Source organism: Bufo bufo, chromosome 6, assembly GCF_905171765.1.
Source record: "Bufo bufo chromosome 6, aBufBuf1.1, whole genome shotgun sequence".
In the NCBI taxonomy this organism is placed as follows: domain Eukaryota; kingdom Metazoa; phylum Chordata; class Amphibia; order Anura; family Bufonidae; genus Bufo; species Bufo bufo.
The window spans coordinates 21,513,256-21,801,613 of NC_053394.1; the positions used below are offsets into that span (position 1 = coordinate 21,513,256).

The 288,358-nt window shown below is 44.4% G+C and overlaps 3 protein-coding genes and 1 long non-coding RNA gene across 4 annotated transcripts; all 4 read right to left on the reverse strand.

Moving 5' to 3' along the window:
* Positions 1-9,417: 9,417 nt before the first annotated feature.
* Positions 9,418-46,528, reverse strand: LOC121005461 (galectin-9-like). Its single transcript, XM_040438230.1, has 4 exons — positions 46,480-46,528; positions 37,506-37,707; positions 10,319-10,438; positions 9,418-9,432 (listed from the first exon to the last, which is right to left on the reverse strand). The coding sequence occupies exons 1-4, from the start codon at positions 46,518-46,520 to the stop codon at positions 9,418-9,420; spliced, it is 378 nt and encodes a 125-aa protein (XP_040294164.1). The 5' UTR covers positions 46,521-46,528.
* A 6,662-nt stretch (positions 46,529-53,190) lies between these two features.
* LOC121005462 (galectin-9-like) lies at positions 53,191-100,441 on the reverse strand. The gene is made up of 8 exons (XM_040438231.1): positions 100,335-100,441; positions 99,660-99,861; positions 98,441-98,560; positions 97,756-97,772; positions 69,028-69,229; positions 55,540-55,659; positions 55,427-55,443; positions 53,191-53,377 (listed from the first exon to the last, which is right to left on the reverse strand). The coding sequence occupies exons 1-8, from the start codon at positions 100,439-100,441 to the stop codon at positions 53,191-53,193; spliced, it is 972 nt and encodes a 323-aa protein (XP_040294165.1).
* Positions 100,442-106,394: 5,953 nt separating this feature from the next.
* On the reverse strand, positions 106,395-126,472 carry LOC121004729. Its single transcript, XR_005779822.1, has 3 exons — positions 126,235-126,472; positions 117,868-117,873; positions 106,395-106,405 (listed from the first exon to the last, which is right to left on the reverse strand). It is a non-coding gene; the product is annotated as an uncharacterized LOC121004729 (long non-coding RNA).
* A 60,380-nt stretch (positions 126,473-186,852) lies between these two features.
* Positions 186,853-286,496, reverse strand: LOC121005222 (galectin-9-like). Its single transcript, XM_040437826.1, has 14 exons — positions 286,375-286,496; positions 263,229-263,317; positions 262,904-263,105; positions 262,157-262,276; positions 252,267-252,311; positions 233,784-233,872; positions 218,077-218,223; positions 216,948-217,002; positions 214,629-214,748; positions 214,498-214,542; positions 207,063-207,151; positions 205,444-205,645; positions 191,928-192,047; positions 186,853-187,121 (listed from the first exon to the last, which is right to left on the reverse strand). The coding sequence occupies exons 1-14, from the start codon at positions 286,399-286,401 to the stop codon at positions 187,107-187,109; spliced, it is 1,365 nt and encodes a 454-aa protein (XP_040293760.1). The 5' UTR covers positions 286,402-286,496; the 3' UTR covers positions 186,853-187,106.
* Between the last annotated feature and the right edge of the window lie 1,862 nt (positions 286,497-288,358).

The window sequence follows — 288,358 nt, forward strand, 5'->3', positions numbered from 1 at the left end:
GAAGCCAGCTGGCTAGCAGGTACTGACTCTGGTAGTCCTATAATCCTAACATTACTACGCCAGGATCGGTTTTCCAGGTCTTCTAGCTTGTCTCGGATACCTGCAGTAGATCTCAGCACTGCCTGTAGTTGCATCTGGGACTGGTTTAGGTCACTTTCTAGTGAGCTGACTTTGTCTTCCAGTTCAGAAATCTGGGACGAATGCTTGGAGACATCAGCCTGTAGCTGTGTTAGCGTGGATTCGACCGCGGCCTCAAGCGCGGCTTTAATATCTGGGGCCAAAAGTTTGGCGACTTCCACTGCCAGGGCTTTACATCCAACCCCCAACCCTTGTAGTACCTCAGGCTCCTGGTCGAGCATTTCCAGATCGCTTACCGGTTCGGTGACCCTCAGGGTGGCGGGAGGGGGCTGGGATGAAGATCTGGCTGAGCGCATGAGGCGATCTGCAGCGCCCGCCATCTTATCTCCCTCAGCTGCAGTCTTTGCGTGTCTGTGAAGTGCCGGGCTTCCCACACTTGTGCCACTCCTGGTCAAATACTTCTCCATCCACTCCGGAGGAGATACCCGGCAGGTGAGCGGGGATTACACCCCTTTGCAACAACTTGTGGTCTTGTGATCGGTTCACTGGCACGGAGCTCTCTTCTCCTGCTACCTCTCATGCGAGCGCCGGAACCGGAAGTCAAAAGCTATTTCTTGTTACCTTGCCGTACAAAAAGTGTAATATAGATCAACCAAAAATCATATGTACCCTAAACTAGTACCAACAAAACTGCCAACCTATCCCGTAGTTTCTAAAATGGGGTCACTTTTTTGGAGTTTCTACTCTAGGGGTGCATCAGGGGGGCTTCAAATGGGACATGGTGTCAAACAAAACAGTCCAGCAAAACCTGACTTCCAAAAACCGTATGGCATTCCTTTCGTTCTGCGCCCTGCCGTGTGCCCGTACAGAGGTTTACGACCTTATATGGGTGTTTCTGTAAAATACAGAATCAGGGCCATAAATAATGAGTTTTGTTTGGCTGTTAACCCTTGCTTTGTAACTGGAAAAAAAAATATTAAAATGGAAAATCTGCCAAAAAAGTGAAATTTTGAAATTGTATCTCTATTTTCCATTAAATCTTGTGCAACACCTAAATGGTAAACGACGTATGTAAAATCAGTTTTGAATACCTTGAGGGGTGTAGTTTCTTAGATGGGGTAACTTTTATGGAGTTTCTACTCTAGGGGTGCATCAGGGGGCTTCAAATGGGACATGGTGTAAATAAACCAGTCCATAAAAATCAGCCTTCCAAAAACCAAACGGCGCACCTTTCACTCTACGCCCCGCTTTGTGGCCGTACAGTAGTTTACGGCCACATATTGGGTGTTTCTGTAAACGGCAGAGTCAGGGCAATAAAGATACAGTCTTGTTTGGCTGTTAACCCTTGCTTTGTTACTGGAAAAAATGGGTTAAAATGAAAAATTAGACAAAAAAATTAAATTCTCAAATTTCCTCCCCATTTGATAATAACTCTTGTGCAACACCTAAAGGGTTAACAATGTATGCAAAATCAGTTTTGAATACCTTGAGGGGTGTAGTTTCTTAGATGGGGTCATTTTTGGGTGGTTTATATTATGTAAGCCTCGCAAAGTGACTTGAGACCTGAACTGGACCCTAAAAATTGAGTTTTTGTATATTTCTGAAAAATTTTAAGATTTGCTTCTAAACTTCTAAGCCTTATAACATCCCCAAAAAATAAAATATCATTCCCAAAATAATTCAAACATGAAGTAGACATATGGGGAATGTAAAGTCATCACAATTTTTAGGGGTATTACTATGTATTACAGAAGTAGAGAAACTGAAACTTTGAAATTTGCTAATTTTTCAAAATTTTTGGTAAATTAGGTATTTTTAGTGGAAAAAAAAATAATTTTTTTGACTTCATTTTACCAGTGTCATGAAGTACAATATGTGACGAAAAAACTATCTCAGAATGGCCTGGATAAGTCAAAGCGTTTTAAAGTTATTAGCACTTAAAGTGACACTGGTCAGATTTGCAAAAAATGGCCTGGTCCTAAGGTGAAAAAAGGCTGTGTCCTTAAGGGGTTAAAGGATTCTCTGCCGGGCAACGCCCATAGAGTCAATTTTATTTATTGAACATTTTGGATTTAACCACCCTACCTTTTAGCCATCAATTTTAATATGTCCAATCACAAGTATTTATTACCAATCTGAAGCATAATAGTATGGAAAACTACATCTAAAGATTACCCTCAGGTGCCCCTTCCACACACTATATTTCATAATGTCTCAGCGTCTTAGTAGTTCCCTATTTGCCGTGTCAGACTATATTTCCTAATTCAACCTAAAATTCATGTTCTTCATGGATGTTATATAAATCCAAGACATTTAAGCATATAAATTAAAAATGGAGAATGCTTGACAATTAACCACTTCAGCCCCCAGTGCTTAAACACCCTGAAAGACCAGGCCACTTTTTACACTTCTGACCTACACTACTTTCACCGTTTATTGCTCGGTCATGCAACTTACCACCCAAATGAATTTTACCTCCTTTTCTTCTCACTAATAGAGCTTTCATTTGGTGGTATTTCATTGCTGCTGACATTTTTACTTTTTTTGTTATTAATCGAAATTTAACGATTTTTTTGCAAAAAAATGACATTTTTCACTTTCAGTTGTAAAATTTTGCAAAAAAAACGACATCCATATAGAAATTTTGCTCTAAATTTATAGTTCTACATGTCTTTGATAAAAAAAAAATGTTTGGGTAAAAAAAAAATGGTTTGGGTAAAAGTTATAGCGTTTACAAACTATGGTACAAAAATGTGAATTTCCGCTTTTTGAAGCAGCTCTGACTTTCTGAGCACCTGTCATGTTTCCTGAGGTTCTACAATGCCCAGACAGTACAAACACCCCACAAATGACCCCATTTCTGAAAGTACACACCCTAAGGTATTCGCTGATGGGCATAGTGAGTTCATAGAACTTTTTATTTTTTGTCACAAGTTAGCGGAAAATTATGATTTTTTTTTTTATTTTTTTTTTTCTTACAAAGTCTCATATTCCACTAACTTGTGACAAAAAATAAAAACATCCATGAACTCACTATGCCCATCAGCGAATACCTTGGGGTCTCTTCTTTCCAAAATGGGGTCACTTGTGGGGTAGTTATACTGCCCTGGCATTCTAGGGGCCCAAATGTGTGGTAAGGAGTTTGAAATCAAATTCTGTAAAAAATGACCTGTGAAATCCGAAAGGTGCTCTTTGGAATATGGGCCCCTTTGCCCACCTAGGCTGCAAAAAAGTGTCACACATCTGGTATCTCCGTACTCAGGAGAAGGTGGGGAATGTGTTTTGGGGTGTCATTTTATATATACCCATGCTGGGTGAGAGAAATATCTTGGCAAAAGACAACTTTTCCCATTTTTTTATACAAAGTTGTCATTTGACCAAGATATTTATCTCACCCAGCATGGGTATATGTAAAAAGACACCCCAAAACACATTCCTCAACTTCTCCTGAGTACGGGGATACCAGATGTGTGACACTTTTTTGCAGCCTAGGTGGGCAAAGGGGCCCATATTCCAAAGAGCACCTTTCGGATTTCACTCCTCATTTTTTCCTGAATTTGATTTCAAACTCCTTACCACACATTTGGGCCCCTAGAATACCAGGGTTGTATAACTACCCCACAAGTGACCCCATTTTGGAAAGAAGACACCCCAAGGTATTCCGTGAGGGGCATGGCGAGTTCCTAGAATTTTTTATTTTTTGTCACAAGTTAGTGGAAAATGATGATTTTTTTTTTGATTTTTTTTTTCATACAAAGTCTCATATTCCACAAACTTGTGACAAAAAATAAAAACTTCCATGAACTCACTATGCCCATCAGCGAATACCTTGGGGTCTCTTCTTTCCAAAATGGGGTCACTTGTGGGGTAGTTATACTGCCCTGGCATTCTAGGGGCCCAAATGTGTGGTAAGTAGGTAAATGACCTGTGAAATCCGAAAGGTGCTCTTTGGAATGTGGGCCCCTTTGCCCACCTAGGCTGCAAAAAAGTGTCACACATCTGGTATCTCTGTATTCAGGAGAAGTTGAGGAATGTGTTTTGGGGTGTCTTTTTACATATACCCATGCTGGGTGAGATAAATATCTTGGTCAAATGCCAACTTTGTATAAAAAAATGGGAAAAGTTGTCTTTTGCCAAGATATTTCTCTCACCCAGCATGGGTATATGTAAAATGACACCCCAAAACACATTCCCCAACTTCTCCCGATTACGGAGATACCAGATGTGTGACACTTTTTTGCAGCCTAGGTGGGCAAAGGGGCCCATATTCAAAAGAGCACCTTTCGGATTTCACAGGTCATTTTTTACAGAATTTGATTTCAAACTCCTTACCACACATTTGGGCCCCTAGAATGCCAGGGCAGTATAACTACCCCACAAGTGACCCCATTTTGGAAAGAAGAGACCCCAAGGTATTCGTTGATGGGCATAGTGAGTTCATGGAACTTTTTATTTTTTGTCACAAGTTAGTGGAATATGAGACTTTGTATGAAAAAAATAAAAAATAAAAAAATAAGCATTTTCCACTAACTTGTGACAAAAAATAAAAAATTCTAGGAACTCGCCATGCCCCTCACGGAATACCTTGGGGTCTCTTCTTTCCAAAATGGGGTCACTTGTGGGGTAGTTATACTGCCCTGGCATTTTCCAGGGGCCCTAATGTGTGGTAAGTAGGTAAATGACCTGTGAAATCCTAAAGGTGCTCTTTGGAATATGGGCCCCTTTGCCCACCTAGGCTGCAAAAAAGTGTCACACATGTGGTATCGCCGTATTCAGGAGAAGTTGGGGAATGTGTTTTGGGGTGTCATTTTACATATACCCATGCTGGGTGAGAGAAATATCTTGGCAAAAGACAACTTTTCCCATTTTTTTATACAAAGTTGGCATTTGACCAAGATATTTCTCTCACCCAGCATGGGTATATGTAAAATGACACCCCAAAACACATTCCCCAACTTCTCCTGAGTGCGGCGATACCAGATGTGTGACACTTTTTTGCAGCCTAGATGCGCAAAGGTGCCCAAATTCCTTTTAGGAGGGCATTTTTAGACATTTGGATACCAGACTTCTTCTCACGCTTTGGGGCCCCTAGAATGCCAGGGCAGTATAAATACCCCACATGTGACCCCATTTTGGAAAGAAGACACCCCAAGGTATTCAATGAGGGGCATGGCGAGTTCATAGAAATTTTTTTTTTTGGCACAAGTTAGCGGAAATTGATATTTTTAATTTTTTTCTCACAAAGTCTCCCGTTCCGCTAACTTGGGACAAAAATTTCAATCTTTCATGGACTCAATATGCCCCTCACGGAATACCTGGGGGTGTCTTCTTTCCGAAATGGGGTCACATGTGGGGTATTTATACTGCCCTGGCATTCTAGGGGCCCTAAAGCGTGAGAAGAAGTCTGGAATATAAATGTCTAAGAGCTCTTTCACACTTGCGTTATTGTCTTCCGGCATAGAGTTCCGTCGTCGGGACTCTATGCCGGAAGAATCCTGATCAGGATTATCCTAATGCATTCTGAATGGAGAGTAATCCGTTCAGGATGCATCAGGATGTCTTCAGTTCCGGTACGGAACGTTTTTTGGCCGGAGAAAATACCGCAGCATGCTGCGCTTTTTGCTCCGGCCAAAAATCCTGAAGACTTGCCGCAAGGCCGGATCCGGGATCAATGCCCATTGAAAGGCATTGATCCGGATCCGGCCTTAAGCTAAACGTCGTTTCGGCGCATTGCCGGACCCGACGTTTAGCTTTTTCTGAATAGTTACCATGGCTACCGGGACGCTAAAGTCCTGACAGCCATGGTAAGTGTAGCGGGGAGCAGGGGAGCAGCATACTTACCGTCCGTGCGGCTCCCCGGGCGCTCCAGAGTGACGTCAGGGCGCCCCAAGCGCATGGATCACGTGATCACATGGATCACGTCATCCATGCGCATGGGGCGCTCTGACGTCATTCTGGAGCGCCCGGGGAGCCGCACGGACTGTAAGTATACCGCTCCCCCGCTCCCCGCTCCTACTATGGCAACCAGGACTTTAATAGCGTCCTGGGTGCCATAGTAACACTGAAAGCATTTGGAAGACGGTTCCGTCTTCAAATGCTTTCAGTACACTTGCGTTGTTACGGATCCGGCAGGCACCTCCGGCAACGGAAGTGCATGCCGGATCCCAACAACGCAAGTGTGAAAGAGGCCTAAAAAATTTTACGCATTTGGATTCCGTGAGGGGTATGGTGAGTTCATGTGAGATTTTATTTTTTGACACAAGTTAGTGGAATATGAGACTTTGTAAGAAAAAAAAAAAAAAATTCTGCTAACTTGGGCCAAAAAAATATCTGAATGGAGCCTTACAGAGGGGTGATCAATGACAGGGGGGTTGATCAATGACAGGGGGTTGATCAATGACAGGGGGGTTGATCAATGACAGGGGGGGTGATCAGGGAGTCTATATGGGGTGATCACCACAGTCATTGATCACGCCCCTGTAAGGCTTCATTCAGACGTCCGGATGCGTTTTGCGGATCCGATCCATCTATCAGTGGATCCGTAAAAATCATGCGGACGTCTGAATGGAGCTTTACAGGGGGGTAATCAATGACAGGGGGTTGATCAATGACAGGGGGGTGATCAGGGAGTCTATATGGGGTGATCACCACAGTCATTGATCATGCCCCTGTAAGGCTTCATTCAGACGTCCGGATGCGTTTTGCGGATCCGATCCATCTATCAGTGCATCCGTAAAAATCATGCGGACATCTGAATGGAGATTTACAGGGGGGTAATCAATGACAGGGGGGTGATCAGGGAGTCTATATGGGGTGATCACCACAGTCATTGATCACTCCCCTGTAAGGCTTCATTCAGACGTCCGGATGCGTTTTGCGGATCCGATCCATCTATCAGTGCATCCGTAAAAATCATGCGGACATCTGAATGGAGCTTTACAGGGGGGTGATCAATGACAGGGGGGTGATCAGGGAGTCTATATGGGGTGATCACCACAGTCATTGATCATGCCCCTGTAAGGCTTCATTCAGACGTCCGGATGCGTTTTGCGGATCGGATCCATCTATCAGTGCATCCGTAAAAATCATGCGGACGTCTGAATGGAGCTTTACAGGGGGTTGATCAATGACAGGGGTGTAATCAATGACAGGGGGGTGATCAGGGAGTCTATATGGGGTGATAACCACAGTCATTGATCACGCCCCTGTAAGGCTTCATTCAGACGTCCGGATGCGTTTTGCGGATCCGATCCATCTATCAGTGGATCCGTAAAAATCATGCGGACATCTGAATGGAGCTTTACAGGGGGGTAATCAATGACAGGGGGGTGATCAATGACAGGGGGGTGATCAGGGAGTCTATATGGGGTGATCAGGGGTGATCAGGGGCTAATAAGGGGTTAATAAGTGACGGGGGGGGTGTAGTGTAGTGTAGTGGTGCTTGGTGGGACTTTACTGAGCTACCTGTGTCCTCTGGTGGTCGATCCAAACAAATGGGACCACCAGAGGACCAGGTAGCAGGTATATTAGACGCTGTTATCAAAACAGCGTCTAATATACCTGTTAGGGGTTAAAAAAAACACATCTCCAGCCTGCCAGCGAACGATCGCCGCTGGCAGGCTGGAGATCAACTCTCTTACCTTCCGTTCCTGTGTGCGCGCGTTCACAGGAAATCTCGGCCATCGCGAGATGACGCATATATGCGTGACTCTGCGCAGGGCTGCCACCTCCGGAACGCGATCCTGCGTTAGGCGGTCCGGAGGTGGTTAAGTACAATTAGCACAATTCATGTTCATTAACCACTTAATTTCTTTCACACCCCAAAATCTGTAGTATCAGGCCACAATTTCACCCCAATTAGACAATCAAGGATTAACAGATTTACTTATGTATAAAAGAACATGAACTCCCCAAAATCATTAGTAGAGATGAGCGATAGCGCCGCCTCCGTCGTTGTACCCCTCAGATGCCGCGGAATCTGAGCGTAAAATTAACAATTAAAAAAAAATTAGCAAATTTACCGCCTCCATTTGCTCGCGTCGGGCCGGCCACCGCCATCTTCCTTGAAGATCTCAGCTGAAATCCTGTGCTGCACGAGGTTACGTCATCAAGCCGCAAGGGATTTTGCCAGAGATCTTCAAGCAAGATGGAGGCTGGCGGCAAGTCGCAAGCAAATGAGTAAGGTAAGTTTGAATTTTTTTGTTTTTTTTATACGATTTCACGTTAAATTTATTCGCTGACACGAAGCACGAGGAAATTTGGCTTCTAGGCTAATCGAATTTATCCTGAAATTCGGATCGAATTACACTTCGTGGGATTCGATTCGCTCATCTCTAATCATTAGTATCAGACCGCAATTTAACCATAATAACAGAATCAAAGATTAATGGAATTACTTATGTATAAAAGAATACAAAAAAACTAAAATCAGTAGTATTAGAATTCTAATTACCCAGGCTCCTATTACCCAGGCTGTACACAGTTCTACTGTCCCTGCTCTTTCCCTACAGTGTGGATGATGCCTCCCTATTAGATCCCTACACTATCAATAATCTTTCCCTGAACTGCTCAATAGTAATATTTTGTGAATAAAGTATTTTCTAAACTCTGTCCCTAGTGCCTGTAACGTCTCTCCCTACACAAAGTTCACTGGAAAATGGCGGAGACCGGGCAGGAGGAAGCTTTTTATAGGGCTGTGGCATGACAGGGGCTGGCTAGCTGCTGATTGGCATTGTGGGCGTTGCCTCGTTCCCGGGCTTCTTACTTCCTCTTTTTAATATGTGCAGCAGCCATTATAGAAAAAATCTGATTAGTTACCACGAAGCACGGGGAAATTCGGCTTTGTGACAAATATAATTTTTTCTGAATTTCGGATTAAATTCCACTTCGTCGACTTTGATTTTCTCAACACTAGTAAGTACACTTATGCATGGGTGTATAGATACCTTCTTTTTTCAGCATCAGAAATAATATCGATAAGGTTTTGAATATTGCGTATTTTTTACATTTACGACCACACACATTTTTCAGATTTGGTAGCATTAATTGATTAGTTTTTATGTATTTATTTATTTATCTTTTGTATCAGCATAGCAATATGGAGCCCTAGCAGCCAATCAGGAAGTCAATAGAGCCGTCACTCAGAGCAGAGGGGGTGCAGTTAGGGAAGACTTCAGTGCAGAGAGTCCAGGACACTGAACAAGAAGGGACCGCCTCCAGGACACTTGTGATGATGGTGCAAAGGGAAATTAAAGGTGGATTCCTTGTTCATGAACCCTGCATGACCATCAAACTGCTCCTCCATCACCTATACAGCACTGTCAGCAGTTTTGAAGGGTTTTAGGGGAATGCAGCCTGGAAAAGGAACATAAAAACAGTTAATTATGAATAATGTACTGAAACCACACTTTATATCAGTATCTAATACTTAGAACATGTTGTGTATGAAATTTTCTCCCAAAAAGCAATAAGTTCATTCTTAGTACAGAATCAGATTCCAGATGGAAGTTCTCATTGAAATCAATAGGAGGTCTAAAACAGACATAAAAATCCAGAAAATTAAGTAAAAAATGGAAAATGCATGAAATTTTGATGCAGATTCTGCGCCTACAGTTTCAATGTGCTAATCAAACCATCTGTGAACGTTAAAATCGGGATTAAAAATCTTCTTATCAAGTCGATTCCCTCTGCCATTTTTTCTACACTTTGTAGATGAGATTTTACAAAATCTCATCCATTTTGCCGATACTGTAATACGCTGCAGATTTTCTACTTGTAATTCCGGGATAGAAAACCTGCAGCGTGTACACCCCATATGGAGGTAGCCCACTACATACAATTTTAACCTTTTTTTTTATAAATATTGTAATGCAACATAAACTGTGGGGGTAATTTCCTAATTTCCTAATCTGAAATACTCCTAAAGTAGGAGTATTTCAGGGACAGATGGTGGTGCAGCGGTTGTGCCGCTATCTGTTACTTCTCCCCACTCACACTAGGTCTAAAAAAGTGGGCGTGGCGTGGACGGGAAGGGCGGGTTTATGCGTAGAAAAAGTCTAAATGTAAGACAGCAAGGAAGCTGCCTTACATTTAGAAATAGCGTTGTATGCACCAAAGGTATGGAGAGGTCTGCGCCTCTTCATAACTTCGGCAGATCCTCCGCCAGCTATGGCGTCTAAAGCACCGGTCTTAATAAATATGCCCCATATTTATTTTCTTTAAGCGGTACAATATCACTTACCCCTCGTGCTTGTATCTCCACAGTTTTCACAATAACACCTCCATATACACCTAAAGTGGTGACTAGCTCCACAGGAATTCTGTGATTATATTCCAAAAATTCACTTCTATCCACTGAAACCTGGAAGAGAGAATTAGTTCAGGTGGAGGAAGAGGTAGAATTTGGAGACACAAAAATCATTGCTATTTCTACAATTCCAGCTGGCCATCAGGAGAAGGTGTCTGGAGGTGTTTGACATAACTAGGTCTTCATCTCCCCATATACATGGCTTGATGTGTTTGAAATGACCAGTTCTTCATCTCCCCATATACATGGCTGGATGTGTTTGACATAACTAGTTCTTCATCTCCCCATATACATGGCTGGAAGTGTTTGACATGACCAGTTCTTCATCTCCCTATATACATGGCTGGAGGTGTTTGACATAACTAGATCTTCATTAGTGTTGATCGAGCACCAAAGTGCTCGTGTGCTCTAGCCGAACACATTGGTATGCTCGAGTGCTCTACCGAGCATAATGGAAGTCAATGGGAGAACCCCAGGCACCCCCTGCTCAGAAGAGAAGAGGATGTCTGGTTCATAAAAAAAAGACATGCAAATGAGCAGAATCTGCCTTGTTTTTCAGCTGAAAAACCATTTGCATGGAAAATGTGCGATCTGCACTACTCATGAACAGCACCATCTATTGGATTTATAGTCTTGTCATAAAAATATGAAACCAATAGATGGCGCTGTTCTATGTAAATATAATATGGCTAAAAACATCAGTAGTATTTCCCCACATATTATGCATTCATATAAATCAGAAGTATGATTTTATGTATTTTTTTGTTTTTTTAGTAATTAATTACACATTTATTTTGTGCCATACATTTTTTACAATTACTAAAAAAAAATATAAAATATATAAATTAAATTTAGCCTCTATTTCTGACGAAAAAATAATGTGAAGAGTATTGTGGAATTATAGAAAATGGCGCTCCCACTAGCAATTTATTGAGCAATAGAGAATTTGGGAGAGCTTAAAATATAGCTTTTACTATTAATTTATATAAAATATATAGCGCCACAAACAGATGATTGAAATATGGCTAAAAGTATGGAACAGTCTTACCATTCCGACGCCCCCTGATAGGGATCAGCCTAGCGTGGTGGAAATAATACCGCGTCTGGGCCGAGGGTTGGATGTGGTCGTAGGTAGATTCAGGTTGTAGATTGGTGCAGGGAACCGTTGTCCCTAATGCGCCCTGATGGGGGAAGGGGGCAAAGCTGCTGTTCACCTGCCTATCTACACAGAGTTCCTACCCCGCAAGGGGCGGCCCTGTCCGGATACCTTACCCTAGATACGGCCGGTATCCCTAATGTTGCCCTATAGGATGGTTCCCAACGTGTCACGTTTCAGGTGATAAATCATCAGGGGAAGAGATCCAAGAAATGTGCAAAAATAATCCTACAAGGAAAAATATATTCAACATGAGGATCTGGAAAAGAGAAAGGGTTCACATATAATGGGGAAAGAAGAATGATACAGGGACATACCTTAGATCAGTGGATCAATAGGATAGAAAAAAAAACCCGGACATTGATGGTCCTAAGAAGAAGAGGACCCCGCAAATTCATCAAAGAGGGGCACCTCTGGGGCAGCTGATCTGATGTTGTCAGCTGCACACCGTTTGCCATGAGGACGCTGTATTTGAGGAGCAGAACGCGCGCCCTTTGTCTATCGACCGCCCCTAGGGGCGGAATGGTCCGGTCACATGATCGGAACGCCACACCCCTCGGCAGATGCGGCCATCCTGTGGACCGCACCGCACCAGGCCGTGGAGCGCAGCGCAACGTCCGGTCACGTGGGGCAGCCGGGAGAAGGGCTGGATGCAGCGCCTGCTGCTAGGCAACTGACCGACGCCAGGAGTGCTCAGACGTCCAAATCAGCTGCTGGAGAGAAAACGTAATAGCCTGCGCTCTTATGAATATATATATAGCATTTCATGCAGATTACAGGTTAAAGAGGCATGAGTGCTCCTATGACTACAAGCCAGAACGGCATACAGTTTGTAAATATGAGCATTTGATGACATTAGTCAGGGAAAAGGGGATGCGGGCAGGGTAGGGGGAGGGGGGTGGGGGTGGGGGAGGATTATCAGTAGCTTTCAATATATACTTGGGGTGAGATGATATCCCTTACTGTACCCCCTAATAGATCGGGGTGCATGATATATGCAAGTACAGGGAAGGCTGGGACTAATGGTGGAAGAATAGTCCATTACAAAAAACAACCAAAGTTTAGCTGTTCGTTAAGTCCTAAGGGAGCCATGGTCTTAAGGTCATATATCCATCTGGCTTCCCTCTGTAGGATCATTCTGTCCCAGTCTCCCCCTCTTGGTGGTGGATTCACTTTATCAATGGCCATAAATGAAAGACGGCCATGGCCGTTGTGGGCATTCTGGACGTGTTTAGCCACTGGCGTATCTTTGAGTTTGGCCACATCACTAAGGTGTTCCCCTACTCGCCTACGGAATTCACGGATTGTCTTGCCAATGTATTCTTTCCCACACTGGCAGACAATCCGGTAAATAACCCCCCGCGTCTTGCAGTTCATGAACTCGCGAATGGTAAATTCCTTGCCCGTGACATTACTCCTGAAAGATTTGCCAGTTGTGATGTGCGGACAGGCGATGCAACCACTGCAACGATAACAGCCATGGATGGGGTTCTTAAGCCAAGCACAACCCGATGATGGTTGTGGGGTGTATTGGCTATTAACCAGCCGATCCTTGAGGCTCCTTCCGCGTCTATAGGATATGCTCGGAGTTTCCCCGAGCACCTCCCTCAGATCCGGGTCCATCAAAAGGATGTGCCAGTGTTGGTTAATTATTTCCCTGATAGATTGGGCTTGGCCATCATATGAGGTTATTAGGCGGGTGAGTTTTTTTTGGATTGTGCTGGTTTCTGTTTGGGAATGAGTAGACTAGAACGGTCTGTACTCAGGGCTGATCTAAATGCTGCTTTGAGTACCTGATGGGGGTAGCCTCTAGACAGAAATCTCTGACGAAGGTCAGCCGCTTGGTACAGAAAATCCCTCTTATTTGTACAATTCCGGCGTAGACGCAAGTATTGTCCCTTAGGGATCCCGCGTTTTAATGCAGGCGGGTGTTCACTTTCCCAGCGGAGGAGCGAGTTGGTTGAGCTGGGCTTTCTAAATATAGAAGTGTCCAACTCACCCATCTGGCCGTTGGTAATTAGGACATCCAAGAAGGGGAGGGCCTGTATGTCTGATTCATATGTGAAACGGAGCCCTATTTCATTTTTATTGTGCTCCGTCACAAAAAGCTCAAAAGATTGCTTGGAGCCATGCCATATGACAAAGATATCGTCAATGTACCGTGCCCACAGTCCTATGGGCTCGGTGAGGAAGGTACTGTCATCAGTAAAGACCAGCGTGGCCTCCCACCAGCCCAGGAACAGATTTGCATACGATGGGGCACAGGGGCTCCCCATCGCAGTGCCCCTGAGCTGGTGGTAGATCCGCCCATTAAATGAAAATACATTTCTGGTCAGCGTGAATTCCAGTAGCTGAAGAATTACCTGACTGTGGGCACGGTACTGACAACCTCTCGTTTGGAGAAAAAATTGTACAGCCTTAAGGCCCAGGTCATGAGGAATGCTGGAATAAAGTGCTTCCACGTCGATGCTGGCAATTAAATCATCTGCATCGACGTGGACCCCCTCCAGTCGCTTTAGTAGGTCCGTGGTATCGCGTGTGAAGGATGGTAAGGCTACAACAAAAGGGGCCAGGATTTGATCCAAATATATGCCCACCTGCTGGCATAAATTGCCTACCCCTGAAACGATAGGACGCCCTTTGAGGGGTGATACCCCTTTGTGGAGTTTAGGCAGGCAATAAAACGTTGCCTGTCTAGGGAATGTGGGGAGCATGAATTGATATTCATCCCTTGTAATCAGGTTAGTTTTAAGGGCCTCCTCCAAAATATCCCTAAGCTCCCTTTTATATTCCTCAGTTGGATCACGAGGTAAAATCTCGTAGGTGTTAGTGTCCTTCAATATTGAGTTACACATCAGACGATATTGTTCGTTGTCCATTACCACTACATTGCCACCCTTGTCAGATGGTTTAATCACCACTGACAAATCTTGTTTTCTTTTTTTTTTCTATCCTATTGATCCACTGATCTAAGGTATGTCCCTGTATCATTCTTCTTTCCCCATTATATGTGAACCCTTTCTCTTTTCCAGATCCTCATGTTGAATATATTTTTCCTTGTAGGATTATTTTTGCACATTTCTTGGATCTCTTCCCCTGATGATTTATCACCTGAAACGTGACACGTTGGGAACCATCCTATAGGGCAACATTAGGGATACCGGCCGTATCTAGGGTAAGGTATCCGGACAGGGCCGCCCCTTGCGGGGTAGGAACTCTGTGTAGATAGGCAGGTGAACAGCAGCTTTGCCCCCTTCCCCCATCAGGGCGCATTAGGGACAACGGTTCCCTGCACCAATCTACAACCTGAATCTACCTACGACCACATCCAACCCTCGGCCCAGACGCGGTATTATTTCCACCACGCTAGGCTGATCCCTATCAGGGGGCGTCGGAATGGTAAGACTGTTCCATACTTTTAGCCATATTTCAATCATCTGTTTGTGGCGCTATATATTTTATATAAATTAATAGTAAAAGCTATATTTTAAGCTCTCCCAAATTCTCTATTGCTCAATAGCCTCTATTTCTGAAAAGTTTCTGCTGGAATTTGAACTCACAACCTTCTACATTATAGCCAAGAACCTTAATAACTACACTATAGAGCCGCATGTTATCCTGCTAAAAAAAACTATAAAATGATACTTCTGCTGTATAGGAATACTTACTACATGAGAAACTATTATGAGGTTTTTCTGACACAGTTTATCATTGAGCTTTATAGCCCAGTGGACCCCTCTAATGTAGAAAGTTGTGAGTTCAAATCCCAGCAAAAACTTTCCAGAAACAGAGGCTAAATTAGATTTAAATACACTGGGTGTCCCCAAACACTGACTCCATATATGGACATAGCTATATATGGAGTCAGAGCAGGGACTCCTAAGCCACGAATTAGAGTCCTGACTCTTCAGTAACACTGGGGGATTCCCCCACTCTACTGCATAGACCTGAGTGGGCCCTGGTAGCAGCCAACAAACATGCGAGAAGGAGACTCGAACATCACGCTCGAGCACACGCGGTGTTCACGATGCTCGAGTCAAAATGGTGTTCGGCCGAGTATGCTCGCCTATCACTAGTGGAGATTTATTTTAAAGAAAATTAGATTTTGCAGTGAATTTGCTTAACCTTAGTTATAAGTAGAGATGAGCGAATCGAAGCTGACAAAGTGGATTTGTGGTAACGAATAGTGTTGGGTGCGAATATTCGTACTGCAAATATTAATCGCGAATATCGCGACTTCGAGAATTCGCAAATATTTAGAATATAGTGCTATATATTCTTATTCGCGAATATTCAAAAAATTTTTTCTTATAAACCCATGTTCCCTTCCTGCCTCTTGCTTGTGTGCCAATGAGAAAGCAGCAATGTCTTTGAGCTTAGTAACATCCCTAGCAACCAATAGAAAAGTTGCCTACCCCTTACTATATAAGAACCTTCCCAGCAGCCATTTTCTAAAGTTTATTGCAGTTATGAAAGAGACAGAAGTGCGATTGCTATGCTCTGTGCTTTGTTGTATTACATTAGACAGTTAATATATATATATATATATATATATACAGTACAGACCAAAAGTTTGGACACACCTTATCATTCAAAGAGTTTTCTTTATTTTCATGACTATGAAAATTGTAGATTCACACTGAAGGCATCAAAACTATGAATTAACACATGTGGAATTATATACATAACAAACAAGTGTGAAACAACTGAAAATATGTCATATTCTAGGTTCTTCAAAGTAGCCACCTTTTGCTTTGATTACTGCTTTGCACACTCTTGGCATTCTCTTGATGAGCTTCAAGAGGTAGTCCCCTGAAATGGTTTTCACTTCACAGGTGTGCCCTGTCAGGTTTAATAAGTGGGATTTCTTGCCTTATAAATGGGGTTGGGACATCAGTGGCGTTGAGGAGAAGTCAGGTGGATACACAGCTGATAGTCCTACTGAATAGACTGTTAGAATAAACTCTTTGAATGAGAAGGTGTGTCCAAACTTTTGGTCTGTATATATATATATATATATATAGAGAACAAAGAAGTAGGACTGCACTCCAAGATAGTGATAAAATCAGCAAGTGGTTTATTCACCCATAATATGGCAAGTCTTGCGACGTTTCGGCTCACAAGAGCCTTCCTCAAGCATGGTAACAGTGAAAGTGAGAGCATTATAAAGGCACTTACAAAGTGTCCAACCCATAAGGGTGTGGTTACAATCAATTACAATTGCAAACATACGATGCATAGCAATACAAATAAAGTGCATGTGCATAAAGTGAGCAGTGGTATACAATTCATGACTAAGGGATGCCATCCCTACAAAGTGTATTAAAATGTATGTGATACTTCATCTAAGCTAAAATCACAATTATATAGGTGATAATATGATGAAGGTGGATCACAGAAGTCAAACCGTAGGAAGCAATGGGGCCCGCACATACCATGGCGTTCTTTGTGCGTCTCCAGGTCCTCATTGCGCATGACCACACTGACATCATCCGATGCATCACAGTGTAAAGGTCAAGCGCTCGCGCTCTGCCTGGGTCGACATGAGAGCGCCATTTTACATAAGGGAAAGACACCTAAAGGTTACGTACAGGTTATCTATTTAACTGTTGTCCACACGGAACAATCATATCTCCGACCGCTGCAGGGATCTCCTACATATATCAGCAAATGGACAGGGGTCCCGTCCAAATGGGCGGGACACCTGACCAAAGCGCCACTACAAGCACAATTGCCAAAAAAATAGCAGTCGTACAGGGATGATCCCTTAATTGTACCAACAACCTTATCTTGTTAAAATATAATGACATGTCTGGAGTAACGCATTAATAAAAGAACGCTGATGTCCACCTCGGGTCGCATAGCTTCCAAAGGGTCTGATTCTAGGATCCACATCCAATTTAGTGAAAATATAAAATCCTAAAAAGCAGAGAAAAAAAATATTTTAGTTTCAAAATAGATCTTTTTCATAATTGTAAATAAATCTTTCACGGTTATCAAGCACCAATATACAAAAATGAGAAAGACAAAGCGCAAACATGCCAAGGGACCGGGGGTCAGCCACAGATCCTAGGTCTCTCACCTGAACTCAATATTGAGACCCCTGGGATACAGGCTATCCAGATCATATATCCAGCGTAACTCTCTTTTCTTCAAGAGTGTCAGGCGATCACCACCTCTTCTAGGAGGCCTGACCTGATCAATGATCCAGCATCTTAGATCACGCTCGGAGTGTCCGAGGGATCCAAAATGTCTGGACACTGGTAGGTCAGTATGTTTCTTCCTTATTGAATTTCTGTGGTTATTCAACCTTACTTTCAATTCTGTGGAAGTTTCCCCGACATATAATAGGTTACAGGGACAAGCCAACACATAAACTACATATGACGAGGAACAGTTTAGATGGAACTTTATCGGATACTCTTTGTTGGTAAGCGGGTGTGTGAAAGATCTAGTTTTACATATATATCGACAATTGACACAACCGAGACACGGATAACATCCAAGTCCCGGCTGTGTCAATGTCCGCTGTATGCTGGTTTTCTTTGGACCTGCATCCGCTCTGACCAAGTGGTCTTTAAGATTTTTGTTTTTACGGTACGATAAAAGGGGCGGAAGCTTAAACTCTGGTACATCTTTAATAGACCTGCTTAGGATACCCCAGTTGTCCTTCAGGATACGTCCTATCTCCATACTACATCCAGAATATGTGGACATAAATGGTATCCTCTGAGTTTTTTTAGAGGTGGTATGTGTTATTTCAGTATTCATATGTAGGATTTTGTTCTTATGTGCATCTAATAATCTGCGAGGATAACCCTGCTCCCTAAACTTATCTGACATCGTATCCAGTGTAGTCTCCAACTCAGTGTGGTCTGAAACAATGCGTTTCGTACGGAGGAACTGCGAATGGGGGAGGTGTTTAACCAGGCTGCGTGGATGATTGCTTTCATAACGTAGGATAGTATTTCTATCTGTCGATTTGACATATAAGCCTGTGCCAACCATACCATCAATTAGCTTGACGTTCGTGTCTAGAAATGACAATTGCGTTTTAGAGTATGATATAGTATACTGAAGATCAGGATCTATATCATTCAAATATGTGTGAAACTCCCTCAATTGTAGTTCAGTGCCCGACCACAGGAGGAAGACATCATCTATGTACCGCCACCATCTAACAACATGTTGAAAGTGGTGGGATACATAGATAAAGTCCTCCTCCATGTGGCGCATATAAATATTTGCGTACGTTGGGGCCACATTGGACCCCATCGCAACGCCGCGTTTCTGATTAAAGAAGATATCTTGAAACAAGAAATAATTGTTTTCAAGAACCAATCTCAATAGGGTATTTATAAAACATTTTGCATTCTGTGTTATGGGTGAACCATCCAAGTATTTATTGACTGCAGAGATGCCCTTCTCATGACCTATTGACGTGTATAAGGAAACAACGTCAAAGGACACGAGAGTGACACCGTGCAAGTCACCAGCTTCAACTGACCTCAGTTGTTGTAGAAAAACTTGTGTCTTTAATGTAAGACTTTCCGGCCATTGAAAAATCCCTCAATATCCTATCAAGAAAGATGGATATTCTACTGAAAACAGAGTCAGAGCCAGATACGATGGGGCGACCGGGGGGGTCCACAAGACTTTTGTGGACTTTGGGTAGTACATATATTACAGGAGTGATGGGGGATCCCACCGTCAAATACTCCCTCAATCCCTCATCTATGATACCCCCGGCCACCGCATCGGAAAGACTCTTGTTGATTATGTTCATAATGCGAAATTTCGGATCGCTCTGCAATACACTATATACATTTATGTCATTCAATTGTCGTTCAATTTCTCTGATGTACTTGTATGTGTCAAGAACAACTACCCCGACGCCCTTATCAGCTGGCTTAATGGTCAATAGGGGGTTGTTCTTGAGTTCGGAAAGGGCCTCAATCTCTGCAGTGGTCAGATTAGGATTGCATAATCGTGCCTCATCCCCTGATGTGGATTTCAGCATTCTGACATCTCTCTGAACTGCAGAGATGTAGGCCTCAACCGCAGGTTCATCTATATTAGGAAAAAAAGCACTTTTGTTAGTTAAATTCAATCCTTTGAGTGAGAATTCGCTGGAGCATATTTGTGTATTTGCAAAACGTCCCTTAAAGAACACTTTCAATTTAATCAAACAAAAAAAATCATTAAAATCCATCTCTAGATCAAACCAGTTTACCTTAGTGCTCGGGCAAAAAGAAAGCCCCTTGGATAAAACACTTAGCTGGGCATCTGTTAATTCGACTGATGATAAATTAAAGACTATTGTCTCTTTCTCTGTGATGGCGTCTTTGTTGATTGTTGTCTGGTTCTGTTGTAACGTTGTTTTCCCTTGTCTTCTGTACCGGCGACCTCCTCTCCTGGTTCTGGATCTTTTCTTTTCTTTATGTTCGAGTCCACCCCTAAAAAAGCTTTATCTTCATCTATAGGGAGTTGTGTAAACCTTCTCCTTGACTTATTGTCACGATTAAAACTCGTAGATGGCTGATCAGTTTGCCATGTATAAATGTCACCTCGCTTATAATCATCTGCATCACGTGACCATTTGTTTCTTTTCCCCTCCTCCAGTTCCATCTGAAACTTGTTAAGCTGATTTTTGACTTCCTCTTTATATAGTGCGAGGTCATCAGCAGGTATTTGTAAACATAATGTCCGTTCAACCTCCACCAGATCATCAGAGAGTGAAGCGACTTCTGTTTGAAGAAACTCAATGTTTAATAAAATATAATCAAGCGAATATCTGTTTGATAGTGTTTCAAAACGTTTACAAAACAGATCATTATTCGGAAACAGATTTGGGCGTAAATTTGAACGCATTCCCCTCGGGATTCTTTTATCTTTATAGTACTGTCCCAATGTGGCCATATGCAATTTCATTGCTATAAGTCGCCTAGATAACGCGACATACTTGCGTTTGAGTTCCTTGGCAGTTGGAGCCTGTAGAAATGAGGCATCGCCCTCAATCCCCCGCATGATGCGGTCGACCTCCTCAGCAGTATAGGTGCCGCCATTGGGTGTTTCCGTGTTTGACATGGTAAATTCTCCGGGTGTGCTCACTCACAATGCCGATATTGTAGAGAAGAAAAAGTCCAGTGGGAGCACCAGCCAGCATGTGGGTGCAAGGTCCAACGTAGGGTAACGGCAATCCCCAATGGTATAGAGAACAAAGAAGTAGGACTGCACTCCAAGATAGTGATAAAATCAGCAAGTGGTTTATTCACCCATAATATGGCAAGTCTTGGCACAGGCTTATATGTCAAATCGACAGATAGAAATACTATCCTACGTTATGAAAGCAATCATCCACGCAGCCTGGTTAAACACCTCCCCCATTCGCAGTTCCTCCGTACGAAACGCATTGTTTCAGACCACACTGAGTTGGAGACTACACTGGATACGATGTCAGATACGTTTAGGGAGCGGGGTTATCCTCGCAGATTATTAGATGCACATAAGAACAAAATCCTACATATGAATACTGAAATAACACATACCACCTCTAAAAAAACTCAGAGGATACCATTTATGTCCACATATTCTGGATGTAGTATGGAGATAGGACGTATCCTGAAGGACAACTGGGGTATCCTAAGCAGGTCTATTAAAGATGTACCAGAGTTTAAGCTTCCGCCCCTTTTATCGTACCGTAAAAACAAAAATCTTAAAGACCACTTGGTCAGAGCGGATGCAGGTCCAAAGAAAACCAGCATACAGCGGACATTGACACAGCCGGGACTTGGATGTTATCCGTGTCTCGGTTGTGTCAATTGTCGATATATATGTAAAACTAGATCTTTCACACACCCGCTTACCAACAAAGAGTATCCGATAAAGTTCCATCTAAACTGTTCCTCGTCATATGTAGTTTATGTGTTGGCTTGTCCCTGTAACCTATTATATGTCGGGGAAACTTCCACAGAATTGAAAGTAAGGTTGAATAACCACAGAAATTCAATAAGGAAGAAACATACTGACCTACCAGTGTCCAGACATTTTGGATCCCTCGGACACTCCGAGCGTGATCTAAGATGCTGGATCATTGATCAGGTCAGGCCTCCTAGAAGAGGTGGTGATCGCCTGACACTCTTGAAGAAAAGAGAGTTACGCTGGATATATGATCTGGATAGCCTGTATCCCAGGGGTCTCAATATTGAGTTCAGGTGAGAGACCTAGGATCTGTGGCTGACCCCCGGTCCCTTGGCATGTTTGCGCTTTGTCTTTCTCATTTTTGTATATTGGTGCTTGATAACCGTGAAAGATTTATTTACAATTATGAAAAAGATCTATTTTGAAACTAAAATATTTTTTTTCTCTGCTTTTTAGGATTTTATATTTTCACTAAATTGGATGTGGATCCTAGAATCAGACCCTTTGGAAGCTATGCGACCCGAGGTGGACATCAGCGTTCTTTTATTAATGCGTTACTCCAGACATGTCATTATATTTTAACAAGATAAGGTTGTTGGTACAATTGAGGGATCATCCCTCTACGACTGCTATTTTTTTGGCAATTGTGCTTGTAGTGGCGCTTTGGTCAGGTGTCCCGCCCATTTGGACGGGACCCCTGTCCATTTGCTGATATATGTAGGAGATCCCTGCAGCGGTCGGAGATATGATTGTTCCGTGTGGACAACAGTTAAATAGATAACCTGTACGTAACCTTTAGGTGTCTTTCCCTTATGTAAAATGGCGCTCTCATGTCGACCCAGGCAGAGCGCGAGCGCTTGACCTTTACACTGTGATGCATCGGATGATGTCAGTGTGGTCATGCGCAATGAGGACCTGGAGATGCACAAAGAACGCCATGGTATGTGCGGGCCCCATTGCTTCCTACGGTTTGACTTCTGTGATCCACCTTCATCATATTATCACCTATATAATTGTGATTTTAGCTTAGATGAAGTATCACATACATTTTAATACACTTTGTAGGGATGGCATCCCTTAGTCATGAATTGTATACCACTGCTCACTTTATGCACATGCACTTTATTTGTATTGCTATGCATCGTATGTTAGTTAGTCCGGACAGGAGCGCAGCGGTGGGGGAGGACGTCCATGAAGAGGCTTGGCAGTGCAGGACTAGGTGAGGAAAGGGTTAATGGTGAGTGGGGGCGGGAACCGAGGTGAGGCGCGAGTTGCTAGGGCGGCGGGGGGCGTGGCCAGAGGCGAGACTGAGGAAGAAGGCGGAAGCAGGAGCAGTGTTGGCCAGGAGACTGAATCGCCCACCCGCCCGACCCTATTGGAAGTGGAAGTTGTGGGGGTTGGTGTTGTTATATGTCGCGGCAGTCGTGGAGGCGGGGGAGGTCCTTGAAGTGGTGGAATATGGTGGTACCTGAGGATGGGAGGGCCCCGCGGGAGGGGCTGGACTCTCATTGAGGAGCTGGTAGGAACTAATTACGCGTCCATCAGTTGCTGCCTCCGAGCTGGGTTCAACGGCTGGGGGCAAGATGGAGACGCAGGTGTTCCAGTGTTTATAAAGTTATTGGGGCTTCTAGGACCTCCCTCGTCATGGGTTAACTCATGTTATATTTATGTTGTATTTATTTAATAAACGGCTGCTGTGGCCGATTAAATCCAAGCAGTGGTGTGGTGTGTTTATTTATGTGGGTTAGGGTAAGGGGTGGGGTTTAGGGATGGATAGGCTTATAGGACTGAACGAATAGCCAATGCCTTCTTCATGCAATTGTAATTGATTGTGACCACACCCTTATGGGTTGGACACTTTGTAAATGCCTTTATAATGCTCTCACTTTCACTGTTACCATGCTTGAGGAAGGCTCTTGTGAGCCGAAACGTCGCAAGACTTGCCATATTATGGGTGAATAAACCACTTGCTGATTTTATCACTATCTTGGAGTGCAGTCCTACTTCTTTGTTCTCTATACCATTGGGGATTGCCGTTACCCTACGTTGGACCTTGCACCCACATGCTGGCTGGTGCTCCCAATGGACTTTTTCTTCTCTATATATACACTCACCTAAAGAATTATTAGGAACACCTGTTCTATTTCTCATTAATGCAATTATCTAGTCAACCAATCACATGGCAGTTTCTTCAATGCATTTAGGGGGGTGGTCCTGGTCAAGACAATCTCCTGAACTCCAAACTGAATGTCAGAATGAGAAAGAAAAGTGATTTAAGCAATTTTGAGCGTGGCATGGTTGTTGGTGCCAGACGGGCCGGTCTGAGTATTTCACAATCTGCTCAGTTACTGGGATTTTCACACACAACCATTTCTAGGGTTTACAAAGAATGGTGTGAAAAGGGAAAAACATCCAGTATGCGGCAGTCCTGTGGGCAAAAATGCCTTGTGGATGCTAGAGGTCAGAGGAGAATAGGCCGACTGATTCAAGCTGATAGAAGAGCAACGTTGACTGAAATAACCACTCGTTACAACCGAGGTATGCAGCAAAGCATTTGTGAAGCCACAACACGCACAACCTTGAGGCGGATGGGCTACAACAGCAGAAGACCCCACCGGGTACCACTCATCTCCACTACAAATAGGAAAAAGAGGCTACAATTTGCACGAGCTCACCAAAATTGGACTGTTGTAGACTGGAAAAATGTTTCCTGGTCAGATGAGTCTCGATTTCTGTTGAGACATTCAAATGGTAGAGTCTGAATTTGGCGTAAACAGAATGAGAACATGTATCCATCCTCTGATGACTACTTCCAGCAGGATAATGCACCATGTCACAAAGCTCAAATCATTTCAAATTGGTTTCTTGAACATGACAATGAGTTCACTGTACTAAAATGGCCCCCACAGTCACCAGATCTCAACCCAATAGAGCATCTTTGGGATGTGGTGGAACGGGAGCTTCGTGCCCTGGATGTGCATCCCTCAAATATCCATCAACTGCAAGATGCTATCCTATCAATATGGGCCAACATTTCTAAAGAATGCTATCAGCACCTTGTGGAATCAATGCCACGTAGAATTAAAGTAGTTCTGAAGGCAAAAGGGGGTCCAACACCGTATTAGTATGGTGTTCCTAATAATTCTTTAGGTGAGTGTATATATATATATATATATATATATATATAAATAAATAATTCAGATAGTTAGGGGGAGATAGTCAGTGTAGGTTAGATTGATATATAGTAACATAGTATATAAGGCCGAAAAAAGACATTTGTCCATCCAGTTCTGCCAGTTATCCAGCAAGTTGATCCAGAGGAAGGCAAAAAAAAACAACTGTGAGGTAGAAGCCAATTTCCCCCACTTAAGGTGGAAAAAATTCCTTCCCGACTCCAATCAGGCATCAGAATAACTCCCTGGATCAACGACCCCCCTCTAGTAGCTATAGCCTGTAATATTATTACACTCCAGAAATACATCCAGGCCCCTCCTGAATTCCTTTATTGTACTCACCATCACCACCTCCTCAGGCAGAGAGCTCCATAGTCTCACTGCTCTTACCGTAAAGAATCCTCTTCTATGTCTGTGTACAAACCTTCTTTCCTCCAGACGCAGAGGATGTCCCCTCGTCACAGTCACAGTCCTGGGGATAAATAGATGATGGGAGAGATCTCTGTACTGACCCCTGATATATTTATACATAGTAATTAGATCTCCCCTCAGTCGTCTTTTTTCTAAAGTGAATAACCCTAATGTTGATAATCTTTTAGGGTACTGTAGTTTCCCCATTTCAGTTATCACTTTAGTTGCCCTCCTCTGGACCTTCTCCAGCTCTGCTATGTCTGCCTTGTTCACAGGAGCCCAGAACTGTACACAGTACTCCATGTGTGGTCTGACTAATGATTTGTAAAGTGGTAGGAATATGTTCTCATCACGGGCATCTATGCCCCTTTTGATGCAAACCATTATCTTATTGGCCTTGGCAGCAGCTGATAGGTTCCAGTGCAGGGTGTTAGGTAGTGTGATAGGTTATGCTGTCTATATATACATGCTACTGACATAGTTCTGTGATGTCACAAGTTGCAGGTATTGCGCATCATTATTTGCCAATTTGCGCAATCGCAAATATATTGGAGCACTCTATCTGCATATAAAGCTATTGTAATGTTCTGCCGCGCCAAGCATTTTCTTCAGTCTCAGGAAACTTATACCAGCTTGAAAAATGTAGCATAAGTGACCCACTCATGTATTGCACGCGCAATACGCATGGCCAATTTTTGCAATCACGAATATAATTATGTGCAGGGAAAGATTATTTGGGGATCCAAATAGCCATTATACAGCTCTGTCATTCCAGCTATTTGTTCTTGTAGTGCAAGTGCTATGTTGAAAAGTCTTTAGTGGCTTATATCTGTGGAAAAGTAAAAATATATACTCAGTTCCCTTCTGCAGTTATATGTGTTGAAAGCATACAAAAAAAATATATATATATATATACGCACTTCACTGGTGCAGTTATTTGTGGCAAAAGCATTTAGTGGCCTATTTCAGTACAGATAGAAAAATATATTCCAGTTCACTTCTGCAGTTATATGTGGTGAAAGCGTTTAGTGGCGTATTTCAGTACAAAAAGAAAAATATATACAAAGTTCACTTCTGCAGCTATATGTGGTGAAAGCATTTAGCGGCGTGTTTGTCACGGTGGGGAGTGGGGGAAACTCCCCACCGTACAATGAGGTGGGTATACGGGAATACAACTAGGCCAGAGGCCGAATAAGGGAGCAGGTCACCTCCTATAAGATTCCCTAACCCTCGCCCTAACTCCTAACCATATGAGCGGACCTGGAAGGTAGGACGACTCATACCCAGGAACCTAGGACCCTGAGTCGCCCTGATAATCCTTGAGTTAGGGATAGGACTGAGTTGACTGGTTCATCCTAGACACGGATAAACTGGTGCCTCCACCAGCGTAGCTGTAAGGAAAAGGAGAGACAGAGAGAAGCACTGGATAGAGAGATAACCCTGAATAGCAAGCACCTACTGCCGCAGCAACAAGGACTGGAACCCATGCAATAGCACTGGAGTCCACACACCATACAGGACCGAGTACAAACACCGCACATGGAATCCAGCACACACCAGCTACTGCCTGGACCCACATGCAAAACGAATGCAAGGTGGCCTCAGGCAGAGCAACTCTCTGACTTGTAGTCCCCCCCCCCCCCAGGGGGAACACTGAGACCCCCTTCTGGAGGTACAGAGACACACAGGGGAAATGTCTAGCAAATATGCTGGACAACAGACACCAACAAGCCAGACATGTAACAACAACTAGACATACAACAAACCCTGCACAAAACCCACACCAAGCATAGATACAAGGTAAGGGTAAAGACATAAAGGAGACATCATAGAGACATCAATGTCTAACTAGGAGGCTCTCCTACTGGACAGATGGTATATCCAGGAAAGGGCAACACACCTCAGACACACAACACCAGAATAAGAAGCCATGAGGACACACCTAGATCTACACCAGCCAGATGGTTAACCCCACAAGCACCAGACTGGGTAGGAACCATAATATAAGGGGCTCTGAACACATATGCTGAACAAAACGGCATGTTGTCCCTGGCAATCAGCATGCCGCAAACATGTCACGGCGAAACACCAAGACCATGACAATGCTATAATGGGCTGTGCACACACATGCTGACAAAGTGGCACGTTTCCCCTGGCAACCAGCATGCTTCAAATGTGTCACGTCATAACACCGAGACCGTGACAGTGTTCAATACAAAAAGAATAATATATACGCTGTTCACTGTTGCAGTTATTTGCAGTAAAAGCATTTAGTGACGTATTTCAGTAATAAAAGAAAAACATATACGCAGTTTACTTCTGCAGTTATTTGTGGTGAAAGCATTTAGTGGCGCATTTCAGTAAAAGAAGAAAAACATATTCTCAGTTCACATTTGCAGTAATATGTGGTGAAAGCGTTTAGTGATGTATTTCAGTACAAAAAGAATAATATATAAGCACTTCACTGTTGCAGTTATTTGTGGTGAAAGTGTTTAGTGGCCAATTAAAGTACAAAAAGAAAAATATATACGCAGTTCACTTCTGCAGTAATATGTGGTGAAAGCGTTTAGTGACGTATTTCAGTACAAAAAGAAAAATATATACGCACTTCACTGTTGCAGTTATTTGTAGGAAAGCGATTACTGGCCTATTTCAATCCAAATATATATATATACGCATTTCACTGTTGCAGTTATTTGTGGTAAAAGCGTTTAGTGGCCTATTTCAGTACAAAAATAAAAATATATACGCAGTTCACTTCTGCAGTTATATGTGGTGAAAGCATTTAGCCGCGTATTTCAGTACAAGAAGAAAAATATATTCTCAGTTTACTTCTGCAGTTATATGTGGTGAAAGCGTTTAGTGATGTATTTCAGTACAAAAAGAGTAATAAATAGGCAGTTCACTGTTGCAGTTATTTGCGGTAAAAGTGTTTAGTGACATATTTCAGTACAAAAAGAAAAATATATACGCAGTTCACTTCTGTAGTTATTTGTGGTGAAAGCGTTTAGTGGCCTATTTCAGTAGAAAAAGAAAAATATATTTGTCACTTTTAGGAGTGTTTTAATTTGCTTTTAATTTATTTAGTTAAGCTAAAAGTATGTCAGACAGAGAAGTGCCAGGCCATGCACAGAGGAGTGGCAGAGGCCTAAATGTTTCTTGCGCAGGCAGAGGTCGCAGCAGAGTAAGGGGGCGTGGCAGCAGGAGTCGCAGCGAGAGGACTGAGCTCCCGGTGTCATCTAGCGGTCATGTCTTGACCAGCAACCCAGTGATTCTTGATTGGTTAACTCGGTCATCCACTTCATCCCAAATGACATCAGACACCCCCAGCCAACAATTGGTGCGTTCGTCAGACACAACCCTTAGTTGGCATGAGCCCGGGAGCAGACCCTGTGCCTTAACCTGTCCTCAACCTGCCTCTGTCCTTTGCTGTTCCCTCACCTACAGAAGTATTGTATGCTGTGGGCTCAGCTCCACTATGCAGCGAGGACGAGCTACTAGAAGACAGTCAGCAGCTACTGCCCAGCCAAGATCTGGAGGAGACATCCGCCCCTTCCTCCGCTAGGCGTGCAACTAGTGATGAGGAGAGTGGCGTGGTGTCACGGTCTTTGGTTTGCGCTGTGACACTGTTGCCACACTTGCGGTTGCCCACAGCAAAGTGTTGCTGTGAGAGCATGCGGTGGCAGTGTCTCGGCGTTCTGGGTGATTGCCGTGACATGGTTGCCACGCATTCTGTTGCCGGTGGTATTGTGTGGTTTGGTATGCTTGTGTGTGCACTTACCCTTTAAGTGGCTTCCTTCCTCTGTCTGGTGTTGGAAGGGTTAACTCCATTCCTAGTGTTTTGTGAAGAATGGGTTTATGTGGGTAAGGTTTTGGATGCTTGGGCTATTTAGCCTCTGCTGGATGCCTAAAGCTCTGTGTTCCTTCTGCCTTGGTGTATGCTGGTGGTTCACTGTTCCTGGCTTTTACCATCTGTCCAGTGAGGGCCACCCTTGTGGTCATTGATGTTATTATGGTGTCTCTTTCCCTTCTTATCTTTTGGTTTGCGTGGGTTATGTTCAGGGTGTTGTATGACTTGTGTTGTGTTACATAGCTGGTGATGTTTGGTGTCCAGCATATTTGCTAGACATTCCCCTGTCTCACGTTTATTGCAGCTATGGGTGTCCTGGGTTCCTGTGTGGTTGTGGTTTGTGCTGTGTCCTTTAATGTTGGTGTAGACAACAGCACTTGTGCACGGGTTCCAGTCAGTGTAGCTGTGGCAGGTAAGTGTGTTATGGGTTTTGGTTACCTGCCAACTCCATATGCTGTATGTGTTCCCCTCTCCTTGCAGCCTGGCCTCAGATAGAGACTCCTGTTCCTCCATGACTGGGATGAACAGGTCGTCTCTTCCCAGCTCCTTGGTGAGAGATTACCAGGCGACTCAGGGTCTCTAGGAATCCAGCGTATGAGCCGTCCTACCATCGGGGTCCGCTCATACAGTGAGGAGTCAGGGAGAGGATTAGGGATGCTGTAGGAGGTGACCTGCTCCCTTATTACTCATTTTGACCAGGCTGATCCCCTTTTACCCTTTGACACCGCACGGTGGGGGGTTTTCCCCACTCCCCACTGTGACACGTGGTGTTGCGAGCGGTCAGGCTCCTGACCCAGAGTCCGTTGAGGAGGACATCAGTGACTTGCAGACACTACTCGATGATGAGGAAACCGATTTCACTTGGGATCCGGGCGAAGAAGTGGCTTCATCTTCATCAGTAGAAGAGGGTGGCAGCTTGCCCATGAAGCAGAGGCTGAGCCAGCAAGTCGCTAGCGTGGCCGGGAGTCAGCAGGGTGGCAGCAGTGGGAGATCGGGAGCCAAACGGGCACGAGGTAGACCACCCGCTTTGCAGCAGCCTACCTGCCTGGAAAGGAGTGGTGCACGGGTTCACGGAAGCAGCAGCGGTAGCAGTCATTCAGTGTGCACTGTTGGGGGTAAAATCAGCTACTCTTCTGCGGTGTGTCAGTTTTTTGTGGAGCCACCGGAGGAGGTCAACATGGCCATATGTAGAATATGTGGGCAGAAGATTGACACCACATCCCTGCGTCAACATATGCAACTTCAAACAAAACACAATTCGGGGATATCCCCCCTTACCGGCTCTATCAGGGAACCACGGTGTATGAATAGCTGTTGGCGTGTCACGGTGAGCAGAGACTCCTGAATCAAAGACTGAGAAAAAAACAGCACCGCCGTATTCCAAACTGGTCACTTTATTTGTAGAAAAAAAGTAAACATTTAAGCACTAAAAAAAAATCACCTTCTTGACGTGTTTCGGGCACCCAGGCCCTTTGTCAAAAGAATGGTATGATAATGAACATACAAAAGTTAAAATGCACGTTTTAAAAAATGTATCCACCTATCAGGAGAAAAGTTTCATTAACAGATGGGAGGCAACCTAATCTTGAATCAGCCTCAGGTAACAACCACCTGTGAATGGAATACACTTTAGTAAGTCTTCAAAGCAAGTATATAAAGCACTGTTCAGACACACTCAAGGTGCCTCTGCAATACAATCGAAAAAACACACCAAAAACAAAAGCAACAGACCAATATACATAAAATCCCTGATGCTAATAGTGATATATAACCATCCTATCTCCTATTTAAACTAGTTGGGAATCTGGTTTCAAGCATAAAAATCCAGAAAGTTTTCCTTGATAGTAGTTTTTTCTTATGATCACCCCCTCTGTATGGTTTAAATACCCTTTCAATTCCACAGAAGGTGAAGAAAGATAAATCACCCCTGTGGACATCACGTAAGTGTCTGGAAACTGCAGAGGCGTTCAGTGCATTCTCATTATTCGCATCGGATAAATGTTTATGGATCCTTGTTTTTAAAGTATTAGTAGTGCATCCCACATACTGCAATTTACAGGAAGTGCAGAAAATGAGATACACAATATACTTAGTGTTGCAATTAATATAGGATGACATTTTAAAGGTTATATTGCTTTTGTATGATGTAAAGGTTTTTGTTGTATGTAGCGTCACCATAAAGTGGCCTGGAAGAACTGTGGTTCTGATGGGGTGGTCCAGACTGCTGCAGCAACCGCTGCATCACCCAGTGGCAGTCAAGGCTCCACCACCTCAGCCAAAGGGAGCTGTTTGTCGTTACCATCGTCTGCTGTTCCTGATGCTCCTGCTCCTCCTACTCCTCGTCAGTCATTCCGTCAGCAATCGATCACGGAAGCGATTGACAAGAGACAACAGTATATGTGCACGCATTCAATAGCGCAGAAGCTGAAAGTGCTCCTGTCCAAGTTGCTGGTGCTGCAGTCCCTTCCTTTCCAAGTGGTGAACTCTGCATCTTTCAGAGAACTTGTGGCTTGTGCCAAGCCGAGGTGGAGAGTCCCAAGCCATCATTTCTTTGCAAAAAAGGCAGTACCAGCCGTGCACACACATGTAGAATAGAAGGTGGGCCAGTCCTTGAGCCTGTCGGTGTCTGCCAGATTGCACGGCAGCGCCGACATGTGGAGCTGTAACTATGGTCAGGGACAATACATGTCCTTTAAGGCTCAATGGGTGAATGTGGTTCCTGCACAGCCACACCAGCAACTTGGACAGGTCACACCGCTTCCGCCTCCACGTTGTCTTGCTGTTGGTCCAGCGACAATGTTAGCCTCTTCCTCCTCATCCTCCACCATGTCCTCATCCTCCACTGCAGTGGCAGTCACAGTGCCCCTCCAGCATACTACATGTGCAAGGCACGGAGGTGTCATGCTGTTCTGCACCTGGTTTGCCTTGGCGAACGGAGTCACACAGGGGAGGAACTGCTCCGTGTGATTCAACAAGAAATTGAATCCTTGCTTTTTTCGCGAAAACAAAAAATTTGAACCATGGTGACCGACAACAGGAAGAACATGGTGTCGGTGCTGCGTCAAGGAGGGTTGATCCATGCGCCCTGCATGGCACACGTGTGTAATCTGGTTGTCAAGTGGTTCCTGAAGTCTTACACCCATCTGCAAGACATCCTAAAAATGGTCAGGAAACTTTGCATGCATTTCAGCCACTCGTACACAGCAAAGCACACCCTCCTTGAGCTGCAGCGGCAGAACGGCATCCCCCAACATAGGCTTAAATTCGACGTTTCCACCCATTGGAATTCCACCCTCCAAAAGTTGGACCGACTATACGAACAAAGAAAGGCCATCAACGATTTCTTGATGATGCAAGCGGATAGGAGTACTCCCCTGTGTAACATCGATGTCAGCCAGTGGCAGCTCATGCGTGACACCTGCCATTTGCTCAGACCCTTTGAGGAGGCCACGTTAGGACTACAGGATGAACAACGTCATTCCACTGCTTCATGCTCTGGAACAGATGGTGGTAACAATGGCTGGTCAGGGGACAGGAGACGTGGGGCCTAGATCTCACGGCCACATGAGCCCTGTGGGGGCTGAACTGGAAAAGGTGGACATTGGAGCACAGGCAATGTGTAGCAAAATTGGTGTTTTTTCTGCTCAGCTGACAGGATGAGCATCAGCAGCCAGGGGAGCTAAAGGGCGATGAAGGAAGACGAGACAGAGGACCCAGACACACCGTGGCAGTATGCAGTGGAGATGGAGGCAGGGAGTTCCTCTGAGTAACTTGCACAAATGGCCCGATGCATGCTCACTTGCTTGCGCAGTGACAGCCTAATTGTCAGGCTCTCCACCTTGTTGGACCCTCGCTACCGGTCCAAAATGGGGGCCTTTTTTACACCCAGTGAGAGGGAGGACAAACTGATAAACTACAGAGACATCCTATGTAGTCAGTTGGCCGCTGCCTATCTACACCAGCGTCCATCCTCTCGCAGGTCTGACCAGGGGGGTCCCTCTGTGCTCACGTTGCACTGTCATGGCTGCTGGGCAGGGGTGGGGTGGCAGGAGCAGTACCAGCACTATCAGCAGCAGCCTAAGTCTACAGTCGCTGATGAGTAGCTTTCTTCACCCACAGAGTGAAGAAACTACTCACCAGCAGCAGCAGCAGCTAGACCTGGAGCAAGACCTGAACCAGCAGGTGGTGGCATACTTGGACAGCACACTGCCAACCAACATTAAAGATCTGCTGGACTACTGGGCAGCCAAACTGGATTTGTGGGCACAACTATCTGAGTTTGCCCTGGAAAAGCTGGCCTTCTTGGCCAGTAGTGTGGCATCAGGGCAGGTGTTAGTGCGGCGGGTGCCATAGTTACCCCAAGGAGAACTCGCCTGCCCACCCAAAATGTAGAGACTGACCGTTGTCAAGATGAATCAGGTGTGGATCAGACAGTATTTCCACCCACCAATGCCTGATGCATCTGATTAGATCATCCATGCCGCCTCACCCAAACTTTGAAAAAAGAGACCAATTTCTTCTGGTTACCTGCCTCAGCTACTACTGTGATGTTTTCATCCGCCTGATGCCAGACATCTGATGCCAAGTGCCCGTTTTTTCACCCACCTTCGTCAGCAGGTACTGGTATTGCCACCCACCGCCCAACTCTCTCACCTTTACTCTGTGGTCTCCTGATGCTGCTGCTGCCATATCCACACTATGTCACCTTGCCACTCTGTGGTATCCTGATCCTGCTGCAGCTGCCATATTCACACTATGTCACCTTGCCACTCTGTGGTATCCTGATACTGCTGTTGCTGCTGCTGCCATATCCACACTATGTCACCTTGCCACTCTGTGGTATCCTCCCGATGCTGCTGCTGTCGCCACCTCCAGACTCGGTCATTGTGCCACTTGGTGGCCTCCTCATACTGCTGCCACCTCCAGACTCTGTCATTGTGACACTTGGTGGCCATCTCCTGATGCTGCTGCCACCTCCAGACTCTGTCATAGTACCACTCGGTGGCCTCCTCATACTGCTGCCAAATCCAGACTCTGTCATTGTGTCACTCGGTGGTCTTCTCCTGATGCTGCCAACTCCAGACTCTGTCATTGTGCCAATCGGTGGCCTTCTCCTGATGCTGCCGCCACCTCCAGACTCTGTCATTGTGCCACTCTGCGGCCTTCTCCTGATGCTGCTGCTGCCACCTCCAGACTCTGTCATTGTGCTACTCGGTGGCCTCCTCATACTGCTGCCAACTCCAGACTGTCATTGAGCCACTCGGTGGCCTTCTCCTAATGCTACTGCCACCAACTCAAGCTCTGTCATTGTGCCACTCCCTGGCCTTCTCCTGATACTACCAACTCCAGACTCTGTCATTGTGCCCCTCGATGGCCTTCTCCTGATGCTGCTGCCGCCAACTCCAGACTCTGTCATTGTGCCACTCGGTGGCCTTCTCCTGATGCTGCCAACTCCAGTCTCTGTCATTGTGCCACTCGGTGGCCTTTTCCTGATACTGCTGCTGCAACCACCTCCAGACTCTGTCATTGTGCCACTCGGTGGGCTTCTCCTGATGCTGCTGCTGCAACCACCTCCAGACTCTGTCATTGTGCCACTCGGTGGCCTTCTCCTGATGCTGTCAACTCCAGACCCTGTCTGGAGGTGGAAGCCACTCTGTAGTTTCCTCATGCTACTTCCACCTTACCACTATGTCATAGGTCCACTCTGTGGACATCTCATGCTGTTCCCACTCACCCCACTTCATGACTGGGACACTATTTTGGCTTTCAGCCTGGCTGACATCATTTATTTTACCTTTCTTCTGATCTGTCAGAAGGAAGGAAAAATTAGACGCACAACGGATCCTGTAAGGCCTGTATGGTCCCATCAGAATTGGCTTATGATTTGGTAGCCAAAAGCAGGAGTGGGTACAAAACACAGAAGACATGCAAATATTCTATTTATGTGTCATCTCTGTTTTAGATCCACTTGATGGATTACTGACCAAATGCTGACCGAGTGAAGGCAGATGCGCCACAGACAGGATCCGTTTTTTGTGGGTTATTGTTCTGACGGATCAGAGGAAGGGCAAAATAATCTGTGACGTCAACACAAACTTACTGCTGACACCCTCTCCACTCTGTCGGGGGCTCTACTTGTATAAGCGTTTAATAGAACAGGTTCTACAAACATCTATGTGGAATCAGCTGACGATGGTGTAAAAGGAGTGTGCTTCTTCTTGATGCTAACATCAGTGGCGTAGCGTGGGGTGGACCGGGGCGGCCGTTGCCCACATTTTAGGGGCCGCCAGCAAGGCCGCACCGCCAATTAGCAAAGTGAGAAGCGCTCATCCATTGTGGAAGTGCTCATCCCCATAGTCATCCGTATCGCCAACCTCAGGATGGATGTGCTGCAGGGCAGGGGAGGGAGAGGCGTCTCACTTCCCCGTTCCTCTGATAGGCTGCAGGCGTAGTGCCTGCAGCCTATCAGAAGCCGGTGCAGGCGTCGCGATGACGTCATGAGCCTGAGCTGTACAGCGCGGGACACAGGCCGCAAGAGGCCTGCATCGCATCGCTGCCATGGAGGTAAGTATAAGTGTTTATTTTTTTATATGGTACAATACTGGCTACTGACACATAATTGGAGGGCCATCTATGGGGGGCACTTATTACTGGCACATGATTGGGGGGCCATCTATGGGAGGCACTTCTCACTGGCACATTGGGGGGCATCTATTTGGGCACATCTTACTGGCACATTATTGGGGGGCACTGTGGGGGCATCTATGGGGGCACATCTTACTGGCACATTATTGGGGAACACTGTGGGGGCATCTATGGGGCACTTCTTACTGCACATTATTGGGGGCACTTTTTACTGGCACATTATTGGGTGGCACTATGGGGGCACATCTTACTAGCACATTATTGGGGGCATCTACTGAGGCCACAAAGAAGGGATATTTTATATAGGGGTTTTGTATAGGGGCATTTTATACTGGGGCACATTATGGTGGGTACTATGGGGAAGGGGAGAGAGGAGTACTATGGGGTCATTTACGAGGGCACTAAGAAGGGGTATTTTATACTTGGGGCACTATATATGGGGCATTTTATACTGGTACATTATGGGGGGCACTAGGAGTAAGGGGGGAGAGGAGCACTATGGTGGTATTTTATACTGGCACATCATATGGGCACTATTGGGACATTAGCTCAACTGGGGGCATTAAAAGGGGGTATTTTTTGCACTGTCACATTATAAGGAGAATTATTACTACTGGGGGGCATTATGAAGGGCTTTATTACTACTGGGGGTCTAGGGAGAACATGATTACTAGTATGGGCACTATGGGAGCATTATTACTTCTGGTGCACAGTGGGGACATGTTGGGGGCACTGTAGGAGCACTATTACTATCATGTGTGCTCTAGCAGAGAATTATTCCTATTGGTGGGACTTTTGGGAACACTATTACTGTGGGGGCACCTTGGCACAGTATCAGCTTACCATAAAAATTTACGTTATGTTTGCACTATTAGTGTCAGGGGCACTATTTGCTGAGCGCTGTTTTTTTAGGGCACTGCGTGCCAATAATTATTAAAGGGCACTATCTGCATGGTACTACTATTATCAGGGGGCTTATCTGTTTCTGCAGTATAGTATTGGGGAGCACAGCGGCACAGTATTGGGGGTGGTAGAATGATTTGTCCAGAAGATGAATGATGGAAAAGTAGTAAACTAAGATTTTTTTTGTCAAACTGCAGAGACGAGAAATGGCTGAAAAATTACGGTCTGGTCTGAAAGGAGAAGATGAGGAAAGAGAACATCTACATCAAAGGAGACGTCACTGGATGTAAGAGGAATGGGGCGCTGTATTACCTTGTATGTTCTGTAGTGACGGCAGGGTGGATATAGAATTTGGCTCACACTGTAGCAGCCCGGCCCCAGACTTCAGGTCACACTGTGCGTGTTCTGAATTCTGAGGGCTCACACCCATCTACTACATTATCTGTACTCAGAGAGTTATCACTGTGTTATCTGTGGTGTTACATAGGACTGCAGGTGACATCTACTACATTATCTGTAAAAAAAAAAGGGGCGTGGCCACAGGTTGGGGGGGGGGGGGGGCGCAATACTTGGCTTGCCCCAGGTGCTGGCAGCCCACACTACGCCACAGGCTAACATCGACCTATAAGTCTGAGTTCATACTTGAAATACTTGAGACCCGTGACTGCCCAAATAAGTGAAGTGTGCAGTGATTCTATAAGCGACGCCTGTCATCTGCATGTCATACTGACTCACAGTATTATTTCACTACCACAGCAGACTCGCTATGTGTGTTACTGCAAGGCACTGTGTTCTACACCACTATAGAGGCACTCTGTAGCCAGGAAGTAGCCGTTTTTAACGTAATTTGCCACAAATAAATTTGGATCGAAGCAAATCTTTTCGAAAAATTTGGCAAACCGGCCGAATCGAATTTTTGAGAAATTCGCTCATCTCAAGTTATAAGATGTGAAGGCTCACCTTAGCAAATAATGTAAACTTGTGTAGGACAAGCATTAGGACACATACTGTATTACATAACATTAAAAAAAAATATATTATGCTTTCCTTTTGTAGACCTACTTTGTAGTTTTGTCTTGTGACCAGGGTCCGGATTTCGAAAGGTTGTCCCAAAGTAAATGGAACCTCCGACTTATGCTCTTCACTCCCCCAGATTCTTTTTCTCTTGGTGTTGCAGACAACATTTCCTTTATTAAAACGTGGATTGAAATGGAAGGCGACATCCTGATTTGTCTTACCATCACATTGGATGTCTATGATAAAGCTACAAGGAAACCAACATACGTATCAGCCATCATGATGAATGCAATTGTCTTCAGATTAGAAAGAAGAAACATCATGATAAGAAGATAAGAGAAGAAAGGCGAACAGGGAAAGCTTTGATCTTCTTCTCTGTTTTGAAGACCCTGCTGGTTTTGGCTTCTGAATACTGATAGCATATGGCTACTGTCACACTGGCGTTTTGGTTTCCGTTTGTGAGATCTGTTCAGGGTAGGGATGAGCGAACCCGAACTGTATAGTTCGGGTTCGTACCGAATTTTGGGGTGTCCGTGACATGGACCCGAACCCGAACATTTTCGTAAAAGTCCGTGTTCGGGTTCGGTGTTCGGCGCTTTCTTGGCGCTTTTTGAAAGGCTGCAAAGCAGCCAATCAACAAGCGTCATACTACTTGGCCCAAGAGGCCATTACAGCCATGCCTACTATTGGCATGGCTGTGATTGGCCAGTGCAGCATGTGACCCAGCCTCTATTTAAGCTGGAGTCACATAGCGCCGCACGTCACTCTGCTATGATCAGTATAGGGAGAGGTTGCAGCTGCGACGTTAGGGCGAGATTAGGCAGATTAACTCCTCCAAAAGACTTCATTCAGTGATCGATCTGCAGCTGTGGATCATTGAAGTGCTATTATTGACTTGCTCACTTTTTTGAGGCTGCCCAGAGCGTTTTTAGATCACTTTTTTTCTGGGGTGATCGGCGGCCATTTTGTGACTTGTGGTGCGCCAGCACAAGCTATCACCAAGTGTATTTAACCATCGATAGTGTGGTTATTTTGTGCTATATCCTACATCAGCTGCAGGCTGAGCCTGTGTCACCGAAGTGCATTTAACCATCAACAGTCTGGTTATTTTTTGGCCATATACTACATCAGCTGCAGGCTGAGCCTGTGTCACCCAAGTGCATTTAACCATCAACAGTCTGATTATTTTTTGGCCATATACTACATCTGGTGCAGGCTGAGCCTGTGTCACCCAAGTGCATTTAACCATCAACAGTGTGGTTATTTTTTGGCCATATATTACATCAGGGGCAAGTTGAGCCTGTCACCCAGCGCCTAAAAAATAGACCTGACATTTCTATTCAACCAAATCTGTACTGTTTTAGCTGGTCAAGTTATTTGTAGTGACCGTAAAAGCACACTTTTTTTTCTGGGTTGAAAAACTATTCCCAAATTTGCCATTCTCAAAATAACTAGTTTCTGGTATTTGAGGCCTACTTGAAATCTATCCCAAAAAGGATATCTTACATTGAAGGTGCTGATAGTGTCATTCAGAAAAACCTAAGACACACGCTAGCGTGCAGATAGAAGTCTGATTCTGTGATTAAACCTACACCTGTCACACAGCGCAAAAAAAAAACAGGCCTCACATCTCTATTTAACCAAATCTGTACTGTTTTAGCTGGTCAAGTTATTTGTAGTGACCGTAAAAGCACACTTTTTTTTCTGGGTTGAAAAACCATTCCCAAATTTGCCATTCTCAAAATAACTAGTTTCTGGTATTTGAGGCCTACTTGAAATCTATCCCAAAAAGAATATCTTACATTGAAGGTGCTGATAGTGTCATTCAGAAAAACCTAAGACACACGCTAGCGTGCTGATAGAAGTGTCATTCTGTGATTAAACCTATAACTGTCACACAGCGCAAAAAAAACAGCTCTCACATCTCTAATTAACCAAATCTGCACTGTTTTAGCTGGTCAAGTTATTTGTAGTGACCGTAAAAGCACACTTTTTTTTCTGGGTTGAAAAACTATTCCCAAATTTGCCATTCTCAAAATAACTAGTTTCTGGTATTTGAGGCCTACTTGAAATCTATCCCAAAAAGGATATCTTACATTGAAGGTGCTGATAGTGTCATTCAGAAAAACCTAAGACACACGCTAGCGTGCAGATAGAAGTCTGATTCTGTGATTAAACCTACACCTGTCACACAGCGCAAAAAAAAAACAGGCCTCACATCTCTATTTAACCAAATCTGTACTGTTTTAGCTGGTCAAGTTATTTGTAGTGACCGTAAAAGCACACTTTTTTTTCTGGGTTGAAAAACCATTCCCAAATTTGCCATTCTCAAAATAACTAGTTTCTGGTATTTGAGGCCTACTTGAAATCTATCCCAAAAAGAATATCTTACATTGAAGGTGCTGATAGTGTCATTCAGAAAAACCTAAGACACACGCTAGCGTGCTGATAGAAGTGTCATTCTGTGATTAAACCTATAACTGTCACACAGCGCAAAAAAAACAGCTCTCACATCTCTAATTAACCAAATCTGCACTGTTTTAGCTGGTCAAGTTATTTGTAGTGACCGTAAAAGCACACTTTTTTTTCTGGGTTGAAAAACTATTCCCAAATTTGCCATTCTCAAAATTGTGGTGAACGGGAACAATGAGGAAAACATCTAATAAGGGACGCGGACGCGGACGTGGACATGGTCGTGGTGGTGTTAGTGGACCCTCTGGTGCTGGGAGAGGACGTGGCCGTTCTGCCACAGCCACACGTCCTAGTGAACCAACTACCTCAGGTCCCAGTAGCCAGCAGAATTTACAGCGATATTTGGTGGGGCCCAATTCCGTTCTAAGGATGGTAAGGCCTGAGCAGGTACAGGCATTAGTCAATTGGGTGGCCGACAGTGGATCCAGCACGTTCACATTATCTCCCACCCAGTCTTCTGCAGAAAGCGCACAGATGGCGCATGAAAACCAAGCCCATCGGTCTGTCACATCACCCCCATGCATATCAGGGAAACTGTCTGAGCCTCAAGTTATGCAGCAGTCTCTTATGCTGTTTGAAGACTCTGCTGCCAGGGTTTCCCAAGGGCATCCACCTAGCCCTTCCCCAGGGGTGGAAGAGATAGAATGCACTAACGCACAACCACTTATTTTTCCTGATGATGAGGACATGGGAATACCACCTCAGCATGTCTCTGATGATGACGAAACACAGGTGCCAACTGCTGCGTCTTTCTGCAGTGTGCAGACTGAACAGGAGGTCAGGGATCAAGACTGGGTGGAAGACGATGCAGGGGACGATGAGGTCCTAGACCCCACATGGAATGAAGGTCGTGCCACTGACTTTCACAGTTCGGAGGAAGAGGCAGTGGTGAGACCGAGCCAACAGCGTAGCAAAAGAGGGAGCAGTGGGCAAAATCAGAACACCCGCCGCCAAGAGACTCCGCCTGCTACTGACCGCCGCCATCTGGGACCGAGCACCCCAAAGGCAGCTTCAAGGAGTTCCCTGGCATGGCACTTCTTCAAACAATGTGCTGACGACAAGACCCGAGTGGTTTGCACGCTGTGCCATCAGAGCCTGAAGCGAAGCATTAACGTTCTGAACCTTAGCACAACCTGCATGTCCAGGCACCTTCATGCAAAGCATGAACTGCAGTAAAGTAAACACCTTAAAAACAAGGAAGTCACTCAGGCTCCCCCTGCTGCCTCTTCTGCTGCTGCCGCCTCGGCCTCTTCTGCTGCTGCCGCCGCCTCGGCCTCTTCTGCTGCTGCTGCTGCTGCCGCCGCCTCGGCCTCGTCCTCTGCCTCTGGAGGAACGTTGGCACCTGCCGCCCAGCAAACATGGGATGTACCACCAACACCACCACCTGCGTCACCAAGCATCTCAACCATGTCACACGGCAGCATTCAGCTCTCCATCTCACAAACATTTGAGAGAAAGCGTAAATTCCCACCTAGCCACACTCGATCCCTGGCCCTGAATGCCAGCATTTCTAAACTACTGGCCTATGAAATGCTGTCATTTAGGCTGGTGGACACACACAGCTTCAAACAGCTCATGTCACTTGCTGTCCCACAGTATGTTGTTCCCAGCCGCCACTACTTCTCCAAGAGAGCCGTGCCTTCCCTGCACAAACAAGTGTCCGATAAAATCAAGTGTGCACTGCGCAACGCCATCTGTGGCAAGGTCCACCTAACCACAGATACGTGGACCAGTAAGCACGGCCAGGGACGCTATATCTCCCTAACTGCACACTGGGTAAATGTAGTGGCGGCTGGGCCCCAGGTGGAGAGCTGTTTGGCACACGTCCTTCCGCCGCCAAGGATCGCAGGGCAACATTCTTTGCCTCCTATCTCCTCCTCCTCCTACTCAGCTTCCTCCTCCTCTTCTTCCACCTGCTCATCCAGTCAGCCACACACCTTCACCACCAACTTCAGCACAGCACGGGGTAAACGTCAGCAGGCCATTCTGAAACTCATATGTTTGGGGGACAGGCCCCACACCACACAGGAGTTGTGGCGGGGTATAGAACAACAGACCGACGAGTGGTTGCTGCCGGTGAGCCTTAAGCCCGGCCTGGTGGTGTGCGATAATGGGCGAAATCTCGTTGCAGCTCTGGGACTAGCCGGTTTGACGCACATCCCTTGCCTGGCGCATGTGCTGAATTTGGTGGTGCAGAAGTTCATTCGCAACTACCCCGACATGTCAGAGCTGCTGCATAAAGTGCGGGCCGTCTGTTCGCGCTTCCGGCGTTCACACCCTGCCGCCGCTCGCCTGTCTGCGCTACAGCGTAACTTCAGCTTTCCCGCTCACCGCCTCATATGCGACGGACCCACCAGGTGGAACTCCACCTTGCATATGCTGGACAGACTGTGCGAGCAGCAGCAGGCCATAGTGGAGTTTCAGCTGCAGCACGCACGGGTCAGTCGCACTGCGGATCAGCCCCACTTCACCACCAATGACTGGGCCTCCATGCGAGACCTGTGTGCCCTGTTGCGCTGTTTCGAGTACTCCACCAACATGGCGATGACGCCGTTATCAGCGTTACAATACCACTTCTATGTCTCCTTGAGAAAACACTTGGGGCGATGATGGAAGAGGAGGTGGCCCAGGAGGAAGAGGAGGAAGAGGGGTCATTTTTAGCACTTTCAGGCCAGTCTCTTCGAAGTGACTCAGAGGGAGGTTTTTTGCAACACCAGAGGCCAGGTACAAATGTGGCCAGACAGGGCCCACTACTGGAGGACGAGGAGGACGAGGATGAGGAGGAGGTGGAGGAGGATGAGGATGAAGCATGTTCACAGCGTGGTGGCACCCAAAGCAGCTCGGGCCCATCACTAGTGCGTGGCTGGGGGGAAACACAGGACGATGACGATACGCCTCCCACAGAGGACAGCTTGTCCTTACCTCTAGGCAGCCTGGCACACATGAGCGACTACATGCTGCAGTGCCTGCGCAACGACAGCAGAGTTGCCCACATTTTAACGTGTGCGGACTACTGGGTTGCCACCCTGCTGGATCCCCGGTACAAAGACAATGTGCCCACCATACTTCCCGCACTGGAGCGTGATAGGAAGATGCGCGAGTACAAGCGCACGTTGGTAGACGCGCTACTGAGAGCATTCCCAAATGTCACAGAGGAACCAGTGGAAGCCCAAGGCGAAGGCAGAGGAGAAGCAAGAGGTCGCCAACGCAGCTGTGTCACGGCCAGCTCCTCTGAGGGCAGGGTTAGCATGGCAGAGATGTGGAAAAGTTTTGTCACCACGCCACAGCTAACTGCACCACCACCTGATACGGAACGTGTTAACAGGAGGCAACATTTCACTAACATGGTGGAACAGTACCTGTGCACACCCCTCCACGTACTGACTGATGGTTCGGCCCCATTCAACTTCTGGGTCTCCAAATTGTCCACGTGGCCAGAGCTAGCCTTTTATGCCTTGGAGGTGCTGGCCTGCCCGGCGGCCAGCGTTTTGTCTGAACGTGTATTCAGCACGGCAGGGGGCGTCATTACAGACAAACGCAGCCGCCTGTCTACAGCCAATGTGGACAAGCTGACGTTCATAAAAATGAACCAGGCATGGATCCCACAGGACCTGTCCATCCCTTGTGCAGATAAGTTATTAACTACCTCCCCTTAACAATATATTATTCTACTCCAGGGCACTTCCTCATTCAATACTATTTTTAATTTATTTTACCATTATATTGCGGGGCAACCCAAAGTTGAATGAACCTCTCCTCTGTCTGGGTGCCAGGGCCTAAATGTGTGACAGTGGCCTGTTCCAGTGGTGGGTGACGTGAAGCCTGATTCTCTGCTATGACATGAAGACAGATTCTGCGCTGACATAAGGCCAGATTCTCTGTTACGGGACCTCTCTCCTCTGCCTGGGTGCCTGGGCCTAAATGTGTGACAGTGGCCTGTTCCAGTGGTGGGTGACGTGAAGCCTGATTCTCTGCTATGACATGAAGACAGATTCTGCGCTGACATAAGGCCAGATTCTCTGTTACGGGACCTCTCTCCTCTGCCTGGGTGCCTGGGCCTAAATGTGTGACAGTGGCCTGTTCCAGTGGTGGGTGACGTGAAGCCTGATTCTCTGCTATGACATGAAGACAGATTCTGCGCTGACATAAGGCCAGATTCTCTGTTATGGGACATCTCTCCTCTGCCTGGGTGCCTGGGCCTAAATGTGTGACAGTGGCCTGTTCCAGTGGTGGGTGACGTGAAGCCTGATTCTCTGCTATGACATGAAGACAGATTCTGCGCTGACATAAGGCCAGATTCTCTGTTACGCGACCTCTCTCCTCTGCCTGGGTGCCTGGGCCTAAATGTGTGACAGTGGCCTGTTCCAGTGGTGGGTGACGTGAAGCCTGATTCTCTGCTATGACGTGAAGACAGATTCTGCGCTGACATAAGGCCAGATTCTCTGTTACGGGACCTCTCTCCTCTGCCTGGGTGCCTGGGCCTAAATGTTTGACAGTGGCCTGTTCCAGTGGTGGGTGACGTGAAGCCTGATTCTCTGCTATGACATGAAGACAGATTCTGCGCTGACATAAGGCCAGATTCTCTGTTACGGGACCTCTCTCCTCTGCCTGGGTGCCTGGGCCTAAATGTTTGACAGTGGCCTGTTCCAGTGGTGGGTGACGTGAAGCCTGATTCTCTGCTATGACATGAAGACTGATTCTGCACTGACATAAGGCCAGATTCTCTGTTACGGGACCTCTCTCCTCTGCCTGGGTGCCTGGGCCTAAATGTGTGACAGTGGCCTGTTCCAGTGGTGGGTGACGTGAAGCCTGATTCTCTGCTATGACATGAAGACTGATTCTGCACTGACATAAGGCCAGATTCTCTGTTACGGGACCTCTCTCCTCTGCCTGGGTGCCGGGGCCTAAATGTGTGACAGTGGCCTGTTCCAGTGGTGGGTGACGTGAAGCCTGATTCTCTGCTATGACATGAATACAGATTCTGCGCTGACATAAGGCCAGATTCTCTGTTAGGGGACCTCTCTCCTCTGCCTGGGTGCCTGGGCCTAAATGTTTGACAGTGGCCTGTTCCAGTGGTGGGTGACGTGAAGCCTGATTCTCTGCTATGACATGAAGACAGATTCTGTGCTGACATAAGGCCAGATTCTCTGTTACGGGACCTCTCTCCTCTGCCTGGGTGCCTGGGCCTAAATGTGTGACAGTGGCCTGTTCCAGTGGTGGGTGACGTGAAGCCTGATTCTCTGCTATGACATGAAGACAGATTCTGTGCTGACATCAGGCCAGATTCTCTGTTACGGGACCTCTCTCCTCTGCCTGGGTGCCGGGGCCTAAATATGTGACAGTGGCCTGTTCCAGTGGTGGGTGACGTGAAGCCTGATTCTCTGCTATGACATGAAGACTGATTCTGCGCTGACATGAAGCCAGATTCTCTGCTATGGCATGAAGAGACTGATTCTCTGCTGACATGAAGCCAGATTCTTTGCTATGGCATGAAGAGACTGATTCTCTGCTGACGTGAAGCCAGATTCTCTGCTATGGGACCTCTGTCCAATTGATATTGGTTCATTTTTATTTTTTTAATTTTTATTTTAATTCATTTCCCTATCCACATTTATTTGCAGGGGATTTACCTACATGTTGCTGCCTTTTGCAGCCCTCTAGCTCTTTCCTGGGCTGTTTTACAGCCTTTTTAGTGCCCAAAAGTTCGGGTCCCCATTGACTTCAATGGGGTTCGGGTTCGGGACGAAGTTCGGATCGGGTTCGGATCCCGAACCCGAACATTTCCGGGAAGTTCGGCCGAACTTCTCGAACCCGAACATCCAGGTGTTTGCTCAACTCTAGTTCAGGGCTCTCACAAGCGGTCCAAAACGGATCAGTTTTGCCCTAGTGCATTCTGAATGGATAAGGATCCACTCAGAATGCCTCAGTTTGCCTTCGTTCCGCCTCCATTTCTCTCTGGAGGCTGCTTGCGGCATTTTGGTGTCCGCCTGACGATGCGGAGGCAAACTGATCCGTCCTGACACACAATGTAAGTCAATGGGGACGGATCCCTTTTCACTGACACAATATGGCACAATAGAAAACGGATCCGTCCCTCATTGACTTTTAATGGTGTTTAAGACGGATCCGTTTTGGCTATGTTACAGATAATACAAACGTATCCGTTCTGAACGGATGCATGCGGTTGTATTATCTGAACGGATCTGCACCAAACGCGAGTGTGAAAGTAGCCTATACTGTACTGACCCACGTTTTTGCCCATGCTAAGAAGACCCTTGAAGAATTGTTCATAGCTATCCTGTTCTTGCAAACTATTTCTTCTAAGTGTATGCCATGCTGAAATCTGTGGGAAAACCACACAATCCTCATATGAATGGGAAAAAAGAATCAAAGACGAAGAGGAATGGAGACTGCTGTGGGTGGACACAAGTTGATTAATTCCATCGAAAGAGACCAAATCCATGTGTGGACCTGCGGCATGTAAAACTGCAAATCTGTTTTTATTAGAAAATGTATCAACAATGCAATATATTAAAGAATTACAAACTTGGTTGCTGAAGGTAGGACAGTGCCGTTGATCATAACCATGGTGCCATCACTGGGGCCAAAGAGAAACGGGGTCACGAGTGGTACAGAATGGAAAAAAAAGATCACAATCATGAAAGAAATCCAAGTATGAGAAATGTCTCAGAAAAGGTAAATGCCCAGAAGTTCTATATAAGGATGAGCGAACCCGTGGAAGTTCGGGTTTGCCGGGTTCAGGACCCGAACTTGACCCTGAACCCCATTGAAGTCAATGGGGACCTGAACTACACTTTATTATTTTCCGGTTGATAACATGGTTATATCATAAAATAATAGCATTTTTAAGACAGAATGCAAAAAAATATTTTAGGGGTTAAAAAGAAAACTAAACAAAAAAAACAACTCACCTCATCTACTTGATTGCGCTGCAGCAGTCTCTTCTATCTTCATTCAGCAGGAACTGCCAAAGTCACCGCTCTCTCCCGCAAAGGATGACCTCATCATGCACATCGCAGGGCTTTTGGCAGGTCCTGCTGAATGAAGTTAGAAGAAGCTGCTGCAGCGCGATCAAGTGGATGAGGTGAGAATGCTATTATTTTCCGATATAACCATGTTATAACGGAAAATAATAAAATCACCCGAACACTGAACCCGGACTTCAGTGAAAAAGTCCTGGTTGGGATCTGGGCATGCTCATCCCTAGTTCACGTTCGCTCATCCCTAGATCTATATAATGTAATAATTGTAATTATATATATAAAAAAAGTTCTAATTATATGTAGATGTTCATTGTCAAGGCTGTTGCAGCCTGTGATTGTGGGAGGGGCATAGGCTTTATAAGCCCCCCTCCCACGGTCATCCGACGCTGGCATCATTTCGTGCAACCCACTTCGTTTCGCCAGTTCCGCATGAACAAGGCCCCGGCCAGGTAAGTATGTAAGGCCTCCTCCACGCGCTTCCTCGCCACCGCGCCTGATCCTGTAGGCTGTCCGGCCTCAAGTGATTCACGTTCCCAATGTTCTCCACAAACATTGCCGGCAGCTTCGGTTACCTCCGGCCACGGCACCCGCCGTCCAGGCTCGGCGTCCAACCCCCATACCTCGCTCCCAGCCCCGTCCCGGTTGCCACGGTCGCTCCACTGCTGCCAAGGGGAGGGTGGTCCGGCACCAGCCTCCGCGTCCCTCCTACCGCCCGCCCTCCATCAGCCAGCGCCTTCAGCGCTCGGTCACCGCTGCAACATCCCACGTCCTTCCCAAGTCCAGCGCCCCTCTCTATTCTCCACTCTTACCTCGCCCGATGCGCTCCAGGGGCTGCCCGGTCCGGCAAACAGCGTGGTCGGCCCCTCCACCGTTCGGCATCCATGCAATGCCGGTTGTGGGGGCGGGGCCGGCTCCTCCTCGTGCACGCCCCCTTCTCTCCGGCACGTGCCTCAAACCAGGCGGCGCCTCTCTGCGCATGCTCCCCAGCAGGCATGCAGGATGAAGTCACAAGAACAGTTTAATTCCACTACAACACACCCATTCACGTCAGGGGCCAGCAATGATAATAAATATAAAAAGAAACAACCCATCAAATGTTGTTCTAATTAAAAAAAATAATAATTATACCCGCCACATGTTTCATAAAAAAACAACAAAAAAAAACGCCACATGTAAAAAAAAAAGAAAATAATTTTTGGCCTCATTTCATCTTATCATTGCATAAACACCGCAATGTCCCCTGTTTTACTTTACAGAGCTACCTCCGGTTCCTTCTGACAGAGCCAATGTACGCCAACCGTTTTATTACGGAATTTACCTGACCCTTCTTTGTCCGTCAAAAATCTTCATCAGCAGGTTGGTATTTTTTGCATTACTCTAACCAGTCTCCTGCATGCTCTGGGTACGGTAGTCCAGTTACGTCTGCTCGTCCACATCCACGCCTGTTTCAATGTCACAGCATTCGCTTGTCAGTCGTCTCTCCCCATTTGTTTAGCCAGCCACGTCGTTTTACGTTGTCATGCCACTTCACATTCCACGATTCACGTCTGTTTTACGTCTCCTGTGTCTCTTACGTCCCAGCCTGCTTTTCGTTATTCAGGCCACGTCTGTCTTCACGTCTCACGCCTGTTTCGTTATTCAGGCCACGTCTGTCATTCACGTCTCACGTCTCACGCCTGTTTTCCGTTGTTCAGGCCACGTCTGTCATTTACGTCTCCCGCTTGTTGTCATCATTCAGGCTACGTCTGTCTATGCCCCACGCCGGTTCACGTAAAAAAAAAATTAAAAAAAATTTCCCCATGCCTGTCCACATCGTTTAGCCCTCATCTGTCTTCCATGTTTCAAGTCCGTCCGTTATGTACCATGCCTGTTTCGTCTTTTAACCACAACCGTCAGTCACATTTTTCGCCTATTTTCGTTATTCAGGCCTACCCTGTCATTTACGTCTCACGCCTGTTTTCGTTATTCAGGCCATGTCCGTCATTTACGTCTCACACCTGTTTTCATTATTCAGGCCACGTCTGTCATTTACGTATCACGCCTGTTTTCGTTATTCAGGCCACGTCTGTCATTTACGTCTCACGCCTGTTTTTGTCATTTAGGCCAGGTCTGTCATTTACATCTCATGCCTGTTTGCGTCATTCAGGCCATGTCTCGTCTTCTCACGTCCCCCTTTGTTTTGTCTCTAGCCACATCTCGGCTCGTTGCATCCATGTATTTTATCCTCATTTCCATCAGGTCATTCCGTTCCACGCACGCCCTGGTTTCAATATTCTGGTCACACCCTAGTCACCAGTGGTTTCTCACCTGTCACGTCAGGCAGGTCATTTCGGTCCCCCATCCATGTTCGTCCGGCAGCCTACCCAAGCATCAGGTTATTCATTCACAATCTTGTTCACTGGCTATCGGCCCTGTTACTTTTATCTCAGTCAAAGACCCGATTTCGTCTGCACCGCCACAAATCATCAGGACCTGAGGCCTCGGTAGACCGGATTCCCTGGCTTCCAGCCATGCCAGCGTGGGGTCACTCCGGAGCTGGACGATCCCAAAAATTATAGCCGAATTAACCAAACGAGGGATTCGTTACCCAGCTTCGGCCAGGAAGGCGGAGCTTTATCAACTCCTGGTGTCTAAGCCGTCCCACTCCGAAGACCAGGTGTCAATGTCAACTATCCAGTTGTCATTGACCCAGCTGCACGCCACCATCAACACAGTAGCCACCTCCGTATCGGACATTCAGACCAGGCTATCGGCAGTAGAGTCCAGAGACCCGTCTCCCAGCATCCCTGTCCCTCCTCTCCCGGTCGCTTCCACGTCCCAATACACGTCCTCAGGTAGGGTTCCCGCCTTGTCTGAGGTAGCCCCATCCCATTTCGTGACCGACACCCTCAAACGAGACATCTTGGAAGAGAAGGCTGTCAATTTAGCCGCCATCCTCATTGCCACCCACGACACGGTTAAGAATAGGACCATAGCCTGCGAGAATGTGTCGATAGTTCTCAGGTCCAGGGATGCCTGATTGAACAGGAAACTGTCCATCCGAGAATTCGTCCTGGCCTTCAGCCTGTTCAGTCTCAGTCTAGACACAACTCGGGCAACGACAAGCTGGGTCGACCCATAGTCTTCCTCGGAAACAGTCAGGTATGCAACAACTACAATTTTGCAACCTGCAACTACAACCAGCGCAGAGCACTCCACGTCTGCTCCACTTGTTTCAGGGCCCACCCCCTGTTGGTTTGCCCAAAAAGATCGGCCAGGAACAAGTGACTAGGCGTGGTCAACGTGGACCTACTAGCTGCACTTCTCCGTGACCATCACAATCCCCAAAGAAGTACTCTTCTCTCAGTGAAGCCATCACTCTCATACTCCTGGCGGGCCAAGGGGCTTGGCTGTCCAAGGCTGACCTGGCGGACACTTTCAAGCTGCTGCCCATCAACCCACAACTCTGGAAATTCTACGGCATCAAATGGGACGACTTGTACTACTTCGCCAACCGCCTCACCTTCGGCTCCAAAAGTAGTCCATGGTTGTTCGACCAGTTCGCCCAGGCCCTCCACTGGGTCCTGGTTAACCATTGCGGGTGCCCTATGGTCATCCACTACCTGGATGACTTTCTCTTAATAGAGCAACCAGACGTTCCACCCTGCAAACTTGATAGCCTACTCCAGGTTTCGCCAACCTCAACATCCCTGTCGCCCCTACCAAGATCGAAGGACCCTCAACCACCATCACTTTCCTCTGCATCTTCTTAGATACCCGCAAGATGGAAGCGAGGTTGCCTGAGGACAAGCTGTCAAAGATCAAGGAGGTCATTTCCAGATTTGTGGGTTGCAGGGTCGTCTCAAAGCAGGACTTACAATCCCTGCTAGGCATGCTGAACTTCGCTGCCAGGATCATGCCCCAGGGCAAGGCCTTCTTGTCCAGACTCCTGGATCTGCTACCAACTGCCGCAGAGCAGGACTCCCCGATAGTCCTGGACGCACACGCGATGGCGGATCTAGCCATGTGGAATTCCTTCCTGACCCGCTGGAATGGGATCTCCCTATTCGTCCCTCAATGGTGTCCCTCTTCTCCCACGATTTTTTCTGATGCCGCTGCCTCCAGGGGTTTCACGGCCATCTACAACACACAGTGGTTTGTGGGCCACTGGCCCCCCAAGATCTCTTCGCTCAGCGAGTACCTCAGATCCTCCCCCCTCCTAGAGATCTACCAAATCGTAGCGGCCGCAAAAGTTTGGGGCAGGCAGTGAGCAAACTCCCCGGTGACATTCATTACGGACAATCAGTCGGTAGTGGATATCATTACCAAAGGTAGGTCCAAATCCCGCCACATCATGCCTTTCGTCCGCAAATTAGTTTGGTTCTCCCTACAGCACAACTTTCAAATTTCATGCAGACACATACAGGGTGTCCAGAACTCCGCGGCTGACGCACTGTCACGCTTTCATTTCAACCATTTCTTCCAGGTCATGCCAGAGGCGGATCCAGCAGGATTGTCCCCTCCGGAGTTCAACACACTACGCATGGACTAGCGCAAATCATTTCATCCGCCAAATCGCTCATGCAAAAATCACTATCAGCCAACACAGCCAGAAACTATAAAACCGGTTGGAACAGCTTCCAAAAATTTTCGCGTCTCCACCCTAGGAGCGGCACAGATAGGACCTCCTATTTGATGGCCTTTTTAGCTTATTGCCACCATCACCTCAAACTTGGCTGCAATTCCATCAGATTGTACATGGCAGGGGTGCAATACCATTCCACCCTCAAACATCCCGGTAGTAAGGCGATATTCGCGTCCCCTGCCATCAGGGCTGTCCTTAGGGGAATTCAAAAAAACTGTCTGCCATGCACTCCCACCAGGCAACCAGTCTCAGGGGATCTGTTCAGGAAACTTTCCAATTCCCTAGACAGCAACCCTTTCGGGCTCCATCCCAGCACCATCATTAAAGCAGCCATGTATTTAGGTTTCTATGGGTTTTTGCGCCCAGGGGAATTCACAGGTTTCTCCCCAAAATCCAAGGGACTGACCAAGAGCCAGTTAACTTGGAGTCACGACCATTTCATCCTGCTATTACCTTCCACCAAAACGTCGCAAGCAGGGCCCCCAGTCCCAGTCAAGTACTTCAGGTCCTTCAACAATTGGTGCCCAGTCCAGGTGTTCAACCAATTAATCAGTTCCTTAAGTCATTCCTCCCCAGACAGTCCGCTGCTACCCTTCAAATCCAAGCCCCTCACGACCGCGCAATTCATTTCCCACATTCGCCTTCTAGTTGCCAGCCTAGGTGTCGATCCCAAAACCATTTCAGGTCACTCGTTTCAGATCGGGGCGGCTTCCGCAGCCTCCAAGCATAACGTTCCCAGTCATATCATTCGGAAGATGGGAGGTTGGGAGTCATCTTGCTTCACCAGGTACATTCCCAATCCGCATCAGGAAATATCAGACGTTTTCCGCAAACTGGCATTGTAAATCATGTACACTTCAATAAATACAAAATCTACCTTTTGCCTTGCTTTTTGGCCCCTTATAGGCTACCCACGTTTCACGGCTATGGGCACAATCCAGGCCTACTTAGTATATGATACGTTCAGGTTTCCTGGGTTCACTACGATAGCTCCAGTATCCGTAGCCACGACCATAATTGTCAAGGCTGTTGCAGCCTGTGATTGTGGGAGGGGCGTAGACTTTATAAGCCCCCCTCCCACGGTCATCCGACGCTGGCATCATTTCGTGCCCCACCCTCCCTCCCCTTTTCAAGGGCTTCCTCAGGGTATGCCCCCTTATAGGCTACCAACGTTTCACAGCTATGGGCACAATCCAGGCCTACTTAGTATATGATACGTTCAGGTTTTCTGGGTTCACTACGATAGCTCCAGTATCCGTAGCTACGACCAGAATACATGTATGTGTATGGCTATAAGCGAGCATGTGTGTCGTCTTTTGTGGTTTGGGTGTGATGATTATAATAATTTTTGCCATTTTTCCTAGAAATGTGCAAAAATGTTGGAAAAATACACCATAAAACCTTGAAATAAATGCAACATATGAATGCCCCCCTAAAATGTGTGGAGGATAACAGACAGTCTTGTACTGGACACAATCAAACCTAAGACCAGATGTAATCCAGAACTGTGTCACTAAAACCAAGACACCTGCTTGATGTGAGCCTGGGGAACCAGAATGACGCACAATGTAGTCATCCAGGATCCAGGCATTATGGAGAGACAGGTCTAATTTGGAATAGGAGGCCTATTTTAATTGAGGTTTTCCAAAAGTTGCACCTTATCCCTATTGATAAATTTGTTGCAAGAATAGACCTGAGACCTTTCCACTCCGCACCTGTAAAAATCATTCAAATTAGACCACATCACTTCAACACAGATATGGCGCATTATGGAGCTGATCCACAGCACATGGTCCACCTCTGAGCTGAGTTTCTTACTGCAAAATGGAAAATCAAGAAAATGGTGCTACAATATCATATTCAAAAACTACAGTCATGCCAGCTCTTTTGGAAACTGAACAGGGTTGCATACGAGGAGGGAGCTGCTTGGGTAAGAGAGGGCCAGTCAGAAAATGTGCTGTGGGGCCCATCGCCGTATCAAAAAATGCCCATACTATTAAAATATAAAAATACCCATCCCATTCGGAGAATGGTGTAGTGGAAAAATCAAAATGGCCGAGTCGCCATTGCTTCATCGCTTAACTTACCTAAAAAAAATTGAATAAAATGTGATCAAAAAGTGAAACACACTGCAAAATGGTGTGAAAAAAAACTACAGACAGTCCTACAAAATATGAGCCCTCACACAGCTCAGTTATGGGGGTCAGAATAGATGTAAAAAATATATATTTTTGTTCAAAGTTTAGATTTTTTTCCCAGTATTAAAACGCCAAAAAACTATACAAATGTGGTATCTTTTTAATTAGGCTTGAGGGAATCAACCATCGGATCATAGATCTGAAATTAATTTGCTCAAAAACGTAATTTTTAATGCTGTTTCCGTACAGAGTTAAAATGTATTGGCTCCGTGGAGCCAAATTTCGCACGGAACTTTGGTGAATTACTACGGTATTCCTGTTGTTGTATTTAAAAACATTTTAAAATAGGAATCTAAAGTGTCAGCCAGTACCAAAGCCCACTTAGGATTCCTATTTTAATTTCTATATGAATACAGTATTAATTCACCAAAGTCTCTCATGACGTCGGGCAAGATGAAGTTTGGCTACACGGAGTGAATACATTTTAACCCAGTACGAAAACAGCCTTAAAAATTTAGTTTTTGAACAATTCGGCTTCAGATCTGTGATTCAAAGGTCAATTCGCTCAAGCCTATTTGTAATCAATCTGACCCAGAGAATGAAGGGCTCGCGTCAGTTTTGCCGCATAGGGAATGCTGTAGGGACAAAACCCGTAAAACTGTGGCGGAATTGCATTTAATTTTTCCAATTCCCATTTTGCATTTTGTTTACCACTTCCCACTATATTGCATGCTATATTAAATGGCGGCATTGGAAAGTACAATTTGTCCTTCAAAAAACAATCCCTGACACTGCTATATGGACGGAAAAATAAAGAAAAGGAAGAAAAATGAAAACGCAAAAAATAAAAATCCTCTGGTGTTCAAGGGGTCTTATAAGGGAGAGTTCACATCTCCGTTTCATTTTCCATTATCTCTGATCTGTCAGAAAAACAGGAAAAAAAACATAATCCTGTAAAAAAAATAATAATAATAAGGATCCTGTTGAACATTTGGCATCCTTTTGAGCCATTTCCATCTGAGATCTTTTTTTTTTTTTATAGACGGAAAAAAATTCTGAATGCTAAAAAAAAGAATCTTAGACGAAAATGACTCCAATGGATGCCAAATGTGTAATATGATCCGTTTTCTTTTTACAGGATCCTGTTTTTAAATGTATTATTATCTGTGTTTTCTGCACCCTAGACTTGGATATTGTCATCTATTGCCACCTTACAAACTAGCAATTTGGCTAGACATCCGAGGAAGCTGTATTTTAGATCAGGCATATAAAGTACGCCTAGATAGGAGCGGGGATGAGATGTGACTTTTTTGTGACATTTAGAAAATTTAGAAAAGTCGAAACACATAAATGAGCCATAATCCTAGTTTAATCTGACATTCTTGTCTCAAAAATGGAATTTATAAGGAATTAGTGAAGAGACACAAAAGTCGTAAAAAAAACAACAATGCACTTTTCTAGACTAAAAAAACTGGCGTACCTGGCTTCATAAATGAGCCCCTATGTGTGTATATAGTAACATGTTTTAAGCCATTTTGAAAATTACCATTCTGCTACAGGGGTTGTACGTCAAGTAAAACCAGTGATCATTTACAGTGTGTTGAGAGGAACCAGGAAAGGGAGACCGGCTGTGACCTGGGACACGGGAGCGGTGAGGAGAGTTTCACTTATTTTATTTTTTATTTTTTTTGGCCATTTTGACGCCATGAAAAATCCACTTAAACTTACCTTTGGGATGTGTTCACCTTGGAAATAAAGATGATGAAATCCAGACTAGAAAAGAATCACAGACTGTTACTTCTGAATAATGCACTACACTTGACCGTACAATGTTGGCTTACCGCTTCTGCTTGTATCTCAACTCTGTTTAGGATAACACAGCCCATTATTGCTAAAGTGTTGACCTGGTTCAGAGGAATTTTGTGATTGTAATCCAAAAAGTAATTTCCATTCACATAAACCTGGAAGAGAGAACTATTTTAGAAGCAGGAAGAGGCTAAGTGGGATCAACAAAATAGTCACAGCTGTTTCTGTAATTGTATCTGAAAATATGGCAGTCCAAACTGAATTCCCAATTCTATGGCATGTTCTGCCACAAACACTGTGGAACAGAGATGCAGAAGGGGCCACTGAGTTTCCCAAGTGGGGAGAACTTCTGTGTAGGGGTTGGTAGCCTCCAAATGCCATACTGGTAAGAAAAGGTAGAGGCACTGCCACCATGTGTGTAAGTGACCCACAAGGATCATATGTTAGTCCCATTCCAATGTGTGCATTGCATCCTGAGCAGAAGGGTTCAGACCAGGTGAGTGAGGTGTGCTCCTGAGTATCTAACCATTAAAGATAGCCAGTAGCTAGATGAGAACTGTTATAGCCGCTCAGTGAGTAGACATCTCCTATCAAGAAACTATTTGTGACAATCAAGCCCTGCTCCCTACAGTAGTGTGTGATGCCTGCTGCCCAGTGAAGTTGAGCTTTATTTCCAGAGAATTGTCTCTGCTCGACAAGCGAATCAGTTCTTAACAAAGAGGGTTCGACCAGACAAAACCAAATCTTTTCATGTTTATTTCAGACGAATCCAATAAAATGGCACAAAGCGACATTTTACTGCACATGTTGATAGGAAAAAGCATGGGGTTGAAAGTAGAAGGATACTCCCATTATCCTGACATATAGCATGGATGAGCCAATCAGTGCTGCAGCAGGCATTGAGTTGCCCTTGTAGAATGGGCAGAACGTCATTCTGTGTTGGGCTGTGAATGAGGGTGGATGGGTCTATGCAGCGTCTGACAGAAAATGATCTTAGGGACAGTGTACAGTCACAATCAAACTTCTATTCTAGTGCGAGGGACAGCGAAGGGTAAGACTAGAAAGAAGAAGAATTGTGTAGAATAGGGAAAGGCAGGGAGAGCTGTCAGCTAGGTAGAGAGAAGTGAGGAGCTGGGGCTAGGTCTGTCTGGCAGTGCCTTCGAACTGTAATTACTGGCTTACGACACAGCTGCAGCTCCTGAAGAAACTCAAAAGCAGCTACATGAAAAAACATTTTTGTTTTCACCCAATTTCTGGTGGGAGGGGGAGGAAGAAGCTCAAATAATGAAACTGTACAACACATGTAAAACATCTCCTGACAGTTTAATTATAATTATTTTTTTAATGTGGGAAAATAGCTATACACTTGTGCAACATGTGTGTTACAATACAAAAGGTAGTGTTTTAAATCTCTGAATGAAAACATGAAATACTAGTCCAAAATCTGCGTCAGGGCATCTCCAGACAGTTTTTGTGAAAAATGGCAATACAAGCAAGGGCGTAGCTCTGTTGCAGGGGTGCACCTAGCCTTTTGGCTGCCTGAGGTGAAAGTTGAACTGGCAGCTTCCCATGCCAAATTTTCAACCCAACGCCTTCGCTCTAGCTCTGCTGTTAAAGACATACTTGGAAAACATTGCATGCAGCGCTACAAATGTATAGGCTAATGCAGTGCCACATACCTATTACATCCAGTGATGTCTCCTCTGATGTAGATGTTCTCTTTCCTCATCTTCTCCATTCAGACCAGACCGTCATGATGATTTCTTTCAGACAACTCTTGCCTCTGTGGAGTTTGCTAAGCAGACATCTTAGTTTACTACGTTCCCCAACATCCTCCCATCTTCTGAACAAATCATCCTCCCCCCCCCCAATACTGTGCCTATGGTGCTTCCCAATACTATACTGCAGAAATAGATAATCCCCCTGAAAATACTAGTATCACACAGATAATGCCTCCTTCAATAATTATTGGCTCACTGTGCCCTAAAAAATGACTGTGCACGGCAAATAGTGCCCCTGACAATAATAGTGCCTTAAATATAGTGTCTCCAAAAGTAAATGTGCTAATACCAATAGAAATAATTATGTACCAGAGTGCACTTAGTGTTAATGGTGCGCTCAATAGTAACAATGTCCCCATTATGCCCATGCTAGTACAAAAATACACCCTTATAATGTGAGCCAGTGCAAATCATGCCCCCTTAGATTGTGCACCAATGCAAAAAAATACCTCCTTATAATGTTTGCCAATATGAAAATGCCCCCTTGTGTGCCACTGCAAAAATGCCCCCTATAATATACCATATGCCAGTACAAAAATCCCCTTTATGTGTGCCAGTACAAAAACATACTCCCTTGTAGGTGCCAGTACACAAAATACCCCCAGTAGAGCCAGTTGTGTCCATAGTGCTCCCCGTAATGTGTGCCAATACAAAAATAACCCCTTAATACCTCTTTATAATAATACAAAAATACCCATTTATAAGGTGTGCCAGTGAAAAAAAATGTTCCTTATAATGCGTGCCAGTGCCAAAAATACCCCCTAATAATGTTTTCTAGTACAAAAATGCCCTCTTATAATGCTTGCCACTACAAAAATGCTCCGTTCTGTGTGCCAGTATGTCGGGGGGTAATAATTCAATTAAGAATTATTAATTATGGTCATAAAAATAATTAAACCATAAAAAAATAAAAGAAAGAGAGTAAGCAGGCACACTCTGATTTGGGTCAATAAATTAATTTATTTGTATATAAAATGGCTGTAAGGTATATTATAAAGTGTTCAATAGAATATGGGTGGATTATCATTCAATGGTTGCCAGCTGGTGTTTAAGAAGTATGGGAATAAAATATATATGTGAATATATAGATATGGATGTAAAATGTGCGCTATAAGGATGATGCGCTGGGAGATGTAAAGATATGGATAAAAAATTTGCGCTAGAAAAATGATGCGCTAGAAAAACAAAAAAGGGTAAAAATAATAATAATTGGTAGTATCGATGTCCTTATGGGTAGAAAGGTCTATCCATGAAAAAATAGTCTTAGAATAATCTGTATTGCTCCTTAATCTAAGGTAGTCTTATTATTTTATAATATTGTTCTCTGGATATGAATAAAAGAATGGATGTTGCGTCTTGAGACTCCTTTATGATCCGTAATATTCCATAGAGGGTAGGTGATGTGACTCAATATTGTAAGTCAATTATGTTTCATACAGCTGCAGACATGTGCATTAGTACATTGTATCATAGGATGCTATAGTAGTTATCATGCGGGTACTGTGGGATTAAGGGGTGTTCTGAGCCTGGGTGCGGCGTCCCGCACTTAGTCTGGCTGCAGATGTCACTTACCCTTCACCCAGCGTTGTATTCGGTCCTCAAGCGTTGATTTGTTCTCCCTCGGCGGCTGTCCTGGATCCCGGAGTCGGCGGTGTAGCTCGCGTTGCTAGGGACGCCGGGAGGCGTGGTTCGCGCGTCTGTGAGGTGACGTAGGTTGTCACGTGGTCGCGGCTTTGTGTTAAATAGTCCCGGCTTGTTCTGGGTAATCCTCCAGCCCTATTACGAGTGATAGGTATTCCAACAATCCTCTGCTCCTTAAACGCGTTTCGGGAGACTCTCCCTTCATCAGTAAATGCATTCTTTTATTCATATCCAGAGAACAATATTATAAAATAATAAGACTACCTTAGATTAAGGAGCAATACAGATTATTCTAAGACTATTTTTTCATGGATAGACCTTTCTACCCATAAGGACATCGATACTACCAATTATTATTATTTTTACCCTTTTTTGTTTTTCTAGCGCATCATTTTTCTAGCGCAAATTTTTTATCCATATCTTTACATCTCCCAGCGCATCATCCTTATAGCGCACATTTTACATCCATATCTATATATTCACATATATATTTTATTCCCATACTTCTTAAACACCAGCTGGCAACCATTGAATGATAATCCACCCATATTTTATTGAACACTTTATAATATACCTTACAGCCATTTTATATACAAATAAATTAATTTATTGACCCAAATCAGAGTGTGCCTGCTTACTCTCTTTCTTTTACATTATCTATTCCTGACTGGGTGAGTCAGTTTTAGCAGCTCTGCACCTCGATCATTATCCTGAGCGGTAGAGCCGTCTATTCTATTTATTCTCTTCATAAAAAAATAAAATTGATAAAATTTGTCATAAATTCTTAAAATCATGACCTGGTGAATTGTAGACAACCTAATTGATACAATTCACATCTGAGTCCGACTATTTCCTCAGATAAATAAGTTCTTTTTGACGTGAGATGACGTTAATGATAAAATGTAGTTCTGCATTATACAATAATACACAGGTATTATAAAAATATGCAGATTTATTGGTTACAAGGTTATAAACATATATAAGTAAATAAACACAATGATACATGCAAATTGCATTACAAGCTTAACAATACATGTGAGTGGAAATAACTTGTCACATTATAACCAAGCTATTATTAGGTTAGGATATCAAAGTAGGAACATAAGTTATATACATTACTTCTGTTCAGAGAAAACCTCATGATATCAGGATGGGCATATCTAATCCTAGACATCATTATAGAATGCTAAATACATTCTGCCCTCCTCTAACCAACTACACATCACATGACTTCAAGATGGGCAAATCCATCCAAGGATAGAACTTAGAAGAGATAACTGTATCCTTCCGCCCCATCCTGGACTATTTTCACATATATGACTTTGGTAAGACTATTAAAAGGGATTCTGTCACCAGGTTTCACCCCCTCCAGATAAAAATATGGTTATGTTCATGGAGCTTTCACGATTGCTAATGTGGTCTTATAAATGTAATCTGTAGGCTCATTTTGCTCAAAAAACGCTATTACTAACCTGTCAATCAACAGAATAAGGTGGCCAAGGGGATGTAAATGGATCCAAGCTGCCGCCCGCACCCACCGCCGTTCGCGCCCAGCTCCGCCTTTCTCGACCTCAGCACCGCCTCATAATCCTGTGTGACGCCTCCGGCTCTCCCTCCCTCCCCCCTCCTTCTGCTCTAACATCTCACGCGTGCGCACAGGGCTCTGCCAGTGTGCAGGTCATCGAGAGGTTGAGCGAAGTGCCGGCGCATGCGCACTTCGCTCGATGAAGCCGAACGGAGAAGTCCGCACGGGCGCATCAGGCAGAGCCCTGTGCGCCCGCGCGAGATGTTAGAGCAGAAAGAGGGGGGAGGGAGGGAGAGCCGGAGGCGTCACACAGGATTATGAGGCGGCGCTGAGGTCGGGAAAGGCGGAGCTGGGCACGAACGGCGGTGGGTGCGGGCGGCAGCTTGGATCCATTTACATCCCCTTGGCCACCTTATTCTGTTGATTGACAGGTTAGTAATAGCGTTTTTTGAGCAAAATGAGCCTACAGATTACATTTATAAGACCACATTAGCAATCGTGAAAGCTCCATGAACATAACCTTATTTTCATCTGGAGGGGGTGAAACCTGGTGACAGAATCCCTTTAAGACAAATAACAGGGATCTAGGATCTTAAATGGGAAGGACTTGAAACAAGTCTTTCCTGTGGGAATCCATCACTTAGCTTGGCGAAGAATGTTTTATCAATATATATATACGCAATTATTTAATGCTTCGCTAGATTATGAGTCTAGATTCTTCTGCAGGTAGAATGAAGCCTCACAATATCCTAAGACTACATCTCAATATGGAGATGATCAATTAATTTAATTATTTATTTGCCAATCTAGATGGTATAATTTCACCCACACTATCAAATTAGTCTTAATACAAACCGGATTCCAAAAAAGTTGGGACAGTAAACAAATTGTGAATAAAAACTGAATGCAATGATGTGGAGATGGCAAATGTCAATATTTTATTTGTAATAGAACGTAGATGACAGATCAAATGTTTAATCCGAGTAAATGTATAATTTTAAAGGAAAAATAAGTTGATTCAAAATTTCACGGTGTCAACAAATCCCCAAAAAGTTGGGACAAGTAGCAATAAGAGGCTGGAAAAAGTAAATTTGAGCATAACAAAGAGCTGGAAGACCAATTAACACTAATTAGGTCAATTGGCAACATGATTGGGTATAAAAAGAGCTTCTCAGAGTGGCAGTGTCTCTCAGAAGCCAAGATGGGTAGAGGATCACCAATTCCCACAATGTTGCGCAGAAAGATAGTGGAGCAATATCAGAAAGGTGTTACCCAGCGAAAAATTGCAAATACTTTGCATCTATCATCATCAACTGTGCATAACATCATCCGAAGATTCAGAGAATCTGGAACAATCTCTGTGCGTAAGGGTCAAGGTCGTAAAACCATACTGGATGCCCGTGATCTCCGGGCCCTTAAACGACACTGCACCACAAACAGGAATGCTACTGTAAAGGAAATCACAGAATGGGCTCAGGAATACTTCCAGAAACCATTGTCTGTGAACACAATCCACCGTGCCATCCGCCGTTGCCAGCTGAAACTCTACAGTGCAAAGAAGCCATTTCTAAGCAAGATCCACAAGCTCAGGCGTTTTCACTGGGCCAGGGATCATTTAAAATGGAGTGTGGCAAAATGGAAGACTGTTCTGTGGTCAGACGAGTCACGATTCAAAGTTCTTTTTGGAAATCTGGGACGCCATGTCATCCGGACCAAAGAGGACAAGGACAACCCAAGTTGTTATCAACGCTCAGTTCAGAAGCCTGCATCTCTGATGGTATGGGGTTGCATGAGTGCGTGTGGCATGGGCAGCTTGCATGTTTGGAAAGGCACCATCAATGCAGAAAAATATATTCAGGTTCTAGATCAACATATGCTCCCATCCAGACGTCATCTCTTTCAGGGAAGACCCTGCATTTTTCAACAAGATAATGCCAGACCACATTCTGCATCAATCACAACATCATGGCTGCGTAGGAGAAGGATCCGGGTACTGAAATGGCCAGTCTGCAGTCCAGATCTTTCACCTATAGAGAACATTTGGCGCATCATAAAGAGGAAGGTGCAACAAAGAAGGCCCAAGACGATTGAACAGTTAGAGGCCTGTATTAGACAAGAATGGGAGAGCATTCCTATTTCTAAACTTGAGAAACTGGTCTCCTCAGTCCCCAGACGTCTGTTGAGTGTTGTAAGAAGAAGGGGAGATGCCACACAGTGGTGAAAATGGCCTTGTCCCAACTTTTTGGGGATTTGTTGACACCATGAAATTCTGATTCAACATATTTTTCCATTAAAATGGTACATTTTCTCAGTTTAAACTTTTGTTCCGTGATTTATGTTCTATTCTGAATAAAATATTAGAAGTTGGCACCTCCACATCATTGCATTCAGTTTTTATTCACGATTTGTATAGTGTCCCAACTTTTTTGGAATCCGGTTTGTAAAATGAAATATAATTTTCTGTGTCTCTTACCAAGTCCTAGTAGGAATCTCACTTCTGCTCCTAGGAAAGCTGGGTGGTCCATCATAGCGCATCTCACCATGGCTTTCATCTTGATAGAACCCTCTAGAGAGCTTTACTTGTCTTCTCCGCTCTCCTTTTCTCTCTTTTTCTCTTCTCTTCCTCTTTTACCCTCTGTGTATGGTTTATGATCACAACCTTATCAGTTAGACCCACCTTCCTAGTTTGGAACTTTCCAATCATTGTCGGATGGGCGTGACCATTGATAAAAATGTGACATCATAAACTTACCCAGAATGCACTTTTGCTATTGTTGTATTGTCACCTACTGATACCTAGGTGGCACTGCTGCATAAGCTATTTGCATCATAGTATAAGGGGTTAACTTATGTAAGTCTGAATATACATTTTGACCTTAGAAGCTTTAATTCAAAGCCATAGGGATTAATTCTGACACTTGTAGCAATTAGAGACAGACCTCTAGGCGTCTCTCTGAATGTTTCTCACACTGTTGATTTATGGATCATAAATAACTTGAATGGCTTTGATTTCTCACAGAGATATCAGTACCTCTTGTCATGCCAAAGATGTGAATAATTGTTACAAGACACATCTTTACAGACACTCTTTTTGAGACAGATATTCTCCTAATGATAAATATATATATAATATACTGGATACATGTTGTCTTCGTAACATATAACAATATAATACAGTATAAATATATATATATATATATATATATATATATATATATATGTCCTACTGATTGTCTTATGCTAAGGACTAACTAAGGTTCATTAAATGAATACATGAATTATATATTTTGCTTCATTAATAAATATCAAATTGTATAGGTAATGATCACCAGCTGCATAGAGCTTATCTTTATCTCCCGTCATAAATTTAAAAGTAGACAAGGAGAGGCCTCTTCTCAGACTGGTACATTCATGAGAAGAATAACACTGAAGTAGAAACCTTTGTATGACCTTACTTCGGCCTACTCAGGACATACAAAATTGCAACTATAGTCGAGCATGGCTCTTAAAAGGCAATGAACATCCATTTACCTATGAAAAGGCACAACAAGTACAAACAATTCCCCCTTCTTGGTGCCAGTACAAAAACAAAAGAGTAGATCATATGTCCCCACAGTGCTCCACATAATGTGTGACAGTACATAATGCCCCTATTTAGTGCCGCCAGCATAGTGGCAAACAAAAATGAATAACCTCAAATACTTACTTCCATGCGGCTGTCAGTAATGCGGTGCAGGCCCCTTCCGGCCTGTTTACTGGGCTGCATGCTCAGGTGGTGCAATGACGATTGCACATTGTGGCACCTGTGCCAGCCTCTAATAGGGTACAGGCACTAGGCCTGAAGCCGATCAGATGGAAAGGCGGTGCAGGGAGACATTGCTCCCATGCCCCGGATGCAGCATCTAAATGTATTGTCATCCTGAGGATACATCATTTGTGGTGCGGCACTGGCAAGGGATGCCCTGTAGGCCCCCCTGGATTAGAGGCCTGGTCGCAATTGCGTCCTCTACAACCCCTTTAGTTACACCTATGAATACAAGTGTGTGTCGTGTGCCTTACAATACAGAGAGTAGAATTTTTAAATCTCTGAGAGAAAATCTGTCAGGGCATCTCTAGACAGTTTGATAGATCATAAATATTAATTGCTTCACAACCCCTTTAAGTGTTGGTGTGTGTGGGGCAGGAAATCTTATAGTAGATTGGCAACCTGTGTTTTAAACTAGAGAAAGCTTTTTTCAGAATCTGGATATTTGAATGCACATAAGACATTAGGACTGTACTGTACTGTTACAGGATGGAGTGAAGTTGACTTTTGAGTCTGAAACCATGCCTTGGAGCCAGGGATCACAGCATTCCCCCTGCTCCTCCTCCTTGCAGCCCCAGAGAAGCCTTTCAGTAGAGTCCTCTCTGTTTTCACTGCCCCTTCCTAGTGGGGTACCTTTTTTCCCTAAGAAAAGTCAACAAAACTCCACCACAACCTATGGCAGAGAGTCAAGAGAGTCTCCCTGTTGACAACTTATGTGAGAGCAGTCAGCATTTGAACTAACCTGAGGAAGAGGTTCAGGAGGGGACCTAGAGACCCGATACATAGCTGTGTTAAAGGTGCTAATAGTGACACTAATAGCCACAGTATGGGCAGTGGGGGGAAGCAACAGTGGCAGACAGGTCAAATACGAAGCAGGGAATGAGGAGGGGAACCAAGGAGCCCACCATGATATATTACAGTCTGATAAAAATGTCAGGAAGGGAGAGTACGCCGATGATGATTGGGTGTTAGACAGGAGCTGGGAGTCGGAATCGGGGTGCTGAAGAGGAGGAGGATAAATCTGAGGAGAAGGGTGGTGGCCATGGTGGCAATATAGAGTGGATGCAATGTATGGCCAAAAGCTCCCAAAGAACTGGCAAGGCCAAATCTGTTTACATTGAGGTCAACTAGGGAACTGGTTATGCATACTAATACTGTAAGCAAAGGTGATAAACTGTGACAGTCTCTAACATGACAGTAGTCAGAAGATCTAAGAGACTGGCTGCACGTGATGTGATCTGACAGTCTATTTGGTTTCACTTGTTTTCAGTCTTGTTGCTGGTATGACCATACCTCTTGTCTTAGTGGTCATTACAACTCCTCTATTTTTTTGGCTTCACCCATCATGCTATGCGGTTGATAGCTTCAGTTTGGTATTGGAAGTGCTGGGGTGTGATCCTCTTCTGCGTTCCTGCTCGTCCATTTACTTCAGAAGTTAAGTGTTACTTCTCTTTCATATTTTGTTGTCTTTTGTTACTAGGCCTCAGGGAGACGCTGGTTCTTTCATATTGGAAGGAACAGGCCGTCTCAAGTCCAGACACTACTCCAGGGCTATTCAGGGTTTCCAGGGTCTTAGATTCCAGTGTATGAACATTCCTACCCTCAAGGTCCCTTCATACGGATAGGAGTCAGGGCTAGGATTAGGGTTTCCATAGGTGGTGTCCGTTTCCCTTTCCCTTGCTTTGAGGCCTAGTTCCTTTTCCCTTCCCTCCTGTTGTCGGTGTGGTGTTCCCTCCCACATCACTACGTGACATAAACATGCCAGACTTACGCCAAGCAGGCATTAATCTGCCTCCTCCACCTCATCCTCCTTAAACATCCTCCGATCCCAAACACCAGCAGAGCACAATGCTGCTCCCACTCGCCCCCCCCCCCCTTTCCTTCTTATAACATGTGTCAAGTCAGGTGTTGACATCTAGTGTTGGACCTCGGAGAGAATAGCCACAAAGGTGAGCAGTTGCTAAAGTAGATAAAGCAGCAAACATCCCGCTAGCTGTCACATCATCAACTCCAACGGCAAGGTGGTCAACAACCATAGCCGAAATAGCATGGCCAGCCTGAATCTGGAGGAAATAACACATGTTCCTTGGATTTTGCATGTCATTAAGCTAATAGTGCAACGCTTTTGAAAAAAGTACACTGGCTTGCGCAAGGTGCTGGCAATATCCAGTAAACTGTCCAAGCATTCGAGCCATTCTTACATGGCAAGTAGCGCACCCCTGGACTAGCAGCGACAGAATGGCCTGTCACTACACTGCTTAATATGCATTGTTCTAACTGGAATTCAACATTGCACTTGCTAGAGCGTCTGTACGAACAATGGAAAGCCATTAACGATTTTGTCATGCACCAAACCGCTTTGGCAGCAGGGAGAAAGTGTTACTTCGAGGTCAGTCAGTGGCAGATCACCCAAGAGGCCTGTTAGGTGCTGAAGCTCTTCGGACATGCCACAAAGTTTGTCAGCAGGGACAAATGCAGCATGAACAATCTCAAACCCATCATATTTTTCTTAGAAAAGACGTTATATACCAATTTTCAGAGCAATTGGAGCCAATTTGGTTTGGGCTAAATCGATTCGGGTCCGAACCAAACCTTTTCAAAAATTCTGAGAATCAGAACCAAACCAAATATCAACAGTTTCGCTTAACTGTAGTCTCTCTGATTCTGCTTTCCCACCATTGGGAAACCTTTTAGAGCTCATGTACACAAGCAATCCTGCTTTCATGTTAGCTGGCATACATCTGTGTGCAACTGTGCATTACAGAGGCTATCCCACAAAGATATGTGATTTATTTAGTATATAAAATGAGAATGCTCGGACTGGGAGAAAACGTCTGTATGTGGGTAAGTAACTGGCTCAATGATAGGAAACAGAGGGTGGTTATTAACGGTACACACTCAGATTGGGTCACTGTCACTAGTGGGGTACCTCAGGGGTCAGTATTGGGCCCTATTCTCTTCAATATATTTATTAATGATCTTGTAGAAGGCTTGCATAGTAAAGTATAAATTTTCGCAGATGACACTAAACCTTGTAAAGTAATTAACACTGAAGAGGACAGTATACTGTATATATACTACAGAGGACAGTATACTGTATATATACTACAGAGGACAGTATACTGTATATACACCACAGAGGACAGTATACTGTATATACACTACAGAGGACAGTATACTGTATATATACTACAGAGGACAGTATACTGTGTATATATATACTACAGAGGACAGTATACTACTACAGAGGGATCTGGATAGATTGGAGGCTTGGGCAGATAAGTGGCAGATGAGGTTTAACACTGATAAATGTAAAGTTATGCACATGGGAAGGAATAATGCAAGTCACCCGTACATACTAAATGATAAAACACTCGGTAACACTGACATGGAAAAGGATCTAGGAATTTTAATAAACAGCAAATTAAGCTGCAAAAACCAGTGTCAGGCAGCTGCTGCCAAGGCCAATAAGATAATGTGTTGCATCAGAAGGGGCATAGATGCCCGTGATGAGAACATAATCCTACCACTTTACAAATCGCTAGTCAGACCACACATGGAGTACTGTGTACAGTTCTGGGCTCCAGTGAACAAGGCAGACATAGCAGAGCTGGAGAGGGTCCAGAGGAGGGCAACTAAAGTAATAACTGGAATGGGGCAACTACAGGACCCTGAAAGATTATCAACATTAGGGTTATTCACTTTAGAAAAAAGACGACTGAGAGGAGATCTAATTACTATGTATATATATATATCAGGGGTCAGTACAGAGATCTATCCCATCATCTATTTATCCCCAGTACTGTGACTGTGACGAGGGGACATCCTCTGCGTTTGGAGGAAAGAAGGTTTGTACACAAACATAGAAGAGGGTTCTTTACGGTAAGAGCAGTGAGACTATGGAACTCTCTGCCTGAGGAGGTGGTGATGGTGAGTACAATAAAGGAATTCAAGAGGGGCCTGGATGTATTTCTGGAGTGTAATAATATTACAGGATATAGCTACTAGAGAGGGGTCGCTGATCCAGGGAGTTATTCTGATGTCTGATTGGAGGCGGGAAGGAATTTTTTATTCCCCATAAAGTGGGGAAAATTGGCTTCTACCTCACAGTTTTTTTTTTGTTGCCAGGATAGCAGGATAGCAGGCCGAACTGGATGGACAAATGTATTTTTTTTCGGCCTTATGTACTATGTTACTATGTTACTATCATGTAATGGGGGATCAACCCTATGGAGACACTTGATCCGAAGAAGTGCTCTGGTCCCTCTTCTTAATGGAGCAGTAGTGTGCATTGCGGTCCACTTCTTCATTAACTTCATTAAGATTAGGATCACGGGAGTTCCCATTGGTTGGCCCCTGGTGATCCAACGGCCTCCCATATCCAGTAGATTCACATTGAACCCTACATCACTGGCTTGCCTACTGAATACAGGAGGAGACAGAGCGAGACGCTGATACACAGTTACAGTATGATCAGTCTCGCCTGTACTGTTATTCAGAAGCAAATTTGCTTGGAAAGTACTTCATTGTGCTCACTCCTGTAAGTGTCTGTCTATATCATTGGAGGTGCATGCTAAAGGAGATCATTTTATAAGACAAACTATAAGATGTCAAGCCTCACGTTAGCATGTACAGTAATTAAAAAATGTGTGTGGTGAACATTAGGGCTCACATCAAATCACAATCATGGTATCCTAGAGAAAGGAGAAAATATTAAAAACAAGCATAAAAAAGAAAAGAAATCAGATAATGTTGCTTTCCGTAAACCTACTTTATATGACTCATCTGTAACTAGGAACCGGAGTTCGAAAGGTTTTTCCCTAGCAAATGGCATCTCGGACTTCGCTTCACTCTGCAGCCAATTGTTATTTCTCCTTCCATTGCTAATAACTTGTCCTTCCTCCAAACGAGGATTAAACTGGTAGGCAATATCACTCTTCTGTACATCACCAGTCCGGAAATTCACATCAAACCTGAAAGAAAAAATGATCAGCCATCATGAATACAATAGTTTACAGATTAGAGGAACAGAACATGTTCAGTGGAAGATACAAAAAAAAGACGATCATGGAGAGATTTACACCTTTCAGTGTTTTTGCACATGTTCTTGGTTTTTGGCCTTCAGATACAGAAGCAAAATCCTGACTGCTATGAGTTATGATTTAATCATGTGAATCAAGCTATTAAATTACCTCGACCGATGTCATTTGTCAGAGAAATAAATACATTTGTAGATAATAAAAAAAAAAAACTACAGCAACTAAATGTCAGCTCTCTGTGATTTGTCAATTGAAATGGAAAATGTACCGGTAATCAATCCCATGCAGTGCATTCGGAAAGTCTGGAGACCCTTTTACTTTTTTCACATTTTGTTGGGTCTTGTGCTAAAATAAACAAAAATTCCAGATTCCGCCCCCCCCCCCCCCCCATATCATTCTGCACTTACAGAATAGAATGTTTGAAATCTTTGATAATTTATTGAAAAGTATTTTTTTCTTGCATTGACATAAGTATTCAGGACTTAGCTGAAGCCCCTTTGGCAGTGATCCCAGCCTCCAGTCTTCTTAAGGATAATGCGAAAAGGTTTGCACTAGTGATAAGCGAGCATGCTCGGCCGAATACCTGTTTAGCTCCAGCATCGCTATGCTCGGCAGATCCGAGTGGTCGGCCGAATACTGCGGGTGCTTGAATACAATTTAATACAATGGAAGTCAATGAGAGACAACCAGGCACCCCCTGCTCGGAAGAGAAGAGGGTGTCTGGTTCACAAAAAAAGGTTAGAAATTGATGGAAACCCCATCAATATGGTTTGGCAACAGCATTAAAGGGATTCTGTCACCTCTTTTTACCCTATTGAGATGCGGACATGCAGGGCTAGATCGCCGCTAGCACCGCCTGTATCCAGAAATCTCCTACTTGCTCACAGTCAGATCGCCGTAATCTCGCGGTGCGCCGTGCCGGCATAGTGTTCCTTCCCTGTGCTGGCATCAGCCTCAGGGAATGAACTGCGCATGCGCGAGCTTGCGCACTGCAATATTACGGCGATCTGACTTTGTGAGCAAGGAGAAGATTCCTGGATACAGGTGATGCTGGGCTCCTCCACAGGGGGGCGTGGCTGGGCTCCAGAACGGTTAGTGCAGCCCCTTGGGCTCCTTACCAGGCTGATTTACATATATATAAAATCATTTTTCACACTCAATAAAACCACTCAGAGATATGGGACAGGTATATTGCGGACATGCTAGCGGCGATCTAGCCGTGCATGTCCGCATCTCTATAGGGTAAAAAGAGGTGACAGAATCCATTTAAGAGAATGGCTGGATGCGTCTTAGACTCCTATTATGTACAACATACAATAGACAACCACACAAAGGCTATATGCCAAAAGCCAGGTATGTGCAAGCCATAAATCTATCCATGAGACAGATAACAGCCAGCATACCTTACAATGGCAGCCTTGTGCACTATGAGATATTCCAAACCAGCTCTCATCTGACTGAGAACCAGTAAACCTCAAAGTTATTTTGCATCTATTGGATGGCTTGGGTGGACCTGCACACCTACAGTCGTGGCCAAAAGTTTTGAGAATGGCAAAAATATTAGTTTTCACAAAGTTTGCTGCTAAACTGCTTTTAGATCTTTGTTTCAGTTGTTTCTGTGATGTAGTGAAATATAATTACACGCACTTCATACGTTTCAAAGGCTTTTATCGACAATTACATGACATTTATGCAAAGAGTCAGTATTTGCAGTGTTGGCCCTTCAATTCGACTGGGCATGCTCTCAATCAACTTCTGGGCCAATTCCTGACTGATAGCAACCCATTCTTTCATAATCACTTCTTGGAGTTTGTCAGAATTAGTGGGTTTTTGTTTGTCCACCCGCCTCTTGAGGATTGACCACAAGTTCTCAATGGGATTAAGATCTGGGGAGTTTCCAGGCAATGGACCCAAAATGTCAACGTTTTGGTCCCCGAGCCACTTAGTTATCACTTTTGCCTTATGGCACGGTGCTCCATCGTGCTAGAAAATGCATTGTTCTTCACCAAACTGTTGTTGGATTGTTGGAAGAAGTTGCTGTTGGAGGGTGTTTTGGTACCATTCTTTATTCATGGCTGTGTTTTTGGGCAAAATTGTGAGTGAGCCCACTCCCTTGGATGACAAGCAACCCCACACATGAATGGTCTTAGGATGCTTTACTGTTGGCATGACACAGGACTGATGGTAGCGCTCACCTTTTCTTCTCCGGACAAGCCTTTTTCCAGATGCCCCAAACAATCGGAAAGAGGCTTCATCGGAGAATATGACTTTGCCCCAGTCCTCAGCAGTCCATTCACCATATTTTCTGCAGAATATCAATCTGTCCCTGATGTTTTTTTTGGAGAGAAGTGGCTTCTTTGCTGCCCTTCTTGACACCAGGCCATCTTCTAAAAGTCTTCACCTCACTGTGCGTGCAGATGCGCTCACACCTGCCTGCTCCCATTCCTGAGCAAGCTCTGCACTGGTGGCACTCCAATCCCGCAGCTGAATCCTCTTTAGGAGACGATCCTGGCGCTTGCTGGACTTTCTTGGACGTCCTGAAGCCTTCTTAACAAGAATTGAACCTCTTTCCTTGAAGTTCTTGATGATCCTATAAATTGTTGATTGAGGTGCAATCTTAGTAGCCACAATATCCTTGCCTGTGAAGCCATTTTTATGCAACGCAATTATGGCTGCACGCGTTTCTTTGCAGGTCACCATGGTTAACAATGGAAGAACAATGATTTCAAGCATCACCCTCCTTTTAACATGTCAAGTCTGCCATTTTAACCCAATCAGCCTGACATAATGATCTCCAGCCTTGTGCTCGTCAACATTCTCACCTGAGTTAACAAGACGATTGCTGAAATGATCTCAGCAGGTCCTTTAATGACAGCAATGAAATGCAGTGGAAAGTTTTTTTGGGGATTAAGTTAATTTTCATGGCAAAGAAGGACTATGCAATTCATCTGATTACTCTTCATAACATTCTGGAGTATATGCAAATTGCTATTATAAAAACTTAAGGAGCAACTTCTCCAATTTCCAATATTTATGTAATTCTCTAAACTTTTGGCCACGACTGTAGATCAATATCATTAGGGCGACAAAAAGTTTTCCGATTGTCCTAAAATAATATTCAATAACCTTTCTATACAGTTTTGTCATGTAAAAACTAATTTGCATGAACATGGGCTTATAGGAAAGACATGCAAATGAGCAGAATCTGCCTTGTTTTTCAGCTGTCATAAGACTATGAAAACCAATAGAGGGCGCTATTGAGTTATGAACAGCGCCCTCTATTGGTTTTACAGTCTTATGACAAGTCTAATATTCTTTTCAGAAGACTATGAAACCAATAGAGGGCGCTGTTCATAACTCAATAGCGCCCTCTATTGGTTTTCATAGTCTTATGACAAGAATATTAGACTGATTCTTATGACAAGCTTATTAGCCTTTTGCATGGAAAATTCGCGATTAGAATATTCGCAATCTACACTAGGATGAAATCTGACACTGGGAAAGCTGGGTAATAACTCGCAATCTACACTGAGTTATTACCCAGCTTTTCCAGTGTCAGATATTATCACTGCCTTACTACATAATTATTACATAATATTTGCTATATTGCTATATATTTTTTTTTAGAATATTACGAATATTCTAAAAAACTAATATATAGCAATATAGCGAATATTATGTAATAATTATGCTTGGAGAAGAAACATTTCAAAGTTGATCAAGAAAAATGGTAGGCCCCAGAATTGAACAGAACTTTCAGAATGCATTGTATCTGTCATAATCCATGTTTGTACTTATGATCAGGAAACTCAGCCTTTGTCTGGCTTCAAATGTTGTTTTTGGCCTTAGGAAATCAGAGAATTAAATATAGTTTTTTCTAACCGCCAATTATAGTGCATCTGCCAAGAAGTGTAACTGCCTCTGGTAAAGATGGGTAACTGCCAAGCTTAGTGCATCTCTGAAGAGATGTGTTGTAATCAATAAGCTAGTGCCCTCTATGAGAGAGAGCAAGACTGCCATCACTGAGTTAGCTCAATACTGAGAAAACCTGCTTTGTTTGTGTCATTCATTGCGCTAGCCTTGCTTGGGGCCCCGTGTTAAAGTGAGAAGTCAAGGGAAAATCTTACAATTAAAGGCTATGTACACTTTTGGAGGATTTTTTTTTTACATGATTGCATTTTACTAATTTTTGGCTAAAAATCATATTTTCAATTGGCCTTTATTAAAAGGTTTCTGTCACTTGAAAAATGGGTATTAACCACTTCAGCCCCCCTAGCTTAAACCCCCTTAATGACCAGACCACTTTTTACAATTCTGCACTACACTACTTTCACGGTCATACAACTTACCACCCAAATAAATTTTACCTCCTTTTCTTCTCACTAATAGAGCTTTCATTTGGTGGTATTTCATTGCTGCTGACATTTTAACTTTTTTGTTATTAATCGAAATTGACCGAAATTTTTGCAAAATTTTTCACTTTCTGTTGTAAAATTTTTCAAACAAAACTACATTTTTATATATATTTTTCTCTAAACTTATTGTTATACATGTCTTTGATAAAAAAAAATGCAATAAGTGTATATTTATTGGTTTGCGCAAAAGTTATAGCGTTTACAAACTATGGTACAAAAATGTGAATTTCCGCATTTTGAATCAGCTCTGACTTTCTGAGCACCTGTCATGTTTCCTGAGGTTCTACAATGCCCAGACAGTAGAAACACCCCACAAATGACCCCATTTCGGAAAGTAGACACCCTAAGGTATTCGCTGATGGGCATAGTGAGTACATGGAAGTTTTTATTTTTTGTCACAAGTTAGCGGAAAATGATATATATATATTTTTTTCTTACAAAGTCTCATATTCCACTAACTTGTGACAAAAAATAAAATTTTATATGAACTCGCCATACCCCTCACGGAATACCTTGGGGTGTCTTCTTTCCAAAATGGGGTCACTTGTGGGGTATTTATACTGCCCTGGCATTTTAGGGGACCTAAAGCGTGAGAAGTAGTTTGGAATCCAAATGCGTAAAAAATGCCCTGTGAAATCCTAAAAGTACTCATTGGAATTTGGGCCCCTTTGCGCACCTAGGCTGCAAAAAAGTGTCACACATGTGGTATTGCCGTACTCAGAAGAAGTAGGGCAATGTGTTTTGGGGTGTATTTTTACATATACCCATGCTGGGCGAGAGAAATATCTCTGTAAAAGACAACTTTTCCCATTTTTTTTATACAAAGTTGTCATTTTACAGAGATATTTCTGTCACCCAGCATGGGTATATGTAAAAATACACCCCAAAACACATTGCCCTACTTCTCCTGAGTACGGCGATACCACATGTGTGACTCTTTTTTGCAGCCTAGGTGCGCAAAGGGGCCCAAATTCCAATGAGTACCTTTTAGGAGGGCATTTTTAGGCATTTGGATTCCAGACTTCTTCTCACGCTTTAGGGCCCCTAAAATGCCAGGGCAGTATAAATACCCCACAAATGACCCCATTTTGGAAAGAAGACACCCCAAGGTATTCCGTGAGGGGCATGGCGAGTTCATAGAAGTTTTTTTTTTTTGGCACAAGTTAGCAGAAAATGATTATTATTATTTTTTTTCTCACAGTCTCCCTTTCCGCTAACTTATGACAAAAAGTTCAATCTTTCATGTACTCAATATGCCCCCCAGAGAATACCTTGGGGTGTCTACTTTCCAAAATGGGGTCATTTGTGGGGTGTGTTTACTGTTCTGGCATTTTGGGCGGGGCTAAATTGTGAGCAACCCTGTAAAGCCTAAAGGTACTTGTTGGACTTTAGGCTCCTTTACGCACCTAGGCTGCCAAAAAGTGTCCCACATGTGGTATCGCCGTACTCAGGAGAAGTAGGGCAATGTGTTTTGGGGTGTATTTTTACATGTACCCATGCTGGGTGAGAGAAATATCTCTGTAAATTTACAACTTTGTATAAAAAAATGGGAAAAGTTGTCTTTTACAGAGATATTTATCTCACACAGTATGGATATATGTAAAAATACACCCCAAAACACATTGCCCTACTTCTCCTGAGTACGGTGATACCACATGTGTGACACTTTTTTGCAGCCTAGGTGCGCAAAGGGGCCCAAATTCCAAAGAGTATCTTTATGATTTCACAGGGCATTTTTTACACATTTGGATTCCAAACTACTTCTCACGCTTTAGGGCCCCTAAAATGCCAGGGCAGTATAAATACCCCACAAGTGACCCCATTTTGGAAAGAAAACACCCCAAGGTATTCCGTGAGGGGCATGGCGAGTTCCTAGAATATTTTTTTTTTGGCACAAGTTAGCGGAAAATGATTTTTATTTTTATTTTTATTTTTTCTCTTACAAAGTCTCATATTCCACTAACTTGTGACAAAAAAATTTTTTTTACATGAACTCGCCATGCCCCTCACGAAATACCTTGGGGTGTCTTCTTTCCAAAATGGGGTCACATGTGGGGTATTTATACTGCCCTGGCATTTTAGGGGCCCTAAAGCGTGAGAAGAAGTCTGGAATATAAATGTCTAAAAAAAATTACGCATTTGGATTCCGTGAGGGGTATGGTGAGTTCATGTGAGATTTTATTTTTTGTCACAAGTTAGTGGAATATGAGACTTTGTAAGAAAAAAAAAGAAATAATCAATTTCTGCTAACTTGTGCCAAAAAAAAAAATCTTCTATGAACTCGCCATGCCCCTCAAAAGTGATCTTTATAGCTCCGCAGCGATTTTACAGTGTTTTTGCAGTAATCAGAAAAAAAAATTCTGTCACTGCGGTGGGGCGGACTGAATGCAAGTGTGATCAGGCCTGATCGGGCGAACACTGCGTTTTTTGTAGAGCCTATAGAACATGTCCTATTCTTGTCCGCAATTGCGGACAAGAAAAGGCATTTTCTATATAGTTCTGGCAATGTGCAGATCCGCAAAATGCGGAAAGCACATTGCCGGCGTCCGTGTTTTGCGGATCCGCGGTGTCCTTGTACGGACGTCTGAATGGAGCCTTACAGGGGGGTGATCAATGACAGGGGGGTGATCAGGGAGTCTATATGGGGTGATCACCCCCCTGTTAGGCTCCATTCAGACGTCCGTATGTGTTTTGTGGATCCGCGTATCCGTGGATCCGCAAAACACATACGGACGTCTGAATGGAGCCTTACAGGGGGGTGATCAATGACAGGGGGGTGTTTAGGGAGTCTATATGGGGTGATCACCCCCCTGTCACCACAAAATTCAAGGAAATCTGGTTTTGCAGCAAATCAAATTTTCCCTAAACTTCAGATCCAGTTCCGCTTTGGATGCTTATATTCACTCATCATTAGTTGTAACCACTGGCTCCAAGGAATAGTGTCATACTCAGAATTGACCTCCTTATCATACTGCTGTGACTAAGAGGAGGATTGAGCCATTCAGTCCACAATCTCCTCCTCTTTATCTTAAATAATAATCTCTGTGCCAGTCTGAAGTGAGGGACAACTATGGTCTTCTGCAACTACAAATAATACCAGCCAAATGGCTAGTCCTGCTACTGCTGTTAGAACTACTACAGATTAGGGATGAGCGAACCCGAACGTACCGAATTTTGGGGTGTCCGTGACACGGACCCGAACCCGAACATTTTCGTAAAAGTCCGGGTTCGGGTTCGGTGTTCGGCGCTTTCTTGGCGCTTTTTGAAATGCTGCAAAGCAGCCAATCAACAAGCGTCATACTACTTGCCCCAAGAGGCCATCACAGCCTTGCCTACTATTGGCATGGCTGTGATTGGCCAGTGCAGCATGTGACCCAGCCTCTATTTAAGCTGGAGTCACGTAGCGCCACACGTCACTCAGCTCTGATCAGTGTAGGGAGAGGTTGCAGCTGCTGTTAGGGCGAGATTAGGCAGGGATTAACTCAGCAAAAACACTTAATTCAGTGATCGATCTACAGCTGTGGATCATTGAACTGCTGCCATTTAATTGCTCACTGTTTTTAGGCTGCCCAGAGCGTTTTTATGTCACTTTTTTCTTGGGTGATCGGCGGCCATTTTGTGTCTTGTGGTGCGCCAGCACAAGCTGCCACCAAGTCCATTTAACCATCAATAGTGTGGTTATTTTTTTGCTATATCCTACATCAGGGGCTTGGCTGTGCTTGCTATTTTATTGAGGGGTAAAATACAATTGTGTCATGCCCCACTCTGACGATGTGCGGAGGTCGGCCAGGATTGCAGCACGAGTTTAGTGTTTGTTTTGGAGTCGTGCTGGATCCGCCCCTCATCAGGTGCACTGGGTGGAGTCATTAGTTTAAATAGCTCCTCTGCCCAGTGCCCTGAGCAGATTATATTCATTGTTGTGATCTTGGAAGCTAGGAAGGAAGGTTGGCTGTCTGCTCCAGCTCAGGAAGATAAGTGTTGTTTCTAGTTGGTTGCTTTGTGTCATCTTTCCCATCCAGGTTCTGTGCGAGCAGGCTGCTCCTATTTCCCACTTCACCATCTCAGGGAATTCAGGGTTTTGTCAGCCCAGGCACGGGGACATCTCAGATCTACCTTCAAGATCTGTAGATGGGCTGAGCAGTGCAGAGAAAGAGGTCAGGGATTAGCTAGGAGGTGACCCTTCCCTGTCTCTCGCCCAGAGCCTGGTTGGTTCGTTATCTGTCATACTGAGTGCATGCCCGCCGTGACATTATAATCCGCCATACTGTGACTGCCATCACTCAGCGCTTTTGTGATGGCGTCAATTGATGCACTGGTTGACCGCATGCAGGCTTTATCCCTAGAGGTTGTGGATCTGCGTGGTACGGTCACACAGTGTCAGAGGTTTCTGGCATCAGGTACAGGTCAAATTGGTGGGGAGCCTAAAGTCGCTCTTCCCGACAGATTTACAGGGAGTATGGATGATTTTTTCCGCTTTAAAGAGTCATGCAAATTTCGTCAGGTAATGAGGATCAGAGGGTTGGTATCATCATGTCTCTGCTTAAAGGGGACGCTCAATCCTGGGCTTTTTCTCTGCCGCCCGGTACTCTGGCTCTCCGGTCAGTGGAGGAATTTTTCCAAGCCCTGGGATTGATTTACGATGACCCAGATCGGGTCTCGATGGCAGAATCGAAATTGCGTAACTTACTGCAGGGTGAACTTACTGCAGAGGGTTACTGACAGAGTTTAGGAGGTGGGCTACTGAGTCGGGGTGGAACGACCCCGGATTACGTAGTCAGTTTTGTCAGGGGTTATCTGAAAGGTTGAAGGATGCCCTGGCTTTTCATGAGTATCCGGATACTTTAGAGAATGCAATGTCTTTGGCTATACGGTTGGATAGACGTATCCGAGAGAGGGGTAAGGGTCCCTCCGTGCAGGGGATCCCTCCTGCGTGTGGTTTTGTTTCTTCTTCTGCCCAGGGTGATATTGCTTATAACTCTGGAGTAGCGGAGGAACCCATGCAATTGGGTCAGATTTCTTGCCATTCTGATAGTAGAGACTTTAGGAAATTGCACAAACTATGTTACTTTTGTGGAAAGAGGGGTCATTTTATTTTTTCTTGTCCTCATGTTAAATCACAGGTGGAAGAGAAAAGGAAAAAAGAAAAAAAAAACTCCCTCACACTTGGTAGTATGAATGGTGTGGTGGAGCAGACAGGTATGCAAGCTCCCTGCAGTTCCCGTTTTCTCCTTTCAGCTATGGTGGCGCTAGAGTCAAAAAATGTGTTGGTTGATGTATTCCTTGATTGTGGTGCTGGGGTAAACCTAATTGACTTTCTTTTTCTTCAAGGCCTGGGACTAAGTCCTTGCACGTTAGAGAACGAGATTCGTGTTTTTGCAATTGATTCTTCCCCTCTTTCTCAAAGGAGTCTCACTCACATTGTTCATGGTATTCATTTAAGGGTGGGTGATTCACATGCTGAAATTATTTCTTGTTTTGTCATGAAGGATTTGCCAGCTCCTATAGTTTTGGGGTTGCCATGGTTGATTAGACCATCTAAGTCTCCAGTGGCAGTAGGTTTGTTCTTTGTGAAGAAAAAAGATGGATCACTGAGACCGTGTTTGGATTTCCGGGAGTTGAACCGTATTACAGTCCGGGATCCATATCCCCTGCCCTTGATCTCTGATCTTTTTGATCAGATTGTTGGAGCCAAGGTGTTCTCCAAGTTGGATTTGAGAGGAGCCTACAATCTGATCAGGATCAAGGAGGGGGATGAGTGGAAAACGGCCTTCAATACGCACGAGGGTCATTTTGAAAACCTGGTGATGCCTTTTGGGTTGACGAACGCGCCAGCAGTATTTCAGCGATTCGTCAATGACATTTTTCATCACTTGGTGGGGAGGTTCGTAGTAGTTTACCTGGATGACATTTTAATTTATTCTCCTGATCTGAAGACCCATCAGGATCATGTGAGACAGGTTTTGACGATCCTTCGGAAGAATAAGTTGTATGCCAAATTGGAGAAATGTTTGTTTGCGGTGCAAGAGCTTCCGTTCTTGGGATACATGCTTTCTGATTCCGGTTTTCGTATGGACCCCGAAAAGGTCCGGGCGGTTCTGGAGTGGGACCGACCAGAGAATCAGAAAGCTTTGATGCGGTTCTTGGGGTTTACAAATTATTATAGGAAATTTATTTCGAATTATTCTACCCTAGTAAAACCTCTTACTGATATGACCAAGAAGGGCGCCAATGTCTCTGTCTGGTCGGATGAGGCGTTGCAGGCCTTTTCGGCTGTTAAGGAGCGTTTTGCGTCCGCTCCCATTCTGGTGCAGCCGGATGTGTCTTAACCATTCGTAGTGGAGGTTGATGCATCAGAGGTGGGGGTTGGGGCGGTGCTGTCACAGGGTTCATCTCCTGGCAAGTGGGTCCCGTGTGCCTTCTTCTCCAAGAAGCTCTCGGTTGCCGAGAGGAATTATGATGTTGGAGATAGAGAGTTGTTGGCTATCAAGTTGGCCTTTGAGGAATGGCGCCACTGGTTGGAGGGGGCGTCTCACCCCGTTACGGTGTATACTGACCATAAGAATTTGGCTTACCTGCAATCTGCCAAGCGTCTGAACCCTAGGCAAGCCAGATGGTCACTTTTTTTTACCAGGTTCAATTTCGTAGTTACCTTTCGCCCAGGGGTCAAGAACGTCAAGGCTGATGCTTTGTCTCGCAGCTTCCCTGGGGGAGGTGATTCAGAAGATCCAGCGCCGATTTTGGCAGATGGAGTGGTGGTCTCCGCTCTGTACCCTGAATTGGAGATGGAGGTGTTGGGAGCTCAGGAGGGGGCTCCTGGTTCGTGTCCCCCAGGGAGGTTGTTTGTTCCTGAGGGCCTACGATACAAGGTGTTTAAGGAACATCACGATACTGTTCTCGCTGGACATCCTGGTGGTAAGTCCACCTGTGATCTGGTGTCCCGGAGGTTCTGGTGGCCAGGTTTGCGTAAGAGTATTGAGAATTACGTGGCAGCTTGTGAAACCTGCGCTCGGTCTAAGGTTGCTCATACTCGACCGCCTGGTTCACTTCTTCCATTGTCTATTCCATCTCGTCCTTGGACACATTTGTCCATGGACTTTATTACGGACCTACCGAGTTCCTCCGGGAGAACAGTGATTTTGGTGGTAGTCGATCGTTTCAGTAAAATGGCTCACTTTATACCACTAACAAGTCTGCCTAACGCTAAGACTCTTGCGCAGATTTTTGTGGATAATATTGTTAAATTGCACGGTATTCCTTCGGATATTGTCTCTGATAGGGGCACGCAGTTTGTCTCCAGGTTTTGGAGGGCGTTCTGCTCTCGACTTGGCATTCAACTTTCTTTCTCGTTGGCTTTTCATCCACAGTCGAATGGTCAGACGGAGCGTACCAATCAAAACCTGGAGACCTACTTGAGGTGCTTTGTGGCTGAGAATCAGGAGGACTGGTCCTCGTTCTTGCCCTTAGCAGAATTTGCATTGAATAACCGTAGGCAGGAGTCCACGGGTAAGTCGCCATTTTTTGGCGCATACGGTTTCCATCCTCAGTTTGGTACCTTTTCTGGGTCTGGTTCCTCCGGGATGCCAGAGGAGGAGAGATTCTCTTCTGCCTTATCCTCTATCTGGCGGGGGATTCAAGGGAATTTGGAGAGGATGGGTGAGAGGTATAAACGAATGGCTGACAGGAGACGTGTGACTGGTCCGGACCTGTGTGTGGGTGATTTGGTGTGGTTGTCCACTAGGAATATCAAGTTGAGAATGCCATCTTGGAAAGTGGGTCCAAGATTTGTTGGTCCATATAAGATTTCTGCTGTGCTCAATCCTGTGGCATTTCGACTTGATCTGCCGCAGACTTGGAGGATCCAAGATGTCTTCCACAAGTCTTTACTAAAAAAATATGTTAAACCGGTGGTACCATCGCCATTGCCTCCTCCTCCTGTTCTGGTCGAGGGAAACTTGGAGTTCGAGATCTCCAGGATTCTCGACTCGAGAGTTCTGCGGGGTTCCCTCCAGTACCTGGTTCACTGGAGGGGATACGGTCCTGAGGAGAGGATGTGGGTTCCGGTGTCAGATGTCAACGCCAGCCGTCTGGTGAGGGCCTTTCATAGGTCCCTTCCGGATAAGGTTGGTCCAGGGTGTCCGGAGGTCACCCGTAGAGGGGGGCGGGGTACTGTCATGCCCCACTCTGACGATGTGTGGAGGTCGGCCAGGATTGCAGCACGAGTTTAGTGTTTGTTTTGGAGTCGTGCTGGATCCGCCCCTCATCAGGTGCACTGGGTGGAGTCATTAGTTTAAATAGCTCCTCTGCCCAGTGCCCTGAGCGGATTATATTCATTATTGTGATCTTGGAAGCTAGGAAGGAAGGTTGGCTGTCTGCTCCAGCTCAGGAAGATAAGTGTTGTTTCTAGTTGGTTGTTTTGTGTCATCTTTCCCATCCAGGTTCTGTGCGAGCAGGCTGCTCCTATTTCCCACTTCACCATCTCAGGGAATTCAGGGTTTTGTCAGCCCAGGCACGGGGACATCTCAGATCTACCTTCAAGATCTGTAGATGGGCTGAGCAGTGCAGAGAAAGAGGTCAGGGATTAGCTAGGAGGTGACCCTTCCCTGTCTCTCGCCCAGAGCCTGGTTGGTTCGTTATCTGTCATATTGAGTGCACGCCCGCCGTGACAAATTGCCAAAATAGCAGTACCCTAAATCTGGTGTTTCAGCTGTGGCTAGCCAATTGCAATACTGTCTGCTGTCTGCCGAAGCACAGTTTTTGTTCTGGGTTGAATACAATTCCCAACTTAGCAATTCCCTAAATAATTTTTTTTCTGCTGTATCAGGCCAAGTTTAAATCGATCCATAAAAGGGTATATTAGATTTAAAGAGGACCTTTCACCTGTATAAACTACAGGTCCTTCTAAAAAAATTAGCATATTGTGATAAAGTTCATTATTTTCTGTAATGTACTGATAAACATTAGACTTTGGCCTCATGCACACGACCGTTGTGTGCATCCGTGGCCGTTGTGCCGTTTTCCGTTTTTTTTCGCGGACCCATTGACTTTCAATGGGTCCGTGGAAAAAACGGAAAATGCACCGTTTGGCAGCCGCATCCGTGAGCCGTGTTTCCTGGCCGTGAAAAAAATAAGACCTGTCCTATTTTTTTCACGGCCAACGGTTCACGGACCCATTCAAGTCAATGGGTCCGTGAAAGAACACGGATGCACACAAGATTGGCATCCGTGTCCGTGATCCGTGGCCGTAGGTTAGTTTTTATACAGACGGATCCGAAGATCCGTCTGCATAAAAGCTTTTTCAAAGCTGAGTTTTCACTTCGTGAAAACTCAGAACCGACAGTATATTCTAACACAGAAGCGTTCCCATGGTGATGGGGACGCTTCTAGTTAGAATACACTACAAACTGTGTACAAGACTGCCCCCTGCTGCCTGGCAGCACCCGATCTCTTACAGGGGGCCGTGATCAGCACAATTAACCCCTTCAGGTGCGGCACCTGAAGGGGTTAATTGTGCTGATCACGGCCCCCTGTAAGAGATCAGGGCTGCCAGGCAGCAGGGGGCAGACCCTCCCCCCCCCTCCCCAGTTTGAATATCATTGGTGGCCAGTGCGGCCCCCCACCCTCCCTCTATTGTAATAATTCGTTGGTGGCACAGTGTGCGCCCCCCCCCTCCCTCCCGCTATTGTAATAATTCGTTGGTGGCACAGTGTGCGCCCCCCATCGGCCCCCCCTCCCTCTATAGCATTAACAACATTGGTGGCCAGTGTGCGGCCTCCCATCTCTCCCCCCCCCCCCCCATCATTGGTGGCAGCGGAGTTCCGATCGGAGTCCCAGTTTAATCGCTGGGGCTCCGATCGGTAACCATGGCAACCGGGACGCTACTACAGTCCTGGTTGCCATGGTTACTTAGCAATAGTACAATAGTAGAAGATTCATACTTACCTGCTCCAGGCTGCTGCTGCGATGTTCGTGTCCGGCCGGGAGCTCCACCTACTGGTAAGTGACAGGTCTGTGCGGCGCATTGCTAAATGAACTGTCACTTACTAGTAGGAGGAGCTCCCGGCCGGTCACGAACCTCGCAGCTCCCAAGCTCCCAGGTAAAGTATGAATCTTTTACTATTGTACTATTGCTAGTAACCCGCTGCCACCAATGATCGGGGGGGGGGGGGGGGGGAGATGGGAGGCCGCACACTGGCCACCAATGTTGTTAATGCTATAGAGGGAGGGGGGGCCAATGGGGGGCGCACACTGTGCCACCAACGAATTATTACAATAGAGGGAGGAAGGGGGGGGGGCGCACACTGTGCCACCAACGATTTATTACAATAGAGGGAGGAAGGGGGGGGGGCACACTGTGCCACCAACGAATTATTACAATAGAGGGAGGAGGGGGGGGGGGGGGCCGCACTGGCCACCAATGATATTCAAACTGGGAGGGGGGGGGTCTGCCCCCTGCTGCCTGGCAGCCCTGATCTCTTACAGGGGGATATGATAGTACAATTAACCCCTTCAGGTGCGGCACCTAAGGGGTTAATTGTGCTGATCACGGCCCCCTGTAAGAGATCGGATGCTGCTAGGCAGCAGGGGGCAGTCATGTACACAGTTTGTAGTATATTCTAACTAGAAGCGTCCCCATCACCATGGGAACGCCTCTGTGTTAGAATATACTGTGGGAAATGAGGTTTCACGATCTCACTCATATCCGACAGTATATTCTAACATAGAGGCGTTCCCATGGTGATGGGGACGCTTCAAGTTAAAATATACCATCGGATTGGAGAAAACTCAGATCCGATGGTATAAAAGGGACTCCAGACTTTACATTGAAAGTCAATGGGGACGGATCCGTTTGAAATGGCACCATATTGTGTCAACGTCAAACGGATCCGTCCCTATTGACTTGCATTGTAATTCAGGACGGATCCGTTTGGCTCCGCACGGCCAGGCGGACACCAAAACGACTTTTTTTTCATGTCCGTGGATCCTCCAAAAATCAAGGAAGACCCACGGACGAAAAAACGGTCACGGATCACGGGAAAACGGAACCCCGTTTTGCGGACCGCAAAAAAATACGGTCGTGTGCATGAGGCCTTTCATATATTTTAGATTCATTACACACAACTGAAGTAGTTCAAGCCTTTTCTTGTTTTAATATTGATGATTTTGGCATACAGCTCATGAAAACCCCAAATTCCTATCTCAAAAAATTAGCATATCATGAAAAGGTTCTCTAAACGAGCATCTGAATCAACTAATTAACTCTAAACACCTGCAAAAGATTCCTGAGGCTTTTAAAAACTCCCGGCCTGGTTCATTACTCAAAACCGGAATCATGGGTACGACTGCCGACCTGACTGCTGTCCAGAAGGCCATCATTGACACTCTCAAGCAAGAGGGTAAGACACATAAAGAAATTTCTGAACGAATAGGCTGTTCCCAGAGTGCTGTATCAAGGTACCTCAGTGGGAAGTCTGTGGAAAGGAAAAAGTGTGGCAGAAAACGCTGCACAACGAGAAGAGGTGACCGGACCCTGAGGAAGATTGTGGAGAAGGACCGATTCCAGACCTTGGGGGACCTGCGGAAGCCACCGTGTACAGGCGTGTGCAGGAAATGGGCTACAGGTGCCGCATTCCCCAGGTCAAGCCACTTTTGAACCAAAAACAGTGGCAGAAGCGCCTAACCTGGGCTACAGAGAAGCAGCACTGGACTGTTGCTCAGTGGTCCAAAGTACTTTTTTAGGAATGAAAGGAAATTTTGCATGTCATTTGGAAATCAAGGTGCCAGAGTCTGGAGGAAGACTGGGGAGAGGGAAATGCCAAAATGCCTGAAGTCCAGTGTCAAGTACCCACAGTCAGTGATGGTCTGGGGTGCCATGTCAGCTGCTGGTGTTGGTCCACTGTGTTTTATCAAGGGCAGGGTCAATGCAGCTAGCTATCAGGAGATTTTGAAGCACTTCATGCTTCCATCTGCTGAAAAGCTTTATGGAGATGAAGATTTCATTTTTCAGCACGACCTGGCACCTGCTCACAGTGCCAAAACCACTGGTAAATGGTTTACTGACCATGGTATTACTGTGCTCAATTGGCCTGCCAACTCTCCTGACCTGAACCCCATAGAGAATCTGTGGGATATTGGGAAGAGAAAGTTGAGAGACGCAAGACCCAACACTCTGGATGAGCTTAAGGCCGCTATCAAAGCATCCTGGGCCTCCATAACACCTCAGCAGTGCCACAGGCTTATTGCCTCCATGCCACGCCGCATTGAAGCAGTCATTTCTGCAAAAGGATTCCCAACCAAGTATTGAGTGCATAACTGAACTTAATTATTTGAAGGTTGACTTTTTTTGTATTGAAAACACTTTTCTTTTATTGGTCGGATGAAATATACTAATTTTTTGTGATAGGAATTTTGGGTTTTCATGAGCTGTATGCCAAAATCATCAATATTAAAACAAGAAAAGGCTTGAACTACTTCAGTTGTGTGTAATGAATCTAAAATATATGAAAGTCTAATGTTTATCAGTACATTACAGAAAATAATAAACTTTATCACAATATGCTAATTTTTTGAGAAGGACCTGTATATGAACCGAGTATTCTGCCATGTAGAGCGGCGCCCGGGGATCTCACTGCACTTACTATTATCCCCGGGCGCCGCTCCGTTCTCCCGTTATAGGCTCCGGTACCTTTTCTTCTTAAGTTATAGTAGGCGGGTCTTCCCTTGTCCTGTGGGCGTCTCCTTCTCCTAGGCTGCAGCGTTGGCCAATCGCAGCGCACAGCTCACAGCCTGGGAGGTTTTTTTCTCCCAGGCTGTGAGCTGTGCGCTGCGATTGGCCAGCGCTGCAGCCTAGAAGAAGGAGACGCCCACAGGACAAGGGAAGACCCGCCTACTATAACTTAAGAAGCAAAGGTACCGGAGCCTATAACGGGAGAACGGAGCGGCGCCCGGGGATAATAGTAAGTGCAGTGAGATCCCCGGGTGCCGCTCTACAGGGAGGGCAGAATTATTAGGCAAATGAGTATTTTGACCACATCATCCTCTTTATGCATGTTGTCTTACTCCAAGCTGTATAGGCTCGAAAGCCTACTACCAATTAAGCATATTAGATGATGTGCATCTCTGTAATGAGAAGGGGTGTGGTCTAATGACATCAACACCCTATATCAGGTGTGCATAATTATTAGGCAACTTCCTTTCCTTTGGCAAAATGGGTCAAAAGAAGGACTTGACAGGCTCAGAAAAGTCAAAAATAGTGAGATATCTTGCAGAGGGATGCAGCACTCTTAAAATTGCAAAGCTTCTGAAGCGTGATCATCGAACAATCAAGCGTTTCATTCAAAATAGTCAACAGGGTCGCAAGAAGCGTGTGGAAAAACCAAGGCGCAAAATAACTGCCCATGAACTGAGAAAAGTCAAGCGTGCAGCTGCCAAGATGCCACTTGCCACCAGTTTGGCCATATTTCAGAGCTGCAACATCACTGGAGTGCCCAAAAGCACAAGGTGTGCAATACTCAGAGACATGGCCAAGGTAAGAAAGGCTGAAAGACGACCACCACTGAACAAGACACACAAGCTGAAACGTCAAGACTGGGCCAAGAAATATCTCAAGACTGATTTTTCTAAGGTTTTATGGACTGATGAAATGAGAGTGAGTCTTGATGGGCCAGATGGATGGGCCCGTGGCTGGATTGGTAAAGGGCAGAGAGCTCCAGTCCGACTCAGACGCCAGCAAGGTGGAGGTGGAGTACTGGTTTGGGCTGGTATCATCAAAGATGAGCTTGTGGGGCCTTTTCGGGTTGAGGATGGAGTCAAGCTCAACTCCCAGTCCTACTGCCAGTTTCTGGAAGACACCTTCTTCAAGCAGTGGTACAGGAAGAAGTCTGCATCCTTCAAGAAAAACATGATTTTCATGCAGGACAATGCTCCATCACACGCGTCCAAGTACTCCACAGCGTGGCTGGCAAGAAAAGGTATAAAAGAAGAAAATCTAATGACATGGCCTCCTTGTTCACCTGATCTGAACCCCATTGAGAACCTGTGGTCCATCATCAAATGTGAGATTTACAAGGAGGGAAAGCAGTACACCTCTCTGAACAGTGTCTGGGAGGCTGTGGTTGCTGCTGCACGCAATGTTGATGGTGAACAGATCAAAACACTGACAGAATCCATGGATGGCAGGCTTTTGAGTGTCCTTGCAAAGAAAGGTGGCTATATTGGTCACTGATTTGTTTTTGTTTTGTTTTTGAATGTCAGAAATGTATATTTGTGAATGTTGAGATGTTATATTGGTTTCACTGGTAAAAATAAATAATTGAAATGGGTATATATTTGTTTTTTGTTAAGTTGACTAATTATTATGCACAGTAATAGTCACCTGCACACACAGATATCCCCCTAAAATAGCTAAAACTAAAAACAAACTAAAAACTACTTCCAAAAATATTCAGCTTTGATATTAATGAGTTTTTTGGATTCATTGAGAACATGGTTGTTCAATAATAAAATTAATCTTCAAAAATACAACTTGCCTAATAATTCTGCACTCCCTGTATATGTCAGCATACTCGGTTCATATAGTTTATACAGGTGAAAGGTCCTCTTTAAGGTGCGGATAGTGTCATCCTCAATAACTTCACACGCTACCGTGCATTTCCAAGTTTAATTCTGTCCGTAAACGTATACCTGTCACCCAGCGCCTAAATAATAGGCCTAAAATTTATATTTAGCTAAATCTGTGTTTATTGCTGAGGCTGGTCAATTCATTTAGTGTCCGCCAAAGCAAAGTTTTTGTTCTGGGTTGAATACAATTCCCAACTTAGCAATTCCCTAAATAATTTTTTTCTGCTGTATCAGGCCAAGTTTAAATTGATCCATAAAAGGGAATATTAGATTTAAGGTGCGGATAGTGTCATCCTCAATAACTTCACACGCTACCGTGCATTTCCAAGTTTAATTCTGTCCGTAAACGTATACCTGTCACCCAGCGCCTAAATAATAGGCCTAAGATTTATATTCAGCTAATCTGTGTTTATTACTGAGGCTGGTCAATTCATTTAGTGTCCGCCAAAGCACAGTTTTTGTTCTAGGTTGAAATACAATTCCCAACTTAGCAATTCCCTAAATCAGTTTTTTCTGCTGTATCAGGCCAACTTTAAATCTATCCATAAAAGGGTATATTAGATTGAAGGTGCGGATAGGGTCATTCTCAATAACTTCACACGCTACCGTGCATTTCCAAGTCTAATTCTGTCCGTAAAAGGGATACCTGTCATCCAGCGCCTAAATACTAGGCCTACAATTTATATTCAGCTAAATCTGTCGTTACTGCTGTGCCTGTATTAGTGTAATACGGTACCTAAATAGATAGCCAGATAGTGTTAGGTGCCTGTAAAAAAAAGGACTGAATTTGAATTCAATACATTGGGCCAAATAATTTTTTTCTTATTGTGGTGAACGGTAACAATGTGGAAAACATCTAGTAAGGGACGCGGATGCGGACATGGTCGTGGTGGTGTTAGTGGACCCTCTGGTGCTGGGAGAGGACGTGGCCGTTCTGCCACAGCCACACGTCCTAGTGAACCAACTACCTCAGGTCCCATTAGTGGCCAGAATTTACAGCGATATTTGGTGGGGCCCAATGCCGTTCTAAGGATGGTAAGGCCTGAGCAGGAACAGGCATTAGTCAATTGGGTGGCCGACAGTGGATCCAGCACGTTCACATTATCTCCCACCCAGTCTTCTGCAGAAAGCGCACAGATGGCGCCTGAAAACCAAGCACATCAGTCTGTGACATCACCCCCATGCATATCAGAACTTTGTGGCCTGTTGCGCTGTTTCGAGTACTCCACCAACATGGCCAGTGGCGATGACGCTGTTATCAGCGTTACAATACCACTTCTATGTCTTCTTGAGAAAACACTTAGGGCGATGATGGAAGAGGAGGTGGCCCAGGAGGAGGAGGAGGAGGAAGAGGGGTCATTTTTAGCACTTTCAGGCCAGTCTCTTAGAAGTGACTCAGAGGGAGTTTTTTTGCAACAGCAGAAGCCAGGTACAAATGTGGCCAGCCAGGGCCCACTACTGGAGGACGAGGAGGACGAGGATGAGGAGGAGGTGGAGGAGGATGAGGATGAAGCATGTTCACAGCGGGGTGGCACCCAACGCAGCTCAGGCCCATCACTGGTGCGTGGCTGGGGGGAAACCCAGGACGATGACGATACGCCTCCCACAGAGGACAGCTTGTCCATACCTCTGGGCAGCCTGGCACACATGAGCGACTACATGCTGCAGTGCCTGCGCAACGACAGCAGAGTTGCCCACATTTTAACGTGTGCGGACTACTGGTTTGCCACCTTGCAGGATCCCCGGTACAAAGACAATGTGCCCACCTTACTTCCTGCACTGGAGCGTGATAGGAAGATGCGCGAGTACAAGCGCACGTTGGTAGACGCGCTACTGAGAGCATTCCCAAATGTCACAGGGAAACAAGTGGAAGCCCAAGGCGAAGGCAGAGGAGGAGCAAGAGGTCGCCAACGCAGCTGTGTCACGGCCAGCTCCTCTGAGGGCAGGGTTAGCATGGCAGAGATGTGGAAAAGTTTTGTCACCACGCCACAGCTAACTGCACCACCTCCTGATACGGAACGTGTTAGCAGGAGGCAACATTTCACTAACATGGTGGAACAGTATGTGTGCACACCCCTCCACGTACTGACTGATGGTTCGGCCATATTCAACAGAGCTAGCCTTTTATGCCTTGGAGGTGCTGGCCTGCCCGGCGGCCAGCGTTTTGTCTGAACGTGTATTCAGCACGGCAGGGGGCGTCATTACAGACAAACGCAGCCGACTGTCTACAGCCAATGTGGACAAGCTGACGTTCATAAAAATGAACCAAGCATGGATCCCACAGGACCTGTCCATCCCTTGTGCAGATTAGACATTTATAACTACCTCCCCTTAACCATATATTATTGTACTCCAGGGCACTTCCTCATTCAATCCTTTTTTTATTTTCATTTTACCATTATATTGTGGGGCAACCCAAAGTTGAATGAACCTCTCCTCTGTCTGGGTGCCGGGGCCTAAAAATATCTGACAGTGGCCTGTTCCAGTGTTGGGTGACATGAAGCATGATTCTCTGCTATGACATGAAGCCTGATTCTCTGCTATGATATGAAGCCTGATTCTCTGCTATGGGACCTCTCTCCTCTGTCTGGGTGCCGGGGCCTAAATATCTGACAATGGCCTGTTCCAGTGGTGGGTGACGTGAAGCCTGATTCTCTGCTATGCCATGAAGCCTGATTCTCTGCTATGGGACCTCTCTCCTCTGTCTGGGTGCCAGGGCCTAAATATCTGACAGTGGCCTGTTCCAGTGGTGGGTGACGTGAAGCCTGATTCTCTGCTATGACATGAAGCCTGATTCTCTGCTATGACTTAAAGCCTGATTCTCTGCTATGACATGAAGCCTGATTCTCTGCTATGGGACCTCTCTCCTCTGTCTGGGTGCCGGGGCCTAAATATCTGACAATGGCCTGTTCCAGTGGTGGGTGACATGAAGCCTGATTCTCTGCTATGACATGAAGCCTGATTCTCTGCCATGAGACCTCTCTCCAATTGATATTAGTTAATTTTAATTTATTTTATTTTTATTTTAATTCATTTCCCTATCCACATTTGTTTGCAGGGGATTTACCTACATTTTGCTGCCTTTTGCAGCCCTCTAGCCCTTTCCTGGGCTATTTTACAGCCTTTTTAGTGCCGAAAAGTTCGGGTCCCCATTGACTTCAATGGGGTTCGGAGCGAAGTTCGGGTCGAGTTCGGGTTCGGGGCGAAGTTCGGGTCGAGTTCGGATCCCGAACCCGAACATTTCCGGGAAGTTCGGCCGAACTTCTCGAACCCGAACATCCAGGTGTTCGCTCAACTCTACCTGTATCCTATGAACTCTGTCATCAAAAAAAGTTCTCGTTTGAAAAACGTAGAATAATTTCCCTTGATTACCCCTTATAGGTTCTTTGTCACCCTGTTTTCAGTCCCACAGCCCATATGGTGGGTTTCTCTTGGTTAAATTTTTATTGACTGTTGAGTCTCCTGTATATGGTAATTACATGTCATATTATCTTGTGTATCCAGGAGCATTTTATAATGAGACACTACGGACAGATTACTGTATGGTAAGTACACCCCACCTATGCATGGATGTAGAGATGTGTTCTTTTCCAGTATCAGAAATAATACCAATAAGTATTTTTATTATTCTTTAGGTTTTAAGGCATTTTGAGATTAAGGACCACACAACATTTTCTGCTTTGTCTTTGCATTCCAGAACCATTTATTTATTTTTTAGCTTTTTTTTTTGCAACAACACAGCAATCTGGGGTTGTAGCGGCCGTTCGGGAAACCACTAGAGCTGTCATTTAGAAAGCAGAGGGGAGGGGCTGGGGAAGTGTTCAGTGAGGAGAGCGCAGGGCACTGAACCAGAAGGTACCGCCTTTAGGACACTTGCAATCATGGTGCTAGGGTTAATCAAAGGTGGATTTCTCAATCTTGAAACCTGCATGACCCTCCGCCGAGGTATACTTCAAGTGCTGCTCCCATCACCTGTGCAGTGCTGTCAGCGGATTTTAAGGGTTTTAGGGGAATGCAGCCTAGAAAAGAAACAAACAGTAATTTCTGAATAATGTATATTTCTGTTACCATCTAAAGCCTATGACATGTTCAAACGTTCGATTTTCCATGTGGATTTCGGTACATTTGCAACACCAAAATCTGCATAAAATCTGCTCTCAATCCACCTTCTAATAGAAAATTTGCGCTGTATTTCATGCAGAACATTTTTTGGTGTACAGATTGAAATTCCACATTTCAGAAATTTTTATTCTGCTCCTAAGTTTTTAGCATGCGCACCTGTAAGAACATAGCCTTATTTAGTTGCTTTGGAATACAACTCTGCACTAGAGTTGAGTGAACACCTAGATGTTCGGGTTCGGGGAGTTCGGCCGAACTTTAAAAAAAAGTTCGGGTTCGGGACCCGAACTTGATCCGAACTTGGACCCGAACCGTATTGAAGTCAAGGGGGACCCGGACTTCACTTTATTATTTTCAGTTATAACATGGTTATAAAGGAAAATAATAGTATTAGCTTTTTCAGATCCCCCCTCCCTCCCCAGTATTAAAATCATTGGTGGCCAGTGCAGCCCCCCCTCCCTCCCTCCCCAGCATTAAAATCATTGGTGGCCAGTGTGGGCCCCCCACCCCCACCCCCCCTATTAAAACCATTGGTGGTTAGTGCGCCCCCTCCCCTATTAAAATCATTTGTCCAGTGCGGCCTCCCCTCTCCCCCCCACCCCTAATTAAAATCATTGGTGGCAGTGGCCACAGGTTAACAATCCTCCTCCCCCCATCATTGGTGGCAGCGGAGCGCTGTCTGTGGCCGGCCGGGCACTCCTCCTACTGGTAAGTGACAGATCTGTGCTATGAGCAATGCGCCGCACAGACCTTTCACTTACCAGTAGGAGGAGCGCCGGCCGGCCACAGACAGCGCACGTAAGTATAATGCTGCTAAAAGTGCTAAGTAACCATGGCAGCCAGGACTGCAGTAGCGTCCTGGCTGCCATGGTACCCGATCGGAGCCCCAGCGATTAAACTGGGACTCCGATTGGAACTGCCACTCCGCTGCAACTAATGATGGGGGGGAGTGTGGTTGTTAACTAATGATTTTAATTAGGGGGGGAGAGGGGAGGCCGCACTGGACAGCAATGATTTTAATAGGGGGTGAGTGGGGGTGGGGGGGCTGCACTAGCCACCAATGATTTTAATAGGGGGCCGCACTAGGCACCAATGATTTTAATAGGGGGGGGGGCTGCACTGGCCACCAATTATTTTAATACTGAGGAGGGAGGGGGTCTGGCCCCCTGCTGCCTGGCAGCACCTGATCTCTTACAGGGGGCTGTGATCTGCACAATTAACCCCTCAGGTGCGGCACCTGAGGGGTTAATTGTGCGGCTCACAGCCCCCTGTAAGAGATCAGGTGCTGCCAGGCAGAAGGGGGCCGTTATGTCCACAGTTCTCAGTATATTCTAACTTGAAGCGTCCCCATCACTATGGGAATGCCTCTGTGTTAGAATATACTGTCGGATCTGAGTTTTCACGATCAAACTCAAATCCGATGGTATATTCTAACATAGAGGCGTTCCCATGGTGATGGGAACGCTTCAAGTTAATATATATTATCGAATTGGAGAAAACTCCGATCCGATGGTATATTAATATTATCCGAACACCGAACCCGAACCCGAACTTTTACTGAAATGTTCAGGTTCGGGTTCGGGTGCCGAACACCGTAAAGTTCGGTACGAATCCGAACTTTACAGTTCGGGTTCACTCAACCCTACGCTGCACTTCAGGTGAATTCCTTCCAAAAAATGTTTTACATTGGATAGATTTCACAAAATCTCTTCCCACTCTGCTGCTGCCATTATATAGTGCATATTTTTGCTTGCAATTTTATGATGGAAAATCTGCACCGTATAAACCCCATGCGGATGTAACCAAAGGGTCGAATATATACAATTTTGGCTTTTTTTAATAAACATTCGAATGCAGCTTACATTGTATTTTCTTTATTCCTTTTCATAAAATGCAACTGAAAATGTCACCAACTCCTATTATGGGTGATTTTAAAATCCTATCTCCTCATCAGCCTCTCTTTTTCTATAACCTCCTCTCTTGTCCTCTCACAACTTACTTCCTTTGTCACTCTTGAAGAGGGCAATACACTTCCCTGTCACTGCTCAGTCTCAAACTTTATTAACTCAACCTTCCCACTTTCTGACCACAATTTTCTTTCCTTTAGTATAAAGACCTCTCAATCTTCTCACAATATTCCTACTTTTTACACTTACAGAAACCTACACAGCATTTACTTCCAGCAACTGATTGACAACCTACAGTTAGCTCTTACCCCTATCTCTTCCCTCTCCTGTCTGGACCTGGTTGCCAATCTTTACAACCATACCCTCAATACCACCCTGGAGTAAGCAGTTCCAACATCAATCCGACCTTCCCGACACAGAAAATGGCAACCCTGGCACAGACCTGAAACGCATTTTCTACAGCGGTGCTCCAAATGGGCAGAATGCTTATGGAGAAATCACATGACTATCAGCAGACTTCCTCCATTATAAGCGTATTCTTAAAACTTACAATTCGGCCCTCAACTGTGCCAAACAGAATTACTTCACCTCTCTCGTCTCCTCACTCTCAAACATCCAAAAACGACTCTTTCATACTTTTTATTCTCTTCTAAGCCCTAAAGATCACATGCCAATCATTGACCTCTGCGCTGATGACCTGGCCACTTAATTCAGAGAAAACATTGGTATCATCCAGCAGGAAATAATCTCCCAGCCTCCAACCAATTTTGATCCTCCTTCCTCCCACTCTTCCACGTTATCTCTCTCCTCTTTCAAACCTATAACCTTAAGATGTCTCCAAGCTTCTTTTTTTATTTTTTTATTAAAAGTTTTTTATTAATTTTGTGTGTTAACAAGAACAGTGTAACACAGTATAGGGTTGTCCCACCATCTGGAGCAGTGGTCCTATTCCCTCACACCTTCCCCAGTCACTCTCCTCAGCTGTCATTACTCACCTTACTACAATATTTAACCTCTCTGGTATCTTTCTGTCCTCTTTCAAATATTATGTTATAATACCACTACAAAAAAAAAAATCTCTTGATCACCTGACCTGTGCTGCTAACTACCGACCTGTTTCTAACTTCCCCTTCATCTCTAAACTCCTGGAACGTCTTGTCTACTCTGTCGTAATAAGCTATCTTTCTGAAAACTCTCTTCTTGACCACTTACAAATCCACTCTACAGAAACTACCCTTACTAAAGTGTCTAACGATCTCCTCACAGCAAAAAGGAATGGCAACTATACTCTACTGATTCTTCTGGATCCCTCTGCAGCTGCAGCTCTGCGTTTGATACAGTAGAGCACAAACTCCTCCCCACTATGCTCCTCTCAATTGGCCTTAAGGACATTACACTCTCCTGGTTATCTTCCTATCTCTCTGTCTGCTCCTTTAGTGTATCATTCGCTGGCTCTTTTTCTTCTCCTCTTCCTCTAGATGTTGGGGTTCCTCAGGGTCCTCTACGCTTCTTTCTCTACACATCCCCGATCAGACAGACTATCAGTAGATTTGGCTTTCAGTACCATCTCTATGCTGATAGCACCCAGCTATACATTTCATCCCCTGACATCTCCTCTGCTTTACTCCAAAAGACCAGTAATTGTCTGGCAGCTTGTCTGGCAGCTTGTCTCTAAAGTCATGTCCTCTCTGTATCTAAAACTGAACCTCTCAAAAACTGAACTTCTTGTCTTTCCCCATCTACTAACCCACCTAAACTTGATATTTCAATTTTCGGTCTGCAGTTCTATCATAACTTCTAGGTAGCCCGTCAACTGTCTTGGGACCATGTTTGATTTGGATCTTTCCTTTGTTCCCTTCCTCTTGTCATCTGCACTTCAAGAACATCTCCAGAATCTGCCCTTTTCTTACAGTGGAAACAGCAAAAACTCTTGTTGCTTTGATTCATTCTCGTCTTGACCACTGTAATTCATTACTAATTAGTCTTCCTCTCACTAAACACTCCCCCCTTTCAGTCTGTCTTAAATGCTACAGCCAGGCTCTTCTATCTGTCCTCCCGCTACACTGATGCTTCTAGCCTGTGCCAGTCGCTTCACTGGATGTCCTTTCACCACAGAATATATTTCCAACTTGTCACCCTCACCCACAAAGCTCTCCACAGTGTTGCACCTCCATACATCTCCTCCCTCATTTCCGTCTACCACTCTACTCGTGCTCTCTATTCTGCTAGTGATTCAAGATTAACATCCTCCATAATTCTTACCTCTCGCTCCCACCTTCAAGACTTTTCTCGATCTGCACCTACTCTCTGGAATACTCTGTCCCGGAATATCGGGTCAATTCCCAACTTTCCTACTTTCAAATGTGCCTTAAAAACACATCTTTTCAGGCAGGCTTATCATGCTTTCTAAACTGACTCTTCAGATCTGAACTTCAGCTTCTGACAGTAAAGCCCTCTCCAAAGCACTAGCACATACACAGATCAGCCTACACCACTCCGTTTAATTAGAAGATGGCTGGACCACTTTTTATAACAATCAACTACCTTTTGTCAACCCTGCCTCATATATTGTAAGCTCTTGCGAACAGAGCCCTCATTTCTAGTGAATTATTTGTATATTAGCCGGTAACTTTGTGATGTCTTTTGTTTTGTACATCACGCCTCTGAATTCTAAAACGGAATATGGTGAAACTATATAAATATTATTATTATTATTATTATTATTATTATTATTATTTTTAGGGCACAATACATCTTTGTTTCTTTAAACTGCTGTATGTTGTATTCTTCATTTATTTCTTGTTTATTTTAAATGGAGAAAAATAGGGGGTCCAAAACCAGATGTAAAAAGAAGCTGAATCTCTCCTTTATAGGGATTATCCCACTAATTTAAAATACTTTTTAAAATTATTTTTCTCACTTAACTGATTTTCTTCCCTTTCTGTGGGTGGTCAACAGCTCATCAAGTACCTGTATCTCCCAGGATGCACTGCAGTTAGCTTTTGTTAGCTACTGCCTCCTTTGCATAGAAAATTATCCTTCAGATATAACCCCAGAGATACCTAGAGGATGTTATTCCCCCACAATTTTCTTCTTCACTGTCTAGAGAGCTAAAGCTATGTGTCTATGAATTTAGGGATGTATGAATAAAAGTTGTCTTGGCTGCTTCACCTGCTACTCTATGAGATCACTACGCCAGCACTGTCAGGAGAAAGGGAGTGGGGAAGCTACTGAGCATGTCAGTCCACCTCTGAAAGCAAAATAAGGTAGACCAGAAGGATAAACAGCAGGGGGCGCAACTAGAGAGGAAAATGTACAAAAAACAAACAAACTGAACTATATTTTTATTGCATGTATTTTATAATATTTCATTTGAAATGTCCTATCCATGGCATAGTAATACTTTTCATGGGATAATCCCTTTAAGAATTAAAAGAATTAAGCTACAGAACGAGTCCAGGATTTAGTATCTTGTACTGAGCTAAGAGATTGCTTGGCTGAATACGGAGGAATCCACCATGTTCATTTCCTACAGTATTGTGCAGTTTCACATCTTTTGATGAGAAGCAATGAAATAATTGATATTAAAGGGGTCTTCCAGTATCAAATTGGGATTCCTTGGGCCCAACAGAGTAAATTATTCTTTGAGACCAACCCAATAGGTTATGATTTAAAGAAATAGACCCTAGGGGCAAGTCATTGGCTCCAAAGGCAGCTCTGACACTGGGTCATCTATAATTTTACAAGTTATAGCTATTTGTCTGATCAGCAGGGATCTAAATTCCCACATTTGCACCAATAAGAGGTTTCAAAATATGGGAAATTGGAGTTGGGGGTACCTTATATAGTTTTGTTCAATGTGTAGTGGATTGAGCTGGTTGAGCTGTGTAGTTCCAATGCTGAAAACTGGCGACAATGCTACTGCAGAACCACTGATTAGCGGGGTTGAGAGTATCAAACCTCTGTGGATCAGGTATTGATAGCATCACTTGTAAAATCCAGGAAAACCCCTTTAATTGAACTATAGCCATACAGTAAAATCCAGGATAACACCTTTAATTGAACCAAGGCCGTACAGTCTCTCTTACCCCTTGTGCTTCGATCGCCACACTTTTCAGAGCAATATCACCATTTACTGCTAAAGTTTTGACTTGTTCTATAGGAATTCTGTGAGCATATTCCGTAAATAGATTTCTATCCACAGAAACCTGGAAGAGAGAAACAATTCAGATGGAGGAAGAGGCAAAATTTTGGCATTAAAAAATCAGAGCTACGTGTATGTCAGTAATTTTAGCTATCTACAAGCACCCCAAACTTACGGGTGGATGAGTTTCACAAGTCCAGTTCTTCGTCTCCCCAGGAAGTAAAATTACAGACCTCTACAACAGTTTTTGCATGCCTGACCTTCTTCTTGGTGGTAGTCCTTCATATTTTAGGTTGTCAATGAACACGGACATGAAAAAGCATGTATGTTTTGAGATCAAACAGGTAAAAAATCATGACCATGTTCTCTAGGGATTCGACCACTTGTGGCAGGTATGGCTACAGTTCACCGTCTGGAATTCACACTGAATATTGAGGAATGTGTTGGAGAATTCATAGTAGAAATGAAGATTTCACCCTCTTATTGCAATTATATGCAGATTTGGTTGCAGAAATGTTCTGATCTGTGTGTATGAGGATTTGTTTTAATCTCTTCCACATTTCTGCTGCTGTGTTAGCTGTGAATCGCTCCAAAAGGGTTTTCTGAGATTCTGTAACTGATGATAGGTCGCCCTCACCAATGAGTTGTTTGAAGAGGCCACGGCACTCCAGTGAACAATGTGGCCTCCTCGCAGCTTACCAGGGACATTGATTTTACTTGGTTTTGAAGCTCGGCCTCATTAACTTGCCCAGGCCATGTGGCAGCGCTCACTAGAGCACCACAGCCTCTTTAAAAACTGATTAGTGGGGGTGTAAGCCGGCAGAACCCCACTGATCTGATATGGATGATCTATTCTGGAGCATAGGTCATCAATATCAAAATCTCAGACAATCCCTTTAAGCACCGTGCTTTTGTCCTAGCTGGTATATATCAGTGTACAAGAGAAATGCATAAATGAAAAGCATTATAAAACACTAAGGTTATCAGAAGTCAAGGCTGGCATTAGCAAATAATGAAAGGGCAGAATGAACATTAGAACATATTATATCACAGTCATGGTATCCAGGGGAAGGCTAAATCCCCCCTCCCCACTCAAATAGAGAATAAATAAAAACGAGAAGAAAAAAATTAACATTCCAAAATTCTTCATTATGTAAACCTACTTTATAGTCTTTGCTTGTGATGATAATCCGGAATTCAAAAGGGTGCCACTTAGTAAATGGAACCTGAAATTTACGTTCCTCCGTCCCCCAGATTCCATTTTGCCTTGTGTTGGAGACAACCAATCCTTCATCAATGCGAAAATTTAAATGGAAGGGGATGTCGTCATTTTCATTACTACCAGTTTGGAAATTTACTGTAACGCTAAAAGGAAAAATACATCGGCCATCAGGAATGCAATTGTTTCCAAATTAGATTAGAAAGAAGAAACATATTATAAACTGGATCTTAAGAGGAGAAAAGTGATCCTGGAAAGATTCTCTCCCCTTCGGTGTTTTACAGACGCTCCAGGTTTTGGCTTCTGAATACTGATGCCATACACTGTACTGACTCTCATCATTGCCCATGCTTAGGAAGTATTGTACATAGCTAGTACGTTCCTCGAGAATGTTTCTCCTAAGGGTTCGTTCACGTAAGCCAAGTTAAAATCTGTGGGAAAACCACTCGATTCTCATTTGAATAGAAAAGGAAGAATGGAAACTGTTGCGGGCGGTCGCAAGCCGATCAGCCCCATTGAATGAGACCAAGTCACAGTGGGGATTTATAGCGCGTAAGACTGCAACTCTATTTTTAATAGAAAGTTTATCATCGATGAAATATATTATATAATTGCAAACCTTTTAGCTGAAGGTAGGATATCGCCATTGATAATAACCACAGTGTCATCCTTGACTCCACCAAGGAACTGGGTAACGAATGGAACAGACTGGAATGAAAAGATCATAGTCATGAAATAAATATTTACCAATTTTTTCGGACCATAAGATACAAATAATGATTACTCCTGTCGTTCCATAAACAACACTTCATATTTCATTGAAATATTCAACATACTGTAAGTTTACATCCAGAAGAATACGACAGATGAATGTGATGCTTTCACTACCCCCAATATGACAACCACACCAGCCCCCATTGAGCATCACATCCCCAAATATGATAATAAACACACCTGCACTCCCTTACAAAAGAGTAAAACTCCTGAGCTCTTTGCTCCAAAAAAATAACCCTATTTCACATCACACCCCCAAACATGAGAACCACACCAACTTCCTATGTAAACGCCTTCGTGATCAGTTTTGGGCCTTATTAAAGATGTAATTTTTTGGTATTTTGTCATCGTCGCCTTTCAAGAGCTTAGAGCTTTATTTGTCCGTCTATGTAGCTGTATGAAGGCTTGTTTTTTATTGGATAAATTGTAGTTTTTAATTTCCCCCTTTTGTGGTACACATAACTTACTGATTAACTTTTATTAACTCTTTCTGGGAGGGAGATCGGAACAACAGCAATATAGCCACTGAGGTTTTGTTATAAATATTGTGACACAGTGAGAGGTTTATTCTGGAAAAACAGGTATTTTCCTCCCGACGTGTGCTCCTGGGCTGATTTGCAGCCAGGTGGGGTCAAATGCCGGTCCGGGTTTTTGGCAGCACCTGGCTGTCCTTAACCGCCTCCGGACCGCCTAACGCAGGATCGCGTTCCGGAGGCGGCAGCTGCAGGCAGAGTCACGCATATACGCGTCATCTCGCGAGATGCGAGATTTCGCTCAAAGCCGGCCCGCGCATGCGCATCGCGGGCCGGCAAAAGCTAGAGGAGTATTTCGTCATCAACCTGCCAGCCAATGATCGTCGCTAGCAGGTTGCTGAAGCCATCTAACACCTTATATTTATAAATATAAGGTGTTAAATGGCTCCTCTGCTGGTCCTTTTGGTCGGTTGGTTCCAGCAGAGGAGCAGACATCACAGTCAGTACACCCAACACCACACTTAGCCTCCAGATCACCCTCCATCACCCCCATCATCCAAATTAACCCCTTGATCACCCCTTGATCGCCCCTGTCAATCACTAGTGAAAGGGAAAAAAGTGATCAGTGTAAACTGTCACTATTTTTTCCCACTAGTATTGACTGTTAGGTTTAGGATAGTTTAGGCCCCTTGGTTAGGTAGTTAGCGTCGGTTAGTGCCCAGCCCACCGCACCGCAGTGACTGATTCGCTGATTAGCGTATCGCTAATCAGCATTTGTACTTTCATAGTATCTGTAAGTGATCAAAACTGATCACAGTCAGATCTGTAATAGTATTAGTGTCACCTGAGCTCGCCCTCCACCCAAAACGCAGTGTTTGCCCGATCAGGCCTGATCGGTCGCCCACACGTGCGTTCACCCACACCCGCCCCACCGCAGTGACAAAAAATTATTATTTTTTGATCACTGCACAATCACTTTACAAGTAGGGATGAGCGAACCCGAACTGTATAGTCAGGTAAAAGTCCGGGTTCGGGTTCGGTGTTTGGCGCTTTCTTGGCACTTTTTGAAAGGCTGCAAAGCAGCCAATCAACAAGCATCATACTACTTGCCCCAAGAGGCCATCACAGCCTTGCCTACTATTGGCATGGCTGTGATTGGCCAGTGCAGCATGTGACCCAGCCTTTATATAAGCTTGGGTCACGTAGCGCTGCACGTCACTCTGCTGATACAAGTGTAGGGAGAGGTTGCAGCTGCGACGTTAGGGCGAGATTAGGCAGATTAACTCCTCCGAAAGACTTCATTCAGTGATCGATCTACAGCTGTGGATCATTGAACTGCTGCTATTTAATTGCTCACTGTTTTTAGGCTGCCCAGAGCGTTTTTCATTCACTTTTTTCTGGGTTGATCGGCGGCCATTTTGTGTCTTGTGGTGCGCCAGCACGAGCTATCACCAAGTGTATTTAACCATCAATAATGTGGTTATTTTTTGCTATATCCTACATCAGGATCAAGCTGAGCCTGTCACCAAGTTATTCTCAATAACTTCACACACACGCTACTGTTCAATTCCAAGTCTAATTCTGTCCGTAAACGTATACCTGTCACCCAGCGCCTAAAAAATAGGCCTCAAATTTATATTCATCCAAATCTGTCATTACTGTTTTAGCTGGTTAAGTTATTTAGTGTCCGTCAAAGCACAGTTTTTGTTCTGGGTTGAAATACAATTCCCAATTTTGCAATTCTCTAAATTAGTGGTTTCTGCTGTATCAGGCCTACTTTAAATCTATCCCTAAAAGGGTATATAAGATTCAAGGTGCAGATAGGTTTATTCTCAATAACCTCACACACACGCTACTGTTCAATTCCAAGTCTAATTCTGTGTGTAAACGTATACCTGTCACCCAGCGCCTAAATAATAGGCCTCAAATTTATATTCAGCTAAATCTGTCATTACTGGTGTGCCTGTATCAGTGTAATACGGTACCTAAATAGATAGCCAGATAGTGTTAGGCCTGAATTTGAATTCAATACATTTGCCCGAATAATATTTTTTTTCTTATTGTGGTGAACGGTAACAATGAGGAAAACAACTAGTAAGGGACGCGGACGTGGACATGGTCGTGGTGGTGTTAGTGGACCCTCTGGTGCTGGGAGAGGACGTGGCCGTTCTGCCACAGCCACACGTCCTAGTGAACCAACTACCTCAGGTCCCAGTAGCCGCCAGAATTTACAGCCATATTTGGTGGGGCCCAATGCCGTTCTAAGGATGGTAAGGCCTGAGCAGGTACAGGCATTAGTCAATTGGGTGGCCGACAGTGGATCCAGCACGTTCACATTATCTCCCACCCAGTCTTCTGCAGAAAGCGCACAGATGGCGCATGAAAACCAAGCCCATCAGTCTGTCACATCACCCCCATGCATATCAGGGAAACTGTCTGAGCCTCAAGTTATGCAGCAGTCTCTTATGCTGTTTGAAGACTCTGCTGGCAGGGTTTCCCAAGGGCATCCACCTAGACCTTCCCCAGCGGTGGAAGACATAGAATGCACTAACGTACAACCACTTATGTTTCCTGATGATGAGGACATGGGAATACCACCTCAGCACGTCTCTGATGATGATGAAACACAGGTTACAACTGCTGCGTCTTTCTGCAGTGTGCAGACTGAACAGGAGGTCAGGGATGAAGACGATGCAGGGGACGATGAGGTCCTAGACCCCACATGGAATAAAGGTCGTGCCACTGACTTTCAAAGTTCAGAGGAAGAGGCAATGGTGAGACCGAGCCAACAGCGTAGCAAAAGACAAAGAGGGAGCAGTGGGCAAAAGCAAAACACCCGCCGCCAAGAGACTCCGCCTGCTACTGACCGCCGCCATCTAGGACCGAGCACCCCAAAGGCAGCTTCAAGGAGTTCCCTGGCATGGCACTTCTTCAAACAATGTGCTGACGACAAGACCCGAGTGGTTTGCACGCTGTGCCATCAGAGCCTGAAGCGAGGCATTAACGTTCTAAACCTTAGCACAACCTGCATGACCAGGCACCTGCATGCAAAGCATGAACTGCAGTGGAGCAAACACCTTAAAAACAAGGAAGTCACTCAGGCTCCACCTGCTACCTCTTCTGCTGCTGCCGCCTCGGCCTCTTCTGCTGCTGCCGCCGCCTCGGCCTCTTCCTCCGCCTCTGGAGGAACGTTGGCACCTGCCGCCCAGCAAACATGGGATGTACCACCAACACCACCACCTGCGTCACCAAGCATCTCAACCATGTCACACGGCAGCGTTCAGCTCTCCATCTCACAAACATTTGAGAGAAAACGTAAATTCCCTCCTAGCCACCCTCGATCCCTGGCCCTGAATGCCAGCATTTCTAAACTACTGGCCTATGAAATGCTGTCATTTAGGCTGGTGGACACAGACAGCTTAAAACAGCTCATGTCGCTTGCTGTCCCACAGTATGTTGTTCCCAGCCGGCACTTCTTCTCCAAGAGAGCCGTGCCTTCCCTGCACAACCAAGTATCCGATAAAATCAAGTGTGCACTGCGCAACGCCATCTGTGGCAAGGTCCACCTAACCACAGATACGTGGACCAGTAAGCACGGCCAGGGACGCTATATCTCCCTAACTGCACATTGGGTAAATGTAGTGGCGGCTGGGCCCCAGGCGGAGAGCTGTTTGGCGCACGTCCTTCCGCCGCAAAGGATCGCAGGGCAACATTCTTTGCCTCCTGTCTCCTCCTCCTCCTCCTCCTACTCAGCTTCCTCCTCCTCTTCTTCCACCTGCTCATCCAGTCAGCCACACACCTTCACCACCAACTTCAGCACAGCCCGGGGTAAACGTCAGCAGGCCATTCTGAAACTCATATGTTTGGGGGACAGGCCCCACACCGCACAGGAGTTGTGGCGGGGTATAGAACAACAGACTGACTAGTGGTTGCTGCCGGTGAGCCTCAAGCCCGGCCTGGTGGTGTGCTATAATGGGCGAAATCTCGTTGCAGCTCTGGGACTAGCCGATTTGACGCACATTCCTTGCCTGGCGCATGTGCTGAATTTGGTGGTGCAGAAGTTCATTCGCAACTACCCCGACATGTCAGAGCTGCTGCATAAAGTGCGGGCCGTCTGTTCGCGCTTCCGGCGTTCACATCCTGCCGCTGCTCGCCTGTCTGCGCTACAGCTTAACTTCGGCCTTCCCGCTCACCGCCTCATATGCGACGTGCCCACCAGGTGGAACTCCACCTTGCACATGCTGGACAGACTGTGCGAGCAGCAGCAGGCCATAGTGGAGTTTCAGCTGCAGCACGCACGGGTCAGTCGCACTGCGGAACAGCACCACTTCACCACCAATGACTGGGCCTCCATGCGAGACCTGTGTGCCCTGTTGCGTTGTTTCGAGTACTCCACCAACATGGCCAGTGGCCATGACGCCGTTATTAGCGTTACAATACCACTTCTATGTCTCCTTGAGAAAACACTTAGGGCGATGATGGAAGAGGAGGTGGCCCAGGAGGAGGAGGAGGAAGAGGGGTCATTTTTAGCACTTTCAGGCCAGTCTCTTCGAAGTGACTCAGAGGGAGGTTTTTTGCAACAGCAGAGGCCAGGTACATATGTGGCCAGACAGGGCCCACTACTGGAGGACGAGGAGGACGAGGATAAGGAGGAGGTGGAGGAGGATGAGGATGAAGCATGTTCACAGCGGGGTGGCACCCAACGCAGCTCGGGCACATCACTGGTGCGTGGCTGGGGGGAAACGCAGGACGATACGCCTCCCACAGAGGACAGCTTGTCCTTGCCTCTGGGCAGCCTGGCACACATGAGCGACTACATGCTGCAGTGCCTGCGCAACGACAGCAGAGTTGCCCACATTTTAACATGTGCGGACTACTGGGTTGCCACCCTGCTGGATCCACGGTACAATGTGCCCACCTTACTTCCTGCACTGGAGCGTGATAGGAAGATGCGCGAGTACAAGTGCACGTTGGTAGACGCGCTACTGAGAGCATTCACAAATGTCACAGGGGAACAAGTGGAAGCCCAAGGCGAAGGCAGAGGAGGAGCAAGAGGTCGCCAACGCAGCTGTGTCACGGCCAGCTCCTCTGAGGGCAGGGTTAGCATGGCAGAGATGTGGAAAAGTTTTGTCACCACGCCACAGCTAACTGCACCACCACCTGATACGGAACGTGTTAGCAGGAGGCAACATTTCAATAACATGGTGGAACAGTACCTGTGCACACCTTCCACGTACTGACTGATGGTTCGGCCCTATTCAACTTCTGGGTTTCCAAATTGTCCACGTGGCCAGAGCTAGCCTTTTATGCCTTGGAGGTGCTGTCTGAACGTGTATTCAGCACGGCAGGGGGCGTCATTACAGACAAACGCAGCCGCCTGTCTACAGCCAATGTGGATAAGCTGACGTTCATAAAAATGAACCAGGCATGGATCCCACAGGACCTGTCAGATTAGACATTAACTACCTCCCATTAACCATATATTATTGTACTCCAGGGCACTTTCTCATTCAATCCTGTTTTTATTTTTATTTTACCATTATATTGCGGGGCAACCCAAAGTTGAATGAACCTCTCCTCTGCCTGGGTGCCTGGGCCTAAAATATGTGACAATGGACTGTTCCAGTGGTGGGTGACATGAAGCATGATTCTCTGCTATGATATGAAGACTGATTCTCTGCTGACATGAAGCCAGATTCTCTGCTATGGGACCTCTCTCCTCTGTCTGGGTGCTGGGGCCTAAATACCTGACAATGGACTGTTCCAGTGGTGGGTGACGTGAAGCCTGATTCTCTGCTATGAAATGACGACTGATTCTCTGCTGACATGAAGCCTGATTCTCTGCTATGGGACCTCTCTCCAATTGATATTGGTTAATTTTTATTTATTTTATTTTTATTTTAATTCATTTCCCTATCCACATTTGTTTGCAGGGGATTTAACTACATTTTGCTGCCTTTTGCAGCCCTCTAGCCCTTTCCTGGGCTGTTTTACAGCCTTTTTAGTGCCGAAAAGTTCGGGTCCCCATTGACTTCAATGGGGTTCGCGTTCGGGACGAAGTTCGGGTCGGGTTCGGATCCCGAACCCGAACATTTCCGGGAAGTTCGGCCGAACTTCTCGAACCCGAACATCTAGATGTTCGCTCAACTCTATTTACAAGCGCTGCGGCAATAAAAAAATCTGTTTTGATATTTTTTATCAATCGCAGGGGCCTCCGGTACTTCGCTAGCCTCCCATTTGTAAGACAGGCTTGCTTTTTTTTCTTGGGTAGTCTCAGGGAATACCCCTAAATTTAGTAGTCCAAATGTCAAACAGGGGGTATTCTTCTGAAGAGGCCTACAGGCTTCTGACCCAGTCGGATGAGGAATGTGAACCCTCATCTGACGAATCTAGCAGGTCAGAATATGAACCTGTAGAAAGCAGTGGCAGTCTGACCCAAAGTTCGGACGAGGAGGTTGAGGTCCCTGATAGCACCAGGCGTACCCGGCCCCTTGTTGCTAGACCACAGGTTGCGCAGGATCCGCTTCAAGAGCAGCAGAGTGGGGCTGGCGCTGTCAGATTACGTGGTGAGGCATACACCAGCAGCGCAGCCCTCCCTGGACATAGTACCAGCACTGCCGTACAACATGGTGAAGTGGCGAGCACCAGAAGGGCAGTTGAAGCTGGTACGGTGGCACGTGCAATAGTTACCCCATCGCACAGACAAGCCCTTAGAGCCCCTAGAGTCCCTGAGGTGCTGGCAAACCGTGATTGGCAGTCCCCAACTTCAGCCGCACCTGTAGTTCCCCCTTTCACCGCTCAGTCTGGAGTTCGGGTTGAGACAGCTCAGATCGGTTCGGCACTGGGATTTTTTGAGCTGTTCTTTACTGCGGAGCTCTTGGACTTAGTCGTGGCAGAAACAAATTGGTATGCCACTCAATTTATAGCCGCCAACCCGGGAAGCTATTATGCCCAGCCTTTCCGGTAGAAACCAGTCCAAGTTTCCGAATTAAAAAAATTTCTGGGCCTTCTCCTCAACATGGGTCTAACCAAAAAGCATGAATTGCGGTCATATTGGTCCACGAACCCAATTCATCACATGCCCATGTTCTCTGCTGCTATGTCCAGTGCACGATTTGAGGCCATCCTGCGTTTCCTGCACTTTAGCGACAACACCACCTCCCGTCCCAGAGGCCACCCAGCTTTTGACCGGCTCCACAAAATTCGGCCCCTCATAGACCACTTCAACAACAAATTTGTATACCCCTGAGCAAAACATCAGCGTAGACGAGTCCTTTATACATTTTACCGGGCGCCTTGGCTTCAATACAAACAATACATCCCAAGCAAGCACGCCCGGTATGGGGTCCAATTGTATAAGCTCTGTGAAAGGGCCACAGGCTATACCCACAAATTTCGGATCTATGAGGGAAAAGATCAGACCCTGGAGCCGGTCGGTTGCCCTGACTTCCTGGGGAGCAGTGGGAAGACAGTCTGGGACTTGGTGTCACCCTTATTTGGCAAGGGGTACCATCTTTATGTGGACAATTTTTACACAAGTGTGCCCCTCTTCAGGCATTTGTTCCTAGAACAGATTGGCTGCTGTGGCACCGCGCGACCTAGTCGCCGGGGCTTCCCCCAACGACTCGTTACCACCCGTCTTGCAAAGTGGGGAGAGGGCTGCCTTGTGTAACGAAGAACTGCTCGTGGTGAAATGGAGAGACAAGCGTGACGTTTACATGCTCTCCTCCATTCACGCAGACACGACAATACAAATTGAACGGGCAACCAGTGTCATTGAAAAGCCCCTCTCAGTCCACGACTATAATTCACTCAAGCGAGGGGTGGACTTCAATGACCAGATGTTGGCTCCTTCTTTAGTTTCCCGACGCACCAGACGCTGGTATAAGAAGGTGTCTGTATATTTGATTCAATTGGCGATGTACAATAGTTTTGTTCTCTACAGTAAGGCTGGGAGAACAGGATCCTTCCCCAAATTTCAGGAATAGATCATCGCGAACCTCCTGTATCCAGGAGGTTCCGTGGCCCCAACCACCAGTGTAGTGAGCCGTCTACACGAGCGACATTTCCCCAATTTCGTTGCTGGTACCTCAACCCAACCGTCACCCCGAAAAAGATGTCGTGTCTGTAGCAGGAGTGGAATAAGGCGTGACACCCGCTATTTCTGTCCTGACTGCCCTGAACACCCTGCCCTATGCTTAGGGGAGTGTTTCTGGAAGTACCACACACAGGTACACTTAGCATAGGGATTGCATATCACAGGACAGGCACGCAGGGCTATTAGGGCCCTTTCACTCACAGCTCCAAACCTCTCCTTTCACCTGGGATAAAGTGCATAATGTACTTCGCCACATCTTTGGGCGATTTGCGCTTTGCACATTGTCCCATGGGGAAGGAGAGGTTTGTCCTATAAAGGTAAAAAAACAAACAAAAAAAAAAAAACACCGGTGAGCAAAAAAGTTAACGTTCAGTTCAAAAAGTTAAATAAAGTTTATATGTTCCGTTCAAATGTTATTATAAAGTTAATCAATTTATTGCGTTGCGGCCTGGTTTTTTCTTTTTTTCTTTTTTTACCTTCCAGGTGGACCAACCAATCGACTAGCTGCAGCACTGATGAGCACATTTAGGATTTCACAGGTCATTTTTTACACATTTTGATTTCAAACTACTTACCACACATTAGGGCCCCTAAAATGCCAGGGCAGTATAACTACCCCACAAGTGACCCCATTTTGGAAAGAAGACACCCCAAGTTATTCCGTGAGGGGCATGGCGAGTTCCTAGAATTTTTTATTTTTTGTCACAAGTTAGCGGAAAATGATGATTTTTAAATTTTATTTTTTTCTTACAAAGTCTCATATTCCAATAACTTGTGACAAAAAATAAAAACTTCCATGAACTCACTATGCCCATCACGAAATACCTTGGGGTGTCTTCTTTCCAAAATTGGGTCACTTGTGGGGTAGTTATACTGCCCTGGCAATTTAGGGGCCCTAATGTGTGGGAAGTAGTTTGAAATCAAAATGTGTAAAAAATGACCTGTGAAAGAAGACACCCCAAGGTATTTCGTGATGGGCATAGTGAGTAGTGATGAGCAACAGGTGCCATATTCGATTTCGACGAAATTCGCGAATATTCGATAGAATATTCATTTCATATTCGTCGGAATCGAATATTCGTCATTATTCTAGTTATCGCGATTATTATGCGATTTAACTAATCGCGATTGCCATTTTAACTTAAGGCTACTTTCCTATTGGTTTGATATCTAGAATTAGCGAAGATGACGAATATGACGAATGTATTCGTCATATTCCTCAAAACGAAGATAACGAAGTATTCTACATCTTCGTTTTAGCTCCTTATTCGTCAACTTCGCTAATTCTAGCAATCAAATAGGAAGGTTGACTATAGAGACAGCTAAGTTTAATTCGCTATGCGATTATATTACTTCGCTTTTATTTATTTTTTTATAAATAGAATCATTATAATAATCAAGTATTTAACTATTTAAGTTAAGCAAAGTAATATAATCGCATAGCGAATTAAACACTGCCGTCTCTATAGTCAACCTTCCGATTTGATTGCTAGAATTAGCGAAGTTGACGAATAGGTAGCTAAAACGAAGATGTAGAATACTTTGTTATCTTCGTTTTGAGGAATATGATGAATATATTCGTCATATTCGCTAATTCTACCAAGCCAACCATAGTAAACCAGGTCCAAGTTGAAATAGCAATTCGATTATTTCAAGTTATAATAATCGAATTGCGATTTCAACTTGGACCTGGTTTACTATGGTTAGCTTGATAGAATTAGCGAATATGGCGAATGTATTCGTCATATTCCTCAAAACGAAGATAATGAAGTATTCTCCATCTTCGTTTTAGCTATCTATTCGTCAACTTCGCTAATTCTAGCAATCAAATAGGAAAGTTGACTGTAGAGATAGCTAAGTATAGAGTAAGTATAGAGACAGCTGTTTTTAATTCGCTATGCGAATATATTATTTTAGTCTTTTTTTATAAATAGAATAATTATAATAATTATCAATTATTATAATTATTCTATTTTTAAAAAAAAGCAGTAATATAATCGCATAGCGAATTAAACACAGCTGTCACTATTGTCAACTTTCCTATTTGATTGCTAGAATTAGCGAAGTTGACGAATAGATAGCTAAAACGAAGATGGAGAATACTTTCATATCTTCGTTTTGAGGAATATGACGAATACATTCGCCATATTCGCTAATTCTATCAAGCTAACCATAGTAAACCAGGTCCAAGTTGAAATCGCAATTCGATTATTATAACTTGTATTAATCGAATTGCGATTTCAATGTAATTCTCAAATCCGACAGTACATTCTAGTATGGAGAGACTTTCCCATGGTGATGGGGACGCTCCATGAGCACAAGTCGTCAGAAGCGGCAACGGGCACTGACTGGAGCAGCCAGGAAGTCAGGAATCCTAAGGACAGGTAAGAACAACTTTAGGGAAGTGGGAAAGAAAAAAATATAACAATAAAAAAAAAAAAGAATATTCAAAATATCTAATTTATAGCACCATATTTGAAATATTCGAGAATTAATGAAGTGCCGATATTCGCAAAAAAAATTTGATATTCGAATATTCGCGCTCAACACTAATAGTGAATGTCACGAGGGTGTCAAGAGCCACGTCTGACTCCGTTATACCCGGGATCAGGAAGTCGCAGCGGGTGGCTGTGCGCTCTATGTATAAAGATAGTGCTGTTTCTTAATGGTAGCTTTCTGGGTTTGCCTTGCAACCCTTTTTTGCCACACTATGGGTTTGTCTCTCTGTACGCTACAAGGGCCGTCTTTAATATTGATTGGACCCTGGGCAAAAATTTACTTGGGCCCCCTGGATCCCGCCTTCCCACACCCTAGCATGCAATCACGCCCTCCACCACAACACACACACAAAAAAAAAAATCCACACACCTCGTAGAGTAGTGAACTACTACTGCAATATTATTTATTTAGGGACTGTAAGGCCTCATGCACACGACTGTGCCGTTTTTTGCGGTCCGCAAACCCGCAAAAAACGGAAGCCGCCCGTGTGCCTTCTGCAATTTGCGTAACGGAACGGGCGTCCCATTGTAGACATGCCTATTCTTGTCCGCAAAACAGACAAGAATAGGACATGTTCTATTTTTTTGGCGGGGCCACGTAACGGAGCAACGGATGCGGACCCAAACAACGGCCGTGTGCATGAGGCCTAAGCACATGCAGTCTCAGGAGTGGTCCACACCACACCTCTGCCTTGCAGCCTCACAGGAGTACAGGACCAGTATCTGTACATGTATGTATGGCATAATTGGGATGCACATCACACATGACATGACACAGGTCTTTACCAGGCTGCAGGCCAGCAGACACGTTATTATTGCCACATGTGTCACATGCCACTACTGACTGTACAGCCGTTCAGAGTTCAAACACTTCACAGTTCCACTTCCTTCAGAAAAGCGAGCCTGCCGTGCACTCCAGCGACTTACAGATAGAGGCAGTGGCGTTGCTATGGCTGGTGTCACCCTTTGCTCAGGGGGGCCCTCATGAATATAGTTTAACCGTTTATGTGCAAAAGAGAAAAAAAGAAGTCACTATGTCAGCTCCAATCAGATATCTGCACATAGACCAAGAGTCTTGGTCTATGTGCAGATATCTGATTGGAGCTGACTTCTTTTTTTCTCTTTTGCACATAAATGGTTAAACTATATTCCTTAGTAAAAATGACCAGTCCACACCACACCATGAGGGCCCCCCTGAGCAAAGATTAGTAAATGTGGCCGGTGGTGGCCCCAGGCCACAGTTCAGCAGACAGAGAGAACCCAACCCCTTATGTCTCCCGTCTCTATAATAATCCCCCACTAATGGGGTTATTTAAATTACTGGTCGATTATTAGACGACAGACTAGAGAAATAAGGGATTCTCTCTGTCTGTCTGCTGAACTGTGGCCTGGGGGACACCACTGGCCACATTTACTAATCTTTGCTCAGGGGGGCCCTCATGGTGTGGTGTGGAATGGTCATTTTTACTAAGGAATATAGTTTAACCGTTTATGTGAAAAAGAGAAAAAAAGAGGTCACTAAGTCAGCTCCAATCAGATATCTGCTCTGCACATAGACCCAGAGTCTTGGTCTATGTGCAGATATCTGATTGGAGCTGACTTCTTTTTTTCTCTTTTGCACATAAAGGGTTAAACTATATTCCTTAGTGACACCATGAGGGCCCCCCTGAGCAAAGATTGGCCCCCAGGCCAGTTCAGCAGCAGACAGAACCCAACCCCTTATGTCTCCTGGGGCCGTCTGTCTCTATAATCCCCCACTAATTTATGAATGGATCTGGGGTGGTTAATTATTAATTTGGTGATCAGCCTGACCGGTCTAAATTTCTAATGTAGAATTAAGTCAATATATATGCGTGCTTTTTGCTTTAAAGCCTTTACCTACCGAGTCCTCCCCTCCTGGCGCGGCAGTGGCAGGTCTGGTCTGGCCTGTAGGTAAGGTGAGTGAGTCACTGGTGCCTGGTCTGGTCACGTGAGGCCGTGACTCACCACCCAATCCCTTTAGCTCCGGACCGGAGGCGGAGACTTATTCCCTGCTGCTGGCTGCTCCGCCGTGGCTCCACTCTACTCGGCTGCGGTGAGTCACATCACACACCCCTTTTACCACGTGACGGCGGGGCTAACTAAGCAGCGCAGCGCAGTTGTAACTTGTTCTGAAGAGTGTCTGCTGCATAGTGAATCGGAGTCGGGCGTCGGGCCCCCAGGAGCAACTGGGCCCGGGGCAGCTGCCCCTTTTGCCCTGCGGCAAAGACGGCCCTGTACGCTACAGAGACCTATTCCCATATTCGCTATTGATTCTGCTCCTCTGTCTCAGAGAAACCTCACTCACATTGTCCATAACTTACACCTTGGGTAGGGGACCACCATAACGAGTGTCTTTCATGTTATGTGATGGAGGGGCTTCCCACTCCTGTGGTATTGGGTCTTCCCTGGTTGGTAGCGCACAATCCAGTGGAGGATTGGCAGGCCAGGGAGATATTGGAGTGGAGTGAGCATTGCAGAGAAAATTGCTTAAATAGCAATTGCTTTGTCGCCTCCATAGCTACTCTACCTAAATTTGTTTCGGACTTTGAGGACGTTTTTTTCTGAAAAGGGTTGCCAGAAGTTACCAGCTCACCGTCCTTATGATTGCCCGGTTAATCTGATTCCCGGTGCAAAATTACCCAAGACCAGGTTATATAATCTTTCGGGTCCGGAGAGACAAGCCATGAAAGATTATATCTCCGAGAGCTTGGCTAAGGGACACATCAGACCCTCTTCTTCACCCGTGGCTGCAGGGTTTTTCTTTGTTAAAAAAAAAGATGGGGGCCTGCGTCCTTGCCTAGATTTCCGCGAACTAAACCGGGTAACCATCCGAGACCCTTACCCTCTTCCTCTCATTCCTGACCTGTTTAATCAGATTGCGGGTGTTAGGTGGTTCTCCAAACTTGATCTTAGGGGGGCCTACAATCTGATTCGTATCAAGGAAGAGGATGAGTGGAAGACAGCTTTTAACACCCCTGAGGGGCATTATGAAAATCTAGTCATGCCTTTTGGTCTGACCAATGCTCCTGCTGTCTTCCAACATTTCGTTAATGACATTTTTAGTCATCTTATCGGCAGGTTTGTGGTGATAAAAACACATGAGGTGCATGTCAGACAGGTACTGCAGGTCCTACGGACGAATAAATTATGTGAAAATTGAAAAGTGTGTCTTTGCCGTTCAGGAGATACAATTCCTGGGTTATTTATTTTCTGCTTCAGGTTTCCGTATGGATCCTAGGAAGGTCCAGGCAATTTTAGATTGGGATCTTCCTGAGAACCTCAAAGCACTGCAACGGTTCGTGGGCTTCGGAAATTTCTACAGAAAGTTCATTAAAAATTATTCGGTGATTGTCAAACCCCTTACTGACATGACTAGGAAGGGGACTGATTTTTCTAAATGGTCTGACGCCGCTAAAATTGCTTTTTCCTCTCTAAAAGAGAGGTTTACCTCGGCACCTGTACTAATCCAACCTGATGTCTCCCAGCCTTTTATTGTTGAAGTAGATGCATCAGAGGTGGGAGTGGGGGCTGTACTGTCTCAGGGTCCGTCGCCTGGCAAATGGCTTCCTTGTGCTTTCTTTTCTAAAAAACTATCTGCAGCGGAGAAGAACTATGATATTGGCAATAGGGAACTATTAGAGGGGGCAATCCACCCCGTCACGGTGATTACAGACCACAAAAACCTTCTGTACCTAAAATCAGCTAAGCGTCTCACCCCTAGACAAGCTAGGTGGTCGCTATTTTTTACCAGGTTTAACTTTTTTATTACCTATCGTCCTGGGGCAAAAAATACCAAGGCAGATGCATTATCTCGTTGTTTCCCTGGAGGGGGTAATGTGAGTGATCCGGTACCCATTCTACAAAGAGGAGTGGTTGTCTCTGCGGTACACTCTGTTCTGGAGGGGAAGGTGTTAGAGGCCCATGGGGACGCCGCGGTCTCTTGCCCCTCAGAGAAATTGTTTGTACCGTTAAACCTGCGTCTCGAATTATTAAAGGAACATCATAATTTGGCACTTGCTGGGCACCTGGGTAGTAAAGCAACCTTGTAACTATTGTCTCGTCGTTTTTGGTGGCCAAGGTTGCGTCAGGATGTAATGGATTTTGATGTCTACTTGTTCTACTTGTGCGCGTGCGAAAGTCTCTCATACACGTCCTGCAGGGTCTTTTTAGCCACTTGTCATTCCCAATAGGCCATGGACACATCTGTCAATGGATTTTATTACTGACTTACCTTTGTATGCGGGTAAAACAGTTATCTTGGTAGTAGTAGACAGGTTTAGCAAGATGGTACACTTCATTGCGTTACCCGCACTACCTAATGCTAAGACTCGTGAAGCTTCACGGGGTCCCTTCCGATGTTGTTTCGGATCGGGGAACCCAGTTTATTTCTAAGTTTTGGAAAGCTTTTTGTTCCCGTTTGGGGGTACACTTGTCCTTTTCCTCAGCTTTCCATCCTCAGTCGAATAGACAGACTGAGCGTACCAACTAAAACCTTGAGACATATCTAAGGTGTTTTGTGTCTGAAAACCAAGAGGTGTGGTCATCATATTTACCATTAGCTGAGTTTGCCATAAATAATCGCCGTCAGGAATCCACTGGCAAGTCACCATTTCTTGGTGCATATGGTTTTCATCCCCAATTCTGTACTTTCAAAGAGGGGGGGTCTTCTGGGGTTCCCAAAGAGGAACGGTTTTCGTCATCTCTTTCATCTGTATGGCAGAAAGCTGTCAAAGACGCGGTGCCTTACGGACAGTTCGTCCGGTTGCGTAGGATCAATAGCACCGACGCAGACTTTTTTAAACAGGCACATCAGCTTATGGGTAGGCTATTGGAGAGGGGTTACCCAAGGAGGACCGTATTAGACACATTACATCGAGCAGCCATCCGCCCTCGATCTGGTCTCCTTAGGGACAACATTGGCAGTGATAAGGACGAAAAATTTGCCTTCGTCTTTAAATACAGTCCCGTAGCTGACATCATCAAACGCGCAATATACAGTAACTGGGACCTCTTGAAGCATGATGCATCTTTGGGCACAGTAGCTTCCAGTAAACCAATTATTTCTTTTAGGAAATGCCACACTTTAAGGGACAAATTGGTCCAGAGCGCTCTTCGGCTACCTAAAAGGTCTAACTGGTTGCAAAGTAGAATCCCCACAGGTAACCATAAATGTGGAACTTGCTCTTTTTGTCATCTGAACTCTCAGGCTAAAAGTTTGTCCCTAGGGGGCGTCACACATAAAGTCTCGCAGTTTATTAACTGTCGTACCCCTTTCGTGGTATATGTCATTTTTTGTAGTTGTAACATGTTCTATATCGGAAAAACAATCAGGCCAATGCTTGAACGGGTGCGTGAGCATATCAACTCTATCCGTACCGGACGAGGTTCTCCCCGCCTCATTGAACATGTACACGCAGCTCACAATGGTGATCCATCTGGCCTCTCTTTTGCTGGCATTGAGGCTGTGGGACCGATCCTCCGTGGAGGTGACCGCCACCGCCTCTTGCTGCAACGGGAGGCCAGATGGATCATCAGGACTAATGCCATGGGACCCCATGGACTCAATGATAAGAACCACATGGCTGTCTTCTTGTGACCATATTGCCACATCGTCCTCTCATTGCTTCCACTCCCATCATTTTACTCCGAAACATTCTTCAGATTAGTTATACCACCTTTGACAATTTCCCATATAGTCTCTTTTCTAGGCATTCTGTCCATGTATCCAAGGTATTTATATACCTCTCAAACGTCCTTACCCTCGATTCGGCCCCTGAAACTTGTCGCCCAAGTATAGTATGAGTACCTTATTGTTGCATTGTTTTGCTAAATAATATCTTTTGTACTAATCACTTGTGTCTCTGTTTGTGTATTTTCCGCAGCTGCACACAGGGGAGGTCTGGGATCACCATAGACACGCCCAGCATTTCCTCCTTGATAAAAGGTTATCCGTGCACCTGCACGTCATATCCGGCCAGAAGAAGCGCTATCTTTGCGCGAAACGGCCGTCGCCGCCGACGCACACTGTGGCCATCCCGCCCCCCTGCCTGCGCAGTATGCTGTCTTATCTGCAATAAAAAGCAACCAGCAAAAGAATATTGGTGAGTGCTGCGTCTCTCTCTACCTTCATCGTTGTATGGCAGAAAGTGCAAGCTAATTTGAAAAATATGGGAGGTAAATATAAATGCATGGCTGATAAGAAACGGTCGCCAGGTCCGGACCTAGGTGTGAATGACTATGTGTGGTTATCTACTAGGAATATTAAATTAAAGGTTCCCTCTTGGAAACTGGGTCCTAGGTTCATTGGTCCTTACAAAATAGTAGCCATCATTAACCCCGTGGCTTTTTGCCTGGAGCTACCTCAGACTTTTAAAATCCATAACGTCTTTCATAAGTCGTTACTCAAAAAGTATGTTCCACCTCTAGAACCATCACCGCTGCCACTCCCTCCTGTTATTGTGGATGGTAATCTAGAGTTTCAAATATCCAAAATTGTTGATTCTCGTCGGGTCCGTCGCTCTCTCCAATATCTGCTGCATTGGAGGGGTTACGGTCCCGAGGAAAGAATGTGGGTTCCTGCGTCTGAGGTAAACGCCGACAGGCTAGTTCGAGCTTTTCATGCCTCTCATCCTGAGAGACCTAGTCCTGAGTGTCCGGAGGCCCCTCGTGGAAAGGGGGGTACTGTCACGAGGGTGTCAAGAGCCACGTCTGACTCCGTTATACCCGGGGTCAGGAAGTCGCAGCGGGTGGCTGCGCGCTCTATGTCTAAAGACAGTGCTGTTTATTAATGGAAGCTTTCTGGGTTTGCCTTGCAATCCTTTTTGGCTCACTCAGGGATCCGTAGCTTCTCCTCCTCAGCTGTTTCTTGTCCAGCAATCCCAACCTCCTTATATTCCCCTCTCCCACTTCTCTGGTTGCCAGATATAGAGCTTTCTGCCTGGACTTCTATACTGACCCACTGGAGCTGAGTAGCTGTGATCCCTGGTTGTTGTTCCAGAGCGTTACCCTCCGGATCCCTGTTGGGCTTTTGTTGTCCGCTGTTGTCGCCCACCTGGGATTATATGTTTTGTCTGTATTGTCTGTCCTCTCCTTGGTGTTTTCTTTTAGTGTCAGTGGTGAGGACTAGTGATCCCACCGCCCTGTTCACTACGTAGGGCTCATCTTAGGGAAAGCCAGGGTTTAGGCACGGGATCGGCGTACGGGTGAGGAACCCGTCTAGGGACGTCAGGGCAGTCAGGTGCCAACCTCAAGGTGAGTCAGGGGTCACCACCTTTCCCTCTCCCTTGGACAGGGCCTTCCCATTTCGCTCCCTTTGCGTGACGCAGGTCATGACAGTGAGTTCATGGAAGTTTTTATTTCTTGTCACAAGTTAGTGGAATATGAGACTTTGTAAGAAAAAAAAAAAAAATCATCATTTTCCGCTAACTTGTGACAAAAAATAAAAAGTTCTATGAACTCACTATGCCCATCAGCGAATACCTTAGGGTGTCTACTTTCCGAAATGGGGTCATTTGTGGGGTTTTTCTACTGTCTGGCCATTGTAGAACCTCAGGAAACATGACAGGTGCTCAGAATGTCAGAGCTGCTTCAAAAAGCGGAAATTCCCATTTTTGTACCATAGCTTGTAAACGCTATAGCTTTTACCCAAACCATTTTTTTTTTACCCAAACATTTTTTTTTATCAAAGACATGTAGAACAATAAATTTAGAGAAAATTTTATATATAGATGTCGTTTTTAAAACAAAATTTACAACTGAAAGTGAAAAATGTCATTTTTTTTCAAAAATTTCGTTAAATTTCGATTAATAACAAAAAAAGTAAAAATGTCAGCAGCAATGAAATACCATCAAATGAAAGCTCTATTAGTGAGAAGAAAAGGAGGTAAAATTAATTTGGGTGATAAGTTGCATGACCGAGCAATAAACGGTGAAAGTAGTGTAGTGCAGAAGTGTAAAAAGTGGTCTGGTCATTAAGGGTGTTTAAGCTAGGGGAGCTGAGGTGGTTAGGGCTCTTTCACACTTGCGTTGTTCTTTTCCGGCATAGAGTTCCGTCGTCGGGGCTCTATGCCGGAAGAATCCTGATCAGTTATATCCCCATGCATTCTGAATGGAGAGAAATCCGTTCAGGATGCATCAGGATGTCTTCAGTTCCAGAACGGAACGTTTTTTGGCCAGAGAAAATACTGCAGCATGCTGCGCTTTTTGCTCCGGTCAAAAATCCTGAACACTTTCCGCAAGGCCGGATCCGGAATTAATGCCCATTGAAAGGCATTAATCCGGATCCGTCCTTAAGCTAAACGTCGTTTCGGCGCATTACCGGATACGACGTTTAGCATTTTCTGAATGGTTACCATGGCTCCCAGGACACTAAACTCCTGTTTGCCATGGTAAAGTGTAGTGGGGAGCTTGGGAGCAGTATACTTACTGTCCGTGCGGCTCCCCGGGCGCTCCAGAATGTCGTCAGGGCGCCCCACGTGTATGGGTGACGTGATCACATGGATCACGTCATCCATGCGCATGGGGAGCTCTGACGTCATTCTGGAGCGCCCTGGGAGCCGCACGGACTGTAAGTTTACTGCTCCCCCGCTCCCCGCTACTACTATGGCAGCCAGGACTTTAATAGCGTCCTGGGTGCCATAGTAACACTGAACGCATTTTGAAGACGGATCCGTCTTCAAATGCTTTCAGTTCACTTGCATTACACCAGGATTCTGTGCTACTTAGCAAAATCCTTATGTAGTACGCCGATTCCCAGTTTAGGGTGTCGGTTTAGGCAGTTAGGGTGCAGTAGCTACGTTGGCTCCTGATGAAGTGCACCAACTAGTTGCACGGAAACGCGTAGAGCCGTAACTCAGTGTGTTCAGGTCTGCTGGTTGTTGGAATGTACCTTCACCGACACCAGCATTTACCTGTGTTGTCTATGCACCTACATGGGGGCTAGTGTGTGAGGGACGGCATAGTGCACTGCCGCTCCTCTCACTAACCGTCACTGCCCAGTGAAACGCGTGACACTGGTCAGTTTATCTCTGTATGCTGCGTGTGGTATCTCCTTCATTGGTTCTGGAAATTCAAATGTAGTTACATCTCCCAGTGGATATACCACACTTTCAGTATCCATTCCACCAGCACATATCGAGTTAATAGGCAGCACCCTGCCTTTCGGAGTATCATATCCGACCACTAGTGCGGTGGCTTTGTATACACATATTTTAGTAGTCCGGTTATCTTTATATATGGTACCTACAGTGTTCCTCCAATACACCACAGACGTGAAGGTCACTGCTAATACATGATTAGGTACCCTATTCTGGATATACGGCACTGACTTAGTGCCTTGTTATAATTGTAGGTTTTCACCCCATTCAATTTCCCACGATTAGCACTAATAAATTATTTATTATTTTTGCTCCATTTTAACGTCCTCTTTATCAAATATTTGTTCAAAAAATTAATGCCACAATATTGTGGGGTTTCGCTCTGTTAGATAGCGGACGCAGTACAGAGGCAAAAGACAAGTTCTTAACGTGTTTATTCACACGAGGCAAATGCACAAAACAATGCATTACTTTGCAGTCTTTTTAGTTTCATTACTGAAATAAATGAACTTTACACGATATTCAAATTTTTTGAGTTTCACGTGTGTGTGTGTGTATATATATATATATATATATAAAAATATGTAACAACTTAGGGTCACTTAGCTCTCTAGGATCACCGTCTTCTCAGTTTAGATGGTTGGCACTGTTCAAGAAGCCTTTCCAACACTGAAGAATTGGGTGCAAACTGGCCGCAACCAGTCTTATTTTACAGCAGTCAAAAACATAAGCCATAAACATAAATCCTCGGCCGTCTGGCCACTAACTACACAGTAGTTTCCTTCTCTATCGGGATCTTGGTCTACCACCAGTCTCCCCACAACACCACTCAGTGCCTAGAGGGTCCCGGCTCCCACAGGCCTTGGCAGAGCTAGTTTCTCCCTCAGACTGGGAGCCCTGATTGAGGAGCTCAGCCAACATTTACCTGAGCTCCTCAGCTGGCTTCCAATTACATTCATTACCAGCCTGGCTGCTGCAGACAGAGGAAAAAACCTATTTCCCAGTCTTTCTTGTTCTACACAATAATACACCATTTTAATAGCCCTCATATGGCTCTCTGGCAGCTGCACTGCCACAATATACACTGCTCAAAAAAATAAAGGGAACACAAAAATAACACATCCTAGATCTGAATTAATTAAATATTCTTCTGAAATACTTTGTTCTTTACATAGTTGAATGTGCTGACAACAAAATCACACAAAAATAAAATTTTTCAACCCATGGAGGTCTGGATCTGGAGTCACACTCAAAATTAAAGTGGAAAAACACACTACAGGCTGATCCAACTTTGATGTAATGTCCTTAAAACAAGTCAAAATGAGGCTCAGTAGTGTGTGTGGCCTCCACGTGCCTGTATGACCTCCCTACAATGCCTGTGCATGCTCCTGATGAGGTGGCGGACGGTCTCCTGAGGGATCTCCTCCCAGACCTGGACTAAAGCATCTGCCAACTCCTGGACAGTCTGTGGTGCAATGTGACGTTGGTGGATAGAGCGAGACATGATGTCCCAGATGTGCTCAATTGGATTCAGGTCTGGGGAACGGGCGGGCCAGTCCATAGCATCAATGCCTTCGTCTTGCAGGAACTGCTGACACACTCCAGCCACATGAGGTCTAGCATTGTCTTGCATTAGGAGAAACCCAGGGCCAACCGCACCAGCATATGGTCTCACAAGGGGTCTGAGGATCTCATCTCGGTACCTAATGGCAGTCAGGCTACCTCTGGCGAGCACATGGAGGGCTGTGCGGCCCTCCAAAGAAATGCCACCCCACACCATTACTGACCTAATGCCAAACCGGTCATGCTGGAGGATGTTGCAGGCAGCAGAACGTTCTCCACGGCGTCTCCAGACTCTGTCACGTCTGTCACATGTGCTCAGTGTGAACCTGCTTTCATCTGTGAAGAGCACAGGGCGCCAGGGGTGAATTTGCCAATCTTGGTGTTCTCTGGCAAATGCCAAACGTCCTGCAAGGTGTTGGACTGTAAGCACAACCCCCACCTGTGGACGTGGGGCCCTCATATCACCCTCATGGAGTCTGTTTCTGACCGTTTGAGCAGACACATGCACATTTGTGGCCTGCTGGAGGTCATTTTGCAGGGCTCTGGCAGTGCTCCTCCTGTTCCTCCTTGCACAAAGGCGGAGGTAGCGGTCCTGCTGCTGGGTTGTTGCCCTCCTACGGCCTCCTCCACGTCTCCTGATGTACTGGCCTGTCTCCTGGTAGCGCCTCCATGCTCTGGACACTACGCTGACAGACACAGCAAACCTTCTTGCCACAGCTCGCATTGATGTGCCATCCTGGATAAGCTGCACTACCTGAGCCACTTGTGTGGGTTGTAGACTCCGTCTCATGCTACCACTAGAGTGAAAGCACCGTCAGCATTCAAAAGTGACCAAAACATCAGCCAAGAAGCATAGGAACTGAGAAGTGGTATGTGGTCACCACCTGCAGAACCACTCTTTTATTGGGGGTGTCTTGCTAATTGCCTATAATTTCCACCTGTTGTCTATCCCATTTGCACAACAGCATGTGAAATTGATTGTCACTCAGTGTTGCTTCCTAAGTGGACAGTTTGATTTCACAGAAGTGTGATTGACTTGGAGTTACATTGTGTTGTTTAAGTGTTCCCTTTATTTTTTTGAGCAGTGTATATATATATATATATATATATATATATAAAAAAAAGGACGTACAGTATGTACATATGTTCCGCGATCACTCAAAAACGCAACCATCGATTTCAGCGAAACTTGGTATACACATCTCTTGCTACCTGGAAAGAAATCTTGTGGGGGTCACAGCTCTCTAGCACATACCGTTCCTGAGATATTCCCAATAAAATCAAATATGGCACATCACATGACCTACATTAGCCAATAGAAGCCTGCAGGTCTTTCTTTTCATATCCCAACTGCCATACACAATGTCACATGTCACTTATCAGCCAATAGAAGCTCGCAGGTCCTTAGTCTTCACATACACACAGTTTTGCACCAGGTTTCCATAACAACCCAGCCATTTATTTTCACTGCTGCAGGTCAGCTCTTAAGGGGCAGGGAGCTGTGGATGACATGGTTAAGGGAGCAGATTGCTGTGGACGTGACAGTTCAGGGGGCAGGTAGGATGGCCATTCAGGCCACCCTCAAAAGACAGACTTAAAAGCCCCCAGGTCCTGCTAAGCCACGCTCGGTTAGGTCACGCCCCCTCCCACTCCGCAGATGACAGGGATTGAAAAAAATAAGGTAAAAATTTACTTCTGTCAGCTGCAGGGGTGGGAGGGACGGTCACTTTCTCCCTGCAGCTCACGCTCAGACAGCAGCACAGTGAACATCCTTGTGTCCGTCCAGGCCCTGCGCTGGACGGAGAACAGGGAGTCTGAAAGCTGGACTGTCCAGCCTAAAACCGGACCTCTGGCCTCCCTAGGGGCAGGCTGCTGTGGAGGTCACAGTTAAGAGGACGGTCCGCTATGGAGGTCAGTGTTAAGGGGCAGATTGCTGTAGAGGCCACTGTTGAGGAGACGGGGTGTTGTCGAAATCACTGTTCATTTTCCTTCACAGTTTCGAAATAGATTTTCTGATCACTGCTTAGTTCATACAGATGATAACTTTTCACTATGGCAGTTTTTCATACACTAGGTCCATGCTTTATATAACAATAAACCACAAATGTGTTTTAACAAGACTAAAGTTTCTTACACACACTGTACAATGTATATGTCAGACATGCACTGCAAGTTAAGTGCAACTTGTTGTGAACAGAACCTCAATAGGGTTATCCACTGAACAAAGTTCATCACCTATCCTCAAGAAGGGTTATTAATGTATTATTGGTGAGGTTCCAACTATGGGGAACCCCCAGAGGTCCCATAGAAGTGAACAGAGAGGTGGTCACACAGTATCAGTCCATTCAAATGGGACAAATTCTTGTGATCAGTGGGAGTTCTAGTGGTCAGACCCTCAGTAATCAAACATTTCCTGCCAAGGGTGAATGAGTCTTTGAGCAGTATGCAGCTGCTCTGCTAGGTAAGGCTTAGAGTCAGGGGTGCACCTAGCCTTTCTGCTGCTTGAAGCGAAAACTGAAATGGCGCCCCTCCTTCCCAAATTTCAATTTCTTAACCTAACCCTTTCCCTTTAGCTCTTAGCCCTTCTGCTACCCCTCTCCTGCCCCTACCTGGGGCTGCCTGAGGCGATCGCCTCACCTGGCCTCATTGCTGGTGCACCCCTGCTTAGAGTGTGTGTCATGGGGTGTATAGGGAGCTAACACAGACCACTAATAGTCTGATGGCCAATAGTCTAGCCGATACTAGGAGCAGGTCTAGGGTGTTATTGTTTAGGCTGCCACTCGGTTGTGGTTGGCTGAAGCTTACCATCAGTCTAGTATTTATAGCTCTGGCTCATCTGATGGGCCTATGGAATAGTCCTCCAAGTGAAGAAACCAGTGGTGGGCTGAGGGGTGCTTTGCAAAATCGGCGGAGGTTAAAGTTAGGTTCTGTAGGGGGTTGAAGAGCATTCAAGTTTGTGTGGGCTGAGAAGATTGACTCAGGACTGGTGGTGCTACAGGTCTGATAATATAGTCCTGGACTAGATGGAACTGGTTGAAGAGGGGTGATGCATTGGAAGTTCTTGAAAAAGCCAAGGATGAAACCTAATATACTGCCCCGCTGTCTTAGTGAATGACATAGGAGTGGACCTTAATAGTGTTGATCACGAATATTCGAATTTCGAATTTTTATCGCGAATATAGGTACTTCGAAAATTCGTGAAATTTTCGAATATAGTTATATATATATATTTTTTTTATCAGTACACATGATCCCTCACTGCTTCTAGCTTGTGGACCAATAAGAAGGCTGCAATATACTTGACTTTAGGAGTAGTAGCGTTTGCGAATTTTGCTCTATATTAGTTTTTTTTAAATATTCGCTATATTGCTATATAATCTTGTTTTAGAATATTACGAATATTCAAAAAAACAAAGTTATAGCAATATAGAGAGTATTAAAAAAAAATCGAATAGAGCAATTTAGCTAATATAGTGATATAATCTTCTTTGTCTAATAGTTGTAAGTTGAAAAATTCGCAATAAAAAAATCGAATTCGAAAATTCGCATATTACACAATGATTACCTTTCCGATTTTTTGAGTAAAAAAAAAATCGTGAATTTTCGAATTTGTGAATTTTCGACGAATATTCTACAAAATATTCGCGAAATATCGCGAATTCGAATATGACCCCTGCCGCTCATCACTAGACCTTAAGAGACACAGGGGACTGTGACAAAGAGACAAAGAGCCTTTGTAACCAAACCCAGAGAGACAAAATGCCACCAGATATGGTACATGACAAAAGTTTATTGGAAGTAAAATAGTCTTGGATGGCCTTTGTGAAAGAAATAGGGGCTGAAAGTGAAGGAAACTGCAACTTTGTGTGTTGTGCAATGTAATTGACACGATTTCTGCATCTCAGTTAAAGTGGTTGTCTCATCCGAGACAATGGGGGCATAGCGCTAGGATATGCCCCCATTGTCTTATAGGTGCAGATCCCAGCCCCGTTAGGACCGACACCTATATTGGGAATGGAGCCCCGCAAAGTGGTGGCTGAAGGACTCCGGTCCGGCCACCACCAAGCGATCTCCCCGTAGAAGTGAATGGAAGTGCACTGTGCATGACCGGCCACTGCTCTTATTCACTTCTATGGGCCGGACGGAAATAGCCGAGCCAGTGCTTGACTATTTTCGGCGGCCCCATAGAAAATGAATGAAGGGCGGCTGCACATGTGCAGTGCGCCCTCCACTGCCTTCGGTGCTCCATTCTCCTAGCGATATGGCCCCATTGTCTGAGATGAGACAACCCCTTTAAAAGTTAAAACCAATAAGCAGATTGTACCTCTTATGGTGACAGCAACCATAATTATCTCTATATCTCTATAGCCTACATATTAACTAACACGTGTGTCAGAAAACTTGCTGTATAATTTGCACTGACAATCTTCAATAATATTCCTTATGTGAACAGAACCTTAAAGGGGTTGTACGGCCAGTCATATCGATGACCTATGCTCTGGATATGTCAACAATAGAGTTGTGCGGACACCTGGATGTTCGGGTTAGACGGGTTCGGGTGAACTTCACAAAAAAGTTCAAGTTCGGGACCAAAACTTGACCTGAACTTGACCCAGAACCCGAACCCCATCGAAGTCAATGGGGACCAGAACTTTGGAGCACTAAAATGGCTCTAAAAAAGTCATGGAAAGGGCTAGAAGTCTGCAAATGGCAGCAAAATGTGGTTAAGAGCATGGCAAGTGCTCTGCAAACAAATGTGGATAGGGAAATGACTTCAAATAACATAAAATATGTAAAAATAATAATTTGGTTTTTGGTTTTGTATTTTACTTTATTTTATTTATTTTTTTTGTTTAAATTTGGGTAGACCCCAAAACATTGGGAAATATAACCTGTGATAACCCCCTCCAGCCGTGCTAAACAAACGTTCAGACAATACACTGGCTGCGGGGCAGGCCAGCACCTCCAAGGTGCCCAATTTGGAGACCCAGAAGTTGAAGGGGGCAGACCCATCAGTCAGTACGTGTAGGCGTGTGCACACATACTGCTCCACCATGTCACACGTCTCCATGACGTCCATGATCCAATTGGATATCTTCTCTTTCAACTTTCAATGTTCTTTTCTGTGCCTACCATGGTGATCACGGGTAGCGGCAAATCAGGGTTCCAGGCCAGAGAGGGAGCGTGAGAAAGGGATACCACATGCAAGGGAGGTCAATGGCTGAAATGTGAACGAGCGGAAATGTGGGACAAGTTATTAAAGCGGAAGGATTGAATGAAAAGAGGAGGCAAGCGTCAATTAAAGACGAATTTTTGAAATTTAAGTCACTGTCACCTATGCAGAGCAGGGGTTTTCATCAGCAAAAATGGGTTAATGTCACCCACCAATGGAACAGACGATTATCCAAAATTTCGGTCCCTGTCAACTATGCAGAGCAGGGGTTTATTCACGGCAAAACTGTGTTCATGTCACCCACCAATTGAACAGATGATTTTACAAAAATTATGTCCCTGTCACCTATGCAGATCAGGGGTTTATTCATGGCAAAAATGGTAAAATGTCACCCAAGAATGTAACAGACGCTTTTGCACCCTGTTCCCTCTTCTGCTGTGCTGGTGCCTCTGTGCGACCACCGCCTCTTCCTCTGAACTAGACAGGTCACTCGCATGACCTTGATTCCATGTGGGGTCTAGTACATCATCATCCTCCACATCATCTTCCACCCACTCTTTACCCCTGCCCTTCTTGTTGTTCTGCAGACAGCAGAAAGCCGAGGCAGTTGGCACCTGTGTTTCGTCATCATCAGAGACGTGCTGCGGTGGTCTTCCAATGTCTTCATCCTGAAACATAAGTAGTTGGGCATCAGTGCACTCAATCTCTTCCACTTCTGGTGCAGGGCTATGTGGATGGCCCTGGGAAACCCTGCCAGCAGAGTCATCAAAAAGCATAACAGACTGCTGCATGACTTGGGGCCCAGACTGCTTACCTGATTTGCAAGGGGGTGAGTTGAAAGACAGATGGCCATGGGTTGTAGGTGCCAACTCTGATCTTTCAGCAGGGGACTGGGTGGGAGACAATGCGAATGAACTGTAGGCACTGTCAGCCCCCCAATCTACTATAGTCTGTACTTGTTCTGGCCTCACCATTCGTACTGTCCTAAATGCAGTGTAGGCCACAAATGTACTTTCTAGCGCAAAAGATGAGCATTTGTCACCTAAGTAACTGACAAATTAGCGAAATGTATTTCCTTGTCCACTAGGTAGAGCAGGGGTATATCACAGCCAAAAATTGGTGAATATCACCCAACAATGTAACAGACAAATTAGTGAAATGTATTTCCCTGTCTACTAGGTAGAACAGGGGTATATTACAGCCAAAAATTGATGAATTTCACCGGACAATGTAACAGACAAATTAGTTAAATGTATTTTCCTGTCCACCAGTTAGAGCAGGGGTATATCACAGCCAAAAATTTGGGATATGTTACCCAACAATGTATCAGACAAATTAGTGAAATGACTTAAAAAAAAAAAAAAAAGTAAAAATAAAAAATAATAATCTTGAGGTTCTATGAGGTGGAGGTCCATATGGAGTAGGAGGTTGAGGAGGCGGTGGACATAGCTGTGTAGGTGGAAGCGGCGGTGGAGGAGGTAGCCAACACTGGTTTTTGGTTTCATTTTTATTTAATTTTTTTGTTTTAAATTAGGGTACACCCGAAAAGAGTGTGAAATATCAAAAATACAACAATGAGCACTTGCACTGGAGTATAACAATGTCTGGGTAAGGCCAGTATACATGTCTATTCTGCACAAGGTACGGACAAGTCCTGTGGGATCCATGCCTAGTTCATTTTAATGAACGTGAGGTTGTCCACATTGGCTGTGGACAGACGGCAGGCGCTTGACCGTGATAACGCTCCCTGCCGTGCTAAACACATGTTCAGACAATACACTAGTTGCAGGGCAGGCCAGCACCTCCAAGGCGTAAAGGGCAAGCTCAGGCCATGTGCCCAATTTGGAGACCCAGAAGTTGAAGGGGGCAGACCCATCATTCAGTACGTGTAGGCGTGTGCACACATACTGCTCCACCATGTTGCTAAAATGCTGCCTCCTGCTAAGACGTTTCATATCAGCTGGTGGTGCTGGTTATTGTGGCGTGCTGACAAAACTTTTCTACATTTCGGCCATGCTAACCCTGCCTTCTGAGGTGCTGGTGGTGCCCCAGCTGCGTTGGGGAAATCTTCCTCCTTCTCTGCCTTCACTTTGTGCTTCCACTGTGCCCCCGCTGTCAGGTGGGAATGCCACCAGCAGCGCGTCTACCAGCGTGCGCTTGTACTCGCGCATCTTACGATCACGCTCCAGTGACGGAATTAAGGATGGTACGTTGTCCTTGTAACGGGGATCCAGCAGTGTGTCCACCCAGTAATCAGCACAAGTTAGAATGTGGCCAACTTGGCGGTTGTTGCGGAGACACTGCAGCATGCAATCGCTCATGTGTGTCAGGCTGTCCAGAGGCAACGACAAGCTGTCCTCTGTGGGAGGTGTATCGTCTGTGTCCTCTGTATCCCCCCCAGCCACGCACCAGTGATGGCCATGAGCTGGTCTGGGTGCCACCCTGCTGTGAACATGGTTCCTCCTCCTCCATCTCCTCATCCTTCACCTCTTCATACTCCAGAACTGTGCCCTGGCTGGACAATTATGTACAGTCGTGGCCAAAAGTTTTGAGAATGACACAAATATTAGTTTTCACAAAGTTTGCTGCTAAACTTCTTTTAGATCTTTGTTTCAGTTGTTTCTGTGATGTAGTGAAATATAATTACACGCACTTCATACGTTTCAAAGGTTTTTATCGACAATTACATGACATTAATGCAGAGTCAGTATTTGCAATGTTGGCCCTTCTTTTTCAGGACCTCTGCAATTCGACTGGGCATGCTCTCAATCAACTTCTGGGCCAATTTCTGACTGATAGCAACCCATTCTTTCATAATCACTTCTTGGAGTTTGTCAGAATTGGTGGGTTTTTGTTCTCAATGGGATTAAGATCTGGGGAGTTTCCAGGCCAAAATGTCAATGTTTTGGTCCCCGAGCCACTTAGTTATCACTTTTGCCTTATGGCACAGTGATCCATCGTGCTAAAAAATTCATTGTTCTTCACCAAACTGTTGTTGGATTGTTGGAAGAAGTTGCTGATGGAGGTTGTTTTGGTACCATCCTTTATTCATGGCTGTGTTTTTGGGCAAAATTGTGAGTGAGCCCACTCCCTTGGATGAGAAGCAACCCCACACATTAATGGTCTCTGGATGCTTTACTGTTGGCATGACACAGGACTGATGGTAGCGCTCACCTTTTCTTCTCTGGACAAGCCTTTTTCCAGATGCCCCAAACAATCGGAAAGAGGCTTCATCGGAGAATATGACTTTGCCCCAGTCCTCAGCAGTCCATTCACCATACTTTCTGCAGAAGATCAATCTGTCCCTGCCCTTCTTGACACCAGGCCATCTTCCAAAAGTCTTCGCCTCACTGTGCGTGCAGATGCGCTCACACCTGCCTGCTGCCATTCCTGAGCAAGCTCTGCACTGGTGGCACTCTGATCGCGCAGCTGAATCCTCTTTAGGAGACGATCCTGGCGCTTGCTGGACTTTCTTGGACGCTCTGAAGCCTTCTTAACAAGAATTTAACCTCTTTCCTTGAAGTTCTTGATGATCCTATAAATTGTTGATTGAGGTGCAATCTTAGTAGCCACAATATCCTTGCCTGTGAAGCCATTTTTACGCAATGCAATGATGGCTGCACGCGTTTCTTTGCAGGTCACCATGGTTAACAATGGAAGAACAATGATTTCAAGCATCACCCTCCTTTTAACATGTCAAGTTTGCCATTTTAACCCAATCAGCCTGACATAATAATCTTTAGCCTTGTGCTCGTCAACATTCTCACCTGAGTTAACAAGACGATTAGTGAAATTATCTCAGCAGGTCCTTTAACCCCTTAAGGACACATGACGTATCGGTACGGCATGTTTTCCGAGTCCTTAAGGACACATGACGTACCGGTACGTCATGTGTTGTTCCGATCACTGCCGCCTGGCCGGCTGTGATCGGAACAAGGTGCCTGCTCAAATCATTGAGCAGGCACCTCGGCTAAATGCGCGGGGGGGTCCCGTGACCCCCCCATGGCAGCGATCGCAACAAACCGCAGGTCAATTCAGACCTGCGGTTTGTTGCGATTTCTGCAGTTTCTGATCCCCGCGGTCCCTGACCGCGGCGATCAGAAACTTTAGTGTGGCGAAAATATATATTTATCACCCCCCCCTGCACCTCTGAATGATTTTAGCCCGGTGGGAGGTGCAGGGGGGGTGTTGCGGGCGGTGGGGGTGGTGCGGGAGGCGGGCGGTGCGGCAGGCGGGATCGCGATCCCCCGCCCGCCTCCCATTGAATAATCGTTGGTGTACAGTGGGTATACCAGGGTGCCAGCACATTGCTGACACCCTGGTATAAACGGCTGACATCGGTGATGCGATGTCAGCCGTTTAACCCTTTCCATACAGCGGTCCGTACGGACCGCTGTATGGAAAAAGTTAACAGTAAGAGGGAGCTCCCTCCCTCTCCGATCGGGGGGCTGCTGTGCCTTTGCAGCCCCCCGATGGGCGAGGGAGAGAGCTCCCAGACAGCCCCCCGCCAGTCCCGTCCTCACCCTTCCCCGTCTGCGAAGTTGTGGCAGACGGGGAAGGTTCCCATTGCAACAGGACGCCGTCTCAGGCGTCCTGCTGTCCATGGTGCTGAACAGATCTATGCTGAAGGCATAGATCTGTTCAGTGTAAGTAAAATACAGTGCAGTACCCTATATATTGTACTGTGCTGTATTATACAGACATCAGACCCACTGGATCTTTAAGAACCAAGTGGGTCTGGGTAAAAAAAAAAGTAAAAAAAAGTGAAAAAAAAGTAAAAATCAAAAAACACATTTATCACTGATTAAAAATTAAAAAAATAAAATTCCCTACACATGTTTAGTATCGCCGCGTCCGTAACGACCTGATCTATAAAACGGTCATGTTACTTTACCCGAACGGCGAACGCCATAAAAATAAAAAATAAAAAACTATGATGAAATTAAAATTTTGCCCACCTTACTTCCCAAAAAAAGGTAATAAAAGTGATCAAAAAGTCGCATGTACGCCAAAATTGTAACAATCAAACCGTCATCTCATCCCGCAAAAAATGAGACCCTACTTAAGATAATCGCCTAAAAACTAAAAAAAAATGGCTCTTAGACTATGGAAACACTAAAACATCATTTTTTTTTGTTTCAAAAATGAAATCATTGTGTAAAACTTACATAAATAAAAAAAAAAAGTATACATATTAGGTATCGCCGCGTCCGTATCGACCGACTCTATAAAAATATCACATGACCTAACCCCTCAGGTGACCACCGTAAAAAAATAAAAATAAAAACGGTGTAAAAAAAACAATTTTTTGTCATCTTACGTCACAAAAAGTGTAATAGCAAGCGATAAAAAAGTCATATGCACCCCAAAATAGTGCGAATCAAACCGTCATCTCATCCCGCAAAAAATTAGACCTTATTTAAGATAATCGCCCAAAAACTGAAAAAACTATGGCTCTTAGACTATGGAGACACTAAAACTTTTTTTTTTTTTTTAAATGAAATCATTGGGTAAAACTTACATAAATTTAAAAAATTGAATACATATTAGGTATCGCCGCGTCCGTGACAACCTGCTCTATGAAATTACCACATGATCTAACCTGTCAGATGAATGTTGTAAATAACAAAAAAAAAAAACTGTGCCAAAAAAGCTATTTCTTGTTACCTTGCCGCACAAAAAGTGTAATATAGAGCAACCAAAAATCATATGTACCCTAAACTAGTACCAACAAAACTGCCACCCTATCCCGTAGTTTCTAAAATGGGGTCACTTTTCTGGAGTTTCTACTCTAGGGGTGCATCACGAGGGCTTCAAATGGGACATGGTGTCAAAAAAACAGTCCAGCAAAATCTGCCTTCCAAAAACCGTATTGCATTCCTTTCCTTCTGCGCCCTGCCGTGTGCCCGTACAGCAGTTTACAACCACATATGGGGTGTTTCTGTAAACTACAGAATCAGGGCCATAAATAACGAGTTTTGTTTGGCTGTTAACCCTTGCTTTGTAACTGGAAAAAAAATATTAAAATGGAAAATCTGCCAAAAAATGAAATTTTTAAATTGTATCTCTATTTTCCATTAAATCTTGTGCAACACCTAAAGGGTTAGCAACATTTGTAAAATCAGTTTTGAATACCTTGAGGGTGTAGTTTCTTAGATGGGGTCACTTTTTGGGAGTTTCTACTCTAGGGGTGCATCAGGGGGGTGTCAAATGGGACATGGTGTCAAAAAAACTGTCCAGCAAAATCTGCCTTCCAAAAACCAAACGGCGCATCTTTCACTCTGCGCCCCGCTGTGTGGCCGTACAGTAGTTTACAACCACATATTGGGTGTTTCTGTAAACGGCAGAGTCAGGGCAATAAAGATACAGTCTTGTTTGGCTGTTAATTCTTGCTTTGTTAGTGGAAAAAATTGGTTAAAATGGAAAATTAGGCAAAAAAATGAAATTCTCAAATTTTACCCCATTTGCCAATAACTCTTGTGCAACACCTAAAGGGTTAACAAAGTTTGTCAAATCAGTTTTAAATACTTTGAGGGGTGTAGTTTATAGAATGGGGTCATTTTTGGGTGGTTTCTATTATGTAAGCCTCGCAAAGTGACTTCAGAGCTGTAGTGGTCCCTAAAAATTGGGTTTTTGTAAATTTCTGAAAAATTTCAAGATTTGCTTCTAAACTTCTAAGCCTTGTAACATCCCCAAAAAATAAAATATCATTCCCAAAATAATTCAAACATGAAGTAGACATATGGGGAATGGTAAGTCATCACAATTTTTGGGGATATTACTATGTATTACAGAAGTAGAGAAACTGAAACTTTGATATTTGCTAATTTTTCCAAATTTTTGGTAAATTAGGTATTTTTTTATGCAAAAAATAATAATATTTTTGACTTCATTTTACCAGTGTCATGAAGTACAATATGTGATGAAAAAACAATCTCAGAATGGCCTGGATAAGTCAAAGCGTTTTAAAGTTATCACCACTTAAAATGACACTGGTCAGATTTGCAAAAAATGGCCTGGTCCTTAAGGTGAAATAAGGCTGTGTCCTTAAGGGGTTAATGACAGCAATGAAATGCACCGAACTTGAACCTGAACTTTTACTGAAATGTTCAGGTTCAGGTCCGAGGTCCAAAAATCCTAAAGTTCAGTACGAACCCAAACTTTACAGTTCGGGTTCACTCAACCCTAGTCATCAATATCTGATCGGTGGGGGTCTGACTCTCGGCACTCTGGCAATCAACTGTTTGAAGAGGGGTTGGCAACTGTACGAGCACCGCTTCCTCTTCAACATTACACGGTGCAGTGTAATTACAAGTGCTTATCCCATTTAAGTGATTGTAACACGCACTGGTAATTTCACTCTGCCAGTGAGACTTACAAGACAACACACAGTGCAATCTTGGAGGATGCAGCACTTGCACAAGTGCCGTATCCTCTTCAAAGAACTGATCAGTGCTGATGCCGGGAGTCAAACCCCCACCAATCAGATACTGATGAGCTATCCTGGGTATAGGTCATCAATATTATTGGCTGCACAACCCCTTTAAGGCAGCTGAAAGGGATTGTTCAAAATTTTACTATTTAGACATCATAGATTATACAAGATATATAAGCCTCATCTCTTGTGGAATACAGTACCCCAAACAATAGCAGCCTCCCTTAACAAAAGGCTATTTAAAATCACACCTCACATACAATGACAGCAACCTATGACAAGTCATTCAACTTATTAGCATTTAGAGTAAACCTGTTCAATATGTAAAATAACCCTTTCATGTATTGTATATAGCAGATACCAGTATTGTTTACAAAGTTTCAGTTGTATCTTGCCAAACACTATGTTCCCACCCCCAAAAAGCCCTATAAGTATGTGCTGTGAAATAAAGATTTTAGGTATTGACAACCCAAGTTGAGTCTGGGCTGATCTTTACCTCCTGGCCAGAAGCAAACCGGATATTTATTGTACAGGGAAATATTCACTGGTTGGAGGTCTGATGCCTCATCATATAACCATCATAAACCAGCCGAAAGAAAAAACGCTAACAGTTTGGTGTCAAAAGGTGGGATCCGCCAAAAAACAGTATCGGGTAAGTTAGTCTATATTTTTTTATATATATTATTACTACTCTATACTGTAAGAGTGGATTATTTGAACCCGGTAAGATCTTCTGTAGCGTCTCCGAGGAATCTGATATTCCTAAAGAAAAAGAGGGATCTGAAGTCCCGAGGAATCTGATATTCCTAAAGAAAAAGAGGGATCTGAAGTACCGAGGAATCTGATATTCCTAAAGAAAATTAAAGGGGTCTGGAGTCTCCTAATCTGAAAAACAGTATTGTGTGCAAAGAATATCCTTTGCTAAAACCTGTATATTGCTGTATAGTTGCTTAAGCATTTTTAGTTGTTTTATTTACATATATATATACAGTCATGTGAAAAAATTAGGACACCCTTTGAAAGCATGTGGTTTTTTGTAACATTTTTAATAAATGGTTATTTCATCTCCGTTTCAACAATACAGAGAGATTAAAGTAATCCAACTAAACAAAGAAAACTGAAGAAAAGTCTTTTCAAGATCTTCTGTAAATGTCATTCTACAAAAATGCCTATTCTAACTGAGGAAAAAGATAGGACACCCTCACATGTATTCCCTCTTAAATTGGCTCAGATCTCACACCAGGTGCACATAATTAGTAGATCGTTACTCTGCATGTTGAATGAGGCTTGCCCTATTTAAACCTCAGACATTTAGTTTGGTGTGCTCCTGACTGTTGAAGTGAGAGTGAGCACCATGGTGAGAGCAAAAGAGCTGTCAGAGGACTTCAGAAAAAAGATTGTAGCAGCCTATGAGTCTGGGAAGGGATTTAAAAAGATCTCAAAAGATTTTGAAATCAGCCATTCCACTGTCCGGAAGATAGTCTACAAGTGGAGGGCTTTCAAAACAACTGCCAACATGCCCAGGACTGGTCGCCCCAGCAAGTTCACCCCAAGAGCAGACCGCAAGATGCTAAAAGAGGTCTCCAAAAACCCTAAAGTGTCATCTCGAGAACTACAGCAGGCTCTGGCTACTGTTGATGTAGAAGTACATGCCTCTACAATCAGAAAGAGACTGTACAAGTTTAACTTGCATGGGAGGTGTGCAAGGAGGAAACCTTTGCTTTCCAAGAGAAACATCGAGGCCAGACTGACATTTGCCAGAGATAAAGTTGACAAAGACCAGGACTTCTGGAATAATGTTCTTTGGACAGATGAGTCCAAAATTGAATTATTTGGACACAACAGCAGAGGACATGTTTGGCGTAAACCAAACACAGCATTCCAAGAAAAGAACCTCATACCAACTGTGAAGCATGGAGGTGGAAGTGTCATGGTTTGGGGCTGCTTTGCTGCAGCAGGACCTGGTCAGCTCACCATCATAGAATCCACGATGAATTCTACTGTGTATCAGAAGGTGCTTGAAGAACATGTGAGACCATCAGTTAGAAAATTAAAGCTGAAGCGGAACTGGACCATGCAACATGACAATGACCCAAAACATACTAGTAAATCAACCAAAGATTGGCTGAAAAAGAAGAAATGGAGAGTCCTGGAATGGCCAAGTCAAAGTCCAGATTTGAATCCCATTGAGATGCTGTGGGGTGACTTGAAAAGGGCTGTACGTGCAAGAAACCCCTCAAACATCTCACAGCTGAAAAAGTTCTGCATTGAGGAGTGGGGTAAAATTTCCTCAGACCGATGTCGAAGACTGGTAGATGGCTACAAGAACCGTCTCACTGCAGTTATTTCAGCCAAAGGAGGTAACACTCGCTATTAGGGGCAAGGGTGTCCTATCTTTTTCCTCAGTTAGAATAGGCATTTTTGTAGAATGACATTTACAGAAGATCTTGAAAAGACTTTTCTTCAGTTTTCTTTGTTTAGTTGGATTACTTTAATCTCTCTGTATTGTTGAAACGGAGATGAAATAACCATTTATTAAAAATGTTACAAAAAACCACATGCTTTCAAAGGGTGTCCTAATTTTTTCACATGACTGTATATATATATATATATATATATATATATATATACAATTGAATTTCACTGTATAGACTGTGTATAGATTGTGTATAGATTGAATGCGAGTTCATGCTGAAATTGAAGGTATAAAATTGGCCATCCAGAATGGCTTAAAATCTGCCATAAATTCAGGAGTAGTCATGAGCCTGGATTAGAAGAAATATGATGAAAAACACATAAACTGATAAGCATAAGGTTTGTCAGTAAGTATTTTTGCACTAAACACAATCATCCTTAGATAAACCTTCAAATTCAGCTGATCTCACTGTATATTTTTAGCTAAGTAAAAATGAGCAATTCTTATCGTAAGAAGGATCCCAAAAAGAAACTGAATTTTAAATTTAGAACTGAAAATCATGTTCCTAAGTCTGCTGCAAATCACTCTACGGTAAAACTGTCTCCTAAAAATGAATTGGGGGGGGGGAGTCCAAAAATGTTTGTCCAGAGGTGTTTAGGTCCATTTTATACTGATCCTTGGGTTGATAATATGTGTAAATGGACAGAAGGAATGAAATGTACTGACTAGGGATGAGCGAACCCGAACTGTATAGTTCCGAATTTTGGGGTGTTCGTGACACGGACCCGAACCCGAACATTTTCGTAAAAGTCCAGGTTCGGGTTTGGTGTTCGGCGCTTTCTTGGCACTTTTTGAAAGGCTGCAAAGCAGCCAATCAACAAGCGTCATACTACTTGCCCCAAGAGGCCATCACAGCCATGCCTACTATTGGCATGGCTGTGATTGGCCAGTGCAGCATGTGACCAAGCCTCTATTTAAGCTGGAGTCACGTAGCGCCGCACGTCACTCTGCTCTGATCGGTGTAGGGATAGGATGCAGCTGCTGCTGTTAGGGCCAGATTAGGCAGTGATTTACTTACTGAAGTGATCGATGTACAGCTGTGTATCATTCAACCTCTGCTATTTAATTGCTCACTGTTTTAAGGCTGCCCAGAGCGTTTTTCAGTCACCTTTTTCTGGGGTGATCGGCGGCCATTTTGTGTCTTGTGGTGCGCCAGCACAAGCTGCCACCAAGTACATTTAACCATCAATAGTGAGGTTTTTTTTGCTATATCCTACATCAGGGGCTTGGCTGTGCTTGCTATTTTATTGAGGGGTGAAATACAATTGCCAAAATATCAGTACCCTAAATCTGGTGTTTCAGCTGTGGCTAGCCAATTGTAATACTGTCTGCTGTCTGGCAAAGGATATATTTTTTTTCTGGGTTGAAATACAATTCCCAAATTAGCAATTCCCTAAATAAGTGGTTTCTGCTGTAGCAGGCCAAGTTTAAATATATCCATAAAAGGGTATATTAGATTGAAGGTGCGGATAGGGTCATTCTCAATAACTTCAAACGCTACCGTGCATCTTCAAGTCTAATTCTGTCCGTAAACGTATACCTGTCATCCAGCGCCTAAATAATAGGCCTACAATTTATATTCAGCTAAATCTGTGGTTACTGCTGTGCCTGTATTAGTGTAATACGGTACCTAAGTAGATAGCCAGATAGTGTTAGGTGCCTGTAAAAAAAGGCCTGAATTTGAATTCAATACATTGGGCCAAATACATTTTTTCTTATTGTGGTGAACGGTAACAATGAGGAAAAAATCTAGTAAGGGACGCGGACATGGTATTGGTGGTGTTAGTAGACCCTCTGGTGCTGGGAGAGGACGTGGCCGTTCTGCCACAGCCACACATCCTAGTGTACCAACTACCTCAGGTCCCAGTAGACGCCAGAATTTACAGCGATACTTGGTGGGGCCCAATGCCGTTCTAAGGATGGTAAGGCCTGAGCAGGTACAGGCATTAGCCAATTGGGTGGCCGACAGTGGATCCAGCACGTTCACATTATCTCCCACCCAGTCTTCTGCAGAAAGCGCACAGATGGCGCCTGAAAACCAAGCCCATCAGTCTGTCACATCCCCACCATGCACATCAGGGAAACTGTCTGAGCCTCAACTTATGCAGCAGTCTCTTATGCTGTTTGAAGACTCTGCTGGCAGGGTTTCCCAAAGGCATCCACCTAGCCCCTCCCCAGCGGTGGAAGACATAAAATGCACTGACGCACAACCACTTATGTTTCCTGATTATGAGGACATGGGAATACCACCTCAGCACGTCTCTGATGATGAAACACAGATGCCAACTGCTGCATCTTTCTGCAGTGTGCAGACTGAACAGTAGGTCAGGGAGGAAGACTGGGTGGAAGACGATGCAGGGGACGATGAGGTCCTAGACCCCACATGGAATGAAGGTCGTGCTACTGACTTTCAGAGTTCGGAGGAAGAGGCAGTGGTGAGACCAAGCCAACAGCGTAGCAAAAGAGGGAGTAGTGGGCAAAATCAGAACACCCGCCGCCAAGAGACTCCGCCTGCTACTGGCCACTGCCATCTGGGACCGAGCACCCCAAAGGCAGCTTTAAGGAGTTCCCTGCCGTGGCAGTTCTTCAAACAATGTGCTGACGACAAGACCTGAGTGGTTTGCACGCTGTGCCATCAGAGCCTGAAGCGAGGCATTAACGTTCTGAACCTTAGCACAACCTGCATGACCAGGCACCTGCATGCAAAGCATGAACTGCAGTGGAGTAAACACCTTAAAAACAAGGAACTCACTCAGGCTTCTGCTACCTCTTCTGCTGCTGCCTCGGCCTCTTCCTCCGCCTCTGGAGGAACGTTGGCACTTGCCGCCCAGCAAACAGAGGATGTACCACCAGCACCACCACCTACGTCACCAAGCATCTCAACCATGTCAATCAGCAGCGTTAAGCTCTCCATCTCACAAATATTTGAGAGAAAGCGTAAATTCCCACCTAGCCACCCTCGATCCCTGGCCCTGAATGCCAGCATTTCTAAACTACTGGCCTATAAAATGCTGTCATTCAGGCTGGTGGACACAGACAGCATCAAACAGCTCATGTCGCTTTCTGTCCCACAGTATGTTGTTCCCAGCCGCCACTACTTCTCCAAGAGAGCCGTGCCTTCCCTGCACAACCAAGTATCCGATAAAATCAAGTGTGCACTGTGCAACGCCATCTGTGGCAAGGTCCACCTAACCACAGATACGTGGACCAGTAAGCACGGCCAGGGACGCTATATCTCCCTAACTGCACACTGGGTAAATGTAGTGGCGGCTGGGCCCCAGGCGAAGAGCTGTTTGGCGCACGTCCTTCCGCCGCCAAGGATCGCAGGGCAACATTCTTTGCCTCCTGTAGCCTCCTCCTCCTACTCGGCTTCATCCTCCTCTTCTTCCACCTGCTCATCCAGTCAGCCAAACACCTTCACCACCAACTTCAGCACAGCCCGGGGTAAACGTCAGCAGGCCGTTCTGAAACTCATATGTTTGGGGGACAGCACCCACACCGCGCAGGAATTGTGGCGGGGTATTGAACAACAGACCGACGAGTGGTTGCTGCCGGTGAGCCTCAAGCCCGGCCTGGTGGTGTGCGATAATGGGTGAAATCTCGTCGCAGCTCTGGGACTAGCCGGTTTGACGCACATCCCTTGCCTGGCGCATGTGCTGAATTTGGTGGTGCAGAATTTCATTCACAACTACCCCGATATGTCAGAGCTGCTGCATAAAGTGCGGTCCGTCGGTGCGCGCTTCCGGCGTTCACATCCTGCCGCTGCTCGCCTGTCTGCGCTACAGCGTAACTTCGGCCTTCCCGCTCACCGCCTCATATGCGACATGCCCACAGGGTGGAACTCAACCTTGCACATGCTGGACAGACTGTGCGAGCAGCAGCAGGCCATAGTGGAGTTTCAGCTGCAGCACGCAAGGGTCAGTCGCACTGCGGAACAGCACCACTTCACCACCAATGACTGGGCCTCCATGCGAGACCTGTGTGCCCTGTTGCGCTGTTTCGAGTACTCCACCAACATGGCCAGTGGCGATGATGCCGTTATCAGCGTTACAATACCACTTCTATGTCTCCTTGAGAAAACACTTAGGGCGATGATGGAAGAGGAAGTGGCCCAGGAGGAGGAGGAGGAAGAGGGGTCATTTTTTGCACTTTCAGGCCAGTCTCTTAGAATTGACTCAGAGGGAGGTTTTTTGCAACAGCAGAGGCCAGATACAAATGTGGCCAGACAGGGCCCACTACTGGAGGACGAGGATGAGGAGGAGGTGGAGGAGGATGAGGATGAAGCATGTTCACAGCAGGGTGGCACCCAACGCAGCTCGGGCCCATCACTGGTGCGTGGCTGGGGGGAAACGCAGGAAGATGATGATACGCCTCCCACAGAGGACAGCTTGTCCTTACCTCTGGGCAGCCTGGCACACATGAGCGACTACATGCTGCAGTGCCTGCGCAACGACAGCAGAGTTGCCCACATTTTAACGTGTGCGGACTACTGGGTTGCTACCCTGCTGGATCCCCGGTACAAAGACAATGTGCCCACCTTACTTCCTGCACTGGAGCGTGATAGGAAGATGCGCGAGTACAAGCGCACGTTGGTAGACGCGCTACTGAGAACATTCCCAAATGTCAGGGGAACAAGTGGAAGCCCAAGGCGAAGGCAGAGGAGGAGCAAGAGGTCACCAACGCAGCTGTGTCATGGCCAGCTCCTCTGAGGGCAGGGTTAGCATGGCAGAGATGTGGAAAAGTTTTGTCACCACGCCACAGCTAACTGCACCAACACCTGATACGGAACGTGTTAGCAGGAGGCAGCATTTCACTAACATGGTGGAACAGTACGTGTGCACACCCCTCCACGTACTGACAAATGGTTCGACCCCATTCAACTTCTGGGTCTCCAAATTGTCCACGTGGCCAGAGCTAGCCTTTTATGCCTTGGAGGTGCTGGCCTGCCCGGCGGCCAGCGTTTTGTCTGAACGTGTATTCAGCACGGCAGGGGGCGTCATTACAGACAAACGCAGCCGCCTGTCTACAGCCAATGTGGACAAGCTGACGTTCATAAAAATGAACCAGGCATGGATCCCACAGGACCTGTCCATTCCTTGTGCAGATTAGACATTAACTACCTCCCCTTAACCATATATTATTGTACTCCAGGGCACTTCATTCAATCCTCTTTTTTTTATTTTACCATTATATTGCGGGGCAACCCAAAGTTGAATGAACCTCTCCTCCGTCTGGGTGCCGGGGCCTAAATATCTGACAGTGGCCTGTTCTAGTGGTGGGTGACATGAAGCCTGATTCTCTGCTATGACATGAAGCCTGATTCTCTGCAATGGGACCATTCTTCTCTGTCTGGGTGCCGGGGCCTAAATATCTGACAGTGGCCTGTTCCAGTGGTGGGTGACATGAAGCCTGATTCTCTGCTATGACATGAAGCCTGATTCTCTGCAATGGGACCTCTCTCCTCTGTCTGGGTGCCGGGGCCTAAATATCTGACAGTGGCCTGTTCCAGTGTTGGGTGACATGAAGCCTGATTCTCTGCTATGACATGAAGCCTGAATCTCTGCTATGGGACCTCTCTCCTCTGTCTGGGTGCCGGGGCCTAAAAATATCTGACAGTGGCCTGTTCCAGTGTTGGGTGACATGAAGCCTGATTCTCTGCTATGACGTGAAGCCTGATTCTCTGCTATGGGACCTCTCTCCTCTGCCTGGGTGCCGGGGCCTAAAAATATCTGACAGTGGCCTGTTCCAGTGTTGGATGACATGAAGCCTGATTCTCTGCTATGACATGAAGCCTGATTCTCTGCTATGGGACCTCTCTCCAATTGATATTGGTTAATTTTTATTTATTTTATTTTTATTTTTATTCATTTCCCTATCCACATTTGTTTGCAGGGGATTTACCTACATTTTGCTGCCTTTTGCAGCCCTCTAGCCCTTTCCTGGGCTGTTTTACAGCCTTTTTAGTGCCGAAAAGTTCGGGTCCCCATTGACTTCAATGGGGTTCGGGGCGAAGTTCGGGGCGAAGTTCGGATCCCGAATCCGAACATTTCCGGGAAGTTCGGCCGAACTTCTCGAACCCGAACATCCAGGTGTTCGCTCAACTCTAGTACTGACCCATTCCCAAAAGAAGGGTCTTTTTCAGATTTTTTTTGTTTTGTTTTTTGAGCATATAATTTTTTTTTATTTTGGTATCACAAAACAATAATACAGTAGTACATAGTATCATCATATACTAAGTTTCCCTCTTATTTTTTAACCCCCCACCTTCCCTCCCTCCAACCCCCTTTTTTCCGTGGAGCTACTGTATTTGCGCCTAGTATTATCATTTCAGGTTGCCCCATATCCGCATCCAAGTTGCCTTTTTTCCTGCTGTTTGGGCGAGGATGTATTCATATTGCTTAACCCTTTTCATCCGTTCCATCCACTCCTGAAAATTTGGGTATTCCCCAGTGCCCCAATATTTAACAATGAATATTTTGGCCAGTGCAATACCCCGAAGCCAGAGTGTCTGCTCAGTTTTATTTTTGTCTATCTCTGGGAATGCACCCAGGATAACATAGTCAATGCAAGCCTCATATTTCATGGGGGAACTATCCCGCAATTTCCAAAAAATTTTAGTCCAATACTCTTTTATCCCTGGGCATTCCCACAGTAGATGTATATAGTCTCCTCTATCTTTACTGCATTTATAACAGTTCTGTTTCCTATCGTTGTAAATAGTATGTAAGAAGGCTGGTGTATAATAGAGACGGAGTATAATTTTCAAAAGAATCCATGCATGTGCAGGGGAGACCGTCGATCTTTTAATATTTCTGTACATTTTCATATGGCCATGATCAAGGGCCTATGTCTGAATGACATAGACACTTTTCCATGGTACAAAGGAGACCCTCACTGAGATAAAATATATATGAAAACTAAAACCCCCACTCAAACTCCTGCCCCACCCCCATATGTGCCATTGTACCCTGTAGTTAGTGTTGATCATGAATATTCGAGAATTCGCGAATATTTAGAATATCGCAAAATATATTCGTAATCGTGAATATTTGATTTTTTTTAAATACTAAGTTCATGCAAATTTTTATGCGAATATTTTAGGCGAATTTTCGCAATCAAGAAAATAATGCCTGGAGATCATGAATTCGCGAATTCTCCAATATATGGCGAATATTCGCCCAAATATTCGCGAAATATCGCGAATTCGAATATAGCCCCTTCCGCTCATCACTACCTGTAGTAACGAAATTAACAACCGAATCAGATGATGAGATATGCGCACACTTGACTGTACCACAAGTTCCTGGCCTTACAGAACCTGAAGTACAGGTTTTCTCTGAGCATGCTAATCAGCCTATTGTACAGTCTGCACAGCCCAGTCGAACAATATATGCAAGGGCAGCAAAGATTAAGGGTTTTGAACTAGGAGATACCCCTCCCATAGAAGGTGAAGCATTCCCTTTTGTAATAATGGGGAATCAGATGGTAATGAAGCCATTACCATCCACTGTCTTAAATGATATTATTAAGAACTCACCAGATCCTAGAAAAAACCCCGCGGCCACTGTGTCTTAGTTGAAAATAATGTGCAAGGGCCAACAGTATACTGTAGAGCAGGGATGCTCAACCTGTGGCCCTCCAGCTGTTGCAAAACTACAACTCCCAACATGCCCGGACAGCCTGCAGCTATCAGCCTACAGCAGGGCATGGTGGGAGTTGTAGTTTTACAACAGCTGGAGGGCCACAGGTTGAGCATGCCTGCTGTAGAGGATTACAGATTGATTTTCGAGGAGGTCACAGGATATCAGGATTCAGCAGAAGGCGGTTTTAATTTTAATACATGTGACACTCTTGCAATACCCAGTGCAGATATCACGTCTGACAATTATCCTTTACGGACTTCTGTCCAGATAGAGTCAATGTGGACTCAAGTATTGGCGCAAATAAAAAAGATGCATGGAGATAGGAAAGATATTGGGATAGCCACCGCGTGTAAACAGAAACCTGGGGAAAGTGTGTCAGATTTTTCAAAGAGATTTAGACAAATTTGGATAGAGGAGGCAGGTTTGGCAACTGCAGATGATATGGGTTTAGTGTATACACAGACATTTGTTGCAAATTTGCTGCCAGAAGTCGCTAAAACTTATAAAATGATTGTTGATAGTTGGCCTAAATTGACCCCGACACAAACCATGAGGCAAGCCATAGCAAAAGACTCAGCCGGATGTTTTGAGGTCCAAAGGCAGACCATCAAATCATCTGCTCATGGTCTACATTTCTCCCAGCCCGGCCCTCACCATGACAATAGGGGTAGATATACAGACAAGCGCGGTTTCCAGCAGCACACAGGACCTAGACAAACCCCACGTGTATGTTTTAGGTGTGAACAACCAGGGCATTTTGTTAGAGATTGCCCTTACCCTCCCCCAGACCAGACTCAGCAAATACCCATACAGACTCGACAAACACAGATTAAATATCCCATTCAGTGGGGAATGAATACAGCAAACCCACAATGAAGGTGCCCAAACTCTGTCGCCATGTATGATCTAAACTGCACTGCAGAAGAAAAGCCCATGAACAACTCATTTCAAATCTCCTTGCAGCAATTCAACTCCCAGAAGCCATTGCAGTCATTAAGTGTCAGGCATACACAACTTCAATGACACTAGTTGCCCAGGGGAACAGGTTAGCAGACAGGCACGCAAAAGCAGTCTCCTGTGTCACACAAAATTGCGCGACTGAGGTTTTTGTAAATTCCCCGCTAGTATGGGTCACACCTGAAAATAACTTTTTAACCACTTCAGCCCCCAGTGCTTAAACACCCTGAAAGACCAGGCCACTTTTTACACTTCTGACCTACACTACTTTCACCGTTTATTGCTTGGTCATGCAACTTACCACCCAAATGAATTTTACCTCCTTTTCTTCTAACTAATAGAGCTTTCATTTGGTGGTATTTCATTGCTGCTGACATTTTTACTTTTTTTGTTATTAATCAAATTTAACGATTTTTTTGCAAAAAAATGACATTTTTCACTTTCAGTTGTAAAATTTTGCAAAAAAAACGAGATCCATATAGAAATTTTGCTCTAAATTTATAGTTCTACATGTCTTTGATAAAAAAAAAATGTTTGGGTAAAAAAAAAATGGTTTGGGTAAAAGTTATAGCGTTTACAAACTATGGTACAAAAATGTGAATTTCCGCTTTTTGAAGCAGCTCTGACTTTCTGAGCACCTGTCATGTTTCCTGAGGTTCTACAATGCCCAGACAGTACAAACACCCCACAAATGACCCCATTTCAGAAAGTAGACACCCTAAGGTATTCGCTGATGGGCATAGTGAGTTCATAGAACTTTTTATTTTTTGTCAAAAGTTAGCGGAAAATGATGATTTATTTATTTTTTTCTTACAAAGTCTCATATTCCACTAACTTGTGACAAAAAATAAAAACTTCTATGAACTCACTATGCCCATCACGAAATACCTTGGGGTCTCTTCTTTCCAAAATGGGGTCACTTGTGGGGCAGTTATACTGCCCTGGCATTCTAGGGGCCCTAATGTGTGGTAAGGAGTTTGAAATCAAATTCTGTAAAAAATGACCTGTGAAATCCGAAAGGTGCTCTTTGGAATATGGGCCCCTTTGCCCACCTAGGCTGCAAAAAAGTGTCACACATCTGGTATCTCTGTATTCAGGAGAAGTTGAGGAATGTGTTTTGGGGTGTCTTTTTACATAAACCCATGCTGGGTGAGATAAATATCTTGGTCAAATGCCAACTTTGTATAAAAAAATGGGAAAAGTTGTCTTTTGCCAAGATATTTCTCTCACACAGCATGGGTATATGTAAAAAGACACCCCAAAACACATTCCCCACCTTCTCCTGAGTACGGCAATACCAGATGTGTGACACTTTTTTGCAGCCTAGGTGGGCAAAGGGGCCCATATTCCAAAGAGTACCTTTCGGATTTCACAGGTCATTTTTTACAGAATTTGATTTCAAACTCCTTACCACACATTTGGGCCCCTAGAATGCCAGGGCAGTATAACTACCCCACAAGTGACCCCATTTTGGAAAGAAGACACCCCAAGGTATTCCGTGAGGGGCATGGCAAGTTCCTAGAATTTTTTATTTTTTGTCACAAGTTAGTGGAAAATGATGATTTTTTTTTTTATTTTTTTTTTCCATACAAAGTCTCATATTCCACTAACTTGTGACAAAAAATAAAAACTTCCATGAACTCACCATGCCCATCAGCGAATACCTTGGGGTCTCTTCTTTCCAAAATGGGGTCACTTGTGGGGTAGTTATACTGCCCTGGCATTCTAGGGGCCCAAATGTGTGGTAAGGAGTTTGAAATCAAATTCTGTAAAAAATGACCTGTGAAATCCGAAAGGTGCTCTTTGGAATGTGGGCCCCTTTGCCCACCTAGGCTGCAAAAAAGTGTCACACATCTGGTATTGCCGTACTCAGGAGAAGGTGGGGAATGTGTTTTGGGGTGTCATTTTACATATACCCATGCTGGGTGAGATAAATATCTTGGTCAAATGCCAACTTTGTATAAAAAAATGGGAAAAGTTGTCTTTTGCCAAGATATTTCTCTCACCCAGCAGGGGTATATGTAAAATGACACCCCAAAACACATTCCCCAACTTCTCCTGAGTACGGAGATACCAGATGTGTGACACTTTTTTGCAGCCTAGGTGGGCAAAGGGGCCCATATTCCAAAGAGCAACTTTCGGATTTCACAGGTTCATGTGAGATTTTATTTTTTGACACAAGTTAGTGGAATATGAGACTTTGTAATAAAAAAATAAAAAAATTCCGCTAACTTGGGCCAAAAAAATGTCTGAATGGAGCCTGACAGGGGGGTGATCAATGACAGGGGGGTGATCAGGGAGTGTATATGGGGTGATAACCACAGTCATTGATCACGCCCGTGTAAGGCTTCATTCAGACGTCCGTATGCGTTTTGCGGATCCGATCCATCTATCAGTGCATCCGTAAAAATCATGCGGACATCTGAATGGAGCTTTACAGGGGGGTGATCAGGGAGTCTATATGGGGTGATCACCACAGTCATTGATCATGCCCCTGTAAGGCTTCATTCAGACGTCCGGATGCGTTTTGCGGATCCGATCCATCTATCAGTGGATCCGTAAAAATCATGCGGACGTCTGAATGGAGCTTTACAGGGGGGTAATCAATGACAGGGGTGTAATCAATGACAGGGGGGTGATCAGGGAGTCTATATGGGGTGATCACCACAGTCATTGATCACGCCCCTGTAAGGCTTCATTCAGACGTCCGGATGCGTTTTGCGGATCCGATCCATCTATCAGTGGATCCGTAAAAATCATGCGGACGTCTGAATGGAGCTTTACAGGGGGTTGATCAATGACAGGGGGGTAATCAATGACAGGGGGGTGATCAGGGAGTCTATATGGGATGATCAGGGGCGATCAGGGGCTAATAAGGGGTTAATAAGTGACGGGGGGGGGGTGTAGTGTAGTGTAGTGGTGCTTGGTGGGACTTTACTGAGCTACCTGTGTCCTCTGGTGGTCAATCCAAACAAAGGGGACCACCAGAGGACCAGGTAGCAGGTATATTAGACGCTGTTATCAAAACAGCGTCTAATATACCTGTTAGGGGTTAAAAAAAAACACATCTCCAGCCTGCCAGCGAACGATCGCCGCTGGCAGGCTGGAGATCAACTCTCTTACCTTCCGTTCCTGTGAGCGCGCGCGCCTGTGTGCGCTCGTTCACAGGAAATCTCGCGTCTCGCGAGATGACGCATATATGCGTGACTCTGCGCAGGGCTGCCACCTCCGGAACGCGATCCTGCGTTAGGCGGTCCGGAGGTGGTTAAGGGTTGACCAAAGACGCTAACGGGTTATTGGTCAAAAGGAGGAGTAGTAGGGATTCCCCAAATAGCAGCCCCCATTCTTATACTTTAAATACATGGTTTAGGCCACAAGGGACTCAAGCAAACAATTGAGGAGGTAAGTAAAAGGTTTTGTGCAGAGAATTTAAAGCAAGTTACATAAAGTATGATTTCAAGATGTCTAACCTGTGCTAGAAACAATGTTCAGGGGAAGAGAGTAGGCCGTCATGAACATTTACTGCCCCGACAAGGACCATTTTAGGAACTGCAAATTTATTTTACACACAGTACATAGCTGAACAGTTGGCTATGGATTGGAAGTTCCATATACCCATACCATCCCCAGAGTTTAGGAGTCGTGGAACGAATGAACCGCACACTGAAGGACAAACTAAGAAAGGCAACTGAAGGTACCTACCATAATTGGGACCAGTAGTTGCCAGCTATTCTTGCTGAAGTCAGAATGACTCTAGACCCAAGAACCAAGCTATCTCCCTTTGAGATTTTGATGGGGAGACCCTTCTCAACCTCATGGACAAATGAGTCCATTAATTCTAATGCCTGGAGACTTGCAGCAGATACAAGAGGAATATGTGGCAAAACTGATTGAGAAATTAAACATTGATTATGATGATATTTCGCTCTTGTTTTGTTTGCCAACAGGTGCATCAACCCAACCCTCGTCTTACAGGAAAAGATGGTGCTGGATTATCTTTTAGCTTCTAAGGGGGGGTTTCTGTGAGTTTATAGGAGAGGACTGCTGTACTTGGATCACAGATACCAGTGATAAAGTCCAGGCCCATACGGATAAGGTCACTGTAATTCAGGGCAGAGCTAGGGCTATTGCTAATGAGGGATGGAATCCTTTCACGGCTTTGGGTGGTTTTGGAGTTTTCCTGTTTTCCATAGGTAACTGAAGGAAATAGGAGTATACATCCTCATGTTGTTGTTTTTCTCTTTATCCTATATATCCTGATGAGATGTTCCTGCTGTTTGATCGATCGGATCGCCCAGGCACGTGCAGATGATCACATCCTCATCGCAGCTCCCGGATATACCACGGATCAACCTATGTCTTTGATGGAAAGGATGTCCAACTAAACGTTCATCACCACACTGACGTCGGACATCAAAAACGTAGAGCCAGCAAGATACGGTATGGTCACTGGTTACCAAGGCGTGACGTTATGCCGTCATGGAGGAGCGGGTAAGGTCAGTCATGGTACAGTTTACACAGCTGCCTCCTGTCCACGCGGGCCCAGAGAGACACTCGCTCACAACCCTAATGAGCAGAGAGAGCCTTTCCACTGCCCCAGTGAAACAGCGCGGGTATACTGCCACCAGTTTCTTGTTTGATATAAGCCCGGTCCGCTAACGGTATTATATAGGGTAAGAAACCAACCCGCGGTAGCGTATTACTAGGCCGAAACACGGACGTGGGGATTCATGATCGAGATACAAGACAACACAAGATTAAATTTATATATTTAATCGCCTTAAGGGCTCACTAGACAATACACTATACACACAAAGAATATATACAGTGGTCTGAGGTTACAAATACAGATGGCGTGGTACAAACAGGGTTAAACAGAACAAAAGTCAGTTTACCAGGTATAGGAGTCCTTTGGATTGTGATGAGTTCTTAGCTGTGGTCACATGGGAAGCATTTTAGCAGTTCTCTCTAAACACATGGCAAGATGTGACCTCCCTTCAGAGAAAGACATGCCCGCTTGCTGGCACAACCCTTTTAGCCTGTAGCCAGCCCCTCCCCTCCTGGCCTCTGGGAGGGTGCCACTACCCCTCTGCTGGGCTGGCATCACATGAGCCACAAAACCGATTAGGTCTCATGGCTCCAGATCAGAATGTCGCAGGTAGGTGGTTTTGGGACCAATGGATCCGCCTGGTTTCCGTCTACCAGTAGAGTCCAAGTATGGTACTGTTATGTGGTTTCTGTGGGGAGATATGTATGTCTCCCCTCCCTGGCATCCCACCACCAAACTATGACCATGGTCTTGTTCATCATTGCCACAGGGACACAAATATGCATCTGTTTTATGTCTGTGATGAACGGGCGATTCATAATTCCTTATGAATAGCTGGTTCCATGATGTCTGATAATGTTCATTGAACTGGGGAATGGCCTAGACCCCCTGCAGAGAGGTTTTCCCTGTTAATTAGCTGTGTTCCAGGCTGGCTTAATGGAGGTGAGAAATTGTAAACAACGGTGGCCTGCTAGACGTTCTCTGCCATATGGCTGGGCTTTGAAGCAGGGCCCCCCTGTGGAGTTCACTACCTCTGCCATCTGACAGCTGTTGGCTGGTGTGGGAACATGGCTGACAATGAACAGTAATCCATATTCCTCACACACATGGTTTACTTTGTTTTGCAATTACAAAATAATAGAAGAATGGAACTGCACTGACCGTCAGAGAAGGAAAAATTACTCCATGTATGCGCTATTAAGTGCCTGACAAGGTAAACTTACCTAGAAACCTAGGTTATAGAATGTCTACATGTGGCTTTGTGGTGTAAGAGACTTACATACTTACAGATGTAGCCAAACTTAATAACTTGACCCCTACCACATGTACTGCACATTAGACACTGAGGCCGTCCCTAACATTAGAAGGTTTCTAGGCTATAAGGTAAAAGTAAAGGACACCAAACTGTGTAACATACCTAACACCAGCCACCCCTGCTCCCATTAGAACCATATCTGGGTGCAATCGGTACTTACTGGATTGGTGACGATTGGGTCAGACATGGTGGCTAGTACAGCTGACAGATACCTTCTGAGTTGCTGAGATGTACCAAGCAAGGCTCAAGGACAATGCCATTTATTGCACAGCTCTGGAATGTCATCCAGAGCTCTGCCTAGTGGGCAGACCAGGATGTGGTTCAGTGGTGAAGCAGAAAACATTTGACTTCACTTGTGGCAAGGTCTCATGTTGTTGTGACTCTTTACTTCTTTTAGTCATGTTTCAGCTTGTATACAAATGCCAAACTCCTTCAAACATCTGTAGGTTGGTTGTCACCTGAGGCCATGAGTCTAGCCTAGGGCAGCATCTTTGTAGCATCATTGACTGTAAAGTATTTGTATTCGGGTATTTAAATTATTATTATTATTATTATTATAGTTACAGTTATTAGCATGTTCTATCTCAGTCCTTGATTGCAGCGCAGGGTCACTTACGTTTTATCGTGCAGGAGCTTTCTTAAAAGCGCTGTCAAGCAACTCCAGCAGGACCAAAGCCCTGGAGTCCACTCAATGCAATGGAAGTGCTTGTGAGTCTTAAGTTTAAAGTAGCAGCCATAATAACTGCTGTACGGCCCAGGTTCTCAGGGGGCCTGAGCTGCCATGCCTGCCATGCTGTGTCCTCACTAGTGTTGAGCGCGAATATTCGAATAGCGAATTATAATCTCGAATATCGGCACTTTGAGAATTTGCGAATATTTTGAATATAGTGCTATATATTCGTAATGATGAATATTCATCTTTTTTTTCCATCTGAACACATGATTCCTCTCTGCTTCTTTCTTGTGGGCCAATGACGTAATTGACCCACAAGCAAGAAGCAGGGAGGAATCATGAGTTCACTTCAGATGGAAAAAATTATGAATATTCTAAAAAACAAATATATAGCACTATATTCAATATAGTGCTATATATTTGTTTTTTTAAAATATTCGTAATATTTTTCCATCTCAAGTCATGATTCCTCCCTGCTTAAGTTGCTTGTGGGCCAATGACTTATTGGCCCACAAGCAAAAAGCAGGGAGGAATCATGTGTACAGATTGAAAAAATTACGAATATTCTAAAAACTTATATATAGCGCTATATTCTATAGCGCTATATATTTGTTTTTGACCCACGGCTGCATTGAGCGCACAATATTCACATATTACGCGTTCATTACCTTGCCGATTTTCGCGTAAAAAAAAGAATGTAGAATATAATGAATATACGAATTCAAGAATATATGACGAATATTCTACAAAATATTTGCAAAATATCACGAATTTGAATATGACCCCTGCCGCTCATCACTAGTCCTCAATAGGATCTGCTATAAAAGCTTCTAATCAGAAAGCTGCTGCTTTCTGCCCTCAGCCTGGAGGCTCTACCTACCAGCTGGGGACCACCTGTAGAACTGGCTAAATAATTCACCTGTGTGCCCTGGCTGCCATTCCTTCCTTCTCTCCATACTGATCCACACACCCCTGCAATGCCACACACAGCAATGTATGTGAGGAGGCATGACTTCTCTTCACTCAGAGATTTTGGATCAGCTGCTTAGTTGGAACCAGAGGGAGCCTTCTGTCTGTACATTGGAGAAGAGGGGAAGGGTTAGGGTCAGGGGCGTAACTACCATAGCGGCATACCATGCTACTGCTATGGGGCCCAGGGCAGGAGGGGGTCCAGTCTTAGTTGAGATTATCTCCTCTTCTACTGGAGGTGAAAACTTGGTCAGGACTCTACCCTCTAAAGGAACAACTTTTAGCAAATACAGCAGTGGAAAAATGGCCCAAGGGTCATTGAAAGGGTTTAGGCAGAAACCCTTCTGTCCTGTGTAGGGGGCCTGGTTTGATCCTTGCTATGGGGCCCTTACTTCTCTATGTATGCCACTGGTTAGGGTTAGACTTATCTCTGCATACACAGTCTGCCCTTGCAAGAAACCTAAGCCACTGCAGCAAAGGAGGAGGTAAGTGCTTATTGTATGTACTTGTGTGTGTACATGGGACTCTACATATGTTTCTTGTGCTAAAAATATATATATATATATATATCATATTTTCCCATCAATCTGCACTCAATGCCCTATAATGAGAAGGTGAAAACAGAATTTTAGAATTTTTTGCTAATTTATCAAAAGAGAAAAATTTGGTTTGGACATTCAGACCCTTTGCTGTGACACTTGACATTTAGCTCGATCAATCATCTTTGATAAGGATGAGTGAACCAGTTCAGACCAAACTGCTATTTTTTAGACATCAGACTAGTGCGAATATTTTCAGGTTCGCTTTTGACAAATACACTAAAATAGCGCATAGTGCCACTATGGTGCATATGTCGGCGGGAAATAAACAGTAGGGAGGAAGACGGGTTCTCACAAAAGGTGTGTGGTGGTGGTGGTGGTGGGGGGGGCTTACCCTGATTGGTTTTCAGGCTGACAGACAGCCTGTATGAGCCAATCAGTGCTGCAGCAGGCAGGGAGGTGCCCGAGCAGAACGCACAGAACACCATTCTGTAATGGGCTGTGAGAGAGGGTAGTTAGGTCTTACAGTGTCTGCCAGGGAGAATGAAAAATCAACAAACTATACAAAAACCCTATAACAGAGAACAAGTAAGCAGGACTCAGAATCTTGTGTATAAAAAAAATATTCTTTATTGCAGCATATATATATATATATGTAGACATAAATCATGTAAAATGGGGACAAAACATCTAGATATGGAACAATGTCCACAAACGCTGTACTGAGTATGAATCCCAAAGAACCCACATAGCTCCCACAAAGATAGAAATACATGTACGGAACACAAAGGTAGGTGAGCCTGTACCAATCCAAATAATATCAGGAAATAATGATATCAGATCTACATAGCAAAACTAATGCTACAGAGGGGATGACGTTACATACCCACTTAGGGTTAACCACCCTTAAATCTCTGTAGGACTAGGAGAAACATAAAGGAAAAAAAAAAAACTAATATAACAAAAACCGAGGTCAGGACAATAACCAACCAGTGGACACATTTGAGGGAGCGTGGGGCAATGGGTCCAAGAACACATCTCGACATGCGTTATGCCTGGACTTCGTCAGGAGGCTTAATATGGACGGTCTGGGGCCGGATATATAAAGGAGGAAAACGCCAATCCACTATAGAGCACACAGTCACATGCATCAAAATGGCTGAATGTGATAACACCAATCCACATTTAAGTATGCAATCACATGTTCAGGGGTAAGTGCATGTGACCCAGTATTCGGCGCATGGCCAATGTTGGTTCGCTATGTCATGGCTACTTCTGCCCCAACCCTGAGGACAGTGAGGGCAAATGGCCCACAAGCACGCTTCACAGGCGGTGTCAGACGTCACATAGACCTCCCCTAGGGGCAGAAGTGGAAGCGCCCATGGTACTTTTGCCACACCATGCACACTCTGGATACAGCAGGGGCAAATATAAGCGCAATATACTGTCACGACCATGGATATGGTCGTGACTTCTGGATCCGCATGCAGTTGCCTGCGGTTTGGTTTTATTGTCAACCACAAGGTGAGGGCTGCTGTTATGTTGCCTCACATGTGGTTGCCGCTGGCAACATGTTTGTACTTGGCAGTATAGCAGCCTGAGCTGTTGCTAGGCAGCTTGCTGTCAAGTGCATGCGGTTACACCTGGTTGGGTGTGTGTGTATGTCTGCACTTTCTATGTCTGGTGTGCACAAGGTTTATGTATGTGTGCACTGTGACACTTCTTCACTTGTGGCTGCCCATGGCAACGTGTTGTATTGTGTACATGTGGTGGCAGTGTCTCGGCCTTCTGGCTGACTCCCAGGACATGGTTGCCACGCATGTCGTTGCCTGCGGTAGCAGCTGCAGTGTAATTGTTCATTGTACACTCCCCTTTATGTGGCTTTTCCGTTGCCTGGTGTAGGAAGGGTTAACTCCCTTCTTAGTGTGTGAACACTGGGTGTGTGTTTGGGTGTGGCCACTTGGGGCTATTTAGCTTCTGCTGGATGCCAGACTCTGAGGGGTACTTCAGCCATGGTTAGCTGATGTCATCCTCCTGGTTTATACCATCTGCCAGTGAGAGCCACCCTTGTGGTCAAAACTTTATGTCTGATGTTTGAAGATGTCTTTATGGTCTTTCGGTTTATTGCAACTATGGATGTCCTGGTTACCTGTGTGATATGTGTTGTGTTCTGTGTCCTTCATATGTTTGTGGACAGTCAGCGTGGCTGTGGCAGGTAGGTTTGGAACTACTTTAGTTCACCTGCCATATTCATAAGTTGTATTTGTTTCCCCTTCCTTGCAGCTTGGCCTGTGAGACTCCTGTTCGTCCGCATCTAGGAGGAACAGGTCGTCTTACCCTGCTCCTAGTTCAGGGCCACCCTGAGGGCTAGTAGGGACCCCAAGGTTACGGAGTATGAGCCCTCCTACCATCAGGGTCGGCTCATACAGCTAGGAGTCAGGGTCAGAACTAGGGATGTAATAGGAGGTGACCTGCTCCCTAATTCTGTCGTCTTGGCCAAGCAGCGACCACCATCTTCAGTCATCGCACGGCTGAGGGTTTTCCCCATCCTCAGCCGTGACATACACACAGATTTAGGCTCAATATAAAGATAAACCAAGAGTAATAATAAATGTGATAAAGTGCCATGTGCCCAAACTGATGCAAAGCATCAATAACCAATAATGTTTATGGAGCTAACTATATGACCCTAAAGCACATTTGTCACGAGTTGGAGGTCCCCGGAGAGACCACCGCGTCGTCATGCAATAAACAGATGGAAATCAGGTACAGACACATAAGAGTTTATTGCACAAACACAAACAAAAACAGGGAAGGCAGCACAGAGAAAACATGAGCTCTATGTACCGTCAGCACAGTGGGAGAAAACCCCCACTGCGCCACTGTCTAGTAATACTCCAGAGGGGCGTAACTAAGCAACTCCTGGTTTTCACTAGAGCCCTAGATGGTAGGGTTAGACTTAGCCGCAGAAAGTTGCCAGGGTCCACTCTGGAGCGTGACCTAGACAGTGACAGCAGGAGCGAATGGACTACAGGTACCAGAAGGTACCGACGGCACATAGGCAAACATAACAGACAGGTAAATACAAAACAGAGCAAATAATAACACAAGCAGGAGTTCATGCAAGGGAGCAGGAGTGGCAATGAGCAGAGAAGGACTTGATCCACCAGAAGTAAACTGCATGGCCTTGTCATGCCACTCTGCTGCAAAGGCTTGCTGAACACAGACATCAGAATAAACACAAAGTAACTAAAACATAACTGGCAGAACAGAAAGACAGGAAAAAGGACGCAAATGAACAAGTAGGGAAACTCACAGAGCACAGACAGACAGACACAGATCCCATGGGTCAGCAGCATGGGAGAGCATACAAACCAGGAACAGGACAGACAACACACACGAGGAGAGCTGACACAGAACTGAGGAAACCTCAGCCTTATATACAGGTTCCATGGGTGCAGCAGAGAGACCACACCCATGGAGCAGACAGAGGATTAACTCCTAATAGGCACACAGGGGAGTTAACCCATAAAGAACCACAGATGACACACAGAAACAGAACTTCAGCGAGGAGCGACGAACGAGCAAGGACGGAAGGTCACAGCCAGAGATAGTGGCTGTGACACTCCCACCCCTCAAAGCCCCCCCCTCTCCTCCCAAACAGAAAGGGGAAGAAGTGGGGCAACAAGCCAAACAGAACCAGGCAAGGGGACAGAAATCAAAGGGGTGACGAGGTACAAGGGCAGGAACACACACGACGACCGCAACCAGCCCAACCCCTGAAAACCAGCCTACACGGAGGGTCCGCAGCCAGTACGCCAGGGGAAGATAGCCAGCCAACACGGCATACACGTCAAGTGAACCGCACCAAGAAGTTACCTCCCCCTCCACTCTCCCTCCGGAGAATGACATGTCTGCCAAGAACAGATTGGCCAGACATGCAGACACCCCCTTCCGGAGGATTGGGACCAGGAACAGGAACCAGACAGGAATACAATGAAAATCAGAATCAAAGGGGTACAGAGGTACACAAGCAGAACACAAGACAACCGCAGCCAGCACGCAGCCCCTAGCAACCAGCCTACATGGTAAACGCAGCCAGTACGCCAAGAGGAATGCAGCAAGCCTACACGGCCACAAAAGTCATGGTGAACTGCAGTGTGCTAACACCTCCCCCTCCACTCTCCCTCCGGAGAATGGCATGTCTGCCAAGAACTGATTGGTCAGACATGCTGACACCCCCTTCCGGAGGCCAGGACCAGAAGCAGATACCTGCGCCGATAACGGAAAACACGGCCGTAGGCAGAACTGCAAGCAAAAAGGTTAAACCGGACGTCGCCCCTGGCAACCAGCATACACGGAGAACACCGCAGCCAGTACACCAAGGCAACCAGATCCGATACCTAAAGGCAGCATACAGAGGGAAATACAGAAAGCACACACACCACAGATAAGCAGAAAACAGAACAAAAAAAACTCTGTGAAAGTTCACTTGTTCATTCTGTCACGAGTTGGAGGTCCCCGGAGAGACCACCGCGTCGTCATGCAATAAACAGATGGAAATCAGGTACAGACACATAAGAGTTTATTGCACAAACACAAACAAAAACAGGGAAGGCAGCACAGAGAAAACATGAGCTCTATGTACCGTCAGCACAGTGGGAGAAAACCCCCACTGCGCCACTGTCTAGTAATACTCCAGAGGGGCGTAACTAAGCAACTCCTGGTTTTCACTAGAGCCCTAGATGGTAGGGTTAGACTTAGCCGCAGAAAGTTGCCAGGGTCCACTCTGGAGCGTGACCTAGACAGTGACAGCAGGAGCGAATGGACTACAGGTACCAGAAGGTACCGACGGCACATAGGCAAACATAACAGACAGGTAAATACAAAACAGAGCAAATAATAACACAAGCAGGAGTTCATGCAAGGGAGCAGGAGTGGCAATGAGCAGAGAAGGACTTGATCCACCAGAAGTAAACTGCATGGCCTTGTCATGCCACTCTGCTGCAAAGGCTTGCAGAACACAGACATATGAATACAAAACAGGGGAACTAATAATACGAGCAGGAGTTCACGCAAGGGAGCAGGAGTGGCAATGAGCAGAGAAGGACTTGCTCCACCAGAAGTAAACTGCATGGCCTTGTCATGCCACTCTGCTGCAAAGGCTTGCTGAACACAGACATCAGAATAAACACAAAGTAACTAAAACATAACTGGCAGAACAGAAAGACAGGAAAAAGGACGCAAATGAACAAGTAGGGAAACTCACAGAGCACAGACAGACACAGATCCCATGGGTCAGCAGCATGGGAGAGCATACAAACCAGGAACAGGACAGACAACACACACCAGGAGAGCTGACACAGAACTGAGGAAACCTCAGCCTTATATACAGGTTCCATGGGTGCAGCAGAGAGACCACACCCATGGAGCAGACAGAGGATTAACTCCTAATAGGCACACAGGGGAGTTAACCCATAAAGAACCACAGATGACACACAGAAACAGAACTTCAGCGAGGAGCGACGAACGAGCAAGGACGGAAGGTCACAGCCAGAGATAGTGGCTGTGACAACATTACTGAAATTACCCCAACAATATGTGCAAGTGTATAATATAAAGCCATATTGAGACCACATACATGAACTCACACAAAAAAGTGCAAACCAATTAATAACAAAATTCATAATTAGATGACAATGTGTAAAAAAGCAATAATGCCAGTCAACAGCTGACCTATAAAAAGCTAATTCAGAGTGAAATAACAATGTGTAAAAAAAGCTATAATAACAATCACGAACTGATAAAGTGCAAGGTGCAAAGAATCATGAATAGAAAGATAAGCAAAAATATATATATTTCATTTTTTTTTTTAAAATTCCCCTTTCTCCCTCTCATTTTCCCTTTTTTAAATTTTCTTTTTTTTATTAAAAAAGTTAAAAACATGACATTATTACTCATAAATATAATAAAAATAATATACAATACATATAAAACCTAGCCTAGAAATGCAATCTCATATGTAATATAACTACAAAATGTAGTCACAAAATTATTGATATTCCAAAAAATGATGAAGTCTCATAAGGTCCTGAATGATGACAGTGATACTCCAAAAGGAGATTGGTTCCCCCAAGATTATAATAGCCGTAACTTATATATCCTTCGGCAAGTATGTTCAGCAACATCATAGGATCCATCCCATCAGTTCATGAATATCGGAAACACAAATAAACTGTAAGAAAAAATAAAATAAAAATAACGTAAACCCAAAACACAGAAAAAAAAAAATGCGTTATAGAAAGGATCTAAAGCTCAAGGCCTCATTATGGTCTCATAGAGCCACAGTCTTAAGTACAACCATCCATCTAGTTTCTCTCTGCAAAAGGCGACGTTTAACATCGCTTCCCCCAGGGATGGCTCCAGGTTCATGTGGGCCCTTGGGCGATAAAGTCTCAGTGGGCCACCTTACACAGTGATAACTCTCTGAGTACAGATAATATAGTAGATATCACTTGCAGTTCTATGTAACAGCACAGATAACACAGTCATGGCTATTTGAGTACTGAAAATGTAGTAGTGTTACCTGCAGTCCTATGTAAAACCACAGATGACACTAGTGCTGATAATGTGGTAGTGTTCCATGCAGTCCTATGTAAAACCACAGTTGACACTAGTGCCGATAATGTGGTAGTGTTCCCTGCAGTCCTATGTAAAACCACAGATGACACTAGTGCTAATTAGTGATTAGCGGCATAGGCAATATTTCAATTTGCAATATTTCAGATGAATATTCACCATAAAGTCACAAATTCAAAATCGCTAAACTCGGCAATGTAATATGCACGTATTGCACGTGCAATTTCATTACCTATAACAAATAATGACACAAAGGCTATATGCCAAAAGTCGGGTATGTGCAAGCCAACAACCTATCAATGAGACAGGTACAGTCAGCATACCTTACAATGGCAGCCTTGTGCACTATGAGACATATAAGACCAGCTCTTTATCTAAAAGGAGAAAACCAGCAAGCCTCAAAGTTGCTCAGTTTCAGTTGGATGGCTTGGGGGACCTGTGCCTCTAGATCATTATTATTAGGACATCATTGATCTTTTTTTTTTTTTTATGCCAGCTAACTCTTCTCTCACTGCTTAGGAGGGCTGCATACAAATTTTCAGTTTTTTAATTGTCCTAAAATTATATTCAATAACCTTTCTATACAGTTTTGTCATGTAAACTCATTTGCATAAACTTGGGCATATCGCAAAGACATGCAAATTAGCTGAATCTGCCTTGTTTTTCAGCTGAAACACTATTTGCATGTCTTTCCAATATGCCCAAGTTTATGCAAATGAGTTTACATGACAAAACAGTATAGAAAATTTATTGAATATAATTTAAGGACAATTAGAAAACTGAAAACTTTTATGCAGCCCTCTTAAGCAGTGAGAGAAGAGTTAGATGCCATCCCAATTTTTTTTAAACATTTTTGTCACCCTAATGATAATGATCTAGGGGCGCAGGTCCCCCAAGCCATCCAACTCAAATCAAGCAACTTTGAGGCTTGCTGGTTCTCTCCTTTTGGATAAAGAGTTGGTCTGACCTGGCTGATCGCTTCTCGGCTCTTTGCTTAAGATTCCTGGCTTGACTGGACTTGGGCAAGGGGTTGTCAGAGCTTCAGATTGATGGTTTGAAAGGTGATTACCCAGCTGAAGGATGGCAGTACAGGGAGTGCAGAATTATTAGGCAAGTTGTATTTTTGAGGATTAATTTTATTATTGAACAACAACCATGTTCTCAATGAACCCAAAAAACTCATTAATATCAAAGCTGAATATTTTTGGAAGTAGTTTTTAGTTTGTTTTTAGTTTTAGCTATTTTAGGGGGATATCTGTGTGTGCAGGTGACTATTACTGTGCATAATTATTAGGCAACTTAACAAAAAACAAATATATACCCATTTCAATTATTTATTTTTACCAGTGAAACCAATATAACATCTCAACTTTCACAAATATACATTTCTGACATTCAAAAACAAAACAAAAACAAATCAGTGACCAATATAGCCACCTTTCTTTGCCAGGACACTCATAAGCCTGCCATCCATGGATTCTGTCAGTGTTTTGATCTGTTCACCATCAACATTGCGTGCAGCAGCAACCACAGCCTCCCAGACACTGTTCAGAGAGGTGTACTGTTTTCCCTCCTTGTAAATCTCACATTTGATGATGGACCACAGGTTCTCAATGGGGTTCAGATCAGGTGAACAAGGAGGCCATGTCATTAGATTTTCTTATTTTATACCCTTTCTTGCCAGCCACGCTGTGGAGTACTTGGACGCGTGTGATGGAGCATTGTCCTGCATGAAAATCATGTTTTTCTTGAAGGATGCAGACTTCTTCCTGTACCACTGCTTGAAGAAGGTGTCTTCCAGAAACTGGCAGTAGGACTGGGAGTTGAGCTTGACTCCATCCTCAACCCGAAAAGGCCCCACAAGCTCATCTTTGATGATACCAGCCCAAACTAGTACTCCACCTCCACCTTGCTGGCGTCTGAGTCGGACTGGAGCTCTCTGCCCTTTACCAATCCAGCCACGGGCCCATCCATCTGGCCCATCAAGACTCACTCTCATTTCATCAGTCCATAAAACCTTAGAAAAATCAGTCTTGAGATATTTCTTGGCCCAGTCTTGACGTTTCAGCTTGTGTGTCTTGTTCAGTGGTGGTCGTCTTTCAGCCTTTCTTACCTTGGCCATGTCTCTGAGTATTGCACACCTTGTGCTTTTGGGCACTCCAGTGATGTTGCAGCTCTGAAATATGGCCAAACTGGTGGCAAGTGGCATCTTGGCAGCTGCACGCTTGACTTTTCTCAGTTCATGGGCAGTTATTTTGCGCCTTGGTTTTTCCACACGCTTCTTGCGACCCTGTTGACTATTTTGAATAAAACGCTTGATTGTTCGATGATCACGCTTCAGAAGCTTTGCAATTTTAAGAGTGCTGCATCCCTCTGCAAGATATCTCACTATTTTTGACTTTTCTGAGCCTGTCAAGTCCTTCTTTTGACCCATTTTGCCATAGGAAAGGAAGTTGCCTAATAATTATGCACACCTAATATAGGGTGTTGATGTCATTAGACCACACCCCTTCTCATTACAGAGATGCACATCACCTAATATGCTTAATTGGTAGTAGGCTTTCGAGCCTATACAGCTTGGAGTAAGACAACATGCATAAAGAGGATGATGTGGTCAAAATACTCATTTGCCTAATAATTCTGCACGCAGTGTATATATGCCAAACATCCATTTTGCAAACCAAGGTGAAATGAGGATCTGAAACTCTGTTCAGATTGAAATCTTGAAAGAAGAAGAAAAGAAAGGCAAGCTATTTTTCTTTGTGAGCAACATTCTACTAAAGACTTTGAACGTGAAGAAGGGAAGCATTCTTGCTCTCAATGATTCAAGGTACATTCTCACATTTGATAATCTTTTGGACTGTGACAACTTGTACGAGCAGCTGAAAATCCATCCCGCTGATTCCATTCTACATGGACTTAATTTTGTTTTACTCTACTCGACGGGCAAAATTTCACTAATTGTACACATGTACAATCCTTTTGTTTCCTTATGTGACAATGAATTTTTTCGTTTGAGATATTGTTTAACTTTGAATTCTGGCCGGAAGCTTATGAATAAAGTGGACTTACAGACTGGAAAGTATCAATTTTTTGTCACCTTCAGGGAGGCCCCTGGAGGAATTGGAGGATTAAATCACTCCCTATCAAGATTCACAATTGGAAGAGACAGACATTTATTATCCAGGGATGCCGGAATTTTGTCGAAAGTGTCATCAATTTGGCCACATACAAGCCAACTGTATAAAGGAGGCAGGTTTTTGCAGGAAGTGCCAACAAGCAGGGCATCAAATTGCCGACTGTCAGAATGTGATTATCTGCAACCTGTGCAGGATGGAAGGCCATGCCTTTAAAGACTGTCCAAAGCGGGATAGAGCTCGGTCATATGCTGATGTTGCCATAGGCAAGGAACCTAAACAAAAACCGGAGGCCCCAAAAAGCCTGAAGCTGCACCCGACATGAAAGAACTGGAGAAACCTGAGATTACGAGCGTACCTGGAACATCCAGAGTGCTGATGAAGGAGAAAATGGTGGATCCTGTGAAGAGGGCTCCTGGAAAATCTGTTCTTGCAAAGGTGGCAGGGGAAACCTGCTACTGATGCAAGAGTGAAGGGGACGATCGCAGGAGACCAAGCCATGGACCTACAAACAAAAGAAACAAAAAGAAAAGTCAGTGGTCATGAAGAACTGGTTCTCAGTGTCAAAAGAGCATCCCGTCAAAGTGCAGATGAGAGTGACAGCGGCTTAAGACCAAACGTGATCTTATCTGATCCTATGCACATTCTTCAGTTTGAGAGCTTAGCATCACCAGAGCCATTAGTTCCAGTTATGTCAAGTAGTTCATCTGATGAAATGACCTGATGTGCAATGCTTTCCTACAAATTCATCTCACAGAAAGTAAGAAATTTCGAGAGAGCTCAACAAAGAGAGCTGCTTTTGTATGCAAAGAGACTTTCTGTCATTTGAAGTTTCTCTTAATGGACAATGTCTGATACGCTAACAATCTCCTCCCTTAACGTAAGGAGTATTAAGGGAGCATCTAAGAGAGCTGCTGTTTTGGCTTATCTGGAGAAAGTTAACTGCGAGATCATCTTTTTACAAGAATGTGGAATAGAATACTCCCCAAACTACGCAGACCTAAGGGAAAGTTGGACACAGGGCCCTTCATTGTGGTCTGGAGACAACAATAACAAAGCTACTGGAGTTGGAATACTATTCAAAGGAAATAGTTGCCAAATCATTTCATACATACAATTGATTCCAGGAAGAGCTTTATTAGTAAATATCAACTTTAATGGCAGAGAAATCAAATTACTAAATGTATATGCTTCACCTGAACTTCATGAAAGAGCTGAGATACTAGAGGACATACAACCTTTCTTAGCTGGTCAATCACTAGTGTTTATGGCCGGAGACTTTAATTGTAACCTAAAAGGGGAAGACAGAACTGGTGAGCAAGTAAGAAGGGACAAAACAGTGCAGCAACTTAAAAAATATGATTTTGGACTTTAATTGAATTGACATTTGGAGTAATGTAAAAGGACAATGACCCAGGATACACATGGAGTAACTCTTTAGTTCAATCAAGATTGGATTATTTCTTCATTTCAAAAGTCCTGAAGCCTGTGATAATGTCCCTGGAGGGTAATATCGTCTCTGATCATAAGTTGCTTCTAGCACAAATTCAAGAAACTGACGGTGAAAATGCAAAGGCGTATGGAGGCTAAATGTGGATCTATTGAATGAGGTAAAGAAGGTATTCGTTCAAAACTACAAAAAATGGACTTGTAAAGAAAAGTTCACATCAACATTGCTATGGTGGGAATATGTAAAAACCAAAACTAAAGAATTCTTCCTCAAAATTGGAATTAAAAAAGCAAAAGAAAAAAAATTGTCGTTCAAAAATTTTAAGACCAAACTACAGACTTACCTGAAGCTGAGAAATGGAGGCATCGATGTCTCAGACCTAAGAGAAAACAAAAGGAGAAATTAAAAAAGCTAAGAAATGATATTTAATACCAAAGTGAAGCAGGTTGAAGCTGATGAAAAATGTACAAGATTCTTCTTAAAAAAAAAACAACTGGGCAAAAAACAGTAATATCAAATATCGGTGGTGAAACAAAGAAAGAAGAAATGCTTAAAAAAGTCAAACAATTCTATCAAGAGCTGTTTAATAAAAAAACAAATAGATACAGTAAAGCTTTGTTGAAGATGCCTTAAACTCTTTAGAAAACAAGCTGGAGAAAGAGGAGCAAGAAATGCTCTGCAAGGACATCTCGCTAGAAGAATTGCATGCTGCCTTCAAAGACTTCACAAAAAACATAACGCCAGGGTCTGATGGACTTACAGTAGAATTTTACTTAACATTATGGAATGTATTGAAAGTAGAACTGATGGCTATCTTCAAGGAAGCTTTAAATACAGAAGTGTTGCCAGAATCTTAGAGGAAAGGTATCGTGACATCGGCTTAGGTAGGTTTAGCATAGGACCTGCCTGACCTGAGACCACCTTGGCGCTGGGTAGGTGGGCACAGATGTGTTTTGATCAAAATATATTGGCTAAGAGTCTCATATTTAATTACATCAGAGACAGTGAAGGCTTGGTGAAGCTGGCCAGCTAAGACCTGTCCTACGTTGCTAACATAGCGTATATGTTTATACAGCTAGACCTGCCAATAACCTTAATACAGTTACTATGTTTGTGTGTTAAAGACAAAAGCAGAGTTATTTACAGTGACTTCATGTTTGGATGTCATGTAATAGTAACATTTTTTGTCCACAGAAGTTAATAAAGAAGTTATTTCAAGCATTTGGTGTGCTCCTTAAACCTACTGTTTCCTTAGAACAGCGCTAGAGGAATTACAGAGTACTAGACAGTCTGGTTAGACTAAAAAGTCAGATATATCAAAATTCTTCTTATGCCTCCATGCCAGAACTCCCAGGCGCACCCCCTTGCTATCTCGAAAGAATAAGAAGAGTCGACTGCAGTATGCCAAAAGTCATGTGGACAAACCACAAAAGTTTTGGGATAGTGTTCTGTGGACTGATGAAACAAAATTAGAACTGTTTGGGCCCATGGATCAACGCTATGCTTGGAGGAGGAAGAACAAGGCCTATGAAGAAAAGAACACCTTGCCTACTGTGAAGCATGGCGGGGGGGTCAATCATGCTTTGGGGCTGTTTTGCTTCTTTCAGGTACAGGGAAGCTTCAGCGTGTGCAAGGTACCATGAATTCTCTTCAGTACCAGGAGATATTGGATGAAAATGTGATGCAGTCCGTCACAAACCTGAGGCTAAAATCCCATGGATTGCAAGATGAAAAACAACATGGGTTTACTTCAAGGAGATCATGTCAAACAAATCTTATAGATTTTTTTGACTGGGTGAATAAAATAATAGACGGTGGAGGTGCAGTAGACATCGCATATCTAGATTTTAGTAAGGCTTTTGACACTGTCCCACATAGAAGACTTATCAATAAACTGAAGTCATTGAGCATGGACTCCCATATTGTTGAGTGGATAAGGCAGTGGCTGAGTGACAGACAACAGAGGGTTGTAGTCAATGGAGAACATTCAAAACAAGGTCATGTTACCCGTGGGGTTCCACAGGGATCTGTACTGGGACCGATTTTGTTTAATATCTTCATAAGTGATATTGCAAAAGGCCTCGATGGTAAGGTTTGTCTTTTTGCTGATGACACAAAGATATGTAACAGGGTTGATGTTCCTGGAGGGAAACGCCAAATGGAAAAGGATTTAGGAAAACTAGAAGAATGGTCAGAACTCTGGAAACTGAAATTTAATGTGGATAAGTGCAAGATAATGCACCTGGGGCGTAAAAACCCAAGGGCAGAATATAGAATATTTGACACAGTCCTGACCTCAGTATCTGAGGAAAGGGATTTAGGAGTAATTATTTCAGAAGACTTAAAGGTGGGAAGACAATGTAATAGAGCAGCACGAAATGCCAGCAGAATGCTTGGATGTATAGGGAGAGGTATAAGCAGTCGAAAGAGTGAAGTGCTTATGCCGCTGTACAGAACACTGGTGAGACCTCACTTGGAGTATTGTGCGCAGTACTGGAGGCCATATCTCCAGAAGGATATAGATACTCTAGAGAGAGTTCAGAGAAGAGCTACTAAACTAGTACATGGATTGCAGGATAAAACTTACCAGGAAAGGTTAAAGGACCTAAATATGTATAGCTTGGAAGAAAGAAGAGACAGAGGGGATATGATAGAAACTTTTAAATACATAAAGGGAATCAACTCGGTAAAGGAGGAGAGCATATTTAAAAGAAGAAAAACTACCACAAGAGGACACAGTTTTAAATTAGAGGGGCAAAGGTTTAAAAGTAATATAAGGAAGTATTACTTTACTGAGAGAGTAGTGGATGCATGGAATAGCCTTCCTGCAGAAGTGGTAGCTGCAAATACAGTGAAGGGGTTTAAGCATGCATGGGATAGGCATAAGGCCATCCTTCATATAAGATAAGGGCCGGGGGCTATCCATAGTATTCAGTATATTGGGCAGACTAGATGGGCCAAATGGTTCTTATCTGCCGACACATTCTATGTTTCTATGTTTCTATAAGTTGGACCTTTCAACAGGACAATGATCCCAAGCATACCTCCAAGTCCACTAAAGCATGGTTGTAGATTAAAGGCTGGAACATTTTGAAGTGGCTATCGCAGTCACTAGACTTAAATCCGATTGAGAACCTCTGGTGGGACTTAAAGAAAGCAGTTGCAGCGCACAAGCCTAAGAATGTGACTGAACTGGAGGCTTTTGTCCATGAAGAATGGGCGAAGATACCCGTAGATCGCTGCAAGACACTTGTTTAAGACACGTTTAAAAGCTGTTATAACTGGAAAAGGATGTTGTACTAAGTACTAAGATTGAATGTCACTTGGGGGTTGAATAAAACCGATAATGATGTGAGCACAGAAAATACATTTGTGGTTATTTTATTATAAATGTTATGTTATATTTGTCTGACTTACAAGGGCCTCTTTGATTTAATTGTAAACAAGATGACTGAAATGATCAAAATCAATGTCAAACTGGCCAAAACACTCAATTTCAATGTGGGTTGAATAATTTGGAACACAACTGTAGGTGGAGAAGCCAAGGAAGTTCTTAAAGGTAACTTCTATAGAAAAGATGAAGAAGCCTACAAGCAAGCTTGGGAAAAATGTAATGCAAGATATGGTCATCCTTTCTTAGTACAAAGAGCCTTTAGAGAGAAATTGAATAACTGGCCTAAAATAGGTCCTAAAGAACACTACAGACTCCAAAAGTATGGTGACTTCCTGCAAGCATGCAGCAATGCCATCCCACATGTTCAAGGACTAGAAGTACTGAACAACTATCTAGAAAACCACAGGATGCTAGCCAAGCTACCTGAAGAAGTGGCTTCTAGATGGAATCGCTATGTGACTGAACAGTTAGATCAAGGCAAGAACTTCCCAAGTTTTAAAGAATTCTCTGAGTTCGTAAATAAGGAAGCACGGATAGCATGTAATCCAGTAACATCATCTTATGTCTTAAAATCCTTATAAGAAAGGCCTGCAAGAGAGATAAGACACGCAAGACCAACTAGCTTTGCAACCAACGCAGCAGCTAAAGGTCTAGAAACCTATAAGAGCAAGTTCAAAGTCACTACTGGTATCAGTAGAGAGACAGAACCGACAAATCTTCAGACTACCTTCAAGTGTATGTTCTGTGGAGAGAACTACTCCATACACAAGTGCTCCACCTATAAGATATAGTTTATAAAACTAAAGTGCCATTCCCTTGAGGAAGCTAACGCGAAACGTGCGTCGGGGTGTCTGGGACCTTCTCTGGTTAGTATACTACAACCTGCTTTTATGCTCTTGCCTCCACATGTTGGATATGCACTTGGCACTTCATATAGCATGCTGCTGATGTTTGTTATACCCTATCACTGTGAAGCTGTCGCTTATGGGGTGGTACAAGTACTTGCTTTAACATGCTTGTAGGAGGATAGCAGTCTTATCAATATTTCCATTGAATATTGGGTCCCTATTTTCATACTACCATGTTTGTCATGCACAATTAATTGGTGAGGTCCATACACAAGTGCCAACAATTGATGGAGAAGTCCCCAGAAGAAAAGAAGAAATTTGTACTTGATAACCAACTGTGTTTTTGATGTCTAAGAAAAGGCCATGTTACTAAGGAGTGTAAGAAAAAGTCCACATGCAGCGTTTGCAAAGGACGCCATCCTACACCACTACATGAAGAACGTCCAAAGAAAGATAAATACTCAATACCTAAAGATACAGAGGAAGGAAAAAAAGTATCAGTATTCTCTTGCAGAGTGAGGGAAGGAAAAATCAACGGCATATCAATGGTTGTACCAGTGTGCATTTCAAATCCTAAAAGGAGGAACAAGTAGGTATACACCTATGCGCTACTGGATGCCCAGAGTGAGGTCGCCTTCATTGATCAAGAAATCTGCAAGAAATTACAAGTGACTACCATAGGCGTGTGCACCCTAAAGCAGAAACACAGACGCAGCGCACGCACCTGTGTATGTATGTGTATATATATATTATATACACATACACATACATATATATACACAAATACACTCTGTATACATACAGACCTGCACTATCAATATAATGAAGGGAGAAGAAATCATTTTTAAACTTACCGTATTTTTCGCCCTATAAGACGCTCTGGCCCATAAGGTGACGCACCTAGGTTTTAGAGAGGGACAATAATAAAAAAAAAAATTTCATTACACCTCAGGTCAGACCACCAATCAGACCCCCAATGTCAATAAGACCCCAATAAGACCTCAGATCAGACCCCAATGTGAATGACCCCCAATCAGACCTCAGATAAGAGCCCCAGTGCCTCATATCATCCCCCAGTGCCTCATATAAAATAAAATAAAAACACTTTCCTGCTCCGGACGCTGCCGCTCCTCACCGCTCGCGCTCGGTAATCCTCTTGTACAGTATGCTGTGTGGGCACGCACAGCGTGAGGTCACAGCGCGGCCTCACACTGTGCGCAGCCTTCACAGTGGAGCGCATGAGGACCAGGAAGAGGTGAGTATAGCGCTTCCTGGCCCTCTGGTACTAATAACTTGATTAGTATTCGCCCCCATAAGACGCAGGGGCATTTCCCCCCCACTTTTGGGGAAAAAAATGCATCTTATGGGGTGAAAAAGTGCAGCACGGGGGTGACAGAACCAGTGTTCCCTCTAAGCCCTGACAGCTGCTGAGCGGGATCGGCTCAGAGCTGGGCACAGCGCCATCAAAGGTGGGCGATAGGAAAACCTAAGATAATTGTTACATCAAAGAGCATAAAAACCACTGCGCCATCCCGTACAATACAGTATAACCCCTGCACCATCCCATACAATATACAAAATAGTCCTCTCTGTTATCACTGGACATTGCTCTCCATATATAAACCATACGGGGGGAAAAATCTCATTGATCCAGAGAACTTACATAGAAAAACTAATAACCAAGAGGCTAAACAAAACCCTGTTTCTGACCCTTATGTTAAAACATAACTTTCATTTAATTGCTCTAACACCTAAAGGAAAAAAAAAAAATTTTAAAAGCTGCTGTTTCTCTAGATGACATTATGTTGATAGTAGTGGAAATAGAGTCTCAAGGGTCTATAAAAGCAGCTACACTATTTTTGCAAACCTTTGAGACTCCCCTTTAACACTACTATCAACATAAGGTCATCTAGAGAAACAGTAGGTTTTTAAAAAAAAAATTCCTTTAGGTCTTAAAACATAACTTTCATTAGATTGCTCTAACACCTAAATGGAAAAAAAAAAAGAATTAAAAAAAAATGCTTTTTCTCTAGATGACCTTATGTTAATAGAGTCTCAAAGGTCTGTAAAAATAGTGTAGCTGCTTCTATAGACCCTTGAGACTCTATTACCACTACTATAATGTCATCTAGAGAAACAGCAGCTTTTTTAAAAAAAAAATTTCCATTAGGTGTTAAAACAATCAAATGAAAGTTATGTTTTAACATAAGGGTCAGAAGCAGGTTTTTTTTTAGCTTCTGTCTTGGCTATTAGTTTTCCATTAATAAAGCTCCACATTGACCTCCCACCCAGCAGTAGATAGAAGCCTGCAGGACACTTCACCTGGGCACATGGTGATGGCTCCATTCCTATGCTGACCCTGGCCCTTCATCAGCAGCAGGGGCGGCGCGCTTCCTGTTTTCATAATAACTGAAAAGGAAGCTACTGCTGCTGTGTTCAGCTCCCGAGAGAAGGAGGTGTGAGAGGATCAGCCAATGGCACGGCAGCCATCTGATACTGGCCAATCAGCAGCCTCCTCCCTTATAACAGCGCTCTGTAATGTAGAGAGCTCTGTTATTGGAGATTTCAGGCATCAGCTGTATTGCTCTGCTGCCTGCAGTGCCACTCACAGCGCTCAGTGCGCTAAGGAACAGTGAAATCGGCGGCTGAGCGCATATTGTAAACCTCGGCTTGATTAGGGTGTGCCCAGGCACACCCGGCACACCCCGTGCGCACGCCTATGGTGACTACAGAACCAGTGAAGCTCAAACTCACCACAATGACGGGAAGAGACACATTAGTGAACAGTCAAAGGGTCAAGGGACTGAGAGTTAGAGGACTTCATTCAAACTTCACATTAGATCTACCTCCATCTTATACAAAAGACAACATACCTCTAGATCGAGATTGCATACCAACCTATGAAACAGCCAATAAATGGGAGCTCCTATCTGTCATATCTCATGAAATGTCCCCGCTGAAGGAGTTTGGTGTTGGACTGTTGATAGGCTACGATTGTCCCGAAGCCTTGGTACCACGAAAGGTAATCACAGGAGGAAAGGTTGAACCCTACGCTGTTCAAACTGATCTAGGATGGGATGTTGTTGGAGGAAAACAGCAGATCGCAAACTCAAGACAGGTGATAGGATTGTGTCATCGAATATCTGTCCAAGAGTTACCAACCGTAAGTCCAGCAAAAGTAATCAAGATCCTTGAATCCGACTTTGCAGACATAAGTTCTAAAGAAAAGAGTGTATCCCAAGAAGACATAAAGTTCGTACACACTGTAGAAGAAAGTATTTAGCAGAATCAACAAGGTCATCTTGAAATGCCCTTACCGTTTAGAGAACGACCTCATCTGCCAAATAACAGAAATCTTGCCCTAGCAAGATTGAAATGTTTGAAGAAAAGGATGGGAAGAGATCCCAAATTTAAGAATGATTATTTGAAATTCATGGAAGGCATCCTCAAAGAAGGACATGCATAGAAAGTTAATAACCAACCTAAAGAAGGAGAAGTGTGGTACATTCCACATGAAGGTGTTTACCACTAAAAGAAACCAGATAAGATTAGAGTAGTATTTGATTACTCAGCAAAGTACAATGGTGTTGCATTGAATGATCATCTACTAAAAGGACCAGTTCTTATAAACACTCTGCCTGGAGTACTCTGTAGATTCAGAAAGTATCCCGTAGCGGTCATGTGTGACGTTGAAAAGATATTTCACCAGTTTCATGTTAAAAATGAAGATAGAGACTTCCTGAGGTTTCTATGGTGGGAGGACAGAGATACAGATTCAGAGCCAGCAGAATACAGAATGAAAGTACACTTGTTTGGAGCAGCATCGTCTTCATGTTGTGCCAATTATGGTATGAAGTACCTAGCCAATCAGAATAAAAAGGATTGCCTATCAGCAGCTAATTTTCTGAAGAAATACTTTTATGTAGATGATGGTCTCATAAGTCTACAGTCGTGGCCAAAAGTTTTGAGAATGACACAAATATTAGTTTTCACAAAGTTTGCTGCTAAACTGCTTTTAGATCTTTTTTTCAGTTGTTTCTGTGATGTAGTGAAATATAATTACACGCACTTCATACGTTTCAAAGGCTTTTATCGACAATTACATGACATTTATGCAAAGAGTCAGTATTTGCAGTGTTGGCCCTTCTTTGTCAGGACCTCTGCAATTCAACTGGGCATGCTCTCAATCAACTTATGGGTCAATTCCTGACTGATAGCAACCCATTCTTTCATAATCACTTCTTGAAGTTTGTCAGAATTAGTGGGTTTTTGTTTGTCCACCCGCCACTTGAGGATTGACCACAAGTTCTCAATGGGATTAAGATCTGGGGAGTTGGGGGGCGGAGCCTGCACCGGAGTCGGATGGTTGTGTGAGGTGCAGCTCTCCTGCTAGCTTTTCCCTGATAGCTCCTTATCTTCAGCGCACTGGACTTTAAAATGGTCAAAATCGGTGGCCAAAAACCCGCTGACCAGACGGGTCACACCCGCTCCCTGAACCAACCGGGAGAAATGGAAAAATTCATTAAAAAGGCGGCGGCAGCGGCAGTGAACAGAGAATCCAAGATGGCGCCCGGAACACCTCGCTCCAGCCACAAGCAAGCAACGGCTTCAGGCGCCGATAAGGTAGGGGAAGATCCCAGTGATGCAGACTGCTTACCCATCTCCAGAGCTTACCTTAAAGAAGCTCTGGCAGACGCCCTGGGACCCCTTAGCCTAGATCTCTCCTCAATAAAGGAGGATGTACGCCACATAGGCCGGAGGGTGGAAGCCTTAGAGGACACCCAGGCCGCAATTCTACAACATCAAAGTGAGGTGTCCTCCAGCCTATCCCTAGCTCAGAATCATATCAACTCCCTATATACGACAAAGGAAGATCAAGAGAACAGGAGTAGGTGGAACAACCTCCGCTTCAGGGGCTTACCTGAAACGATTCCGGCAGTAGATATTCCTGAAACGGTTATCCAGATCTGCCTTAAACTACTGGGCCCGGATTCCGCACATGATGTCCTAATTGAAAGAGCTCACAGAGCACTCCACCCTAAGCCTCAAGGTAGAGAACCACCCAGAGATGTGATTTGCAAGTTTTTGCACTTCCCAGTGAAAGAAGCTATATTGGCAAGCTCCAGAAACTCCAACTCTGTAGAGTGGGAAGATAATTCCATCACCATCTTCCAGGACTTAGCTCAATCAACGCTCAGAAAACGGAAGGCGATGAAGCCACTCACAGACTGGCTACGCCACCACAAGATTATTTATAGATGGACATTTCCAATTGGACTTTCTTCATGATGATCGCCGCATGGTCGCCGCATCCATATTTCCTCCTTTAGTGACCTGGATAAAGCTTATGACCTTCTTCAGATCTCTCCATTACCCATAGAAAACTGGGACATGGTCCAGAATATGACCACCTTACCAGACCTGCCTTTAGTGACACTCTGGGAGCCTCTCCACACCCCAAAACCCCAAAGGTCCAGAAGAGGGAACTTTTCTTCCACTCCTAAGCGCCTAGCTCTGGCTGATAAGTAACCAGCCTCCAACCTCCCTACCTGTGAATAGGGAACAACAGGACTCATTCCACGGGTCTTTATATCACTACTGTATTTATTTGGTATGCTCCACATGATTCTGCTTTCTATACTGAGTGGGGATACAGGTATTCTGACTTTAATTGCTTCTAACTACGCCCTCTCTCCACTCAGTATTGGATGAAGAGACAGTAGGGATCCTCTTCCCATCTGTTTGTAGGCTAAAACAGTTTTATACCTGAAAAGTAGTCTATGAGATAGATGTGTTAATACCCGTACCATGACGTCCTACCTCCCACCCCTCCCATCCCCCCCCTCCCCCATTTCCTGCTATTACAGTTTTAAAATGAGAGTGTTCCCAGGTTCAATATAATCTCATGGGTTTCCCACTATTACCATTCTCCAGTAATACTGACTCCATAGAGGGAGTCGCTGTGTCTAGGTATTTTTACCTTTTACCCCCCTATGTCATCTATCCAGGGAGACAAAGTTGTCAAGTTCTCCCATGCATAGCGATTAACTAATCATTTTTGGTTTCTATTTCTTGTTACACTCCATGTGTTTTACCTTTATTGTTTTGTCAGGTACTCACAATCTCCCTTGGCAATTTTCCATATGTGTGAATCAGAGATAGTGCTGAGAAAGAAAGCGAGGAACTGGGGCGGTCTGGGACGGTGGCTATTGGAATGCTCTCCTCGAGGTGGCACCCTCTCTCTCCTTCTTTTGCCGGTTGGTCAGTGCCCTTCCATTAAGCTATTTGAAGCTCACAATACACCCTTTGACATAACCAATTATGTCTGATCTCAAATTAGTATCTTACAATGTCAAGGGATTGAGATCCCCCTCTAAAAGATGCCAGATCTTCTCTCTGTTAAACAAAGAGAAATGCTCAGTAGTTTTCCTCCAGGAAACACATTTCAAACATGATAAATATCCCAATCTCTCTCACTCTAAATTTCCCAGCTGGTATCATAGTGGGGCTGGGGGTGCTGCCTCGAGAGGAGTTAGCATAGGCTTCCGTAGAGGCCTTCCCTTTCAATATAAATCCCACATACAAGACCCAGACTGCAGATATCTCATCCTCAAAGGCCAGGTGGGACAATTACTGTACACATTTGTGAACATATATGCTCCCAATACAGATCAGATTAATTGGCTCACCACTATCCTTGCTATAGTAGAAGCCCACAGGGAAGGTTTTCTGATCATAGCTGGAGACTTTAATTTAGCCTTCAACCCACTCATCGACACATCTTCGAAGAAATCCCCTGTATCAGTGAGAGCTCTTAAATTGTTACATACAAAGCTCTACAATTTGGGTATGGTAGACTCATGGCGCTGCCTTAACCCTGAGACAATAGATTACTCCTTCTATTCCTCAGCAAATAACTCATATAGCAGGATAGACTATATTTTAATTCCAAAAGAGAAACTACAATTCTGTTCATCCTCTCGGATAGGTGACATTACCTTATCTGATCACTCCCCCATATACTGCAATATATGCCGGATGTCAAGTCTGATAGACACATAGGTTGGAGGTTCAATGAGTCCCTGCTGGGCAATGCCAAACATAAACTACAAATATCCTCCTTCCTAGAGGAGTATTTTTTAATCAACAATACCCCTGAGATATCCCCCCAGATCCTTTGGGATGCACATAAGCCATATATTAGAGGCAGTCTCTGCTCCTTTCTAAAGAAGGAATCTGAAAGAAAACTCACTACATTACTATTAAAAATACACTAGGCAGAAAAAGCCCATAAGCAATCCCTACTCGCCCACCAATTATCAGAACTCTCTTCTCTCAGAACTCAATTGAAAAACGTATTAAATGAGCGTTCAGCCAAGTTCTTCTTGTCTGCTCAGCAAAAAACCTTTGCTCACAGTAATTAAGCCTCGAAGTATATGATGCAAAAAATAAAGCAGAGAAGAGACTCCCGATATGTTCAGTGCATCAAATCCCCCATGGCACTCAGCTATTCAAAGCAGAAGAGATTGCTGAACAATTTAGGCTCTTCTATGAGTCTCTTTACAATCTTCCATCCCCTGATCTCCCAAACCCTTATCTGGGAAGAGAGGCCAACATTGAATCCTTCTTAGACACCCTCAAGCCTCTGTCTCTAACTTCATTACAGCAGAAATCTCTGTCCAAGCCATTTACTACCTTAGAACAATCAACAGTCATTAAGTCAACCCCTAAAGGAAAAAGCCCCGGCCCCGACGGTCTACTTATATCCTACTACTCGACCTTCAAAGAAATATCACTGCCATATATGCTCCCCATTTGTAACCGTGCGTTAGCCAGTCACCCACTTTCCTCAGATATGACAAAAGCCACTATCACAATTGTACCTAAAGAGGGTAAAGACCCCACGTCCTGTTCCAATTATCGTCCTATATCTTTACTCAATGTTGATCTCAAACTTTTAGCTAAAATGCTAGCCACAAGATTGCAAAACTTACTTCCCGACTTGATCCACCCAGATCAGGTGGGATTTGTTAAGGGACGTGAAGGAAAAGATAACACCACCAAGATATTAAATGCTCTATATTATGCTTCCCATTAAGCCATCCCCCTAGTCATGATTGGCACGGACGCTGAAAAAGCATTCAACAGAGTGGATTGGACATACATTAAGCTGGTCCTTTCAAAATTCCAGCTACCAGAACCGTACATTAATGCTGTGTTCTCTATGTATACCCACTCTTCAGCGTCCGTGTCAGTTAATGGACTTATGTCCTCTCACTTCCCAATAAGAAATGGAACAAGACAAGGCTGCCCATTATCACCTCTTATATTTGTCTTGGTGATGGAGTCACTTTTGCAAGCACTATGACAAGACAAGGAGATCAGAGGTTTGACTGTTTGGGGCCATGAGTTTAAATTGGCGGCATTTGCAGATGACTTATTGATCCTGACCACCAACCCCCATAAATCCATGCTCAAAATAATATCAAAACTTGACCTTTTTGGTTCCCTGTCCAACTTTAAAGTTAACCCCTCGAAATCCCAATTCTTACATGTTGACCTCTCTCCCCTAGTCTCTCGTCCCTCCAGATAAACTCCCCATTCAATTGGAAAACCCAACTACTAACATACGTATGAGTAAAGATCTCCACCCACCTGCCAGATTTATTTTGACTGAACTATAAACCCCTTCTAATATCCATACAGGCCCAGTTGGACTCATTGGACTTTCCATACCTTTCCTGGTTTGGGAGAAAGAACATTCTTATGTCTTTAATCATACCTAGACTCACTTACTTGATGCAAGTGCTCTCTATTGAGATCCCTAAATCCTATTTTGCTTACCTGAATAACTCATACGTAAGTTTATTTGGCAAGGTAAAAACTCTTGCATCTCCTTTAGTACGCTAACCAGACCTAAAGCTAAGGGGGGGATTGGACTTCCTGACCCAGAGATGTACATGAAGGCTATCCAACTTTCGAGAGTTGTGGATTGGATCAGAAACCCGACCCATAAATCTTGGCTCATACTGGAAAATGCCTTACTATCCTCCCCCATCAGGGCCCTTCTGTTGGCCGACAAACCACCTCCGGTACCGAGCTCAATACCTAACCCCCTCATCCAGAATACTTTAAAGGTCTGGAGGTGTTTCTTGTCCTGCCCCAGGGCCTTAACTCTACCCTCTCCCCTTATGCAGATAAAATATGTTATCAATCTGGCACCCAAGGATCTGAGGGAAAGCTGCCCTATCGCCCTGAGATCTTCGGAGACTGCCATTTCACAAATTCTAGATCAGCATGGTTGTATTCTCCCAGACCTTGAAATATGCAAAGCGCTTAACACGCAGATTCACAACCCTTTCCTTATGCGCTTCCTTAGATCAGAATCCCTCCTCCTCACAAGAAAAACTCCTCCTTCTCATGTTAATAGCTGGTTTGAGGAGATGATAAGTAACAAGAAATACCCACCCAAAACCATTTCCACAATATATAAGCATCTGATATCCCCCTCTTCAACACCCAAACCTGCAGTAATCGGTCTTTGGGAGAAAGACCTTCAGTGGACCCTGACGCCTCCCGAGATAACTAAAGCACTGATCTCTCCTCACAAGATCTCTAGGTGTATACGTATCCAAGAAAACAGTTATAAAGTCCTTATGAGATGGTACAGGACTCCAGATAAGACATGTTTGTATAAACCTAATGCCTCTGATACTTGCTGGAGGTGTAACAAGGCCAAAGGCTCCTTTCTGCAGAACTGGTGGTCTTGTGAACTACTTAATCCTTGGTGGCATAACATAATCAGATTGAGCAATCAGATTTGTCATACCTCCTTCCCCTGCTCCCCGGATCTAACTTTGCTATCCTTGGGAATAGGTGGAGTGGACCCCTATAAATCATCACTCTTCTCTCTCTTAGTAGCAGCAGCCAGACTACTTTTACCGACTCATTGGCTATCCCCAGAGGTCCCTTGCACTGAGCACTGGATTAAGAAAGTAGACCAGATATATAGATTGGAAGAGATCTCACACTGGGAGTCACGCTCAAGACCCACTTTCCTCCAGATCTGGTCCCCCTGGAGAGCTTATAGAAAATTCTCCTAGCTCTCATCCTTCACTAACTGCAGACCAGTAACCTAAACCTAAGATCTTTCTACGCTAGTAATTCTCTGCCTCACAACACATTAATTTTGCCTCAGTACTTCTGTCATATTGTTAATTTAATTAAGTGTTTATGTTCACTTTTACTTGATACCTGTCTTTATGGGGCCTTGCCGGCCTTCCTCTACATATACAAATGCTAATTGTGCTTGTGACTGTTACTCTTAAGCATTCCTTATGTAAAGATATTTTACTATGTTTTTGGCAATGACCAAATCTATGAAAATGAAAAACAATAAAAATTGTCAATATAAAAAAAAAAAGATCTGGGGAGTTTCCAGGCCATGGACCCAAAACGTTTTGGTCCCCGAGCCATTTAGTTATTACTTTTGCCTTATGGCACGGTGCTCCATCGTGCTGGAAAATGCATTGTTCTTCACCAAACTGTTGTTGGATTGTTGGAAGAAGTTGCTGTTGGAGGGTGTTTTGCTACCATTCTTTATTCATGGCTGTGTTTTTGGGCAAAATTGTGAGTGAGCCCACTCCCTTGGATGAGAAGCAACCCCACACATGAATGGTCTCAGGATGCTTTACTGTTGGCATGACACAGGACTGATGGTAGCGCTCACCTTTTCTTCTCTGGACAAGCTTTTTCCAGATGCCCCAAACAATCGGAAAGAGGCTTCATCGGAGAATATGACTTTGCCCCAGTCCTCAGCAGTCCATTCACCATACTTTCTGCAGAAGATCAATCTGTCCCTGATGTTTTTTATTTTTAGAGAGAAGTGGCTTCTTTGCTGCCCTTCTTGACACCAGGCCATCTTCCAAAATTCTTTGCCTTACTGTGCGTGCAGATGCGCTCACACCTGCCTGCTGCCATTCCTGAGCAAGCTCTGCACTGGTGGCACTCCGATCCCGCAGCTGAATCCTCTTTAGGAGACGATCCTGGCGCTTGCTAGACTTTCTTGGATGCCCTGAAGCCTTCTTAACAAGAATTTAACCTCTTTCCATGAAGTTCTTGATGATCCTATAAATTGTTGATTGAGTTGCAATCTTAGTAGCCACAATATCCTTGCCTGTGAAGCCATTTTTATGCAACGCAATGATGGCTGCACGCGTTTCTTTGCAGGTCACCATGGTTAACCAAATGATTTCAAGCATCACCCTCCTTTTAACATGTCAAGTCTGCCATTTTTGTATTAATGATTCATAAATAGGAAGGTCTCAGTAGTTATATACCGACCCATGTTCTTGTTAATGTTCTACTCTACTATTCTTTAATCTAAGACTTCTTTTATGCTTTGTTTCGTGATACATGTACCTTTTGGTATTCCTCTAAGAGACATCCACTGTAAAATGAGATTCTGTTCTCGTATTACCTCAGATTTTATGCATCAACATCATACCTGTTCCGGCTTAAATGTATTATGCTGATTCTGTTTCATATTCTCAGGAATAGACTTTAAGTCAACACTTGTGTCTTAATATGTGATGCCGATATTGCTGTTTTTGGATTGTAATGTATAAAAATGACCAGAGGTATGTGTGTCATGGTATGTCATGTATCATTGTTACCTTTTCTATGAAAACTCTTGAAAAATAAAGAATTTACAAAAAAAAAAAGTCTGCCATTTTAACCCAATCAGCCTGACATAATGATCTCCAGCCTTGTGCTCATCAACATTCTCACCTGAGTTAACAAGACGATTGATGAAATGATCTCAGCAGGTCCTTTAATGACAGCAATGAAATGCAGTGGAAAGGTTTTTTTGGGATTAAGTTAATTTTCATGGCAAAGAAGGACTATGCAATTCATCTGATCACTCTTCATAACATTCTGGAGTATATGCAAATTTCTATTATAAAAACTTAAGCAGCAACTTTTCCAATTTCCAATATTTATGTAATTGTCAAAAGTTTTGGCCACGACTGTACATACGTCCTATTAGCCGTTCTGCAGTGAATTATGATTGTTATATTTCTTTTTTTGGGGTGTATTATTAGGAAAAAGAATACCTCTTAATTGCCATTGCCATTTGTACTTAAGCATTTTTTGGGGTGTATTATTTTAATTTTAATATAATTCTTTTATTATACAGTATGTCAGACAGACAGGTGACAGCCCCTTCAAGGGGAACGGTCAGTAGCCAATAAGTTTCTGTCACAGGCAGAAGTAGCAGCAGAAGAAGGGGGAGTGGCAGCAGGAGTCGCAGCGAGAGGCCTGAGCTTCTGGTGTCATCTAGTGGTCGTGTCTTGACCAGCAACCCAGCAGTGCTTGAATGGTTTACTTGGTCTTTCACTTTGTCGCAAGTGACATCAGACAACACCAGCCAAGAGTCAGTGGACTCCTCTGATATAACACTTAGTTGGCATGGCCCGGGAGCAGGCCCTGTGCCCCAACTGTCCTCAACTTGCCTCTGTCATTTTATGTTCCCTCAGCGTGAGAATTATTATATGCCGTAGGCTCGGCTCCACTTTTCAGCGAGGACGAGCTACTAGAGGACAGTCAGCAGCTACTGCCCAGCCAAGATCTGGAGGAGACATCCGCCGCTTCTTCCGGTAGGCGGGCAAGTAGTTATGATGAGAGTCATGTGGGAGCAGGTGTTGTGAACGGTCAGGCTCCTGGCCCTGAGACTTTTGAGGGGGACATCAGTGATGTGCAGACAGCAGCGGATGCTGATGATGTAGCCGATCGCAATTGGGGGCCGGATGGTAGCGTGGCCATGAGTCAGCAGGGTGGCAGCAGTGGGAGGTCGGGAGCCAAACGTGCCCGGGGTAGACCACCTGCTTCGTAGGAGCCTACCTGCCCCAAAAGTAGTGGTGCAGAGGCTCACAGAGGCAGCGGTAGCAGGCAGTCAGCGCGGAGTGTTGGGGGGAAAATGCAATACTCTGCGGTGTGGAAATTTTTTGTTAGGTTGCTGGAGGAGGTGAACATTGACATTTGCCGAATTTGTGTGCAGGTAAAGCGTGGCCAGGGTACCAATGTTAGCACCACGGCCCTGCGTCAACACATGCAGTGTCACCATAAAGTGGCCTTGGAGAACCGTGGCTCCGATGTGGTGGTCCAGCCTGCTGCAGCAAGCGTTGCTTCACCCAGTGTTACGCACCCAATTTCATGCAGTCAAGGCTCCACCACCTCAGCCGAAGGGAGCTGTCTGTCCTTCCCATCATCTGCTGGTCCTGATGCTCCTTCTCATCCTCCTCCAACTCCTCGTCAGTCATTTCATCAGCAATTGATCACCGAAGCGATTGTCAAGACACAACGGTATGTGTGCACTCATCCAACGTCGCAGAAGCTGAACGTGCTCCTGGCCAAGTTGCTGGTGCTGCAGTCCCTCCCTTTCCAAGTGCTGGACTCTGCACCTTTCATAGAACTGATGGCTTGTTCCAAGCCAAGGTGGAGAGTCCCAAGCCATCATTTCTTTGCCAAAGAGGCAGTACCAGCCCTGCACAAATATGTAGAACAGAAGTTGGGCCAGTCCTTGAGCCTGTCGGTGTCTGCCAAAGTGCACGGCATCGCCGACGTGTGGAGCTGTAACTATGGTCAAGGACAATATATGTTCTTTATGGCCCATTGGGTAAATGTGGTTCCTGCCCAGCCACACCAGCAACTTGGCCAAGTGACGCTACTTCCGCCTCCACATTTTCACGTCACTGGTCATGTGACAATGTCCGCCTCTGCCTCCTCATCCTCCACCGTGTCCTCAGCCTCCACTGCAGGGACAATTCACAGTGCTCCTCCAGCATACCAAATGTGCAGGGCATGGCGGTGTCACGCTGTTCTGCACCTAGTATACCTGGGTGAGCGGAGTCACACAGGGGAGGAACTTCTCTGTGTCCTTCATCAAGAAATCAAATCCTGGCTTTCTCCTCGACAACTCAAAATTGTAACCATGGTGACTGACAACGGGAAGAACATGGTGTCGGCACTGCGTCAAGGAGGGCTGAGCCATGTGCCCTGCATGGCGCACGTGTTCAATGTGGTTGTAAAGCGGTTCCTGAAGTCTTCACCCCATCTGCAAGACATCCTGAAAATAGCCAGGAAACTTTGCATGCACTTCAGCCACTCGTACACCGCAAAGCACACCCTCCTTGAGCTGCAGCTGCAGAACGGCATCCCCCAACATAGGCTGATATGCGACGTTTCCTCCAGTTGGAATTCCACCCTCCATATGTTGGACCGATTATATGAACAAAGAAAGGCCACAAACGATTTTTTGATTATACAGGCGGACAGAAGTAATCACCTGTGTAACTTTGATGTTAGCCAGTGGCAGCTCATGTGTGACACCTGCTATTTTCTCAGGCCCTTTGAGGAGGCCACTTTATTTGTCAGTCACCAGAACAACGTCATTTCAATGATTCATGTCCTAGGACAGATACTGCTAAATCTAGCTGGCCAGGGGACTGGAGACATGGTGACTACATCTCACGGCCACATGAGGCCTGTGGGGGTTGAACTAGAGGGGGAGGAGGACATTCAAGGACAAGCCATGCGTAGAGAAATGGATGGTTTTTCTACACAGGTGACAGGAGAGGAGGAGCAGGAGAAGCAGGAGCAGCCGGAGGAGCTACAGGGCCATGAGGAAGACGAGGCAGATGAACCAGACACACTGTGGCATTATGCAGTGGAGATAGAGGCAGGGAGTCCCTCCGAGTCACTTACGCAAATGGCCCGATGCATGCTCAGTTGCTTGCGTAGTGACAGCCGAATTGTCACCATTCGGCAGAGGCATGACTTCTGACTCTCCACCATGATAGACCCCCGCTACCGGTCCAAAATGGGGGCCTTTTATACACCTGCTAGGAGGGAGGAAAATCTGAACTACTATAGAGACATACTATGTAGTCAGTTGGCTGCTGCCTATGTGCGCCATTGCCCATCCTCATGCAGGTCAGACCGGGGGTGGCCCTCTGCTCTCACGTTCTACTGCCATGGCTGCTGTTGGTGGGCCAGGAGCAGTACCAGCTCCATCAGCAGCACCTAAAGTCTAGAGTCGCTGATGAGCAGTTTTCTTCACCCGCCTACTGAAGAAACTACTCACCAGCAGCAGCAGCTAGACATACAGCAGAAGCTGAACCAGCAGGTTGTGGCATACTTGGAGTGTTCTCTGCCACCCTACATCGAAGATCTTCTGGACTACTGGGCAGCCAAACTCGATTTGTGGCCGCAACTGGCCGAGTTTGCCCTGGACAAGCTTTCCTGCCCGGCCAGCGGTGTGACATCAGAGTGGGTGTTTAGTGTGGCAGGGGCCATAGTTACCCCAAGGAGAACTTGCCTGTCCACCCAAAGTGTAGATAAACTGACCTTTGTGAAGATGAATCAGGCGTAGATCAGCCAGGATTTACAAAGACCACTGCTTGATGCATCAGACTAGATCATCCATGGCGCCACACCCAAACTTACTCAAAAGAGACCTGTTTCTTCTGGCTACCTGTTTCCGCTCCTAGCTACCTGTTTCAGCTCCTAGTCTGATGCCACACATGCTGCCAGGTGTTCCTACTGCCACCCACCATCTTCAGCTGGTACTGGTATTGCTCTCCACCTCCCCACTCTGTCACTCCGGGCCACTCTGTGGTCTCCTCATGCTGATGCCACCTCAATACTCTGTGGTCTCCTCATGCTGCTGCCACCTCACCACTCTGTGGTCTCCTCATGCTGATGCCACCTCACCACTCTGTGGTCTCCTCATGCTGCTGCCACATCACCACTCTGTAGTCTCTTCATGCTGCTGCCACTTCACCGCTGTGTCACTGGGCCACTCTGTGTTCTCCTCATGCTGCTGACACCTCACCACTCTGTGGTCTCCTCATGCTGCTGCCACCCCACCACTATGTCACTGGGCCACTCTGTGGTTTCCTAATGCTGCTTCCACCTCACCATTCTGTGGTCTCTCCTCATGCTGCTGCCACCTCGCCACTCTGTGGTCTCCTCATGCTTCTGCCACCTGAACACTATATCACTGGCCCCTCTGTGATCTCCACATGCTGCTGACACATCACCACTCTGTAGTCTCCTCGTGCTGCTGCCACCTCACACTATGTCACTGGGTCACTCTGTGGTCTCCTCATGCTGCTGCCATCTCACCACTTTGTCACTGGGCCACTCTGTGGTCTCCTTATACTGCTGCCACCTCACGCACAACAGATCATGTCTATGTAGCAGCTGTAAGTCCTGAATGACATGGTCTCTATTTTGCATCAGAATTGGCTTATGATTTGGTAGCCAAAAGCAGGAGTGGGTGCAAAACACAAACGACATGCAAATATTCCATTCACGTGTCATCTCTGTTTTGGATCCACTCATGTTTTTTTTTTGCTTTAGCAATACTGATGGATTACTGACCAAATGCTGACCAAGTGAAGGCGGATGCTCAACAGACAGGATCCGTTTTTTGGGGGTTATTGTTCTGACGGATCAGAGGAAGGGCAAAATAATCAGTGACGTCAACACAAACTTACTGCTGACACCCTCTCCACTCTGTCAGGGGGGCTCTACTTGTATAAGCGTTTAATAGAGCAGGTTCTGTAGAAATCTATGTGGAATCAGCTGACGACGGACTAAAAGGAGTGTGCTCTTTCATGCTGTAGTAGGATCTTGGGCTTCTGGATGGTTCTTTATACCTGGCGCTAACATTGACCTGTAAGGCTGAGTTCATACTTGAGTTATTTGGTCAGATTTGGCCCCATAATTGCCCAAATAAGTGAAGTGTGCAGTGATTCTAAGAGCGCTGACTGTCATCTGCGTGCCATACTGACTTACAGTATTGTTTCTAGTCCACAGCAGACTCCCTATGCGTGTTTCTGCAAGGCAGTGTTCTACACTACTATACAGGCTCTCTGCAGCCAGGAAATAGCTGTTTTTTAACACGATTCGCCACAAATAAATTTGGCGAACAGACCGAAATTAATTTTTGAGAAATTCGCTTATCTCCTCTAACCCCTTTAAGATTCTGTGCCACCTTGTTTTTTAGTCCCCAAACCCATTTGGTTTGGGGGAAGAGAGTGTTCTGGGTTTTTGCCCCTTTTTCCTTGTCTGCAAAGGGTCTCCTATATTGTAAAGAAATGCTATGACATGCCATGTATATATGAGCAATTTATAATGAGACACTATAGACAAGCGTGCTGTCACTGGGGTCATGTATGGTGAGTGTACCTATGCATAGATATACTGTATAGAATGTGTTCTATTGTGTTCTATCTCCACCTATAAAGATTTTTAAGATTTTTCATGTTTTCAGACATGTTTGAGATTTTAGGACCACACAATATTTTCAGATTTCCATTTTGGAACAAAGATTTTATTTTATTTTTTTTAATTTTTTTTATTGCATCAACACATCAAAATGAGGCTTTAGTGGCCAATTAGGAGAACGCTAGAGCCGCCATTCAGAGCAGAGAGGAAGATTGGGGAACGGTTCAGTGGAGAGAAGCCAGGGCACTGAACAGAAAGGGACCACCTCCAGGACACTTGCAATCACGGTGGGAGGGTTAATAAAAGATGGATGACCCAGGTATGATTACACTTATCTTCCGTCACCTATATAGAGCTGTCAGCAGTTTTGAGAGGTTTTAAGGGAATTCACCCTAGAAAAAGAAACATAAACAGTTAATTATGAAAAATGTACATTAACTACACTTTACCATCTAAAGCTTATTTACACACTGATTTTGGTGCATTTTCTGCACCAAAATCGACATAAAGGGGGTAATTTATTATCAAATATACGCCAGTTTTGGCAAGGAAGCTGTCGTACATTTAGACCGGCTGCCACTGGATACGCCGAAGTTATGGAGAGGCACAAGGGGTATTAAGACTGACGTCTAAAATGCTGATCTTAATAAATTACCTTTATAGTCTTTAACCACTTCCAGACCAGGCCATTTACCTCCTTCCTGACCGGGCCTAATTTTGCTGAATTCTGACATGTGTCACTTTAAGTGGTAATAACTTTGGAATGTTTTTACTTATCTAAGCCATTCTGAGATTGTTTTTGGTGACACATGTTAATTATAAGTTTGCATCAATATATTTTACCTTCATTTATAAAATAAAAATTCAAAATTTACCAAAAATACGGAAAAAAATCACTATTTTTTACATTTGAATCTTTCTGCCTTTAAGACAGATAGTGATATCTCATAAAATCCTTATTAAATATAATTCACCATATGTCTACTTTATGTTGGCATCATTTCGGTAATGTTATTTAATATTTTTTTTTTAGGACTTTGGATTTTGAATTTCCAAAATCAACTTTAAGGACTAATTCAGTTCTGAAGTCACTTTGAGGAGCTTATATAATATAAAGCACCCATAAATTAGCCCATTTTAGGAACTACACACCTCAAATTATTCAAAACTGATTTAATAAATGTTGCTAACTCTTAAAATATTCCATTTGAATTAAAGGGCTTCTGTCACCCCTCTAAAGTCATAATTTTTTTTGGGCTACTTAAAATCCTCTTACTCATTTTCGTTCAGTAGTTTCTTCAAAAAACGGACTTTTATAATATGTAAATTACCTCTCTACCAGCAAGTAGGGCGGTTACTTGCTGGTAGCAGCCGCATCCTCCTTTCATAATGACGCCCCCTCCTCATGTTGATTGACAGGGCCAGCGAGCGCTCTCGTCCTCTGGCTGGCCCTGTCTGCGTTTTAAATCTCGCGCCTTTGCCGTACCGGTCTTCAGTCAGCGCAGGCGCACTGATAGGAGAACGCTCGCTCGGCAGCTCCTTCCTCAGTGCACCTGCGCCGGGTGTAGATGTGACGTCATCGGCGCAGGCGCATTGAGGAAGGAGCGGCCGAGCGAGCGTCCTCCTCTCAGTGCGCCTGCGCCGACTGAAGACCGGTACGGCGCAGGCACGAGATTTTGAACGCAGACAGGGCCAGCCAGAGGACGAGAGTGCTCGCTGGCCCTGTCAATTAACATGAGGAGGGGACATCATTATGAAAGGAGGATGCGGCTGCTACCAGCAAGTAGCCGCCCTACTTGCTGTTAGAGAGGTAATTTACATATTATAAAAGTCTGTTTTTTGAAGAAACTATGGAACGAAAATGAGTAAGAGCACTATATATTGATAAATCGCAGCATAAGGATTCTAAGGAGCCCCAAAAAAATATAATGACTTTAGGGGGGTGACAGAAGCCCTTTAAAGCAAAATGGAGGGGGAATTTTAAAATGTCACTTTTCTTCTCAGATTTTCCTGTAACACATCAAGGTTTAACAAAACAAACCTCAATATTTATTAATATTACTTCACAATGATTGGTGGTAGTCTTGTCTGGTTATAAAACTTAGCTTTTAATTGAGCAGTTCAAAAGATAAAGCCCGAAAATTGGTAGATCAATATAACAATATAGAACAGTTCAAACATTATACCAGTGCACTCATAAAAATGAACCTTTATCACTTCTTGTGTGCCCGCACTATTATAAAGGGGTTATCCAACCTCTAAAATGCTCCCCCATACGCCCGGGCCCTCACACAGGTTGTACTTACTTGGCTCCCCGGCACCCGCATCACTTCTGACGCTCCCACGGCTGCCGCTGCATATTGCACCCGTAATGCTAGGGTGGCTCATCCCCGTCGCAGTCTGCTATTGGCTGACCCTCCTCCCCCCCCACAAATTCCGGATGTCTTCATCCGCGTAACTGGGAGATGCAGCTGCAGCCATGCCGCCGTCAGAAGCGACACGGGTAAATACAACATGTGTGAGGGGCCCGGGCATATCCAGATGTATCCCAATTGTGGTCGTAAACTGCTGTTTGGGGATGCACCAGGGCTCAGAAGGGAAGGAGCGTCATCTGGATTTTCTAACATGGATTTTGTTTTGGTTTTGGTGACTTTGCTGTGTGAGGGCTTATTTTTGAGGGACAAGCTGTAGTTTTTATTGGCACCATTTTGGCATACATTTGGCTTTCTGATTGCTCTTTATCTTTTTTGGTGTGTAGTGGAGGTTGGCAAAAATTTAAATATCATGTTAGTGTTTTTTATTTTAATTTTTTTATGAGATTCTCCATTTGGTATGTATGATATAATAATGTTATTCTTATTGTTGATATGATTATGATGATACCAAATGTATTTAGTTTATTATTTGCATAATAAAATCCCCTTTTATTAAAAATGCTATATTTTGCATCACCATATACTAACATCCATAACATTTTAATTTTTCTGCCAATGTAGATGTCTAAGGGCTTACATTGTGCAGGACATTCTGTACTTTTTTTTGTACCATTTGTGAGTACTGTACATAAGACTTTTAAATGACTTAATGTTATGTTTTTTGGGAGGCGAGGAAACAACTTTTGGCGTAATTTTTTTTTTTTTTACACCATTCACCTGATGGGGTAGCTTTTGTGATATCTTTATAGAGCCGGTCGTGACGGATGCAAATATACCAAATATGTCTATTTTTAATTTTAAGTTTTACACAATAAGAGCATTTTTTAGAAAAATAAGTCATGTTTTTGTGTTGCCATTTTCTTACAGCCATATTTTTCTTTCTGGCTATGGTCTTGTGTGAGGGATATTTTTTAGTGAGACGAGGTGATTTTTTCATTGGTACCATTTTGGGGTACATACAATTTTTTGATCTTTTTTGGGAGGTGAGTTTCATGGCGTTCACTTGATAGGGTAGATACTCTTTATGGAGGTGACTTCATTTTTTTTTTAAGTTTTACATTTTTAGAAAAAAAATCATGTTTTTGTGTTGCCATTTTCTTATAGCCATATTTTATTTTTATTTTTCTGGGTATGGTCTTGTGTGAGGGCTCGCTTTTTTGTGGGACAAGGTGACATTTTTATTGATACCATTTTGGGGTACATATGACTTTTTGATCGCTTGATATTATGTTTTTTGGGAGGTGAGGTGACTAAAAAATTGTTACATAGTTAATACGGTTGAACAAAGACATAAGACCATCAAGTTCAACCAAGGGATAGGTCGGAATGTGAATCCCAAATAACTGTTTTAGCATACATGGTTTTTACACCGTTCACATGATGGAATAGCTCATGTGATATTTTTATGCAGACACGGCGATACCAAATATATCTTTTTTCAGAGCTATACATTTACGTGCCAAAAATAATGTTTCCTTCAAGAATATTGACATGTAATTTCCAACAGGCAGACCTCAGGAACACAATCTACCCGGTAAGGCAACAACGAAGAGAGTAAATCAGTCACCTCCTTCCAGAACACAGCAATCGGGTTACAACTCCATATCCTATGCCAGAAGTCTTCTTCCAATTCCCCACACCGCGGGCATACCGTGGATGTTGCTCTGCCCATTTTGTACAGCCTGATTGGTGTGAGATATGTCTGATGTATAGTATAGAGCTGAATTATTTTATTATTGATTGCCGGTGATACTTGTAAATGTGATTCCAATAAAGTCGTTATTGATTCTTCTGTAAGTGTGGGTATTAATCTTTTCCATTTGTCTATTATGGGGGATAAAGTGTGAGTATATAGCCGATACTAATCCCCTGGGACCCTGGGTTTTGACAACTCCAATTAATGGATATTTAGAGATCCTGGTGCTATTGTTTGGATACTTACTTTGTATGGCGGTTCCAAGTTGTAGATATGAGAAGAAGTAAGTACGGGGAAAGTCATACTTCTGTGACAATGCCTCAAATGTCATTATCATTCCCTGATCATAAAAATCTCCAAGGGTTAATGCCCCTGCCAGTTTCCATCTATTCGCCCCCATAACCAATTGCATATTTGGGAGTGATTGGTTGTCCCATAGAGGTATGTCTGCGACCACCTCAGTAAAGTGAGACATTATTTTAGCCCCTTTCCAGACCATTTGAGCCATTTAATGCAATGGCAACATTTTTGATTTCAGAAATTTAGGAGATGCCTCTAATACCGACCACAATGTGTTAAACTGCAGGTATAGTTTTAAAAGTACTCTTTTAAATGTCTTAATTGGGGAATCTTACATTAAATTAAATTTTTATAAAACACTTTATTTTTTATTTTTATGCACCCCATAAGGTCCTACAAGACCTCTGGGTGATATTTAACATTATTGATTTCTCCTGTAACTGGGGCTGACATAGTAGCCCCAATTACATGGTAAATATATCCCCCAGAGAGGCTGTACAGCGGTATACAGCCCTGTTCAGACTCACTGCAGGGCCGTTCGAGGTCTCAAGAAGAACCTACAGCTCTTGCGCTCCCTTGGCCGGAACAGGAAGTGGCACATCTTTTCCTTAGCTAAATACACAACGTTTGTTCGGGAAGTTGTTAAGCTACTGATCATTGGGGGTAGGGTATCTGATCAGATATTGATAACCTCAGGGTAGGCTAAGCCATCACTTGCACATTGAACAATCCCTTTGCTATAGCCAGGGCTGCACAATCTCACTTACCCCTTGTGATTGTATCTCCACAGTATTTACAGTAATACGGCCATGTACTGCTAAAGTGTTGACCCGCTCCACAGGAATTCTGTGACCATATTCCAATAATTGATTTCTATCCACAGAAACCTAGAAGAGAGAACCAGTTCACATAGAGGAAGATAGAAAATGAAGGGGGGGGGGGGCACTATTTATGTAATTCTAACTGTCCATAAGTTACAGTGCCTTGAAAAGGTATTCATACCCCTTGGACTGTTCCATATTTTGTTCACGTTACTCCCACAAACTTAAATGTATTTTATTGGGAATTTATGTGATAAACCAACACAAAACAGAAAATATGTGTGAAGTGTAAAGAAAATGATACATGGAATTCAACATTTTAAATAAATAAAAATCTGAAAAGTGTAGTGTGACTAACACCCTTTAGGCTACTTTCGCACTTGCGCCGCGGCAGAGGATCTCACTACCAGTAAAAAACAAAACTTTCTGTTTAGTCCTCATGCATTTTGGATGGAAAGAGATCCATTCAGGATGCATCAGGATTTCTTCCGTTTCGCCAGCATTCCGTTTTGTGACCGAACACTATACTGGTGCAAGCTGCCGTTTTGTGTCCGGTCATAAAAAATTGAAAAAAACTGATCCGGCACTGAAAACAATCTAAGTCAATGGTGACTGACTGGATTTGTCACCGAATACTTTGAAAGTCAATGGGTAAGGGTACTTTCACACTTGCGGCAGAGGATTCCGGCAGGCGGTTCTGTCGCCGGACGCAAACGGATGGCATTTGTCAGACGGATTCGAAGGCGGATCCGTCTGTCAAATGCATTGAAATACTGCATACGGTGTCATCTGGAAAAGCGGATCCGGTATTTATTTTTTTCACAGATTTACAGGTCTGCGCATGTGCTGACTGGATGAACGGATCAGTCAATGCGGCAATTTTAATGCCGGATCCGGCACTAATATATTTCAATAGAAATTAATGCCGGATCTGGCATTCCGGCAAGTGTTCAGGATTTTTGGCCGGAGAGAAAAATGCAGCATGCTGCGGTATTTTCTTCGGGCAAAAAAACGTAAGAGGGACTGAACTGATGCATCCTGAACGGAATGCTCTTCGTTCAGAATGCATTAGGATAAAACTGATCAGTTTTTTTTCCGGTATTGAGCCCCGTGATGGAACTCAATACCGGAAAATAAAAACGCTAGTGTGAAAGTACCCTAACGGATCTGGTTTTATAGGCTCCTTTTTCCATTTTGATTTCACACAACCGCATCCTAATGGAACGGATGCATCCTGATGTGCAAAATCAAAATGGATCCGTTTAATTCTGCTATTAATATCCTCTTCTGGATTTCAATACCAGAATCAACAACACAATTGTGAAAATAGCCTCCTAGGACTCAAAACGTGTTTTCTCCCCCTCCACAAACTCTTAAATGCAATGACAGCAATAGTAAATGATGTCGGAGTGACACGGACATACATAACTATGGGTAAATGTACGTTTGACATCTCTAACTAAGGCCTCATGCACACGACAGTATTTTTTCACGGTCCGCAAAACGGGGTTCCGTTGTTCCGTGATCCATTTCCGTTTTTGTTTCCGAGTGTCTTCCTTGATTTTTGGAGGCATTAAAAATGAAAAAAAAAGTCAAGTTTGCCTTGAAAATGATAGGAAAAAAACGGACACGGATCACGGACGCGGATGACAATCTTGTGTGCCTCCGTGTTTTTTCACGGACCCATTGACTTGAATGGGTCAGCGAACCGTTGTCCGTGAAAAAAATAGGACAGGTCCTATTTTTTTGACGGACTGGAAACACGGATCACGGACGCGGATGACAAACGGTGCATTTTCCGAGTTTTCAACGGACCCATTAAAAGTCAATGGGTCCGCAGAAAATCACGGAAAACGGAACAACGGACACAGAACACAACAACGGTCGTGTGCATGAGGCCAAAGAGTGCGTTTAAAAACAAACCGCATCGGCACATGTGTTATGCTTTTTCATATTCCAACGCTTCTGAAAATCTTCCCTTATTGGGGGCAGATGATGTTTAAACATACATGGTGTTATGGGATAAAAAAAAAAATTAGCTTGGGGGGCCAAGCGTCCAAAAGTGATGCTTTGACGGAGTCGGAATTCTACCTGTACGACACACATAAGTGTTGATTGTCAGAAGAAAAAGTGGCTCATTGTGAACGAGTCTAGAAAAAATTTCCCTTTCAATTGGGAGCAGCAGCAGTGCAGTGTGGATGTGGAAAGGGTACAGTACTGATATAGTGGCATGTGGCTGCAATAGTAGCAGCAGCGTAAACAGCATAGCATGGAACATACAAGGTAGTAGATTGACTGTCTGTGGGTAGTAGTAAAAGTAGTAGTAGTGGCTGATGCATAGTGTTAATAGTGGTGACAGTAGGGGATAAGCAGCAAGGAGTAGAAGCTGAGGCTATGGCGGCAGACGCAGCCATATGGTAAATACTGGCAGGTAGGCAGCGCTATGATGGAGACAGCAGCAGCCATACGGAATATTATGGTAGGCAGGCAACAAATGCTATCTAGCCTCTGAGATTTAAAATGCCCAGTTTTGCCCATATGCCCCCTAAACAACCCGCACAAAAAATAAATAAATAAATAAATAAATAAATAAAAATAACTGTATTTCTGTTAAAATGTAAAAAAATAAATGTTCTTGCAGGTAGCTGCTTTTGAGGTTCTGCAGCAGTTGCAACTTTGTTATAAGGCAGTAACTGCAGCTACGAGGCACAGTCAGCCTCAGATCCTTACTTCTCACTCTCTGGCTGACAGCTTCCCCTGCCTGTCCCTATTCTACACTCACAGTTCTTTTTTTTGTCATTCTGTCCTTTTTCCCTCACTATCCTTGGCAGTAAAAAATAACCTGGATTGTGACTTTTGAATGTCCTTTCCTGGCAGACACTATACGACCTATCCACCCTCATTCACAGCCCAGCACAGAATGGCGTTCTACTCGTTCTGCTAGGTCACCTCCTCACCTGCTGCAGAATCGATTGGCTCATCCAGGCTGTCTGTCGACATGGATGCCAATCAAAGCAAGCCCCCCCCCCCGACCACCCACCCTACCCACCCCACCGACACCACACTTCCTCTCAGGGACATGTGAGAACCCTTCTTCTTCCTGCTTAAAGCTTTTTCCTGCCAACAGGTGCATTAAAATAGCGTTGCATGCTATTTTAGTGGACTCATCCGAAACAAACCTGAAAAGCTTATATACAGCAACTTTTTGCTATCTATGGACTTTCAGGACCCAGGTATGGTGAGGCGTTCACCATAAAATTTGATTTGCTACTGCTGTTATAACTTATCTATTATCTATCTATTATCTATCTATCTATCTATCTATCTATCTCTATTAGTGTTGATCAAGCACCAAAGTGCTCGGGTGCTCGAGTAGAACACCTCGGGATGCACCCCCTGCTATGAAGAGGGGAGGGTGTCTGGTTCACATGAAAAGGTCAGAAATTGAAGGAAACACCACTGAAATGGTTCAGGAACAGCATGGGGAGGATGTCTAGATGCATCTTGGACCCAGGTCGCTGCTGGGAACGATGTTGTCCGAGGAGTACGTGCAATGAGCAGGATGCGGGTTATATACACTAAATTATGCAATGTCTGGGTCAGGTGCAAATAATAGTCTGTTTGTTTGTGACGACAATTGCAGCATGTGCAGGGTTGTGTCACAGGGCCCTTCAAAGATGTTATAACTCACGTCTCAGATTAGGAATGCCAGAGTGGTGTAATGTCTCTGTATGGTAGTGGTAATTGTGTCAACGGTGTCTCCTACCTGGGTATGGCTGGACTCCTGGCTCACTTGCAATAAAATTGAGTGTAGTGATAGGAGGAGTAATAGAGGGATTTTGCAGCAGAAATTGAGTTCCAGACCTTTGATAAAGTTCAAACTCATCTTTAGGCCTCTTTCACACTACAGTATTTTGCGTTCAGTATACTGGACGTTTTTTGAGTTCAGTATACGGAACAGATACTGAACCATTCATTTCAATGGTTCAGCAAAAAATACTGAAGTGTCTCCGTGTGCATTCCGTTTCAGTATTTCAGTATTTCCGTGCCGTGGAAAGATAGAACATGTCCTATGTTTCTCCGCAAATCACGGTCCGTGGCTCCATTAAAGTCAATGGGTCCGCAAAAAAACGGAATGCATACGGAAGGCATCCGTATGTCATCCGTATGTCATCCGTTTTTTGCGGATCCGTCATTAACAAATGCTAGGCCCAGCCCACTGTGGCCATGTGTTTCTTGTTGCCAAACTTTGGCTGAGCACAAATACAGGTGGCTTCCGTTTTTGATCCGTGAAAAACGGACCGTATATGGGAACCATACGGAAACCATACTGAAAGGTTTTTGCGGACATACTGAACGGAAACGGAGACACAACGGAACCCAAAAACGGGACAACGGATCCGTGAAAAACGGAACGCAAAACACTGAAATGGACATACTGTAGTGTGAAAGAGGCCTTAGTCTTAGGTCCCAGCAGGTTTTTAGCAATGGTTGGAAGGAATTTATCTTCTGCTTTATCAACCTGGAGCTTGCAGGAAAGGACGTCTGCTTTGTAGCTCTATACTGTGTGGCAGGAATTTGGCTTCTGCACTTTCTATCTTCTGCTATGTGGGGACTGACTAGCTGAGGAGGAATATGACTTCTCCTGGGTCTCTGGACTTTACTCACAGTTGTATTCTCAGGGTATGCTTTCTTCCTGGAACTGGAGTTTGTCTGCTTGCTTCATCCAGCTGAGGCTGCAGGGCTCAGGCTGGGGATTGTGATCAATGTCTCAGCCGAACAAGATCCTGGCTTTCTTCTCTATATCTGGAGCTCCTAACACACACACCCTACCCCTGCTTCAGGATGTGGCACAGCCCACTCTGCTCATAGGGGGGGGGGGGGGGGGGGGGGGGGAGCTAAGCTGGAATTAACTATTCCAGCTTAGATGTACTAAAGTGAACCTAAGTCCTTACCAGACCATTGCTGCCACCTGCTGGTGAACATGGAAAATACAACAATAATGAAATTTAACATGGTTTATTCACATTTGTGAATGACATAATGTAAAATTACATCAGATGACAAGGTAAATGCTCTTTACCAATTGTAGCGGGGTAAAAGAGTTTAGTAACACAACTCTGGGGTGTTACATATTTTACAGACTGACAACAATATGCACAAAACCAAAGATAAAATCGATTTTAGAAGAAAAATAGTTAGGAAACATTCTTTCCTGTATAATTACTTGTATATAAAGTGCAAGTGCTGCCAAAATTGTTCAGGTAGTGGACACCTACACTCATAAAGACTATGCTCTAAGTGAAAGGGCTGCCAAAAATTACAGGTAACCGGCACTCTAATACATCCTTTATTACACATAAAGGAGGGCATCATACACAGCCTTGAAAAATTATGATTGATGGCCTGCTGGTGACCCTCAAAAACATTTGGAGAAAGGGCCTGCTGCTGACCCTCTAAAACATTAGGGCCAAGGGCCTGCTGCCGATCCTACCATCTATTAGGGGTGAGGGCCTGCTGCTGAGCTGACCATCTAAAACATTAGGGGCGAGGGCCTGCTGCTGAGCTGACCATCTAAAACATTAGGGGTGAGTGACTGCTGCTGATCTGACCATGGAAAAAATTATGGTTGAGGGTCTGCTGCTGAGCTGATCCTTTAAAACATCAGGAGCGAGGGCAGCCTAATAAGCATGTTGATATGATGGAGGAGGAGGAAGAGGACGAAAAAATAAAGATTTAACCATATACAGTTTTTTTGTGGTGGAAGGGGTGCATGGGAATACAGTGTATTCAATACACCATAAAAGCCACATTTAAAGTGTCTTTATGTTCAACCGCTTTCCTCTGGTAGAGTAGAGAAGTCAGGGGCAAACTAGGCCTTGTTCATTTTGATAAGAGTCAACCGGTCAGCATTTTCAGTTGACAGTCGGATGTGCTTATCAATTATTATGCCCCCCAACAGCACTAAATACCCACTCTGACAAAATGCTGGCGGCAGGGCAGGCCAGCACCTCCAAGGCGTAGAGCTCCACTTCGTGCCACATGTCCAGCTTGGACACCTAATAGTTGTAAGGCACAGAGGTATCATTGAGGACGCTGACACAGTCTGCTACGTACTTCTTCCCCATCTTCCAAAACTTTTCTCTCCTTGTGACACTAGGCTGCGCATCAGGGTGAGGTTGCTGGCGGGGTGTCATGAAACTGTCCCAGGCCTTGGAGAGTGTTTCCCTGCCTCTGTTGGAACTGCTGTGTGTTCCCCTCGTCTCCCTTCCTCGGTTGGCCAAGGTACTACGTACTCTGCTGCCAGCGTTGTCAGCTGGAAATTTTTGGAGCAATTTTTCCACAAGGACCTTCTGGTATTGCACCATTTTGCTAGTCCTCTCCACCACAGGAATGAGAGATGAGAAGTCCTCTTTGTAGCGGGGGTCAAGAAGGGTGAACAACCAGTAATCGTGTTGGCCAAAATGCGTATAATTCGAGGGTCATGGGAAAGGTAGCATAGCATAAAGTCAGCCATGTGTGCCAGAGTCCCAACAGACAAGACTTCACTGTCCTCATCAGGAGGATGACTCTCAATCTACTCATCCTCTTCCTCCTCTTCGGCCCATCCACGCTGAACAGATGGAAAAAAAACTGCTGTGGGTACGACCCTCTTTGGCGGAGGCAACCGTCTCCTGCTCCTCCTCCTCCTCATCATCATCATCATCACCCAATTCGTGCTGGGAATACCAACTGAGGGTGGTCTGGCTATCATCCTGTGTACTGTCTTCCCCTATTTCCACCTATTCCACATACAAAGCATCCACCTTCATTGTGAACAGCGAGCGTTTCAGTAGACAAAGAAGTGGGATGGTTATGCTGATAATAGTGGCATCGCCGCTCACCATCTGTGTTGATTCCTCAAAGTTATGTAAAACCTCACAGAGGTCAGACATCAATGCCCACTCCTCGCTTGTGAATAGCGGAAGCTGACGTGAAAGGTGACGACCATGTTGTAGCTGGTATTCCACTACTGCCCTCTGCTGCTCACAAAGCCTGGCCAACATGTGGAATGTGGAGTTCCAGCGCGTGCTCACATAACACAACAGTTGGAGAGCTGACAATTGCAAGTGCTGCTGCAGCGTTGCCGGACCGGGGGCACCTGTAGATGACTTTTGTAGGTGGTGGCAGAAATCCTGATAGAAGTAGGGCCTGCATTTCTTGGCGTCGGTAGCACCTATGCCATCCCAGGGTACCACTCGCTCCCAGTGTGCCATCAGGGAAATGTAGCATCCCTGGCCAAAAACACTTGTTCATGTGTCAGTCGTTAAGTGGACCTTCCAAATAACTGCGTTGGTCAGGGCATGGGTGATGTTACGGGTAACATGTAAGGCGGGGATGGCACACCAGGAAAAATAGTGCCGGCTGGGAAATGAGCAACGAGGGACGGCCGCCACAATCAGGCTGCGGAAAGCCTCAGTGTCCACAAGCCTAAATGGCAACATTTCCAGGGTCAGGCGTTCGGCCCACCTATTAGGGTGCTTTGATGCCATGTGGCGGATCATGCTGGTGGTGTTGAGGTTGCTAGTGTTCACGCCCCTGCTCATTTTGGTACAGCACAGGTTGCAAATGACAATTCTTTCATCACCCGCCCTTTCCTCAAAAAAGCGTCAGACTGCGGAACACCTACCCCTTAGCAAGGGAGATTGCCGCAAGGGGGTGCTCTGGAGAACAGTTGCAGGCCTGTTTAGTGTGGCCCGCCTTCTCCCTTTTGCCACCCTACTGCCTTTTTCAGCCTGTTGTGGTGCTGCGGATCCCTCCCTCTCTGTACTGTTGTCCTCACTCGGCTTGCCACCTTCCCAGGTTGGGTCAGTCATATCATTTTCCACCACCTCCTCTTCCACTTCCTCACTCTGGTCATCCTCCTGACTTGTTGACCTAACAAGAACCTCACTTATTTACAACTGTGTCTCATCCTCATCTTCAACCTCTTGAGACACTAATTGCCGTTGACTTATTGGCAACTCTGTCACATTATCATCATCCACCTCGTGAAACACTAATTGCCGTTCCCCACTGTCATCTTCTTGTAACTGTGGATGCTCAAGAGTTTGGGCATCAGTGCACACGATCTTCTTATCTCCCTCTTAAAGCGGGCTTGGCGAGAGGCCCAAATCAAGGAATGGGAATGAAAAGAGCTCCTCGGAATATCCGAGTGTGGGATCACTTGTTTGCCACGACTCTCCATGGTGGGAGGAAGGAGGATCAGGGTGAGGATTCTGTTGACCAGACTCTTAGCTACTTAGACTGGACTTTGTGGAAGACAGGGTGGTGCTTAACGGACTGGAAGCATTATCTGCTGCAATCCAACCGACCACCTGGTCGCTCTGGTCTGACTTAGAGAGCGGTGTCCTGCGCCACCCTGCAAACTGGGACATGAAGCTAGGTATCGTGGATGAGTGTGTTTCTTGTGCTCTGGCAGCAGGCACAGTTTCACCGCGCCCAGGGCCACGGCCTCTGCTTGTGTGAGATTAAGAAGCAGCTTTCATTGCATGAATACTGTTCCATTGTTTAGCCACAAGAGGTCGCTGTTTCCCATGCTCAGTTCATTTCTTTGCTGGGATTACAATATGCATGAGAGGTGGGGTTAACAAGCTGCAGAGAAGACAGGAAGCAGTCTCCATTTTGTGAGGAGAGAAAAAGACAGACTGAGGTGAATCCCTCTACATCCAAGTGCTTGGAAGCATTCTTTTGTGACCAGTACTGCAGACAAAGGGAGCTGATCGAGTCCCAATGCTGACCAGGAGAGAGGACGCCTGCCAGGAGTACTGCTGAGAGATGAGGATCGGATTACCTGTTCTGTGGTACCGCACGTTTGATTGAAAGACTGTTCGATTCGAAATCATCAGTGGAGACAGAGCAGTTTTGGGAAGGGGAATGTAACACTGTATAGGCTAATAAGATTGTAAGCTCCTGTGTTGCTCCGTGGGCTAGCCTGTATATTACATCCCAAACAATCGTTCCTGTACTTTAGGGTAATAACAGGTATGGCGAGGCAGTGTTAACCCTGCTCGCAGTAGGTAAATTATTCCGGCTACCATTAGAGGGCGCCGTGCTGTGCAACACAGGGGTCTCAGCTTCAGGCTGAGTGTATGTAACTTTATTTAATGCTAACTGCATTTTGGAGCTGTAGGTTATATTGCTGTGTTTCAGTAAAGAAGTTTTTGTTTGCAAAAGCCGGTGTCTGTGTCGCTTTCCTCGGCTGTGACTTCACTGTATCCTGGGCAGCCCAATGCTGTCACCAGCGTCTAACGTTATACAGGAGATGTAGCGCAGGTAATGTCGCTGCTGTCACCAGCGTCTAACGTTATACAGGAGATGTAGCGCAGGTAATGTCGCTGCTGTCACCAGCGGCTAACGTTATACAGGAGATGTAGCGCAGGCAATGTCGCTGCTGTCACCAGCGGCTAACGTTATACAGGAGATGTAGCGCAGGTAATGTCGCTGCTGTCACCAGCGGCTAACGTTATACAGGAGATGTAGCGCAGGTAATGTCGCTGCTGTCACCAGCGGCTAACGTTATACAGGAGATGTAGCGCAGGTAATGTCGCTGCTGTCACCAGCGGCTAATGTTATACAGGAGATGTAGCGCAGGTAATGTCGCTGCTGTCACCAGCGGCTAACGTTATACAGGAGATGTAGCGCAGGTAATGTCGCTGCTGTCACCAGCGGCTAATGTTATACAGGAGATGTAGCGCAGGTAATGTCGCTGCTGTCACCAGCGGCTAACGTTATACAGGAGATGTAGCGCAGGTAATGTCGCTGCTGTCACCAGCGGCTAATGTTATACAGGAGATGTAGCGCAGGTAATGTCGCTGCTGTCACCAGCGGCTAACGTTATACAGGAGATGTAGCGCAGGTAATGTCGCTGCTGTCACCAGCGGCTAACGTTATACAGGAGATGTAGCGCAGGTAATGTCGCTGCTGTCACCAGCGGCTAATGTTATACAGGAGATGTAGCACAGGTAATGTCGCTGCTGTCACCAGCGTCTAACGTTATACAGGAGATGTAGCGCAGGTAATGTCGCTGCTGTCACCAGCGTCTAACGTTATACAGGAGATGTAGCGCAGGGAATGTCGCTGCTGTCACCAGCTGCTAACGTTATACAGGAGATGTAGTGCAGGTAATGTCGCTGCTGTCACCAGCGTCTAACGTTATACAGGAGATGTAGCGCAGGTAATGTCGCTGCTGTCACCAGCGGCTAATGTTATACAGGAGATGTAGCGCAGGTAATGTCGCTGCTGTCACCAGCGGCTAATGTTATACAGGAGATGTAGCGCAGGCAATGTCGCTGCTGTCACCAGCGTCTAACGTTATACAGGAGATGTAGCGCAGGTAATGTCGCTGCTGTCACCAGCGGCTAACGTTATACAGGAGATGTAGTGCAGGTAATGTTGCTCCTGTCACCAGCGGCTAATGTTATACAGGAGATGTAGCGCAGAAAAAATTACAGTCAATGTCACAGATATTTGGGATGCGGAAACGTTATAAAGGAGATGTAGCGCAGGCAATGTCACTGTCCGCAGCGTCTACGGAAAAAGTACACTGGATGTCACAGATATTTTTAGGATGCACAAACGTTAAACAGGAGATGTAGAACAGCTAATGTCACTGTCTGCAGCGGACACCGTCTACGGAAAAAGTACACTGGATGTCACAGATATTTTTAGGCTGATCACATGAGATGTAGTGCAGATAATGTCGCTGTCTGCAGCGGCCCATAAATTGCAAGCTATTTAGCGCAGGTTGCGCCAAAAATATATATTGCTGCCAGACACAACAATAGTCCTAAAAAGGACTTTTGAGTCTCTAACACCAACCCTGCCTAACAAAAAAATAAAATTCAATTGAATCAATTCCCTACACTATCTGTCCCTTCTACAGCACAGCTCTCCCTGACTAAGGCCTCCTGCACACGAACGTATTTTTTTGCGGTCCGCAAAAACGGGTCCCGTTTTTCCGTGATCCGTGACCGTTTTTTCGTCCGTGGGTCTTCCTTGATTTTTGGAGGATCCACGGACATGAAAAAAAAGTCGTTTTGGTGTCCGCCTGGCCGTGCAGAGCCAAACGGATCCGTCCTGAATTACAATGCAAGTCAATGGGGACGGATCCGTTTGACGTTGACACAATATGGTGCAATTTCAAACGGATCCGTCCCCCATTGACTTTCAATGTAAAGTCAGGAGTTAATATACCATCGGATCGGAGTTTTCTCCAATCCGATGGTATATTTTAACTTGAAGCGTCCCCATCACCATGGGAACGCCTCTATGTTAGAATATACCGTCGGATTTGAGTTACATCATGAAACTCAAATCCGACAGTATATTCTAACACAGAGGCGTTCCCATGGTGATGGGGACGCTTCAGGTTAGAATATACTAAAAAAACTGTGTACATGACTGTCCCCTGCTGCCTGGCAGGTGCTGCCAGGCAGCAGGGAGCAGACCACCCCCCGCCCCCCCCTGTAGTTAACACATTGGTGGCCAGTGCGGCCGCCCCCCCCCTCCCCTGTAGTTAACTCGTTGGTGGCCAGTGGGCCTTCTCCCCTCCCTCCCCCTCCTAATTAAAATCTCCCCCCTATCATTGGTGGCAGCGGAGTGTACCGATCGGAGTCCCAGTTTAATCGCTGGGGCTCCGATCGGTAACCATGGCAACCAGGACGCTACTGCTGTCCCGGTTGCCATGGTTACTTAGCAATTTGTAGGACCATTATACTTACCTGCGAGCTGCGATCTCTGCGTCCGGCCGGGAGCTCCTCCTACTGGTAAGTGACAGGTCCGGCCGGGAGCTCCTCCTACTGGTAATGTCACTTACCAGTAGGAGGAGCTCCCGGCCGGACCTGTCACTTACCAGTAGGAGGAGCTCCCGGCCGGACGCAGAGATCGCAGCTCGCAGGTAAGTATAATGGTCCTACAAATTGCTAAGTAACCATGGCAACCGGGACAGCAGTAGCGTCCTGGTTGCCATGGTTACCGATCGGAGCCCCAGCGATTACACTGGGACTCCGATCGGTACACTCCGCTGCCACCAATGATAGGGGGGAGATTTTAATTAGGAGGGGGAGGGAGGGGAGAGGGCCCACTGGCCACCAACGAGTTAACTACAGGGGAGGGAGGGGTGCCCACTGGCCACCAACGAGTTAACTACAGGGGAGGGAGGGGGGCCCACTGGCCACCAACGAGTTAACTACAGGGGAGGGGGAGCCCGGCCGCACTGGCCACCAATGTGTTAACTACAGGGGGGGGCCCACTGGCCACTAATGTGTTAACTACAAGGGAGGGAGGGGGGGGGCGGCCGCACTGGCCACCAATGTGTTAAGTACAGGGGGGGGGGCCACTGGCCACTAATGTGTTAACTACAGGGGGGGGGGCTGCCCCCTGCTGCCTGGCAGCACCTGCCAGGCAGCAGGGGGCCGTCATGTACACAGTTCTTTTAGTATATTCTAAACTGAAGCGTCCCCATCACCATGGGAACGCCTCTGTGTTAGAATATACTGTCGGTTCTGAGTTTTCACGAAGTGAAAACTCAGCTATGAAAAAGCTTTTATGCAGACGGATCTTCGGATCCGTCTGTATAAAAAGTAACCTACGGCCACGGATCACGGACACGGATGCCAATCTTGTGTGCATCCGTGTTCTTTCACGGACCCATTGACTTGAATGGGTCCGTGAACCGTTGACCGTGAAAAAAATAGGACAGGTCATATTTTTTTCACGGCCAGGAAACACGGATCACGGATGCGGCTGCAAAACGGTGCATTTTCCGTTTTTTCCACGGACCCATTGAAAGTCAATGGGTCCGCGAAAAAAAACGGAAAACGGCACAACGGCCACGGGTGCACACAACGGTCGTGTGCAGGAGGCCTAAGGCTACATGCACACGACCGTATGTGTTTTGTGGTCCGCAAATTGCGGATCCGCAAAAAAAAACAGATGACGTTCCGTATGGCATTCGTTTTTTTTGAGGATCCATTGTAATAATGGCTATCCTTGTCCGCAAACTAGAAAAAAATAGGACATGCACTATTTTTTTTGCGGGGCAACGGAACGGACATACTAATGCAGACAGCACACTGTGTGCATTCCGTGTTTTTTTGCGGACCCAATGAAATGAATGGGTCCGCATTCTATCCGCAAAAAAACGGAACGGACAGCATTTAAGTGAGTGGCAGTACTTACCTGCACATTTATTGGATGCGTAGCAGCCAACAAACGTGCGGGGAGGAGACTCGAGCTCCGTGCTCGAGCACAAGCGGTATTCGGGTGAACCCCGCAATGTGCCGAGCATCGCGATGCTCGAGCCGAACTGGTGTTCGGCCGAGCATGCTCAATCAACACTACTAACTATCTATCTATCTATCTAAATTACATGTAAAAATAAAATATTAATATTCCAGAATTCTTTTTTCTGTAGACCTACTTTGTATTCTTGGCTTGCGAATAGGATCCGGACTTCGAAGGGTTCTCCCTTTTTGAATGGCATCTCTTCTTTGAGTTCTTCATTCCCCCAGATTTCATTTTCCATTGTATTGCAGGAAATATTTCCTTTACTAATAAATATATTGAGATTGAAGGCGATGTCATCCTTGTCCTTATCACCACATTGAACATCTATGGAAAAGCTAAAAGGAAGCATATAAACCATCATGGATACAATTGTCTTCAGGTTAGAAAAAAATAAACATTTTATAAGGTGGGATGACTTTAATGGAAAGATTCTCTCCGTTTCAGTGTTTTGCAGACGCTCCTGGTTTTGGCCTCTGAATTCTGATGCCATATTCTGTACTGACCCTCGTTATTGCCCCTGCTAAGAAAACTCTAGAAGTATTGTTAAGGCCTCATGCACACGACAGTATTTTTTCACGGTCCGCAAAACGGGGTTCCGTTGTTCCGTGATCCGTTTCCGTTTTTTTTTTTCCGTGTGTCTTCCTTGATTTTTGGAGGTTCACCAGACATGAAAATTGAAAAAAAAATCTAAGTCAAGTTTGCCTTGAAATTGATAGGAAAAAAACGGACACGGATCACGGACCCGGATGACAATCTTGTGTGCCTCCATGTTTTTTCACGGACCCATTGACTTGAATTGGTCCGCGAACCGTTGTTCACAGACTGGAAACACGGATCACGGACGCAGATGACAATTGGTGCATTTTCCGAGTTTTCAACTGACCCATTGAAAGTCAATGGGTCCGCAGAAAATCACGGAAAATGGAACAACGGACACGGAACCCAACAACGGTCGTGTGCATGAGGCCTTACGTGTATATTCATATATGCCATGCTGAAGTCCATGGGAAAACCACACGATTCCAATTCAAGTAATAAAAATAAATAAATGACAAATAGAAAAAGAGGAACGGAAAGCAGACTGGTCTCATTGAATGTGGCCACATCTGCGTCCAGACAAAGGCAGAAGGTGTTGAGAAAATCGAAGTAAACGAAGTGTTATTCGATCTGAATTTCAGGAAAAATTATATTCACCAGGATAAATTTTTCTTGAGATGACAGTAAAAAAACTAACTGCATACTCACCTCATCCATTTGATCGCAGTGAGGCTGTTGCAGCCATCTTGATTGAAGAAAACGCGCCAAAAATTCTTACGCTGACGTCATCACATCAGCGCACCTTAGAATTGGCGCATTTTCTTCAATCAAGATGGCCACGACGGCCTCTCCGCAATCAGATGGATGAGGTGAGCATGTATTTTTTTCTTTAACCCCGTAATAGGATGAATGTGACTGAAATTTGATTTGTTACGAATTACTTTATTGGCCAATCGCATTCAACTGTATGGAGAGGGGCTATAGCGCTGCCCCCCCCATCATTTAACCCCTCAGATGCCGCGTTCAACACTGATTGCGGCATCTGAGGGATTAAATGACAGGGGCAGCGCTATAGCCGTTCCCCGTCATTGCGCCCGCTTCATGCAATGGAATGTGACTGGCTACGAAGTAATTCGTAACAAATCTAATTTCGGCAAAGCAGCCAAATCAAATTTTTGAAAAATTCGCTCATCGTTAATTAAAAGAATTGTAAACCTTTTAGTCGCTGGTAGGACAGTGCCACGAATCCTAACCACGGTGTCCTCTCTGATGCCAACCAGAAATGGGGTCAGGAGTGGAAGAGTCTGGAAAATTAAGATCACAATCATGAAAGAAATCCAAGCGCCAGAAATGTCTCTGAAAAGGTAACTGTCCAGATATTGCAATAAAACATCAAAAATAATCCTCAATACCAAATGTAGAAAAAAGTATATACCGTATATATATATATCAAAAAGTATATGCTGTATATGTTAAAATATTTTATTGAGAAAATTTATATTACATGTACATTATAAAAATATTATTTACAGTGATCCAGTTATATATAATATAAAATAATGTCTATGGAAAATATTATGTTCACTTTATACATTTATGTGTAGCATTACCATTAGGGTTCATGCACACAAATGTATTTTTTCCCCATTTCGTTTTTTTACTGGTCCGTATGTTGAACCATTCACTTCAATGGGTCAGCAAAAAAAATTATATAAATGACTGTCTGCATTTCGTTGCCATATGTCCGCATGTCCATTCCACAAAAAAATAGAACGTCTTATTCTTGTCCATTTTGCGGACAAGGACAGGGATTGTTACAACGGATCTGCAAAAATAAATAAATGGATGCAATACGGATGTCATACGTATTTTTTTGCGGATCCGTGTTTTGCGGATCGAGCGCATGAGCCCTTATATTTAGAGGGAGCTGAATACTCATATTACATCTGATAATCATGGCAAAATGAATTAATCATGTTGCTATAATATTTTCCGTGGACGTTATTTTATATTATATACAGTCAGGTCCATAAATATTGGGACATGGACACAATTCAAACATTTTTGGCTCTGTACACCACCACAATGGATTTGAAATGAAACAAACAAGATGTGCTTTACCTGCAGACTGTCAGCTTTAATTTGAGGGTATTTACATCCAAATCAGGTGAACGGTGAAGGAATCACAACAGCAACACCAAAAGACCCGGAAGACCACGGAAAGCAACTGTGGTGGATGACCGAAGAATTCTTTCCCTGGTGAAGAAAACACCCTTCACAACAGTTGGCCAGATCAAGAACACTCTCCAGGAGGTAGGTGTATGTGTGTCAAAGTCAACAATCAAGAGAAGACTTCACCAGAGTGAATACAGAGGGTTCATCACAAGATGTAAACCATTGGTGAGCCTCAAAAACAGGAAGGCCAGATTAGAGTTTGCCAAACGACATCTAAAAAAGCCTTCACAGTTCTGGAACAACATCCTATGGACAGATGAGACCAAGATCAACTTGTACCAGAGTGATGGGAAGAGAAGAGTATGGAGAAGGAAAGGAACTGCTCATGATCCTGAGCATATCACCTCATCAGTGAAGCATGGTGGTGGTAGTGTCATGGCGTGGGCATGTATGGCTGCCAATGGAACTGGTTCTCTTGTATTTATTGATGATGTGACTGCTGACAAAAGCAGCAGGATGAATTCTGAAGTGTTTCGGGCAATATTATCTGATCATATTCAGCCAAATGCTTCAGAACTCATTGGACGGCGCTTCACAGTGCAGATGGACAATGACCCAAAGCATACTGCAAAAGCAACCAAAGAGTTTTTTAAGGGAAAGAAGTGGAATGTTATGCAATGGCCAAGTCAATCACCGGACCTGAATCCGATTGAGCTGCATTTCACTTGCTGAAGACAAAACTGAAGGGAAAATGCCCGAAGAACAAGCAGGAACTGAAGACAGTTGCAGTAGAGGCCTGGCAGAGCATCACCAGGGATGAAACCCAGCGTCTGGTGATGTCTATGCGTTCCAGACTTCAGGCTGTAATTGACTGCAAAGGATTTGCAACCAAGTATTAAAAAGTGAAAGTTTAATTTATGATTATTATTCTGTCCCATTACTTTTGGTTCCGTAACAAGTGGGAGGCACATATGCAAACTGTTGTCATTCCTACACCGTTCACCTGATTTGGATGTAAATGCCCTCAAATTAAAGCTGACAGTCTGCAGGTAAAGCACATCTTGTTCGTTTCATTTCAAATCCATTGTGGTGGTGTATAGAGCCAAAAATGTTAGAATTGTGTCGATGTCCCAATATTTATGGACCTGACTGTATAACTGGATCACTGTGAATAATTTTTTTTTATAATGTACATGAAATATTAATTTCTATTATCAATAAATATATTTTACATATATATACACTGCGTGCAGAATTATTAGGCAAATGAGTATTTTGACCACATCATCCTCTTTATGCATGTTGTCTTACTCCAAGCTGTATAGGCTCGAAAGCCTACTACCAATTAAGCATATTAGGTGATGTGCATCTCTGTAATGAGAAGGGGTGTGGTCTAATGACATCAACACCCTATATTAGGTGTGCATAATTATTAGGCAACTTCCTTTCCTTTGGCAAAATGGGTCAAAAGAAGGACTTGACAGGCTCAGAAAAGTCAAAAATAGTGAGATATCTTGCAGAGGGATGCAGCACTCTTAAAATTGCAAAGCTTCTGAAGCGTGATCATCGAACAATCAAGCGTTTCATTCAAAATAGTCAACAGGGTCACAAGAAGCGTGTGGAAAAACCAAGGCGCAAAATAACTGCCCATGAACTGAGAAAAGTCAAGCGTGCAGCTGCCAAGATGCCACTTGCCACCAGTTTGGCCATATTTCAGAGCTGCAACATCACTGGAGTGCCCAAAAGCACAAGGTGTGCAATACTCAGAGACATGGCCAAGGTAAGAAAGGCTGAAAGACGACCACCACTGAACAAGACACACAAGCTGAAACGTCAAGACTGGGCCAAGAAATATCTCAAGACTGATTTTTCTAAGGTTTTATGGACTGATGAAATGAGAGTGAGTCTTGATGGGCCAGATGGATGGGCCCGTGGCTGGATTGGTAAAGGGCAGAGAGCTCCAGTCCGATTCAGACGCCAGCAAGGTGGAGGTGGAGTACTGGTTTGGGCTGGTATCATCAAAGATGAGCTTGTGGGGCCTTTTCGGGTTGAGGATGGAGTCAAGCTCAACTCCCAGTCCTACTGCCAGTTTCTGGAAGACACCTTCTTCAAGCAGTGGTACAGGAAGAAGTCTGCATCCTTCAAGAAAAACATGATTTTCATGCAGGACAATGCTCCATCACACGCGTCCAAGTACTCCACAGCGTGGCTGGCAAGAAAGGGTATAAAAGAAGAAAATCTAATGACATGGCCTCCTTGTTCACCTGATCTGAATCCCATTGAGAACCTGTGGTCCATCATCAAATGTGAGATTTACAAGGAGGGAAAACAGTACACCTCTCTGAACAGTGTCTGGGAGGCTGTGGTTGCTGCTGCACGCAATGTTGATGGTGAACAGATCAAAACACTGACAGAATCCATGGATGGCAGGCTTTTGAGTGTCCTTGCAAAGAAAGGTGGCTATATTGGTCACTGATTTGTTTTTGTTTTGTTTTTGAATGTCAGAAATGTATATTTGTGAATGTTGAGATGTTATATTGGTTTCACTGGTAAAAATAAATAATTGAAATGGCTATATATTTGTTTTTTGTTAAGTTGCCTAATAATTATGCACAGTAATAGTCACCTGCACACACAGATATCCCCCTAAAATAGCTAAAACTAAAAACAAACTAAAAACTACTTCCAAAAATATTCAGCTTTGATATTAATGAGTTTTTTGGGTTCATTGAGAACATGGTTGTTGTTCAATAATAAAATTAATCCTCAAAAATACAACTTGCCTAATAATTCTGCACTCCCTGTATATATATATATATATATATATATATATGCGTTTTGATACGTATTAAGGCAATTTGCCTGGATTTGTGGGAGGGGCTGAGGTCCGCCTCCAGCCTATATAGGGCACTCCCCTTACCTGGCTCCTGCACCATCTGAGGTCTGAGCTTTTGACCCTCCCACCACTCCACTCATTCACAACTCATTTCTTCCATATCTTTTCCTTGGGTAGGCCCTCTTCTTTCTCAGGCCTACCTCATCCTCGGTTTCGGCACACCACAACCGACTGCACTCATTCCCTGCTTCCCAGGGCTCTTCACTGTACTACCGTAAGCGCCTAACACAAATATATATATATTATTTTTTTTACATTTTCCCTGCAGCCAAGCTCCTCCACTCCCACTGAAGCCTAGGATGCATATTGCACGCGGTTGGCTTCATCTGAAGCGGAGGAATTTGGCTGCGGAGGGATTGATGGGTGAATATTCTTGTCTCCCTCTCCACCCCTGCCTCTTCCTCCTGAGCCTCCACTGCCGCTAATGAGAACAGGGAGCATTAAAAAACGTTTAAAACGTAAAACTTTACCATAGTACAGTAGGAACATCATGCATTAGGATCGCAATGCATGATGTTGCTATTGCACGCTGCCAGCAATTATACCACAATGTGCAGTAGCAACACCATGCTTGCGCTTCTGGTTTGAAGGGAAGGGTCATCAGTATGGAGCACTAGGGGCATCGCTGCAGTGGTGCTCAAACCACATAAGCCCACCTCCTTGTGCTCCAATAGCTCCTATACACTTGTATAGGAACGAGCCTTCCCATTGAAATGAATGGGAAAGCTTAGGTGTAATTACACCTGCTCACTGCTGCGAATGTGACGGCGAGCAGATAAACAATACAGAGGAGGCAGCACTGAATACAGAAGATCGGCAGGTGTGTCGGGTGTTGGACCCCCTCAGGATAGGTCATCAATAAAAATAACTTGGACAACTCCTTTAAGCCTGTAAGTGTACATCTGAATATATATATATATATATATATATATATATGTGTATGTCCACATGCGTATGTACGTTTATGTATTTGTATGTGCCATAGCAGTTGTGCTTTTACTAGGCAATTCTTGTTGTGCTGATATGTGCCGTATGTTAACAATTTTTTACCAATTTTCCCTATATGTGCAATATTAGTGTAACATATAAGTGCACCCTAACAAATGTGAGGAGGGCGGCAATAGACAGGCAGATCACACAGCTGCTAAGGGGCTGTGGACAAAAGGCCCTGCCCTTAATTGCACTTAACACCAGCTCCCATCATATCCAGAGCCCCTACAAGACTCCATTTTCCCTGCTTCCATTGTGCAGTAATTACTTCCCCCCTCCCCCCCAATTAGCATTAGCAGTGATACTGTAGCAGAGCCTGCTGCTGCTTGGCTTGCCAAGTGTATGCCCAGCAGAGCTGTGCCACCCCGGGATTCTCTCTGCCAGCCAGTAACTACAGAGACTAGACACTGCAGACAACGGTTCAGGCCAACGCTGTGTGGGAATATTACCTCTGGGCCCTGACTGCTGCGCTCTGCCACAGTGACAGCCAGCCTTCACAAAAAGTCAGCGTTGCCTGACACTGGTTTAAAATAAAAGTTCATGGGAGCTGGGTCCTAAGGCTGGGGATAAGGCCTCATGCACACAACCGTTCCGTTGTTTGCGGTCCGCAAAACAGAAGTCGCCCATGTGCCTTCGGCAATTTGCGGAACGGGCTGCCCATTGTAGAAATGCCTATTCTTGTCAACAAAACGGACAAGAATAGGACATGTTATATTATTTTTTTGGGGGGCTACGGAACGGAGCAATGGATGCGGACAGCACCCGAGCCGCAAAAACTGTGGCTTGGATGCGGACCAAAACAACGGTCGTTTGCATGAGGCCTAAGGAGAGGGTTTAGGTGGGAGGACGGTTGGGCAGCAGCATACACAGTCCATGGGGGGTTATGGCACAGTATATAATACGTAGAAACAGGTTCAATCCATGGGGGGTTATGGCACAGTATATAATACGTAGCAACATGTACAATTCATGGGGGTTATGTCACACTATATAATGAGCAGCAACAGGCGCAGTTCATGGGGATATGGTACATTATATATAATGCTGCAGGCACATTTCATGGAAGGTATTGCACATATAATACATAGCAGAAGGCACAGTTCATGAGGGGTATATTACACTATAGAAAATGTTGAAGCAGACAGAGTTCATGGTGGTTATGGGTGAGTTTAATTTATTTTGTTTCTTGCTTTTGTTTGTTTTTATGTCATTTGACCACATAGTTTATGGGGTGGCATGGCACAATATAAAGTGATCAGCAGTATGTATTTATGTGCAAATAATACACAGCAGCAGGCACAGTGCATGGGGGTATGACATCTAATAATATATGGCACATATACTGTAATAAGCAGCAACAGGTACAGTTCATGGATGATATGGTATACTATATATAATGCAGCAGGCACAGTGCATGGTTGTATTACATCTAATAATATATGGCACATATACTGTAATAAGCAGCAACAGGTACAGTTTATGGATGATATGGTATACTATATATAATGCAGCAGGCACAGTGCATGGGGGTATGACATATAATAATATATGGCACATATACTGTAATAAGCAGCAACAGGTACAGTTCATGGATGATATGGTATACTATATATAATGCAGCAGGCACAGTGCATGGGTGTATGACATATAATAATATATGGCACATATACTGTAATAAGCAGCAACAGGTGCAGTTCATGGATGATATGGTATACTATATATAATGCAGCAGGCACAGTGCATGGGGGTATGACATATAATAATATATGGCACATATACTGTAATAAGCAGCAACAGGTACAGTTCATGGAGGATATGGTATACTATATATAATGCAGCAGGCACAGTGCATGGGGGTATGACATATAATAATATATGGCACATATACTGTAATAAGCAGCAACAGGTACAGTTCATGGAGGATATGGTATACTATATATAATGCAGCAGGCACAGTGCATGGGGGTATGACATATAATAATATATGGCACATATACTGTAATAAGCAGCAACAGGTACAGTTCATGGAGGATATGGTATACTATATATAATGCAGCAGGCACAGTGCATGGGGGTATGACATATAATAATATATGGCACATATACTGTAATAAGCAGCAACAGGTACAGTTCATGGAGGATATGGTATACTATATATAATGCAGCAGGCACAGTTCATGGATGGTATTGCACATATAATACACATATAATACACAGCAGGAACAGTTCATGAGGAGTATAGTACACTATGAAAATTTTTGAAGCAGGCTCAGTTTATGGGGGGGGGGTTTATAGGTGAGTTTCATTTATTTTTTTCCTTGTTTTTGTTTGTTTTTATGTCATTGTATTGGGGTGGTATGGCACAATATAAAGTAATCAGCAGTATGTAGCTAGGCACCGTTAGTTTATGGGGGTATGGCACATATAATACACAGCAGCAGGCACAGTTCATGGGAGCTATGACACGCTATACAATATGCAGCAGCAGGCAAAGTTCATGGAGGTTATGAGTGAGCTTCACTTATTTTGTTTGTTTTTTATACCATTTTGACCCCATTAAAAAAAATCTACTTAATGGTAAGACTGTACCTTTGGGATTTGTTTATCTTGAAAATAAAGATGATGGAATCCAGACTAAAAAAGAATAACAAACAGTTAATCCTGAATACTTTCCTGAAACTGCACTCTATGACCTAATATATGCTGCAATGTTGGCTTACCGCTTCTGCTTGTATCTCAACGCTGTTCAGAAGAACACAGCCCATTATTACTAAGGTCTTGACTGTGTCTGGAGAAAGTCTGTGACAATAATCAAAAAGATGATCTCCATTCAAAGAAACCTGAAAAGAGAACCGTTTTAGATGGAGAAAGAGGCATAATATGTTGCAGAAAATGGCAAGGGCTGATTGTCTCATTGTATCTGGTAACTGACAGTTATCTCCCAGAACCTCCCAACAAGACCATGATAGCCATTCAGTGACTGAGCACCTCCTGTAAAGAGACTGTAATATTCAAGCCTTGCTGCCTCTTCATGACATACCAGAGAAGTGTGTGACACCTGCTGTCCGGTGAAGTTAACCTCCATTTACAGTGACTGTTTTTTTCCTCTGCTTTCCCTTCATTGCCACCATTTTACACGACCATTAGAGAAGGGGGCGAATCAAAGTAGATGTAGTGGAATTCGATCTGAATTTCAGAAAAAAATTGATTCTTCCTTGTGCTTCGTGGTAAAGAACCATATTTTTTTTTAAAAATGACTGCTGCACGTTAGAAAGAGGAAATAAGAATTCCTGGAAATGAGGGATCACCCATAATGCCGTGCAGACAGCCAATCAGCAGCTAGCCAGCCCCTGTGATGTCATAGCCCTCTAAAAAGTTCCCTCCTCCCCGGTCTCCGCCATTTTCCAGTGAATTTAGTGCTGGGAGAGAGATTACAGGTAAAGATGAGAGAATTTCTCAAAAATTCAGACAGTTTGCCTAATTTCCCAAAAATATCTGATTTGATCCAAATTTATTTGTGACAAATCACTTTCAAAAACAGCTATTTCCTGGCTGCTGAGCAAGTATAGTGGGGTAGAACACTGTGACTTGCAGTAACACGCATAGGGAGTCTGCTGTGGTAGTGAAATAATACTGTGAGTCCGTATGACAGGCAGATGACAGGCGTCGCTCTTAGAATCACTGCACACTTCACTTACAGTACAGACCAAAAGTTTGGACACACCTTCTCATTCAAAGAGTTTTCTTTATTTTCACGACTATGAAAATTGTAGATTCACACTGAAGGCATCAAAACTATGAATTAACACATGTGGAATTATATACATAACAAACAAGTGTGAAACAACTGAAAATATGTCATATTCTAGGTTCTTCAAAGTAGCCACCTTTTGCTTTGATTACTGCTTTGCACACTCTTGGCATTCTCTTGATGAGCTTCAAGAGGTAGTCCCCTGAAATGGTTTTCACTTCACAGGTGTGCCCTGTCAGGTTTAATAAGTGGGATTTCTTGCCTTATAAATGGGGTTGGGTCATTAGACACTTTAGTAAGGGCAGTTTCTGTAGAGTGAAGAGGGCGAAAGGCAGATAGTAAGGGGTCAAGAAGAGATTTTGCAGAGAGATAGCTTATTAAGCAAGAGTAGACAAGACGTTCAAGGAGTTTAGAGATGAAGGGGAGGTTAGAAACAGGTTTGTAGTTAGCAGCACAGGTCGGGTCAAGAGATGGTTTCTTTAGTAGTGGGGTGATAATAGAGTGTTTGCAAGAGAAGGGATAGATACCAGAAGAGAGAGAGAGGTTAAAAATTGTAGTTAGGTGAGTGATGACAGCCAGGGAGAGGGACTGGAGGAGGTGTGATGGAATAGGATCACTGCTATAGGTTGTGGGTCGAGAAGAAGAGAGAAGCCTGGAGACTTCTTCCTCTGTTATAGGGTCAAAAGAGGAGAGAGAGCATGTGGAGGAATTGGAGGGAGGAGGATTGAAATTATTTGGGACTGGGAGATTATTTCCTGCCGGATACTGCCAACCTTGTCTCTGAAGTAAGTGGCCATTTCATTAGCGCAGAGGTCAGTGACGGGTTATGGAACTTTAGGGCTTGAAAAGTGTCAAAGAGTCGTTTTGGGTTATTTGAGAGTGAGGAGATGAGAGAGGTGAATTACTTTTGTTTGGCAATGTTGAGAGCCGAATTATATGTTTTGAGCATAAATTTATAATGGAGGAAGTCTGCTGATATTCGCACATTTCTCCATAAGCGTCCTGCACATCTGGAGCAGCGCTGTAGAAAATGTGTCAATTATGTGTATATGGCAAGCATTAGCACACATTATCTATTATGATCTATACCAGTGTATTACTGTACTGCAGTAACCAATGACGCCGTGCGCTCCTGCTCTCAGCAGGAATCCAGACCGCTCACGGCCGTGAAACGTGGACGTGTGAATTCGGCCTTAAGGAGAACTCTTTCCCAAAAAAGGAAAACAAGCAAAAAATTAATAAAATAAAAAATGTTATAATGATATAATTTTGCTTTCTGTAAACCTACTTGATATGCGTGCTCTTCTACTAGGAACCGAAATTCAAAAGCGTCTTCTTTTTTAGTCAGAATAATTTTTATTGAAATATCGTAGGTATACATCTATTTCGTCATAAATGATATACATTACATGTGGATTATCCATTACAAGTTATTGTTTTCTTAACTATAGAGTTCCCACATTATGATATAATTTACATCATATCTTTACGATATATCTATACATTTTTTTTTATTTTTTTAAGGAAAGTAGAATAAAGTTAGTCTACCGAAACATTTAACATTTTGTTCTTGCAAGCTTTCTTAAGTCATTTTTAACATATAAAGATGTTACATATTGTTACAGGATCAAGTGGCCCGTAATTTTTAACTGTATATAACTGTACATACAACATTGACTTCAGGCTGGTCGGCTCCCATCAGTACCCCACCGTCCGTTATTTTTCCGGATAATGCTTTAGCCAGGTGTCCCATTTTTGTTTTATATGATTGCTTTTCCCTAAACATATTCCATATATTTTTTCATTTATGTAATTCCTCGAGACCATTTCAATTACGTTTTCTATCTTGGGAATATTGCTTGACTTCCAGTTTTTAGCAATCAGTAATCTGTATGCTATGCAGATGTGTGTAAGAGGATATTGTACTTCTGGGTCTATGTTTTCCATTTCTAGGTTTAGCAACACCAATTCAGGGGTTATTTTAATAGATTTTCCCAGTATCATATTGATTAGGATCTCTAAATCTTTTTTAAGTTTGCTAAGTTTTGGACATTTCCAAAAGGTGTGCAACAAGGTACCCCTTTGGCTGCATTTTCTCCAACAGTTATCTGAGCAAGTATTATAGAATTGGTGGAGCTTAACCGGAGTGTAGTACCATCTGCTATACATTTTGAAAAATTGTTCTCTATGATTTGTGCAGATAGTGGCTTTTTTAAATAGTTGTGTCGCCTTGTTCCAATTATTTAGTGTTACATTTCTGTTTAGGTCTACTTCCCATTTCTTATGATATGGAACGTTTTCTTGTATTGTATCGTCATTGCAGTAGTCATATATCTTTTTGAAGTTGTTTGTCCTCTCGCCATTTATAGAGTAGTTTAAGAGGTCCATTAGCTGTTGTGGCATCGTCTTCTTTTTTAAGTGGCAGCGGTGACCTTTCTTCATTGGTGTCATAAGCGTTATTTCTCTTTGTGTTGCAGATAAGTTTTCCTTCATCAAAACGAGGATTGAAATGGAAAGTAATATCATCACTTTTGTCACTACCGCACATGAAATTCATGAAAATCCTACAAGAGAAATACATCAGCCATTATAAATGCAGTTGTTTTATGTTACGGATGTCGATGTGGATACACTGTTTTAACCAACATATTTAGCTTTGGGCTAATCCTTACGGCATCCATCTTTTAACCCCTATTCAGGGAGCTGGACTTTGGTGCAGGGGAACCATTAGGCAGCTACCTCCTGAAATAGTCTCTGTTTGGTTAACAGCTGACCCACAGGGTCATAGACACAGATGTATGTCACTAAGGGGTCAGGCAAACTAGTAGTCAGTGACAGGCTTTGGACAGGGCGGACTACATGCAATTCGGTAACAGGCAATAGATCAGGGCAGCAGCTTTCAATTGATACTGGTTGCAGACAACACGGGTCAAATAGGGGATAAAAGGAAGATGTTGGTACTTTGGCAGCTAAGATACAACACACCAAGTTAAGAGACCTATTACTCAGGCCCCCTGCCAGTAGGGGAGTTATTTCACTTGCTGGTAAGGCCCCTTTCACACGGGCGAGTATTCCGCGCGGGTGCAATGCGGGAGGTGAACGCATTGCACCCGCACTGAATACCGACCCATTCATTTCTATGGGACCGTTCACATGAGCGGTGATTTTCACGCATCACTTGTGCCTTGTGTGAAAATCGCAGCATGTTCTATATTCTGCGTTTTTCACGCAACGCAGGCCCCATAGAAGTGAATGGGGTTGCGTGAAAATCGCAAGCATCCGCAAGCAAGTGCGGATGCGGTGCGATTTTCACGCACGGTTGCTAGGAGATGATCGGGGTGGAGACCCGATCATTATTATTTTCCCTTATAACATGGTTATAAGGGAAAATAATAGCATTCTGAATACAGAATGCATAGTACAATAGGGCTGGAGGGGTTAAAAAAAAAATAATAATAATAATTTAACTCACCTTAGTCCACTTGTTCACGCTGCCGGCATCTCCTTCTGTCTCTTTTCTTCAGGACCTGGGTAAAGGACCTTTGGTGACGTCACTCCGGTCATCACATGATCCATCACATGATCTTTTACCATGGTGATGAATCATGTGATGGACCATGTGACTACCGGAGTGACGTCACCACAGGTCCTTTACCCAGGTCCTGAAGAAAGGAGACAGAAGGAGATGCCGGCAGCGCGAACAAGTGGACTAAGGTGAGTCAAATTATTATTATATTTTTTTTAACCCCTCCAGCGCTATTGTACTATGCATTCTGTATTCAGAATGCTATTATTTTCCCTTATAACCATGTTATAAGGGAAAATAATACAATCTACATAACACCGATCCCAAGCCCGAACTTCTGTGAAGTGCTTTGCACTCGCGCAGAAAAATCGTGGGTGTTCCCGTAACGCACCCGCACATTTTCCCGCAACGCCCGTGTGAAAGAGGCCTAAGAGTGGGCCTGGCAGCCTAGTCCATCTAGATGAAAACTGCTAGAGGCTGGTATAGACAGTGTTTTGAGTAACACAGAACAGCAGAGGCTCACAGATGCTGCTATTACATTTCCAGATTAGGGTGACAAAACTTTTTTTTTTTTTTTTTTTTTTTTATGGAAAAGCGATCATGGAGAGATTTGCACCTTTCAGTGTTTTGCAGACACTCTTGGTTTTGGCTTTGAAATACAGATGCAAAATACTGACTGTTATAAGTTTGTTTTAATCATGTGACTCAAGTTCATATTAAATTTCCTGTACAGATGTCCTTTATCAGGGAGATAATTCATTTAGATTTCAGGCAAAAAAAACGACAGGAAGTAAATGGCAACTCTGTGATTTGTCAGTTAAGGTGTCTCCAGTCTATCCAGTGTGTCTAACCATGGGTGGCGTCATGTCCAAAGGACAATGAAATACTTTAAGACTAGAGATGAGAAAATCGAAGCTGACGAAGTGGAATTCAATCCGAATTTCAGGAAAAATTAGATTCGCAACAAATGCGAATTTCCTTGCGCTTTGTGGTAACGAATCACAATTTTGCTAAAATGGCAGCTACACGTGTAAGGACTGAGGACATGGGCAAGGAACTCTGGGAAGGCGGGATCACCCAGATTGACATGCCTGCATGCTGCCAAACAGCAGCCAGCCAGCCCTGTCATGTCACAGCCCTATAAATCCGGCAGCCATTTTAGATTCTGCCATTTTCCAGCGTTCAGAGTGCAGGGACGCACTGTGGAAAAACGATTGTGAAAAAAAAAAAGACAGAAAAAAACGATTTATAAGTGCAGGGAAAGGATAGGAATCATTTCACAGTATCTTAGTGCAGGGAGAGACGTCAGAAGGCGCTAAAGGACGTTGATAGGAAAGTGATTTACAAGTGCAGGGAAAGATTATTAAGGGATCCAAATAGTCATTATACAGCTCTGTCATTGCAGCTTTTTGTTATTTGGCTGCAAGTGTTATGTTGAAAAGCCTTTAGTGGCTTATATCTTAGTATCTTATTCAGTACAACAAGAAAAATATATACGCACTGCACTGTTGCAGTTATTTCTGGTGAAAGCGCATAGGGGCGTATTTCAGTACAACAAGAAAAATATATTCTCAGTTCACTTCTGCAGTTATTTCTGTTGAAAGCGTATAGGGGCGTATTTCAGTACAACAAGAAAAATATATACGCACTGCACTGTTGCAGTTATTTCTGGTGAAAGCGTATAGGGGCGTATTTCAGTGAAAAAAGGAAAATATATGTGTACTGCACTGTTGCAGTTATTTCTGGTGAAAGCGTATAGGGGCGTGTTTCAGTAGAAAAAGAAAAATATATACACACTGCACTGTTGCAGTTATTTCTGGTGAAAGCGTATAGGGGCATATTTCAGTAAAAAAGGGAAATATATGCGCACTACACTGTTGCAGTTATTTCTGGTGAAAGCATATAGGGCATATTTCAGTGAAAAAATGAAAATATATGTGCAATGCACTGTTGCAGTTATTTCTGGTGAAAGCATATAGGGGCGTATTTCAGTACAAAAAGAAAAATATATACGCACTTAAAATCGATTTGGTTTAATTCATTGAACTATTCATATATTCTATATTTGGTTATATGCTCCCATCTAGTGGCCATATCTGTGATTCATTTATTTTCATTGCTCCACCGCTTCTTCTGTGTACCTCACTTCCTGTATCTTCTATACTGCTTCTGCATATGAACAGGTACACATGCATTCTCATGTACGCTTATGAAAGCATCATCTTTTGACCGCACAATACCGGAATCCATCTGTTCTACTGTATTCTGTTATCTGGCTTACAGAATAAAGCAACTTACACGGATAAACTCGGTGTTGGTGAGTTCAAGCTATCTGATAAGGATTGTCCACTGTGATTATATCTGCTTATACAGGCCAGGCATAGAGGTCTCATTAGGGATAAATCGCTGTTACAACAATCGGAGTCAGAATAAGCATATAGGGGCGTATTTTAGTAAAACAAAAAGGAAAATATATACGCACTGCACTGTTGCAGTTATTTCTGGTGAAAGCGTATAGTGGCGTATTTCAGTACAGCAAGAAAAATATATACGCACTGCACTGTTGCAGTACTTTCTGGTGAAAGTGTATAGGGGCGTATTTCAGTAAAAAAAAAGGAAATTATATACGCACTGCACTGCTGCAGTTATTTTTCGTGAAAACGTATAGGGGCGTATTTCAGTAAAAAAAGAAAAATATATACGCACTGCACTGTTGCAGTTATTTCTAGTGAAAGCATATAGAGGCGTATTTTAGTAAAAAAAAAAAATATAAATATATATGCATTTCACTTCTGCAGTTATTTCTGGGGTATTTCAGTAAAAAAAAATATATATACACACACTCCACTCTTTGAGTTTTTTCAGGTCAAAGCGTTTAGGATCGTATTTCAGTACAACAAGAAAAATATATTCTCAGTGCATTTCTGCAGTCAATTGTGGTGAAAGCGTTTACTGGACTATTTTAATACAAAAAGAAAAATATATTTAGGAGTGTTTTAATTTCAGTTTAATTTGTGTAGTTCAGGTACAAGTATGTCAGGCAAAGAAGTGCCAGGCCATGCACAGAGGAGTGACTGAGGCCTGAATGTTTCGGGCGCAAGCAGAGGTCACAGCAGAGTAAGGGGGCGTGGCAGCAGGAGTCGCAGCGAGAGGCCTGAGCTCCCGGTGTCATCTAGCGGTAGGGTTGCCACCTTTTCTTCAAGCCAAACCCGAACACTTTAGCACCTCACGGCAATTTTTTGGTAAAGTATGTACCATAACTATCAGGAAGGCGGGTGGCGGATCATGACCATCGCCTGGCTTCATGCTTTCCCGCAAAGAAAGAGTGAAAGAACACTGGCTTCAGAGGCAACCTAGCTTCCTGACCAATCAAGAAGAGGGGCGGCGAGTCATGATTTCAATCCGTTTCGTGATTGGCTAGGAATCCGGATTCACTTTTTTGTAGGCAGCGTACCTTCCCGACCAATCAGGAGGCCGGGACGCGAGTCATGACATACTGCCCAGCTTGCTGATTGATTAGGAAGCCAGGCTGCCTAGCAACAAGTGAAGCGGGCTTCCTAGCCAATCAGGAAGCCAGGAGGCGGATGATAACCCACCTCCCAGCTTCCTGATTGGAAACAAAGTCATCTGTATGCTCCCTTGGCGCTGCACGTCAGAGGGACATCTCCCTCCGACCGGAAGTTCCAATATCGGGGAAGGTATCGGAGCATTTAGGCGAGTACACACACCCTCCTCCAGCTGATTCCGGTGCGGCCGCATCACTTCCGGGTATAGCATTCTGCCAGGTATAGGAATCTGGCAGAACAGCGGCAGTGACAGGCTCAGCTGATCACCACTCGCCGCCGCTCACCGCCAGGTCACACTACTGTTATAATATGGCATCAGGTCCTTACACCTACCCTGTTTACTACTAAACATAAAGTGCCAATGAAGGGGGGGAGATGTTGTGACACTGGTGCCAGGGATTGGTTGGCATTGTTCATTATTAAAAAAGAACATGGTGCCAACCTAACCTTTGTGTTCTCCCTCCATGAGCTGCCCTTCAGTGCCCAGGGGCACTGCAGGGGCAAACCACCACTATGTAGTCACCAGGCACACAGCACAAACTTATGGCATTTCCTCTCTCCGGAAGATTTTCTGTCAAGTTTTTTACAGCAGCAACAGTGCACATCCTGTAATGTCCTGCCACACGGGCAGCCTGCATGTATTCATGGCAGTGGCGCAGTACACACGACACATGGCAGGGCATACACACCTGGTGCTATGACAGTCCGGCCATGCTGAGAAGCCTCCTGCTGCCATCTCCACGACTGCTCTCCCCGCTGTGCAGTTCAGCAGGTCGGAGCCATGTGTGAGGAGAGGAAGGATGGGAGCGGGATTTGGGGAGAGCACACAGGACCTGATGACAAGTGTTTAGCCTGTGCTTCACCGCGATGTCAGGTGAGGCTAGCAAGTCTGCAGTTTGAAATGAATCCTGTGCCCGGGTCTGAGAAAGGCTTGTACCCGGGCACAGGATTACAAACCCGGACAGTCCGGGTCATTACCGTACGGGTGGCAACCCTATCTAGCGGTCGTGTCTTGACCAGCAACCCAGCAGTTCTTGATTGGTTAACTTGTTCATCCACATCATCCTAAGTGACATCAGACACCCCCGGCCAACAGTCCGTGGGTTTGTCAGACACAACCCTTAGTTGGCATGGCCCGGGTGCAGGCCCTGTGCCCTCACCTGTCCTCAACCTGCCTCTTTCCTTTTCTGTTCCCTCAGCCACAGAAGTATTGTATGCTGTGGCCTCAGCTCCACTATACAGCGAGGAAGAGCTGCTAGAGGTCAGCCAGCAGCTGCTTCTCAGCCAAGATCTGGAGGAGACATCCGCCGCTTCCTCCGCTAGGTGGGCAAGTAGTAATGAGGATAGTGGCGCAGGAGCTTGTGTTGCCAGCGGTCAGGCTCCTGACCCAGAGACCGTTGAGGAGGACATCAGTGATGTTCAGACACTACTTGATGATGATGAAGCCGATCACACTTGGGAGCCGGGTGCAGAAGGGGCTTCATCATCATCAGGAGAAGAGGCTAGCAGCTTGCCTGTGAGGCAGCGGCTGAGCCAGCTACGTTGTAGCATGACTGGGAGTCATCAGGGTGGCAGCAGTGGTAGGTCGGGAGCCAAACGTGCCCAGGGTAGATCACCTGCTTTGCAGCAGCCTACCTGCCTGGTAAGTAGTGGTGCAGGCCAGTGGCGTAGCTAGAAATGACTGGGCCCCACAGCAAATTTTTGAATGGAGCCTCCCTCCCCGAGTAATTTTTTCGCAACCCCTTCCTTTCATGCCGCCCCCCTTCCTGTGGCTAGTAAAGATCACTCTCTCAGACCAGGCCCGGCAGCTGTAACATCCGTTTTCTACACTGTCTATACTGCCAGTGTATATAATTTTGTTGTGTAACACTGTTGAGGGGGCCCTGACAAAATCTTTTAGTCCTCCTCCTCCTGGATGGGCCCCAAAGCAGCCGCTTCCCCTGCTTCCCCTATAGCTACGCCCTGGTGCAGGCGTTCACGGAGGCAGCGGCAGTAGCAGTCAGTCAGTGCAGACTGTTGGGGGGAAAAAATCACCTACTCGGCGGTGTGGCAGTTTTTTATTAAGCTGCCAGAGAAGGCTAACGTGGCCTCATGTAGAATATGTGGGCAGAAGGTGAAGCGTGGCCAGGGTGCCAATGTTGGCACTACAGCTCTGTGTCAACATATGCAGCGTCGCCATGCAGTGGCCTGGGAGAACCGTGGCTCCGATGTGGTGGTCCAGCCTACAGCAGCTACCGCTGCATCACCCAGTGGCACGCACCCGGTTTCAGCCAGTCAATGCTCCACCACCTCAGCCGAAGGAAGCTGTCTGTCATTCCCATCTTCTGCTGGTCCAGATGCTCCTGCTCCTCCTCCTCCTAATCCTTGTCAGTCATTCTGTCAGCAATCGATCACTGAACTGATTGCCAAGAGACAGCAGTATGCGTGCACGCATCCAATGGCGCAGAAGCTGAACGTGCTCCTGTCTAAGTTGCTGGTGCTGCAGTCCCTCCTTTTCCAAGTGCTGGACTCTGCACCTTTCAGAGAACTGATGGCTTGTGCCGAGCCGAGGTGGAGAGTCCCAAGCCGTCATTTCTTTGCCAAAAAGGCAGTACCAGCCCTGCACAAATATGTAGAACAGAAGGTGGGCCAGTCCATAAGCCTGTCAGTGTCTGCCAAAGTGCATGGCAGCGCCAACGTATGGAGCTGTAACTATGGTCAGGGACAGTAGATTGTCCTTTACGGCCCACTTGGTGAATGTGGTTCCTGCACAGCCACACCAGCAACTTGGCCAGGTCACGCCGCTTCCGCCTCCACGTTGTCACGCACTTGGTTTCTGCGACAGTTGTCTGCCTCTGCCTCCTCATCCTCCGCCGTATCCTCAGCCTCCACTGCAGGGACAAGTCACAGTGCCTCTCCAGCATATGACATGTGCAGGGCTCGGCTGTGTCACGCTGCTCTGCACCTGGTTTGCCTTGGCGAACTGAGTCACACGGGGAGGAACTGCTCCATGTGATGCATCAAGAAATTGAATCCTGGCTTTCTCCGTGTCAACTGAAAATCGGAACCATGCTGACCGACAATGGGAAGAACATGGTGTCGGTGCTGCGTCAAGGAAGGCTGAGCCATGCGCCCTGCATGGCATACGTGTTCCAGCCATCTGCAAGACATCCTGAAAATGGGCAGGAAACTTTGCATGCACTTCAGCCACTCATACACCGCAAAGCACACCCTCCTTGAGCTGCAGCGGCAGAACGGCATCCCCCAACATGGCAGTATGCAGTGGAGATGGAGGCAGGGAGTCCCTTTGAGTCACTTGCACAAATAGCCCAATGCATGCTCACTTGCTTGTGTAGTGACAGCCAAATTGTCACCATTCGGCAGATGGATGACTTCTGGCTCTCCACCTTGTTGGACCCTTGCTACCGGTCCAGAATGGGGGCCTTTTTTACATCCACCGAGAGGGAGGACAATCTGAACTACTACAGAGACATCCTATGTAGTCAGTTGGCCGCTACCTATCTGCGCCATCGTCTCGCAGGTCTGACCTGGGGGGGCCCTCTGCGCTCACGTTCCACTGCCATGGCTGCTGGGGAGGGGTGGCAGGAGCAGTACCAGTTCCATCAGCAGCAGCCTGAGTCTACAGTCGCTGATGAGTAGCTTTCTTCAACCGCATAGTGAAGAAACTACTCACCAGCAGCAGTAGGTAGACCTGGAGCAGGACCTGAACCAGCAGGTGGTGGCATACTTGGACAGCACCCTGCTACCCAACATTAAAGATCCGCTGGATAGCCAAACTGGATTTGTGGCCGCAACTAGCAGAGTTTGCCCTGGAAAAGCTGTCCTGCCCGGCCAGTAGTGTGGCATCAGAGCGGGTTTTTAGTGTGGCGGGGGCCATAGTTACCCCAAGGAGAACTTGCCTGTCCACCCAAAATGTGGAGAGGCTGACCTTTGTCAAGATGAATCAATCATGGATCAGCCAGGATTTCCAACCACCAATTCCTGATGCATCAGACTAGATAATCCATGGTGCCACACCAACACTTTAAAGACTGGTTTCTTCTGGCTACCTGCCTCAGCTACTACTCTTATGCTGCAACCCACCTGATGCCACACATCTGATGCCAAGTGCTCCTTATTTCACCCACCTTCGTCAGTGGGTACTGGTATTTCCACCCACCGCCCCACTCTGTTAGCAGGTCACTTTGTGGTCTCCTGATGCAGCTGCTGCTGCCATCTCCAAACTATGCCACCTTGCCACTCTGTGGTCTCCTGATGCTGCCGCCACCTCCAAACTACAGTATGTCACCTTGCCACTCTGTGGTATCCCCCTGATGCTTCTGCTGCTACTGCCATCTACACATTATGTCATCTTGCTACTGTGTGGTCTCCTAATGCTGCTTTTATATCCTCATGCTGCTGCCACCTCACCACTACAGTATGTCACTGAGCCACTTTGTGGTCTCCTCATGCTGCTGCTGCTACCTCCAAACTATGTCACCTTGCCACTTTGTGGTCTCCTAATACTGCTGCTATCTCTGCACTATGTCACCTTACCACTCTGTGGTATCCTCCTGATGCTGCCATCTCCACACTATGTCACCTTGCCACCTTGTTACTGTCGCCACCTCTAGACTCGGTCATTGTGCCACTCTCTGGCCTCCTGATTCTGCCGCCACCTTCAGACTCTGTCATTGTGCCATTCTGTGGCCTTGTCATGCTACATCCACCTCACCACTATGTCATAAGGCCACTCTGTGGACTTCTCATGCTGTTCCCACCCTCCCCACTTCATTACTGGGCCCCTTATTTTGCCTTTCGGCGTGGCTGACATAATGATTTATGTGACATTTCTTCTGATCTGTCAGAAGGATGGAAAAATGAGACACACAACAGATCCTGTCTGTGTAGCAGCTGTAAGGCCGGTATGGTCCCATCAGAATTGGCTCATGATTTGGTAGACAAAAGCAGGAGTGGGTACAAAACACAGAAGACATGCAAATATTCCATTCACGTGCCATCTCTGTTTTACATCCACTCCTGTTTTTTTTGGGCATTAGCAATACTGATGGATTATTGAGCAAATGCTGACCGAGTGAAGGCGGATGCTCCACAGACAGGATCCGTTTTTTGTGATTTATTGTTCTGATGAATCAGAGGAAGGACAAAAAAATCTGTGACGTCAACACAAACTTACTGCTGACACCCTCTCCACTCTGTTGGGGGGGCTCTATTTGTATAAGCGTTTAATAGAACAGGTTCTGTAGACATCTATGTGGAATAAGCTGGGGACGGTGTAAATGGAGTGCACTGCTTCTTGATGCTAATATCAAACTGTAAGGCTGAGTTCATGCTTGAGTTATTTGGTCAGTAATAGCCCCGTGACTGCCCAAATAAGTGAAGTGTGCAGCGATTCTAAGAGTGACGCCTGTCATCTGCATGTCATACTAACTCACAGTATTATTTTACTACCAAAGCAGACTCCAGTGTTCTACACCCCTATAAATTCTCTCTGCAGCCTGAAAATAGACGTTTTTTAACGCGATTCGCCGCAAATAAATTCGGATCGAAGCAAATTTTTGGGAAAAATTTGGCAAACCGGCCGAATTGAATTTTTTAAAAATTCGCTAATCTCTATTTAAGACCATAGATGTAATTATCCAAGTTTTATAGTAACCAATTTATGCATTTATGATCAGGGAACACAGCTGCTTCTTTGGTTTCAAGTGTAGGGATTTTTTACCATATGAAATCTCAGAAATAATGTATAATGTCAAGAAGTGTTACCGTCAATCTTAGTGCCTCTGTAAAGAGCTGTTGTGTTGTAACTGATAAGCCTGTACACTTCATGAGAGAGTAAGACTCTAATCCGAGCATGCTACTGTAGTATCCTCAATACTAAGTAAGGCTACTTTCACACCTGCGTTCAGGTGTTCGCTCGTGAGCTCCGTTTGAAGGGGCTCGCGAGAGGTCCTGAACGCAGCCGTCCGGCCCCAATGCATTCTCAGTGTGTCCGCCTGGCCGTGCGGAGGCGAGCGGATCCGTCCAGACTTATAATGGAAGTCAATGGGGACGGATCCGCTTGAAGATGACACTATATGGCTCAATCTTCAAGCGGATCCGTCCCCCATTGACTTTCAATGTAAAGTCTGAACGGATCCGCTCAGGCTACTTTCACACTTAGAAATTTTTCTAAGTTATAATGCAGACGGATCCGTTCTGAACTGATGCAAACGTCTGCATTATAGGAGCGGATCCGTCTGATGAAACATCAGACGGACCCGCTCCGAACGCTAGTGTGAAAGTAGCCTAAACTGTTCCAGTTAAACTTGCTCTGTCTGGGCTATTAACTGTTCTAACCTCTTTTGGGGCCCCAAGTTCAAGTGAGAAGTCAAGGGCCAATACGTCATTTAAAGGCTATGTACACCATTGGAGGCAATTTTTGTTTATGATTGCATTTTACTCATTATTGGCAAAAAAAAACATATTCTCAATTGGCCTTTATTAAAAATATTGAGCCATTCTGTCACAAAGGGTTTACTAGCTTTTCTAGCTGTATGACTGGTACTTTCACTTTGTGCCAGTCAAATTACCCTTATCTCTAAACTACTAAGAGGTTACAAACACTTATTTAAGGCACATTCTTATCAGTAAGGTGAGTATTGAGGTTTGGTGAGCTTTTATAATGAGACAAAAAATCCACAGGCTGCTAATACAGCATCTCAGCTATGCACAGAAAAAAGGATTCCATATTTTTAATAAAGACCAACTGAAAAAATTATTTTTAGCTCAAACTAAGTACAATGCAATAATAATAAAAAAATTGTCCCCAAAGGTGTATATAGCCTTAACCACCTCCGGACCGCTGTACGCACAGACGCGTCCTGGAGGTGGTTGATTCATTCCGAGTGGACGCGCCGGCGCGTCCTCTCGCGATAGCCGAGATTTCCTGTGAACGCGCGCACACAGGCGCGCGCGCTCACAGGAACGGAAGGTAAGAAAGTGGATCTCCAGCCTGCCAGCGGCGATCGTTCGCTGGCAGGCTGGAGATGTGATTTTTTTAACCCCTAACAGGTATATTAGACGCTGTTATGATAACAGCGTCTAATATACCTGCTACCTGGTCCTCTGGTGGTCCCCTTTGTTTGGATCGACCACCAGAGGACACAGGTAGCTCAGTAATATGTTGCACCAAGCACCACACTACACTACACCCCCCCCGTCACTTATTAACCCCTTATTCACCCTTGATCACCCCTGATCACCCCATATAGACTCCCTGATCACCCCCCTGTCATTGATTACACCCCTGTCATTGATCACACCCCTGTAAAGCTCCATTCAGACGTCCGCATGATTTTTACGGATCCACTGATAGATGGATCGGATCCGCAAAACGCACACGGACGTCTGAATGGAGCCTTACAGGGGCGTGATCAATGACTGTGGTGATCACCCCATATAGACTCCCTGATCACCCCCCTGTCATTGATTACACCCCTGTCATTGATCACCCCCCTGTAAAGCTCCATTCAGACGTCCGCATGATTTTTACGGATCCACTGATAGATCGATCGGATCCGCAAAACGCACACGGACGTCTGAATGGAGCCTTACTGGGGCATGATCAATGACTGTGGTGATCACCCCCTATAGACTCCCTGATCACCCCCCTGTCATTGATTACCCCCCTGTCATTGATCACCCCCCTGTAAAGCTCCATTCAGACGTCCGCATGATTTTTACGGATCCACTGATAGATCGATCGGATCCGCAAAACGCACACGGACGTCTGAATGGAGCCTTACAGGGGCATGATCAATGACTGTGGTGATCACCCCATATAGACTCCCTGATCACCCCCCTGTCATTGATTACCCCCCTGTCATTGATCAACCCCCTGTAAAGCTCCATTCAGACGTCCGCATGATTTTTACGGATCCACTGATAGATGGATCGGATCCGCAAAACGCACACGGACGTCTGAATGGAGCCTTACTGGGGCATGATCAATGACTGTGGTGATCACCCCATATAGACTCCCTGATCACCATCCTGTCATTGATCACCCCCCTGTCATTGATCACCCCCCTGTCATTGATCACCCCCCCTGTCATTGATCACACCCCTGTAAAGCTCCATTCAGACGTCCGCATGATTTTTACGGATCCACTGATAGATGGATCGGATCCGCAAAACGCACACGGACGTCTGAATGGAGCCTTACAGGGGCGTGATCAATGACTGTGGTGATCACCCCATATAGACTCCCTGATCACCCCCCTGTCATTGATCACCCCCCTGTCATTGATCACCCCCCTGTCATTGATCACCCCTCTGTAAGGCTCCATTCAGACATTTTTTTGGCCCAAGTTAGCGAAAAAATTTTTTTTTTTCTTACAAAGTCTCATATTCCACTAACTTGTGTCAAAAAATTTAATCTCACATGAACTCACCATACCCCTCACGGAATCCAATTGCGTAAAAATTTTTAGACATTTATATTCCAGACTTCTTCTCACGCTTTAGGGCCCCTAGAATGCCAGGGCAGTATAAATACCCAACATGTGACCCCATTTCGGAAAGAAGACACCCCCAGGTATTCTGTGAGGGGCATATTGAGACCATGAAAGATTGAAATTTTTGTCCCAAGTTAGCGGAAAGGGAGACTTTGTGAGAAAAAAATAAATAAAATCAATTTCCACTAACTTGTGCCAAAAAAAAAAAAATTCTATGAACTCGCCATGCCCCTCATTGAATACCTTGGGGTGTCTTCTTTCCAAAATGGGGTCACATGTGGGGTATTTATACTGCCCTGGCATTCTAGGGGCCCTAAAGCGTGAGAAGAAGTCTGGTATCCAAATGTCTAAAAATGCCCTCATAAAAGGAATGTGGGCCCCTTTGCGCATTTAGGCTGCAAAAAAGTGTCACACATCTGGTATCGCCGTACTCAGGAGAAGTTGGGGAATGTGTTTTGGGGTGTCATTTTACATATACCCATGCTGGGTGAGAGAAATATCTTGGCAAAAGACAACTTTTCCCATTTTTTTATACAAAGTTGGCATTTGACCAAGATATTTATCTCACCCAGCATGGGTATATGTAAAATGACACCCCAAAACACATTCCCCAACTTCTCCCGAGTACGGAGATACCACATGTGTGGCACTTTTTTGCAGCCTAGGTGGACAAAGGGGCCCACATTCCAAAGAGCACCTTTCGGATTTCACAGGTCATTTACCTACTTACCACACATTAGGGCCCCTGGAAAATGCCAGGGCAGTATAACTACCCCACAAGTGACCCCATTTTGGAAAGAAGACACCCCAAGGTATTCCGTGAGGGGCATGGCGAGTTCCTAGAATTTTTTATTTTTTGTCACAAGTTAGTGGAAAATGATGATTTTTTTTTAATTTTTTTTTTCTTACAAAGTCTCATATTCCACTAACTTGTGACAAAAAATAAAAACTTCCATGAACTCACTATGCCCATCAGCGAATACCTTGGGGTGTCTTCTTTCCAAAATGGGGTCACTTGTGGGGTAGTTATACTGCCCTGGCATTCTAGGGGCCCAAATGTGTGGTAAGGAGTTTGAAATCAAATTCTGTAAAAAATGACCAGTGAAATCCGAAAGGTGCTCTTTGGAATATGGGCCCCTTTGCCCACCTAGGCTGCAAAAAAGTGTCACACATCTGATATCTCCGTACTCAGGAGAAGTTGGGGAATGTGTTTTGGGGTGTCATTTTACATATACCCATGCTGGGTGAGAGAAATATCTTGGCAAAAGACAACTTTTCCCATTTTTTTATACAAAGTTGGCATTTGACCAAGATATTTATCTCACCCAGCATGGGTATATGTAAAAAGACACCCCAAAACACATTCCTCAACTTCTCCTGAATACAGAGATACCAGATGTGTGACACTTTTTTGCAGCCTAGGTGGGCAAAGGGGCCCATATTCCAAAGAGCACCTTTCGGATTTCACTGGTCATTTTTTACAGAATTTGATTTCAAACTCCTTACCACACATTTGGGCCCCTAGAATGCCAGGGCAGTATAACTACCCCACAAGTGACCCCATTTTGGAAAGAAGAGACCCCAAGGTATTTTGTGATGGGCATAGTGAGTTCATAGAACTTTTTATTTTTTGTCACAAGTTAGTGGAATATGAGACTTTGTAAGAAAAAAAAATCAAAAAAAAAAAATCATCATTTTCCGCTAACTTGTGACAAAAAATAAAAAGTTCTATGAACTCACTATGCCCATCAGCGAATACCTTAGGGTGTCTACTTTCCGAAATGAGGTCATTTGTGGGGTGTTTGTACTGTCTGGGCATTGTAGAACCTCAGGAAACATGACAGGTGCTCAGAAAGTCAGAGCTGCTTCAAAAAGCGGAAATTCACATTTTTGTACCATAGTTTGTAAACGCTATAACTTTTACCCAAACCATTTTTTTTTTTACCCAAACATTTTTTTTTTTATCAAAGACATGTAGAACAATAAATTTAGAGCAAAATTTATATATAGATGTCGTTTTTTTTGCAAAATTTTACAACTGAAAGTGAAAAATGTCATTTTTTTGCAAAAAAATCGTTAAATTTTGATTAATAACAAAAAAATTAAAAATGTCAGCAGCAATGAAATACCACCAAATGAAAGCTCTATTAGTGAGAAGAAAAGGAGGTAAAATTCATTTGGGTGGTAAGTTGCATGACCGAGCAATAAACGGTCAAAGTAGTGTAGGTCAGAAGTGTAAAAAGTGGCCTGGTCTTTCAGGGTGTTTAAGCACTGGGGGCTGAAGTGGTTAAGAACTGAACGCTTACATGTTATAGCTGCAGTCTGAACATACATGAACAGCAACATTTCTTGCTGTTGACAGATGTTGTGTATCTTACGACCAGCACTTTAAGGTTGGTATTCGAGAGAACAATAACCCAGGGATATCTACTGTAAGTAAATTTTTTATCAAGGCTTTGTGTTAGAATATTCTTTTTAGTCATAAACATAATAACATAACAATGGAACATACGTATAAAAAAAAAATCACAAACCTGTCAGATAATGGAGGGACAGTGCCATTGATAATAAACACTGTGCCAACCTTGATGTCACTAGGAAACTTGGTGCCAAATGGAACAGTCTGGAAAGTAAAGGCGACAATTATGAAATAAACTCAAGAGCCTTTATGTGCTGTACATAAGTGTGTGTAATGTATACAATAAGTATAGTAAGTATAATGTACTATGTACACTGACCAAAAATATAAACGCAACACTTTCGGTTTTGCTCCCATTTTGCATGAGCTGAACTCAAAGATCTGAAACATTTTCTACAGACACAATAGACCCATTACTCTCAAATATTGTTCACAAATCTGTCTAAATCTGTGTTAGTGAGCACTGCTCCTTTGCCGAGATAATCCATCCCACCTCACAGGTGTGGCATATCAAGGTGCTGATTAGACAGCATGAATATTGCACAGGTGTGCCTTAGACTGCCCACAATAAAGGCCACTCTGAAATGTGCACAGTTTTGCCTTCCTGGGAGGGAAGGGGGGGGTCAGCAAACCAGTCAGTATCTGGTGTGGCCACCATTTGCCTCACGCAGTGTAACACTTTTCCGTCGCATAGAGTTGATCAGGTTGTAGATTGTGGCCTGTTGAATGTTGGTCCACTCCTCTTCAATAGCTGTGCAAAGTTGCAGAATATTGGCAGAAACTGGAACACGCTGTCGTATACGCCGATCCAGAGCATCCCAAACATGCTCAATGGGTGATATGTCTGGTGAGTATGCTGGCTATGCAAGAACTGGGATATTTTCAGCTTCCAGGAATTGTGTACAGATCCTTGCAGTATGGGGCCGTGCATTATCATGCTGCAACATGAGGTCATGGTCGTGGATGAATGGCACATCAATGGGCCTCAGGACCTCATCAGGTATCTCTGTGCATTCAAAATGCCATTAAAAAAATGTGTTCGATGTCCATAACATATGCCTGCCCATACCATAACCCCACCGCCATCATGGGCCACTCGATCCACAACGTTTAATGACCACTCACCCACACAACTCCACACACGCTGTTTGCCATCTGCCCTGAACAGTGAAAACCGGGACTTATCCGTCAACAGAACGCCTCTCCAACGTGCCAGACGCCATTGAATGTGAGCATTTGCCCACTCAAGTCGGTTACGACAGCGAACTACACTCAGGTCCAGACCTCGATGAGGACGACGAGCAGATGAGCTTCCCTGAGACGGTTTCTGACAGTTTGTGCAGAAATTCTTTGGTTATGCAAACCGATTGTTGCTGCAGCTGTCCGGGTGGCTGGTCTCAGACAATCATGGAGGTGAACATGCTGGATGTGGAGGTCCTGGGATAGTGTGGTTACATGTGGTCTGCGGTTGTGAGGCCGGTTAGATGTACTGCCAAATTCTCTGAAACGCCTTTGGAGACGGCTTATGGTAGAGAAATGAACATTCATTGCGCGGGCAACAGCTCTGGTAGACATTCCTGCAGTCAGCATGCCAATTGCACGCTCCCTCAAACGTTGTGACATCTGTGGCATTGTGCTGTGTGATCAAACTGCACATTTCAGAGTGGCCTTTATTGTGTGCAGTCTAAGGCACACCTGTGCAATATTCATGCAGTCTAATTAGCAGCTTGATATGCCACACCTGTGAGGTGGGATGGATTATCTCGGCAAAGGAGAAGTGCTCACTAACACAGATTTGTGAACAATATTTGAGAGTAATGGGTCTTTTGTGTATGTAGAAAATGTTTCAGATCTTTGAGTTCAGCTCATGCAAAATGGGAGCAAAACCTAAAGTGTTGCGTTTATATTTTTGGTCAGTATATATAGTTTGGGAGAAATCCACTAAAACGACGTGTAGCACCATTTTAGTGCACATGTCGACAGGAAAAAAAACACTAGGGAAGAAGAAGGGCTCTCACATGACTGTGAGATGAAGTGAGGGGAGAGCTTGCCCTAACTGTCTCTCAATTAGTGCTGCAGCAGGCATGGAGTTGCTCTAGCAGACTGAGCAGAATGCCATTCTGTGCTGGGCTGTTAAAGAGGATGGTTGGGTGTTATGGTGTCAGAAAAACAATCTTAGAGAGTCAGGGACAATGATGGGAAAAGCTAGGATTACAAAGAAAAATTGTGTGCAGAATATGGACAAGCAGGGAAGCTGACAGCGGGGGAAAGAGAAGACAGGAGTTGTGGCTGCTGTGCCTCCTAGCAGAACTGCAGCTGCTGCAGTGCAGCCTTCAAAAGCAGCTACCTGCAAGGAAATACTTTCATTTTTCCCCCATCTTCACAGAGATCCTTTTTTTTCATGGGGTTGAATTTAATTAAGCAGCATATATACATGAATAGTGTAGAAATACACAAGATATAGCAGCAATCTACCTTTTAGTGTTAACATGAAATCGAGCGTCAAGCTTCAATCGCCTGTTTCCGTTGATTCAGTTTCCACGTGGTTGTAATTTAATTATAATTTTTTATTTTTTTGGGAGGGTTCAGTTTAATTAATTATCATATATAGGTGATTATAGAAAATAGTATTTTGAAGGCGGCTCTCCTATTAATCGTAAGGGATAAGGTGCATTGTTCAAATAGACACACCCTGTCTAAGAGAAGAAGTACAGGGGAAACTCGAAAAATTTGAATATCGTGCAAAGTTTATTTATTTCAGTAATGCAACTTAAAAAGTGAAACTAACATATGAGATAGACTCATTACAGGCAAAGCGAGATATTTCAAGCCTTTATTTGTTAAAATTTGGATGATTATGGCATATAGCTTGTGAAAATTTTTGAGGTACTCTTTGCTCAAGGGATATGGATTAATTAGCTAACTAGAGTGTGACACTTTGAGCCTAGAATATTGAACCTTTTCACAATTCCTTTTAATTTGCATTACTGAAATAAATGGACTTTTGCACGATGTTCTAATTTTTCGAGTTTCACCGGTAAAATGAAAATAGGTTTTGACAGGCACTCACTCACTTGGACTAATGTGGAAACACCAATTTGCTTCTAAAACATACACATAACAAATAAAACAAAAATAATATTAATTACAGTGCACTAGCCTCTGTTTATAAAATAGAGGAGGAACTTCTTCTCTATATAGAGCTATGAATCCTGACAAAACATACAGAAATTTTTCAATATATAAAAAAGATGTTCATGTAGGATTCAGGAGAGTGTTCACATTATAATAAACATTATTCATTATGGTGAAGTGAACCTTATGGTATATATCAGTGGTACCACACGATAATTTGATTTCATTGTATATATTAGTGCAAATACTACACATTTAGATTGACCCTAAGAGAAATAAATATGTGGTTTTTAATATAATGTGAACACTCTCCTGAATCCTGGCTCACGCTCGCAGCCAGGGAGAAGGAGACGCCCACAGCAGAAGACTGCGTCTCCTCCCCGTTGCGAGTTTAATGCTTATAATGCAGCGCACCAAATCATCGGGGTGCAACAGCGGATGAACGGGCGGCGGGGGGGGGGGTTGAAAAAATAATTTATACCATAATTAGCCTATGTCAAAACAGATGAAAGGTCCCCTTTCAATGGGAGTGTTAATGCGATATTAAGAGTCAGGCCTCAATTGTCCATTTCCTTATATTCAGTTTCCACACGGTTGGAATAATATATATCTTAAGGACTAGTTCAATTTACTTAAACCAGCATATATGTTTGATTACAGAAGGAAAACACAAGTTATAGCAGCAAGCTACAGTATCTGTGAGAGTTAAGGCGAAACTGACAATGAGTCCTGGCCCTTAATCATTTGCTAACATTCATTTATTTCCACACATGGTTGAAATTATTATTTTTTGGAACTTCTTCAATTTAATTAAACCAGCATATAGGTGATCAGCACCACTACACAGACAAGAATTTGGGTAGCAGCAGCACCAACTATCCGGCCTCGAGTAGTACTAGTAGTAGTAGGCCACAGTTGTCCCTGCTTGCTTTTGAAAGGCGCAACATTAGAGTTGAGGAGAAGGAGGAGGAGATTATAGATTAGATTGCTCACTCCTCCTCTCAGTTGCAGCGTTCCTCCTGCTCATCCTCCTTGTAGTCCCAAAGAAGACTTTCAGTGGAGGCCTCTTAGTCTTCCCTGTCCATATCTAGAGGGGCATCTTCCTTTTTCCTAAGATAGGGCAAGCTTTGGGATCTGGTGATCCCACTGACTCTACGGATGGGTTAGGCCCAAAATGTGCCAGAGCTAAGCCAAACTCAGCTGCTGTGTGAGTATCTCCCGTCTGGTATTTTTTCTCCACGCTGCTGGATGACAAAAGCATTGCCTTCTGCAAAATAAGACATGGGCAGGCAAACACAGCTCTATGAAACCACATAAAGCAGCATCACCCTATCCCGTCGGCAAACAGAGGTGGCAGCCAGCCATGGCAGCAGGAGTTCCCTCCTTCTTCCGGTCCCCTTGTAGCAGCCAGGCCACATCCATGGGCAGAATGGTGTCTTTCACATTGTCATCATCTCTGTCCACTTCTCGCATTCAGACTCCACATCTTTACTACATAACTTGGACCCAGACATTTGTAAAGGCACTATGAAGCAATTTTTACAATTAGTCTATCAGACTACTGTTTGACTTATTTTAACATATGTCTTATTCACCCTTATAAAATGTTTAATGTCGCTTATTATTATTAAATCCCCTCATTGACCATTAAATTATTTCTGTTAAAACTATTAGTTGTGTCGCCTCATTGTTTGTATTATTGTTCATCAGCACTGTTGTATATAGTGCTGCTGTAAATGTGGTAGAGACTGATAGCTGCGCACTGGCTCCAGGCTCTTCTCCTCAGGCTTGTCCCTGCCTACCACATAAAATTAATTATTGTTTCTTCCTGGCATAAGGTGTCACTTCTGCTCTAAAATATCCCTCAAACACTGCCCCCCTACATTTTTCGCCAGCCACATTTACAGCAGCACTATATACATTATTTCTCCCAAAACACTATCCCTGCCTTGTACTCTCACGTGGCGGACAACTTGAGCAGTAGTGTTGAGCAAGAATATTTGAATAGCGAATTTTTTTTGCGAATATCGGCACTTCGCTAATTCGCAAATATTTCGAATATAGAGCTATAAATTTGTTATTTCGAATATTAGTTTTTTTGGTTTTTTTTATTGTTAGATTTTTTTCTTTCCCACTTCCCAAAAGTAGTTCTTACCTGTCCTGAGGATTCCTGGCTTCCTGGCTGCTCCAGTCAGTGCCCGTTGCCGCTTCTGCCGACTTCCGTGCTCATGGAGCGTCCCCATCACCATGGGAACGCCTCCATACTAGAATGTACTGTCGGATGTGAGAATTAAGTTGAAATCGCAATGCGATTAATATAACTTGAAGTAATCGCATTGCGATTTCAACTTAGAGCTGGGTTTCTAATGGGTCAGCTTGCTAGAATTAACGAAGTTAACGAATATGGAGTATAGCAGTGCTAAGGCTACTTTCACACTAGTGTTCAGAGCGGATCCGTCTGGGGTCTGCCCAGATCCAATCCGTCTGCATTATATTGTAGAAAAAATTCTAAGTGTGAAAGTAGCTTCAGACGGATCCGTCCAGACTTTACATTGAAAGTCAATGGGGGACGGATCCGTTTGAAAATTGAGCCATATGGTGTCATCTTCAAACGGATCCGTCCCCATTGACTTACATTGTAAGTCTGGACGGATCCGTTTGCCTCCGCACGGGTGGCACAGTACCTTGCAGATAAAAAAGTCATTTAATTTTTCCTCTGTAATATATTTGCAGTTGCCTGCCAGTGAGTGTCAGGCCCACAGACTGTACTGTGCCCACTGCCCACCACTCATATCGGGTGGCACAGTACCTTGCAGATAAAAAGTCATTTAATTTTTACCCTTTAATATAATTGCAGTTTCATGCCAGTGTGTGTCAGGCAAACTGACTGTACTGTGCCCACTGCCAGTGCCCACCACTCATATCGGGTGGCACAGTACCTTGCAGATAAAAAAGTCATTAAATTTTTACCCTTTAATATAATTGCAGTTGCCTGCCAGTGTGTGTCAGGCCTACAAACTGTACTGTGCCTACTGCCCACCACTCATATCGGTTGGCACAGCACCTTGCAGATAAAAAAGTAATTTAATTTATTCTTTGTAATATAATTGCAGTTTCCTGCCAGTGAGTGTTAGGCCCACAGACTGTACTGTGCCCACTGCCCACCACTCATATCAGGTGGCACAGTACCTTGCAGATAAAAAAGTCATGTAATTTCTACCCTTTAATATAATTGCAGTTTCCTGCCAGTGAGTGTCAGGCCCGCTGACTGTACTGTGCCCACTGCCCACCACTCATATCGGGTGGCACAGTACCTTGCAGATAAAAAAAAGTAATTTAATTTCTACCCTTTAATATAATTGCAGTTGCCTACCAGTGAGTGTCAGGCCCGCTGACTGTACTGTGCCCACTGCCCACCACTCATATCTGGTGGCACAGTATCTTGCAGATAAAAAAGTCATTAATTTTTTTCTCTGTAATATAATTGCAGTTGCCTGCCAGTGAGTGTCAAAAGAAACTGAGTCGTGGAAAGTCCAACACCCACCTAGGTACAACTGCTTTGCGAAGACACATGATCTCACATCCCAAACGCCTATGGGTTCAACATATAATGAGTACAAGCAGCACAGAAATTCAAAGCCACCATCCTACTCCTGGTCCAGCATCTTCAGCCACGTCAACCACTGCTGTCCTCCTTGCCCCCTCTCAACCACCCGCCACTCCGCCTCTCACCTTCAGCAGTTCCTGCTCATCTGCCCACAGTCAGGTGTCTGTCAAGGACATGTTTGAGCGTAAGAAGCCAATGTCACAGAGTCACCCCCTTGCCCGGCGTCTGACAGCTGGCTTGTCGGAACTCTTAGCCCGCCAGCTTTTACCATACAAGCTGGTGGAGTCTGAGGCCTTAAAAAAATTTGTAACTATTGGGACACCGCAGTGGAAGGTACCCGGCCAAATTTTTTTTTCACAAGAGGCAATCCCCAACCTGTACTCTATTGTGGAAAAGGAAGTCATGGCATGTCTTGCACACAGTGTTGGGGCAAGGGTCCATCTGACCACTGATACCTGGTCTGCAAAGCACGGTCAGGGCAGGTATATCACGTACACTGCACATTGGGTAAACCTGCTGACGGCAGACAAGCATGGAATGCGTGGCTCTGCAGAGGAATTGGTCACACCGCCAAGACTTGCAGGCAGGCCTGCTGCCACCTCCTCTACTCCTCCTACTCCATCCTCTTCCATAACCTCCTCGGCTGAGTCCTCTTCTGCTGCTGCGTCTTGCTCCACATAAACTGCACCCCCCCCAGCTCCCCAGGGGCTATTCCACATCCCGGATACGACAGTGTCACGCCGTCTTGGGGTTGACTTGCCTGAAAGCAGAGAGTCACACCGAACCAGCACTCCTGTCCGCCCTGAACGCACAGGTGGATCAGTGGCTGACCCCGCACCAACTGGAGATTGGCAAAGCGGTGTGTGACAACGGAAGCAATTTGTTGGCGGCATTGAATTTGGGCAAGTTGACACATGTGCCGTGCATGGCACATGTGTTGAATCTGATCGTACAACGCTTTGTGCATAAGTACCCAGGCTTAAGGGACGTCCTCAAGCAGGCCAGGAAGGTGTGTGGCCATTTCAGGCGTTCCAACATGGCCATGGCACACTATTCAGATATTTAGCGGTGAAACAACATGCCAGTGAGGCGCTTGATTTGCGACAGCCCGCCACGTTGGAATTCAACACTCCTAATGTTCAACCGCCTGCTCCAACAAGAAAAAGCCGTCAACGAGTATTTGTATGACCAGGGTGTTAGGACAGCCTCTGCGGAGCTGGGTATTTTTTGCCACGTTACTGGACGCTCATGCGCAATGCCTGTAGGCTCATGTGTCCTTTTGAGGAGGTGCCAAACCTAGTCAGTCGCACCGAAGGCACCATCAGCCACATCATCCCATTTGTTTTCTTCCTGGAGCGTGCCCTGCGAAGAGTGCTGGATCAGGCCGTAGATGAGCGTGAAGAGGAAGAGGAAGAGTTGTGGTCACCATCACCACCAGAAACAGCCTTATCATCATCGCTTGCTGGACCTGCGGCAACGCTAAAAGAGGAGTCTGAGGAAGAGGAGTCAGAGGAGGAATGTGGCTTTGAGGAGGAGGAAGACCAACCACAGCAGGCATCCCAGGGTGCTCGTTGTCACCTATCTGGTACCCGTGGTGTTGAACGTAGCTTGTGGGAAGAACAGACCTTCAATGAGATCAGTCTAGATTACCTCACCTTTATTAAGATGAATGAGGCATGGATCCCGAAGGGACTGACAGTGGCGGATGCATTTGACTAAAAAAGGCCTGTTGAGATGCCTTGGGCTAAAAATGGTCCACACGCTGCTGTTTATAATCTCTGCATGCCGGATGACTTGCGTGACTTCTCCGCCACCAATTAGGGTTTAAGCCGCAATGTTTTAGTGCACTTTCTGCCTGAAAAACATAAATTTTTCCGGCCGCTGCTACAGCAGCGGCTGCAACAATACCCGATTTTTCAGGCATGTGTACATGCCTAATTTTTCTGGCCTTTGGTGCTGCACTGTGGCTGCAAAAACAAAACCAAAAAAAGGCACATACATGTGTCAATTCCCCTTCGTGATCATTTTCTTGTTGTGGTGAAGGGGCTTGCGTATCAGAATGAAGCGATCAACTCTATAAGTGTTTTGGCAATGTTGGCACACCCCAGATGATAAGGTTGTTGCTTCATTGTGAACAGACCAAAAGAGATTGGCTGGATAATTTTGCATAGAAAAAAGATTATTTTCTTTGTGATCATCTAAGGTGATCATTAAAGCCTACTAGGCCAACAATGGTCCCGCACTGCAGAATCATTGTTTTCTGGGTCACTTAACTGTCACTGAACTACCTCAGCATGACCATAGGCTTTGATAAACCGCCATCGCCTGCAATCTCTCAAACGTGCGCACGACCACAGTCATCACTACACCAAGATTGACGCATAGAGGAATAAAATTTATGTCATGAGTGTGTCAACTATTGACAACTCTTTGCGGTTTTCTAAAATCTATTCGATACACGTCCCCTGATAGGGGACGTAACAGGGATTAAACTGATAAGAATAGTACTACTAGTAAACACACCACTCATATAGGGTGGCACAGTACATTGCACGGCGCACGCGCCGTGCCCCGAATTGTGAGTAAGAGGACCGACCAACCATCTTTTTCCATCTCCCGGTTCCTAAAATCTATTACATACACCGGCCCCTGATAGGGGACGTAACAGGGATTAAACTGATAGGAATAGTACTACTTAACACACCACTCATATAGGGTGGCACAGTACATTGCACGGCGCACGCGCAGTGCCCCAACATGGAAGTAAGAGGACCAACCAACCATCTTTTTCCATCTCCCCGGTTCCTAAAATCTATTCCATACACCGGCCCCTGATAGGGGACAAAACAGAGATTAAACTGGTAAGAACAGATTTTTTTTAATAAAAAAAAAAAAGAGAACAGCCTCTGCGGAGCTGGGTATTTTTTGGCCGCGTTACTGAACACTCATGCACAATGGCTGTAGGCTCATGTGTCCTTTTGCGGAGGTGACAAACCTGGTCAGTCAAACCCAAGGCAACATCATCGACCTCATCCCATATGCGTTTTTTCTGGAGCGTGCCCTGCGAAGAGTGCTGGATCAGGCCGTAGATGAGCATGAAGAGTAAGAGTTGTGGTCACCACCACCACCAGAAGCAGCCTTGTCGCCGTCGATTGCTGGACCTGCGGCAACGCAGAGAGAGGAGTCTGAAGAAGAGGAGTCAGAGGAGGAAGGTGGTTTTGAGGAGGTGGAAGACCAACCACAGCAGGCGTCCCAGGGGGCTTGTTGTCACCTTTCGGGGACCCTTGGTGTTGTACGTGGCTGGGTGGAGGAAGAGACCTTAAATGACATCAGTGAGGACAAGGAACGGGACATGGCTAGCTTGGTATCCAACCTTGTGCAAATGGGGAGTTTGCGGTTGTGCAAATGGACTGTTTGCGGTTGTTTGCAGTGTGTTAAACGGGGAGTTTGGTTTGTCAGAGTTTGGTCTGTCACTGTGAAGCGGGCGTAACCCTTACACTACCTGATCGATACAACATCATACCTGATCGTATACACACACTGGATGTTTTAAAGCACTTTATTCCAAACAATTTAGGAATGTTAGGTGATTTATGCCCTTTATGGATTAAAACCCGACTCTGCGTCAACTACGTAATTTTCCATGGGAGTTTTGCCATGGATCCCCCTCCGGCATGCCACAGTCCAGGTGTTAGTCCCCTTGAAACAACTTTTCTATCACTATTGTGGCCAGAAAGAGTCCCTGTGGGTTTTAAAATTCGCCTGCCTATTGAAGTCTAGGGCGGTTCGCCCGTTTGCGAACATTTGCGGAAATTCGTGTTCGCCGTTCGGGAGCAGAAAATATTATGTTTGCGACATCTCTATGAAGTAGTACATAGCAGACCGTGTCAGCGTCCTCAATGATCCCTCTGTGCCATGCAACTACTGGGTGTCCAAGCTGGACACGTGGCACAAACTGACACTCTATGCCTTGGATGTCACCAGCAGGCCCTCGCCCATATAATTCTAGATGGTCAGCTCAGCAGCAGACCCACCCCTAATGTTTTAGTTGGTCAGATCATCAGCAGGCCCTCGCCCCTAATGTTTTAGAGTGTCACCAGCAGGCCCTTGCTCCTAATGTTTTTAAAGGTCACCAGCAGGCTATCAATCATATTTTTTCAAGGATGTGTAGGATGCCCTCCTTTATGTGTAATAAAGGGTGTATTGTAGTGCCAGTTCCTTGTCATTTTTGGCAGCCCTTTCACTTAGTGCATAGGCTTTATGAGTGTTGGAGTCCCACTACCTGAACAATTGTACCACAGTGTGAATGAGGCCCTCCTTTATATGATATCCCACAAGACTCTCGAACACCTTGGACCACTGCTACACGCCTCTAAGGAAAGCATACGAAGCCGTCCTGAGAGCCGCATTAGGCTCACCCGACCACTGCCTTGTCCCTCTGGTCCCCTCCTACAGACGTCGCCTAGAGTCAACGAAACCGATCCGTAGAACTTCTAGAGTGTGGTCCGAGGAGGCCAAGCTACAACTACAGGCCTGTTTTGACTGCACAGACTGGGGAGCCCTAGAAGAGAATGACCTGGACACCTGGGCGGATGTTGTCTCCTCGTACATCAGTTTCTGCAAACACTCCTGCGTCCCCTCAAGACCATACACGATTTACCCAAACGATAAACCGTGGTTCACGAACAAGCTCAGACAACTACGCAGGACCAAGGAAACCGAACATAAATCCGGTAATCAATTAGAGTACAGACTGGCCAAAAACTGCCCTAATCGGGAACTGCGTGCGGCGAAACGGGCATACGCGGATCGCATCCACCAATCTCTACGCTCGAACGACCGGAGGGCGGTCTGGAAGGGCCTTAGGTCCGTGACTAACTACAAACATCCCCCCCGGCGCTCACTACCCCCTGTCAGGCACTGGTAGAGGAGCTGGGCAGGTTCTACTGCAGATTCGAGACCTCGACTGAGGTGGGTGTAACTCGGCCTATATCCCCCAGAGTGGGCACCCCAGTCCCTGCTGCCACATTATCTTGCCCATTCGCTGACTCCCCTACAGTGAATGTGACCACGGTTCGCACCCTGCTGTCCAAGCTAAATGCAAGGAAAGCCTCCGGTCTGGATGGTGTCTCTCCTGCGTGCCTGAAATACTGCTCAGGCCAACTGGCCCCAGCACTCACCCCAATCTTTGACAGATCCCTTAAGGAGGGACACGTCCCCGCCTGCTTTAAGAACTCAACTATCATCCCTGTGCCGAAGAAACAGGGCGTTTCTGATCTAAACAACTTCCGGCCCGTGGCTCTGACTTCGGTGGTCATGAAGACCCTAGAGAAGGTGGTCCTCTTCATCCTGAAGCCCTCCACTCTGGACCGGCTGGACCCTCTGCAATTCGCCTACAGGGCAAACAGATCCACTGATGATGCGATTAACATGTGTCTAGAGTACATCACTGAACACCTTGACAAACCCAACACATACGCGAGAATCCTCCTTCTAGACTTCAGCTCGGCTTTTAATACCATCTCCCCCAGCATCCTGCAGAGGAACCTCACGGCGCTTGATGTCCACCCAACACTACGACATTGGATCATGGACTTCCTCACTAACAGGTCCCAGGTCGTCAGATTAGGCAATCTGTCCTCCAAACCGAGGGTCACCAACACTGGCGCCCCTCAGGGATGTGTACTATCGCCGTTTCTGTTCTCTCTGTACACGAACGAGTTCAGATCGGCTGAGGCCTCGGTTAAAGTCATCAAGTTCGCAGATGACACCACACTCGTGGGCCTGATTAGCGACAACGACGAGCAGGCCTACCGTAAGGAAATCGACAGGGTCAGCAACTGGTGTGGCGCGCACAATCTGGTCCTAAACACCACAAAGACGGTCGAGCTGGTCATCGACTTCAGGAAGAGAAAGGCAAATCCGCCCCCGACCTACATTGATAGATCTGAAGTCGCAATGGTACCCAACGCCCGCCTCCTAGGCACGACAATCTCTGAGGACCTATCCTGGCGTCCCAACATCTCGTCTATCATAAAGAAGGCTCACCAGCGGCTCTTCTTCCTTCGACAACTGAAGAAGTTCAGCATGGCACAGGACCTACTGAAGTCCTTCTACTCCTGCACCATTGAGTCGGTCCTGTGCTCGTCTCTCCTGATTTGGTATGCCGTCTCATCAGCCAGTGACAAGCGCAAACTACAAAGGGTCATCAGCTCGGAGGAGAGAACTACCCGACTGCCACTACCACCCCTTGACTCTATCTTCTCCGACAGACTGCGCTCCAGGGCTCTGAAAATATCCAATGACCACACCCACCCGGGCCATCACCTCTTCAGACGTCTAAAGTCCGACCTCAGGTATCAGGCCATCCCTGCAAGGACATCGAGGAGGCTGAACACTTTCTTCCCAACGGCCGTCAGACTGCTGAACTCACCACGCCCCATCACCCGCTTATAACCCCTCGCCCCTGCTGTGCCCATAGCAGAACCTTAAGCCCCCCCCCTCCCCGGGTTCCCCACCAACTCTTGTCAACCACTAGTACTATGCCTGTACCTATGCTTAACCCAATTCCGGGCACGATCGATTGTGTCGTGTTTGGCGATTAAAGCTGATTCTGATTCTGATATACAGGTTGTATCGGAGTGCCTCTTCCTTGTAATTTTTGGCAGCACTTGCACTTTATATACACACTAATAATGACATGAAAACATAATCAAAAATTCTTTAGAAAAATTTTAAACATAAGAACTTGATTTAAACAATAGGTTATTTTCTGTTGACACATTCCATTTAACCAGGCTTTTTTTTTCTGGCGGAACGCCCCGGAACGGCGTTCTGCCACCTATTTTCTGCCGACTAGCCCCGCCCCCCTTTAGTTACTGCAGGGCAGGGAGCTGTCAGAAGGGGGGCGCCCTCACGCTTTTACTTATCTAGGCCATTTTGAGATTGTTTTCTTGTCACATATTGTACTTCATGACAGTGGTAAAATTGAGTCATAAATTTTCATTTTTATTTATAAAAAAAATACCAAATTTACCAAAAATTTTGAAAAATCTCTCTACTTTTATAATAGATAGTAATAACTCCAAAAATAGTTATTACTTTACATTCCCCATATGTCTACTTCATGTTTGGATCATTTTGTGAATGACATTTTTTTTTTGGGGGACCTTAGAAGTCTTAGAAGTTTAGAAGCAAACCCCATTTAAGAAACTACACTCCTGAAGGTATTCAAAACAGATTTTACTAACTTTGTTAACCCTTTAGGTGTTCCACAAGAATTAATGGAAAATGGAGATGAAATTTCAGAATTTAACTTTTTTGGCAGATTTTCTATTTTAATCCATTTTTTTTTCCGCTAACAAAGCAAGGGTTAACAGCCAAACAAAACTCAATATTTATTGCCCTGATTCTGTAGTTAACAGAAACACCCCATATGTGGTTGTAAACTGCTGTACAGGCACACGGCAGGGCGCAGAAGGAAAGGAACGCATATGGTTTTTGGAAGGCAGATTTCAGTGGGATCATTTTAAGTTGCCATATCACATTTGAAGACCCCCTGATGCACCCCTAGAGTAGAAACTCCCCAAAAAGACCCCATTTTGGAAACTATGAGATAAGGTGGCAGTTTTGTTGGCACTATTTTAGGGTAGATATAATTTTTGGTTGCTTTATATTACACTTTTTGTGAGGCAAAGTAACAAAAAAATAGCTGTTTTGGCACTGTTTTTATTTTTTGTTATTTACAATGTTCATCTGACAGGTTAGATCATGTGGTATTTTTATAGAGCAGGTTGTTACGGATGTGACAATACCAAATATGCATACTTTTTTTGGTTGTTTGTTTCAGTTTTACATAATAAAGCATTTTTGAAAAAAATCATGTTTTAGCATGCATATTCTGAGAGCCATATATTTATTTATTTTTTGGGTGATTGTCTTAGGTAGGGTCAAATTTTTTGCAGTATGAGATGACAGTTTGATTGGTACTATTTAAGGGTGCATATAACTTTTTTATCGCTTGGTATTACACTTTTTGTGATGTAAGGTAGCAAAAAATGCCTTTTTTGACACACTTTTTATTTTATTTTTTTACAGTGTTCACATAAGGGGTTAGGTCATGTGATATTTTTATACAGCAGGTTCTTACGGACGTGGCGATACCTAATATGTATACTTTTTTTATTTATGTAAGTTTTACACAATGATATCGTTTTGAAACAAAAAAATCATGTTTTAGTGTCTCCATAGTCTAAGAGCCATAGTTTTTTATATTTTTTGGGTGATTGTTCTAGGTAGTGTCACAGGGAGCCGGCGGCATGCTCTTCCTTCGAAGCACCGCCGGCATCCCACGCATTTAGCGGAGTGAGGATGTGGTCGGCGTCCTCATCTCCATGGTGACCAGGGGGCGGGGAGGACCTGGCCATGCACGCCTCCTCAGAGTGGCCGGCGTCCTCCATCCCCTTGACAAAGCGCAGCAGCGGATCTGAGTGCCAATAATAATAAATTGGCGCTCATCTGTATTATGAGCAATACGAGTCACGTGACGCTGGCCACGTCACGTGACTCACCTGTAAGGGCTATTTAAACAGGCAGCCTGCTGGCCACAGGTTGCCTGAGATTGGTCTTGCTACCCTTACCAGCATATTGTTATATTGTGTACTCTGTTTTTGACCTCGACCTTGTGACCTCCTTGGATTTGACGTGACCTCTTGGATTCTGACTTTAGATTGTATTGACTTTGTTGTTGTGTTTTTCCCTGTGTACCTGCGTGACCTCCTGGCTTTGACTTTTGCTTCCCTGACTCTGTTCATGGTTTTTTCTCTTATCATCTTTAGGCCCCTGCATGTATATAAGCTAGGGACTGCCGCCAAGTTGTACGCCGTCAGTTAGGACGGGTCGTGCAAGTAGGTAGGGATAGGGTGCATGATGGGCTCCGATGTGTTCCTGACAGGAATATATTGGCAAAAGTCTCAGCTTTTAATATCTGCTTATATGACGAGCTAGTATAGTCAGTGGCATATCCGTTTGGTGCATTTTTTTCTGTGATTTATATAATTATATTTTTATCCGCACAATGCTCCGTTTTGTGTAGGATGCCTTTGTGGTGCATGTGGACCGCGTCGGCATCCTCCATTGTACGCATTTTTTGCTGGGGATGGTCGTTTGCTGCGGTCCACATGCGGTGGGACTGCTCCCCCAATGAGAAACACGCTACAGTGTTTGGGGTTTGAGCAGTTCCCCCATATTTGCCACTATATTTCTGAGATTTAGGTAGGGATAGAGGTGCAGGTGGATTTCAGGGCTGCACTCTTCCCTCCCTTTCGTGACAGGTAGGGTCTCATTTTTTGCGGGATGACATGACTGTTTGATTGGTACAATTTTGGGGTACGTATGACTTTTTGATCGCTTGGTATTACACTTTTTGTGATGTAAGGTGACAAAAATTATTATTATTATTTTTTTTTTACGGTGTTCATATGATATTTTTATACAGCAGGTTCTTACGGAAGTGGCAATACCTAATATGTCCACTTTTTAATTTTTTTAAGTTCTACACAATAACAGCATTTTTTAACCCAAAAAATCATGTTTTTGTGTCTCCATACTCTGAGAGCCATATTTTTTAAAATTTTTTGAGTGATTGTCTTAGGTAGGGGCTCATTTTTTGCGGGATGAGGTGATGGTTATATTGGTATGATTTTGGGGTGCATAAGCCTTTTTGATCGCTTTTAGTGATGTAAGTTTTTTTTTTATGGTGTTAGGGGTTAGGTCATGTGATATTTTAATAGAGCCGGTCGATACAGACACGGCCATACCTACTATGTCTACTTTTCTTTTTTTCCCTATTTTTTACAATTTCTTTTTTACTTTATTTTGGGAAAAGGACGCTTTTTTTTTTTTTTTTTTACTTGAAACTTTTTAAAAAAATTGTAAAACTTAATTTTTTTTTATTTATTTTTTTCACTTTATTTTTATCCCATTCTGGGACTTCAACTTTTGGGGGTCTGATCCCCTTTACAATACTTCTGTATGGCAATTAGTTGGCACTGTGGGTAGCACTAGGAGTACTGTGGATGGTACTAGGGGCACTGTGGATGGTAATGAGGACAGTGTAGATGTCACTGGGGGCACTGTGAATGTCACTTATTGGGGGCACTGTGGATGGCACTGTTAAGGCAGTGCTGTAGAAGTCACTGTTATGGGGGAACTGTTGATGTCACTTATGGGAGAACTGTGGATCCTCTTATGGGGGGCACTGTGGATGTCACATGATATAGCATGTCTTATTTTGGTCCTCAAAATGTAGACCTTGAACCCATAGAAGTCAATGGCTCTGCAAAAAAATGCGGATCACAAAAGGAATGGTAGACTTATTTAACAGATTCGCAACTTGCAGACCACAAAACACATATGGTCGTATGCATGAGGCTTTAGACACACAGCTCAGCAGGCAGTATCACACAAGATAATATTAGACACACAGCTCAGCTGGCAGCATCACACAAGATAATATTAGAAACACAGCTCAGCTGGCAGCATCACACATGAGAATCTTTGATACATCAACAGTAGACTGTATCGCAGAGGATAGATTTTGATACAGAGGCACAATAGACAGTATCTAACATGATAAGCTTATATACAGACCAGACAGTATATAAAAGATGGGATTAGATACACAACTCAGCAAGTAGTATCACACAACTGAAGAGACGCTGACTGAACAGTGTAGGGGTGGAGCCAGCCTGTGACTTATCACTCTGCAGAGCAGCCATGTAAACAGAAAGTGCTGGATGTAAACAGACCTGCCAGGATAGTCTGATGCCCAGACAGTGGGGAAGAAAGCACAGACATGAAAAACAGGTATTGGGGCATATGTATCTGTGGTGAGGGGTGTTACAAGCACATAACAATAATTTTGATTTTGGAACAACCTCTTTAAACACTAGAAGTTCATCCAGAAATTTAAATGTTGTCAATCGTAGATATAAAAATAAGTTTATAAAATGAGCACAGCCAGCTTATAAATCATCATGGAGCAATTGAGTGCTGAATATCCCCATCATTTCCAGCAGCAGCAGAGTGGCTGAGATTTTTAAAAATTGTAATCTTACTCTGCATAGAGATTCCACAGTGAAATCTGCACATATTTTGACCGGCATCGTGGATTTTAAAGAGGACCTTTCATCAGTTTTGGAAAAGTCTAATTAGGGTGTTACCTTATAGGGTGGCCCCCACTCATGCCATGACAGTTTTTTTTGTTTTTTCTTCAAAAGACCCCCCTCCCCGTTCGTTCGCTGTGGCCCCCTGATGATTTTGGCACCTTGTATTATAATGAAGAGTATTGAAACAATGAGGAGGGGACCGAGTGTCTCTCTGTGGCATCTACTTCTCGCTGGCTGTGACGCTCTGCGCTGCGATTGGACAGCGCTACAGCCAGGGAGAAGGAGACGCCCATTGAGAAACCCTGGAGTCTCCTCCTCCCTGTTCCGACGCTAGTAATTAGCATACTGAACAGGGAAAATACCGGAGGGCACAGCAGGCGAACGGACCGGTGTCCAGGAATTATAGTAAGCAATATAGGATCCCTGCTTTATGCCCTACCTAACGTGATACTTATCTTATAAAGTCTGGACCCATGAAAGGTCCTCTTTAAGTCTGCAGAATATCAACTTATGCTGCAGATTTCGGCCAGAGATTTAATCTTTTGCAATGTATGGATGCCTGTTAGGTAGGAGGCAGGAGGCAGGATGAGGCACATTGTAGCCACCCAGGGTCCAGACAATTTGTGGAAAGTGTAGTGAAATTGTTTATTATTGGCAAAATAACCACTTTACTGATTGTAAAACTTACGTTTTCCTGTTGTCCTCCAGGAAAATAATGATGGTGAAATGGAACCTAGAAAAGAAACAGAAAAATTTATTTATGAACAAACTAAAACTTTATCATCTGAAGTCAAAGCTATGCATACAGTATATACAGTATTACATTACACTTTTGGCTGCAGTGTTTGTCAATGTTACAATGTAACTGAATACTGTAATTTGTTTTAGGACTTGATACATCGATTTTTTTTTATCTACCAGACAGCCACCTAGAAACAGCTAAAAAGTAATCTGAAAAGTCACTTTGCAGTGCCGAAGGAGGACTACTGCAAAGGGTTAATTACTAATAACAGAGATAATGTCAAATTATTGAGTTAAATGTTGTGATTTAGTATATTAATGTACTTAATGGCACTGTTTGGACTACCTATAATAATTACATCTTGTAATTAAATCTTGTGGTAGGTTGCCAGAGTGATGACCTGGGGTCCTGATTACTTAGTTAGTTTGAGTCTAGCTGTGCTTCAGTGAAGACTTGCATGTTCAGGCTCCTGAGATCTAGGTCCAGGTTCAGAGTAGTGATGAGCGGCAGGGGTCATATTCGAATTCGCGATATTTAGCGAATATTTTGTAGAATATTCGTCAAATATTTGCAAATTCGAATATTCGTTATATTCTACGATTTTTTTTACTCGAAAAATCGGCAAGGTAATGATCGTGTAATATGTGAATTTTCGTCATACGAATTTTTATAGCGATTTTTTTCAACTTACAACTATTAGACAAAGAAGATTATAGCACTATATTAGCTAAATTGCTCTATATTCGTTTTGTTTTTTTCGAATATTCGCTATATTGCTATAACTTAGTTTTTTTGAATATTCGTAATATTCTAAAACAAGAATATATAGCAATATAGTGAATATTCAAAAAAAAAAGAATTTAGAGCAATTTAGCTAATATAGTGCTACAATCTTTTTTTTTTATAGTTGTAATTTTTTTCCAATCTGAACTTATAGCACTATATTAGCTAAATTGCTCTATATTCGTTTTTTTTCCAAATATTTGCTATATTGCTATAACTTCGTTTTTTCGAATATTCGTAATATTCTAAAACAAGAATATAGCGAATATTCGAAAAAAAACAAATATAGAGCAATTTAGCTAATATAGTGCTATAATCTTTTTTTTTATAGTTGTAATTTTTTTCCAATCTGAATTTCAGATGAGAAAAAAATTACAACTATTAGACAAAGAAGATTATAGCACTATATTAGCTAAATTGCTCTAAATTCGTTTTTTTTCCGAATATTCACTATATTGCTATATATTCTTGTTTTAGAATATTACGAATATTCGAAAAAACTAAGTGATAGCAATATAGCAAATATTCGGGGAAAAAAAACGAATATAGAGCAATTTAGCTAATATAGTGCTATAATCTTCTTTGTCTAATAGTTGTAAGTTGAAAAAAATCGCAATAAAAATTCGAAAATTCGCAAACACTGCAGCCTTCTCATTGGCCCACAAGCTAGAAGCAGGGAGGGATCATGTGTACTGATTAAAAAAAAATTTGAATATTCGAAATTACGAATATATATCACTATATTCGAAATATAGTACCTGTATTCGCGATAAAAATTTGAAATTCGAATATTCGTGATCAACACTAGTTCAGAGAACCTCAGTCTTTGGGACTTCAACGGCCAAAGTAATTCTACCACCATGATATTTGAAGGTATGGAAGCCCACAAGGCTGTGCATTGAATTCAAAGAACAAAGTACTGTATGATGCACATTTGTGGCAGAAAGACTTTGTTTCTGTTAGTGAAAATATTGCATAGGCACCCTATCACACTTTGAGATGGGTCGGCCAACCAGATCTTAGGTCTGCAGTGCACCCTTCAGTCCGAGAACCACAGAAGCAATTAATTAGAAGCAAATTGCTTTCCTTAGATTCTGTTGAGAGACTTTAGAGATACAGCGAGATGGACTACTACAATCTCCATCACTGTTGCTGTTCATATGCTGATATTGGGAAATGACTACACTGTAGTAAATACTTTGGAACTGTGCCTTTTGCGGCTGTATGTACTACTACCACTACCATTTTGCACTTTAGTAAAAGGAGACTATTTGTTGAAACTAAAGGTCCTGGTTCCTGACTCCACCATACATCCATCGGCCCTTTGTATGAAGTTTACCTCTACTGCACGGCTCCAGGGACCACTATAAGAGAGAATTGCCAGTGTAGGTTGTGAATACTACTATCACCACCAGAGCTACTGGTACTCCTATTCTTCCTGCCCTGTGCCTCCCCTGTGATTTGCTGTAGAGCGATTCAACCTTATTCACATGACAGTGAAAAACGGTCATCACCAGCCGCTTTTAGAATCTATTAAGGTCTTTGAAGCTACTCATATGACCATTTTTAACAGCAATAAAAAAAATAGGCTATTTCCTATATTAGGCTGTTTTCACATCAGACAGACCCCATCAAAATCAAAAGGACCATTCATTAACACCTGTTTAGATATTTCAGGGTATAAAATGAAAAAAATAAAATAAATAATAATATCTCAACCACTTGCATGCTCCTGAATCAGCAGGATCTGAGCTCCAAGCATGATGAGGTCACACAATCACATTAGGAGCACAGGTCCTCCAGGGAGGAGCGAGTGTTCTGTTGAGTGCAATTGGTTGAGGTGAATATTTTTATTTGTTTTAGGTCAGTAAAATACTGTGGGCTACTAAGAGGAGCAATAAAGGGGTATTCCAGTAGGTAAAAGTTATCACCTATCCACAGTATAGGGGATAACTATCAGATCTGTGCGGGTCCTACTGCTGGGACCCCCACAAATCAAGAGAACCCTGCAGGCTCTTCTGCTCGTCTGAAATGACCGGAGAGGCTGGTTGCACATGGGCACGCCCACTCCATTAATTTCTATGGAAGTTTTACCTATATTGGGGGCCACTAAGAAGAGCATTAACTATACTGGGGGCTACTAAGGGGGACTTTAACTATACTGGGGTCCATTAATCATATATATACGGAGCCACTAAGAGGGGCATTCTTTTATATACTGAGAGGCTCAAAGAGGGCATTAGATAGATGGGAGAGGGACATTATTTATGTTGGAGGCCATTAAGAGGGGCACTATATATACAGGGGGCCACCAAGAGGAGAACATATTCAAATTACAAAAATCAGCCTGCTTTTTTGGAAGAAACACTAATTTGACCTCTCAGGTCATTCATGTACCCGCAACCTGTGCAAAATCCGGTACTGCCCCAGGAGCTGGGTGATGAAGGGGCTTTATTATCATCGGGAGAAGAGGGTGGCAGCTTGCCCGTGAGGCAGCAGTGGAGCCAGCTAGTCGCATAGTGTTCGAAGTAAAATCACCTAATCGGCGGTGTGGCAGTTTTTTGTTAAGCCACCGGAGGAGGTGAACGTGGCCATATGTAGAATCTGTGGGCAGAATATGAAGCGTGGGCAGGGTGCCAATGGCACTATGGCCCTACGTCAACATATGCAGCGACGCCATGAAGTGGCCTGGGAGAACCGTGGCTCCAATGTGGTGGTCCAGTCTGCTGCAGCAACCTCTGCATCACCCAGTGACACGCACCCAGTTTCAGGCAGTCAAGGCTCTACCACCTCAGCCGAACGGAGCTGTCTGTCCTTCCCATCATCTGCTGGTCCTGATGCTCCTGCTCCTCCTAATCCTCGTCACTCATTCCGTCAGCAATCGATACCAAAGCAATTGCCACGAGACGACAGTATGCGTGCATTCATCCAATGGCGCAGAAGCTGAATATGCTCCTTTTCTAGGTTGCTGGTGCTGCAGTCTCTCCCTTTCAGAAAACTGATGGCTGGTGCTGAGCCGAGGTGGAGAGTCCCAAGCCGTCATTTCTTTGGCAAAAAGGCAGTACCAACCCTGCACACACATGTAGAACAGAAGGTGGGCCAGTCCTTAAGCCTGTTGGTGTCTGCCAAAGTGCATGGCAGCGCTGAAGTGTGGAGCTATAACTATGGTCCAATACATGTCCTTTACGGCCCACTGGGTGAATGTGGTTCCTGCATAGCCACACCAGCAACTTCCGCCTCCATGTTGCCACGCCATTGATCCAGCAACAATGTCCGCCTCTGCCTCCTCATCCTCCACCATGTCCTCAGCCTCCATTGCAAGGACAATTCACAGTGCCCCTCCAGCATACCACGTGTGCAGGGCACGGCGGTGTCATGCTGTTCTGCAACTCATTTGCATGGGTGAACAGAGTCACACAGGGGAGGAACGGCTACATGTTCTTCAGCAAGAAATCAAATCCTGGCTTTCTCCACAACAACTGAAAATCGGAACCATGGAGACCGATAACAGGAAGAACATTGTGTCGGTGCTGCGTCAAGGAGGGCTGGGCCATGCGCGCTGTATGGCACACATGTTTAATCTGGTTGTCAAGCGGTTCCTGAAGTCTTCCACCCATCTGCAAGTCATCCTAAAAAAAAAAAACTTTGCATGCACTTCAGCCACTCGTACCCTGAAAAGCACACCCTCCTTGATTTGCAGCGGCAGAACGGCATCCCCCAACATAGGCTGATATGCAATGTTTCCACCGGTTGGAATTCCACCCTCCATATGTTGGACCGACTATACGAACAGAGAAAGGCCATAAATGATTTCCTGATGATCTAAGCGGACAAGAGTACTTCCCTGTGTAACTTAGATGTCAGCCAGTGGCAGCTCATGCATGACACCTGCCGTTTGCTCAGGCCCTTTGAGGAGGCCATGTTATTTGTCAGTCGCAGGAGTACAGGATGAACAATGTCATTCCACTGCTTCATGTCCTAGAACAAATGCTGGTAAATCTGGCTGGTCAGGGGACTGGAGACTTGGCGCCTAGATCTCATGGCCTCATGAGCCCTGTGGGGGCTGAACTGGAGGAGGAGCAGGACATTAAAGCACAAATAATGTGTAGCGAAATGGATGGTTTTTATACACAAGTAACAGGAGAGGAGGAGCAGGAGCAGCTAGAGGAGCTACAGGGCGATAAAGAAGATGAGGCAGAGGACCCAGACACACCGTGGCAATATGCAGTGGAAATAGAAACAGGGAGTCCCTCCGAGTTACATGCGCAAATGGCCCACTGCATGCTCACTTGCTTGGATAGTGACAGTCGAATTGTCACCATTTGGCAGAAGGATGACTTCTGGCTCTCCACCTTGTTGTACCCCCGCTACCGGTCCAAAATGGGGGCCTTTTTTACACTCGCTGAGAGCGAGGACAAACTGAACTACTATAGAGACATCCTATGTAGTCAGTTGGTCGCTGCCTATCTGTGCCATCGTCCATTCTCTCGCAGGTCTGACCGGGGGGGCCCTCTGCGCTCATGTTTCACTGCCATGGCTGCTGGGGATCGGTTGGGTGGCAGGAGCAGTACCAGCTCCATCAGAAGCATTCTGAGTCTAGAGTCGCTGGTGAGCAGCTTTCTTCACCCGCATAGTGAAGAAACTACTCACCAGCAGCTAGACGTAGAGGAGAACCTGAACCAGCAGGTGGTGGCATACTTGGAGTGCACCCTGACAGCCGTCATTGAAGATCTGCTGGACTACTGGGCAGCCAAACTCTATTTTTGGCCGCAACTGGCCGAGTTTGCCCTGGAAAAGCTGTCCTGCCCTGCCAGTAGTGTGGCATCAGAGCGGGTTTTTAGTGCAGCGGGGGCCATAGTTACCCCAAGAAGAACTCGCCTGTTGGCCCAAAACATAGAAAGACCTTTGTCAAGATGAATCAGGCGTGGATCAGCCAGGATTTCCACCCACCAATTCCTGATGAATCAGACTAGATCATCCATGGTGCCACACCAACACTTTCATAAAAGAGACCAGTTTCTTCTGGCTACCTGCCTCAGCTACTATTCTGATAATGCCACCCGCCTGATGCCAAACATCTGATTCCAAGTGCTCCTTCTTTCACCCACCATCTTCAGTGGGTACTGGTATTGCCACCCACCTCCACACTATGTCACCTTGCCACTCTGTGGTCTCCTCATGCTGCTGCCACCTCCACGCTATGTCACCGTGCCACTCTGTGGCCTCCTGATGCTGCTGCCACCTCCACACTATGTCACCATGCCACTCTGTGGTCTCCTTATGCTGCTGCCACCTGTACACTATGTCACCATGCCATGCTGTGGCCTCCTGATGCTGCTGTCACTTCCACACTATGTGACCTTGACACTCTGTGGTCTCCTCATGCTGCTTCAACCTCCACACTATGTCACCTTGCCATTCTGTGGTCTCCTCATGCTGCTGCCACCTCCACACTATAACCTTGCCACTCTGTGGCCTCCTGATGCTGCTGCCTCCTCCACAATATGTTACCTTGCCACTCTGTGGCCTCTTGATGCTGCTGCACCTCCACACTATGTCACCTTGCCACTCTGTGGTCTCCTAATAACTGCTGCCACCTCCACACTATGTCACCTTGCCACTCTGTGGTCTCCTCATGCTGCCGCCACCTACAGACTCATGTTACTCTGTGGTCTCCTCATGCTGCTTCCACCTCACCACTATGTCATAGGGACACTCTGTGGACTTATCATGCTGTTCCCACCCTCCCCACTTCATGACTGGCCCACTATTTAGCTTTTTTGGCTTGGCTGACATTATCATTTATTTGACTCTTCTTCTGATCTGTCAGAAAGAAGGTAACATGAGATGCACAACGGATCCACTCTGTGTAGCAGCTGTAAGGCCTGTATGGTCCCATCAGAATTGGCTTATGATTTGGTAACCAAAAGCAGGAGTGGGTACAAAACACAGAAGACTTGCTAATATTCCATTCACTTGTCATCTCAGTTTTGTATCCACTCCTATTTTTTTTTTGTATTATCAATACTGATGGATTACTGACCAAATGCTGACCAAGTGAAGGCGGATGCTCCACAGACAGGATCCGTTTTTTTGAGGGTTATTGTTCTGACGGATCAGAGGAAGGGCAAAATAATCAGTGAAGTCAACACAAACTTACTGCTGACACCCTCTCCACTCTGTCGGGGGCTCTACTTGTATAAGCGTTTAATAGAACAGGTTCTGTAGAGATCTATGTGGAATCAGCTGATGACGGTGTAAAAGGCGTGCTCTTCTTCTTGGCGCTAACATCGACCTGTAAGGCTGAGTTCATACTTGAGTTATTTGGTCAGTTTTGGCCCCGTGGCTGCCCAAATAAGTGAAGTGTGCAGTGATTCTAAGAGCGACTCCTGTCATCTGCATGTCATACATAGTATTATTTCACTACCAAAGCAGACTCCCTATGCATGTTCCTGCAAGGCACAGTGTTCTACATCACTATAAAGGCTCTCTGCAGCCAGGAAATAGACGATTTTTTACTGAATTTGCCGCGAATATATTCAGATCGAACCAAATTTTGCCCAAAAAATTTGGTGAACCGGCAATCGCATTTTTTTTAAATTCGCTCATCTCTAATATATACATACAGAGGACAGTATGCTGTACACTGGGGAAAATAAGTATTTGATACACTGACAATTTTTTTTCCGACCCACAAAGAATGGAGAGGTCTGTAATTTTTATTGTAGTTACACTTCAACTGTGAGAGACAGAATATAAAAAAAAAATATTCTGAAAATCACATTGTATGATTTTTAAATTATTAATTTGCATTTTATTGCATGAAATAAGTATTTGATACAATAGAAAAACAGAATTTAATGTTTGGTACAGAATCCTTTGTTTGCAATTACAAAGATCAGACGTTTCCTGTAATTCTTGACTAAGTTTGCACACACTGCAGCAGGGATTTTGACCCACTCCTCCATACAGATCTTCTCCAGATCCTTTAGCTTTCAGGGCTGTCCCTGAGCTACAGCTCGCTCCGAAGATTTTCGATTGGGTTGAGGTCTGGAGATTGGCTAGGCCACTCTAGGACCTTGAAATGCTTCTTACAGAGCCACAACTTAGTTGCCCTGGCTGTGTGTTTCGGGTCATTGTCATGCTGGAAGACCCATCGTCAATGCTCTTACCGAGGGAAAAATGTTGTTGGCTAAAATTTTGCGATACATGGTAGTCGTCCTGTCCCCTTTTCAGAAAAATCACCCCGAAAGTATGATGTTTAAACCCCCATGCTTCACGGTTGAGACAGTGTTCTTGGGGTTGTACTCATCCTTCTTCTTTCTCCAAACATGGCGACTGGAGTTGATACCAAAAAGTTATATTTTAGTCTCATCTGACCACATGACCTTCTCCCATGCCCCCTCTGAATCTTCAAGATGGTCATTTGCAAACTTAAAACAGGCCTGGACATGTGCTGGCGTGAGCAGGGGAACCTTGCATGCCTTGCAGGATTTTGATCTATGATGGCGTAGTGTGTTACTAACGGTAATCTTTGAGACTGTGGTCCCAGCTCTCCTAAGGTCATTGACCAGGTCCTCCCATGTAGTCCTGGGCTGATTCCTGACCTTTCTCAATATCATCCTTACCCCACAAGGTGAGATCTTGCATGGTGCCCCAGACTGAGGAAGATTGACATTTTCTAATAATTGTGCCAACAGTTGTTGCCTTCTCACCAAGCTGCTTGCTTAGTGTTCTGTAGCCCATCCCAGCATTGTTCAGGTCTACAATTTTGTCCCTGGTGTCCTTAGAAAGCTCTTTGGTCTTGGTCATGGTAGAGAGGTTAGAGTGTGATTGTTTGAGTGTGTGGATCACACTTTTATATAGGTAACAAGTTCAAACAGGTTCAATTATTACAGGTACAGAGTGCAGAGTAGGAGGGCTTCTTAAAGAAAAATTAACAGGTCTGTGAGAGCCAGAATTCTTGCTGTTTGGAATGCTGTTTGGAATGTGATCAAATACTTATTTCATGCAATAAAATGCAAATTAATTATTTGGAAATTATTCAATGTGATTTTCTAGATTTTTTTGAAGATTATCAAAGTTGAAGTGTACCTACGATAAAAATTATAGACCTCTCCATTCTTTGTAGGTGGGAAAACTGGATCTGGATAGATTGGAGGCTTGGGCAGAGGTGGCTGATGAGGTTTAACACTGACAAATGTAAATTTATGCACATGGGAAGGAATAATGCAAGTCACCAGTACATACTAAATGGTAAAACACTCGGTAACACTGACATGGAAAAAAACCTAGGAATTTTAGCGAACAGCAAACTAAGCTGCAAAAACCAGTGTCAGGCAGCTGCTGCCAAGGCCAATAAAATAATGGGTTTCATCAAAAGGGGCATAGATGCTCGTGATGAGAACATAGTCCTACCACTTTACACATCACTAGTCAGACCACACATGGAGGACTGTGTACAGTTCTGGGCTCCTGTGAACAAGGCAGACATAGCAGAGCTGGAGAGGGTCAAGAGGAGGGCAACTAAAGTAATAACTGGAATGGGGGGACTACAGTACCCAGAAAGGTTATCAACATTAGGGTTATTCACTTCAGAATAAAGAAGACTGAGAGGAGATCTAATAACTATGTATAAATATAGGCCAAAAATTATAGTACATATATTGGTAATCGGACTGACCCAGAGAGTAAAATTATGTGAATTTAGCAACATTTACCACATAAAAAGCTGTTTTTCTCCTATTTACCCCTACAATATGGCTATATTAACAGCAATATAAAAAAAAATTATAGCTCTTGGAATGTAACAATGAAAAAAAAAATACTTGGTCCCTAAGGTTAAAAAGAAAACTAGTCAAAATTGAAGCTCCAGAGCATGTACCAGATTTTATCTCTTGTACTCCACTCAGACGCTGCTTGGGTTAATAAACCTGGGATCACTTACACGGAGAGCTGTCTGCCATACTGTATTTGTTTCCTGCAGCGCAGTTTCCCATCAATACATCTAAACTTTACCCTAAAGGAAACCTGTTCTGACTAATCTCACTTACCATTTGTGGTTGGATTTCCACACGACTTAGAGTCACATCGCCCTTTACCCCAAAAGCACAGACTCTGGTCAGAGGAATTTTGTGAGGATAATCCAGAAAGAATGTTTTATCCACAAAAACCTGGAAGAGAGAGCTATTTTAGAAGAGAAAGGGGCAAAAACGGGTGATATAAAACAATCAGGGATGTGTCTGTAATTATAGCTAGGAAAACTCAGCTCCAGATGTGTCAATCTTACCTTTATCTTTAATTTCTCATGAAACAACTTCAGAACAATATTGTGACTTCCTAGCAAAAACCTTGACAAGATGCTGTTCTCATCACAACCACCGGATGGCTGAACTCAGACTCATGTAGGATAGACATCTTGTGACACAGTATCGGAAAAACATTTTTTTTTTATTTCAGACATGGTGTACATCCTGCTGTTTGGACTTCTTGTGTCTTTATCTCTCATATATATATATATATATATATATATATATATATATATATATATATATATATATATTGTATATGTGTTGTATAATATTTTAAAGAATCTGTATTATTTGTGACTGCAATAAAATTTATCATACAGTATTTCAATATGTTTGGATGAAAAGCCAAGCTGTGGCCATCTGGTTCCTTATGACAAGCATTAGTATGCACATTATATCCCAGTCATGGTATCTCAGAAGAAAGGAGCAGAAAATAACAAGCACAAAAAAGCAATACAAATGATATAAATTTGCTTTATGTCAACCTACTTTGTATTCTTGGTCTGTAACTAGGACCTGGATATCAAAAGGTTGTTCTGTAGCAAATGGCACTTTGTACCTATTTTCATCTGGGCTCCATACGTTTTTCTCCCGTGTGTTGAAAAGAACATGTCCTTCATTAAAACGTGGATTGAAATTGAAGGCAATGTCAGCATTTCCAGGAATACCACACTGAAAACTGAACAAAAACCTAAAAGAAAAAATATACAGTAGCGGCCATTATGAATGCAATTATTTTGAGATTAGAAAGTTTATCTCCTAGACGTTTCCCTTTTATACAAGAAAAACAAAAGATTATAAAATAATTACAAACCCTTCAGCTGAGGGAAGGACAGTGCCTCTGATAACAAACACGGTGCCAGTCTTGATGTAACTGTGAAAATGGGTGATATATGGAACATCCTGGAAAGTAAAAGTCACAATTATTAGAGAAGTCCTGATGTACCAAAATGTCTCAGAAAAAGTGTGTATCGCATGTCTGCTAACTTAACTTTTCCTATATATATACACACACAGTGGATATAAAAAGTCTACACACCCCTGTTAAAATGTCAGGTTTCTGTGCTGTAAAAAAATGAGACAAAGATAAATCATTTCACAACTTTTTCCACCTTTAATGTGACCTATAAACTGTACCACTCAATTGAAAAACAAACTGAAATCTCTTAGGGGAAGAAAAAATATAAAAATAAAATAATATGATTGCATAAGTGTGCATACCCTTAAACTAATACTTTGTTGAAGCACCTTTACATTTTTTTTACAGCACTTTTTGGGTATGAGTCTATCAGCATGGCACATTTTGACTTGGCAAGATTTGCCCACTCTTCTTTACAAAAACCCTCCAAATCTGTCAGACTGCGAGGGCATCTCCTGGGCACAGCCCTCTTCAGATCACCCCACAGATTGTCAATCGGATTCAGGTCTGGGCTCTGGCTGGGCCATTCCAAAACTTTAATCTTCTTCTGGTGAAGCCATTCCTTTGTTGATTTGGATGTATACTTTGGGTCATTGTCATGCTGAAAGATGAAGTTTCTCTTCATGTTCAGCTTTCTAGCAGAAGCCTGAAGGTTTTGTGCCAATATTGACTGGTATTTGGAACTGTTCATAATTCTCTCTAGCTTAACTAAGGCCCCAGTTCCAGTTGAAGAAAAACAGCCCATTGGCATGATGCTGCCACCACCATGCTTCACTGTGGGTATGGTGTTCTTTTGGTGATGTGCAGTGTTGTTTTTGTGCCAAACATATCTTTTGGAATTATGGCCAAAAAGTTCAACCTTGGTTTCATCAGACCATAACACCTTTTCCCACAGGCTTTTTGGGAGCCTTCAGATGTGTTTTTGCAAAATGTAGCCTGGCTTGGAAGTTTTTCTTCGTAAGAAAAAGCTTTCGTAATACAAAGAAGAAAACACAGTCGGCACTACTAAATGCAGTACGGTGTAGGTGACTTATTCTCAGCGATCATGCAAACCACCCGCCATATTTTTAACCAAATAAAGCTACGATTTAATGAAGATTTGGTGAGTGCCGCCTTTTTTCTCTTTTTTCCTCTATCGTTGATGACATTTGGCCATTCACTCTGGCAGAGCACCACTCAATTGTTTGCATGGTCGCTGAGAATAAGTCACCTACACCGTACCGCATTCAGTAGTGCCGACTGTGTTTTCTTCTTTGTATTACTAATTTGTGGACAATGTCTTTAAGCAGTCAGAGCACACAGCTAGCGGAGAGTGTTGATGCGAACATAGATTCGAATATTGAATCAGCTATTGATTCATGAAATGTAGCGGTTGAACAAGGTCGGCGGGATGCGGGCACATTTTTTGCAGAATGTAATAACAAAGACAGCTTACAAGTCATGAGCACGAAGGCATTGGAATTTAAAATAAGTACGCTTACAGAAAGAGAAGTCAGACTGTTTTGGACGATTAATTCTCTGAAATCGTACGCAACACACAATCGAGTACCTCGAGGTCTTAGAGTTTATAAAGAGATCTCTCAGTTTTACGATGATCCTGCTTTTCTCGAACAGTGGAGAGAAGTACAACTCGAATGTTCACAGAAATGGATGAACTTAGTGCTGATGCGTAATATGAAAGAATATGATGAAGTACTTACAGAAATCGATAAAGCCAAACATGAGCTTAAAACAAGGAAAATGGATAACCAATTTCAGATTTTTTTAAACAAATTGGAGAAACGTTTGATTCCAGTTCAATCCGAAATCAAAGAGATCAAAAGAGACAAGTTCCTGCGGGACAAAAACGACAACGAAAATGACAAAATTTTCGATTGGAAAATACCGAAGCGATCATTTAGAAAAAAGCGGATATACAAGAAGAAAAATCAAGAAGGTTGAACAACAGATTCTGATTTGAGTGCTCCTGAGGACGCTACTAATAAATCGCATAGTGGCGATAATTTCACATCGATAGAATGCAATTCAGATTCAAGTATCGCCCCTTTAGGAACCGGATCAGAAGAGGCCGGACAACCAAGAATATCTTTAACCACCTCAGCCCCCATAGCTTAAACACCCTTAAAGACCAGGCCACTTTTTACACTTCTGACCTACCCTACTTTCACCGTTTATTGCTCGGTCATGCAACTTACCACCCAAATAAATTTTACCTCCTTTTCTTCTCACTAATAGAGCTTTCATTTGGTGGTATTTCATTGCTGCTGACATTTTTACTTTTTTTGTTATTAATCGAAATTTAACGATTTTTTTGCAAAATTTCAGTTGTAAAATTTTGCAAAAAAAACGACATCCATATATACATTTTTCTCAAAATTTATTGTTCTACATATCTTTGATAAAAAAAAAATGTTTGGGTAAAAAAAAAATGGTTTGGGTAAAAGTTATAGCGTTTACAAACTATGGTACAAAAATGTGAATTTCCGCTTTTTGAAGCAGCTCTGACTTTCTGAGCACCTGTCATGTTTCCTGAGGTTCTACAATGCCCAGACAGTACAAACACCCCACAAATGACCCCATTTCGGAAAGTAGACACCCTAAGGTATTCGCTGATGGGCATAGTGAATTCATAGAACTTTTTATTTTTTGTCACAAGTTAGCGGAAAATGATGATTTCTTTTTTTTTTTCTTACAAAGTCTCATATTCCACTAACTTGTGACAAAAAATAAAAACTTCTATGAACTCACTATGCCCATCAGCGAATACCTTGGGGTGTCTTCTTTCCAAAATGGGGTCACTTGTGGGGTAGTTATACTGCCCTGGCATTTTAGGGGCCCGAATGCGTGAGAAGTGGTTTGAAATCAAATTCTGTAAAAAATGGCCGGTGAAATCCGAAAGGTGCTCTTTGGAATGTGGGCCCCTTTGCCCACCTAGGCTGCAAAAAAGTGTCACACATCTGGTATCTCCGTACTCAGGAGAAGTTGGGGAATGTGTTTTGGGGTGTCATTTTACATATACCCATGCTGGGTGAGAGAAATATCTTGGCAAAAGACAACTTTTCCCATTTTTTTATACAAAGTTGGCATTTGACCAAGATATTTATCTCACCCAGCATGGGTATATGTAAAATGACACCCCAAAACACATTGCCCAACTTCTCCTTAGTACGGAGATACCACATGTGTGACACTTTTTTGCAGCCTAGGTGGGCAAAGGGGCCCACATTCCAAAGAGCACCTTTCGGATTTCACCGGCCATTTTTTACAGATTTTGATTTCAAACTACTTACCACACATTTGGGTCCCTAGAATGCCAGGGCAGTATAACTACCCCACAAGTGACCCCATTTTGGAAAGAAGACACCCCCAGGTATTCGCTGATGGGCATAGTGAGTTCATGGAAGTTTTTATTTTTTGTCACAAGTTAGTGGAATATGAGACTTTGTAAGAAAAAAAAAAAAATCATCATTTTCCGCTAACTTGTGACAAAAAATATAAAATTCTAGGAACTCTCCATGCCCCTCACGGAATACCTTGGGGTGTCTTCTTTCCAAAATGGGGTCACTTGTGGGGTAGTTATACTGCCCTGGCATTTTCCAGGGGCCCTAATGTGTGGTAAGTAGGTAAATGACCTGTGAAATCTTAAAGGTGCTCTTTGGAATGTGGGCCCCTTTGCCCACCTAGGCTGCAAAAAAGTGTCACACATGTGGTATCGCCGTATTCAGGAGAAGTTGGGCAATGTGTTTTGGGGTGTCTTTTTACATATACTCATGCTGGGTGAGAGAAATATCTCGGCAAAAGACAACTTTTCCCATTTTTTTATTGGGAATATATGTAATATGAGTACGGTGATACCAGATGTATGACACTTTTTTGCAGCCTAGATGCGCAAAGGGGCCCACATTCCTTTTATGAGGGCATTTTTAGACATTTGGATACCAGACTTCTTCTCACGCTTTAGGGCCCCTAGAATGCCAGGGCAGTATAAATACCCAACATGTGACCCCATTTTGGAAAGAAGACACCCCAAGGTATTCAATGAGGGGCATGGCGAGTTCATAGAATTTTTTTTTTTTTGGCACAAGTTAGCGGAAATTGATTTTATATTTTTTTTTCTCACAAAGTCTCCCTTTCCGCTAACTTGGGACAAAAATTTCAATCTTTCATGGACTCAATATGCCCCTCACGGAATACCTGGGTGTGTTATCTTTCCGAAATGGGGTCACATGTGGGGTATTTATACTGCCCTGGCATTCTAGGGGCCCTAAAGCGTGAGAAGAAGTCTGGAATATAAATGTCTAAAAATTTTTACGCATTTGGATTCCGTGAGGGGTATGGTGAGTTCATGTGAGATTTTATTTTTTGACACAAGTTAGTGGAATATGAGACTTTGTAAAAAAAAAAATAATAATTTCCGCTAACTTGGGCCCAAAAAATGTCTGAATGGAGCCTTACAGGGGGTGATCAATGACAGGGGGGTGATCAATGACAGGGGGGGTGATCAGGGAGTCTATATGGGGTGATCACCACCGTCATTGATCACTCCCCTGTAAGGCTCCATTCAGACGTCCGTATGCGTTTTGCGGATCCGATCCATCTAACAGTGGATCCGTAAAAATCATGCGGACGTCTGAATGGAGCTTTACAGGGGGGTGATCAATGACAGGGGGGTGATCAGGGAGTCTATATGGGGTGATCACCACCGTCATTGATCACGCCCCTGTAAGGCTCCATTCAGACGTCCGTATGCGTTTTGCGGATCCGATCCATCTATCAGTGAATCTGTAAAAATCATACGGACATCTGAATGGAGTTTTACAGGGGGTGATCAATGACAGGGGGGGTAATCAATGACAGGGGGGTGATCAGGGAGTCTATATGGGGTGATCAGGGGTGATCAGGGGCTAATAAGGGGTTAATAAGTGACAGGGGGGGGTGTAGTGTAGTGTGGTGCTTGGTGCTACATATTGCTGAGCTATCTGTGTCCTCTGGTGGTCGATCCAAACAAAAGGGACCACCAGAGGACCAGGTAGCAGGTATATTAGACGCTGTTATCAAAACAGCGTCTAATATACCTGTTAGGGGTTAAAAAATCACATCTCCAGCCTGCCAGTGAACGATCGCCGCTGGCAGGCTGGAGATCCACTCTCTTACCTTCCGATCCTGTGAACGCGCGCCTCGCGAGAGGACGCACCGGCGCGTCCACCCAGAAGAGCAGGGCCGCCGCAAAGACGCAATCCTGCGTACGGCGGTCCTGAGGAGGTTAAGAAGCAGCTACAAGAAGAAGCAAGTGGGATGGCGACGTTGAAGCTAGAGGGAGGGTCCCATTTGGGCCTCCCCTTAGGTTTCAACGTCGTGAATCTCAGTGATCGAAATTTAGACAGCGATTGTCTGTCATTTCTGTCGAGGGGACTTAATTATAGTTTAGTTAATGATTTTGATGTATCACAGTTTGAAGTGGATTTATTTAAAGGGGTCAGGAAGTTGAATCTCTACAGGCACTTTAAGAATACACCTGTTTCCGTTGAGAAATCTATAGTGGCAGAGAATCCCAGTAGAATAGGCCCTTTGGGCTTTCACTTTAATAAAGATATTGAACCCCTTGATCAAGAAATAGTTATGGAACTTCTTGAGTTACAAGGTTGTGATATGAACACAGTACCAGTAAATATTTCTGAGCAGGAAAGCTTCACTCAAAGTATAAAGTCTGCTTATACTCCACCCTTGTCAGCTGGAAGTAGCTTAGATCTTTTTCAAAGACAAGTTATTAAAGACATTAAAGCTTTGCAATATCCCAAAGTGCCACCGAATATAACCAAGGGTGAAAAATTGGCTCCTTAGCGTTTATCGAAGATGTCTGATATTATAGTGAAACCAGCTGACAAGGATGGAAAAATAGTAGTACTTAATAAAGATCAATATATGAGGGAAGCCGCAAGACAGCTTAGTGATAGAACTATTTACTCTCCCCTTAAAACCGATCCAACATTCAAACTCCAGCAGTCTCTACGTTCGTTGTTGTGGAAATATGTCGCATGCCAAGTATTGTCTGAGAAAACAGCAGACAAATTGTTCCCTTTATATCCAGTGAAACCAGTCTGGTATTATAGACCAAAAATCCACAAATCATTGGTAGATCCGCCTGGGCGGCCGATAGTTTCAGGTATCGGGTCTCTTACCGAACCACTATCCCGGTATCTTGACTGGCTACTGCGCCCTTTATTGTTAGGCGTCCCTTCCTTTTTAGAGGATACCAATGATTTTCTGGAAGCACTTAGAGAAACTACACTGCTCAAAAAAATAAAGGGAACACTTGAACAACACAATGTAACTCCAAGTCAATCACACTTCTGTGAAATCAAATTGTCCACTTAGGAAGCAACACTGAGTGACAATCAATTTCACATGCTGTTGTGCAAATGGGATAGACAACAGGTGGAAATTATAGGCAATTAGCAAGACACCCCCAATAAAGGAGTGGTTCTGCAGGTGAGGACCACAGACCAGTTCTCAGTTCCTATGCTTCCTGGCTGATGTTTTGGTCACTTTTGAATGCTGGCGGTGCTTTCACTCTAGTGGTAGCATGAGACGGAGTCTACAACCTACACAAGTGGCTCAGGTAGTGCAGCTTATCCAGGATGGCACATCAATGCGAGCTGTGGCAAGAAGGTTTGCTGTGTCTGTCAGCGTAGTGTCCAGAGCATGGAGGCGCTACCAGGAGACAGGCCAGTACATCAGGAGACGTGGAGGAGGCTGTAGGAGGACAACAACCCAGCAGCAGGACCACTACCTCCGCCTTTGTGCAAGGAGGAACAGGAGGAGCACTGCCAGAGCCCTGCAAAATGACCTCCAGCAGGCCACAAATGTGCATGTGTCTGCTCAAACGGTCAGAAACAGACTCCATGAGGGTGATATGAGGGCCCGACGTCCACAGGTGGGGGTTGTGCTTACAGCCCAACACCGTGCAGGACGTTTGGCATTTGCCAGAGAACACCAAGATTGGCAAATTCGCCACTGGCGCCCTGTGCTCTTCACAGATGAAAGCAGGTTCACACTGAGCACATGTGACAGAACGTGACAGAGTCTGGAGACGCCGTGGAGAACGTTCTGCTGCCTGCAACATCCTCCAGCATGACCGGTTTGGCATTGGGTCAGTAATGGTGTGGGGTGGCATTTCTTTGGAGGGCCACACAGCCCTCCATGTGCTCGCCAGAGGTAGCCTGACTGCTATTAGGTACCGAGATGAGATCCTCAGACCCCTTGTGAGACCATATGCTGGTGCGTTTGGCCCTGGGTTCCTTCTAATGCAAGAAAATGCTAGACCTCATGTAGCTGGAGTGTGTCAGCAGTTCCTGCAAAACGAAGGCATTGATGCTATGGACTGGCCCGCCCGTTCCCCAGACCTGAATCCAATTGAGCACATCTGGGACATCATGTCTCGCTCTATCCACCAACGTCACGTTGCACCACAGACTGTCCAGGAGTTGGCAGATGCATTAGTCAGGTCTGGGAGGAGATCCCTCAGGAGACCGTCCGCCACCTCATCAGGAGCATGCACAGGCGTTGTAGGGAGGTCGTACAGGCACGTGAAATTTGATTTCCATTTTTTTATTTTTGTGTGATTTTGTTGTCAGCACATTCAACTATGTATAGAACAAAGTATTTCAGAAGAATATTTAATTAGCTCAGATCTAGGATGTGTTATTTTTGTGTTCCCTTTATTTTTTTGAGCAGTGTATATGGCAAAAAAGGCTATTTGCTTGCAACAATAGACGTTGAGAGTCTATACACTAAAATTCCCCAAGATCTAGGTGTAACAATTATCGGCGATTTATTGATTAAAATAGGAAGAGAGAAATCTTAGTTTGTCACTGAAGCACTGTCCTTTGTGTTGAAAAATAATAAGTTTATGTTTAATAAGCAGTGATGACGTGATGACGTGATGACGTAGACAGAGTACGTCACGCTCTCCGCCCTCCCCACGGCTCGGCTATCCACTATCCGGACCCTCCTGATCCTCCTGGCATCTCTATGATGGTTCTCAGCCCTACGCTCTTTATGGTCGCGGGGTATGTGCTGCGGCCTAGTCATTGATTCCTCTCTATCCGTTTGCTGAGTGTGCCGCTTCTGCTGATCCTCCCCCCTCCTCTCTGCACTGCTGTGACTAACCGTTGTGACTAACCTTGCTGTGTTCGCCTCGACCGACGGGCTGCTGGACGGGTTGTCGGACTTCATCTGGGAGCTCCGCCTGACCTCCTTCCTACATCTGATCTTATCCTCGTGTTTCCCGTCTCTGCCGATCCTCTTCCCCTCCTTCCCGCTATCGTTGTGGCCAACCTCGCTGTGATAGTGATTGTGATTAACTCCGCTGCGACTGTCGGGCTGTTGGACGGACCTTGCTTGGGGGCTTTGCCTGATCCCCTCGTCATACCTGACCTCCGCCTCGTGCCTCCAGCTTTTGTGGACCCTTCTCCCCTCCTCCTCTGTACTGCTGGGACGAACCTTGCTGACTAACCTTGCTGAGATCGCCTCGGCTGACGGGCTTTTGGAGATTGCGATCTCTCCCTTCTGTTTGCCGGTGTGTCTCCTGGCTCTCAGGCCCTGGTCGGCGATGCAGTTTTCCATGTGGATGGTCGGGGAACGTCGAAGCCGGTGAGATTGTTCCCTTTTTGCCTCCTTTGTCTCCCCTATGTCCTCTCCCTTCGATACTAATTACTAAGCAAAACTGCTTTATCATTCTAGAACACATTTAGGGGCTTATTACTACTCACCCTCACTGTTAAGGAAAAAAATGAGGTGGTTATAAAAGCAAAATAGAAGATAGCTCTAGATACAAATATAAAAGGAATAAAGCACAAAGTATAAAGTGAAAAGTGAAAAAAGAGAAAAAAAAAAGGGAAGAAAAAGGAGAAAAGAAGAAGAAGAAAAAAAGAAAAAAAAAAGAAGGAAGGGATAAGGGGAAAAATAAGAGAGAAAAAAGGGAGAGGAAGGAGACAGGGAGGGGAAAGGAGGGAAAGAGAGAAAAAGAAGAAAAAGGCGAAGGAAACAAGACGAAGAAAGAAGAAAAGGGAGGAGGGAAAAAGAGGAGAGGAGAGAAGGGAGGGAAGGGGAAAAAGAGGAAAGAAAGGTGAAAAAAAAAGGAAAAAAAAAATATAAAAGGAGAGAAAGAAAAGGAAAAGGAAAAGAGGAAAGCAGAAAACAAAGGAGGAAAAAGAAAGAAGAGAGAGAGAGAGAAAGAAAGGGGAAAAGGAAAGGGGGAAAGGGGAGAAAAAAAAAAAAAGGAGATCAAAGGATATACAAGAACAAGGCATGGCTCCAAAAGCTAATAGGCGCTCGGCCGACCTCTCCGGTCAGAAACCAGGGTCAAAAACTTTTGAAACAACAAAAATAGACCAGTTCCTGAGGTCTCCGAGGGTCAATACGAGGGGAGGACAAAAGGACCTTGCCTCTAAAAAAAATGACGACTCTGAGGTGACTGAGTTAGAACCACAAAAAGCCTCCAGACACCCTGAAGAGGAAGAGGGTATAATGGGGGAAGTTATCCCTAATGACAATTCCTCTCCGCTAGAAGAAATATTGTTAGCGGTTAAACAAAATGGGGATTTAATACAGGCGGTCACAACCCAACTTGGGTTTATCCAAGTTGATGTGGGACTAATAAAAGATGATTTGTCAAAAATGCGAGACAGAGTTAACAATCTGGAGAGCTCCGTCGCCCTGATACAGATTGAATCCCAAAAAACAAACTCTGAAGTCTCCACACTGAAATTAGAGTGTAGTCTTCTGAAAAAAATGGTGGTGGACCTTGAGGATAGATCACGAAGATATAACGTGAGAATAATAGGGATCCCTGAGGGTGCTGAAGAAAAGTACTCAACCCAATTCATACAGAAGCTAATCTTTGAGAATTTTGGGAAGGACTCGTTCTCCCCATTGTTTATGATAGAAAGAGCTCATCGGGTCCCAGGGGGCAAACCAATCCCAGGGAGACAACCTCGGACACTTCTTGTTAAGTTACTGGCCATAGGGGATAAAGATATGCTATTGAGAAGGGCGAGGGAATGTTCACCGGTTGTATACAATGGTAATAGATTGGCCTTTTTTCCAGATTTCTCAAAGGACATACAAGAAAAGAGATGCACATTTATGACGGTTAAAAAGAGGCTAAGAGAAAGGGATATTAAATACTCCCTCATGTTCCCAGCAAAATTGCGGATTATTCTAAGGACAAAACCCTATTCTTTGATACCCCGATGAAGCCGTGACTGGCTTGAACAAAATGATCTGTAACTTAATCGTTTTAGGATTTGGTGGGAACAATAATTGCTATAGGGGGCTTATACCCCCAATTCTCTTTTTCTTTGCTTCTTAATAGGGGTGGCCGAGCAGGGGGAGTGTGGGAGGGATGGTCATAGGAGAGAAATCTACTACAACATGTGGTGGATTACCTGTACGGGGGGGTGGGGGTCAGGGTGGGGTTGGGCTGTGGTGGCGTCTAAATTGTTTGTCTTTTTTTTTTTTTTTTTTTTTTTTTCTTCTTGCTTTGTCCACCTAACCGCTTCTGATAATGTCGACTAGAATTATTGCCTGGAATATACGCGGTTTGGGGGACAGAGGAAAAAGACAAGCGGTTTTTGATTTGACTCAGGTACATTTACCAGCAATAGTATGCTTGTTAGAAACCCACCTCACTGAAGAGACCTCCAGGGTGGTCGGCAGGGGATGGGTTACGCATTCGTATCATTCTACTTTTTCCAGCTACTCCAGAGGTGTTACTGTCTTGATACATAGACTGATTGATTTAGTCTGTGAGGCATCCTCTGTCGACCACCAGGGGAGATTTATCTTCCTATATTGTAGGTTAAGGGGGAAGACATGTATTTTGGCTTTTGTCTACATTCCACCGCCATTTTCCTTTTCGGTTCTTAACTCCTTGTTATTATTTATGGATAAATGGCCAGAGTGCCCAACAATGATTATTGGTGATTTCAACTGTGTCATTGATCCTCTATGTGATAGGGTCTCTACGAGTGTCAAGGGAGATAGTCCGGTTCAGGGGTCTCCCCTGGCACGGTTTTGTTTGGAGGCTGGTTTTGAAGATGTTTTGGGGACATTTAGGACAGGGGAAAAGGGCTTTTTTCATGCTTTACTAAAGCAGGTAAATCTATGTCCAGAATAGATCTTGCATTGATAAGTAGTAAACATGTGAAATTGGTAAAACGAATGAAGTATGAAACAAGGTCATTATCGGACCATTCACCGCTACTCCTCGAACTCTGCTTAACCCAGGAAAGACATACACAAAAACCCCCTTTCAGATTAAACCCTTACTGGCTATCAGTAATAAAGACACATGAAATAATTCAGAATGAAATTGGCCGTTTTTGGGATAACAACTATGGCTCAGCAAAAATTCAAGTGGTATGGGACACCTTTAAGGCGTATATGAGGGGAATGATGATTAGTAATATCGCAAACCCTAGAAAGGAGTATGGGGAAAAAAACAGAAAAAACCTAGAAGAACTTGCATCACTGGCGACACAATCCTTCTATATGAATAAGACGGAGGAGAATAGGGAAAGTATGCAAAGAGCCACACAAGTATATTCTAACTTCCTATTGGATAAGGCCCAACAGACCCTTTTTATTAAAGGGCAAAAATATTTTACGGAGTCAGGGCGACCTGGTAAACTTTTGTCCAGAGTGATCTCAAGCCAACAATCTAAAAAATACATAGATAATGTTCGACTGATTAATGGTAGGATGGTTAGTGGACAGGGTCCGATAGAGAAGGCCTTTGTGACTACTTCCTGGACCTTGTAAAAGCTGAATTTAAGATCACAGATGATAAGATGGATTTGTATCTTGATGGGATTGCTTTTTCAACTATCACTGAGGCGCAAAAGAAAGCACTTGAACTAGAGGTCTCAATTCAGGAACTGGAGGGAGCTATTAAATTATGCTCAGCCAACTCCACCCCTGGTTCAGATGGACTCCCATATGAATTTTATAGTAAATATGGGGACTGTATTCTCCCCAGACTGCTGGAGATCTTTTCTGAATCAGTGGAGGATGGGAAGCTGCCAGACTCAATGATGGAAGCCGTAATAACATTAATTCCAAAAAAAAGGCAAGGATCCGCTAGATATAGATCTTATAGACCAATCTCACTGCTTAATGCAGATGTAAAGCTTCTTGCAAGGGTTCTCGCCACAAGGCTTTCTAGGGTTATTTCCTCTATTATCCATCCGGATCAGAATGGCTTTATTCAAAACAAGGGTACCCATCATAATTTGCATCGGCTTTTTTCCAATATACAGGCCCCTGGGAGGACCGCTCGCTCCATCCTGTCATTGGATGCCTCTAAGGCCTTCGACAGGGTGGAGTGGCGCTTCCTCTGGAAGGTTCTGGCAAGGATGGGCTTTGGGGAAAAATTTATAGGCATTCTCAAACTATTGTATAGATCTCCCAGGGCAAAACTAAGTCTAAATGGGATCCTGACTACTAGTTTTGATTTAAATAGAGGCACGCGGCAGGGCTGCCCACTATCCCCATTGTTATTTGACATTTATATTGAACCCCTTGCGATGGCCATTAGGCAGGACGATCAGGTTAAAGGATTTGGTACGTTAGGAGTGCAAGACCGCATCTCCTTATATGCGGATGATGTTCTTTTTTTTATAGACCACACGGAAATAACTCTTCCTAGAATTATTCAAATGGTTAAAGCATTTGGTGAGGTGTCCGGTCTTCTTATAAACTGGTCTAAGACCAGTTTGATGCCAATAGACCCCTGCCACAGAAAGAGGTTCCTCGTGACACAGTTGGACATCGTTGACACTTTTCAATATTTGGGTTTGATTATATCACCCCGGGTGGAAAATTTTGTACAACTTAATTTGATCTCCATAATGGCAAGGATTAGAGCTAAAATAGGGATCTGGTTGAGACTTCCCTATCTAGAGCTGACCGAGTTTCACTGGTCAAGATGGTGATACTACACAACTTCTCTATGTGCTTAGGAATACACCTATTTGGATACAAGATAAATACTTTAAAACTCATGGAAAGAATAATTAATGATTTAATATGGGGAAGAAAAACGAGTTCGAATAAAGTTGGAATATTTGTATAAATCACTGGAGTGTGGGGGTTTAAAATCTCCCCTACTTTAAAGGGTATTTTATTGCAGCCCAGCTATTGATGTGCTATGAATCAGAAACAGTGCACTCTTAGGGAAGTTAGTAGGTAGTCACGCTCACAATAATATATTTACCCTGTTGGAATCCGGGCTACTGAAGACCTATGAGCGCGGCTACAGAGAGACTATAAAACTACTCCTGAAAGTGTGGGCTACTACTAGACATGTTGAAGGTAAAGGGTTCACTTACATTCACACCTCTTTGGCATAATCTGTACTTACAAATGGTTAGATGATATTGCAGCTGACACATTTTGGCAAAAGAACAAAATTTTGTATATTTCACAGGTAGATTAAGGATAGAGACATTAAGCCATTTATAGAGATGACACATAATATAGAAAACTTTTCATGGTTTAGGTATTTTCATTGCGTTCAGTAATTATCTAGTCTGGACGATAAACTGGTGCTGATATAGATAGCTCATCTTTCTTGAATGATTGGGCAGGGGGTACACTGTCTAGATTAAAGATTTCAAATATATATAAGTTATTACTCAAGGCACGATTTAGTGATATACAGTCACCAGGACAAAGAGCATGGAGGTGGATTGTCCGAATATACAATCAGAAGGGTGGGAGAATATTTTTGGGAATTTAGGTTCACTATCCCTGAACTTCAACCATGTTTAGTAGTGACATTTCTATATTTGCCACAGATTAATATCACCCCTTTAATGGATGAATAAATGTGGACTAAGGGATACGTCTAACTGCCCTAAATGCGACACCCCAGGAGCGGACTATCTTCATATGATCTGGACGCTGCCCAGAACTTATAAACTATTGGGATAGCATCAATAATTTTATCATGTACAAAACTAAAAATACGATCCCTTTTGAACCACAAGTATTCTTGCTTAATGATCTTTCCAAAATAGTTAATCATAAGTATCAAAAGATCTTCCTAGGTAGGATACTGATGTTGGCCAGAGTTTTGGTCAGTCGGACCTGGTTTGCTCGATATACTCCAGATATAAATATATGGATAAACCTTATTGATTAAGGTAAAAAACTATGAGAAAATCATTTATAAACAGAGGGAAACTGATGATAAGTGGACTAAGATATGGGGTGGTTGGAGGATTTGATTAGTTGTGATAAATGTTTTTTTTTTTTTTTTTGACGCACCACAGGTAGGGGGAAGGGGGGGCCTAGGGAATGGGGGATACGGGGGAAAGAAAGGAAGGGAAAAAACAATTATTTTCTGTATTCTTTTTTGTACTGTAATCTGTTTGATATATTAATTAATAAAGATAATTAATTTAAAAAAAAATAAGCAGTGGTATAGTCAGACATCTGGAACTGCTATGGGGACACCAGTCCTCTTGCACTTTTGCCAACCTGTTCCTAGCTCAATTTGAAGAGAGGTACATATTTCACTATCAATAACCCTTTTGTACAACACATCAAATTTTTTTTTAGATACATCGATGATATATTCATTATCTGGGAAGGAGATCGAGATCAATTTAGTCTGTTTTGTTCAGTATTTAAATGATAACAATATGAACATGAGTTTTACTAGCAATATAGAAGAACAGGCATTGAATTCTTGATGTCCAAGTTAGGATCATCAATGAGGAAATCGATACCACCATATATAGAAAACCTAGCTCGACAAATTCCCTTCTGCATTATGACAGCTTTCACCCGCCACATGTAGCTGCAGCTGTCCCGTATGGTCAATTTGTCAGGCTTGCAAGGATCATTAAAAATGACAAAGAGTTTGAGAATCAGAATAGAGATCTCAAGAGTAGATTTATACAACGTGGATATATCCGCCTTCCTTGATTGATAAGGCTTATAATAGAGCCATATACACGTAGGCTAAGTAAGGATTTATGGAAGAAGAAGAAGAATAAAACGCATCATGGAGAAAAATCGCAGGATGTCACTAAGGCAGTGTTTCACATTTGAATATTCTCCCATGGCCCAAACCATTAAAAATGCAATTTTAAATAATTGGCATATGCTTCAAAGAGATGAGCAACTAATCGATAAAGTAAAAAACAAACCAATTGCTAGTTTTAAACGAGCAAAAACTATAGGAGATATTGTCACCAGCACTAATCTTCCAGACACAAGCCATACTTGGTTGGATAGATGGAGCCCCATGGGAAACTTCAAATGTGGACACTGCGCAATGTGCAACTTCATGCGCAGGGAACACAGGTTCAGATAGGACAATATAACACACACTACCAGGGCAATTCATTAATTGCAAATCGACTTATGTAGTGTGTGGCGATTTTTTGTCCATGCAAAAGATTTTATATTGGCAAGACCCACAGGACCCTATATGTGCGATTTAGAGAGCATAAAAGATTGATCGTTACAGGTATTGGAGCTACGCGCCTTATAGAACATATTAAAGATGTACATCAGGGCAATAAAGAAGTGTTAAAGTGTGCAGGCATTGAGAGAGTTAATCTACCAGCTAGAAGTGGAGACAGAAAATGTTTTTTTTTTTTACAACGAGAAGCACAATGGATTATTAAAACTAATGCCATGGAGGTTAGGCTTCGATGACAAGAATGATCTTGATGTCTTTGTATGATTTTAAGCATTTTATTTGCATACGAAGGTGATCCGAAGATTTGATTGATTGATTGATGCACCTGTTTAGCAGTGACGTGCAAGGAGGAGACAGGTATACATGGCGCTCCCCTTTCACGTCACAGTGGGCTTGACAAAGCGCGATTGTTGCGCGAAACGGCTGTTGCCTTTTCTTCTGTGACGTGTGACCCGCACCCGCCATGTTTTTAACCGAATAAAGCTACGATTTAATGAAGATTTGGTGAGTGCCGCCTTTTTTCTCTTTTTTCCTCTACCATTGATGAAAAAGTTTTCTTCTTTCCACTCTACCCCATAGCCCAGACATATGAAGAATACGGGAGATTGTTGTCACATGTACCACACAGCCAGTACTTGCCAGATATTCCTGCAGCTCCTTTAATGTTGCTGTAGGCCTCTTGGTCGCCTCCCAGACCAGTTTTCTTCTCGTCTTTTCATCAATTTTGGAGGGACGTCCAGTTCTTGGTGATGTCACTGTTGTGCCATATTTCCTCCACTTGATGATGACGGTCTTCACTGTGTTCCATGGTAGATCTAATGCCCTGGAAATTCTTTTGTCCCTTTCTCCTGACTGATACCTTCTAACAATGAGATCCCTCTGATGCTTTGGAAGCTCTCTGGGGACCATGGCTTTTGCTGTGGGATGCGACTAAGAAAATTTCAGGAAAGACCAACTAGAGCAGCTGAACTTTATCTGGGGTTAATCAGAGGCACTTTACATGATGGCCGGTGTATACTGACTGCTATTTAACAGGATTGTGAATGTGATTGCTTAATTCTGAGCACAGCTACATCCCCAGTTATAAGAGGGTGTGCACATTTATGCAACCACATTATTTTAGTTTTTTTTTGTTTTCTTCCCTCCACCTAAAAGATTTAAGTTTGTTTTTCCATTGAGTTGTACAGTTTATAGGTCACATTAAAGGTGGAAAAAGTTCTGAAATGATTTATCTTTGTCTCATTTTTTTACAGCACAGAAACCTGACATTTTAACAGTGGTGTGTAGACTTTTTATATCCACTGTATATATATATATATATATATATATATATATATATACACACACAGTGTATTAAGGAGGAGCGGGGTTTGGTACAAACTTTGCTATTTTTCGTACGGCAGACTAACCTGAATATTTTCAGGTTAGTTTTGGACGAATCTACTAAAATGGCGCGTAGGACTAAGGAGGAAGAAGAAGGGTTTGGACATGGCCTTGAGAGAAAGTTGGGGGGAGGGCCTACCCTGATTGGCTCCCAGGCTGACAGACAGCAGGCAGGGAGGTACCCTAGCAGAACGTGCTGGGCTTTGAGAGAAGGTGGTTGGGTCTTACAGTGTCTGCCAGGAAAACAATCTGAGGGAGTCAGGGAGAGTGAAAAAAAAACAATCAGGGTCAGTCAGAAATCAATCTTATTGCCAGAGAGAGTAAAAGGAAAGGCTAGGATTCCAAAGAAGAATTCTGTGTATTGTGTACTATAGAGAGAAGCAGGGTAGTTGACAGACAAGGAACAGCCTGCTATCAGAAGGGCAGGTGCTCCTCAAAAGCAGCTACCTACAAGCAAATACTTTCACTCCCCCCCCCCATTTTCACAGAAATCCTTTTTTCTGTGGTGTTCAATTTAAATAAGCAGCATATATACGTGATTACTACAGCAATACCAATGGTGTGACAACAATTGACCAGTGTGTATTAAGATGTAGTTTAGTGTCAAGCCTCAATCGTTTGTTATACTTAGATTCAGTTTGCACACAGTTGGAATTTACATTTTTTGGGGATTGTTAAATTTAATTCAATATTGTGGCAGTGGAGCTGCCAGAGGGCCATTAAAATGGTGTATGTGTTTATGATTTGTTTGGACTGCTGTAAAAGTGACAATAAAGCTGGTCATGGCCAGTTTGCACCCAAATCTGCAGTGTTGGAGTGGCTTCTTGAGATGTGCCAACCGTCTAAGGTGAGTAGACGACGATCCTGGAGAGCTGAGTGACCCCAAGTTGTCACATATGGTGGAGGTAAAGCTGGGTGCTGCAGAGCTTAAAGGGCCAGAAGCCTATTGTGGAAAAGCTGTGTTTGCAAGGAATTGCTGCATTGGAGCTTAAAGGGCCAGAAGCCCAATCTAAAGAGACTGTGATCTCTGCTGATAAGACTGTGATGTCTGTGATGCAAAAGAAATGTAAATGCTGAGATTGTCTCTAGAAAGAGACACCTGGAGGTTGTGGTCTCTGATTAAAGTGGACTTGTTTGCTGAAAAGTCTGTTGCCATGGGCCTCATGGAGAAATATGCCAGACAGTTGTCAGAAAACAGCAGGAAAACATGGCCACGCTGTTGGGTTACACCCAAAATGAAATGGTGCAGTTTGATCCAGAGCGGGAGGCTTTGGAGGCACAACTGCATTGGGCCCTGGAGACAAAGTCTTCAATGCTGAGTGGTCACTTTGTAAAAGTCCAAGGTGTCGGTGATGTGCTGGAAGTACTGTTAAGTGTGCTGAGCTTAGAGCGGAGTTCATACTGGGCAGTGACTTCCCATATTTCTGACAGTTGTGGGATGGGGGAAGGTCCCCTGCAGAGCGTGCTGCTCAGCTACCGAAAAGGGAAAAGCCAGATGAGTCTCAGCCAAAAGTCCGTGAGGTGATGGCGGCTGGAGTCTCACTATCGGACAGTCTGAATTGTGACTAGACAATAGTGCAACCAGAGAAGTTGCTAGGAAAGAGTCCGGAGTGTGGTAGGACCAAGCTGGTTTCTGTTGAGACTGTGCAACATGGACTTAAAAAGTCTAATGGACTCATGGATAACAATGGGTTAAATGAGAAGGTGTCTGATAGAAAAGAGACACAACTGTTATGTGGAGACAGTAATGTGATGTTACATACTATGTCTAACCTGCCTTTTTCCCCCCCAGGAAATGGGTACAAAACCTGATCAGGTAAAAGCGGTGTGTGAACTGGCAGGTAAGCCGGCTCCGTCCCAGGAGAGAAAGTCACTGCTTTTCCTGAATTGTCAGTTACAAAAGGGTAACTTTGGGATGGCTAAAGTCAGGGATCCAATGCTGACCCGTGTAAGAGGAAGCAGGATAGTGAACCCTGAGGGGGAGAAAACTATTGTAAAATCTGAAGCAGATGCGTTTACTGAGGAAATGTCCAATGTGTGGATTAGCTCATGTGTGCCCCTAGAGGTCAGGGCTGATAATGACAAGAGTGTGACATGTGATGTATGTGCTGTGACTGATAGCAGCTCAGAGAGTGAGGCTGCCATGTCAGTTTCCTGTGAAACTAAGGTGGTTGCTAGTGGCAACCAGGAGTCAGGTGTACCTGATGAGATGAGTGTGAAGTCGATGAGCTTGATGTGGGAAGAGAAAGTATCTGTTAGTGACTGTATGCTGGAAGGGTGTACAAAACCAGTGGTGGATCATGGAGGGACCTCCCGGAAGGCCACCGATAAGGTGACTGTGTGTGCAGCAGGTGTCAGTGCTGAAAAGAGCCTGGATTCTCTGTGTGATGATGGGGAGGTGTGTGATGCTGAACCCTATATGTCGGCTGGTGTCCTATGTACTGACTAGTGCTCGGGTGCTCTGGCCGAACACATCAGTATGCTCGTGTGTTGTACCGAGCACAATGGAAGTCAATTGGAGAACCCCAGGCACCCCCTGCTCGGGAGAGAAGAGAGTGTCTGGTTCACAAAAAAAAGTTTCGAAATTGATGGAAACCCCATCAAAATGGATGGCGCTGTTCATAAGTAGTGTAGATCGCAAATTTTCCATGCAAATGGTTTTTCAGCTGAAAAACAAGGCAGATTCTACTCATTTGCATGTCTTTCCCATATACCCATGTTTATGCAAATGAGTTTTTACATAACAAAACTGTATAGAAAGGTTATTGAATATTATGTTAGCACAATCAGAAAACTTTTTGTCTCCCTAATGATATTGATCTAGGTGTGCAGGTTCACCCAAGCCATCCAACAGATCTGAAGTAACTTTCAGGCTTACTGGCTCTCAGTCAGATGAGAGCTGGTTTGGAATGTCTCAGAGTGCACAAGGCTGCCATTGTAAGGTATGCTGACTAAGCCTGTCATCTGTCTCATAGATATATTGATGGCTTGCATATTCCTGGCTTTTGACATATAGTCTTTGTGTGGTTGTCTATTGTATTTCGTAGATAATAGGAGTCCAAGACACATCCAGCTATCCTCTTAATGCTGTTTCCAAACCATTTTGATGGGGTTTCCATTTAATTTCTAACCTTTTTTTGCGAACCAGACACTCTCTCTTCTTCAGAGCAGGGGGTGCCTGGTTTGATGCTCAGGTCTCCTATTGACTTTCATTGTATTAAATTTTACTTGAGCACCCGCAGTATTCAGCCGAGAACTCGGATGTGCCGAGCATAGCGATGCTCGAGCCGAACAGTAGTTTGGCCAAGCATGCTCGCTCAACACTAGTACTGTACCTCAGTGCCAGTTGAGTCAAGCAGTGAGATGTTGCAGGATATGGAGGATCATACTGGGGTGAAATTAGCTCAAGATAATACATTTGAGTGCCTGGATGATAACATCAGTAAGGTCTGCACGCTGATGGATGTGGTGGTGTTGGCTGGTAATGAGCCAGAGATAGCTGTTCGTAGTAACCTGGAGTATAACACCGCCAAGGAGGATGTTCATGGTAGAGAAGTGTATTTAGTAGAAATGCTGCCCCCTGTAGGTCGTGAGTGGAATGTAGAAGCGGAGACCCTCGCAGAGCTCACTCATTCCCTGGTTGAGAGGGTAGCCACCGAAGGGGATGGCAAGATTGGTCCTGTGGGTGCAGATGTAAGGTATGTCCCGGTCACATATATTACAAGCGATGTAGACCAGGTTGCCTGTGGTAACAACAAAGATGAGATTATAAAGAGTGATGTGGTACATGTTGTGATGGATGCCCCAACATATGAGCTTGTATGGGATGACCTTCAGGTAGCAGAGCTCAGGCCGAGTCATACTGAGTATAAAGAGCCTAGTGAGGATAGAGACTCAGCACTGTCAGTGGTCAAAGAGTTAACTACTGAATGTTTGTTTGAAATGGCACTTCCACAAGCCCAAGGTGATGAGCTGTGTGATAAGGATGGAGATGAATTGAGGGTAATGTCCCAGGAAGGTGTATGAGAGAAAGATGAGACAAATGCAGAGAAGGTAAAGGATTATTGTGCTGCCAATGTTGGGCTAGACCAACTAGAATGTTTAGGGCAGCATGACCAATATTGGGTGGATGTACTATGTTCACAAGGTACAGAGGTGACAGGTCAGAGGGTGTCTTAATACAGGCAAAAGAGTAATATGCCTGTTGTAGTGACACATGGTGCAGTACTATGTTCTGGACGTGATGTTCAGCCATCTGATGTCCTGGAGACATCTGAGAGAAATGATAGGTCTAAGAGGGACAATGAGACTCTGTTAATTGGTCCAGGTGTAGGTCCTGAAAAGCAAATTATCAACCAGTCTGTATGTAATGGTGAGATCAAGATGACAAGTCCCAGTGTGGTGATAGACTATGTACAGACGTTTGTTATGCCATCAACATGGATGGGTATTTGTTTTGATGTTAAAACAGATTCTCACTGGGATTTATACCATGTATGTAACAGGAAAAATCATAAAATCAATGTACGTGTAAGGCAAGTAAGCGAATGGAAGAGTGGTTTCATGAAGAAAATATGGAGGAGTAAGTCCATGTCTGAACAAGTGTCTTGTACGCCGATGGAGGGTGATGTACATGGTATGCCTACTGCAGAGGTGACCCCAGATGTTTCCCAACATAGGAGCTTTGACCCTGGAGAGGGATTATGTAATGTGAAAAGTCCTACTGCCTTTATCAGGATGGCGGGATATGTGGCAGTGGAGCTGCCAGAGGGCCATATGAGGACCATTAAAATGGTGTATCTCACCCAGAGGAAGCTGGGTGAAGACAAGAAAGCTGGGAAAATGGGTTTTTCCCACTGTCTGCAGCAGCTAGGCTGGTAATAAAGATAATTAGCAGCCAGCTGAGGAGCTCAGGTAAATGTTGGCTGAGCTTCTCAATCAGGGCTCCCAGTCTGGGGAAGGAGAAGGCTGCACCAAGGTCTGTGGGAGCCGGGACCCTATAACCCTGTGTGGGGTAAGCACCGTGTTGTGTTTTGGGGAGCTGGGTGGTAGATCCAGATAGAGGGGGAGAAATACTGTGTAGTCCGTGGCCAGACGGCCGAGGATTTGTGTTTATGATTTGTTTGGACTATAAAAGTGACAATAATGCTGGTCGTGGCCAGTTTTCACCCAAATCTGCAGTGTTGGAGTGGCTTCTTGAGGTGTGCCAACCGTGTAAGGTGAGAAGACAGCGATCCTGGAGAGCTAAGTGACCCTGAGTTGTCACAATATATATAATTACTACAAGAAACAAGGTATAGTAGCATTAAAAATGTATGTACTAACGAGAAATTGAGCATCAAGCTTTAATAATCTGTTTGTGTATTCAGTTTCCACATGGTCATAATTTTATTTTTTTATTTTTTTAGGGGGGGGGGCATTTTAATTAAGCTCCATATATACATGATTACTGCAGCAATACCCATGGTGTGGCAGCAATCTTCCACTATTAATTAAGGTAAAATTTAGTATCAAGCCTCAATCTTCTGTTTACATATATTTAGTTTTTTACACGGTCGCAATTCAAATTTTCTTTTGGGGGTTTAATTTAATTAAACTGCATATATACATGATTGCTACAGCATTAAACAAGATGTAGCAACAATCTACCTGTGTGTATTAACGAGAAATTGAGTGTCATACCTCAATCATCAGTTTAGGTACATTCAGTTTGCACGCGTTCACAATAAAAAAAATTTGGGGGGGTTCAACTTAATTAAGCTTCATTAAGCTACATTTTTTTATAGTCACAGATCATGAAAGAATGCAATTGCACCTAACTGTAAAAAAAAAAGGGAAAAATGATGCCACAGATACGATCCTAAGGACCTGACAAAACGAAGTAGCATCCAGGCATCAACCTGCCCAAAAGCCTAAGTTATGGTATGTCTGTAGGTGACTATGTGGTGCAAGAGTCTTACAGTACATACAGATGACTCCTACAGTTGACTCCTAGTGCTCTACTACATGTATGTTGAACAGTGAGACCTTTCCTAACATTAGAAGTCCCTAGGCTATAAGAGGAAAGTAATGGACACCAAACTATGTGCCCAAAACAAGTGTATTCAACACCAGCCCACTCTGCCCCCATCAACAACATATGTGGGTACAACCTATACTTACGGGATTGTGGATGATTTCGTCAGACATGGTGACTGGTAAACCTAACAGATATCTTCTGAGTTTCTGAGATGTCCCAAGCAAGGCTTGAGAACGTTATTTATTGCCAGGCTCCTGAATGTCGTCCAGAGCTCCGCCTGGTGGGCAGATCTGGACGTGGTTCAGTGGTAAAAGTTAAAAACATTTGGGTTTACTAGTCACAAGGTGTCATCTTGTTGTTGTGAATCTTTACTTTTAGTCACATTTCAGGTTGCACAAAGAAAAAAAGCTCTATTAATCACTTTTCATATGATTATTTAGCTGTGGTTTGGTAATGCATGCAGCCATGAGTCTAACCTAGGGCAGCAACTCCGTAGTCATTAATTGCAAAGTATTTTCATCCAGAAATTTCCAAAAATGATACTTATTGTTCCAATTATTAACTTGTCCTGAAATCCTGATTACAACACAGGGTCACTTACTATTTTTTTGCTGTACCCCTTGTCAACCACTCCAGTGGGACCAAAGCATTGGAGTCCCCTCAATGTCAGTGTACTTGGAAGTCCTTATATTTATGGGCTCCCGGTTCTCCTGGCTGGCTGACAGTTTTCGTCTTATACACCTGGGGTCAGCAATATGTGTCACTTTGGCTGTTGTAAAACTACAATTCCCAGCAGTCACACTTGCACACTTCCAAAAAATGAATAAACAGAGCTTTGTAGTTCCGGCATCAAAGCTACTCCCAAGCCAGACAAGATAGTATTGGCCTAGCTTGAGGATAAATACAGGTTGAGGTTGAATATGTCCTACCATGCTCTCCACTCATATGCGCAGCACCACCCGATTTTTACTACTAGACTTGACCATTTACATTTTGCCCATTTCCAGTGACTAGAAATGGAGCATGCAGCAATTCTTGATGGATATATCACAAAGCTTTTCAGACTGTTGTGCCTCCCACATGCTACAGCAGTATTGATAGGGCTTGCTCTGCCCGAGGAGCAATTTAATTGAAATTAAAAGATTCCCCTGGCAGGTCGTGCGCCAGACTCAATCTCATAGCTGGCATGGATTTCAGTCAATATTTTCACCCGTTTTAGACTACTGGAGGTAAAGGATCAACCCCAAGGGTCCCTTCACACGTCCGAAGTGTATTGGCGATCCGCAATACACCCGGCCAGCACCCCCATAGAAATGCCTATTCTTGTCCGCATTAGCGGACAAGAATAGGACATGCTCTATTTTTTCAGGAGCCGCGGACCGGAGGATCGTCGTCGCGTATGCTGTCCGCATCCATTCTGTCTCCATAGAGAATGAATGGGTCCGCATCCGTTCCGCACAATTGCGGAAAGGGATCCGGACCACAATTGCGGACGTTTGAATGGAGCCTAACTGTGGCCTTCTACTACTGCTGGCTGTACAGTTGGTTCCAACAATGCTGTTGTTGATACTTGTCCTACAGCCACCCATATTCTCACTTCTAGTTGATGTGGTGTGATATTTAGTTTTACATTATCCTGCCCATTTCACTGTGTGTTATTTTTAACAAATGCAATACTCACACAGTCTATTCACTAAAGTGCTCTGTATTGTGAAACAGAGCCCATTAAAATATACAGTAAGGCCTCTTGCACACTTTTTTCTTTCCTTTTACTTTCCGTTTTTTTTGCGTTCCGAATACGGAACCATTCATTTCAATGGATCCACAAAAAAGCTGTATCATCCTCCTCTGTTCTGCTTGTCAGGGATTTTCATCCTGAATAGAGCTGATAAGATCTTCAGCTGAATCTCTGTAGTAATGGAGTTCATGAGGAAACATGAAGTACAGAGAGGAGGGTAGGGATAATGGGCAGCAGCACTTGAATGCAGTCTCCATTACCACAGCCCCACATTACCACACTTCTGCCTTGTCTGTTCTCTCTGTACTTCATGTCTCTTCATGAACTACATTCCTAAAGAGATTCATCTAAATACCAGCTATATTCAGGATCATAATCCCTGACAAGCA

What these genes read in the sequence shown, in the direction of transcription:
- LOC121005461 (XM_040438230.1), bottom strand. Translation starts at nt 46,520, where the DNA reads ATGGTTATGATCAACGGCACTGTCCTACCTTCAGCAACCAA. An exon ending in GTCCTACCTTCAGCAACCAA is followed by an intron (nt 37,708 to 46,479) that starts GTTTGTAATTCT and finishes GTTTCCTTGTAG; the next exon opens with CTTTATCATAGACATCCAAT. An exon ending in TCACAAGACAAAACTACAAA is followed by an intron (nt 10,439 to 37,505) that starts GTAGGTCTACAA and finishes TCTCTCTTCCAG; the next exon opens with GTTTCAGTGGATAGAAGTGA.
- LOC121005462 (XM_040438231.1), bottom strand. Translation starts at nt 100,441, where the DNA reads ATGATCTTTTCATTCCAGTCTGTTCCATTCGTTACCCAGTTCCTTGGT. An exon ending in ATCCTACCTTCAGCTAAAAG is followed by an intron (nt 99,862 to 100,334) that starts GTTTGCAATTAT and finishes TTTTCCTTTTAG; the next exon opens with CGTTACAGTAAATTTCCAAA. An exon ending in TCACAAGCAAAGACTATAAA is followed by an intron (nt 98,561 to 99,659) that starts GTAGGTTTACAT and finishes TCTCTCTTCCAG; the next exon opens with GTTTCTGTGGATAGAAATCT.
- LOC121005222 (XM_040437826.1), bottom strand. Translation starts at nt 286,401, where the DNA reads ATGTCTGACGAAATCATCCACAATCCC. An exon ending in GTCCCTCCATTATCTGACAG is followed by an intron (nt 218,224 to 233,783) that starts GTTTGTGATTTT and finishes TTTCTCTTGTAG; the next exon opens with GATTTTCATGAATTTCATGT. An exon ending in GAAAGGTCACCGCTGCCACT is followed by an intron (nt 217,003 to 218,076) that starts TAAAAAAGAAGA and finishes AATTATTCTGAC; the next exon opens with TAAAAAAGAAGACGCTTTTG.